We start from the raw sequence: 288,358 nt of genomic DNA on the forward strand, positions 1-288,358 counted from the left end.
ATTTTTTGTCCATGTAATGTGTGCCTGCCAAACAATAGCAAGGGGGTATATGTACAGTTGTATGCTGAATTTTGCTTAGGAATATGTTTATGCAAGCAGGAGGTTTGCTCTAACATAACTGCAGCTTACCCTGTGTAAATTGAGTGGGCTTAAAAGACGAGTGGGAGGAAAAGAACTGCAGCAGAGCTGGAGGCAAAAAGGGCAGGAACAGCTACCTTAAAGCATGACTGCTTAAAATTTCCTGACCCATGTGGGCACGACTCCTCTCCCTTAGCTGAAAACACACATTCAAGTCTGTGCATCTGCACAGATCTTCCATCACCCACATTCAGCCATCGCAATCTTCAGCAGGCCTATTGTCAGCCAGAATATAAACCAGGACACATCCTCAGCTGGCTGCAGACACCAAAGTTGCCACGGTCCTTTCATGGCTGCAGCCAGAGTCCATTGTGGATGGCAGGGCAGCAGGTAGCTGGGACTCTGTGGGTGAACATGTAAGAGATGCAGTCTTTCCAAAAAGGAAAAATCTCACTGCCTCCAGGTCCCTGCTTCCCCTGAGGTGAGTTTGCTTCTTTTCCATGCACAGTGAATGCTGAGGGAATGGCCTGCCCTCCCATCCCACCCATAGTTGGTGAATAACAGCAGACGCTGATCTTGGGAGTCTCTGTGAGAACACTGGGCAGAGTCAGGGCACTGGATGTCCTATGATGATGATCCTGACCATCACACTGTTACTGCAACCCCCAAAACATGTTTAGGCTGTGCCAACTTGCAGACAAAGCCTCACTCCAGCTCATGGATGGCTTTATCCAGAGAGGTGCTTCCAGGAGATGTGAAGAGGTAGAAGAGGAGGGTAGCTCTAGGGACATTAACCACACTGTACCACTTGTCTTGAAAATGGCCCCATTTTAGCTCCTAGGATTGACTGAGCCCCCTAATTGCTAGTGTCAGAGGGCCAGGATATGTGTAGAAATATCGGTAGAAGGATCACAAGGGAAGGCAAATGAGCCTCATCCCTGACTCGGCCAGCCAGGCTATGTCACCCAATGGCGTTAAATTGCTCAAAAAGAGAAGTAATGGCTTTTAAACGATGCTTCCGACAGTAATTCCTCTTTTGCCTTCTACAGGGAAATATTCGGGGCAGCTGGTGGTGTAGTTCCATCTACCAGGAAGCAACAAGTCAGGCTCACTGTCAGTCACAGATGGTGTAATTAATTCTTCTAGGTAGTGTAATTAGTCCATCCTATCAGCTACGTATTTTCTCAGTCAAAATTATGCTAAAGCTAATAATACATAAAACACAGAAAACAAAAAGAAACCCAAAAAAAGGGGGAAGCGATAAGGGGAGGAGAAGGGATTAGCACAAAATTTACCAGTGTATAATTTTTTCTTGTTGTACATTTCCTCTTCCCTTCAGCTTCAAACACAATTCAGAACAACTGGTGAATGTAGCAAGCAGAATGAATACAAATTGGCTTACTTTAAATAGCAGCATGTAGGACTTAGCCAAAGTCTGTTTTCAGATGCTGAGGCGAGATAAGGCATGGATCTTGCAACTAACTCTGGGCAGGCATTGTGTCAGGGCTGAGCTCCTGCACTGTGCTCTGCTCCAGAGCCTGGGGGGTGGAGAGGCAGCGTGTCCACTGCCCATGTGTGCTCCTCTTTGACTGGGGTCCCAGCAGGGCAGAGCTGATGGCAGGGTTGTGTGGAAACCTGGGTATAACTCTTCTGCAACGCAGTGTGGGGTGCGTTGGCTGTCTCTGCTTCTGAGCGTAGAAGCAGTGGTCACAGATTTGGAAATTGGTCCCCAAAGCAGAGAAGGGTGACTTACCTGGGACAGTACCCATAGGAGAGGTATCATGTCCATGCATGGGTAGGGGGACTGTATCTCAGAAGACTCTTGTGGACTTGGTTTCTTTCTAGCTCAGATGCTAGTGCAGAACAGTGCTCTCAGATCCCCAAAATGTAGCTGCTGGGATAATTTCCTTGGGTCTCAGATTTGAGGGTTGATCCTAGAGAGAGGAAAACCAAAAAGTGCTAGGTGAAACCTTCCTCCACCATGACGTGAATTGTTTGCCCAGAGATTAGGCAGGCATGGGAGGGAGGGGATAACTAGGCTGAGCTAAGGGGTCTGTGGGGCTCTGCAATGAGCTCTGCTCTTGTTGTGTCACCCTGACTCCTTCTGAGCTGTTTTAGCTTCCCAGCTTGCCCAAAGCACCCCATGGACTTGCAGTACCCAGAAAGGGAGAGGATGGGAGGGTGATTGTGAGGGGGGACAGGGATGGTGTAGTGCAGCTGGGGAGGAGTTCTTGGTGCGCAGGACATGTCTGGCTCTCTGTAGTGGGAAGGAGGGCAGTGAATGATTTTGCAAAGAAAACTGGTGCCGAGAACATGAAGCTATTTTGGGCAAATAAGAAGATTCAAAGCAGACTGCACGAGTCACTCTCAGTAATGAGAGACTTCTGAGCATGGTCAATCTCTGTAATCGCTTTTGTGTGAGCTCTCCAGAGCTGGGCAAGTTCACAAAGGTGCTGTGTAGCTCCAGCACAGAGACCGGCACATGCAGCCTTGGAGCATCCTGTGCTCCAGACACGGGGTGGCCCCATGAGCCCCATGCCCTGTGGTGCCTCAGCCTCGCTGCTGAGTGACCCCACAGCAAAAGGAGAGAGGGAGCTGGCTGAGTCCCTGTGAGTGCAGAGAGCCTGTTTCCCTGGAGATAGAGCTATCTCTTTCTAAGAGTGGATTTAGCCCAGATGGGAAAAAATTGCTGAGCGGGAACAAAGTCCTTTTTTTAGAGCTTGAGGAGGCACAGCCTTCCCTAGTGCTGACCCTCAAGTCTCTGAGAGCACCCTCTCCTCTGGGAAGAGGTGGTGCAGCAGCCTGGCTATTCTCCCTGATCCTAAGCCTGCCACCAGCAGGAAGGACTGCAGCATGGTGTGTACTGGGGGAGGGTACAGGGCTCTGGCCCTGGATGGGGTCCATCCCCTGGGCAGCTCTTGGCTTCATGCCTTCCAACCCTCCCAGTGGCTTCAGTTCAACCAGCTGAAAGTCAGCTAGGGTAGTGCTTACTTGCTATTCCTCAGTGGGCACAGTGAGAATTGTCTCATGGCTATCCCCTGGCAGAGCACTTTGTGCTGCCTGGTGAGAAGCAGAATCGGGGTAAGCTTAAGCACTGCAAATTACAAAGCCTTTGGTCACAGAGGAGCTGGTGCAGAGCTTTTGACATGCACATCAAAGCACAGGAGCCCTCAGACCTGCAGTGTTGCTCAAGAGGGAGCTGGATGTGTCCCTCACCCCATGAGAGGTGTCCATGCCAGGAAGGCTAAAGTGCAGAAGGGACTCTGCTACCCATGAACTTTGTCCTTTAGAAGCTGAAATAGCTTCAGGCACTGCATCTTTCTCTTAATCTCCCTGACAATTTAGTTTCTGTCTTTCTCATCTCATTTTGCTTCAACATCTCTTCTAACACCCCCCCCCCCCATCCATCCGTCTGTCTTGTTGCTAGGTGAAAAACTTGGAGCAGCAGCCATGGAAGCTGACTCATGGCCCTGACATGGGAAACTGAGTATTGCGAGCTGCTGCCGAGCCCCGCTGCTCTGGGGGGCTGCAGTTGCTGTGTGCACCTCACCTGGAACCCCCACCCATTGTCTCTGGCTGCTCCCTGGCCTGGGGATGCCTTAGCCGCAGCCTTGCTCTGAGCCTGAGCTGTGCAGTGAGCAGCACAGCTTTGATGAATCTTGTTGTGTTTCCTGGACTGACCTTGGACTTGATTTGTGGTTGTAAGGTGACTGCTGTGCTGGCTTTGCTCAGGTGCCGTGCCTGTGTTGGTGACGGTGTGGTCCTACAGTGCCCAGCTTTTCTCACTTTTCCTTGTGGAGCAGCCTGCCCCTTCTGCTCCCTGAGAATCTAAAGGGTCTTGTATCAGGAACCACCCCCAAATGTGGCACTTTCCTCTTCTCCATCACAAATGCTTTTCAAGGCATTCTTGAAAAGAGCACTGGTACTTTTTTGGCTTTCCTTGTGCCACTGCAAGAGTGTTCAAAGTGTGGCTATAATGAAATGGCTGCTTAGCTTCTTCCTGGAAACCAAAAACTCAGTATAGCTATGAGCCTTCTGCTAATTTTCTGTCAGTCTTGATGTTCTTGCTAATTCTGGGTTGCCATACTGTGCTAGTGACCTGGAAACCTTCTGCAGGCTGATGTTTCACCTTGGATCATGTTTCTCCTACAACAGGGTGGTGCAAGGCAGTGAATGCAAGGGACCAGAAAGAGATGGGACTTGAGCACTGTGATGCTCATGTTTCCTAGAGAAATATACAAGATGGAATGTGGGGGGATGGGGGGGGGGGCGGTCATAGCCAGTAAAAATGGTATTTAAAACTCTTCGGATTTTTCTTCAGAGCTGAAATTATGCAGCAATTTATAGTGTCCAGGATGATCTTTGGTCACATGGTTAAAGAAGACCTGATAATCTATTAGCTTAGCATGGCAATGTTTCTTTTTGGTACATAATGACAAGCTTAGGGTGCTGTGTGTTCAGGTTTCACAGATCCCTGGAATGCTGGTGTGACAACTTAACCACCAGCTCTGGAGCTGTCAGCCTGACTTACACAGGGGCAGGGGAGGGGCATATAGCTCTCCATTATAGCTTTCCACTCCTGCTTCTGATCTCATCTGAGTACTAAGAGTACTTCAAAGTCCTACTCTTAAATCTTCCTGGAGTGCAAGACCAAAGGCTTGATTTGGAGGCAGGTTAATTTGGCAGAATAATTACTGTTCTTGGTATCATGAGAGGAGACAATGATTTATCGGTGTAATTTTGGGGTTTTGTCATGACTACTCATTGCACAGGATAGGAGCTCATTACATGCTGCTGAAGCAGCCTGGACAGAACTTGGGGAGATTTGCATGAAGATCGAAGAATTGCCTGTTTTAGGGTTTTGCCCCATTCTGGGAAGAGCTGTGCTAATAAAACGAGTGTGTATTGGCTAACTCTGTGCAGTGACTGGGAGAGAGCATTGAGAGTAAGACCAAAGAGGAGACTGATGGAGGGAGGAAGGGCAGTCCACTGTCAGCATAGCTAGAGATCTCCACTTGGATGTGTTGCACTGTATGCTCTCTTCTTTCCCTTGTGCAGTTCTCCTATTGGGATCTGTGGTGTGTCCTCATACATGGACTATGGCTTTGAAAATGGACCAGACCTTAACTGTAGGTCAGCTCTGTAAATGAGAACAGGATTTGTTCCTTGCTCTGAAAAAGGACTTTAATTTGGCTCTTCTATGAGGTGCAGTATTAGGCTGTATTACATTTTACATAATAAAATGAATTCTGTTTCTTCTCTTACTTATGTGTACAGTATGCTGCTTGAAATGGTAGATATTTTTAATGTTTCAATAGCTTTTTATTAAAGGAAAATGGAAATGGAAACCACATTTCTTAAATGAATTTTATCTCTCTAGCAGTTCCAGCAATCCAGATATGTGTCAGTGCCAGTTTATTGCAGTCTATTTTCTCCTCAGTGAGCATCTGCTTAACAGTTCAATGCAGATACAGACAGATAGGAACATTCTAGCATGCACCTAACTCCACCCTGGGGCATGGTAGAAGTTACGTATGGTACTAATTCATCTTTTTACAGCAAAAATATTTTGGTCAAGCAAGGAATTTTGCCCACTGAACAGGTTAAAATTGTCTTGGAATAACAGAAAACGAGGATTGTGTGCTCTCCCTCCCACTGTTTTCTTAACTTATTTTTCCCTAGAAGCATTATTTAAGCAAGCTGTTGCATAAAATTTATATTAATCTTTGTATGCTTTACCCTGATCTACATATCATTAATTGGTCTTGTGTTGTAATGTAACCTAACTGCTATGACCTATTATGACAAGTTGCAGGACAGAAAGCCATGAAGCTCCCCCAACTCATGTTTTTGCCCTTCCTCTTTCTCTCCAATGACTAGAGGATTAAGTAATTTTTTAATCTTTATGCACTCTCAGGTCAAGAAATGGATCTTATTATCAGGTGGAAAATAAGTACAAGATTGAAAGCATAGTGCTCTTGTCTGTGTTTATGGAATTGTTGAAGAAATACTATTTTGGTTAAGGAGAGCATAGAAACAGATAAAATTATCCATGCTATCTAGACTGGAAAGAGTGCTGCAAGGGAGGAGGAGGAGGAGGATGGCTTCCTGCTCCAGTAAAGGCAGGGCGGTTTCCCACAGTGGAAGGCCTGTCCTTGCTGCTTAGCAGTGCCCAGTCAGTCTCAGAGTCGTGGAGCAAAATGAGGGCAAGGTTCTTTGAACAATAAAGCATGAAACAAGAGTCTTCTGTTCTTACCTTTATGCTTCTTAAAGAAATAAACTTCTTTTTGAAGTGCTCCTCTATCAACAGGCTTTGTTGGGGCAGTGGTCCTGGAAAGGAAGGATCTGATTGTAAGGGTCCTGCTGCAGGGTTGGGACATTGCAGAAGGGCCCTCCTCAGTCACTGGGCTCAGTCCCACCACTCTGAGGGGCCCTGCCTCATACAAGCACACAGGTGGGTACTTGCTGGTGGTGATGCTGTTTTTGGCATGCCTGTGCATGACTACACCACTTCTAGGGATGCTTGCAGAGCTGGAGCTTGATGGAGGAACAGGGATGTGCCCAGAGCAAATGGATCCCTTTGCTATCAGACAAACAAGGATTGTTTTCCAAGTAAATAGTTCAGACTTCCAACTGGGAAAATGCACAGTGAATTATATCTGCTTTAGACAGAAGGTTCAAAGTAATTTTCGGGATTCCTACTGCTGTGTCATGATCCTGTCCAGTGAAGGGAGCTGTCTCCCATGAGAGGCTTTGCAGGGACACAGGATTTTACCTGCCAGCAGAAGGTCTGGCTATGGGAGCTGCATGATGAGGCAGGGCAAAATCACATGGGTGGCTTTGGTGCAGTACTTGGCAGCACTAAGAACAGCCAGACCAAGGTTTTCTGCTGTGCCTTGGTTTTTCTTTTTTTCCTTCTTAAGCCTTATCTTACCTAATAATTTTTCCTCCTTGTACTTGTCATAGCAAGGGGAAGCAACAGGGACTTCATTCAGCTTTGTCTATTCCTTTCAGACAAGTGAGATACCTATGCCACTGCAGCCCTGACCCGTGGGGAGATAGAATAGTGCAGAAGGCAATCTCACCCCTGAGGAGTTGCAGTTGTGCTAATTACCCGTTAGGAGCAGGCCTGCCCCTAACAGGCCACAGCTGTGTCAAATAAGAAGAAGAGTGCTACAAAAGAGTGGGTTAGCTTGTTCAGGGGAGAGAGTGTGTTGGGGTTTGTTGGTTGTGCTGTGAAGAAGAAGGAGTCAGTGCCACGAGGAGGTGACCATGAGAAATCACCAAGAAAGTATGGAACTTTGCAATAAGATTGTGGGGGGGTGCTTTGAAGTCACTCTTCTCTGGCTTCTGATGGGGTATTGCCTTAGTGTTGCCCCCACTGCTGGCTGTGGCTTTAGGCACACAAGAGACCTGGAAAAGCTGCCATCCCCTTCTCTGCCAAAGGTGTGCTACAGCTCTCTGCAAGAGCAATTATGCTAGAAACCCCTCTGGATAGGAGAAGCACTGGTGGAGATGGAGTTGGGTCCCTGTAGATGAGGAGGGGCCCTTAGGGCATGTGTTTTGAGCATTGTGATCCCTCAGCGAATTGGAGGCTGGTTCTCCTTGGTGTGCTACAAAAAGCTTTGAGGAGAAAAAATAATTTCATCTGCAGAGGCTTTAGTTAGCACTCACCCCACAGTGACATGTAGTGGGAGACTGATGTAGGGAGAGGCTGCCATGGGAGGTGTGTGGAAACGCAGCCTCCAAGCATCTCCGGCTGCAACTCCCACTTTAGCGCCTCGTGTCCCTGTGACCTTGGTTTGGCACAGAGTGAATACAAAGCGAGGAGCAGCTTAGCGCTCAGAAGTGTAGCTAGCTAACTACAGCTGTCTTAGATCACCCTTCTGCAAGATCTACAGATTGCGAGGCAGGAATGGGGGTGGGGGGAGAGGATTTAGTCAGCCGATGAGCCTGGCTTCTATGTCTCTTTTAAGAAAGCGGATTTATTGGTATTAAACATGTCTCTCTTAATGTGGGTGATTTAAAATGGAAATTGCCTTTGAAAGGGGATTTCCTATTAACTAGCTGAGAAAGAAAAATAGGATAATACCATCATCCCTATACAGGGTCCATAGATGAGGTGCTGGAGCAGAATTATTTGGTTAACTGCTGCTTCTTCAGAAATTATAGCTTCTCTGTAAGAGTGAGACTTGCTCAGATTCCTCTGTGAGGAATGGTTGTATAGATGCTTCCATAAAGTTATTTTTATGGGAAAAGCAGCGATTTTACTGAGTCCTTTGGGCTTCAGGTGAGAACACAATGAATACTGATTCTGAGGGTAGGTTCAGGAGTGTATCCAGCTCTCCTGAAGTGTTATATTTGGGGCCAGATGGAGGCAGAGACACTAGAAGACTGGACTGAGTATTCACTTTCATTACCATGCAGTTAATGCCCATTAAAGCTTGGATTAGTTAATGATTTTAGTAAGAAAAATAAAGCCTTGTCTATACTCAAATTTGAGCTAGTTTAGTTCAGGTTGGCCCACTTATCAATTTAATTAAGTCTATGCAGCCTCTTTATGTGGGTGGATTGATTTACTTAATCTGAACCCTTTTCAGTTAGCTTTGGTTAAAATACATCTTGTTAAAATACATCAATACAAGGGTATGGCTGTACAGCCAATGGAATTGGAGGTGGATATATGTAACCTAGGTCTGGACAGACCAAATCCAGAATTCCTATCAGCAAACTAGTGCACATGGGCTGATTATTGGCACCATTAAATGCCACAATTGGGATTTTCTAATGTCAGTGTACTGTACCATGGAGTAGTGTAGATATGCCCTGTCAAACCTAACAATCAACTTGGAAACCAACATCCTTCTCTAAGTCTCTCAGGATGAAAGGCAATGTGCATTGGAAAGAAGTGGCCACTAAGTCTTCTCTCCCTAGATGGTCATCTTGGAGCCAACCATGGAGGTGATCCCAGCCCCTAAAGGTGATATAACTGGTAAAAGCAGTGTGCCCTTTAGCTATTGGGGCTGCCCTCATACAGCCACCCATCCCAGGCTCATGGTGCCAGCACGTGAGCCCCTGAGCTCAGCCTTCTCCTGGGGTGACTTCTGAGATTGCCCAAGGCAGCCTGGGGAGCCTCTTTCTCAGCTGTGCTGAGTGAAGACAGCAGTTGGCTCATCCTGCAATCTCCACCCCCTCTAAACTCAGCTGATTGCAGGCAGAAAGGCCAAGCCTTCAATTTCTCCTGAGTGCCATGAGTGTGCCTTCCAAGAGTTTACTGCCTCTCATTTGCTCACAGTATCTGCTTAAAAGCTTCAGGAGAGCGAAGCAGAGAAATGACCTTCTGCCTCCATCTCCCTTGTACCGGAAGTTATGTGATTGTGAGACAAGGGATTTGGTGTTTGGGATCCACTAGTGCTGGTCCCAGGAGGTGCTATGACTGGCACCTGAAGAAAAGCAGAAAGACAGAATAAAGAGCAGCAATTAGTCACTTCTGGATCTTGCTGCCTTGTGTTTCTCTCCTGCCATTGTGGTTTACAGTCCCTAAGGAATTTGTTCCAAGAGTGGCCAGCTGGGGTCTGCCTGCCCTGTGGCTCCAGTGGCTGACTGAACCACCATCCTCCTCAGGATGATCATGTCGTTGCATCTGCTGAAGACTTGCAAGGACAATGTGTGTTTCCAAAGGCAGATAAAAACATTTTGCATTATTTCAAAGATTGGGATGAGCCTGGGGGAAATACTCTGTGTGTTCCAGCAGTCCTGTGGAGAGGAAGGAGGGCTTAAGGCAGGTAGTGGGCACTTGAGTAATTTGTCTCGGTCTGTTGAGAGGGAGCTGGCCTTTAGTATGTTGCATAGAATGATAATTTAGGTTGGAAATGGCAGGAGTACCTGGGATATGGTGCTGTTGGTTGATGAGGGAAGAGAAGACAATGGATCTGAGTGGAATTGAGCTATGGCTGGATGAAAGAGACGGTAAGAGACAAAATGGTGTCAGGCCTGTAAGCTTTGGAGTGGGTTTGCAGCGAGTTGCTGCGATCTGCCATGGTTGGTTGCTCGGAGGATTCATGTTGCTTGGCAACCCTGTTGTCACCATTCAGATGCAATATCCAAGGAGGGGACACTTTAGTGAATACTCACTGGGAGGAGAAGGGGGAGCTGGGGGACAAGGGTATGTACAATAACCATGTGGAGATAGGGAGCTGGTGAGCATCTTGATGCTGTACAGGGATGTGGGCAGAGCAGGTGACGAGGAGGATGGGCACCCTGTCTTGGTACCGACCAGGGTTTTGAAGAGATCCATGGAATATGACTGTGTGGGGATTGTGGAGCAGGCCTCCTCATGCCCTTGTGAAGGCATGCTGGGCTGTCCAGCCAACATGGTCTTCCTCAGAATTTTGGGCTCAAAGACCCTGTGGAGCATACTTCCATGCTTCTGCAGGAATTGGATGTGGACAGGAAGGCAGTGGGACAGATTGCCCAGAGAGGCTGTGCAGTCTTCATCCCTGGATATTTTCAAGACTCATCTGGTTCAAGACCTAAGCAACCGGTTCTGGTCTCCCAAGTGACCCTGTTTTGAGCAGGAGATTGGACTAGAGCCTCCTGAGGCCCCTCCCAGCCTGAATTATCCTGCAATCCTATGACTGCCTGGTTGGTGAAGAGGGGCTGCTGTTACTTTGTGCTCTAAGATGCCCACAGACTTCAGGCCAAGCACCTGAAGTTCTACAGCACCTCTGCAGTTCCCAACCTTTGCAGCCACTAAGAGAAACTTGGAAACAAAAATGTCACAGATGCAATGACAGTCAGATAAGTAGTTAATACCAAAACCTGTTGTTCCTATTCACCCCCTTGAAGGAGATTATACTTTCATTGCAGCACACAGAGGCACCAAGGAGATCTCTGTTAGCTTTGGAAGAAAGAGATTTTTTAAAGGAGATCGCTCCTTCTGATGAAAACTCTGAAAGTGGTCTTTTGAGCAGTAACTCCAGGGGACATTTATCTTCTGTACATGTGTAAGATTCTTGCTATCTCATAGTTTGGGACCTATGATTACAACCTGTGACATTGAGACCTGTGAGATTGTGTGATTAGTTATTTCAGCTCTATACAGTAGAGCTACTGGTAGAGAAGAATAATGCAGATCCTGGTGACAGTTTGGGAGGAGGGTTCCAGGAAGTTAGCCAGTGTCAGTGATCTCATCATGCTGTTTCCATTAAGCAAAGAAACCATACAACTCGGTTTATTTTTTGTGAGCTGGTTTATTTACAGCTAAGGACTTGTTTCCTGGATTACTGTAGAAGCAGATGAGCATAACCAGTTTCCCTATGCATTTCCTTACCTGTCAGGAGAAACCTAACTCTGCTCCATGTCAGCACCATGTTCAAGTGCACCAGTGCCTCTTAGGTAAGCTGTCCTTTCAGATCACTGGGTTTTGAAGCAGTGCTATCCTGTGTGGTGCGGATCTGCTCAATACTGGCCTGCCTCCAGCATCGGGTGACCAGAATCATCCACTTGTGTCTGGTGCCCTCTACCAGGTATGGCCATTTCAAATGGGGATTCCTGCAGCCACTTGCATGGTCCTCCTCACTTCTTCCTTGAAGATTTACATGATTGGAATAATGACGGTTGAAGTCAGACTTCTCTGCAGCTGTTATGGTGCCCTAGTCTTTTTTTAGTATTCTCAGAAAGGAAAATTTCTCAGTTTGCATTTTTGGGGGATAAAGGCTGAGGGAGACAGTGGGAATTGCCTAAGGAACAGGGAACTCAGGTTGAACTCAACTGTTACCTTTGTTACCTGGATGCCTGCACTCAGCCCCAGTCGTCTTATTCTATTGCATGTTTCTTGTCAGGGATCCTATGATGTGGGAGCCTTTTCTTCTGGTGGGGACCTAGTCTGGTACCAAGGCCTTTTCCAGAATCCTGTCTATTCTCAACTCTGGGACCCAGTATATCTGGGCAGAGAAAAAAAGCCATTCTGCCCCCCTTGTTTTTTTGAGGCACTATTTAGATTTTGTTTTCCCCAGCTACAAGTGACTGTCCCTGATTCCTGCTTCTGTGCTGCAGACCAGCAGTTCTGGGAGACCTGGACCAACACTCCATGGGTTCATGATGTTCTCTGCATCTGCTAAGGCCAGCAGCAGCAGGTGCTTGTATACATGTGAAGATCTTTGGAGTTGCTGTGCCATGAAGTCACATACATCCAAGACTGCCAGCATAGCATGCAGCCTTTAAGGCCAAGGGTGCAGAGGAACAGCTGTCAGCTTCTGTTGATGGGCAGCAGCCTCAGTTCATCACTGAGGCTGTCACAGAAGGGGGAAGCACTGTCACGGTGTTCACTTTTCATCCCATCCTGATGGGCCCCATGTCACTGCACGCCTTGTAGTGTCCCACAGGGAGTACTAACACTTTTAGTTGAACAAATTCTTCAGTTGCTGGTCCCATGCCTCTACAAATTGCCAGCCTGATGTGACAGCTCACCAAATGAAGAAAAAGGAGTACTATGCCATTATAACATAGGCTGTAATGAATGGTTGAATGGGATGTTTGACCTTCTCTATGGGCATTAATGCAGGCAATGTTGGGTGTGTGTTGGATGCCTACATAGTCAGTAGTTCTCTTTGTCATCATGGTCAGGTGAGGCTTTTTTCTGCCTGTGGACAGTAACTTTTCTAGCACATAGCCACCAGCCTGCATTCCAAATGATGCAGTTTATCTAATTCTTGCATCTTTTTCTGGCTGCTTCTGGCCATCATGGACATTGCACTGTGCCTTCAGGTCCTGTTCACTTGTCATAACGTGCATGTTCATTCAGTCACCTGTAGCAGCATCCCAGGCTTTGCTGACATTTCTGTACCCTATTCCGGACACCACAAGACAGTGAGGCCAGCAAGGAGCCATTTCATCAACACTGGATTTACTGAAGTCAAACCTACCTTTGCTCAGCCCAACAACATCACCAGTATTGGGTGACTCCTGAGTTGAAAGGCGCTCACAGGGACCATTGAGTCCAACTCCTGGCCCTGCACAGGGCACCCCAAGAGTCACACCATGTGCCTGAGAGTATTGTCCAAACGCTTCTTGAACTCTGTCAGCCTTGGTGCTGTGGCCACTTCCCTGGGGAGCCTGTTCCAGTGCCCAATCACCCTCTGGAGGGGGGAGAAATCCTTTCCTAATATGACACTAAATGACCCTTGACATACAATTATAGTTCTGCCAAATAGTAAATCTCTTCATTACTCTCTCCCAGCATCTCTCTTCTCTCTACATCCCCTGAGCTACACAAGGAACAATATAACTGAGACATAGACTCTCTCTAATGTTTTTGAGGGTGAAAATCTCTGGGAAGAGTGGCATTAGTGATATCCCTCTTCCTTGTGCTTTTATTTCATTAGGTTGTGGACTGTCCCTTTGTTGTCTGTGACACTGAGACAGTGTTCTCTGCAGAGGCTGGGCTATAACAAAAAACCTGCTAGGCAAAATATAGGGGCCTAAGAAAGTTGAGTCATACAGGTGGCACCAGTCAGTTTATGACAAAAAATGTACAATTCCTTCAGCTTGAAAACACATGGCTGTCCTTGGCCTGGGATAAGAACATGACCAACAAGGGCACAACAGCCTGCAGGTTCCCTCGTTGTCAGCATGAGAGAGCCTGGTAGCACATCAAGCCCAGGATTCTGACTCTTGACTGACATATGGGCTGGAGCAGAGATGTCCAGCTGCATTTTTGCCAGGGGAACAAGCCATAACTCCACAGGAGTTTAATGTACTTGCGCTTAAAGGGCACAACAAATGACAAATGGCCTTGTTGTAAACCCACAGAATGCAGTCACAGATTTCCCTCTACTCAGGCAAACCTATCTACAAGGGCCAGAGGAAGCCAAGATTTTCACTGTGAGCTGCTTTAAGCTGTCCTTCCAATAAATGTTGCCTTGCTGTAATGCCCAGCCTCTGTCCTTGGGCTGGGAAAGTTGCCAGGGTGTGGCCAAAGCTCTAGGTGGACATTTTCTCAAGATGATGAGGGAAGAGGGACAGAACATCGTGTGCTTTTCTGAATGTGGTGCTTAATAAGGAGCGAGGAAAAGGCCTAGCTCATTCACAGCAAGGGTCCGTATTTTAAATTTTCCCACTGCCAGGGCATAGAAACATAATCAACACTTGCATCCTTGAAGTAACATGGCAGGTAGAGGACATACTTACAGACTTTCTGGAGGATGGAATCTGGTCAGCTGAAGATAACCTTGGCTCTGAGCTCATAAACACTGTGAAGGGGAAAGAGAACTTACATTTTAGTAAGGCCTGGTCTTGGGGTGAGGTTTACAGCTGAGGTATGGAAAAAAACAAAGAGAAAAACATCAGAGCATGAGACATTTTGTGGGTAGTGCATGCTATTAAAATGCTGAGGTTTGAGTTTGGGTCAGAACTAACATGAGAGTGAGAATGGGCTGCTGGGCTTCAAAGCTGTTGAGACAAATGCCTCCATTTCAATTTGATGGTAGATTAAAAGATGCAGCTGAAGTGTACTAGAGGTCTTTTGCTTATTGCTTCTTCCTAGATGTCTAAGTAAAGGAGAAAAGAAGGTGGCAGTTTTCTTTAGAATATAGAGTAATCTGACAGAAATCTTAATGTTTCTTCCAGCCAGAGGGCTGAATTATTGAGTCAGCTGGCTCACTTGGAAACAGCTCAAGAAAAAGAAATCTATCTCCATTTGCATAAAGTAATTTGCCAATGGTAGGTCTTATTTTATCAGGAAGGTGTGCTGGTGATGGAGCAGCAGGATAACCTCAGTTGCTGTAGGTAGATATTCTCTCCCAGGACTGTGAATATTCAAGCTTAACACATGCTTTTCCATCTTTTGAATTAATGAGACTACTAAATAAATGGGCAGAGGAGCAGGTGACCCTAATGCTGCTGGCTCTCAACTGACCATGGACAGATTTTCAGAACTACTTTTAAGCTCTTTAACATCTCTCTTCTGTTTGCCCCTGGGCAAAGAGCTATCCTGGGGGACCACAGCTGCATGCTAACAGAATTAATTTTTCACTTTAAAGTGTGTATAAAGAAAACATTTGTCTTAAATTAGATGGTCAATGCAAATGCACAATAAATGCTGTAGTGAGCACCTAACTCAAACCCAGTGAGAACGTTACCAGCTCACAGGCTCTTGGCTTCCTAGTGAAATCATTCATGCTTCTGTTTCAAGGAAGGCTTTCAGGCCCGTATTTCTGTGTTAGAAAAGTGATCTGCTTTTCTAACGTTATGCTGCTCCATTTTCAGAATCCTTGACAGTATAAATAATATTTTCCTTCCCTACCATTTCTTCCCCTGCACCCTCTTGGTGAGTTATTGGTAATACCATCTGCTTCACCTGAAGGAGAAATGAGATGAACAGAGAGAGACTTGGTGCTGTTATCAACCCCAAACTTTCCCTGAACAAAAGCAGGGGCTGTTAGGATGTTGTGAACTAGGGGATTTTCAGAACTGTGCTGACAGGGAGCCCGGCTGGTGACACTAACCAACCTGGTCATGCCACAGTGACATTAAAGTGAATCCCTTTGTTGGATATACCCTCTCCCTGGGTTCTTGTGTGTAATAAATGGCATCAAAAGTTCTGACAGAGCTTGGCAGGTGAAGGAGAGCATAGGAGGTGGGTGGGGTTTTGTCTTTGCTTCGTGTACATTGTTTCCCTGTGTAAAGGACTGGAAAAAAACTATGGAGAAATGATAGGAACCATGTGTTTGGGAGGAAAATAGTAGTGATGCTTTGACAGTATTTTTATGCCATAAGGTGTTTAAACAAAAAATGCATCCCTTAGGAGAAAACCAAATATTTGTGGACACTTCTGCTGTTAGAATTGGCCTCAGTGGTGACACATGTATTTTTAAGAGTGAAGGGTTTATTTTTTTACCTGCAGTAACTTAATGTTCCAAGTGAGTTTATAATAGCACTGATTAACTGGTACCACTTAGTTTGAGTGAAATATCAGCTCTGATGTCTCTCTGTACTCTTTTTTGCTCCAGACACTTTTATCAGGTTTGGAGCTATTTAACTTATCCTTTTCATAGGAAGTGGTACATGTTTTAGCAATGTCCCAGTGAACAACCATTAAGGATTTGAAGCTGCATATGTGAAGTTGAGGTATTCTGGGTAGTGTTAAGAAATCTGTGGAATAGCAAGTAAAAAGCTAGAAATGTCCCATTGTTTTGCCTAGAGGCCATTGAGATGGAGTAGGGCTTCCTAGCCACTTCACTAGCATGTAGGCCTTCTGGGTAAGAAAAATAAATCTGCTTATTTATGATAGCACCAATACTGCAGAACTTTGACCCAACTGTAACACAAGGAGCAAAGAAGTGGCATGTTATTAACTATTCTATTATCTACAACAAAGCAAGTTAAAAGGTGAAAGCCAGGGAACTTAAGTGACTGAAAACTTATTGCCCTGTATATCAGTAGTGGGCAGTTTCCCTTTTAACACTGGGGGCTGGGAAGTTTCTTGGCATGTGACTAGTTGAGCTTTTGCCTTTATGTGGATATTGTGTTAAAGATGAGACCATCTAGGTAAAGCGGATCCCTGAGGGTGCTTGCAGCAGCTCTCAGTAGCATGAGCAGTAAACTAGATAATTGGTGTGTTGGTTCTCATCCAATAATAATTTATTTCCTGGGAGCAACTTCAAAGCTTAATCCTGGAATTAAATCCCCTATTCCTCCTTGGGATTTTAATTTAGTTTTGAATGCTCTGATGGATCATCTGCTAGAACATTAAAGACAGCTTTCAGACATAAGGGTGATTTTTCTGGCTGCTGTATGCCCTGTATGGAGAATAGGTGAATGCAGGTACTTTGCTGAAGAAACTCTTCTTTAGCTTTTCATCACGATAAGCTGGCAAAAGCCACACTTTATCTTTTACTGAAAGCGGTTTTTCAGTTTCCTTTAAACCGTGAAGGCAATCTGCCTAATCCATTTTGCAGCTCTTCCAGTGAAGAGAGTCATCACTTGAATCTGGAGAGAACCAGTAAGATTTTCATCAACCAGAAAGTTGATTTTAGAAAAAAAAACCCAGATAATCTGTTTGTCTTGTTAGGATTGGAACAAGATGGAGATGACTGCCAGGAGGGTTGTGGTTTCCCATTCATTCAGGTGTGTCAGGAGACTGTATCTTGTTAAGACCAGTGAGATGGGACAAAATCTCCAGCCACTGGAATGATCTTTGCACCCCAGAGGTGGAGAAGAAAGGTATTCCTCAGAGTGATGCAAGGCAGTGAGTGCTTCAGCCTTTCTGCTTCTGAATGGCAGGGTAAAAGGGGTGCCATCTATGGCTGATGTTTGTACCATGCTTTGATGAAATACAGTACAGCATTTGATGTTAATTACTATTTATTATTAGATAGATGTGCTGCCTTTTGATGGATAGGTTCTTCAGTCTGGGTGTGCTATAGGAAGAAGAGCCATGTATCATCTTAGAGAAGTGACAGTGTCAGTTTGAAATCCTGTCTGTAGTTCTGCAGTTCCAAAATAACACATTTCCATTTGAAAGAACAAACTCCACAGTTTCTTAGTTTAATGTGCCTGTATTTCATACATAAATGACCATCCAGGACAACCAATTTCAGTGAGCCTGACATTCCATACTCAAAATAATAAAACAAGTCTATAAAGAGACAGAGAAAGCTATTTCTCCTTTAATCTGCTTCACATTGTTTTTGATTCTGCATGACAAAAAACCAGTCTGCTAGTTGTTAGGATTTCTGGGGCAGACTGACCATGGCAGAGACAGTAGGGGATGCTGCAACTATTGCAGTGTAAAATGATGAGAGCTCAGCTAAGTGTCCTGGTATGACAGCTGAGAGAACATGTGTAACACTTCAAAGCAACTGCAGCAGTGCTCACAATTCCCTTCTGCTGGGCTGCTGGCAGGATGAGTGTCCTCCGAGTGGCAAACGAAGTGATCAGTCTCCTTGTGCCCAGGTGTCCTTGTCTCCTGATGAGATCTCCCCACCAGTGGCTTCTGGCTCAATCTTGCTCTAGAATCTCTTGGTCCTGAACCATGTGCAAAAGAAATGAAAACAGGTTTCATACCAAAATTAAGCTAGGTCCTTTAGCCAGGTGCTTGTGCCACTCTCAGGTTTGTATGCTTGTTTCTCCACTTGCTTTCCCTTAATTAGCTGATAAAATTTCTTCTATGCTGTTCTTTATGCATCGTGACATGGCATCCTTGTTTGTGGACCTGCGTGGCCAATGTTATGGTGATCTTCCATAACTGACACAGGCCTGGTATCTGAACACCAGGAGAAGAGCACAGATGTATTCAGCCACTTTATAACCTGACTGGCTGGGTAGAGCAGGGCACAGAGCACCGTGTAAAAGCAGCTGGAGTCCTGGTTACCATGCTCTGCAGCCCATGTGCAAACACCCAAAGGAGTGCTACTATGGAAAACCTTTTTATGGTGTGAATTATCCAGAACAATTGATCCATTTCGTTGATTATAAGAAATTGTTTTCTATAGACATGGCTTTTCTTCTACTAATGCAAGTGTGTCTATGTTTGAACAGAGGACCTGTGAAGTGGAAGTCCTTTCCCTTAGCTGCAGACCCCATTTATCTAGGGCCCTGGAAATAGGCTCTGATTTTACAAAGTCAGCAGGTATCAAAGGGTCTTTGACTAAGGGTCGAAGCTCCTGTAGGGCCTTTGGTCCCTGTCAGTGCTGGCAGAGGCTGTTCTGTTGTGACAGAATGGCTCTGCTGGACTGCATCCTCCCCAACATCATCACTGCCACATCCAGCCCTGCTTGCTTTTGATATAAGAACTTTCATTCACATTCTTTTATCTCAGGCAGATTTAAGGTAGCCCTTAATTTATAGTAAACATGAACCTGTTTAAAATAAATCCCTCAATTTGTCTTACAAACAACATTTAAGTGTTTTTGAATTAAAGAGATGTTTGAAAAACTGTTTCCTATCAGAGATGCTATTTGTTTCATTTCATGCAGTTTATTCATCTTAGTTGATTGGAGAAAAAAAAAAAAGCCTACCCAAGCTAGTGAGAGTAAACCCTGCCACAGTACTGTGCTGCTGTAGATTTTGCAACGTTTTTTATTTGGAGCCAACCTCCACACACATTATTTACAATAACTATTACATCTTAATATAAAAATAATTTGGGGGTTAGATGCTGTGCAACATCTTGAGAAGATAATTCTGAAAGCAATTGGCATTTTATGTGCCTGATTTCAAACTTGTAATTGAGCCTGATTTCTTTGATCAAGGGGAATGTACCCATTTTGTCTGAAAAAAATTGTTGAACTGGACACTCAGGCCCCTAATCACTATAGAGAACTTAGCCCTTATGATTTATTTAGGAGGGAATGATAAATATAGATATATTTAGATATATTAGATATATAGATGTTAGATATATATAGATGTTTAGATATATTTAGATATATTAGATGTTTATGTAAGATGTGCATGGATATCTATCAAGTAGAAAGGCAACTAGTCTCATCCTGAAAGTAAACAAGGCTTTCATGTACCATGTAACTGTGGAGTTGTGTACTTTTATAAAGAAAAACAGTTGATGAATTCCTTCATCTTAAGATCACAGGGAAATATAACCTTAAATATCATTGACTTCCTTAAAATGATTGCAGCCCCTTGTCAGAAAATTGTTCCTAGAAATACTTAACCCTCCATTTTGTGTTTCTAAGTAATATGCTGGATGAAAACCACTCCCTCTCTTTTTGTCAAGTTCCTTGTCAGCTTATTTCATCCAGAAGAATGCAGGAGGACTTGTGGAGTCATAGTTTGTCCCTTCTTGCCATAATGAAAGGAAAAAACATCCCTTGGCCAAACCACATCTGCTATTCCTGTATCACTATTATCAGTGAAAGGAATGGCAAAGTCAAATGACTAATCTTTTCAGCTATTAGCAGCTTCTGTATGTAAGTATCACTCTACAGTTCTTTTCTCCAACTGTTCTGAGATAATTTCAGATTACTTTAGGCTTTGGCTAATATGTCTTCCATTTTTACTGAAATTAGAATGCAAAATATCATAGTCACTTTTTAAAGCATGCCCAAAAATGTTAGGAAAATCTTTCTTACAGGAGAACAGCCCTTACCAGCACCCTCAGGAAGATCCAGGCTGTCAGAATGAAAATATTGGTGTCTGCTTTTGTCAAAGAGCTCAAGCACAGATTGGTATTGCTTGTGGTCACTGCAGCTACATGAAAAAATATCACTGTACACACACTACACATGGAAACAGAAATTCATTCAAGCTCCAGATGGCATATTGATATAGATGCACACAGTGCTACAGCCACATTTCTGTCCATAACCTTCCCTACAGACCAGCAAACTCTATTTGCAGCATGTGGATCGATTCTGAGGTACAAACTGAGAAAGGACCTGGGGGTTAAGAGAGACTCCACAGTGGCTCTTTTAGGAGGCCTTCCTCCCTCAGAAACCTTGGCCATATGCATGTTTTGCCCTGCAAATACATACCTACAACAAAGATGGAACACAATTCTCTGACATATGGGATCCAGCTCTCCTTGCCTGTCTTTTGGGCAGCATCTTCTTCACTGCTCCTGGACATAGAGAGTGCTAGGTAGGTCCAAGCAACTGTGTGTTCCTTGGAGGGTGCTTTCAGTGGAGGGATGCAAAGGCTGGACAGTGCAGTCTGCATCGGCACTGAGGCAGAGCGTGTGATGCTCGGCCTGGGGTCTGATTTCCTGCAGGACCCTGGAGCTGGCAGGGAAGCAGGGGGAGGGCTTTCCTCGCTGCTCTTGTTTCTAGGGCGTCACCAAGGACCATCTGAGCTCTTCCAAATCTCCTACCAAGACTCAGACATTGGCAGAGTGGGTGTTTGCAACCCTAGAGTGAAGGACACTGCATTTGACACTTCCACCTGGAAGAGGTTTGCTTTGTTACCCACTCTGGCTTTTCCTGGTGGGAGCAAGACTTACTCTAGGGCCATTCTCTGGTTCTGAGAGGGGTAGAGCACACTCTTCTCAGGCCACCCATGGCACAGGAGGGGACAGGGATGGATCTGTGACCACAGAGTGGATTGCCCTCCTGCAGTGAGGCTGAGAGCACCATGGGCTGCAAGGGTGCAGGCATCTATGGGCAGGGCAGGATGAGGATGAAGGCACGAGTTCCTTTCTGTTCAGGCTGATTTCACGTTTCTTAGCTTCCAAGGGGCTCTGAGAATAGCAATTAAAGCACCGGGCTTAATTGTGGAGTATCCAATTTGGATATTAGCGTTATCTCTGCTCTCACTGCTTTCTTTTCCTCTGGATCCAATTCTGCTGCCTGCCTGCTGGCTGGGTGCCCGTTCCTTTCTTCTCATTATTACTATTTTATGGTTATTGTTAGTACATTTTTTTTAAAGCATTCCTGCTCTCGGTTGCTTCCAAACATGCGGGTCGCGGTCCGAGAGGGCGTCGGACGCAGGGAGCCCCGGGCGGTCCCCGCGGGGCGGCGGCTCGGCCCGGCCCGGCCCGGCTCGGCTCGGCCGGAGGCACAGGCACAGGTGCCGCCCGGAGCGGGCTCCCCCTTCCCCCCGCCGAGCCGAGACCTGCTCCCTCCCGCCGGCAGCGGCCAGGGCTTGGTCTCCCGTTGCCCGTGCTGTCCTTCCTCCTCGTCTTCTCCCCCCCTTTTCCCCCACTGCTCACTCGCACAGCTTCCCCTCCCCGCCCCTCGATATCTCCCCCTCCCCACCATTTTCCGCGGGTATATTTAATTATTATTAATTATTAAGCTGCTTTATTAATTCACCTTCCCATGCTTTCCCCACCTCCGGGAGGCATTCTCGGAGCTTTTATATTGCAGAGATTTTTTTTTAAAATGTATTTTTAGAGTGATGCTCTGAGCACTTCCACCTCCCCGCCCCTCATCTCCCACCCGGGCAGTACCAGAGAAGAGAATGAAGAAGTTGAGCATGTCTGAGGCGGATCAGCCTTGCAGGCAGAGAGGGGGGCAGTAGCTACTCAGAGCAGCCCGAATGCTTGAAGCAGGATTTGCTGGTATGTATGTGGGTCTGGATTTTATGACAGCTCTAAGTGTGAATCTTTTACCGAGCGACAAAGGAGGGGAAAAGAAATAAATATCTGCGGCTTCATTAAATAAATGCCTGCATAGCTGCAAGCCCTGTCCGGCTGTGCTGGAGGAGGTGGTGGTGGGGACACTCCCAGCCATCCACCCACCCCTAGGAAAAAAAAAAAAAAAGAAAAAGAAAAAATCCCGAGCCGAGCCCGGAGAGCGGAGGGTTATGTTGCCGGGGCCGAAGGAGGCGGGGGCCCGCGGCAGGTGGAGCAGCCCCGCCGTGCCCCCAGCCCCGCGGCGGTGCGGGTGCGTGTGCGCGGCGGGCAGCGGAGCCGGCAGCACTGCAGAGGGGTGGGCACGGCCCTCGCCAGCCCTCGGGGGCTGGGCCCGGGGGTGGGCGAAATGCTGTGCGTGCATGGGGAGGGGGCCGCGGGGGGGGAGCCGCTTTCTCTCCGCGATTCACATCGCGCCCGCTTTCTCGTCTCGTATGCATGCCTATCCCGGGAATGGTGTAGTCAGCCCGTATCTGAATTATTTATAGACTCGTGCCAGCTGTTTTTTTTTTTTTTTTTTTTTTTTTTTTTTTTTAAATTCAGCTTGTGTGCAGTATTGGGAAATGCGTTTTGCCTTCCTTTCTTCTCAATATATTAATGTCTTTGTTGGGGAGCGTTTTCTATCCCCTTCAGATCCCTCTAATACAGAATTGATGCTTATTTTTCCCTTCAGGAAGGGGACGCTTTGAGGATAATCATGCTTCACAGAAGAACGGCACCGACCTCCAGTTGCATTAAACACAACCTCCTCCACTAGGGCTCCAGGAAAAAAAAAAAAAAAGAGAGAGAATAATTATAAGAATAATCATTAAAAAGGCGAAAGGAATGCTTACTCTGGAACCTGCATTTGATGATCCTCACCACTCGCGCTGAATATCCTCTGAAGTGATTCTCTTCAGCTTTTGAATTTGCACCGCTTCAAGACGCAAGATTGCCACAAAGAAACCTCTATTTTTTTTACAGCCAAATAGGATTGTTTTTTAATTCATTCCCCCACATTTGCCCCCGACCCTAATTCTTCTTATGTGGATATGCAAGCAAGAAGAGGAGACTGGACATTCCCAACATGCTCTCTCCCTTGATCTGTCCGTCTAGAGGTTCTGCTTCTACAAACCAAGGTAGGGAAATTCTTGTTTCTGTGGTTTTGCTTGCAGCTCATTTTGGTTTGCCCAGGGTTTGCCCAGGGATGATCACTCACGGTAGAACAAAAGGTTTAGAGATGCTGCTTTTAGAAGCAGATAGAGGGGAAAAAAAACCCCCAACATTCACCAGACATGTTGATTCCCTCTTGGCTCATCAAATAGGACATGAAGAGAAGGCGAAAGGGTTTGACTTAGGTACCACGTTGTGAATTGGGGGAAAGTCCCTTGTGATTTTTTTTCGGGGAGGGGGAGGTGGGCAGGTGGGGTCGGGAGAGACACGGGAGGAGGCACACGGCTTTGGAAAGGGGTGAAAACGGAAATAATTTTCACCCATCCACCCGCAAATTGCCTCCTCCTTTTCACTGGTCCAGCGGCTCCTTGCCATGCTTTGATGCGAAAGCAGAGCCGGTCAGCAACAACAGGACGTAGAAACCCGCTTGTTGCCGGGGAGGGTGGTGCATTACCGAAAACCCACGCCGGCTCTCGATCGTGAGCGGCCTAACGCGGGGGCCGGGGCCGGGGCCCGGGGAGTGGCCGGGGCCGCCCCTGGCACCGCGGCAGGAGCCCGCCCAGCGCCGGGGCCAGTGCGCCTGCTTGCGTGGAGGTGGAGGGCTATTTTAAGTCCAAGCACGTCAAGCGACTTAGCCTGAACCTACGAGGCGCTGTATTCAGGCAACTTCACGTGTTTTAATTTATCCCCGTACCCCTGGTGCTATCAGCGGGCATCGTGGCCCCTCTTCGCCTCGCCCCATCCTTCCCCCTCGCCATCCCCCGCGCCTTGCAGCCCCTTCCCCAGCCCACTCGGGAGGGATGCAAAATGGCTATCGTGCCGCTCGGCTCTAGATACGCGAGAGATACCGGTGCATCCCGACCGTAACGTGACATGTGAGTCTTTCCGTAAGATGGTGGCAAGACAAAGGGAGCCGGGGGGTGCGGGAGCGCCGGGCACAAGGTGTTGAACGTCTCGGGGTTATTTTAAGCCTCAGCCCGTGCCCGCCGCGCCGCTTCGCCGGTCACGCGTGGGTGTGCGCGCCCCCACGCCGGGAGCGGCGGGGGCAGGGGGAGCTGCTGCACGGCCCCCTCGGGGCGGACCCCCGGCACCCTCACCCGCACCGCCGGCCCCTGCCAGGCACCCTCACCCGCATGGCCAGCCCCCCGCCCAGGCTGCCCCAGCCGCCTCTCCCTCCCAGACCGCAAGGCTGGCGCTGGGTGGGGGACCGCAAGGGGAGCGGGAGGCGCACCCCACGGCAGAGGGAGGAAGAGGGGGGTCATCCTCCAGCCCCGCTGCGGGGTGGGGCAAGCCTTGAGGCACTCGGAGCCCTTGGTGCATCCCGAGCATGCCGAGGCGGGGGCGCGCCTTTCCTACCACCTCCTTTGCCTGCATCCTTCCAGCAGCTCCTTGCTACATTTCTGGGGGATTTTGTCGGCCTATTGTTAAAAACCAAGAGCGGTTCCGCGTGAAGGGGTTGAGAGCCACCTTTCCTGACATATTCTGGCTGTGCTTCTATAAATATCTAAGGCTTCCCAGGGTATCCGCGCCTGGATCCTCCCTGCCTGAGCTCTCCCTGCCTCGCCGCAAGTGGGAGTAGAAAGTTTACCTGTGCGGAGAGGAGGGAGTGTGGGAGCCTTTCCCCCGTTTTCCGAAGGAATTTCTCAGGCCTCGCAGCTCCTGGATTTTCCCATGACCCCAGCACCGGACTGGTGGGGGATTGTAGCCCCCTTCATCGGCCATCGGTTACCCCCGAGAGCCCCTAGGAGCACAAACCCGGGGGGATGCACGGAAAGGGGAGGGTGGGCTCAGTCCCTGCCCCTCTGCCCCCTACTCTGGGTTTTGCAGGCACATCGGATTTCTCGGGTGCCAGGCGAGGGTGGCCGCCGTCGGCAGCGGGGCCAGGCTGCCCGCTCCCCTCGGAGCGGTGCCCAGCTCTCTGCCCGCCGGGCACCCGGCCCGAGCGGGGCCGCAGCCGTGACCAGGGCCAGGCTGTGCACAGCTGGGACTTGGGGAGGGGTCTTACACCTTTGGTGCTCAGCCGTGGGAGCCAGGAGCACCGGCCCACATCCTCACTCTTTTCTGCCTTTTGCCCAATCTCTCTGGCTGCTGCCTTTACCTGTGACTTTTCCTCATCTTCTCTGCAAGCTCCAGTATGGGCAAAAGGAGATGTCCGCTACCACTGCTTTCCCCACCATCGAGCACAGCTACCTCGGGCTTTGCAAGCAGTGCATGGAGGCAGCTGATCCCTCCTGAGCTGCCCCTTGGGCAGGCAGGAAGGGCCGGGTGCGCAGCCCTCCCAGCTCATGGGGCGCTAGTGCTGTCCCACACCCCAGGGCCGTGGGGAGCAGAGCAGGGACACCGCACCCTGCCGTGACCTGGTGTGCCCCAGCTGCAGCTCTGCAGAGCAGCAGTTTGTTCGTGGGTGCAGGGTGCTCTGCAGGAGGGGAGCTGTGGGTGTGGGCAATTTTCAGCTGCTCACCCACGCCGCCCCAAAGCAGCAGCTCTTGTCGCCTCCGTTTATCTTGCTGTTCTTTGGTCCCTCGCCACACCAGCTTGTCTCCCAGCCCTGGGTGGAGGTCTCAGAAGGTTGGGACACAACGGAACAGGTTGAGGGCAGAGTCGGGAAGCAGCCCAGGGATGGTGAGATTAGCTTCAAATTCCTCTTGGCTCAGTCATTGTTACACAGGTAACAATGCAGATCTCAGCAGAGAAAAGGAAGGAAGCATGGTGAAAGCCACAGCTCCTCTTCCCAGGGACCCTGGTCTCTGATCTGTTGGCACACCTGCTGCAGCAGCCAGTTCAGCCTGTGTCAGTGCTGGTGCCTGTTGTGATCCCTGTGCCAGTGAGACCATTGCTGAGCAGAGGAGGGTGTCAGCAGCGGCACCCAGCCGTCCTGTTCTGGGCAAGGGTCTCAGGACACCAAGATTGTTTGGCTGAGTTCTACATTGCATCTGTACATGCCAGAACATCATGCAAGAGATCACAGAGAGGTGGAAAATACAGAACAGGGGCAAAAATTCCAAGCTGCTATACCCATCTAATAACTGACGCTCTGACTTTTATTATCCTCATTTTGGATTTTCCAACTGTCCCCATATAAAAAGTCTATCAACCTATGAACAAGCACCTGATCCCCAAACCCTAACCCAGAGGGGGAAAAGGTGATAGAATTAATTTATATTTCATCTTGCTGGGGCTATTTCTTGTGCTTGGTTTGGAAGAGGGCAGGTGCTTCTGGCACTGCTCGCTTCCAGTGCCAGAGCTGTGGAGCTGTGCTTGGATTCCCACACTGGACTCACATTGCCTGGGTTGGCACCAGGAATCTGTCTCTCTGCAGCACCATGTGGGAGGTCTGGATTTGATTCCTGGTGCTGTTTTTCATTCCCCCAAGCTGGCAGAGGGTGGGAGCACTGTACAGATAGCACTGCTTGTATCTGCAATGGGCTCCATTCCACATTCCCATCCTTAGGATGCACAAAAGCTGCCTATGAGATAGTCCAGACTGAGGTCTGGTCCCTTTCTTGGCCTTTAGGGAGGCCACAACTCTTCCCTGCCTGTTCTGTACTTAGCAGTGTGGTTTGGTGGGCAGTGGCGAGACAGCTACCTTGCAGCTGGAGAACGCGCAGAGGGTTTTTTGAATTTTTACAGTTTTGTTTTTGTAAGCTGCAATTAATCACAAAAAAAAAAAAAAAGGATTAGTTAATAGGAAAGATGGACTAGATGATCTTTCTGAGCAAAATGGCTCAGGGTATTGTGATTGCCTAATCCACCATGGAATGCTCGTAGTATCCACTCTGCCTGACATCAGGCCTGCCTGACTCTTCTGCAGTTCTGTGATTAGCTCTCTTTGATATTTATTTATACTTGAGAGAAAAGCACAAAGTGGTTGGGAGAAGCAGGGCTGATCAGTTGTTTATTATCCTGATCTGTCCTCTGTCCACCCATCCACAAGAACTCTTTACACCAAAGTGAGTCAACTTATTAATTGTCACTTTGCTGCAGTCAGACAGACTCGCTGCTGCCTTGGGTACCTCCCTGCGTAAAATGAAATGGCAGTTTGAAGATCACAGCACTGAAATAAGTAGAAGGGGAATCAGAGGAAAATAAGATATTTGAAGCTAAGCATGGCCCACCTGCTACTACTGCCTTGTCCCTTCTTATGAGTTTTGTCTTTCTGCTTTTTGCTTACAAGGCAAAGCGCCTTGTAATGGGAAGTAAAAAACCCATTTCTCCAACCACAAAGGGGGCTCCACCATCCCTCTGACCTACCTTTCTAGCTTGTCTGTTTACCTAAAGACAGGAAAGAGAAGATTCCTGGCAGGTATGAACTGATGCTCCCTCTGGCACAATTAGTGCCATGGTGCTAAGTGCCTGGGAACTAGGAGATTGATCTGACCAGGTTAAATGTTAAAGCTGCCTTTCATTTTGGGGAAAAAAAAATCCAAGCAAACCCATTCTTTATTGTTCAGGAGCTCATTGCTTCCTTAAGCTGCAAGCCACAAGCTCCCAGCTAGAATTGTACATTGGAATGTGAACTGGTGTGTGTAAAAGTTGACCAAGTGCAGGGTGGTGATCTGTGCAAACCAAGCAGCGGATCTCCATGTGCCTGAGGTCACTGCAGAGAAGAAAATCCCCTCTCTATGCACTCAGAAACAAATGTATGGCACAAGGCAGTGTGCAAATTGTGCAAATTCAAATTCAATTCAAACCATGGCTAATTTGGACCTCTAGAGGCAAGGCTGTCTTTTATTCAGTGTTTTCTTGGAAACAGAAGAGAACACTGACTCTGGGCAGGAGAAGGGACAGACTTTTCTTTATAAATTTTTTACATATACATTGAATATGTTTCATGTGAGAAGAATAAAAACACTTCTTTTTCCATACCCAGGGTCACCAAAAAAAGTGAAGAGTGAAAGGGTATGTGTTCTGAGACTCACTGCCAGCTCATCTTCCCAATACAGCTGGTATTTTTAGACTGCAAAGTATGCTGGGTGGCTCTCTTCCCTTTCTAACACAAGCAATCAAAGACCATGTTTTATATCAATATATATAATCTATATATATCAATATAGATGAATTGATTAAATATCTCGGGGAAAAGAAATTTTGAATGAGAGAGGTTATTGGCACAAAGTGGAAGGGATACTAGCCTAATATCTCTGCACCATTTGCTCCATGTACCTCAAACCCCATCCACAGGGAAGGTTCAGAACTGAAAAGAGCCACAGAAAGTGGCTGAGGTAAAAGGTTAGATTGCTAGCTCTGAATACTGAAGATGTTTCTGTATTCCCAAAGCATGTGTACAGTATTACTAACATTGGTGTGCAAGGCTGTGCTGAAACATTTATAGGAAAGAAACACTCTAAAGGGAAAAATGTGAATTTGATCTTCATGTTTGGTGGATTATCTGTTCTAATTGCTCCTCCACTAAAACAGGTGCATGGCCACCAGGTTGTCTGGCCTGAATAATCCATGGGATATTATTCTGCCACTCCTGCACGCCCCTGGCATTTTGGGGTTGTAGGAGCTCACCTCCAGTTAACTCTCCATGGGGCAAACTCTTAAGTTGCCTCTCAAGGTAGCAGTCAGCCTAGTCTGCTTTGCCTGTGTATAGCTATTTAGTTATGGAACAGTTCTTGCTTACTGTGCTTCCAGTCTGGATTTTCAAACACGGATCAAGGAATTAAGCAGTGTAGCTACCACCCTCCTCCTCCAAACCCACTGTCCAGCCCATGTGTGAGCTCTGTACACAGAATACGGATTGTGTACAATCCCTGTTTGTTCAAAGCAGCAAAATGATCTGTCTAGAACCTATTTACAGATGTGGTTTAGCTCTGCTTAGGTAACGATGTTCTGTTTGAGGGCAGCACTTCCAAGAGAGGGAAGGACTGGGGGGAGTGTGCAGGAGTGAACTAAGACGATGATCACAGAGCAGAGAAAACAAGACCTGTAAAGAAAGAATGAGAGAGACCTAGGGAAGCTCAGTCTGGAGAAAAGACAACTGTGGGTGGATCCTTAGCTGTCTGCAAATACATAAAAGACTGTTACAGAAAGAAGACAGGGGCCAATTATTCTCATTAGTCACAGAGGACAGATCAGGAAATAAATGACTTTAAGATGAAGCAGAGAGAATACAGATTAAACATCAAATTAAATGTTTACTGCACTAATGTTTTAGTGACAGCAGAAGAGCTGATAAATTTGGCAGATTAGCTGTGACTGACAATATTTAAAGCTAGATGTAGGTGCTGAACTATCAGGATTTTGTATCTAATAAAGTCTGTCTCCAGTGAACCTCAGATCATGATATTTGCATGCCTAACCAAACAACTTTGTAAGAAAGATAATGAGGTTGATTTGTCCTGTGTGCAGGAGGGAGAGACTGTCCCATTGGAGGAACCTGATTGGGTTTGCCTCTGTGCAACAAATCTAATATGGGACCTGTAGGAATCAAAATAATGGTGTCAACTGGTGGCACAGCTTGCATATATCAGGAGCTCCCCAAAGATGCCTGCTTTACAAAACCTCTGGTAGGTTGTGACAGCTCATACTGTCCAGGGGACTGGCAAGAGCTGCAGTATAGAAATCGGGCAGAAGAGGCTTACAAACATGTCTTGTGTGAACGATGCTTTAGCATTTGCAAGCACAGTTCTTGAATCCTGGGATAAGTTGGGCTGTTTAGGTTGAGACCATGTCTCTTTCATTCAGAATCCTCACCTGTTTGTAGCCACTGCTTTCAAGGCTTTGCACTATCACAGCAGCTGAATAGCTGCTGTGTCAAAACCTGATACTGCAGGGGGAGGGGAGGTTGACCGTCACACACTGAGAGATGTGAAAATTCACACCTTGCTATTGCATGATGTCATTCTTTTGTCTTGCAAGATGAGATAGTTTAAAAACACCTTCTTTTTACTCCTCTTGCTGCTTCCAGAAGGTAAAGTGGGATACGGGCAGCCATGAGCATTGTGGTTTCTGAGGATTATCGCTCCACTAGCCAGCCTTCACAGTCACATCTCTTTGTGCTTGAGTTGGAGGAGCTTTCTGTGCCTGCTTGGGGTTTGGATGAACAGCTCTGACAGTGAAGTTCTGTGAGGGATCTTCCCACCTCGGGTCAGTAGAGCTTCCCCTGCCAGAGGCTGAGATGGCTGAAAGGGCTGTTTTGGACTTGTGAGTTTGGCCAGCATCGGGAACGTGCTGTGCGGCCTAAGGCCTGTACCAGTGTAAATCCTCCTGTGCATCAGCAGAAATGGTGACTGTGGAGCAGCCCTGCTGGTGGATTACACTATTTTAAAATAGAGCGACAAGCATGTAATCCTGACCTCTGGTGTTTTTTTGTGGGAATCGGGAATTTTCTATACAGGTGTCCAGGACACACTCTGACCCAAATGGAGGAAATGACACAATACACTCTCTTATTATACTTGGATTTCACTTTTTTGTTTAGCTTCTTCACCTAATCTCTTAGTTAAGGTTGCCACGCTCTTTTGGGATATAATGTATACAACTCTCTCACATGGATGTGGTTTCTTGCATGTATAACCTCTGAAGAATTTGGAGGAAAGGAAACAAATGTAAAACTACTAAATCCACTACTTCAAAACAGACTAGGAGGTGAGATGGCTACTTGAAGCCAGCTGAGGCAGATAAAATCTGGTGTCACCAACCTGATGATAATTTACTAGTGCAAATGCCATGTCCTACATCACAGATTTCCTAATGAACAGAAATTTGTTTTCAGGCATAAATATAGGCATAGTAGTCTCATGGATATCTTAAGATTGCAGTGGTCCCATGCTGTTACCTCTGGCTGTGGGCTGTGAGCAGGATACAGTGGGGCATGAGTGGGTCAGAGATTGAAGTCTGTCATAACAAGGGACTGTGGTTTCCCTGTGTCACATGAGACTTCTGCTACTCACAGCTGGAAACAAGGTACTGGAGATACACAGTGGCTCTTTGGAATGTGAAAGTTGAAGGTCCTAAATCAATACCATCTGGAAATGAGTTGCAGAAGAACTGCTAGGATCCTAAAGCCAAGGGCAATCCCAACTCTTCACAGCAGTGGTTTTGAAGCCTGTGCAGTGAGAAGAAGGGCTCCACTGCTGCATGGAAAGGTGTCAGGGTGCTGCCACCTGCCCCAGGAGGAGGATGGAGGAGGGGTTGCTGCTGTAAATTTGCTGCTGGCTCTTTGTGCCAGATAAAGCAGGATGTTGTTTAATTGTACACAGCTGGATTGCTGGGGAATTTCTGTCACAGGGCTTTGCTTAGAAATGCATTTGAAGTGCATTGTGGCAGAGGAAATGCACTAGAATGCACTAACTGGCAGCTACTTGCACGTAGGCATACGCTTGTATGGAAGGCACATGGGAAGGATCTGCGTGTCCCTGCACCCCTCTCTCTCTCCTCCTCTATAATTCTCTATTATTGCTGGCTGCTGTAGTCAGTGGCCTAAGTATCTCAGGGGAGATTCCCTCCTGTCAGACGTGTGTTTCGGCAGAGGCAAGCTGAAACATCAGAGGCTGACAATCCCCAAGGGAGAGTCTAATGAAAGCGACAGAATGACATAATCTGTTCTCATAGTCTCTCCCTTTCAGCTCTCCACGTTTTTGGTGCAACTTGAAATTACCCTCTAATTTATTACTGAAAAGGTGACTATCATATATAATTGAAATTATATAGATAATGTCCTGAAGTGTTGGAAGTCAAAGTATAAAAATCAGCGTGGATGTGGTCTGCAGTACTGTCTTTCTGGAAGGGAGCTTTTAAGACTCAGTCTGAAAGTAACAGTGGTAAATGCCATGAAAGTATAAATAGAATCTCAGGGAGGACATTGCAATAATTTCATTAAGTGATGGGGCACCAGTATCCTAAATAGGAGGAGACAAAAATTAAGTAGTTTAGAAAAAGAGGATAGCTGTGGGATGGCTGCCTTGAAAGATAACAGTGGCTCTTGCAGAAAGCACTTTGAATCCCTGGTTTGGAAGTTTGTGAACTTTCAAACCAGGGATTCAGAGAGAGAGCCAAGGATCACGCATTAACCATTTTTAATTTGCAACATTTCTGTGTAGAGTAAAGGGGCACCAAGGCTCTCTGAACTTTCGGACTCAGAGAACTTTGCAGGATCTGAATGCCTGTACCTTGGTGCTGTCTGAAGCAGCAGCTGGCTGTCACAGAGGGTATCATACATGAACAACCCTTTCTGCACAATGGCCTTTTTCTTACTGGAGGGCATAATAACTTTCAGAAACCAGGAGATGCATAGATGAGGGCTGTTTAATGACATGCCTTGCCTTGATAGTCTCCTATGTTTTTTTTTTTTTTTTGTTAGGGAAGATTGATTCCTGATTTCAGCTTTTGATATTAGAGAAGATGATTAATGTTTTTGACAGAAGAGGTTTGGAAACAGGTTAACTGCCCAACCGACAAAAAAAAGTAATTTCAGAGGTTTTGCTAGTTGTGCACTGAGCTTAATTAGAGTGTTTGATGTGTTTTCATGGAAAAGCAGAGAAAAGAATAGCTAGCAGCCTGGTGGGCAGAAAACTAACAGGGTTTTGTGTGATGCATCCTTATTCTGCATACTTCAAAGTGGGGACTTGTCCCTGAGGTTGTCCTAGCCAAGATGAGGGCTCAGACTACTGGGTCCTCTGCAGTAATGCTTTCTCAGTTGGAACTTTTCCAGTTGGACCTGTTCTACTTTATATAAATGCCTATTCATTGTGCTGGAGGGAATGCTCTAACGACTGGGCTGTGGAGGTAGTTTGTTTCTTTGGCCCAATACAAAGTAATTACTTATAAAAAGAGAATTTATTTCAACCTGAAAGAAATAGAGGCACAGGCTCTGTAGCCCAGAGGCAGTGGAGTCCTCTGAGACATGGGAGACATGGGAGCTAATTCTTCCTCCAAATTAGTCAGTGCAGGTTTGTTCTTGTTCTGCTTTGGATGCATTTGTTTTTTCCCGGTGACATGAAAACAAAATGTTTCATTTAGCATTGAGCTCCAGTGCTGATTCCAGGTGGGGAATAAAGTGACAGGAGGAGGTGAATTCCTGGGAAACAAAGACCTGATCCTCAGGCAAGTGCTCCTAAACTAAGGATGAGGGATGAGAATATGGACTCTGTGACAGAAAACCAGAGTTACTGCTCCAATGAAAATTTTTATCGTTTCCTATAATGTGCAGGTAACTCTTTACAATTGTCTCCAGATCTTTAAAATCACTTGGGATTTTCATTCCTGCAGTTCATATCCCTCAGTATATCCCCTCTCATCGTTTGTTATACATTTGCTTTTATAAGCTTGGTGAGATGTTTGACTTTCATATGGAAAGGGGAGTTTTTCCAGAAGTGAACACTGCCTGTGGGAGACTTGTTTTCAGAAGAGCTCCAGGGAGTCAGTGGAGAAAAAAGCCCTTCAAAAATGGTCTTTCTTTGAAGGGCAGCGTAGAGCAGGAAGCCCATGGATGTGCTGCAGCTTGCCCTCTGGAAAAGCTAATCCTCATTGGCTAAAGTCAAAGGTAGCCTACATAGATGAGCTTTCTGAAAGCTTTTAATTATCTCTTTTGTTCTGCATGTATGCATTTTAAGGACTTACTGGGTTAGGAGCTAGAAAAAACAAGAGGTGTATTAAATTATTACTCTTTCACCACCTAGTTTGGAAAACAGTCACGTTCCATGAGGAATCCAAAATCTCCTAATGCCTGTTTCTCTGTCTTGTGTCTTGTCCTCTGTAAGAAGACTGTGTACTTGATAGTCCATCTCTTTTTGAACTCAAAGGCCTGGAGATTCCTTAGTCTGTGCCCAATGTAAACGGTCCTTAAACATGATTTCAATTTGCAACTAACACAAATGTCCCCTTAGGTGAGCTGAGCCACAATTTATGGATCTCTCAGACCTTGCTTTCACACCAGACAGTGGCAAGCTGGTGCATGAGGTCTGTTGACATGGCCAGGTATAGGGATGGTCTGTGGCACCCCATAGAGATCTGCTTCTCTGGGTGTTACAGGCTAAGGAGAGATGGGCCAGGGCTTGCTGCTTGTAACACCACTGTGTCCCAGGACAGAGCTAGTTTAAGAATGACATTTTATTATATGTCTTCGTACATTGTTTCCTGCATGCATTAAGAAGCATTGCCCATCTTCATCGAGGCACATCTTTCCTAAGAAAATACTGCTTGCGTGATTAAGCATAAAAATCAAACAAACCAGAAAATTAGAGAGAAGGTTTGCCCTGACAGTCTGTGTGCTTTTAAGTGCACAGGGTAATACAGAAATCTGTGTGTCCTCTGAATTTGTGAAGTCTTCAGTGATAGTGCAGTTTGGCCACTGTGGCAGGACCAATTGCAATGTGTGCCTGTATAAGGGTGCAGCTGCAGCCCAGAGCCTGGCTCCACTGTCCCTTCTAAATGGGCAGTCTTGGCATTGGTTGTGGATTCAGCATCAAACTGGATTGACTTTGGATATCTGTTCTGTGGTACAAGACACAAGGGCTTCCAATATTTATTTGAATCAATTTAATTTTGAAGTATTTTTGTTTATAAACTTGTTCACTGTTGTCACTGGAGGAACATCACAAAAAGCTATTTAGGTACTGTCTAGGCTGTTCTTTCAGTCCCTGCAATGAATGCTGCATTATTGCTTCATGTTAATACAAAAGGTGCTGTTTTTTGTCCTTGTGTCTGATGATTTCCTTTTTTCTCAAATGTTAAATAACATGATTTTAAGGATCCAGCATATTCTTAAACACTTCTTTTCCGTGTAAGTTTTCAGGTGTTTTCTTGATCATGTAATGTACTGCTTTTCCTGCAGTATGAAACAGGAGTGGATATAGAATCTAGCTGACATTCAGTTTTGGGATCAGATTAAGTTGTATCAGGTTTGCTCCCCCAAATCCTCATGGCTTGTGCACGAGAGAGAAAAATCAATGCTCTCTTGTAGAACTGCTTAAAATGACTGTATTTGGCATAGTTGAAATTTCCATCTGAACAAAATTTGAGACTTTAAAGGCAAATTAATTGTGTTTTCTCATAAGTGGAACTACTTTGAAAGAGTGATATAAAATGGTTTTAAAGTTGCTGGACAAAAATTGATGGAAAAATCCTAGAACTTGATTTTACGGTCAGAGATCCAGAGGAAGAGAGAAAAAAAAACATTCAAAACTTAAATTCCCTTTAAAATTTCTGATTTCCTTAAAGGATGTCTAAATATTTAGTGGCAAAAATGTTTGGTCCAATGCTCCTCCTGCACAGGACAAACCTATGTGTGTTATTTAGTTGAAGCCTTGGGGTTTAAAGAGTTTGTATGCAAAAGACTCAGCTTGAGTCTTGGCTTTACTGAAATGCCACGTTTATTACACCAGCCAAAGAAATACAGAACTTGGATAAAATCATCTGGAGATTATATGTTGCATGGAAGATTAGAATAGCAATGTAAAGAGAAGGTAAGCTTCAGTCAGGAGGAGGATGTTAAGCTGTGCCCCTCATAACTGGCAATGAGACATGAAACATTCATGTAAACATGAAGAACATACTGGGGAACAGCTGTAGAACCTTGAGCAGAACTTGTGGTGTGCTGAATGGATGGATGGAGCTCCTCAGTGCAAAACTGAAGGGCTTGGAGAGGGTGTAATTGGGAATCATCTTGTTGTGTGCTAGACTGGGAAGGTAAAAGCCACACTAAGCTTTCTCTTGGCCATAGTCAGCTCCCAGTTGGGTGAAGCCAAGCTGACCACCTCCATCCTGGTTGATCAGCATTTGGCAGGAAGCAGCTGTCCTTGGTCTGTGCAGTCAGGTGGTTTGGATGGGGCTCCTCTGCTTTAGATACATGCCTAGGTCTGGTCTTTCTTTTCAACTAGAAGCACACTGGTTTCCTGCAGGAGGACCCTTGGGCTTCAAGTAAGTGCAAAGTGTGGGGAAGGTGTATGTGTGCATCTATGCCCTCTCATGTTTTCTGAACATACAAAGGACAGACACAGTTTGGTATTTTTTATGCAACCCACTTTGTTTTCTCTCTCTACTGAGATGGGTTCTGTTATAAAGATCTTTGTCATGTTGCTAACAACTGTCATGAATCCAGCCAATTCACACATGCTGAGGCTTTTCAAGTGACTTGAGTTGTGCTTAGCTTCCTTTGTCCCTTCTGAGTCTGGAAAGTTAATCAGAAAACCTCCTTTTGATGCTGATGAGGGGGAAGTGAGCTGACAGGGATTATGAGAATGTATTGTGGCCAGAAGACAGATTTATACTCTTTGTTTGGACTTTCACTGGCTGTAAATTGCATTCTGGTCCTGCTAAAACCTGGACTGTGAAGGACTGAGACAGCTGACATGTTTACCCACACTGGCAGTACATACTCATGGGAGAGGGTGGGAGGGAGTAGCCGTTGCTTTATTTTGGACTTCTCTTCTTTGAAGAGGGAAGCTGATGCTACAGCCCACTTGTGTGGTAGATGTACCCCCTTCATCTGGGTCCCAGAGCAGAAGGGCAGCAGGCACAGTCAGAGGTATAGTGTTAAGGACACCCCCACTTCATTTAGACACTGCTGAGCCATAGCTGCCTTGTGGCTCTCAGAAGCTGGGCTCAGCAGCCTCTCCTCCATGGAGCTGAGCAGCCATGGAAGCAGTGAATCTGTGCTGCCCAGGGCAGGCTCCCCATCCACCCCCACCTTTCTCTTGTTCTTCCATCATCTTTTCTCCTCCGACAGTCTGGACAAGGCCAACTGCATTTCATTCTATAAGGCACAGCTTTGGGCTGGGGCAGTCCTGCAGGTGGTCAGTGGGGCTGGGGAGGCAAAGCCAGTGTCTCAGAGCCTTTGAACTACTTTGGGAGCTCTTGGGGGCTCTAGTGTCTGGGGGCTGGAGGGGCAGGGGAAGAGTTTTGAAGGAGATTTCAGGAGGAGAAGTTTTGGAGGAGGGAAAGGCTTTTTTACCTTTTGAATCCTAAAAGATACTCTTTGCACCCAGGTCTTGCTTCTGTGACTACTTGCTGCTTGAGCAGCATCTGGTGTGCTTTGCACAGGTGTGATATCTCACAGAAAGGCTTTGAAGTAGCCTCCCACCTCCCCCCTCTTTGGAATGAAGGAGGAGAGAAGGCTTAGGCACCACTGTTTGGAGGAAGCTGATGTTCAGACTATTGGGAAGGTGCCGTGCCCACTCTGGGGATGTGCCCAGGGAAAGGCAGTGTACAGAAATGTACCTTGGAGTGATGCTTCAGCAGCACCTGCTCAGTGCCCCCAGTTGTTGTCACAGGGTCTGGGTCTCCAGGACCTACTGCTTTTTCTGAGAGCAGCAAGGCTGTCACTCAGCAGCCCAGCATTGGTCACCACCAAAGCAAACTGAAGCCCTTTTGGTAGTTTTTGGTGAGGGACAGATGATGGGGACATTTCTGTGAACAATCCATATTGTCTTGTGAATTTAGGGATATGTCTTGACTTTACTCTGATGACAAACCCCATGCCTTTGCTTTGTGAGAGTATTTCCACTGGAAATCAAAGAGATTTGAGATACATAGCAAGCTAAGCAGTCATACCTCAGAATAGGATTTGGGGATTAACAGAGTGGATAGTAAATTGAATAGTAGGAGTTAAAATCAGACTGTGCTTGGAAAGAAAGCAGAGATGAGAGGTACACCCCTGGAAAGCAGTAATGCTAGAAATGACACCGGGGTTATCCTGGTTAGCAAATGAGATGTGCACTCACAGTACAATGTGGCAGCAAAGAGGCTGATGTGATTTCTGGATTGCATAAACAGAACTGTTGTGTCTTGAAGCAAGGAAATGTTTCCTGCGTGTTTCTAGTCATGTTTCCTTCAGGAGCCTCATCTGAGTGTACCTAGTCTAATTTCTGGAGAACTTTGTGCCCCAAAGATGGCAGCAAATTAGAACAAATTCAGTGGAGCAACAAAAATGATTAAGATGCTGGAGGGATTGATCTAAGAGGGAAGATTAAAGTAACTAATTACATTTAGCTTGGCCAAATGACAATTAAAAGAGAGATGTGATGACTGCCTTAAAGTGTGTGCTTAAGAATGTAAACAGAGAGGAGAGAGAACTAGAGGGAGGGATTGTTTAGTGCTGTTGGAGTGCTTGTTGGTCAGGTGCCTGCTCTGCACTGCTACCAGAGCTGTGTAGGAGCAGAACCAGAGACTGAGAAGTAGCTGTAGCCAAACAATAGCAGCAAATGAACAAAAGAAAGCGCTGAATAGACAGCACAGTTCCTGCTGTGAAATGTGGCAGAGGCTAAAGTACTGTTTCCAGGGAAGTGACTCTTGAAGCTTTGCCACAAGTAGTGTCCAGAATTCTCCTGGGGAGGAGGAAAAGGGTTTGGTGTTCCCACAGAAGTCCTCCCTCTCTGGTTTGCAGGACCCTTAGATAATTTCTCCCGTCCTTTTGTCTGTGGATGTGTAGTGTTGCATCCATGTCAGGGTGCAGTGTTTCCAAAAAGATAGTTTGCAGGGTGGAGTGGGAGCAAGCACAGGGATGGGGTAGATGGTACCTGTAAGAAATGCTGAGAGAGCCAAACATGTTTAGTCTAGAGCCAAACATGTGGGTGGAAACCAAACAGCAATTCTGTAAAGGACTGCTATAAAGAGAGGACAGGGGCCAGTTATTCCCTTTAGTCGCTAAGGGAATAGTGAAGAAAGTGGGCCCTTGGCTGAAACTGGGAAAACCAGGACCTGTAGGAAGAAGAGGCCTGAGTGTTGGGTGACAAGGAGGCCAGGAGGGGTGAGGGAATTGTTATGAATGTAGATGGCCAGGGGTGACATGAGACACTTGCTTATCACACACCACAGGCATTGGGAAACTGATATTGATTCAGTAAATTTTCATGTGATTTTGGAGCCTCTAAAATCTTCTTGAGCTTCTGAACAAGATAGAGCTGTGGTGCCTTTTCTTGCAGGTTTTAAATTAATATTATCTCTATCAACATGTTTATTAATATTTCTGTTTATATTTTCTTTGATTATAGATTTGTTTGAATGCTGTCTTTTGCAATGGAAGGTCTGTGGAGGAAATGTACACTTCTTACAAAAAATGCAATGAGGGGTTAGTTCCAACAAAGCGTTGATTAGCTGGGGTTTTTTGCCCCTTTGGTTTGAATGTTTTGGTTTTGTTTTTTTTTTTTTTTTTGTTTTTTTTTTTTTTTGTTTTTTTTTTTTTTTTTTTTTTTGTTTTTTGTTTTTTTAGTAATAAAATAGCCTAATTAGTTTTAAAAAAGTGTGCAATTCTATATCTCCTCTTTTTGACAGGCATGGGAAATTTTGAAGCAAGAACTCTTATCACAGTGTTTTTCATCCAGTTGTGCTTAAAAAATTCTGCACGTTTTTCATATAAAGCCCATTTTCACATGCTTGGCTATTTCATACATGGATGTATTTTATACCTGGAAATGTTAACTTCCTGATCTGCTTTTAAGACTGAGTTCATTTCCAAGTGAAAGGAAGAGGTGATGATAAGAAACAGAGCCATTAGCTGGTGCAGTATCTCAGCTGGTGGCTCCAGCCTCTGTTGGTGAATAGCTGTGTGATTGTGATGTGAAGAGCATCCTAAACTGTATTCTTTTGTGGTATCTGTTTGCAGAGCCATTTGTAAAATAAGTGCTCCAGCATAGTTCGCTGTAGGACAGTGACTGTGTCCTGGTGTCACAACTAGTTCCTGGACAATTTTAAGAGGAATTTCAAAGAGTGACAGGAGCCTAGCATCAGAGAAATGGATTCTTGCTGCAGATTTGTAAGGGCACTTTTTAAGGCAAAGGCTGAAGCACTGTGTGCGAGTCTGGGGCTGTGCTGTCCTGGGCTACAGGGAAGACTGCATCTCAGTTTGTGGTAAAGACAGGAGGCATATTCTCAGGGTCCTCCTATCTCACTGTTCCACGAATTGGCTCTTATTTAGTTAATCAAGAGCTGTGGTCAGTAAAGTCATTTTGCTTCCTTGCCCCAGCAGTTTTTTCCTGCAGTAGTTCAGTGGTCTGGCAAGCCCACCTTCATTGGTGGTTGAAGATAGAAAGTCAGGCTGTCAGCTGGAGTGAAACATGGGCACAGTTCTCCTCCTGCCTTGCCAGCTGCCCACGGTACCTTCTCACAAGCCTAGCAAGCTGGGCTTGGACAAGTCTTAAGCAGTAGCAGGATGTGTCAGAGCCCATGAGCAAATCACTCAGCCTACTTGTGCTGCTGTGAGCTGGGATGATGAACACTGTACAGCTGTACTCAAAAGTCACACTTCCTTTTGTGCTTGTGAGGTGTCACTTTTCAGCTGATGATGCCACAGAATTATACTTACTCTTTACTTGGTCTTAGCTTTCAGAGCTCTAGCCTTGGCATTCTTCAGTGATTTGGCACTTACTGAAAGCAAGCAGGCAAGCAAAAGCACCATACAGAGCAGAAAAGCACTTCACAAAGCATATTCTGATGAAGTCAGCTCCTTGAACAGCTGCAACAGGGACAGCAAAGCAGCCAGAAATACAGAAGGGGGAATATGATGGGAGATTTATGAATCTATCAGAAGATCTGCAAGATCTGTGCCTAGAGAAGATCTCAGTGCTGTCTTATCTGTGGAGCCTTCATCCCAGACTTCCAATGCTCTGCAACCAGTGTTAGATTTGCAGATGTTTTATGTGAAATGGAGTTTTGGATACAGTAAAATCCCATGTCCTCTTAAACAAGTATGGAGCATATTGGTTTTTCCCTAGATTTCTGTCACGGCTTTCCGCTTCTTATGCATTTACTTCTATCTATTTATGCTTTTTTTGGAAGGTAGCTACTTGGCTCATGCAGTTTGTAAGTTGTCAGTGGCAGTCAGCACTGAGTCAACCACATGCCCTGGACCTGTAGAATTCTTAGGAAGGGCTGTACTCCTGTTGCTAGAGTATTGGATGGTGGTGAGGAACTTGGTCTGAAATTCACTATAGCAGAACAGAATATTTTTACCTTTGGTAGTTTTGGAAAATCTAAAATGTTACGTTATACCTAAATAAACAACCCTCTAAATGGCTTCATTCTGGAAATGAGTGGATTTGAACAATACAAAATGATTGAAAAGAAAGTCTGTTTCTTTTCCCAGACTATCTCTGAGTGGCCAAGTTTGACTCTAAATCAGAACGGAGTTGTACTTTTAAACTGCAAAAGCTTTGTCTAAACACAACCCTCCTCCTTTGCAAGGCTCCAAGAAGCCACTGTTTGGGAGCACAGACCCAGCTCAGCTGCTGGCTCAGGGACACCAGAGGTGACATGGACAGCAGCGCTTCTGAAAGCTTTATGGGTAGAGTCAGCAAAGTGGGACGGTGCACTGGGTGTGCAGTGTGCAAGCCCCTGCTAGCAGGTGGCTGCCCTGTGTCCCCTCACCAGGCTGCAGCAGCAGCTAATCAGGTTTCCTGCCCCAAAGGGCTGTGTGCCTGCCTGCACCCCAGCTGCCCTGCTGCATCCTTGGTGCTGGCATTAGGACACACGTGTGCAGGATGTCCTGACCTGCTGCCTGCTCCACAGACGGTGGGAGCTGATTGCTGGAGGCAGCCTTTGGTCTGCCTGCAGATTGGCTTCAGGGATTACATGCAGGGAAGTGTGAGCCAGTAGACCTGCAGCATTGATGTGCCACGCTCCTGCATGACTTTCTAGTGCTTGAGGGATGTGAACTGCATTGTGTGAGATCTTCGCAGCAGCACGTGTGTTCTAATTTCTGAAGAAGACAATTGGCATATCCACCTTTCCCTTTTCTCTAGGTTGCAGTGGGAGCCAAAGTCCATAAACAGCACCTTTCCTCTAGCCTGTTTCTAATGTTGCTAATATCCATTGACAACATTTTTCCCTGCCAAGTGCTGCAGATTGGAAGGATTGGTGACACCCATGGTGAATCACTACATGTTGAAGTATTTACTTTACCTGTTGCTCTGTAGAAGCTTGAGATCCAGACTCTGAGGTTTTAACAGCTCCCTGCCAATCAGATTAAATATTTAGCAGCAATAGGTTCTGGGCATCACATTTCTGACAGTGTATTTCATGCATCATTTGCTGTAAACATTGGGAGATTTTTAGCTACCGCTTGCAAAGTAACTCCCTCTCCACTTTCTCTCCCATTATGATCTCTTCTTTTCACTGTCCCTCTCACTTCTTACTTTTCTTCTTGTCCTCCCTTTCTCTGCTCTGCTGTTCCCTTTCCCTTAGCTTTTATCCACTTTCTCTGATCACTGTTGATGTGTGTGTGGGTGCATGCATTGCGCCTGGCATGGATGTCAGCCTGTGATGGAGTGGAGGGACTGCCTGCACCTAACTGTGCATGGCCCCCTCCTTGGAAAGCGTGCATTGCTAGAGGAAGGATGCAGGCTGATGGGCTTTTTGAGGAGCACCTGAAGACAAGAAAAGGCAAAGCATCTCTGTCATCCCTCTCTCTATGATGCAGCTCTATCTGATTTATTCTTAGCACATCTGCCGGTTGCTCTGTGACTGTCACTGTGGGGCATTCCTTTTCCTTTTAGTCCCCTTCTGGCTGACACTTTTGTAGGAAAAGGGTGCATGGGCTCAGTCATGCCACTGAAAGTGTGGTTACATCCATCCCCATGGGATCCCCTGGTCCCACCAGTTGTCTACTTGCAGCAGCTTCTGTTTCAGCCATGCTGATATCTGGCTGACACCCTGGTGCTGAGATGAGGCCCATCAAAACAAAAAATCCAGTAAAGGTTATATAAAAAAAAAGAAAGGGGTATCTCTAGGTGAGGTTTCAGCATCAGATGATATTTTCTGTAATAGCAGAAAGTTGTCTACTGTAACACAGCAAACAGCAGGGAAAAGACAAGGACCTTCCTTTGCTTCCTTCAGGTGCTGGACAATAGGTACAGGTTTCACAAGTACAAGATTTCACATGTACAAAGTAGAGTTGTCTGGTGGTCATCTGAGTTTTCAGGCATGATGTCTAAGGACCTTTAGAGGGGCTCTGTGAAATGAGCATTGGAACTGCCATAGTGGTTGTTCTGGGCTGTTGCTGGGTTAGGGAGGGTAAAGTCTTCTGGGCAGGTGAGCTCTGTAGGGAGGCTGGTGCCCTGCATGTTTGATGCTGCAGAACCTTCCCTAGACCTTGCCCTTCTTTCACACATTGCTTGTCTTGCTTTGATGCTGTTCACTGTAAGCTATGGTCAGATGGTTTGACTCTTCATTACCCTGCTCCCCCGACTCTTTGGTACGTGCATCTTTTCCACTGCTCTTGCTCTAAATGTGTTGTCTGCTGAACATGTCATTGCAGTCCCAGAGGGAGCCTGTGGTTTTTACTGCCTCCATGTTTGCCCTGTGTGACTGCTGCTCTGCATTCCTGTCATCTCACATCTGGTATTCAGTCCCAGCAGCTCCAGCTGCCCTGCACTACCAGTTTAGGAGATGATGGTTAGTGCCAGGGCCACGTTTTTCAAGTGTGTTTCTCTCCCCGCTGTGACAAGTCCGAAGCCTTTTGGTAAAACATCAACTTCTTCTTTTCCCATTTCTGCTGGTGTGGGACATATCCCCTCTTCTCACCAGTGGGCTTGAAGGGGTGAGTGAGACAGGACTGCTGTTGCCAAAGAGATGCTTGGGAAGATGCCTTGCTTTGAAAACTGGAATGTGTATGAGATACTTTTTCTTTGTGAGGGGACTGGGGACCCTCTAGGTAGAGGGAAGAAGTGAGGGAACCCACAGATCCCAATAACTAGAGAGAATGTCTCTTCTTCTCTGATCCAATGGGCAGTGAAACCTTTCTGGCTGAGAATCTGCTGGGCTGGGGTATGGCAAGCTAGGTGGATTGAAGCAGGTACTTGGACATCTGGGAAACTGCTTCAGCAGAGATAGGGAGTGGAAAACGCCTGCAAATTTCATAAAGCAGAATAGCTAGTGATGAACAAACTGGACTGCTTAATTTCTTGGTTTATTTCTCTCTCTTGCTTGCTCTTTTTTTTCCCCTCCCTCCCCTTCCTATTGCTCTGGGCTCCTGCAGTCCATTCCCTGCATCTGGTGGCTTATTTCCCTACAGATGTCATCTTGGCAGTAACTCAAACCTGAGTACCTCCCTTAGGGAGTTGATGCACTGCCTGAGTGCGTTTTCTTTCCCCAGTGTCTGGGTATCTGATATTTTGGGTATGAGGTGGTGATTTTTTTTTCCTTTTTTTTTTCCTCTTTAAATATATAATTTTAGGCAATTATATTTTATACATAAATAAAAATTATAGCAGTGGGGGGAAGCTGGAAGATATGGATGTGGAGAGGATGGTTCCTGCATGCCAGGCCAGCCTGGGTGGATGAATCACCTGGAAGGGCTGCACAGCTTGCCCACCAACTCACCTGAGCTCCAGGTCTGTTGAGTCCTCTGATTTCTTTAATTAGGAAAGAAGGAATGATAAATGGGTATTGTTTTTTGTCCTGCTGAAGTACCCCGGGACTCTGGATGAAGTGATGACAGGGCTGTGCTAGGAATGTGGTCAGGGAGGTGGAGAGTCCCTGAAGCTTTGCAGGCTCTGAAGATAAAGTATAAACAGGAGGAAGGGGGATCCCAGAGCACCAACAGTGTAGTCAGTTGATAATGCATAAGAGTCTTATTTGTTCCAGCTTTTCCCTTTCTCCCCTGAGACAAATACCGCTAGGAGCATGGCAAGAGGCTTCTCTCTGGATGTATGCTCTGGATGTAGATCATGAACCCCCTCCTGTATGCCCACTGAAACACTCCTCACAAAGGTGCTAACACCTGTGCAAAGCAGGTTTAAGATCCTGCCACATCAGATGAAAGGGGTTTTACACCCCTCTGGCACAGTGCTGGTGGAAATGAATAGTGCAAAGGCCTCTGAGAACTTTAATATACTTTGGCATCTTCATGAATATAACAATTGACACGGCTGCGTGCAGAAATGGCTCCTGGCTTGGAATCAAGGTGCTGCCACAATGTCATCCTGAACAGGACACCAAAGCAGGGCTGTGTCAGAGAGGTTTTGCAGGAAGCAAGGATGGTGTCTAAGGGCTGATATTTTTTTAATTTGAAACTGGGGACCCCATGGGGCTGAAGTTCACTTCACTGTGGCCTTGACCTGGCCTGGAGAAGAGTCAAAGCTATGTTGAGTAGAAGAAGCACGAAAACCCCAAAGTGAGCGTAGCCCCAGGAGCTTAGAGGGGGATGAGTGGTGTGCTGAAGGCACTTGGAGAGGCAGTTCATATAGACAACTGGGTTTGCTTTATCTACATCATTTTGAGGATGGGTAATATTTGCAGCATATAATCTTTGGCTATTCAGGATGTTAATACTGGTACTGCTGTATACAAAAAAGGGTGAGACTGAGGTGAAGACCATTTTAACTGACTGCTTTAACATAGTGGTTATTTGCCATTATAACCTCAGGGTTGTATAAAAATCCTTCAGAAGGCAGGACTGGCACCTCAGTGCTATTGCAGCAGCCCTGACAATGTAGCCACCAAACCCTCACCCACTGTCTGAGCGGTGCCTCTTCTTCCAGCCCAGAAACCACTCTTGGCAGGGAGAACAGCTGCTTTGGGCTGGGTGCTGGCCTCTTGTGAGCAGTAACATTTGGGTTTTTTGACTTAGAAGCCGATTTCCTTCAAGGGCCGTCCTAGATGTAGCAGGGATGCAACTTGAATGTTGTCTCCACCTTTTCTTTTTCTGTCCCAGGAAGGTTTTTTTTTTCCCCTTTTCAGGAATACATGGATTTAGTGTGTTTGGGAACTGGTGCCATTTCAGGTCTGACAGGAAAAGGGTAAAGAGCTGCTTCTCTCACCTATTTTCCACCTTTGAAGAAGTGCAGACCTGTCTCCTGGTTCAAGATGAGATGGAGTGCATATATGCCCTCTAAATTTATATAAAAATAAACAATGATAACAAACACTGTATGTTTACATATAAACAAATATATACATATATACAAATATATGTGTGTGCATGTATTTAACCTTAATATATGTGTGTGCATGTATTTAACCTTAATATATGTGCACATATATTTAACCTTATAATTAATTCTGCAGTGGGAATGCACAAGTCTTTCAACATTTCTCTATGGCAGTGCAATCCAAGAAACAGTTGGAATGGAAAGAAGAAACTGAGTCAGGATGGGCATCTCTTCTCTTGACTCCACGACTACTCCAGCCATCACCATTTGTCCCTGCTCAACAGACAAATCTCCCAAAGCAGGGCAGTTTCTCTGTAAATTTCTCTCTGTAAATTTGCCAATGACGACAGATGCCCTGTGGCTTCCAGAACCCCTCAAACCCCTTGGTGTTCCCCCAGGTGTCACTCAGGTGCTCAGGCACAGTGCAGTGCAGTTTGTGAAGTCTGACAGAATCACAAGCCTGCAGGGTGCAAGGAGCTTTTCCAGGCAGGGGGATGCCTTCAGAGACTGAAACTTTTTTAGGCCAAACTTAATGTTAAAATTCCCTTCCTTTCCCTGCAAATATTGGGATACTGCAATTTCAGAGGTACCTGTAAGAGTCACTAATTAACTGTGGTGAACTTGTCACACCTCTGTTTCTTCCCCTGGCATCCAGGGCTTCTAGTTGTGGGCTGCTGTAACTCATGGTCTGATCTAAGGGCAGGGGCCCTCAAAATTACATGTGAGGACTTCTCCATGAATCCCAGATTTCTGGCACCTCTGACACTGAAGCCCCAGACAGGATTCTTGGGGTCTGCAGGCTCCTGGATTTTGTTTGGGAATGAACTAGAGCTCCCAAGATTTTTTGTCCATAGTGTAAAGCCTGCTGACTCTGGTCTGCCCACCTTCCCTCAGATCAAATTAAATCCAGGTTCCCCATTTTGGAGACCCATGCCTAGGTGATCTCCTTTTTGAGTTCCTGCAAGTGAATTGAAATGGAGCTGGGCTTTACATTTCCACTGCCCAAGAGCTGCTGGAACCAGACCTCCTGGATGTGTGTCAGACGCCCAGGACAGATCTCTTGGTGAAACAGGAGTTTCCTAGCTCTGGCTGGAAGTTGCCTGGAGGATGGACCCTGGTGCTGAGAAGAGCTGCAGCTCCACCCCTGAGGGCTGGCTGCCCATTGCAGCTCTGCCTCCCTCACCAAAGCTCTGCATTGCTCTTGCTCCTCCTTGCCAGCAAGGCTTGGCACTAGGTGAAATGGATCATGAGTTTAGATATTTTTGTGAGCATAAGCTTAACAAATCTGCAGTTGCTAACATGTTTCATCAAAAACTACAGCTCAGCAGTGTTTTCAATTTGAGTCAATGTGGCAAAGTCGATATTGAGTATCAGGAATTAGCTTGGCAGTCGCCAAGTATTTGTGGTATTACAGGATTTCCTTTCTCTCTGCTCCTAGCTAAACTAGGATTTATTGTCCTCAAGATCTTGGACATACAGGTTTTAATGCACTCTCTTGGGATCCTGTGAGTAATGTTGGGTATGATCTCACAAGAAGACATTGCTGCCTTCGGGTAAGTGCAGTGGAAAGCAATAATAATAATCTCTGCTCCTGTAGCTTCTATTGCTTGAGAGTCAAAAGTACTTTAAATACCATAAATAATTAAACATTCCAACTCTATGAAGCAGAGAAGATGCATCTCCATCTTTCTGATGAGGAGAATAAGGCAAAGGATGAGAAAAAAAAACCCAATGGCATTTGCACTTTCAAAAAATGCTTATTGGTTTTAGATGGTGATATGAAGGATTAGAACAAGACTTCACTTGTGGTTTGTTCCCTCCATGCTTTTAAGATTTAAACCCAGACAATGAATGGTGAGCTAAGAGTTAAAAAGGATGGACCAAAAATATAACAGTGCTTAAAGTGAGAAATGGAGCCATGAAGAACAAAAAATGGATTGGAGAAAAATGATGGATGGAGAAGAGTGGTAGAGTAGGACATACATTGTAGATTGAAGGAAGTTGATGAGGAATACTGAAATACTGGATTTTTTATTTTTTTTTTTTACTAAGCCCTCTTATACTATTTTAAAACTATACTGATCTTAAAGCATTAATGAGGCAGGGCTACACTTTGTCCATAGTATTGTTTTTTATTTACTGGTATTCAGTATTGTGACAATTGTTGTGTTGTGGTCATGTTATCTCTTACTCTTGCTGCTAATGCCTCTTCTTCCTGCTGCAAACATAAGCTATAGTGACTTTTGTGTAAATCAGATGTGGTCCAAAGGAGCTGAACTGCACCATGATGAAGTCAGTGGTGGAGCTGGGCTGGGAGCTGACATGGGCTGGTACCTGCTTGCATGCATTCACTGGCATGAGGAGGAATCAACAGTGGAATGAGCTACTGGGAAATGTGCCTGCAGTAGCCAGCATCAATGAATTTGAGAGGCTGGAGAAAACAAAAGACAGAAAGAAAAAAAAAAAAGGCATGGAAATGGCATTCAGCTGAGTTAAATGTGGTCTGTTTGCCCTGGATTGGGTGTTCCCATCCCTGTCCCTGAAGCATCAGCAGCCAGTGATGAGGTGTGGTCCTGACATGGCTTTGCCTGTGTATCTTTCCTTCACTGCATTGCTGTAAATATGATGGAGTGCTGAGCAGAGGGAGAGGTCAGTGGCTGCTGGGCTGGGTCCCTCCAATGGGGAGATCTTTCTGGACACTGCTGATTGAAGGTCTCAGAAAGATGAATTGGCCCTGACCTGTCATACAGTTGCAGGCACAGCATGGTCTGGTGCACAGCACTAATGTACTGTGAAAGCATATTGTATCCAGCGGCTTGATGGCTGGTCCCTTACTGGTCATTGAACTCAGAAAGTTAGGGAAAGGGAAGAGAGTTGGGTTGGAAGAAGAAAGAGGGAGAGGAGAAGAAAAATGAGACTATCACAAATTTTTCTGATTTGCAGTTATCAATTCTCCAGTTATCCTGGCTTTAGTGTTTATTGTAAGGAACAAGCTTTTCTAAAGGGATGCTTTTTGGGATGCTTCTGGATAGGGAGTGTTCTGCTCCAAATACCTTCAGTTGCACCCTTTTAGGTGTCATACATATGTCTTGCTTTATTATTTCTCCTAAGTAGACATAGTTTTATTTTTCAATAAGTAATGATAATGGGAACAGAAAAGTCATTTACCAAGGATCAGAGTGAGGAGAAGGGAGGGATCAACAGACAGGCAATTACAAAGAAGGAGACTCAAACCAAAGTTTTCTGGGTTCTCCTCTATAATTTCTAATGGCCTGACCAGAACTTGCCTTTGACTCTTCTTGGCTTCAGTGGCCTCGTCATGCCTCTTTCCACATGCTAAAGCCATTATCTCGGTCCCTTTCACTTCCAGATTAATTCCCTGTCTTGTTTCATAGACAAGGCTGGCACTGTCACCGGGTCCCTTGGTGACTAAACCTCACTTTCCAAAATGCTACATAGCAGTGGAGAACAAGAGGCCATGAGGGATGTTGGTGGCTTGTGGAGTGTGGCCCCTCCATGTCTGCAGCACTGCAGCTTTGTCCTGGACCAGCTCACAGGATGCATCTCTCTCTCTCCACCCCACTACCTCCACTTAGCAGCTCTTTTGTCCTCATCACATCTTGGTGCTTCAGGCATCAAGTGACCTTTTCTGCCATTTCTGCTGTCTGTAACACCTTCATAGGAGTCTGAACAGGCCTGGTGAACCCTGGCACTCTGCTTTAGGGCTGTTTCAGTTTTGCTGTAGCAGTGACATCATGAGCAGAGGCAGTGCATATTTTTTCCTACCTTTTCCCTGCTGCATGGGTTCCAAAACTGAGATGTGTACCCATGAGGATCTTTTTTAAGGGGTGGGCAGCTTTATGTTTTAAAACTGTATCCCGTGTCATACATTATATGTGAGAAGATAGGCAGCAAACAGGATGACTATGTCCAAAGTGCAAGTGTAGTTTGAGGCTGTCTCCCTCTGACTCAGATGCCCTTTCTAGAATTCTCAGACTTGCAGAAGAAGGAATCACTCAATTTTGGCCTAAAAAAGAAAATATTTTCTTTCCTGCTTATGGTATGTTAAAAAAAAAAAGATTCTGAATTAGCTTTTACATGGTTTATGTCTGGCATTCAAATAATTTAACACTGTCTCTTGATGTGAGACTTTGAGTAATCAATGGGGATCTTGGCACTGGTGTGGAATTTGGCAGCTGCCTTTGAGAGCCAGTGCAGACTCTGTTTACTTGCTTTGTGTTTTCCCTTTAAGGAAATGATGCAGGGAATGAGCAGGTACTGAGTGAGGTGCATGAAAGAGCCTGGAAAAAATTAAACTTCCCATTAATTTCCACCATTGGAAATTAAAATTCTCCTTGTTTTTTAAATTTTGAAATTTTTTGTATCAATCTGTCAATGCACAAAATGCAGAGTTGATTAAAGTTGAATAGAAAACCTCAAATTAATACATCACATAATGAGAAATGCCAAGGATGTGCTTTTCCAAACCATCCAAGTGAAGTTAAATGTGCGTTTCTCATGGTTATTAATGGATTTGAGGTATTTAAGTCTCTAGCTTTTGGAAATTGCGGTCTTTTATATCCTCATGTTATTAACGTGCTGTCGATTCCTGCTTGGAAATGAAAACTGGAAGTGGAGAATTAAGAATGGAAGGAAGGGATTGTCCAATGGATTTTCAGAGTGCTTCAGTTCTATTTGAGAGGCAAACCTGGCGTTGCTCTGTGCAGCATTCTGCTGCCTGTTTAAACTGAGTCTTGCTCTTCAGGAGGCAAAGCTGCTGAATTTCAACCATGCTGAAATCCTGCGTCCCTTGATTTGGATGGTCTCGCTCGGAGCTGAGATTCGGTTCTGAGGTGGGGCAGACAACAGTTGCAAGTGGGAAATGGTGTATGCCTCGTAAGCTTTGAAATCCCTTGTTTCAAGTGGAGCATACACATGCATGGAGTGACAGCTGTGGCAACTGAACCCTCCAGGTGGTGAGGATATTTCAGTCTCTGGCAGGGAGGACCTGTCTCAACCCTCTAAACTTCTCTAAGCAGGATGCTGGGGGAAGGGTGAGATCCTGGCAGGCGAATAGTGGCTCTAGCCTGGCTCTGCAAGCCCGGCTTGCAGAGAGGGGTGGCTGTGCCAAGCCTCTCTGCTCTGGCATTTAGAAGCTGGCACTGGGCAATGCCAGACTGACCTGCTGTCTCTCTTAATGGCTTTTGTGTGTGTGACACTGAGTCCTGCAGCTCTGCACGTGTGTGCCAGCCTGGGTAAGCAGGTCAGACCCGCTCCCTGCCCAGCCATTTCCTTCATTCTCCCTCACTCATCCTGATGAGGATCCAAGGGGACTCGAATTATGAGGAGCAATAAACGCAGCTGAACTTTTCCTGCAGCAGAGGAAAGTCTCAAGGGGTGATCAGATAACCACATACAAGCATTTTCACGGTGGAAACGGTGAGTTGAGAGGGAGAAATGGTTTAGGCTGAATGAAGGCGATATTATTAAAGTTACAGGATAGCTGAGCAAAGGGAAAATTTAGGCTGAGTTTAGGGATATGTTTCAAAATATGAGCCATCTCCTATCAGTGGTAATCTTATTGTTCGAGTTGTTTCAGAGCAGGTAGTGTGCTAAAGCAGGTGCTGTAGACCGTAATCCTGAAGTGACTGGGGGAAGGGCAAGACTATTAAGCCGAGGATTTTAATTTTTGATTTCTATGAATCATTTGGTGTTGGTCTCAACAGAAGGTTGCTGGCTGTGGCTGTATAAGCTATCAGCTGTGATATGTAAAATATGTGGGTGGGAGGAAGTGGGAAGGACACTGGGAACTTACCCTTGGGCAAGCTTAAAATAATAAGACATAGTTCTTCATCTATTGGGAATGATATGGGTCTAATTGATGATCAAAGAATTTTTTGTACTGCCTTAAGTGCAGAGAGAGAATTGCTCTTCTCCTTTGCATGGGGTAGAGAAGGGGAAGTACTTTTTCACCTTATTCTTGCATATACCTGTTGGATAGACAGAGGCAAACAGAGTCAAACTACCCTCTGATGTATCTGACACTGCCCAAGCCAGGCAGGAGTTTGTAGCTCGTTTAATAAAGAAAGAACAACTCTGAAGAAAATAAATAGAGACTAGAAGTAAACATATGTGCTATTTTCCACTCAGTGTCTATGGAAAGAGAGCTAAGAGTGAGGTAATGAGGGAGCTCCAAAAGCTTTGAAGGCTTTGGCTGGGGTATGTGATGCATCCCCCAAAAGAACAAGGCTGACTTGGGAGAAATAAGGGAAAATTCGAAACATTTTGTATGTTAGATAAGAATGGATCTGTGGGATGTTACAGGCGTGGACAAAGGTACATATTGGAGAGGGAGTGATTGTGAAGAATAGAAAGAAGACCTGTCCAAAAGACTTTGGAGGAATGTTTCTGCCACTGTCGTAGAAGCATTTATAGCTCAGAATGAGAATATAAGTGATGTCCAAAGCTAGTTAAAATAAACTAAACCGTATCAGTTTTCATCTGAAACTACTGAAATGCCCTTGGAGGGCTGTTTACTCAGGGTCACTATAATAAACCTTTTTGGTCAAGGTGCTGGATTGTTGCATTCACCACTGTGTATGGCACTTCCATTGTCCCTAGTCTCTGCCAGCTTTCTGCTCTGAATGTATAGAGATTTTCCTGCAGCATCATTCATTCTGTCTATCAGCACCTGAAGTGTGCAGGTGCTTTCAAGACACATTTATCGTGCCCCAGATCCATCCTCCTCTTCTTTGTGTCTGTTGACAAAATTCCTGGAACAATAAGGCTGTGAGCCAGAAGAAGATTTATGGGCACTTATGTCACCTATGTGGTAAGCAGTTATGCAGGAAACAACAGCACAAGAGTTGTCAATGTACAAATAGCCAGGGCTGAAGGTGTGGTAGGATCATAGTTACAGCAGTGCTAGAAGAAGAGGAATGCCTCTTTAGAGGTACACAACATGCAGCATGTCTACATTGCAGAGTAGCCATGAGATTGAGAGGATGTCCTAAGCTGAAAGTGGGTCATCAAAAATCAGAGAGATGGACAAACTTAGGTTGTGATGTGATTTATAGCTTTTAGCCTTTTTTTTTTTTTTTTTTTTTTTTTTTTTTTTTTTTTTTTTAAATGGGTCTTCTTAGCTCCTTCAGTTTGCCCATAAGGCAGGTAGTAGACAAAACGATCAAAATGTCACCAGTCTTCTGTTCTTTAATCTGGACATATCCTTGTGGGAGAGCCCAGTAGCATCTAGTGCAATGCTGACTTCCCTACAGCTTCTTTTAGTGAACTTGTTCTCTGGTGGTGTGTTGGATGCTAGGCCCAATGCACCTTTGAGGTTTTTAAAGTATTTCAGAGGTGAGATGGATTTCTTCCTACCTCCAACCTGATCCTGAAACATAAGGATTTCTTTTGGGTTCATTGTCTGATACTGCTCAAACTGTCAGAGAAATGAAGGCAGTGTGAATTAAGTTGCTGTCAAAGGTGAGCAAATGCCAAAGGGTAATGCTGATGTATTCTACTGGGTCTGGCAGGACATCTCTCTTCAGGTAGTAATAGGACTGAAGGTGGTAATAGTGGTGAGGCTGGAATTGGGTGACTCATAAGAGAAGGGTTGGGAATTAGCATTGCAGCTGGTACAGACACAAAATTAGCTGTGGAATCCAGATTTTGTGGCTTGAAGTCTAAGCAGTGCCTAGAGCATCAGAGCTCTCAGTGAGCAGAACTCAAAAACCACCGGGATGGGAACTTCCTTGTGGCCGTCCAATGAAGCACAGGAGGGAGAGACTGGAGGTAGGCTTTTCATTCTCCCATATGGAGCCAGTATCCATGTGAAGTTCCCTTTGATGGTGGCTAGGGGCATTTTTCAGCCTCCTGTCACAAGCATTGTCTTCCTATTAATTAGGAAAGCTGCCTTCAAGACAGCTTTTTGTCTGGAACTGCAGTATTAGATGACTTCCTTTTCTCTTGCTGTCTTGAGCTTGGAGATTGGGTTTGGGGAGCCTGCAAGCACCCTTCCTAGAGGATATTGTGCAAGGCTACCCAGAAGGCAGGATTGCAGCAGGAGGAGGTACCAGTGTCAGCACACAACAGAACTACCCCCAAAAACCTGTGACCAGCCCTTGTTCTGCCTCAGTTTCTTTACCTGACCTGAATATGGCCTGGCTTTGCTATACACTTCTGGAGTAGTAGGCTGTTTACAGTTAGCCTGGTTGAATGCACAGTGACCTATTTGTGTACTTTCTGTATTTTGAAATATCATCCAGAACTATCTCTTAATGCTGAGCTGGATTTTGCCTGTGCAGCCTAATAATTTTCTATTAATACTTATCTTAGGTCTGATCCACATAAAAGTGCAGTGTCAAGTAAGGTTCTCATGATATTTTTAAGCAATCTAACCTTTGGTCCTGGCTAAATTCCAATTGGAATAATTACTGTCTGACTACCTACATTCCTCTTGCATTTTCAATGGGAGAAGTTAGCTTTCACTTCCCATTTTGAAAGTGATTGTGTAACATTGCTCTGCAGTAAGTACACGCTGCATTCCTCTACAGTGGTGGATATATTTTATTGGTAAGTAAAATAAGATTATAGAGGTATAATGATTTTACTGGCATGTTTATACCTAAATATAGATATGTCTGTAAAACCACTTTATCTAATGGCCCTACCATATATTATTTTCCAGGGAGTCAGAGACAATATAATAGTGTGCAGTAATGTGTAAAGGATTTTACGTACCAGTCTGGAGTTTGGGATTTACTAAATTGTTTCAGACTGCCATAATCACAGAAAATACTTCAAACACTGTGTTGCCCCACGCCACCTCTAAAGGAAAATCTGTTCATGTAAAATACTTGGTAATAGAATATACTTGCATGTTTTTATAATCATTCTTGACTGTAAAATTATTAAAATTTCTTGAAACAACAAAAGAGTAAATGCCCTGTTTTACAGCTATAGCCTTGTCAGGTGCTTATGAATTTCTTTGTGTGTGAATTTCTCCATTCCCCTTTCACTGGAAACAGGAACACACTTAGAAGGAGGTCTGTATGCTGTCTCCAGTGCTTTCTTAATTGAGTACCGTGAATGTTTGCACTTGAACACTGTGGAAGTCATGGACAAAGCTTGTTGCTCTGTATGCAGAAACACATTTTCACAGTAGTTCTGGAGTCCCCTTAATCTGATAATAAGTCTGTGGTGGTTGATGCCTGCCTTGTCTGTACCAGCACACATTGAAAAGGGGCCTGCAGTGAGCCAGACCAGAGGAGGAACATGAGGTGAGGTTGGTGTTGGGATGTCCTTTCTGTCCCTTTCTCTAACAGCCAGCACATGCATGTGAGCAGCTGTGTGGAGAGTGGCTACTGATGTGAACACAAGTCAGCTCCAAGGAGGGAAGGAATTGTAACACCATGATTTAGTCTTTGAGCAGCTAACCTCTATGCTGCCATGTGGGAGCTGAATGGTGAAAACCACACTCAGCCCTGGGCTGGGTGTGATTTATTGATGTTCTCCTGCCTTATCACATCCCCAGCTCCCATCCTATGAGGGAGCCCAGCCTGGACCTGGTACCTGCTATTCCCTTAGAAGAACACTGCTGTCTGTCGCACAGACTGCCCATGGAGCACCTGAAAGACATTGTGAGCCTGACAGAGTTGTTATGTGTGAGTGAGAGATGGAGAGGGAGATGTCTTGGCTGGTACAACACAGACTACCTAAGCATTGCTCTGCCTGATACAGAGAGGGCTTATGGCTGAGGACCCAAACTGGAGATGGCAGGTTGGCTACCAAGCCACAAACAACCTCCTCTTTGAATGAGCTTCTTCCTAGCCCTGGCTGCTCCCTGCACATCTGGCCAAAGCCTGAGCATCTGGCACTGAGCAGATAACCCCATCTTATATTGAATGCAAAAATCTGCCTGGGTGGGGCACAGACAGATTGGCACCTATGTGCTCTTCAGGATCTGGGCTCTCTTCTCCTGCTTGGAGGTAGATGCTAGAGATTTATTTGCTTTAATACAGGTGAAGAGTAGGGGATATGTTTCTTGGCTGCCATTTTTCCTACCTGGAGAAGCTCGTGCTGACAGCTGCCATGACTGCCTGTATAGGTCCTGCTTGAATGCTATCTGAGCCCTGGGTTGGAAGGCCCTATAAATTATTCCTGGTGGGAAAGGGGCTGGGAAAACCTACACTCTCCTCCCTGGGCATCACAACTAGCCATTGCCTAACCAACCATAATACACTGTATTAGGTGATGCAGGGGGACTGCAGGAAACATATTTTAAGAGAACAAATATAGCATTTAAGTGAGTGAGCAAGAGAGTGAGAGACAGAGAGTGTATAGAGTGCATTAAAGTTAATAAAGCATTGCAGAAATGGGGACTGCATTTCACTGTGAAGGAATCTAATTTAGTGACTCGTAATTGGAGGATAACAGTCATACTGGAATGAAGTTAACTGTTCATTTTGCCAAACTCTCAAAGTCTCTTGGTTCTCCTTGTGAGCATCTCTCAGAAAGTGAATCCTTTGGAGAGCTTAGAATCGATTGGTGCTTCACACCCGCAGTCCCTTTCAGCTTCTTAAGTGGATTTGGTTTCTCTGGTGCATATTTATGATCTGTTTTATTATCTGCTTATTTATCTGGTAATCTCAATGCAGGATATGTCCTCTCTGCTTAGCATGACAATGAGGGAGCAGGTGTTGAGCCTGTGTGTTCTCCTGGGCATGGCAAGATGGGGCCTCCTGGGCCTTTTCTCTGGGGGTGGCTAGTGTCACCGAGGGTTGTTTTTGGACTTCCTGCTTCCGCAAAGTTTTGCCAGCTTTTGTCCCTGCTGCTGTGGCTTTCTGTTAATTTGATAGAGGCATGTGTAGCAATGAACAGTATGGAAGGGTCCCATTCTTGGACACCCAAGACCAGAGGTGTAGCACAAAGAGGTGCAGGGCTGGGGTATTTATTTCAAGTGTGCCTGGCTGCTGAAGAACAGAGTTCTGGGCCCTGTTGTGTTGAGGGAAAATCTTCTTTAGTTTGAAATGCCTGAAATCTCCTTGGGACATCAATGTGGCCCTGGGTGGGCACACCAAGCAGTGCTACCTCCAACAGATGTGGTGGGCAGATGGGGGGGGCACTGTTCTGTTGTCTCTGATATTTACACTGCATGGGTGCAGTGTAAGAATTAGTTCATTAGTGTTTGTAGAGTGCCTTGAGGATGAAAAGTGCTGTGGAAATGTGAACTATTATTAAAGCGGGACTGAATAAAGAAAGACCGAGGAACAGTCCCGCAGGGAACTGTCCCACTCAGGCAGGGGCTAGAGAGATCACCTCATCAGGTTTTTTTTTCATTTCTGCTGTTGTGATTACAAAATAAAGTGGACATGCTCAGGGAGAAGATTAACATAGCATGCCTGGCTGTAGTAGCTAAGGGTGAACCATTGTAAGCTGTGTTGGCATTTTTACTTCTGTGCAAACACAGCTGTCATATGGACTTGGGGGATCCTGATCCAGTTTTGGCCATGACAGCTGGGAAATTCTGTATTCCTGTTTTTTTCTTTCTTATTTTTTTTAAAGAATCCTGTATTGGTGAAAAGCATATGGCTGACTGTATTACACACTGAAGCTGTGTGTGTGTCCTGATGGTGTATGCAATGGATACACACATACATATGCATCCAATGGCCTTGCCATTTGTCCTCACTTTATTCTGGAAGGACTGTGCTGAGAAAGGAAAAGGGAGTCCCTGTCTGCCTGGTCTCCTCAATATCCCTGCCTGTACCTCCAGCACAAGTCCAAACTGATTGCAAGCACCAGTCATTCCTTTGTGTTGAGGGTGAGCACTCTGACATGGGCTTGACATAAGCAATTAATTTCACAAAGACAGCTGATCAGCTGTCAAAGGACAATCCTCTATCACTTTTGACTTGGGTCTCAAAGTGACACAGGACCTGAGAGATGACATGATCCCATCTTCTGCTGACAGCTGTTCTCTTAAGTGATGCCAGACTCTGAAGTAGGGGCTGGTCTGACCCCCCAACTTTAACAGAGCCCTGAATGTAGCCAAAGGCCTTGGCATCAGACCAGAAGGATTCTTGGGAGGGGAGCTAGGGGCTGAGCAAGATCAATGGATCTACCTTGAAGGCTGAGTGCATGACTGACTTGTCAATTAATCACTTTGTTCTACTTTCCCCCTTTTTTCTTCCTCACTCAGGGAGTGTAAGAGCCGAAGATGAGGCCCAGGGTGGAGTGCTACTCTCCAAGGTTTTGGCTGGTGCTGGCAGTCCTCGCAACAACAGGGAGCGGGGCCCATGCCCAGAAAAGCCACCCGAGCATTGGCATTGCAGTCATCCTGGTGGGGACCTCAGACGAAGTGGCCATCAAAGATGCCCACGAGAAAGATGACTTCCACCACCTCTCAGTGGTGCCTCGGGTGGAGCTGGTGGCCATGAATGAGACAGATCCCAAGAGCATCATCACCCGCATCTGTGACCTCATGTCTGACCGCAAGATCCAAGGGGTGGTATTCGCCGATGACACAGACCAGGAAGCCATTGCCCAGATCCTGGACTTCATCTCTGCCCAGACCCTCACTCCCATCCTAGGCATCCATGGAGGCTCCTCTATGATCATGGCAGATAAGGTAAATTTAAATGAGCTTCCTTCTGTTGCAGACCTGTGCATCCAAACTTAAAACAAAGAGAAATATCTTATTCTGTGATCCTCAGGTGGTGTCTCGTGGGGCCGAAGGCTTGGGGGATTAGACAGCTTCAGATTCAAAGACAGATTAAAAGAGCTAACTGTGTGTAGCACTACTGAGAAGAGCCTATTAATCATGAGGAATTATCTGCAACAGAGAAAAACTGAGGAGGGAAAGAAGCAGGTAGAAGAGACCCACAAAAGAATCGGCCCTTTTCTTCTTCCTTAAGAAGGGTAAAGAGCCCCTGACAATTGTAATTTTTTAAAGGTCTTATTTTTGCTTGTGTTTTACTTTAGAAGAGCCGGGGATCATAGCCTGGGTTTTTTCCTGCATGTAGCTGGAGGACATTGTGGTATTTTCAGGGATGCTTAATACAGCTCTTACATCTTAATTGGAATATAATTGAATCTTTAATAAAGCTATCCTCTCCATAAAGTGTTCATTAGCTCCTGAAGTTAAATAGGTGTTAGCTGAAGTGACTAACCAGTCTGAACCAGTCCAGCTACATCTTTCTTTTTTTCGACTGCACTACTTCATTCCTTCATGTCACAGACATTTCATTGTTTTCCCAGGCCCTAGCCACTCTCTAAAGAATTACTACACCAACAAGCCATCCTACTACTGCTTTTGAACAGGGCAAGATGCAGAGAGGGAGTAGCATCTTTGGCCAGGTAATAACTCTTTGTAAAGCCTCCATGGGGTGCAGGTGGACCTGATACAAATCTTCCACCTTTCACAAACAGGACATGCAGCAATTCACACCTGAATGTGCATTTGGCCAGAGAGTGAGGCTAACAGTGGCCTTGGGGCTACTCTTGGCCAGTGGGAACATATGAAAAGATGGCTGTCCCTTTTCCTGCAGGCTTGAAGCCGGTCAAGGCCAAGGCTTTTATTGAGAAGACCTCACAACCATTCTTTATGCATCCCAACGAAGTAAATAGGGACACAAGCTGACAGTCTTTTTCTTTTACAATTGCTTTTAAGTGACTCTGAGACATTTAACTAGGCAGAATCTGGCCTAATGGAATGAAGGGTGAGAACTGACCTGGCTGCTATGGCAGCTTTTCCTCAGAAAGAGATCTAGTGAGATGAGAAATCCAGGCACATTCTCTTTTATTTACCTTGCAAGTAAGTAATCCAGTGTAGGCTATTGAAGGTGCTAAGATGTTATTTCCTCACTTTTTGACCAACTGTTCAGTTGCCAAATAACACATGGTTAGTATGCAGTGTTATTTTCTCGTATTGGCCTTTAAACTGAAATAGTCACTGAATAATCACAGGCCTTTTTTCTCTCACCCCTTGAATAGTTGCACATGTGCTGAAGTTCCACTGCCCCATTCCACCCACAGTGAAGCTTTTCTGCTTTGGAGGCCAGGCAGGCAGCAATGCTGCATGTTGATGCTCTCCTGCCTGCAGTGTTGCATGGTTATCTGTCTGTGCAAAGGAGGCTTGGAAGCAGTGCTCAAGTGCTGCATTTCACACTTGGGGTGACATCTTATATCTTTGAACAAGTGTAAGAGTTACTGACAGAAGACCTCCTAAGCACTGGGAAAAGTCCTTGTGACTTTGAACATGGCAGGCCAAATTCTGATTCCAGATTCCCGCAGTGTAAATCCAGCACGGCCCCATTGCCTTTGGCAGGATTAGATCAGATTTATGCTGCTGTAACTCAAAGAGAAATTTGGCCTATTGAACTTTTAAAAGATTTTTCTTTCTACCTGTCCCTAGTCTCTCCTTGGGAAGGCAGCATCTCCTGCCACTGCCCTGTGTACCCCACTGGCTCGCTTCTAAAGAGCATTCTGGCAGGCAGGCAGCCCACAGGGAGCTCAGAGGTGGCAGCCTTATGAATGGAGACTTCTGTTTTACCAATCTTTTTCTTTTTCTTTGGTAGTTTTGCAGACAGGAGGTTTTTGCAGGTAATGTACAAAGATTTGTGGTTTTAAGAAAGGCCAAGGTTTCTTTGAAAAATAATTTGAAAAGGCTGACCTTTACAACTTCTGATCCACAGGTGTGTAATCTTTAATGGATAATATTTATTTGACGAATTGAATTAAAATATGGTAGAGTGTAAATACACTGAAATTCTACTAAAAATACTGAAGTCAGCCTGTAAGTCCTTCAGCAATTTATTTTCCATAGAGGGCCTTGACAGAGGCTTTTCTTTTAGTGACTCTTAGTCATGCTCTTTGCAGATGAGTTGTGTGGCTGAGGTTTGCTCCTGCAAGCATGGAATGCTTCTTTCAGCATCCCCTCAACGCCCACAGCAGTCAGCTGTGATTGAACTTGCTCAGCATTTCACAGGTTCAGATCTGCACTTACAGCTTTGTTATGCTCCCCGTGTGTTTGTGATCAGTAGTGCCAATGCAAACCTTAGGAATGCTAGAAACCATGAATGTCTTGGTGTGACAGATGAGCCCCTCTTTGCTGGGGTTTAACGCAAAAACACTCCCCAGTCAAACCATCTTTCCTGGAACAGCATGTGAAATTCTGTTTCACCTTCAGTGAGGGTTTAGTTAAGTGTTCTGTTAGGAAATGTGGGTCATGTGTAAAAAGGGCTTTTTAATGTACCATGCAGCTGGTAAATTGAGGCACAAAAGGGCAGACAAGAAGAAAAAGAAAATTAGGATTTCAAGCCCAAATTTTCTCTTGTCCTGTATATAAAGACAGAAATATTGTATAATGTGCACTATGTACTGGCTTTATCTCAGTTAATATTAATCTAGAAGTTTGCTACCCACCAGCTGGAGGTCTAGGCATCAGTGGTAATGGAGACACCAGCTGAGGATAATTCACCCCACCCAATTCAGGGTGCAGTGAAATGCTCATGGGATAGTCCTGTGTCTCTTCACTGGTTACTGGAGAAGGCTGTGCCTCAATGTGTTCATGATATCTCAAGTTAAATGCCATGAATCCTGCCTTAGGTGTGACATAGCAGGTGGAGGTATGTTGATGAAAGTGTAACATCCTTTTTTCCTGATTTTTTCAAGCTCACATTCTTTAACTGTACTTGATTAGATTTTGTAGATAATATATAGTTTGTTTTCACTGTATTTTGCCTTTTTCCTCTGAAAAATACGTATACAAAAATCTACATGTTTTTGCTGTTTTTACTCCTTGGTGCTTGTGTCTCTAATTCCACCTGTTTACCTGTTACAGAGTGTTACATTTAATTTCTGACTAATCTGGCATAAGAAGAATGTGACCAGATGATCTGTGTGCACACTGTGATCTGGGTTCAGTTCCAGGAAAGCAGTGAAGCAGAGACACACGATGTGCCTCACTCGAGCTCTGGAGAGGCTCCTTTGCAGAGTGAGGGTTCTGTCACAGCCAGTTCGGTCCCTTGAGCTGGATAAGCATGCCAGCAGTGACTCCAAATGGAGTGAAGCGCAGCAGTCCTTTTGTTGGGGCTGGGTGGCCTGGGAGTGATGGCTAAGGGGTCCAACAGACCCCAGATCAGTTCCTCTCAGAGGAGCAAGGCTGTAGCTCTGGGACGGGGTAGAAGAGTGCTCACACTGTTTCAGCTCAGTAAGAAAACACCTTATTCTGGTGCTGATTCCTTGAAAAGGAGTAGGGCAATAGCATCATCTCACCAGAACTGGGGATTAGAAAGGCAGTAGCATTGACCACTGGTGATCTGTGTTTAATCCTAAATAGATGAGATGGAGAGGAGAGAAATGTGTACCACTGCCAGTGTTAGGTTTCTGTGGTCCAAAACCTTTGCTCTGGAAGCTTGCTGGTCCATCAGTTTGCCTGATGTTGCTGCGATGACCTGACTTTGAACAGCTTTGTGTTTCCTGATTTTAAGCATTAGTTTGTATTGTCTAGAGGACTGCAATGCACTTTTGACCAGAGAGCATATCTGCTGGCCTTCCAGCACTTTCCCCCCAATAGTTTTGAAAGCAGAAATTAAATTGTATGAGTATCCCCTGTGTTAGGAGACCGATGGTGAAAGTAAATCTTCAAGACTGCAAACCAAGCTTCAGTTCAGATAACCACACAAAGCAATACCTTGGGTTGCCTGAAACTGGAAATCTGAACTAGCTTTCCTTCATTTTCATTTCCATATTACCTAAAATCAGTTCTGCCCAGAGTTAGGAGGTAAAGGAACAATCACCAAAAAAAAAAAAAAAAAAAAACAAACAAAAAACCAAAACAAAACAAAAGTACATTTATAGGTATCTCAAGGGAAGGGTGAATTGTTATTCTGATTTACAAAACTTACTGCATTGGAAAAGATTTAGCTTCTTGACTAAAAAATGACCACACCATTTGGCTGACTGGTCCATTTTGTAGTGATAGACTATTTATTTGTTTTAAAATAACAGAAAAAGGCAACTTGGTTATAATGAATGCAGAAAAGGTAAGAACAGAAAATGATTTGGGTTCTCTTATAGCACAGCTGATGGCCATAATTTTTGCTGGAACTGTTCCTCATTACTTCTCAACAGTCACGTTATTTTGCCAGAGCTTCTTGTCCTGTGCAGCTTTATAGCAACACAATGGTGCACAGGCAGAAGAGGAAAAAGGTCTTGGGAGAAGAGGATGGTTGTGTTTTCCCAGGTGAAAATCAGTCTTCTCTGTCTCTGCATCCCTTGCTGTTCTCTCCAGGGCTTGCCCACACAGGGATACACACAGTGTGCTTCAGCATGCTGATGGAAATAAAATGGTAGGAAAGAGTGATCTATTACTCAGCTGTGCCAGTAATACCATTTGTATAAAAGCTGCATAAAACGAACCTGAAATTTAACATCTGTTCTGGGCCAGATTCTCCTTCCTTTTTTTCACACAGCATGGAGCTGGCTTTTCTCTCACTCCCTCCACTAGCCTGTTCTTTTTTCTGTTTATACCAAAGCCACGATGTTTTCTCTGCCTTTGTATCCCCACTTCATAAATCCCTGTCCCCTTTATTTTGGTTTCTGGTACAATTTCCAAGACACCACGTTGTATCTCTCCTTCAATGCCAAAGGTTGCTGTGATCACTCTGTGTTTGGGCCATGCTGCTGCAGCTGTTTCCTTCACTGCTTTGGTATTTTGGTGGAAAGCAGGTCCAGAGTTGGACAGTGGGGGTAAAGCACCAGGGAAGGATCATTGCTGTTGGCCAGAGTGCAGCAAAGTGATGCTGCAGGTACAGGGAAGCCAAAACTAGTTGGATAAGCTGAGCACCTAGATACACACTGAAACCAGGACAAAGTCAAAGACACTGGGACAGTGCTGCTAAAAGCAGAACATCTGTAATTAAAAGGAAAGCACTTTCACTCTTAGGTTTTCAAAGGTTAAGTAAGAGGGATGCATAGGGAATGAAAACCTCATTTTTTGGGTGTAAATCTGTTTCATTTCCATTAGGGATGACATCTGAAGTTTTTCAAGCCCTTGTGTGAAGGAAATTCAGTTAAAAAAAAAAGAAATTTAAAAAAGGAGTCAAAGTACCCTTTGAGTGGATTATAGGAATTGGAGTAAAATAAATTGCAAACAAAATGCTGCTTAGAAGTGGGGGAGAAGGCACATTTTGATCTGCAGACATTGAAAGATTTTTATCCTTTTTTCCTGCAAAACAAATTTATATGCAGTTCATGTAATTTCACAAAGTGTTTTCATTTCTCTGAAACTGCATTTGATGATAGTAATAGTTTAAATGTTTCTTAAACTTATCTAGTGATTAGCAAAGATGAGTTTGATTTTAAAAAATAAAAAGAAATCACAGCTTCCCTCCAAGCTCTTAATAATTTTATTAAGGACATGATTAATACATTTCTTTTGCTTTTAGTACTCTGTTGTTTCCTTTTGCTGCCAAAATAAAGCTCTCTGTAGCTCACAAATAACAAAGTAAATATAATGTGCCCTCAAATTACAAGACTGCTGCAAAGGTTGGGGAAGAGTAATAAAAGGTAAGTCACAGAGACACAGAAAATAAAAGCCAGTATTGTATGCCAGTGTTGTTTTTCCTTGTATACACATGTAGTAAAAAGCCAGGTGGGTCTGTAATTTATGTTTACATCTGTGGCTAATCAACCCATGCAAAATAACATTTTCTTTTATTCATGTAAAGAAAGGGAATGTGGGCAGCATATTTTTGAAAGTTTAACACCTGAGAATTTCCCTAGGACTATTTTTATTACTTTACAAATAAATTACAGCACTTAAAAATCCTCAGATATTAGGAAACCTGGAAGTGAACTTTTGTGAGGTCTAAGCTCTCCCCAGGGACATTACATCCTTAAATGTGAACTCTTATTTTCTAAACAAGAGCTCAAATGCTCTCATTAGTATTATTCCAATGAAAATATGAACTTTTCAAAGAAATGTATAATTTCTTTTATTAATTATCCTATTAAAATAGTGTGCTTTTTTGTGTGTTTTGGGGTTTTTGTGGTTTTTTGTGTTTGGTTATTTTTTTTTAATTTTTAAGGCTTTCCTCAAGTTCATCTCCAATTTTCTTGGGAGAAACCTAATTTCAAGGCTGTCACTTTTTTCTGGGGTATTGTTTTCAGGAGTCACAGGAAAAAAAAAAAAAGTGGAGTTGATTCCTTTCTTTTTTGTTTATCGCTTAAGAGCAACAAGAAAGCCTCTTAAAAAAAAAAAAAGAAAACAATTCTTATGGCAGTGTAACTTTCCATGAAATATCCCTATTTCTTTTTCCCTCCTAATAATTTATACTGGATGCACTTCATGTTTGCCCTGAGCTGTGGACACCTGATGCTTGAAGGTGTTACCGGAGTTTGGGTGGCACGGAATTGGGAAGGAGGAAACCGGGTACCCTGGGGAGATGGCGGCCACACCGAGGTGTGGGTGCTTTCCTTGAGCAGAAGTTGTCTCAGACAACAAATGTCAAGCAAAAGTGAAGTCTGATTCCTTCACAGCAGCCTTCTGCAGCTATTTATAAGCTGTTTTGTTTCGGGTCATAGGATTTTTGCTCCAGGAGTAGAGAGTGTTAGTTTTCTTCTGTTGTTATAGTGATGTTTTCTTTTGAGGGACAGAAGACCTTTCCTTCCCTGGCTCTGCACACAACTTCTGCAACCCACCTGGGGTAAAGAAAAGGTGAATTAACCTTGTCACTCCTATTGCTTAAATGCAATGTTGCCACTCTCTACCTGGAAATAGAGCTGTTGAACTCTCTGTGAGGAAAACATTGATTTCCACCCAGCTTAGACCTGGGTGTTGTTGGATTAAGGTTTTTGTTTAACACTAGGTGTTATTATAGTGAGTTGTTTGATGTTATATGGGCTACTTTTAATTTTTGAAGGACTGTTTTGTTAGTTTTTTGTTTTTTTTTTACAAATGAGTTAATATCTTTTTGGTAATTGTTGTGGGAACTTATTTAGGTTAGTAATTTTATTCTTAGGAGGTACTGGGGTAGTATAATTTATACCTTGATTTTCCCACTAACAATATTTAAGTGGATCACCAAATCTGTAAGCACTTACCTGAAGAAAATCTGGAAGCTTGATGAGCTCTGACTGATAGTTATTTATAATCTTTATCACAACCCCTCTCTTCAAAACAAAAAACCCAACAAAAAGGTCTTAAATCAATTTGTGCCATCCCCAGCCGGACAAGGAGATTAGTTTCTTCAATCTGGACAGGCAGTCCTTTATTACAACCCCAAGCAGTAACTTGTCTCACAAAATCTAAATTAATTACACTCAAATTTGTCCCTACCCTAAACTGGCCTCAAAATGAAATTGAAAACACCGAGTGTGAAATTGCCCGATGCTGCTGCTTTAGATCTGCATGTCATTCCCCAGTAACCGCAGGACAGAGAGAAACAATTCTTTCCAGGGAATCTCTTATTCTTTTTGCCTTTTATTTGCCTCATTAGCCAAGTTTGGAGGGGATGGATTATGAAGGAAGCTAAGGGAATTACTTATACAGGCTGGATGAAACAGGGTAAAGAAGAAGATACAATTGTAGTCTGTGACCCTGTTAACAGTCTGGAAGAGCTAATATATGAAGAAAGAGTGAAACAGCTTTATGTGTGTACTGTAGATTGGTTGAACAATGAGTCAGGGTGTGATTTATATACTCAATGAATAGAGGTATACTAAGATTAGAGAAAAAAAATGCCTAGTGTAGCTGCCAGAAGCAGACATAGGAATGACAGGATAAAGTTAGGGAAATACATTAAATGATGTATTATGATGCATCAAATGATAATATTAATTGATATATATGTGTATCAAGAAAAAAGTTCAGACACTGACTTTTCTTAGGAAGTGCTCCAGACTTCTTAGGGAAGAACATGGAAACCATGTTTCTTCAGCTGTTTTCAAATAGGATTGAACTAAGTGCTGGAGAAGATGCTATATAGATGAAGCAGAGGAGGAAAAGGATAAAGAAGATGAAAGACAGATAGAAAAACATCTTCTGAACCTAGGATCATGGGGAGAAAATTAAGGGGAAAAAAAGGTGTAAGTTCTGAGAGTAAGACAAAAAAATACTTTAAAGGCTCTGTCGAAGCAATTTTCCTCAGTGCTTGGCAGTAGCTTTTAGCTGTGTATCTGTGAGGTTCCTGGTAATAACAATAAATGTTGCTTTCAGAGGAAGGGGGAAGACAGGAATGAAGGACGTGGAGAGTCCAAGGGTGAGCAAGCAGGAAAGTAAAGGAGGCAGGTACATGCAGTGAGGAGATTTGATCTAAAAGGTGGCAACAGAATCCAGCAGTTCTAATAGACCCTAGTGCTCACTGCAGCTCTTCTATAAAACATGACTGTAAGACACTTGCTCAACTGCTGTCTACAGCAATTTGCCCTTTACAAGAAGACCATAACAATGTTTTTGTGAAGTTTGAGCTCTATAAAAGGCAAAGGTGACCTAATTAGCAGGAAACAATTACTGGATTTTTCTAACTGAAGTAAATACAATGCTTGAGATGAAAATCTGGACTCCAGGAGGAGAAGCTTTAACCCCCATTAGACGTGGTGGCTGAATAGCTGCATCATGCTGGAGAACTCATTTTATGCAGAGCTGATAGTACCATCTCTTGTAAGCTTGGTCAGCATTCCCAATTATAAAATTCTCTTGGGGGTTTCTTGTAATTTTGCCAGACTATGACTGTTTGAGCAAAGTTTCCTATGCCAGGTGTATGCCTCAAGCTGATTGATTTAATTTGATATTTATTTGGAAAATAAAACATCTCTCTCTGAAAATGTGGCACAGGATGATATGTGATTTATCTATATCACAAATGCTGTCACATTTTCCTCCAAAGGTTCTGCCTGACCACCACATGTTCTCAGAGCAAGGGCATGGGTCTGGAGCAGGGGTGTCTTTGAGGGAAGGACTTGTAACCAGAGATGTGCTTTTGGCTGCTCCAAGTTTGGCCTTGTTGCATGTGTAAGGAACTGCAGATGTGCCTGGAGTCTTTTTAGATGTTTGCCGCCTCTCTTGCAAAGAACTTGCCCTTGCAAACTGCGCTTCAAAACTGCACTTGGCCCTGGGGGCTGCACAGGCCGTGCTGGAGCTGGAGGTCTCCTGGTGGGATCCAGCCTGCAGGAATGTGCTGTGCAGCAGGGAATCTGGGCAGAAATGTGGTGGGGTGGGGGCATGCAGGGTATTCAGAGGAGCCACTAAGAGAGGGTAAGTAGAGTATGGAAGAGATCCCAATACAAGGAGATGGGCAAGGTGACTGGATAAAGGTAGGAAGAAGGAGATGGTGTATAGGAAAAGAGAAACCTGCCCGGGTTATGCTTCCTTGCTGGCTGCAGGAGCAACCACCAGGGAGCACAGGAGGTGGCATAACTGCTGAACAAATAGGATCAGGAGTGTGAAATGGGAGTGGAAAACCTGTCAGGTGGAAACAGTGTAGTTGAGAAGACCAGATCTGGGCCGGGGCAGGCACAGGACAGTGGGATTGGGCAGCGATGCTTTCCTTGAGTGTGCTGCTTCCCTCCAGCTGGGCAGAAATATTCCCTTCCCATTCTGCCCCGAGCCACAGAGGAAGTCAGAAATGACTCTGCAGGGTGACTGGGACACTGGAATCAGTGGTCCCTGCTGGGGCCAGCGGGTCTCCCAAGGCCTGCCTGGCTGTGCACTCCTTCAGCCAGCCCGCCCTGTTCCAGGGCCCCGGCCTCATGGGCAGGGGGAAGAACTCCTGTGAGGAGGGGTCAAGGCTCTCACAGCCTCCACCAGCTGCCAGGCTTGGGGCCAGCACAGTCACTGTCAGGCCTCTGTGCTGGAGGGGATCAGCTCCATGATGGAGCTGCCAGCTCCTCCATGTGTGAGCTCCTGCAGCAGCAGCGCTTTGTCCTTGCTCCCGCTTCGCTGGCTCGCTCTCTGCAGAGGCAGAGCTGTGTCCTTGCCCCTCCCCGGCTCCTGCAGTGGTACTGAGCCGGGCCCTGAAGAGCCCATGGCCCTGCCACGGGGCTGGGCTGAGCATACACCCAGTCATCAGCCCTGCTGGCTCTCAAATCCTGCTCTGTACCTGTCCTCATTCCCATCTTCTCCCTTCTCCTGCTTCCCTTCCTCTCGCTCTCTCTCCTGTCTGTCACTCTACCCATTTCTTAATTCTTGTTTGCACTGTGCTTTGAAAATGCAGAGTGCTGTATAAATGTAAAGTATTATTATTATTTCTTCTTTTTAATTAGCATCCCTCACTCTCTCTTTCTCTTGCTATTGTGGCTTCCAGAGAGAATGTGTGGGCTTACATTATTTATAGCTGTGTGAGAGTAATTACAGAAATGATTTAATTACTCAGTTAATACCGTTCTCCACATCGCCAGCTTGACAAGCTACCGATCCTCTCACCACAGCCGAACATGCAGCCTGGCGTCCATGTCATGGTTGAGCAGGCAAGGGGAGGAAAAGCTTGGGGAATGGTTTGTTACAGCGCTGCGCGTTGCTGGTCACTGCCCTGGGCTAAGGGATGAGGCTGCTGATCTCTCAGGGGCTCGGCCTGGGGCAGTGTGAGGTGTCACCTCAGCTGGGGCAAAACTGCCCCCAAGGAAGTGTGTGCAGTGACGGGTCATGGCTCCCAGCTGACGGGACACCTCCAACACAAACCTGCTCAAGCTGAAGAGTCAATATTTGGTATGCTGCATTAACCAGCTCTTCACATTTATCAAAGGTCAGAGATCTGGCACGGTTTTGCTTTCTTAACTTCTATTTACGCCTGCCAGATCAGAAGGTAGAGTTCACGCGCTTTGCGTGGGGTCAGAGTGCGAGATAAAAATCATCATTGCCAGAAATGTTCTTTCTTGCAGGTGGCCATGTGTGGATCTGACTCTCTTTAGGTAAATGAGCTTTCGCTCTGAAGGGGATGGCTTCTTCTTGCTGAGACTCCTGCCATTGGAAACGAGGTGTTTCCATCTTCCATCTCCGGTTCACAAAGACTTGTGAAGAGCAGAGAATGTCCTGTTTCTGGTGCAATATAGAAGGAGTTTGAGCAAGGAGAGTACATGCTTTCCTTCAGGGCATGCACTGAGCAGATGGTTACCAATACCTTTTAGTTATCTACCAAAGACTGTTGAAAAAAGCCCCACAAACCACCTTGTGAGCTCAGGAGAAATGTAATGAAAAAGATTCTTCTCTGACAGCACTGTAGATAAAAAGGAGGGGTCGGTGAATTCTTAACAGAGGAGACAGTTGCTTGGGAAGTGGAGAGAGAGGCTCTTGTTGGATAATGGGGTATTTGTCAGATAATGGTGTATGGGGAGAGCGTCTCTCAGAAGTGCTGCTTTCCATGTCTCCAAATTGCCTGGCTCCATTTGGGCTCCTTCATGGCCCGGGCTGTGGGCCAGGTTCAGACTGTTCCTCGACATGGCAGGGCTGGGTGGGCGGCGGGAGGGTTGGGAACAGGTGGCACCGAGGCTGCTGGAGTGTGGCGCCTTTTCCACGCGGCACTGGCTGCCAAGCTCCAAGGCGAGGACACCTGGTATCTGAATGGGCTCTGCCCACCTCCCAGGAAGCCATGGCAATCAAAGAAGTAGGCTGGAGTGTTTTAAGTGTGAACAGTGAATATAGGTCTTTCTTTTTTTTCAAGATCCAACATGAGACAGGTTAATGCAGCTCACATTTGAGAAAATGCTGGGCGTCTCCATCTTCTGAAAGTTGAGTCTTTCATGTTGTATCGCTGAATGGACACTCTGAGTCCCTCCCTCATTGCTTTTGCAAATGCACACTAGAGGCTTTTATTTATTTTTCCCCTTATTTGACACACTTGGAAGTGAATTTTATGACCTAACATTGAAACAGCTTGTTGAGAAGACAGCAAGTGGAATGGCAATGGAACAAGTAATTTTGTCAGCTCCCAAATGAATGAATCCTGTTTTCACTGGATTCACATCTCACAGTTAATTGACTCTTTAGCTGAATCATATTCTAAGGCAGTAATGTGAGCTTAGTCCATGGTAGACACTAGAGTGTCCATAGAGGTGAGAACTTGAGCTGAGTGAATATATTTCCTCCTTCATCCTATGGTGAAGACTAGAGGCATTAAAAGAGTCTCATTTCTTCACCCACTGCCTTGTATCAACTAGAAGATGACCAGTTAAAATAAGTCTGTGTGCCCATAGCAGCTTCAATTTTTCGGGACCTGTACGCACCTCCTCCCTAAAAATATACCATTCTCCCCAGATCTCCTGTTTTTTTTCTCCCAGTTTCCACTGTGCCTTTTATAGTCACTGGCTGGCACAGTTATGAGAGAGCTGTACTGTGGTGGCCCGAGGCTTCTGTGTACAGGGGCTGTCCACCACAGGCATGCTGCCAGCTCAGGATGAAGTCCATTTGATTGCCTAGCGAGCCTTTGACTGTGAGTGGGTGAATCATTCACACTGCTGTGGGGTCAGACCAAGGCTTTGGGACTGCATGCAGTTGCAGGCTGTATTTTATAGAGCACTCCAAGAATTTAATTCTCCTTGAGTCCTCTGCCCCTTTGTCAAATCAGGTGGAAATTGGCCAGCAGGTTCAAGAGTTACTTGGAGGCCTGACTCACTTGTGCACAAACACATGCCCCCCCCCAGGTTTGCCAGAGTCTTGTTTCCTAAGGAAAAAAAGCTAAAGACGCACACAAAAGGTGGGCACAGCACTGCGCCGGAGCATCCTGGGAGCCGAACTTTGATCATGAGTGTCCCGAGCACACACAGGGTGTCCCGTGGGCACACACACAGTGTCCCGAGCACACGTGGGGTGTCCCGAGCGCACACAGGGTCTCCCGTGGGCAGACAGGGTGTCCCAAGCTCACACCCAGTGTGTCCCGAGCACATGCAGCGTGTCCTGACCCCACACAGCGTGTCCCGAGCACACACAGGGTGTCCTGTCTGCACACAGCGTGTCCCGTGGGCACACACAGGGTGTTCCATGTCACACACGGCATGTCCCGTGCTGCACACAGTCTGTCCCGAGCACACATAGCATGTCCTATGTGCACACAGCGTGTCCGGGTGTGCACAGCGTGTCCCTTGTGCACACACAGCGTGTCCCGTGCCGCACACAGCCTGTCCCGATCACACCCAGTGCGTCCCGAGCACACACAGGGTGTCCCGTGCCGCACACAGCGTGTCCCGAGTACACACAGAGGGTGTCCCGAGCACACACAGGGTGTACCGTGCCGCACACAGCGTGTCCCGTGGGCACACACAGAGGGTGTCCCGAGCACACACAGGGTGTCCCGTGCCGCACACAGCGTGTCCCGAGTACACACAGAGGGTGTCCCGAGCACACACAGCGTGTCCCGTGCCGCACACAGCATGTCCTGTGCCGCACACAGCGTGTCCCGTGGGCACACACACAGGGTGTCCCGTGCCGCACACAGCGTGTCCCGTGGGCACACACAGAGGGTGTCCCGAGCACACACAGGGTGTCCCGTGCCGCACACAGCGTGTCCCGTGGGCACACCCAGCGTGTCCCGGTCACACCCATCGCGTCCCAGCGCCCCCAGCAGCCGTGCCCCGGCTCCGGGCGCTCCTCGGTGAGTCACGGTGACTCAGCCCCCGCGCTCGGCCGGGCGGGCGCCGCGGGCTCCCGGGCCGGGCACGGCTCGCAGTGGCACGGGGCGCACATGTGTGCGCTCTGAGTCACGCTGCCTGGCTGCGGCAGCCGGGGAGGCACGGTCACCGACACGCGCTGGCTCCGCGTCGCATGCTCCTGTCGGTGAGATTTTGAAGGGGAACATGGCGCGAGGCTTGGAGATTTTAATATTACTGTCCCACGACAGACCTCCCGAGAAAAAAAATTAGCCTGATGACAGCAGCAGTAATTGGATTATTCCGTTAGTGTCCTCTGTGGAAGAGAAAGACATGTGCCTTTAACTGCATTCTCAATGCAGACTTAAAACTTGCACTTAAAATGTGAATTGTGCCTTTTTTCCTTCATAACTGTCAAGCAGACATCTGTTTTCTGCCCCACTTTTTTTCCTTCCTTTTGACTGGCTGAGATTTCTGTCTAGCTTTATTCTTAGCCTTGTGGCAAGCCTAACCCACCCCTGTGGTGGTTTGAGTTCCTCACCTGGCACTGAAGATCAAGGCATACTCCAATCGCTAGGTGCCTTGGGTGCGCTGAGGAGGGGCCAGTCTGGTAGTGAAAACAAGGGAGGATGGATGCCTTGATCTAGATGAGGGAGTGAGCTGAACAGGCTGAAATCCTGGGAATGGGAGAGTTGGGGAGTTCTGAACAGTATAATGAGATAAAATGCAGGGCAGGGAAGTGGCCAGCAAACTTGGGTTGTACCTCTGAACAGTTAGTCCTCTATGGCTCCCTGGGCTAATCTCTGCAGCTGCAGTCTGGCCACTGAAATGGTGTGTAATGGGACTGACAGAGTTTTGGAGTATATGCATGTCTGCAGGGGACAGCACTGCTGAAGTGGAGGGAGATAAGGTGGAACTGGACAGAGGATGAACCAGTCAGCTGTTGGGGGATAGAATATAAGAAAATAAAGGTAGTATAGAAAGTAATCTTACCCCTAAGGAGTTGCAGCTGGGCCAATTATTAAAGATTAGGAACAGGCCTGACTTTAACAGGCCACAGCTGTAGCCAATGAGAAGAAGAGTGCTATAAAAGAGTGGGGTGGCTGGCTGTGAGAAGAAATAAAAGTCAGTGCTTAGAGGAGCTGTCCTTGAGAAACACCAAGGAGATATGAAACTCTTGCAATAAGGAGACAAGAGTATGGAACCTCTGTAATATAATAACAACAGTCAGCTATCTCTTTCTGTTAGTTTTGGTCATCTGAGAGACTCCCCAAACCTATGTGGCCAGCTTCTATTTTGTTGTATAACTGTAAGGTTAGTTTTGATGTGTTTTGGGTGCATCCAAATGTTTGACACAGCCATTACCTACCCAGAGATTTAATTTTTTTTGATAGTCAATTGGTTCTTTAATTTGGATTTAATAAGTCACTTTGTGCTCCATTAAATAGGCCTTCGTGCAAAATGTTTAATGCCAAAGTGTGCTCGCCTGCAGATGGTGGAACAGCTTCATTTAGGGAATGGCTGGAAAGCTCACCAGGCTGTGCTGGTGCCCATGGTCCATTTTCCCCCAATGAGCCATGCTGCCATTAACCTTTGCTGTCTCCACGTCCTGCTGTGAGACCGCAGGGCTCATCTTCACCAGGACTTGTCCCAGCCATTCTCTCTGTTTGATCCCTCTGCCCTTGTCTGAGCACCCTTGGAAGATTTTATGTGCACATGTGGATTTGAGGTTTCAGCTGCTTAGTTGTTATAAACTGAAGCGTGGCTGGCAGCTTTCTCACCAGAGGCTAGCAAAAAACACGCTGTGATACCGACCACTGGGAGGAGAAAGAGAGGTTGTAAGTGATGTTTGTCTCTTGCTGTGCTTAGGATCATGTTTTTGTCTAACAATGTCACTCACTGGTCACTATACTGGTCCTGCAGTCTGTTGCTCCATGTCTTGAGGTGTGCCTGTAATAAAAGTCAGTAGTACACAGTACAAACTGTGGGGAAGCATTTTGTGCTGCCAGAAGCCAGCCAGCAGCTCATGCCGTTCTGCTGCTACACAATACACAAATCTCTTGAATCATGCATTGAAGGCTTTTTTTTGTTTGATAGTAGTGGAGTGAGTTTAGTTTTTCAATTTTTCCCTCTCCTCGTCTAGTCTAGACTAAAATACTAGGGAGAGGATTATCTTGCTTGGTTTGTTTTGGTTTCTGTGGCCCGGAAGAAATGGTTTCGTATAGGAATGGGTAACAGCGTGTAGGAGATGTGGTGGTGTCTCTGTGTAACCATGCTTGTGCAGAAGCATGTCCTGTCCTCAACACTGAATCCATCTCTGCTCTCAAGGAATCCTTTTGGCCAAATGTTTTGCTGCATTTGATGAATAAATTGGATAGGGAAATGAGGTGACATGAGTAGGTTAGACATGAGTGACAAAGATCTTGCCTTGACAGTCAAATTATTGCTTTGCACTTAGGTATCTGTAGGGGGTGGTCCTCTGGGATCTCATCCACTGGGATTAGTACCTTCAGTTACAAGGAGGTAACCTCCAGAAGATAAAATGTTTTCCTTGCTACTCACCTGGTCTTGCTACTCTTCACACTGGTCCACCTCCATGTACCAGTGCCCTGTGAGGTGTAGTCCCTGCAGCCTTGGTGGGACCTCTCATAAAGACTGAGAAAATGTAACAGAGCTGTGCCAGGGGTAAGAAAAGAGTTGGCAAGATCTGCTGAACAGGGGTGTTTGACAAAGGGGAGCAGTGCAGAGGAAGGGAATCCCAAGTGTGAGGGTGTGGGATGAGGAAGTTTGATAAGATATTTAAAGCAATTCATAGACTAAAGCAGATAGAAAGGGCTCAGGGTGAGATCAGATAATTAATTGACAACTGCAGAGATTCATCTTTCGCTCTCAGCCAGCAGTATGTGCATTGTGTGACTTACAGTGAGCATATCGTTCCTGCTGCTTCTCTCACTTAGCCCATGGCCAGATGTGCTCAGCAATCCCAGATCTCTTACAAACATCCCATATCTGCTTTCTCAAGGCTGTGGACTGGAGGCTGGAGCTCCTGGTGGTCACTGCCACCCTGTATCATGTTGCTGCTTCTTTGGTGAGATGTGCTGCCACCCTGCAGTGTCCCTGTGTGATTTGCTGTGTTGCCAGTTTCTGCCTTGTCCTGGGAGGTCTTGCTTAGGGGACTTTAGGAAAGGAACAGGGGTTCCAGCTGCCTTTCCTCCCTCTGTTGCCCAGTAGGCAGGATCTGGCCCCACTGCTGATGAGCACCAGGCTGGGGAGGGAAGGCAGTGCAGGCAGTAAGGAGTGACTCATTCTCCCCAAACAAGCAAATGCACAAAAATGTGTCTGCACCTAAGGATGGGGGGAAAAAATACAACTTAAGACTCAAAAGGTTCACTTCTGTTTCCAGAGTACCCCCAGAGGAAAGCTCTTTGTTGCCAAATACTTTCCCTTCCACAGTCCCATTATTTTTTTCCCTTTAGTATTTTCTCTTAATGGTTGAATCGTTTAACACTACATATAAAGTCGTATTTGGCCGCTCTGGGGCGATTCTGGGTTGCCATGGCAATGAGCCCTGTCTCTCCAAATTAGGACATTTTTCCTGCTGCCTTTTCTGTGCGAGGCTTTCTCTCATCTCTTTCTCTCTTACTCTCCCTTGATGTCTAAAGTGCTGAGCGCTGCCTCTTTTTTTGCACGCTTCCTGAAAGGGATCAGACTTTACCCGTCTAAATTAATTCCTCTGAAGCCTGTGCCAGCTTGGCATGGACCAACTTTGTGCTCCACAATGAACCTGCTGCAGAATCAGGGCGAGGAGGGGTAGGAAGGTGTAAAGGTGGTGAGGTTAGCAGGGGACAGCAGCGTGTGGCCGTGGCGTGCTCGTTCCCTGCTTAGTACAGCATTGCCTCATCTCTGCCTGGCTGCTGCCAGGGCTGTCTGGAGCTGGGTGCTGAGGTGAGGGCTGCTTAGCTTAAAATATGTCTTAGAACTAGAAAAGCTAGTGTAATAAACCTGGGGTGAATGTAAATGTGCTACATCTACATGCACAGATCTCTTGGACAGCCTTGGCCTTGACCCCCAAGGTCCCATCCTCCATGGGGCAGGCACCTGCAGCTGGAGGACCATAGGAGTAATTTGTCTCACTGGGGAATTGTGATTACTGGATCTTGTTCCCTGGATACACTGAGCTGTACCTGGTACGTGACAGTGTGCTGAAGCAGGCAATTGGCTTTGTACCACTTCTGCACCTGTATATTCCCCTCGCTGGCTTTGGATTTGGCATGAGTCAGACCCACCTCAATTTATTCTGGCTGCTGACAGACTCCCAGGGCCCCTGTGGCAGCTGGGAGTAGTCTGACACATGGATGCCCCCAGCCAAACTGTCTTCCCTGGGCTATGCATCTGACCCAAGGGAGTAGGAAAGGAGTCAGCACAGGCAGCACTAGAAATTTGCAGAAATTGAGGCTTGCCCATATTGGGCAGGTCCAGGTGGCTGAGTATTGTCAGGAACTGGGAGCAGATCTGCTGTCCCACAGGAGCGTCACTCTGACAGTGTGAGGTGATACGTGGCAGAGCACTACAATCCAGCATTTTCTACCCATCAGGGCAGAAATGAAAAGGTGATGAGGTTTCCTTGCTTTTTCTTCCCCTGGCCAAATGGATTACTATCCCAAGACCAGTTTTTAACCCCGTGGATTATTTTAGGGGTTTTACGTATGGCAGAGGGTAGAAAAACAGGGGAGGACAAAATAATTGTATTTGGAGCGGAGACGAAGGTACAAATGTTGGTTGAGAAAGTGATTGGCCTTAGAGCATCTTCTGTCCTAGCCATGGTACAGCACTGCTGTTTTTCATAAAAGATGCTTTGAAGCTGGGGGCAGTTGGCTGTGAAGTGAAGAGCAAAGCAGAGTGATGTTCCATGGCTGAAGTCCTTGGGCTCAAACCCAGGTGCTCTGCATGTTTGGCCACCGTGGGACAGTGGTAATGTCCTGCCTTTTCTCCAGGATGCCAAAAGCCTTCTTTCTGTTTAATGGTGCAGCGTTTAAATAAAAAGAGGTGAGTGAACTTGGATATTGGTTTGACTGATAGTGGTAGGAGCTTTGCTACGTTGTCCTGATAGACTTAAAAGTTGTCCAGTAATGTTAATTGTTATTTTAGAAAGTTTTTTGTATTGATGTGTGAACTTGTTTATATCAAAAGGTAATTTAAGTCCAGGATTTTGCATCCAACAGCAATTGATAGAGGATCAATTAGAGATACTTCCTCAGAATATTCTCCAGACATCCCGTGAGTTGTGACTTGGAAGTCTCTAAGATAATCAGCGTGTCTCTGCATTTAGTAGTGCTTGATGGGTTTTTCTTCCATGCCCTTACCAACATACCAATTCTGGGCATTTGTGGACCTAGGCATGTTTTTAGCATCCAAGAGACAAAAGAGTTCCATCGCTTACTTAACTGCTCATAGGGTGAAGAACGTCTTTGTTGGTAACTTGCTCCTTGGTATTCCGATTTTGATGTCCCCTCATTCTTTGACAGGAAAGAAAAAGTAGCCTAACAGTTATACATTCTTCACCTTCTCTATCCAGGCCCTGACCTCTGAAGTCCTTACTATCACTTTTCTTTGGGACAAGAGTAATTTATTTAGTTGAATATCAGGAGTTGTGTCATCCGTCCTTATACCTTTTTTTTTGCCTCTTCTGCATCTCACTGTGGGAAGGCATTTCATACAGACTCTCTACTGGAAATGAGAAGATCTATAGGCCATGGGAATTACTTGCAGTGTCTAAGTGAGCTGGCCCTGACACAGGCACAACATGCCCTGTGCTGTCCTGAGGGACTTTTTTGGCTCTGCCCTGTGAGATGTGGGTAAGAGGTGCAGGTCTCCATCCCTGATTGAAGGGTAGTTATGAAGGTGATGGAGCTCCTCTGTACTTGGTAGTGCCAGATAGTGCCATGGAAGGCCATGGTCGGTCCTTGGACAACAGGAAAAAAATTTCAATAGTAAGGTAGCGCAGTGTTGGAGAAAGGGCCTCGAGTCAGCTACAGCTAAGCAGATCTACTGCTGGCGATGGCCTTGTTGTGAGGGGATCCTTCAAACCCTGTCCTGCCAACGTTTCAGTGGGATGCCATGAAGTGACATAGAGAAGCCTCAGTGATGACACATGAGTGTAAGATGCAGAACATTTCTAGGATTGCCTGTATGGTATGGAAGCTCTTTGTGACTCTTTTTTTCCCCCTCTGATTTCAGTTTTCTCAACTGCCATTGATCTATTAGGATTTTGTCCTTTCCTGCATTCCTCTAGGAAGCACACAGCAAGATTTTGGGCTGCAGTGCTGAGCAGGTGGGGTTTTAGCCCCCGGGAGCAGTTACTGTATCCCTGGGAAGCTGCAGCAGCTGCTGCAGGAGTGCCCTGGGGTTTCCATCATCCCGCCTGCCCAACTGCACAGGGATGCTCAGACAGGCCCCAGGAGCAGAGAACAAAGGGTGGGACAGGGCTTGGAGTGAGTTTGGCTTGCTGAGCAGAGCAGCAGCTGGGTCACAGGGATGGATGCAGCAGAGAGGTCTTGTAGAAACAACTGACGCCTGAATCATTGCATGCCTGGGAGATGGAAAAGCCCATTAAAACAATGACAAAAAAAGAACAAAGCTCCTAAGAGTTCCTGTAATTGCAGATGTGTCTGAGGCTTCCTCAGATGAAGTGCAGGTTTTGGATGTGCTGGGATGTGAGGCAGGATGCTTCCCAAACAACAATTCTAAACTTTCAGTACTCTTTTCTTCTGGTTGTTCTAAGATATCCTGAAACTTTTCTTTCTTGTACTGCTATTCTATTACTTCAGATGCTTGTCCTGTCTTACAAATCCTGTTGGATTTAAAGGTTGAATTTCTAGTCACCTTGCTTTGTCTACCCTGACCATACTGTTTATGGTACAGCACTTTCATTCTTGTGCTGCTCTTATAGATTATGGAATACTGGGATTGAGAATGTGTAGGAAAAAGTATCTGAAATTAATAAAATAGCAGCGGTGTGTCTGTGTGTTTGTACCTGGCAGAGGTTACTGTGAAAATAATCTGTTCTGAAATGGTATGGGATGTGCAGAATGGAGGAGACTTCAAAGGCTTTGTTCAACATTAATAATGCTACATTATACATGTAAATGCCATTATTAAAGGCTTCTGGGTATTTCAGTGAAAAATTAGAAGGGAAACTTTGGGGCAACTGGTGTAAATCAAACCAAATGAATGAGCTGATGGCAAGAATAAATAATTATTCCCTTGCCTCCTAAAGCACCCTTGCCTTAATTTCTACAGCATCCTTTCCTCTGTTCTGGAATGAACAAATAGCCCCAGAAGAAAATAAGAACAAAACGAGAGCAGTTGGTGCTCTGAGCATCATCTGGAAGGAGGGAACTGAAGTTCTCTTTCTCAGTGTCTGGGAGAAGTACAGGAGGACTAAGCAAAAAAGCACATGAAGAAAGTCTCAGGCCTTCCTAGAAGTGCAAAGAATTTAAATTAGTGCTTGTAAAATGCAACAATGAATAAGACAGGTAGGTAAAATTCTCACATGTAATACCAAAGTGCTTGAAATTTTTGCCAGAGGGGAACATTTTCACCCTCTTGCTTTCCTTGAGAAACAATTCCCTTTAAATTGGATTGAAAAATGCAAGATGACTCTTTATGTGTGGATTACTGCTACAGGATGACTGCCAAAACAGTCAACTACAGTGAACAAAGTAGGAAATATAATTATTGCTGCAATTTCAGATCACAGAGAAAGAATTGTTGCTGCCTCTAGGAAAAGCAGAAGTATAGCATTTAAAGGAAACAAATTTTTAATTTTTCCAGCCATGGAATCCCACAGGAGAGAGCTCATGGGGTTGAAGAGGGCTTTTAAAAAAAGATGAAGTTGAGTCTGCGGTCCAGTATGCACGGGCAAAATGTCCACACTTTTCTGTGTGACAGAAAACATACATGCATGGCACACTTGGGTTCTGTGTGCTGATAGAATGCCTGTGTCTGCAGCTTGTCAGCAGATCCTTATGGACTCCAGTGAGGCTCCTCACAAGCATGGCAGAAGCTGCTTTGCAGTCAGCCATGCGATCAGAGCAAGAATGGAAATTAGAGTCCACCTATGAGCTTCTCTTGCAAAACCTTGTGCTGATCATTCATCATTTTAACTGTGATTGGCATTTTAAGGGGCATATTCTACCTTTTCTTTACAGACAGGCACTTGAAATATCTGGAGATTATAGAATATCTGGATAGCATATTAATATATGCCCAACATACTGGTATATACAAAACGTTTCTAAATGTGTAGTAGAACTACCTGAAAGTTTTCCAGTGGAACAGTTTTCTGCTGGAAATTGTTGATTCTACGGTATGAAAAGTCCACTGTGAATATGTCAGGCCTGTCACAACTGTGGATGGAAATGAGGCAGGTTGGTTGGTCTGCAGAGAGTCTGTGCAGCTCTTCCAGATCCCTTGCCTGCCAGCTGAGTAGGTGACAAGCTAAAAATGCAATCTCCCAAACTGTAGTTTTTCAAGTATTTGTCTTCTGTAAGTTTTCTGAAATATTTGATTTTTCATACATGTTAGTGGGAGAACTTTCTGCTGTCTGACTCCAAAGAGAACAGCAATTCTGTGTTCTTGCCAGCTCAAGATACGCAGCACAATTATCAGCACCCTTCCAGCTACCAGTGCAAAGCACAGCACTGTGAGAGCTAATAAGGCAGAAATGAACTCATTCAGACCCAACAGACCCCTTCAGACAAAAGCCACTTCCAGCATGCCCCTCAAGCTGCTCTGGTGCCTTCCTTCTCAGCAAAAGCTCAAAGCGTGCAGGTTCTATTGCTATCAAATCTCTCTCTCAGTCCTTTTAGGCTGCAGCCTTATTGGCTGCACCCCCGCATCACCACCCACTGCACAGATGCTTCCCCATCCTGAAGACATATTTAGGTGCAGGGGATAGGGTGGGATGGGGCAAATGAGAAGAGCTGCCTCCCTACAAAAATCACAGAGGATGGAGGAGAGAGGCAAGAAATTTTTATGTATGACTCCTCTGGTGCTTCTTTCTCCTCTGCGAGTCCCTTCTGTGGTGTGGGACTCATCTGAGCTATCTCTGCCTCCGTTGCATCCCCTTGCTGAGGAACATGTCCCTTCTTCTGAGAGGCAATGGTGGCCTGTGGGGTTTGTAGGGGCAGAGAAGGGAGCTGTGGCAGTGGGGACTTGTAAGAGCAGGGTGACACAGTCTGTAACAGCAACACTGAGGAGAGGAAAGGCTGTGTTTACTAGGAACAGTGAAGGGACAGCGAGCCGAAGCTGTCAGAAATCTGGGGAAGGCAGATGGGCTGGGGAGGCAGGACAGGCTGAGAATCAAGAGGTTTCCATCCTGAGGACATGCACACGTTATGTGCAGAGGGGCGGTGCTCGGTGCTGACTTCTTGTGTAACATCCTCGGCTGTTGCATTGAGTGGGAGCCTGTGTGGGTCCAGGATGTCGTGTCTGCACACTTATGCGTGCACATATATCTCCAGGAGACTCTAGATTTAAAAAAAGGAGCTTTTTGACCTTTCTATAGCACACTGCTGTCCAGGGTCTAGTGTATCCAAACCACACCACTGAAAGAGTTAGAGCCTTTCCCTATATAAGTCTGTGCTCTTCTCTCCAAACCTTGGTGGGTAGGAGAGGTGCCTTGCTTGGACTCTGTCTGATGTTTGTCTAGGATGCTTATAATTTACCTTCTGCAATTGGACTAACCTGCAGTTTGTGAGCAGGGTGACCTTTGCAGATCTTCTTGGTCATCCTGCAAAGCAGTGCCACTCCAAAATACACTGCTGTGGATAATATCCAGGGATTATTGGGGTGCAGAAGTGAAAACTCTGTGAGGAGCATGGCTGAAAAAATAACTGAGCCAAACATGTCTGTTAGAGAGAGTCCATCCTGAAGCCGTGTGGGAGTGGCTAAATCTGCCTCCAGTTTGAAATGAGGATGGCTAGTCGCTCCCAATAGAGCCTCTTTTTGTTTCTGCATGACCAGAAGCCCTTGAAAAACAGTGATCACCAGACTGTTCCAAGAAAGGTTTGTCCATCACCAGAAATGTATTCTAAACCAGACTGTATGTGGTCAAATCCCACACATAAGGGTAATGTTGACTTGCAGTGTGTGCTTCGTTTTAGTAGGCTTTTGCCTACCTAGTAATTTCTGAGCTGCCTGAGAAGCCCTTGCACAGAGGACACATTCTTCATGATGCTTTGGGATGACCCAGCTGTAGCCAGCTGTTGTGTTATAGGGATGCTTCCCTCACTCCAGTGAAGCAACCTGTGAATGGATGCTGGATGAAGGTGGCTCCTTGACTCTGAATGAACATTGGAAAATACATAGCATCAGGAGTAAAATGAGCTAAGAAAAGTGTTGAGTAGAAGAACAGAGCAGACAAAAGCCTTGCCATAGCTGAGTCTCTTTGGAAGTGCAGGTGAGGCAAAGGAACACGTGCATGGTACCTGACCATAAACCTGCAAGCAAAATGAAAACCATGGGTAGCTGGAAGCATGGGCTTTTATCAGGGGGTCTTGTCCATAGAGCTTTCATTTGGAATGGGAGTGCATATATTCCATAATCCTGGAATTAGTGTAAATTCATCCTGTGGTTTTCAACCAGAGTAAAAAAAGAAGACAAAAAAACTCAAGAGGGCTTGTGAAACTGGAAAGGACGAAGTCCTCCATATCTGGAAACTTTGAGATGTTAAACCAGTCCCTCATGGAAGACTGGATGGTGCTAGGAGGCAACAAAACTCAGTGAGTGTGACCAGAGAGAGAACATGAGCACAAGATTTTCTGTGGTACCCCTTGGAGAAGTATTCTGAATTTCCTGATGGGAGAAATCACTGAGTCTAGTGAAAGCATGGGTTTGGTAAGGAACCTGATATGCTGCAAAAGAAGGAATCTGCAAAATGTATTTGGCCACCTTCCCTTTTCAAAGTCAGCGTCCACCAGAAATGACACAGAGCCGTGCTAATGTTGCAGCAAACAGCAATAACCAAGGCAGTGCCGACATTTGAGAAATGCTGCAAGAACTGCAGCGCTGTGCTTTCTTGGGAAAGGCAGTCCCAATATAGTAATGAAGATGCCCTCATCATCATTAAAACTGGGCATTTCTTTGTAGCTGCAAAGAACAGTTCTGCAATAGAAGATGATTTTGTTGTTGGCATCAAAGGAAGGGGATACTTGAAGTGAACTTGCACAGGAGCATGTTAGTCTGATGCCAGAAAAAATGACTTAGCCTTAAAAGTAAAAATAATGGAAGGAAGTGATAAAGCAGCGAAGTTTAGGATGTATGGGAATGGTTGGTCTTTTGAAGGGAAGTGGCTGAATTGAAAGTATGGCTAAAAGGCCAAGAAACTTAAGAAGGAATGGTCTGTAAGGATCAAAACCAGCTAACCCTTCTCTCCAAGGAACCATTTGAGGGTACTTTCCTGGAGTGAGGGAAGCTGCCTAACTGTAGGGTAGAGTGGTAGGAGTCAAGTCAGCCCATGATTCATAACCCTAGAAAATTCCATTTTGGTTGTAAGTGGAGAGTAAATAAAGATTTTATTCCTCTGGAAATCATCAGGTGATGAAGCGTGTAAAGCTGGACACATACAATCTTAAAGAGTAAATAAAGGTTTAAAAATAGATCAGTTCCTGCTACTGTGAGGGGAAGAATCCTGAGACAGTGGGCATGAACATTTAGGCAGTGGAAATTTTGGGCTGCATTTTAACTGCATAAAGCCATTACCAGATCTTGGTGAGGAACCAGTACCAATGAAGTGTAAATTACATACTGTGAAGATTTGTTAATGCAGGTAGATCACAGTGTTGCCAATACTGCCCCAGAGATAAGGAAAAAGTACCACAACTTTGTAAGAAATTTCAGCGCCTCGTTTAGTTCCAACAGCCCAGATCTTGAGAGCACTTCTGTGCAAGATGTCCAGTGAATACAAGATGAGAAACTGAAGATTATGTGAAGGTAATTTAGGGATTTAAAAGGAACTTGAGAGGGGCCAGAGAGGGTTTTATCCTGAACCCAGAAGAGCGGTGATATTGAAGAGGCTGTCAAAGCTTTTCACACGCATACCAAAAATGTAAAATGTAGGCCACGTCAAGTGAAAGAGTTAGTGGTACAAAGAAAACTGTCCCCTTGCTGCCTGGAAAAGGCAGCAAAACAACCAACACAAAAATAAAACAATTCACTATGTACTTGTCCTAAGCTATTATTCTCACTTCCTCGAGTTAACCTTATTAGAAGACACTTCAGCTAAGTAGGTGATCATGCATACGAAATTTGTTTTTCCAGACACTGTACACCTGACTTACTTAGTAACATCTGACTATAGGCCAGCTTAGTAGGCATGAATTTTAAGTAGTTTGCATGGATTTTGACATGTAACTGCTAGTTTTCTTCATCCATGATTTAACAGATGGGTTGAAAACCTCATTAAAATAATAAAGAACACAGTGAAAGGGATGTGGGTTATAGTTTGATCTGTATTAAGCTCTTTTAAATCACAGCATGGCATCTACAGGGTGAGATGCCTCCTGCAGGCTTTTTGTTCAACAGAAAACTGGAGTCAAAAACTGGGGTCAAAGTGACTTGGGATTTGTGGTTAGTTACATGAAGGGACAAGTAAGGCAAACGAAAAATCTCAAAGCATTTGCAGTCTGAGAAGCTTCCTTTCTTAATGAAATTATTTTATTCACACGTGCTGGAGAAGAGCTAGGGGTGGGCTTGGCAGTCCAGGAAAATACTCTGTTGTAGGGGACTGACAGGTCATGTGGACACGCATAATGGAAGACAGGCAATCTTCACATTCCACATGGGAATGCAGCAAATCAGTCATTTTGCTCAGCAAGGCTTCAGATGAGTTACAGCCACAGCAGGTGAGATGTGACCCTGGTCACGATGTGACTGATAGACTCAACCCTGCTCTGCACGTGGAGAAGAGCTGGTCCACGTGATAGCACAGGTTGCCTCAGAGAGTAACTCAATGTCCTCCTTTGACTAAGCAGTGGACAGGTCACAAATATGCAAAACTTGGTATTATGTTGATATTTGTTGATTCTTGTGATTCTGATACTTGCTTGGGAAAGGAAGAGGTGAGGGTCTGTGCCCTTGATGGTCTCTGACCTAAGCCAGTTAAAACTGATCCTTTTCCCATCTGGGGGCTTACTTTGCTCCATGCATGTCAGATGACAGCTGCCATTTTTTACAGTTCATAAAGCATCATTGATTGTGGGTGATACCCAACCCACTTGGAACAAAATTTTCTTGTCTATCCTGGTAACGCATTATCTTTTGCCATAGCTGTGGAAGAGACCCAGGGGTGTTTGTATAGCAGGGAGACTAGATTTCTCTCTTTCTCTGGATATGATCCCTTCCTCAGGACCCATGATGGAGGTTAGTAAGAAGAAGCTTTTGCATTTGCTGCCTGTCAGTTTGATCCTGTCTCTCCCTTGCTTCTCTGGTGGTGTCCTCTGAAATTTAGACTGTTTTCCTGTCCCATTCCTGGGATCAGGGATCTAAGCACTACAACTAACACTCCTCATGATTACTAAGCCTGTTAAGGACTGACTTATCAAGGTGCTAGGTGGACCTGTGGTCTTCCAGCCAGTGGAGATGGCTTCTAACACTCATGGGCTGTGAGATGCTCAAATAGCAGCAGCATGCGTGTTGTGGTGTGGGCTTCCTCAGGCACTCAGTGGATGCAGGGAGGAAACAACACGTGTCTTGCATACATCCATTGCTTGATTTATCCCTCCATTTTATGGAGCCCTTGCCATGAGTAGTTTTTAGTGTGAACCGTGGGATGGGAAGCAAAAAGAAACCCCAAACCAGAGGAGAAGATTAAGGGGAGCCTGTTCTGCATTCTAACAGTTAATTAAATCTTTCGCTTTTGGAAGCTGGTGTTCCTGGCAGACAAAGGAAGATAAAAGAGCCCATTGCATGAGATTACTGTTTTTTCACCTTAATACATTACCAGGTGAAATTTTACTGGTGCAATTCAACTTGAATTTTAAGTGTAGCTTTTTCTACTTTTATGCATGGAAGAGGGGGAAAGAAGCATGCTTTCAGTATTTATCTTCAAAAGATACTTTTACACATTATGATTCAGACAGAGGCCAAACAGGAGGTTCTGCTTTTCTTGTGTACTGCACCCTGTAATCCCCAGAGGCACACAAGGAGGTCTGGGGGCTTGTGGTGTGGAGGTGGGTGCTGGGGAGGAGCAGTGAGATGCTTCAGCCGCAGAGGGGCCTGAAGGCACAGATTCGCAGAGTGCTGTTTCCATGGCAGTGCTATGGAAACAGATTCTGCTGCTCACTGCTGCTCAGGGTGGAATTTCAATGCTTCACACAGCCCTGGTACCCAGGAAACAGCAAACCCACAAACAAAACCCCACCAAACCTGTAGATGCCTCACTAGAGCACGGTTTCTCATTCAGGCTGCACACCCTACCCGCTGCCCTGGGGGAGGAAAGGACGAGCAAGCACAAATCAGCTAAAATTAGAGCTTGTTACACCCAGCTTGTCCCCCCCACCTCCATCTGGGCCCCTCAGAATAGTTCTGGAGGTTCATATAAATTTGACCAGCTCTAGAATCTTTGATCTGCTGTTATATGTAGGCTGCTGAATGCAGTTTGAAAGCCTCAGGCAATGCTACAGTCTGGAGGCAGAATGGCTGGAAAGCAGCCCAGCAGAAAAGGACCTGGGGGTGTTGGTCAGCAGCAGGTTGAACATGAGCCAGCATGTGCTCAGGTGGCCAAGAAGGCCAATGGCATCCTGGCTTGTGTCAGGATTAGTGTGGCCAGCAGGACAAGGGGAGTGATTGTTCCCCTGTGCTCGGCACTGGTGAGGCTGCACCTTGAGTGCTGTGTCCAGTGCTGGGCCCTCAGTTTAGGAATGACTTTTGACAGAGAAGGGTGGCAGAGCTGGTAAAGGGGGAGAGGGAAAGACTGAGGGAGCTGGGGTTGTTTTCCTGGAGAAAAAGAGGTTCAGGGAAGACCTTGTCACTCTCTACAGTTGCCTGAAAGGAGGCTGCAGCCAGGTGGGGGTTGCCCTCTTCTTCCAAGCATCCAGTGACAGGATGAGAGGACAGCACAAGTTGTGCTGGGGAGATTTAGGTTGGACATTAGGAGGAATTTCTAAACAGAAAGGGCGATTGGGCATTGGAATGGGCTGCCAAGGGAGGTGGTGGAGTCACTGTCCCTGGAATTTGTTGTTTAAGGAAAAACTGGATGTGGCACTCAGTGCCGTGGGCTTATTGATGAGGTGATGTTTCATAGATTGACCCTGATCATCTCAGAGGGCTTTTCCAACCTAATTGATTCAGTGATTCTGAGTGTATCACAAAGAGTGGGGAAGCAGAGGGCTAAGGAAGACCCAAACCAAGAAAAGCTCTCTTTCTGCTCTTGGCTTATCTTCATGACCTTCTCTGAATCACTTTGGTTCCCTGTGCCTCAGTTTCCCCATCTATAGTACAGAGAAGATAATGATACCTTCCCATAGGCTGGGCAGGGTTGACTGGTCAGTGCAAGCAGGTCCTTGCAGGATTTGGGCTACTGTGAAAATTGTTTAGCTAATGTTTGGAAAGTAGTTTGAGGCCCTCTGGTGAGAGTGGTTAGAAAACAGCCAGATTTTGCCACCCTTCAGAACAACAGCCTGTAAAAAAATTACATAAAGCTTATGCAGGCCTCACCCTCTTGTTCCTTCTGATCTGTGTTTCTCCTGCAGGATGGAGCACTGATTGCAGGATGGAGGTTGCAATACAGCAATTTTAATAGTAATACTGGGATTGTTAGGTCCTCATTACCAGAAACGTCCCTTGCACAGAAATGGAAAGGAACGTAGCATAAAGGTTGAGCTTTGATTTTACAACCTTTCAGTGCTGGCTGACTTTGACCGGTGCAGCTTGAAACCCAGCAATCAGTTTAGCCTACTTAAAATTTGTCAGTAATTTGCCTGGAATGCTGCTGAGTATATCCCTATGCCAGTAACAATGTCCAAAAACCTTTTGGTTGGTGGAGGCAGAGTCAGAACAAGCCACGAGAGGCAGCCTTCTACCCTTTCTCATCCCTTTTCTGTACCAGCACTGCCAGTTTTTAGCCCTGGAGCTCCTGTATGTCTCCTCCTAGGAGCCTGTATTAAGGTGTGTTAATCTTAAATTCCCAGGGAGCTGCAAGAGCATCCCTTGTGGGTCCCCCCCACAGGTCTCTCGGAGCTCTCCCTTCTGCCCTCCCAGCCAGTAGGGCATGGTGCATCAGCTCAGCAAGGGCAGGCCGTGCCTACAGTGAGGTGCTGGCTTCTGAGCACGTGCCCTGTGGAGTGGAAAAGCACAAGGCTGCCTGTGACAGCACGGTCATGCAGAGTCACCGCCGTGTGTTCGGCGATGCTGCCTGGAGGTGGAGAGGAAGCAGAGAGGGAAGTGTGGGTGTTGAAGGTCCCGTGTGCACGTCCAGTGCTCCACTGGCTGCCCTGGGGAATGCTCCCCATCCTTCTGTGTTTCCTGAGCACCCTGAGGGAGCCAGACAGGGGGATACAGCACCTCACAACCTTTGAGGGCTCTCAGGATGATGGTAATAACAAGAGATAACTTGCTGCAAGAGCTGTCAGGCTTATAAATACCAAGCCTATGACAGTAATAACAGGATGGTCCTTAGTCATATGTTGGGGAGAGGATCTTGGAGAATCCTTGGGGGCCGTGGCTGTGTTGTCAGAGCAGCACCTCCTCACTTGCCAGGGATGCAGGCAAAGCTGTGGGCATCTCTTATCCAGAGAGCAGCCTTTCCTTTGGAATCAGCTGCCCCTCTCCCCCTGCAGAGGAATTGCCTTCTGCTTAATAAACGTCTGCTTGTAATATTCTGAAACAAGGAGGCTAATCAAAGGCCCCATTCTGTGGAACAGGGATGCTAAGTGACAAGATTAATTTCAGTAATCAAGCAGCTTAATTTGGACATTTTTTTCTCTTCTTCTGTGTTGCTGATGGAAATTGAGGCAAATCTCATTCTGGAGAGACACTCTTTCCCTGCCTGATACCAACAACCTCCAGTACTGAAAATGCTTGTGTAGGGATGGGAGGATGGGGAAGAAAGAAGAGTAGGAAAGGGTCACCTAGGACAGTGCCAGTGAATGTGTGTGGACTGCTATGAGTGATGTTGCTTGAGCATCTTTCCTCTGGAAAGCTCCCAAAGTGTTTTATAGACTGCATCGCAAAGGCTCCAGTCAGCAATGAAATGCAGTCATCTTGGCTGGATTGCAGCAAGTCTTTGAAAGGACATGGAAATTCAGCTGCTCAGGAGAAGGCAGGCAGGAGGCTGTGATACCACCAAAGGGAAATCATGAGACGTGAAACTGTGTGATGGTGTGGAACTTATCTGAAACACACCTGTGGCTCAAAGGTCTCACCCCTGCAATGAGGAATGAATTAGTCTTCATCCTTCAGTGATACGGAGCGCCAAGGGCCCCTTTCCTCGGTTCAGGGCTGGTACCACCAGCGCAGCCTCTTACAGTGCTCTGCATGGTGCTCACTCATCTGCCTGGCCACTGCTGCTGCCCTCCCACCTGCCCCATGTCCACCTGTGCAACCTCACCAGGCATGCTGTCACTGAGCTCTGGTATCACTGCAAGCTGAGAACCTGTGCCAGTGATCACCTGGGGCCCTTAGCTCATTTTGCCCATTCCCTGATCACATAAGATAGCAGAGTCAGCTGGTGAGAGGGTTGGGGAAGAAAACCCAGAAAATGTGATTTACGACAAGGCAAGAAGAGCTGAGTCCCTGCTCTGGTGTCATGAGGAAACACCCCTCCTTTAGCTGCAATTTTGGCAGGGGAACACATTTCCAGGGGCTGTAGCAGAACTCAGACTGGGTAAAGCCCTTTGGAGTAGGTAAAAGTGGGGTTTTTCTTGGGGGTAGTTTTATGCTGGCCTGAGGCTGAGGTGTGTGCGTCGGCAGGCAGGAGAAGTCTAATAATAGCAATTTACTCATTCAAACGCCTGTGATCTGAGGAAGCCTGGACGGGCACCCAGTGGCGTGTGACAGAGCCCTCCAGAGCCAGCGGAGTGGGTTTAAGGGAATGACGTCCTTGCCCGAGGCAGTGAGGGTTCGGGGCTGGCAGCTTTCCACGCCGGGCTCTCCAATCCCCCTGCCGCTGTCAGTGCTCTCCTCGGCCGCTGCCGCCTCTCTGGTGTGTCCCCCTCTCCCCTTCGCTCCCCGCGGGGGCATTTTAGCGTGGCTGCACCCCCTGCCATTGCTGGCAACCCATTTTTCAGGGACAATCTGTGATGTTTTCCTGACCCCCCTCCTTTCCCTCGTCTCCTTCCACTCTCTCCCTCCCTCCCTCCCGCTGACTTGTTATTATGTACTGCAGCTGCCCGGAGGATTTTAAATAGACCCATAATCGCACAGCAGCTCCTCTTGGAAGTTTAAATATAACCTCCTTGTTAATCTCGCGTGTGGCAGCAGCACAGCACCTGGGGAAGGGAGCAATGGACGAGCACTAACCCGTGCCTTTACATCAGGACTGGGAGGGCTTAGTGAAGTTACCAGGAAATTGCCTCGTTCATTTTAACCAGAATAGTTCTGAGGCTGGTGCGAGGTGCCAAACTGATGATTTTTGCAGCGCAGAATTATTTTCTTAGTTACCATCCCAGGCGCATCGTAAGAGAAGGCTGCCCAGCAGCTGCCCTCCCACTTGCCCTGGCTTGGGCCAGTTTCTCACCCCTGCTCCAGGGAAGTCCCCCAGGAGGCAGTGGGCAGCTCAGACTTCCTAAACCCTTTGCCTTCCTAAACCCTTTGCCCTCCTGCAGCAGCGTTTGCTGTTGTTCCCGCGGCAGCTCTGTGTGTGGTGCTGAACAAGGTGTTTCAGCGGGAGACCCTGCAGCTTGCTTCCCAAATTGTTTCCTGGTAACAGACTGATTTCAATATAATTTCTAGTTGATAAATTAACTAATTTACCCCTCAGACTGGAGCAGTGTTTGCTGAGCATCATAGTTCAGGGGCACTACAGAAGAGATCACAATTAATAATGGATTTTCCCAAAGGATGTGTTCTAAAAGAGCAAATCTAGTGCTCACTAGTCCATTAAATGTAGTGAGACACTTTCAAACAGGAGCTGTTGCCTGTTGCTTTGAGCTAACAGGATCCCTGCTCTTCCTGCATCTCAAATGCAGCCATCTTCTCATACAGAGGGACAAGGGATGTGTGTGAGGGATCATGTCCTGACTAGCTCTTCTGCTGGAAGGAGGATCTAGCTGCCTGCTCAGGGATGTGGGCTGTATTTCCTCCAGTCTACTGAGCTGGTGCACACCGGGATCTTTGACACACACTGACACCAGAAAAGTTGTTTCTTTATTTTCTTCCTCTGTAAAATATAGAGATAAACCAAACCAAATCTGAGCCAAATAAAATTAAACAAAAATCTGTCTTTTAATTGATGTTGAGCAGTACCTATAAAATAAAGTAGTATTATTGATGCTAAATTATAAATTATCCATTAATTCTAGTAATCCAGCCATAGTAATTGCTGAGCTGGGGGACTAATTACAACATGTAATTTATTCAGTGAATTTAGCTGCTTTTTCTGCTCATGGAATATCAATTGTGCAGATCATAATTTCCTCAAATTTATTTGAATTTACTTAGTGAACTTCTTGGAAAATATTTACTCTATGGATTGATACAGGCTGCTTTACTTAATTATGGTTGGTCAGAGAGATCTATTTGGTATTGTTTCTATTCCCTTGTTGAATGAGCACACAAGCACTTCTGTCTTGAATACTTGCATATGAACATGGTAGATGTACACTTCTGCAAGTTTTTGCAAATTTCCACACATGAATATGCAGATAAAACTCCTATATGGGAGCGCTGACAGCAAACAAACACAGACAAGCTAGGCTTAAGTAATTTTGCATTAAAAAAAGTGAATTAATATTTTTAAAGGGTCTAAATTACCAAGACAAAAGTTGTATTTTTCTGCAAAGTAACCTAGTCCTTGGTAAACACCGTCTTGAATGGCAATAATGGAATGTTGAATCATAACCTAATAATTTTCCTCTTTGCCTCTTTCTGCTGATCAGTGCAATGATTTCCCATAGTAAAAGGAAAGATTGGATATTTATTGTATGAAGACTGTTTCTTTTTTAGCTGTCTGTGTTCATATGACACTTACTGTAAATGTGCTTGTGTCCTTCAATGGGTAGTGTTTGTCTGAATGGGAGACCCAATTTTCTCACTTCCATTAATTACCTATTTCCAACCTGTTTCCCCAGCTCCCTCTTTCCATCTCAGAAAGATGTAGTGTGGCTAAACTGAAACTTTCTAAATGACAGAATTGCAAAAGTTTCCAAATGTTTGGCTCTGGTTTGTGGTGTAGAAGTGTGAGAGATCGTGTTCATAAGGACATTTGTGCACACGTGGGAGTAACTAGTGTAGCGTGATCAGCACAGAGTGTAACAGGGAACAAACAGGAAGAACTGGACATTCCTGAGGACCACAATGTAGAAGTAGGCTGAAATGCACCAGTGTGAAGTCAGGACCATGCAGATAGACATGTGACTGCAGTGCTGTTTTGGAGCCCTGCTTTGGGTAGGACCCACGCTAGATCTTAAGGACTTGAGCAGAAGAAATTTTTTGGAGAGTGCAACACTTACATATTTCTGTTGCTTCTGACTGGTCTGGATGACTTTGCGCAGTCTGCTAGTCTGTATGGAAAGATTCTTTGTTACTCCTGCTAATTGATCCTAGAAACAATAGGATTACCAGTTATAAGCAAATGAAAAAGAGAAAAAGTGGGAGTATTATTTACTGATGTGATAACTGAGTCTCCAATATGACACATCAGCATAAAAGGCAATTATATTCCTAGGTGCCAGGCAGGATATTCCCTGCCAAGGCAGGGACGTGTCAGTATCATTGTGAAAGTCTCTACTGTAATTTCCTCTGTGTATAATTCTGTGTATAATTCCAGTTATTCCAATTAGAGCAAAGTGGAGCCAGAAAAGTATCTGGTTGGTAGAGAGAGGGAAGAACGCATTTTACAGGAGGAAAGTAAGACAGTGTAGCTTACCTAACCTGGCAAAATGCAGTCTGAGAAAACAGAAAAGGCTGCCTTCCACTAAAACGAGTGAGGTGAAAATACCCTGGCAGCAATAGTGCTCTTCAAGGTAAAGGGCTGCTGGTGAAGGTATTGACTGGCTAGAAAAGGGCTTCAGCAGAAAGTTATCAGCACAGCAACTTTCAAATCACATGGGAAAGTGAGAAAAATTACTTCCTTCCAGTGAGAGCATTATTGGTTCCTGAAAAGAGTAATATGGAAAAACTCTCTGGGACATCCCTCCCAGACTGCTGTTCCTTAATGATATCAAACCCCATGCAGGCACTCTGTTCTTCGGATTTAAAAGGACCTTAATTCAGTTTAGTTCAATTTTCTTCTAAGGGTTGCTTTAATTTGGAAGAACTGTGTCCATTCAGGGCTAATGTGATTTAATGAATTCATGCTAAACTCACAACTTAAGTTAATTTGGATTAATTTTCCCAACCATTTCTCATTAGACAACCCTTTAGATGTTGTAGAAATGGCAAAGAAATCTTGAGCAGTCCTGCTTGTGATTCGGTTCTAAACTGGAAAGTAGGTTTTCTGACTGCAGAAGGCCTGAAGAAACATCTGGCCGTGTCCTGCCTCCCCCTGGAGAGGTGCTGAGGAGGGTGCAAGCTCCCAGGCCCAGTGTCCCGACTGCTCTCTGGTGTTTTCCCTTCCTGCTGTGGGGCCCAGCAGAGCAGCCTGGTGGTGATACCCTTGTTTGGAGGGAGTGTTAGTGCTGTCCCAGGAGAGGGGGTGCTCTGTGGGACCACCCGCTCTGACAGGTGGAGTTGGGTGTGCTTTGTGAGCAGCATTTGGCATAGATCAAGGGGAGTGTGGGCTGTTTGCCTGTGTGCTACCTGCACAAAAAAATGTCTTGCTTTAATTCCCTGAACTGCATTCCATCGCTTATGCTTGCTGGCTTCTAGGAAAGCAAACGCGTTTATTTCCCTGTAATGCTGTTCTAAGGGGTTTACAGCTCAGCTGCGATGGGAGGTGTTATTTCTGCCGCCGCTATTAGTTGGCACATCCTTATTTGCCTGTTTCTGGCTGGCACATCGTGGGTGGGAAATGTGTGAGCCCTAATCTGTCGGGCTTTGGAAGGCGCACGAAGGGTCACTGCCGGCAGCCCCGGCCGCGCACTGAGCGGTGTCGGGCACGGAGCGCGGCCGCTGCGGGAAGGGACCAGGGACCGCGCTGCCGTGGCCCTGCTCGTTGCCATGGAAACAAAGCTGGATCCTTAATCGGGATGCGCGTGGATGCGAACCCACCGTCTGCTGGCCTTTTGGCCTCACCTCCTGCTGCCCCAGTGCCAGCGTGGTTGTGACTGTCCTGTGCCAAGTGGGTGGGAGGGGAGCTGGTGTGGAGGGAGCCTGTGGGGCTGAGCGTGCGGGAGAAGGGTCCAGGAGAGAGGTTAAAGTTGTTCCCTGGGTCCTGGGAGTGGAAAACACCTCTGCTGAGGTGGAGGGTGCAAAGGGAACCTGAGGAGCAGGCAGCAAGGGTAAGTGTGCTGTGGCAGCTGTGGGGAGGAGCACTGTGAGATATTGGGGTGCCTAGACACTGCAGGAAGGTCAGTGCTGCATGGCATCATGTGTGGACCTTCAGAGAGCACCCAACAGGCTACCTTGAAGAAATGGTACAATTGTATCATAACATTTAGCTCAGGGACTGTACTGACACCACTCTGCAGCTTCAAGGACCCAAGGTAATACTTCTGCAAGCTGTTGCTGTGCCTTACAGCACACAACTGGGTCTTTCTAGGTTGTTCAGGTTAGCTCTGGCGTTTCTGAGGTAGGGATGTGGCATTACACAATATAGACATGCTTTTGAGAGGTCTGAAAATGTGAGGAGGCTGTTGCTGGGGAATTAAAGCAATTGCATAGTGCACTTAGAACAAGCTTATGCAAAAATGGGTGAGCAAAGAGATCTCACTTAATGTATTCCCTTGGCACCGTGAGGAGTGCAAAGAAAAATTTGCTAAATGAAAATCTTTTCAGTTGTAATATCTAGCTCAATCAATACCTAGAAGAGGGCATTTCAGGGAAACCCAGAAGCTGTAGCAAAAGCTCTTGACACCTCAAGAGGCAATAATCTGCCTTTTGAGTCCATAAAGACTGCAAGATAACTGATAAACTCTGAGGAGGTGGTTTGCTGGAAGCTGTAGGATGGAAGATGTTGCCCACTTGCAGTCCTGAAAAATCTCTACCAGGATTCACCATCAATGGTAATATGTCCATATCCCAGCAGGAAGGATTATGATCAGCCTGCTTAAAGTCCTCCTGACACTTCTGTCTGAAATGCTGCTCATGTTAAGTTTAGACTGTAAACTTGCACAGCATCACTGTACCCTGTTAAAACACTGCTGTCAGAGTTCCCAGGGAACGGAGAACTTTCTTTGTCCAAGTACAAGATACACAGCTGACCTTGTGCAAGGAAGCAAACTGCTCTGAGAAGGACTGAGTCCAAGACTGGGAGGGCTTGTATGATTAATTTCTGTTGAAACAGACATGCTGGTGCTTATGGAGTGAAATGAAAATCTCCTGGGGACCCAACAATTGATGCATAGCAATGAAACACACAAATTACCAATGGGCTGTGCAGACCCTCCCTAACCCTCAAAGATAGCTGAAGGGGAATGCATGACCCTTGATTTAGCATCCTCAGCACTTTATATAGGAATGGAATATGTGCATTGTAAAGCATAAAAATACGTAAAAATATTGCTTACTTTGTCTTCCTTGGATATCCTAGAGTTACAGTATAAAGAGAGATTTGGTAGGAAGGCCAGTGAGGAAAGGCCATGTTTGTGCTCTGATGAATAGAGAGGTTTGTCCGTAGCCTAGTGCAGAATGCACAGGGAGCCTGACCATATTTTCACTTCCATTTAGAGAGTATGATAGCACTGTGAAGATAGTGGGATTAGCCTGAGGAGCAAAAGCACAGAGATCTACTGTCAGCCCTTAGAAGCTGCTGGGTGACATAACAAGAGCAGTTGGACACCAAATGAGCTGTGGAACGCTGGGTTGATGTTTTCCATGCAGTGTGCTTCATTCACTGAGCTTGCCCAGTCTGCAAGGCTGCATGCCTTGGAGAGCACCAACACCAAGATAATAAATGTACATCGTTCTTCAGCTCTGCTCCTTCTGCTCTTAGCACACAGAAGAGGAGAATGTCCTCTGAGATAAAGGGTGCACAGCTACTGCTGCAGGCTCCACGCAGTGCAGACAAATGCCTAGTGTAGGAATGTACACATCCTGAAGGCACTGAGATAATGAAAAGGTTGAGCTCCTTGCAGTAGCCACCACTGTTGAAGGAAAATTTTTCATCACGGTGCTTCTCAGGAGGAGATATTCAGAAGTTTTATATAAAAAAGAGAATAAAACACTTCCTACTAGCAAAAAAAAAAAAAATCTTGAAGCTTGATGACCAGAGTGATGTCTTTGTATCAGCTTTCAGAATTGCTTAGCTGCACCCTGAAATAAACCTTCCTGTGGCTAAACCCTTCCCACAAATATTCTCTCTTATGACCTACCTAAAGAAAAGACAATGTGGTGTTGTTTGCAGGGGTCCCAGGATGAGGGAAGAGATGAGAATCTTGACTTCATGTTTCAGAAGGCTGATTTATTATTTTATTATCTATATTATATTAAAAGAAAATGATATATTAAACCTAAACTAAAGAAAGAGAAAGGATTTCATCAGAAGGGTAGAAAAAAATGATAATAAAATCTTGTGACTGACCAGAGTCTTAACACAGCTGGACCTGTGATTGGTCAGTAAGTAAAAATAACTCATACGGACCAATCAAAGATGAACCTGTTGCATTTCACAGCAGCAGATAATTATTGTTTTCCTTTTCCTTTGAGGCTTCTCAGAAGAAAAGTTCTGGCAAAAGGATTTTTCGGAAATTATGTCTGTGACAAGACAATTTTGACTTTTTTTCATTTTTGGCTTTTTTTTTTTTTTTTTGTTTTTTAACTAAAATCTTCTTGATGTATATTATTTACATGACTGCTTGCCTCCATGGAAGGTGAGTCCTGAAGGACTGTATTTTGTCAGAAGAAATAAGGTCTGTAAAACTATATCTTGAGTGTTTTCACCCATGATTTGAAGGCATCTGTTTTCCTCTGGGCTGTGGCCAGGGCTGTGTAGTGAAGCAGCCTGTGTAAACCCTGGCTTCTCCCTGAGAACACAAACCAGAGGCTTAATTAGCTCTGAATGCATGTGTGGTGATGCAGACACTGCTCTTCAGTAAGTCTGGGCTGCACCATCACCTGAATTCATAGGGATCATTGTCAGGTGCCAACTCAGGTGCTGCCAGCCTGCATTGGAGTGCAGCTGCCATACTGGGGATGAGATGCTTTGCCTGCTTTGAGACATCCTGCAAGTGACTGCCTGTGTACACACGGACATGTGTATGTCTGTATGGACACACACCTGTGTGCAGTGAGAAACCAGGAGTGCAGGAAGACAGAGAATGACTTGGAGTGATACAAAGTGGACGGAAAGACAAAACCCCACAGCCTATGGTTCTTCCCTTGCAGCCAGTGCAGTGCTGGACAGGACTTTCTGTTTTCTCCCCTCATAGGGACATTTGTTTATCTTCTGTCACAGGCCCAGGCCAGGCAGTGTTCAGACTGAATAGCTCATTTCTCCCCTGCTTGCTGTAGCCCCTGCTGATGCTTCCATCTCCTTCCCACTCCCCCATCGTGCCAGAGCGTGTGCTTAAGAAAGAGGACAGACAAGGAGATGCAGGAAAACAAGATGCACCAGCTTTGCCTTTGAGTCAGTCCAAGAGCTATTTCTGTACCTAACACATCTCACTCTGGCTTTTATTCTCTTAGATGCTTTTGTTACTCTTATTATTAGTGACCAGCAGAGGCAAATTCTCTTGCTGCTCTATCATTCCTTTTCTCTGCTGTGTCGATCCTCGACAGAAATCTCAGTGCCTCGTGTGCATGTGTGATCTTGAAAAAGATATGGCAGTTCAGTCTCAGCCTCGGGTTTTGTTTAAAAAAGTACAAAGCCTAATATAGATAGAAAAATTTGAATTCAAGTACAAAAAGTATCTTATTTATTATGCTGCTGCTTTCAAGTTATGTCAAGGGCATATGGAATATATAGATATATATTAATGTGCAGGTAAGTATAGAAAGAAACTGAATTCAATTATGTGTGCTTCGGCACAGAGTTGAACTGACTGGAAATGGGCTTCTTGACTGTCATCGTCCAAGCAAAAAAATATACAAAACTGAAACTTGTGTCACCTTATTGCAAAGTCAGACAGTCCAGTTCCCACTTTCAGATCCTCTTCATCGAATCCTGAGGAGTGTAAATGTTCATGTGCTTAGATCATGGTAGTGGATATAATGGTCCTTACAGCACCAATCACTGTTACAACTGTAAATTCTAAGTACTTCAGGAATGGTGGGGATGATTTCAGACTCTAGCTCTACAAATCTCCTGTGGTCTCCAGTCTTTTACCAAGAACAATTTCCAATTCCTCAGAGTTCAGAAATGGCTGTTCCATCGATAGGGACTTTGCCACAATTTGTGCCTCAGTCTCATAACAACAAGAGCCGTGAAAAACAGCCATTAATCATCAGGGCAAAGAAAGGAAATGGAAGAGCTATGATCCCAAACAAAAATAATTGAAAAAAATAATACAGCAGCTGTGGATTTGGCAGAAGATGCTGCATATGTTTGGATGGACATCTGTGCATGCAGGAGACTTCATGTATTTGTGAGTAGTTTTATCTGTAAAGCTGCAGAAAACCTCCTATTGAGTTTTCAAGACTTAATAGATGGAATCTCAAGAAGATTTGAGAAGGGAGCTTCTTTCCTGTCTAAAATCTGTGTAAATAACTCCATTGGTCTCAGAGCTTCCAGTGGGGATAAGGACAATCAATAATCATTTAAAACTTTGTGAATCAATTCAATAAGCAAGACAGACATGACACCAGCTTCCGTACAGGGGCACTCCTCACTGGTTGATTAGGAAGGAGAGCTGGGCAGAGAAGGTAGGTGCAGTTTTCATTCATCCAGGAACACAAGAGGTAACTAACTATGGCTAAAGCAAGCTCTAATGGGGATCGGGTCTTCAAGCGTGTTGGAATCCTTGTTGTTTCAGCCAGGGACTCTCACAACGCACTTCAGTGATACAGTAGCTTTCCAAAGGAGGGACTTAACCCAGAGGCCTGGTCCAATGGGTCAGGAATCCATCTTCTCCTCAGACTAGGAGAGTCCCCAGCTAGATCTAACACCAGAAAAAGGGTCACCAGGATGGCGCAGGCTGGGATTTGAACTAGTTAGCTCTCCTGATTTGGCAGCTCCATGGGACACGAGCTGGAGCTTCCACACAGTGCTTATGAACAGATGCCTTAGGGCCAGTGCATGTTTCTGTGCCTCCTGTTGCCTGGTGCAGACATACACATTCTGTGCTAATGAGGCAGCTGCTTGCCAGCAGCATGTCCAAACAAAAAATGGACCAGGGTACTTTCTTCATTTTATGGCCAGATTATTTTGTCCTGTTCTGAAAGTATAAGGCAGGGGGTAAAATCCCTCTTAAAATAAAACCACACAGAGCTGCCTTCTTGCCTGGTATAGAGAACAATGATTTGGCATTCCTCCTGTTCCAGCCCTTGCTGTAAAACACGGGTTGAAGTGAGCTGAGTCAGGTTTGGGGGAGCTCAAGGCAACAAGGAATTGTGCTCTGAGCAATCAGCACCCCCTTTCCAAAGAGGTGGAATCTGATCTGGAAGGCGCGGTGGAGGGAGTTGTGGATACTCCCTGTCCCGGAAAGCTGCGAGTGTGAAATGGTGAATGCTCACTCCCAGGCTCGGGAGGAGAAGAGTGGGCTCCCTTCTTCTCCTCAGTGCCGCTCCCCTTCCCGAGCATCTCTGCAGTCCCGGCAGGCTGTCGGGGGATGAGCTCCGCGCTGTGATGGGGGTAGTGACGCCCAGCCCCAGCCTTCGCAGCTCCTGTGCCGTGCCGTGCCGTGCCGGGCCGTGCCGGGCCATGCCGTGCCGTGCCGGGCCGTGCCGTGCCGTGCCGGGCCATGCCGTGCCGTGCCGTGCCGGGCCACAGCGCTGGCGGGAGCGGAGCGGTGCGGTGCCTCCCGGCGGGATGCCGGCGGTCGGGAGCTTGCGGCCACAGCGGCATTTCGTGTGCGCTGCTGCCAGGGAACCTGGCTGCTGAGCTGGGACCAGGGCGGTGGGGCAGGACCGGTGCCTACCCCCCTCTCTCTCTGTCTCCCTCCCCCTCTCTCTCTCCCTTTTTTTTCCTTTTTTTTTTTTTTTTTTTTTTTTTTTTTTAAATTATTTTTCCTTAGGGACATATTCAGAATATCAATTATGACTCTCTTAGAGAAGTGGCAGCCAGGTATGAGGTAATGGGAAATCTGGAATCTGTGTAATTTAGTCAAACCTCAGCTCTTGGTTTTGTCCCCGTGCTAGAGAGCTCTCCTGGTTTAAGTGAGTGGGTTTTTTTTCCTGCAAGTGACAGAATTGCCCATTTACTGCTGTCCAGGATGGATGAGGCTGAAGCCTTTTATTGCTCCCTGCCTTAAGGAAAGCAGAGGGCACATCTACACAGACTTTGTGTGCAGCTGCTTGCTCATGTGTACTCTAAGGCAAGCCAACTCTGATCCAAAGGGTATGAAAGTTATATCCATGTGTTTAAAATTATCTAAACTCTTTAATAATACCAGCCTGTGAGAAAAGATTAAATCCTGGCACAATACTACTTTAAACTGTCTGCCTTACTTCAGCTGTCCATCTTTGAGCATAGGCATGGCCAAATTCACTCTGCCCATAAAGGCATCATTAGGACTGCAGGTGCCATCTCTTAGGGCAGAGAAAACAAGTAACAGCTTAGCCTGCAGAAGGTTAATAATTAAATTAAATAAGCAAGGCAAAATTTGAGAGATAGGGGGTATCACTACTTTATGAGAGAAGAGGAATAGAGGCACTTAACAGACACACTCTGACCTGTCCTCAGCTGGACCATAGTGAGGAGAGATCTTAAGCTCCTGAGAGGCTCAGGGGGCATTGGATGCAATGCTGAACTTCCAGGACTTATGTAAATTGACTCTGTGAACCTTTGGAGCTTCAGCTCATATGAAGGTTTGCTCATAATAAGAGACCAAAGGTATACTTGATGAAATGGGAGAGCAGTTAATTTAGAAATGATAGAAAGAAATAGTATTTCATCCAGGATAGTTGATTTGAGAAATATATTCAATGACATCTTGCCAAATACTGTGACTGGACTTTTTTTAAAGTGCTGGATAGTTTTATGGCTGCTCTTGATTAATAAGGCTATACCAAATGACATCCCATTCAGCTTACAGTCAAAATTCAGTCCTTAGTCTAGAGGGTAAGACAGCCAGAAAAGAAGAGCCAGGCAAACACCATGATGTAATCAGATGGATGAGTAATGGGGCAGTCTGACTTTCATTTGTTTTGGGCTGGCAATGTCAAGATATTAAGCCATCCTGGTGGGCTTCTCTGAGTTGGGACAGGGAAACTGGCCCTGGGCTGCCCGAATTGCCCCCAGGGAATAATGTCACCTGGGTGGCGGGCTCTACTCAGTGCAGCCAGTGCTCTAATCCGTCCATGTGCTTTCATCTAACAAGGAAATACACACCTACAGAGGTGAAAATGGAAATGTAACAGTCCTGGTGGGAAACTGTTTATCCTGGCAGCTTGCTAACTGCTGTTTCTCCTCTGTGGAAAAATGCTGGTATCCATGCATGATGCTTTAAGAAGCTGGTATAACGTACCAGCATATATTAGCCTGCTTTTACCAGTCATTGTTTATAAAAGTCACAAATTTTTCACCCTCGCTTTAGCCGAACAACTGAATTTCTCTGAATTGTATATGTCAGACAATGACTCTGGTATGATTGACTCTTTAATCTTTTTTTATTAACTGCATGTGGTATAGAGTGGAACAACACCAAGATCAAGATTACAGAATCTAGGTTATCTTGTGTTTCCTCTGTTGCAAAGTCTTTTGAACAAATTTCTGCAGACCCTTAAGTAGAAAGTGGAAATCACTTAGCTGTTTTCAGCCCTTGAGTCATCTTTAATTGGAGACCTTTTTGTTGCAGCTCTCAGGAACTCCTTCGTTCTGGAGCACTTGGACTGTTGCCCCTGGGTTAGGGCTCTGCAGCAGACCTGTTCCCACTGCTACAGAGAGATTAATGTCCAATCCAGGACTGGGATCTGTATTTATGATGAAACTTTTATGTGTAGGTGATGTCATTATACATGTGAATTTAGTATATTTGTTATCATTTACCAGGGTAACAACTGAACTGTGCTAACAATTCTATATTCTTCATTGCAATTAGTAGCCATCAGGGATTGTGGCTTCCAGAGAACACCTGGAGAGTCAACAGCCATTCTCCTAATTAATTTATCACCGTGTATCCTGTCTTTCTATCAGTGGTGACATTGAACTGGGTCTCTTGCTATCTCTCATCCACCAGTTCCTGTAACCATCAACTCTGAGCTATGTATCCTTCTGTCGAGTAAGTCTAGTGTGTTCAGTAATTATTGCAAGAACAAGGGGGGGGAACTGATAAATGATATGGTTATATAAACCACATTTGTTCATCTAAGAAATTTGAACTTCCCACTGATAGCACGTTCCCGGGGCAGCTTGGAGGATTTTCACTAAGAATGATCCACTCCTCAGTGAATCAGAATGTGGGAAAAGGATTGCAGGAGGTCATGTGCTATGCATGTCAAAATCTTTAGTAACCCAGGGAACCTATTTCAGTAAAACAGGAAATCGTATCAAATAGTATAAATTAGGCAGAGTCATACGGAAATGACACAATTCAATGTGCTCCAACTTTACATTCAGTAGGTTTTGCTATGAATGTATTTGTGGAAGTGTGAGTGTGTATATGTATATGTGAGTATGTATATGTGTGTATATGAGAGTGAGAAGCAGAGATTCTGTTTTAGATCAGGGGGACATAATATTAGGTCTGTAGTGTCACCATGTTCTCATAGTCTCTACTGCGAGCATTCAAGAAAGGACTCACACAGCATGATACAACATGCAATATAAAATCCAGAGTTATATTGTATTGAGTTGTTGAAAACGAAATAAAAAAATTAAATTTGGAGAGAAAAAACCAAACAGACAGAGGATCCTGACTGTAGGCTAGCCTGAGGCAGTAATGGATTTGTGGTAAGATAAACAGAAGTAAATGAACACTTAAGCAACAAAGCTCCTGATTTCCTGTCAGATATGTTATAACAAACGGGACTCAGACATACAGGAAACTAAATTATAAGATGCTGAACTGTAGTGGCATTTTCCATCATGAGCAGTAAAACTCCCAGTGAATCAAGTATCCCACCAGGACTGTGACAAACAGGTACACAGCGGTGTCTCAGTTTTGAAGAAAAGAAATACATAGGTAGGCAAATGAAAGCCTGTGTTTTCCCAGAAGTTATTTGGTGCTTGCTCACTCCTTTTTGCCCCCTCCACATTGTGTGGTAGACAGGACTGAAATCTAAACAAAAGGCAGCCCTGTGTGGTTTGGCTGTTGGTCATAGAGTAATTTTGCAAATCAAGACTGTACTAAAGACACATGAACAGCTTTTCTTCTAAATCAGGAAATGAGAAGAGGGCTTTGGAAAGTGATAGTGTCCTGAGTCATTAGGATCTGATAGGATCCCCTCTGTGAGCTGGAGAGGAAGGGCAGACCCCAGTTGTTAAATTAGGGCTGCACAGGAAGCCTAATGAAGCAGCAAATGGGGGTAAATATACAGATGTTCCCAAAAGCCTAATAAAAAGGGGCTACTTAGCTTAGCAGTACAAATTGTATTTGTCCTGCACCTGTGTGGAGACAGCAGAGTAGGGCATTTTGCAATGACATGGTATATTTCTCAAAATCTAGACTTGCTCCTTACTCGAATTCTTTGTGCATAATTTGACACATCTTGCCTTTGTGGGGTCTGGCACTTTGAAGCTGAAGGAGCTTGCCACCCCTAGCAAAAATGTGTTCATGGACCAGCCACCAGTGTGTGGAGCACAGAACCAGATTCCATTCCGGTGGGCTGCACAGGGGGAATGTAGCATGCTGATCTCCTCACTCGCTGCCAGGTCAGCAGTCAATACCATGGCTCGGTGCAAGGCTGGCCAGTTCCTCAGCATGAGTGGACTCCTGCAACTTTTTGGGGATCTTGCATTCCCCTGCTTTGAGGATGATTCTGCAGTCTGGCCTGCACTGAGAAGCAGTTTTGCTCTGGATTGTAAGATCCTGTTTTTAAGGCAGTAATTGTACTTGCTTGAATGGGGAATCTAGAGTGTCTGTTAGGAAGAAACTTGTGAGAAAAGCTCCCCGAGGACCTCTCCTGCCACATCTGAGGTAAATGGCTCATAAAATGGCAGTGATTGGTTTCAAATGGTGCAGCTGGAGGAGGGCTCCTGGGAGAGTCACCTGCAGCCTTGCCAAGGGCTCACATCTTCACTGAGGTGTGGGTCCGACCTGGCCTACCTGCAAGTCTGAAGAACTTAGAAGTGTTGGTGATAGTACTCTAAGCCCTGTCCTACCTCTGCAAACTGTCTTCCATCCACCTAGGAGCTCACTAGCCACCAGTCTGCAAGAGGAGGCTTCATGGTGAGTGTGTTCGTACCTTCACTGTGTGCAATCCAGCCTTCTTATTGGAAGGGTTAAACGTGCAGGAGGAGGAGGCAATACTTGTCCCAGCATTGGTAAACTCAGAGCAGATTTTCTGTGGGAAGCCATCTGTCAACTGGGGAGTGTGCTGTGTCAATTGATCAGCTCCACCTCCAGCTCAGCTCTGCAAACTACAGATCCCTGACCTTGTAGGGTGACAGTGGGGGAGTACTGGGATCTCTGGAAGCTTTGAGATCCTGTAATGGAGCCTCTGCTCTTTCAGACTGCATGAGGGACACCCTGCAGCATCTTGCTGTCTCTTGCATCAGGTAGTGATGGAAAGCCTGAGCTTGCAGGTGAAAGGGCTGTAGGAGGAAGACAGGCTTTTTCCTGTAGCCAGGGGATTATATTTCACCTGGGTGATGTGTAATGCAAGGGACTTCTGATTAAAACTCGACCTATCCCTGTCTCAAACTTAAAACTGTCTCCCAATTGCAATGCTGAGCCATATTTTGGTTGTTTCAAGGTAAAATAGGAAGGTGGAAAATGTGAAATTTCTTCAGGAAAAAATAGGAGCTTATGATGTTCTATAAAAACCCATAATGTCTGGAAGGGTAAAATACTCCTTTTTGGTTCTAGTCATAATAAAACAATAATGATTCTATAGGGTATATGTGTGTAAAAATGGTAAAACTACCTTAGATCTGTCTCCTGATTAAAAACCTTCACTGTAGCAATACAGTGAGGTCAAATTCATACCCTGATAGCCCCACTGTTCTGTATCGGTTCAGCTCCTTCTTTTTCCTTGACTTTTCATCAGGCATGCCCAAAAACAAGGTAGGGAAGAAAATTGAGGCTTTTGGACATTTTTCTTAGTTTGATTTTTGTCCCCCTCAAAAGGTAGTGGCTGAGATTTCTGTCTAACTCTATCAGCAATTCTCCTGATTTATTATAAGAGGGACACTTTCTTCTCTACTGTTGTCTGTCCTTCCTTCTTCACCCCTCTCTGAGTTGGTGCTGAGTTGGTCAGGGAATGAAGAACATTTGGCCAGCCCAACTATCGGGGTGATTAAGTGCCAAGAGCCATCTTGGCAAAACAAAATCTGGACTGGCTTGCACCTCTTTAATGCTCTCATTTTGAATATAAGTTGCCTCTTCTTGCTGCTTCTGTAATAGAAATGCCAACAGTTGCTCAAGAGCAATTATTGCATGTGCAGCCAAGTGGCTTGTGCTTGATGTAAAGTGGGGTGCTTCCATTTCTCAGTGGAGGGGAATTGTTTCCCTGGGTTGTGATAAAGCTGTCTATTTGGTGTATTGATTTTTGATGTTCATACACTCTTGATAGTGAGGAGCTCTGAATTTTGTCCCTGAGTCTTTTGGGGCTGAATTCCCTCCAACAGTTAGGCGGTGCACTCGTGTGGAACGAACTGTCAGCAGGCATTTTAGCTTGACCCTGTTTAAATCACTGGGAGGGCATTACCTCCTGCACCTTGCTCTCCTGCCTACTAGCTCCTGAGAGTGTGTGTGTGTAGCCTTGAAATAGCAGCGGATTTACCACCTAGTGTCTCCTATTTATCACTGAGGAAGCAACCAGACAAGACTTCCAGATGCTGTGTGTCAAATGTTCCGGTAATTCGATAACCAGGCCCTTCAGATCTTGGACTCTCTGCTAGAAATGGTGAAAAATTGCAGTCAATTCAGAGACTCTTATGCATAAGTGTAGAAAGGTTCTTGTTGAACTGAATATAAAAGTAAATACTAGTCATCAGTGTAGCTGTCTTGTCTTTTCATGTGGCAGTGAGGGAGAGTCTTCACACTCTAGCATTGAGTTGAGAAAGCTACAAGTGCCTTTCAAAGGCACCGTGCAATGAAGAGTGTTGGAGATGCTTGTTCAGGATTTTTTTAAATTCTGGCACATGCTGTGACAATAGTTTGATTTTTTTTTCCCTCTGTCTTTTCTAATTTTCTGCATAAGCTTCAAAGACATAAAGTATCTTTTTATTTTTATTAGATGAGTAGGTTCTTTTCCTGAGCACAGTTCAGAGAGAAGGGGGCGAATTCCAGTGATAAAAAATATGAGATGTTTTCCATATATTGAGCGGCTCCAGTTGCTGGTCCTGTTTTTTGTTTTTTGTATTTTTTTAAACTTCTCTTCAGTTTGTTGCTGTTGTCTTTTCCTTTTTCTTTTTGCATACATTTATTTTTCCACTAAGCAAAGAGCAGCCCTAAGAGAACTTTCACATGTGGGTGGTGAGCTGTATGGAGGAAGCAAACAGAGTTTAATCACCAAACCTTGTAAGAGAGGCATTTTGTATAGGATGTGACCCATGGGGAGCTCAGGAAAGAGAAACAAGCAGCTTAAGGCTGGGTATGGGATCAGGACTTTATTTATTTATTTTATTTATTTTTCTGGAGTTGCTGAGCTATTGTATATTTTGTCAATATAGGAAATGGTTATAGATAATCAAAACCATGGCTAAAGGATGAATGGATGATTGATTAACTACATCCCTGCCGAGAAACAGCTTTACCTGCCAGGCTGTAGGAGACTCAATTTGGTAGAGAACTGTTCTAAATGTGACTGTCTTGAGGTAATGTCTTAAGGCACAATCAGTTTTCCAGGTCTCAAACTCCTGAGTGAATCTTTCTGTATCTCTGGTCCAGTTTTCCAGACTTATTAAAAGAAGGTTGGGCTGTTCTCATTCCTTAAAGCAGTGTTTGGGTTTGGAGAACTTTGTTATTATGATGGGAATCTCTACACAGAGAGATATAATTTAATTATGATGGTTTGTTGTTTTTTTTTTTTAATTTTTTCTTTTATGATCTAATCCTACTCTATAGAAGTCAGGAGGAATTTGCAATTGCTTTTAAAAGATAGAAGATATATCCCTAAGACAGAATTTTGGCAACTACTTTTTTCTATTCCTTTCCTTCATGAATTGGGCAAAAGCAGGGATTTGCATTTTTCTGGATGTCATAAATTGAAAGCCTGATATCTGATGAAATCCCAGGACAGAAGAGATTTACACTATGCCATTGGAAAGCTGAGATCTGTATAAAACTCCTTGGAGTCTTCAAGGTTGTAAAGCGGTACAAGTTCTAATTTTTGCAAAGATTAACTTAGTATGGTGGAAGGATATGAAAGCAATACCAAGAGATATACTGAGCTGATATTTCTCTAAAACATGGTGTCAACAAAGCTCATCATAGTTTAGAAGTCTCTGTTTTATTTTAATGTATTTTATGTTATTCTGAGACTGAGCCTTCACAGTTGTACTGAGAAGAACTGTACAGAACTCTGTGCTGCTGCTTGCTTTGAGAGGAACTAATAGTAGAGATTGTCAGAGCTATTTGTATCCAGTGATTTTGTCTACTCCATTTGTACTTTAGTCTGGATACTCAAACCACAGTGACTGTCCCAAACTCAGTATCAAAGTGACTGTCCCAAAAATCCATATCAAAACTGCTGTGATCCTGTTTATGCTGCATATAAGATTATGATAACCCTGTGATTAAAGCTCTTAATTTCATGAAATATTTTGTACATATTCTGTTTTTCTGTCCTCACTTGTGTACCACTTGTTCTCTGTCTGTTAGAATCAGACCTAACAGTTGAAACCTTTGAGTAATTTTGGCAACCTGCCTTTAAAAATAAAGTAAGGACAGCTGGTCATAAAAAGGATTTTACTTCCTTCTCACTTGCTTCACTTAAATTTTAAAAAGTTAAAAATCTTTAAGCTCTGGCCAAGATATGAAGTAAGATTCTGACTGTGTGCCTACCCCTTTATGCTCAATGGATTGGCTAGGAATGCTGTTTATTTCCTTTGACATATTCTTGTTTTCTTTTTTTCTCTCTTCCTCTGACTTCCTATTCTAGGATGAGTCATCCATGTTCTTCCAGTTTGGCCCATCAATAGAACAGCAAGCTTCTGTCATGCTCAACATCATGGAAGAATACGACTGGTACATCTTCTCCATTGTCACTACGTACTTCCCTGGTTACCAGGACTTTGTGAACAAGATCCGCAGTACCATTGAGCACAGCTTTGTGGGCTGGGAACTGGAGGAAGTCCTTCTGTTGGACATGTCCCTGGACGATGGGGACTCAAAGATCCAGAACCAGCTCAAGAAGCTCCAAAGCCCTGTTATCCTCCTCTACTGCACAAAGGAAGAGGCCACCTACATTTTTGAGGTGGCCAACTCAGTGGGTCTGACAGGCTATGGTTACACGTGGATCGTGCCCAGCCTGGTGGCAGGGGATACAGACACAGTGCCATCCGAGTTCCCCACCGGGCTCATCTCTGTCTCATATGATGAATGGGACTACGGTCTTCCTGCCAGAGTAAGGGATGGAATAGCCATAATCACCACGGCTGCTTCTGATATGCTGTCTGAACACAGCTTCATCCCTGAGCCCAAGAGCAGCTGTTACAACACCCAGGAGAAAAGGATTTACCAGTCCAACATGCTCAACAGGTAAGGGGAACAGCCAGGCCAGCCATACAGAAGGGTGGTCAAAGACGACCTCTGGCACCAGAATATTTCTGCTAGGCATGTGGTGCTCTGGGGCAGCAGGTGGTGTTGGCCAGAACTGGGCAAGGGCAGGTGAGCTGAGGGTGGGACCCGTGTTGCTGTGCATCAGGAGTGCCAGTGTTGTCACTCCCTTAGAAAGCCTTCATACAACACAGGGGTCAAGTCAGCGTGAGGAAAAGGAATAACAAAGGCATAGTGCAACAATTTGATAGTGCCCCTCAATGCACAAATCTTCGCTTTCGTAAGCAAACTTCTTCAGCACAGAACTTCGCCAGCGCTGAACTTCTTGGAGTCTCTTTGCACGACTGGGTCCGCCGCTCCCAGGTGGGTTCTTGCTGCAAGCAATGGGAATGTTTCTGTTGAAGTCTAGAAGGCACCAGCTTCTGTTCCAGGCACTAGCACTATGTGAACAGGTGTCCCTTATAGGTGGTGGTTGTGTAACCTACCAGGAATAGTTTCATGGCAACTGTTGTCTGAACACCAAGTGTCCTGCTGTTCATTAGCCTTGAATTGCAGGATAGAAGGAAATGCAAAGAGATGTGGAGAACTAGAGCTGCAAAAGGAGTTAGAGCCATCAGCTCTGCTCAGGTCCTGCTTTGTACTCAAAGCCTTTAAAGACCTTGGATGTCTTAAGAATCAGGTTTACCTCAGAGCAGGGCTTCTGCTGTCACCCTGCTCTTTGGCACTCCACTGGCTGTTTTCTGCTGTTTTGGGTACCATTCTTTCTTGTGCACCTTATGCAGAAAGCCTAGTACCTTGACTAGAGCAGCATGTTTTTCCAAATGGAAAAGGGTATTTAAAGGGTATTCAAACCTGTTTGAATAAACATCTTCTCTTTATCCAAATTCAAATTTTCCTAAGAAACGGAGCTAAGGCATCTCTTTAAGGTCATAGAAGAAGCTTGTGGTGGAACAACCTCTTGAGCAGCACTCTGATTACTAAATGTTACTTTTTGTCCCAGATGGAGTTTTAGCATGTAGCAAAGCAACCCAGATAATTAGACATGGAATCCAGATGCCCCTTGATCTGCTCAGCTGTCATTGTCCAGTGTTTTACATATAAAATCCTTGCACAGGTTAGATCCTTTGTGGTTAGGAAAGGAGAATCCAGGCAGTAGCCATCAGGCCACACAGAGTTTAGTGTCTTTGTTAATTTGTCGTGTTGAATCACTGAGTGTGCAAACATGATGGATTGGTCCACATGCTGTGACCCCTCGCTGTCAACCTTACTAGGCAGATAGAGGGACAAAGGGGCAAGGAAGCAGATTTTTGCTTTGCTTGAATGTTGGGGACTGTGAGAGAACTTTATTCTTTGGCCCAATATATTAACCATATTGCTATTTGTCCTTTGTCTTTATAGTCCATTGGCATATTGCCAGGTCTTATTGCTTACTTCATCCTCTCCATGCTGTTTTTTTCTCTATGCAGGCCTTGAAACTACTAAAGGTGCCTAAAGCTTTTATCTCTTTCCTTCCCAGCTAGGCTTAGGAGTAAGGGTTTTTTCTGCTGCTCATTTGAGTCATCACTGAAATTATTAAGCTGGGAAAATATATATAGTGTATACAAAGTAATGAGAAGTAACATCGAGGCAGGCTTTTGTTCTACCTTTCCAAATGAAGAGGGATTCTGGGGGAAGCTCTATTGTGTCTTTTTAGCAGTTATCTAGAAAACAAAACGTTCCCTGCTATGTGATGCAGCATTCTGCAGAGACCTTCTCTAATGAGTTCTGTTGACACTGTTAGCCTATGCATAACATCACACCCATGCAGCTATGCTGCTTCAAGGACCCAACAGAATCTCTGCATAGCACCTCTCTGCATTGTTTAGAAGTCACCAGTTCAGAGACTCTTGAGTGTAGATATGCCAGCACTGTTGTGCTGTGTAGATATGCCCGGAAGCCTCGGCACCCCACTTGAAAGCAGCTCCTGTCACTCGTGAAGATCATAGCTTTCTTTTCACCTTCATGGCCCAAATCATGTTGTTTCTGCTCCCTTGTCTGCTTTGGGTACAGCATTCACAGGAATGAGTGCCAATATGTGTAGATACACCCTGCTCAGTTTGGGTACCGACATCAGTCTCACTGAGAAGAACGGGCTCTGTTCTGCCACTGTGTAGATAGCTGCAGGCACCTGAGCTAGCTGAGGAATAATTATACTTTTGTAGTTACTTGTGAGCACAGTGCAAATATTCGCTTTGCCTCGCATGGTGCTGGCCTGTGAGGGGGTTCTGACCTTGCATCCTTTCGCCCCACACCCACCCATGTTTCCACACTCTCTGTATTTCCAAGTGAGATGGATAAAAAGTTTGACTTCAGTGAGTTGGATGCTTAGTTTTTTATTTAAGTCAAATTATTTTCAGGCACCTTTTGAAGTTTAAAAGCTAGTGATGTCTGAAATAAGCCATTGCTTTTACAAATCCAAGGGTTTGATAGAAATTGGATGGCTTCAAGCTCAGCCCCATGCCTGAAGTCTATGGAGAAGAAGAGGCAGAGGAGAAGCACAAGGAAGCAATCATGATGATGTGAGTTTGCCTCACTGAGCCAAAACCCACAGAGATTAATAGCTGTAATCTGTGTTCATACCTTCAAGTTCCATTGAATTTACTGGAATTTACTATGTACTAAGCTTTAAAACTCTCATTATATGCTTTGTCTGTGTGGGATATTACAGATTCTGCAGACCTGGCTACTTCATACTTTCCCTAACCCCTTCCACCTATTAGGATCCCACAGTACTTGTGCGCTGTGCACACCAGGTAGCAGCAATACCTGCATGTCTGGAACCTGGTTTGGCTCTTTTTGGACTGGACTGCAGGTTCTGGAAAGCTAATTTTAGCCTTGCTCTCGACCCAGCAATACTGTATTCAGCCATCTGTGACTTAAAGTCCCCCTTCCACCTGCCTACACAGAGTAGAGAAATGCATGTATGTGGGCTTGATGTCTGGGGAGACAAAGTATACGTGTATGTGACCTCGGATAAAGCATCACCCTGTAGCTACTCTTTCAGAAACTCTTGAAGCTAATCCAAGGAGGTCCAATTTACTTCAAATCCATAGCTGGGGAGGCAAAGCAATAAAGGAATTTTCCCATTTTATTCTTTGGAGAGTGGCACTTCAAACTAAAAAAAATGTGTAATTTAGTTCAGCTGGGGGCACGCTATACACTGACTGTGAATTAGTCATTTCCCAAGATCTTCCTTTGAACTCTGACCATTTCTTACTTTTTTCCCTTGTCTTTCTAAAAGAGCAGTTGTTCTGAATGCAGCTAAAATCAAATGGTCTTGATCAACATGGTGTCAGTGGTTGATCTGGGTATATAATAGAGTAAGGAGAAAATGAACTGAATGTTTTTTAGATTTTCCATATCTTTTCTCCTTTTTACCCTGACACTTGTTCATTTTTGCAAGAACTTGTGCAAACAATGTTTTATTTGAAGTATGGCTGTAAGCACAAAAAGAAACAAGACAGACTGTTATCTAAATGCCATTTCTTGACAATGTAGGTGTTTGGTCTGCATCTTCTTGTATCACTAATGGTCGCATAGCAACTGTTTCTGTTTTGAAACTGGTTCTCTTTTGTGTTAGACTGGAACTGCAGAAGTATGATCACGACCATTGAACATTTTGGATTTTGTCCAATAAGTGAACCTGCTGGTGAGATAATTCCACTAAAGAGTAGTGAAATGATACTTTGAGAGAGTTTTGTTCTACAAGGTTTGTTAGTTATATTTTTGAATGATTTTTGAGGAATTTTTCCTCTAGTGAGGGATTTATCTCAATTTATGCTGATAATAGGCTTAGAAGGTAATTTGGAGTCCAAATATCCAAATGCTGTTTCCCAGTTCAATTACAGTCTTTAATTCTTTGTTCTGTTTGTAATAATTACCTATTCATTTATTCCTTCATTGTCCCAGAAAAAAAATCTGATCTGAATATTTCAGTCTACCAAGTTTATAGTTATCCCAATATCTGGTCTTCTGGGCACCCAGCAACACCACTGTGTGCTCTGCTCTTTTCTACTGGATGAGAAGATCTCAAAGGTTGGGTAGGAGATGCTCAGATGAGGAGTTCATACCTCTTGGCCCTTCCTAGGAGAGTTGCTAGGCTTCCAGGCATCCTGCAAAGCTCATCTTTTTTCCCTTCACCATGGCTGCTGAGGAGTGAGTGGGCAGAGGTGGATGTGTTTATAGGCAGCCTTCTGCTTATTTCGTTATTTTAATTGATGGAACAGATTTCCTTGAGCTCTGGATTGGTGCTTCTCATTACATTTTAGAAATGGGAAGAAATAACTAAATGACAGGAGTATTCTTAGGAGTGGAATTCAGAGATGAGTCATGAGAAAAGAATATAATTTCTGGCTCATATTTGAGGAATGGAAGCTCAGCTGTTTTGTATGGATATTCACAGTCTTTGGGCTGTGGTTTTATTGTAGCCTTCAATGAGACCTGGATTCTTTCTGCTTGTTGTCATGGCTGCTTGTGAATGCTGGGCCATAACTACTAGTTTGTTGTTGTAGGGCTTCTAATGAGTTCTCCACTGATTGGCTTTAATAGTCTCTCATTTAACACCAGGCTGCACACAGCGGATTTCATTTTAATAAAAAGTGCAGTGGAGCATTTGCTTTGGAATTAAAATACAAATGTGGAATTATACCACCTTTGCAAAGAAATACTCTTAGAGGGAAACAGTTAGGTTCAATTCTGTACCTCAGATTCTTCAAATAGGAAAACAGCTGGCCAGCTTGCTCAGTGCATTGTTTGGACATGACACTTCCACTCTGGGGGAAGTAACATTCATCTGCAGTTTTACCTTGCCCCACAGATAAGAAATGCAGAAGAACCTTTGATGAGTGCTGGGCAACTGTTTTTTTCCTGGAACAACCAGGGCGAGCTCTGTTCTCACATGACTACATTTCCCTAATAGAAACTAGGAATTGCTGGGGCTTAGATACCTCAGCAGTGAGTCAGTGAGCAGAGAAAGTTCTTGAAATTGGGTTGTACAAACAAATTGCTGCTCTGGAAACTCAAGACTATATGGGCTGTACATATCCATTAAAAAGTGCAGTGCCCTTTCAGGGTATTGTGTCACCCTGATACCTATGGGCAGCACCATAGCCGCAGCACCCTGGACCAGGTCAGTGTCAAGGACAGTGCCCACACAACACCTTTCCTTGTTTTTCTGGTCTCTCTCAACCCACCCTCCTGCCCTGTCCTCTCTAATAATGGCAGCCATCACCTTCCACACCAGACACAGGGGACATGGTATGTCATGTGCAGGTATTGCCATGGAGCCACTCTGTGTTGTCTCCAAGTTGAGTGGGTCACACAACTTCACAGAGTGCAGCAGAGGAGTTGAGGGCAGGAATGGACAATGGACCATTTGCAATGTTTTTTCTCCATTCACAGGTTTGTCAAGTTACCCTTGCACTAAGAGACAGGAGCCCTGTCTCGCTCAGTGTGCAGGGCTACATCTACCTGCTTGGCAGCTGGCTGGGAAGCCCTGCTCCAGCCCTTGAATCCTGTGGCACCCCAGCTGTGGCAGGCACAGTGCTGGCACTTGCTTCTTAATGCTGGGGAGTGGTGAGAGAAGGTGTAAGTGACATGTTCCCAAGGATGCAGAAATTGCCCTTTTCAGAAACTGGGAGAGTGAGGGAGCATATGTAACTTTTGACCTTTTGGAGCCTTTAGGCCCATGTCTAGTTAGCAGCTCATTATGTTCCCACTGGTTGGTGTGTCCCGCTGCTGTCAGGCTGGTGCAGAGTGGCAGCACGTGGCATGAGCGCTGCTGACAGATTAGACATCCCTGCTGCTGAAATCTGCTTGTTCCTGTCACTGCTCCAGCAGAAGCTGGAGGCTGGGGCTGGCCTGTACCTCCTGCCTCTGTCAGGGTCTCTGTGCCTCTCTGCATCCCTGCATCCCTTGCTGTACACCATCTTGCTCTCTGTGTTTACTGCCATCACATTTTTCTGTCCCTATCTTGCATCTCCTGTTGCATTTCATTTGCCCTGTGTGCAGTGCTGGTGAAAGGTGCTGGGTTTGTTGGCTTGGGGCTGCTGGGTATTCATGTTGTCTGGTCAGGAGGTGAACAGTCGTGTTCACCTTTTTTCCCTGTCACTGGAGAGGAATGCTGAGGGCAGTTTGTACCATGCTCTTGGTCCAAACCTCCCCCTGCAGGTGGACTGGTGAGGGTGCTGGATGCACAGGAGCAGTCTGCATCTGGCTGCCCTCCTTGCTCTGCCCAGCTCTGCAGCAGTCCTGCTTGAGCAGTGGGAAGCACAGCTGTCCTACAGTGGAAGGACAAACATCAAACTAACTTGTATGCTGGTAGGATACTGGAGATCCCTGGCTTCTCAGTGGGAGTACGTGATGGCACAGCAAAAATGTTTGTTCCTCAGCAGGCACCACAGGACGCCTTAGTCCTGCATAGCTGAGCTTTGTCAGAGGGGGACAGTAGGGACTTGCTCAGTGTGGACAGCTGGGTATTTCAGCCTCTTTGCAATTAAAATAGGATCACAGAATCACAAAATATTCTGAGTTGGAAGGGACCCATAAGGATCTTTGAGTCCAACTCTTAAGTGAGAGGCCTGTAAACGGATTGAACCTGCAACCTTGCTGATGTTAGCACCTTGCTCTAACCAACTGAGCTAATAGAAGGGTTCAAGTAAAATGATGGGTTTTTGGCAAGGGTTGTCTTTTGATTAAAGGACATACCCTTTCATAAACGCCTCCAAAATCCACCAGCTGGGAATGAATTTTGGTATGCACCATCAGTTTCCAGATGGGAAAATGTCCGTGTTCTGCTTCCAGCCCTCTGAGACATCTTCTGCTCTGGAGCCAAGTCCAATTAGTGCTAGTACTGTGGCAACTTCACTTGCTGGTGACAATATGTTTTAATGTGTGCCTTCAGACTCTCTCCACTCCTCATGGAAAGTGAGTCAAAATCCTCCTCTGTGGTGGAACTTGGAAACCACAAACCCAGTCTGGGCCACAGTTTAGCGCCAGCTATGCCCTTGCTGATCCTGCTCTGATCACAAAATGCATTTAGGGCGCTGTGTGTTTGAAAGTGCCGCAGGGAATTTGAAAACCTGCTTTAGCAGAGCAGTGGAGGGAAAGTGAGAAATATCCTTTTTCCTTCAGGAACTGGCTTGATGAGGAAATGGGTATTTTCTGGCTTGCACACCTGCACACTGATGGCTGGCCATATGTAGTTTCATCACTGGTGCCTATCAGGAACATGTGCATTTTTTTCCTTTCTGTTAGAAACGTAGTTTCTCTTTTTTTTTCCCCTCCCTCCTCCCCTTAGACTTAATGTTCTTACTATCTTTCAAGTTTTTAAAAATAGGAACTGCTGCGTTGCTATGGCTCCCTGTGCAGCTCTGGAGCAGCTTTTCCTTCTCTTTGATGCAATTTGGGTTCCCAATTCGGTATGACAAGAGCTGCTTGCACCTAGTGCTCCCTCCTGGAAGGCTGGGGCGGGGATGGACAATGACAGCCTTTGTGTTCACTAAAAAAGGGAAAAAGATTAAGTCAGGTGACCTTTCTTGGGAAAGAGTGGAGATATTAACCCTGGTGTGTCTGGGATGGAATTTTTAATGTTCTGCAGATTTAACACTGTTGCCGTGGTGTAACTTTCAGCGGGCTGTTCCTTTCCCCTTTCTGTGTTACACGCTTGTGTGATGGCGCTGAGCCCTGTCCAGCAGCTGCCTGCTCCCCTGCAGAAGCTCCTGCTGTTCAGGGGCTTTTGCCATCTGTGCTTTGGCCAAGAGATCGTGCGTGGTTGAGTGCTTTTCTGAATTGAGGCTTAGAGCACTCCTGACTAGAGGCTGCTGATGAAATTCCTCTCAAAATCATTGGTTTAAGGGTTACTTGAGTATTGCGCCCACATTTTGGGAAAATGTGGATCTGCATATTGGTGGGGCAGCTGAATACTTATCTGAAAGCGATCCTACCAAAGTTTGCACAGGTAACAGGTTTTACATACCTGTTACCTGGGCAGAATCCAGACCTCCCTCTGCAGTGTACACATCTCTCCACTGGCCTATTTTCAAGTAGCAATAATTTTTAAAGTACGTTTTTGTTTTACTTAGCAAATTTTATTTTCATTCACAGTCCAAAGGTGAACATTTTTTGAAAAATCTGAGCAAAAAAAATCCCTGTTCATCCAATTTTGAGTTAAGAGAGTGTGAAATGGATGAATTTGTTCTGCTTTCAAATAATTAGCCAGCAGTGGGGTTTCTGTTAGTGTGGACAAATAACTCAGAGCTAGCTTCACTTCAAACTTCAGAAATTGGTTTGCAGTGTTAGATGAGGGATTCCTGCTTTGCTAAGGTTAGGAAATGTGATTTTGCATTGAATATAAACATTTGAGAGTGATGTATGTTACCTTAGTGTAATTTTTTTGTATTGTACGTTTGCTGTGCACTATATTTCTTGAAGTATTTCAACGGAAAAAAATCTAGGAATGTGGTCTTTAGAATGCTTGAATGTGAGTGAAATAATAACAAAGAAAATAGAAACAGCAGAGACCTGTCAGCTTGTTCAGTACACCCTGCTCTATCATTTCTGCAGCATGTTCTCTCCTGATTTAAGTAATAAAAATGTCCTTACTCAAGCCTGCAAGCACCTTAATATAAAATGAATATTATAATCTAACCATAGCTGCCCTTGAAATGATCAGACTGAGTGCTGCCAGCCATCTTCATACAAAGAAAGCTCTTTTCCACCCCTGTGGAGAGATTTCTGATCTTGCTACATCACACCAAACAGGTCTCTATGCTGTCTTGATTGAATAAAGATGGTAAGGTGATCGGGCCTCCCCTTTGTGGTAATGTACCGTGAGAAACGGTGGGAAAACAGCTTTGGTCAACTCAGTGTTGGTCTTTGTTAAGGATCTGGAGAGACAGAAGATAATCAGATGAAGAGTTCACCCTCTTGGTGGTGTGGTCATGGTGGAAGAGAGCTGCCACAATGGACTGAAAACTCGTGAATCTCTGTAACCTGGCAGTGGTTAAAAGTGCACAAATGCTGACTCGATGCTGACTTTTTTTCTTTGTTTTTGAAGCTGTATTAAAACGAGATGGAAATGAGTTTTTAGTGTCATGCCCAGTGTTCTTCCCTGTATTATTAGTGTCACAAATGAAATCATTTTTCAGCAAGATGGCTACCTCCAGTAGCAGTGTCAGCAACTTACATTTATTTATGACAGGCTCTAGCATCTTTTATCTGCACTTCCAAAGCACTTTACAAAGTAGAAGGGGATGGCTTAATTCACCAAAAAATTGCAGCCATCTCTGGGGTGAAATAGAGCAACTTTTTAACAGAATATAGTACGAAGTGGAGATGAATACTGCACCTCACTGGAGCTGCACGAGGAATTTCAGCTGGCAGAATGAATTTACTAGAGGTGGATTTTCGCCAAGACATTGGGGGTGTTTAATGAGCGCAAGATATTAGTGGCAGTGCCACACATGCCTCTCTTATGCCTGTGTGCAGCAGGCAGCCAGCAGCTCCAGAAGTGGTGTCACAAAGGAGGTTAGCAGCTTTTCCAGTGTGCAGACTTCAAGAGCAAATGATATCTAATTTCAGTAACCTCCTTCATCCCAAGGGAATGACATGTTTTTAGCTGATATATCTTGATTTTACATTGATTATGTGCTTATTTCCCCTGGAGACAGCCCTGGGCAGTGGGAGATATCCAGCAAGGCTGCTGTGGTTACAGACAAGTGATAACCAGAACTGGATGGAGAGCAAAAGGATTGACTGCAATGAAGCTCTGAGGGGTTTTACCCACATGGGTAATAGATGTCATATGTAACAGATGGTCCTCCCAAAAGGATACTTTTCATTGCTTTCTTCCCCCTTAAAATAATGTGTCACTGACAGATTAGGCCCTGTGAGTGACATGAGGTACCTCAAACAGATTGCTGCAAGCAATGCTTTCTACCTTCTTCACAAAGATGCTGATGTTGTCCTTCTGCATCTGAGTGGTGACGTATGGCATGGTGAGTGCCTACAAGTGCTGGTACTTAAGCCTTCACAAAATGCTCTTCAGCATCACCAAGGGACTGTGAAGACTTTGAGGTGCAAAATACAGATGCTTACAGCCTCTGAATAAATCTGAACCTCTAGCAACTACTCTTCAGTATGCCTAGTGTGTGTTCATGTCAGAAAGCTGTTCTGCAGGGCAGTGTAGGATATTGGGCTTTCCAGCATTTGACTTGCCCAGATTCAGGAAGTGCAGCAGAACCATTATTTCAGAGTTCTGCATGCTTTGCTGCCCTTGTCTCAGTTTCCTTTTCCTTTCCTTGCAGGCATGTAGCTGAGATACTGAGGGGCTTTGCTTGCAGATCTATTTTGGTTTTAATGTAGCTTTGAGATGGAGAAGGTCTTGCTTTTTGTAAATGTGAGACTACAGGTCAGATGAATCACAGAATGGCTTGAGTTGGAAGGGGACCTTGAAGATCGTCTATTTCCAAGCTCCCTGCCATGGGAGGGGACATCTTCAGCTAGACCAGATCGTTCAGAGTCACACCTTACCTGGTTTAGAGCACCCCCAAGGGGTGAGGCATCCACAGGGGTGAGCTTGTCTGGGCAACCTCTTCCAGTGCCTCATCACCTGCACAGTAAAGAATTTTTCCCTAATACATAATCTAAACCTACCCTGTTTTAGTTTGAACCCATCTCCCCTTGTCCTGTCAGTACATGCTCTTGTAAATAGTCTTGCCTCCTCTTCCCTGTAAGTTCCCATCAGGTACTGGAAGGCTACAATTCGGTCACCTCAAAGGCTTCTTTCAGAGAAGAATCTTCTTTTCCAGATTGAACAATCCCAATTCTCTCAGCCTTTCCTCATGAAAGAGGTACTCCAACAAGTGCCTTGGAGGTAGCACCAAGCCACAGTTCCTCTGGTGGCTGTGGAAAGATGAGAGTTCTGGAAAAGTCTCCAGTTTGACTGCCTAGAGTGAGAAGTTTACTCATTTTACTGATTTGTATTTTTTTCTCTCAGCAATTTTTCATGGAAGGCTCAAGTTTGAATTGATGAAGGCACAAGCTTAGCAATGCTGTGAAATTGATTTGGAATAGTTTATTATAGTTCTATGAAATTGCTTAACAAGGAAGTTTGGCAGAGTGAGGGAGCCAAATGAGAAAAGCATGGTGCTCCCAACAGTGGATGGCACTGGGAGTACTGTGTAAGCCAGTATGGAGGGTATGTAGGCATTCAGGGGTAGGATTAGCCACAGGGAGGAGGAGAGCTGCCCAAGTGAGAGGCATCTACCAACTTGCATTGCAGATCAGGCTGGTTTGCATTGCTGCTGGTTTCCCCCCTTTTTGTCACCCTCTTCTGGATCCTCACAAGGCCTGCAGAAGGGGCTCTGCCTCTTGGTGCGCAGCTGCAGCAGCTCAGAAACATTTATCAGAGCCATGAGTTGGAAGCAGGTCCCCAGAGAAGGGCACTGACAGAAAGGGAGTGTGGGGATGTGGTGCAGATGGAGGACCACTTGGGGAAATATAAAGCATCACTGAGCTTGGTTTTAGAGCACTCACTGTGAAGGACATGCAGCTGGTTCTCTAAGTGGGAGGGCTGTGGGTGACGCTGACTTTCATTCCTCTGTGTGGTTTGGAGCTTGCTTTGCCTTTTCAGATGCCACAGGTCAGAGCAGCAGCAGTACCCAAAACCAGGCAGTTGCATGGATGCTGTGACTTTGGCTGTGGCCATTCTGCTGAAGCTGAGCAGTGGGAACTCCTATGCCAGGAAATCCCTGGACCTCCCCTTGTCATCTGAGAAGTCAAGGGAAAGCAGCCATGTAAATTTGTCACATTTATGATAGAGGTTCAAGCTGAAAGTTTCTTTAAGTGTCAAAGAAAGCTGTCTGGTAGCACCTGGGGGTCTCATCTTGTGATGACCAAGTGACAAACAGCCCTTGGTCCGCTCCCCTCGCTGGTATAGAAGAAAGGAGGATTTGGGCTGGTCAAGGAGACAAACACTGTTCTGCCTGTGGCTATTTACTGAATTACTGCACCTCTAGGAGGCTGCTGGACAAGACCATGGGCCTCAGTCAATACTTAGGGTATTGAGGGTGTTCTCAGTATTGTTGTAGCCTGGTGAGGTGTCAGGGAGCTGGCTTGGTACCACCTGGAAGCTGTGGAACAAGTTTTTGTGTAGTGGCACATGCTGGTGGGACTGTGAAAGATGTGGACAAACTGAGAGAGGTCTGTTTTACAAGAATGACTCTTTGGTAACAACTCACACCTTCACTGATGTAGACCTATGAGAAAAAGCTTATTTTCCTAATCAAGTCCTTATGCCTTGGTTTTGCGATGTTTGTTATGTATTTCAGCACTAAAAATGCTATTTCTTTATGTTCCTTCTTCAGGCCAGGAATCCTGTTTCCCCTCCCTCCTTTTGTCTTGTCATTAGGCATGGGAATGGTGGGCTTGTTCTGGCCAGTGGGTGCAAGAGGAAATTTTGCATTATTTAGGATCTGTTCTTCTGCAGTGCTTCTAAAGAGGGATGTAAATGGTGGGTGATCAGAAAGAGAAACAGAGAGGATGGAACAGGTATTTAAATGTTTGAACTAACAATTTTTTTACTTCCTCCTCAATCCACTGATCCTAATGGGTTTCCCACTGTTTGTCTAAGAGAGGGCTGAGAGGGGTTGGGAGTGGGACATTTGTGAGCTTGCCAGATCAACCCTAGTCCTTGCTAACTGACATTTTATCCTTCTTTTTTAGCATAATTTTGGGGCAGGCTTACATTGTAGAAGGAGAGAACAGGAGGTTGTAGGGGAGGCAATAGCCCATAGGCAAGGCCTGTTGCACTGGTGTTTCCATGACTCCATGCTCATGGTGTTTTGCAAACAGCCAGGGATGAGCCAACTGCTCTTGTTATCAGTCATGCCCCCTTTGTGTGTCTGTGTCCTTCCATCATTCCCATCTTCCATCTTCTTATCCTTCCCTTAATAGGTGATTCTTTTCTATAGAAATATTAAATCTTATCTTAAAACAGAAGAACCACCCATTTTTCCTACTCCCTTTCTTTTCTCTCTTTCATCTTTTCTTCCCATGGAAGTGTTTGAAGTAGCACAAGTTCCCGAGAAAGGCATTTTTTTCTCCCTTTGTGCTTTGGCTCTGTGTCCCTTCCTCATAATGTCTTCCCTTTGTTATTTTGTTCTGCCTGCCTCCTCTCTCTGTTTTCTCCCCATCTCTCAACCCTTCTTCAAGGCTCTCTCTTCATTAATATGTTAATTTCTAGCCCAGGAATGCTTCTTGCAGCTCACTGTTCACCAGGGAGAGCCAGAGGAGAGAGCCAGGAGAGAGAGAGAAAAGGAAGAGAGAGAAAAAGAAAAAGGAGTGAGTCAGTAACTTACAACAGGGCAGGACAAGGGGTGTTAGCAAAGGAGAATGTTACACTGACAGGTGTCATGATGCCCGGAAGAAGAGGATCATCCACAGTGTGGGACTCGATTGGTCTTTGTCTATTTTTTTGACGTTTTCAACTTCTGAACCTTAATATTAGTAGGAAGAAAAACCCTTGAAAACTAAAGAAGCTCTGAACTCTTTTTTCCAAGTAGTTCTTTTTTGGCAATTACTAAGTTATCTTTCCCTCTGCACGGAATTTTTTTAAGCATCAGGCAGGCCTTACTCCCACCCTGATGTGGTCTCTTTGTTTCATTTGTCTGCAGATGTCTGATTTGTTGTCTGTATGGTCTTTGCATAAGGCTTGGGGCATATTTTGCAGGATGAACAAAACCATACCAGAAATTCTCAGAAGGTAGTTTTACTCCAAAAGAAGTTTTCAGTGAGAAGTAGGGAATGTTTAAGCTGCTGTTCAGGTGAAGAGGGATGAATAAAGATTAAAATACTTCAGAAGTTATATAGCAGTGAAAATGTTGGGGAACTTGGGGTTATGAGGAGCATGACAACTGCCATTAGAGACAGGTGTCATGAGTCAAAGTTTTCCTTTCTGCCGCCCACCAGTACAGTTACTGGGTGGAAGGTTGCAAAGAAAGAAGAGATGGAGGCAGGCACCTCTGCATCATGGACCAGATCTGGGAAGGATGCAGAATGCCAACACTATTGCAATTTTGTCCTGAAATGAGGAAACCTCGTTGCTGTTTTATATCTAATGAAGCGAGACCTCTGTCTGTGCTCGTAGTCCTAGGACCGTGATTGCCCAAGCAAATAATTAACACTGCAGCAATGAAAGCTGGTGCTGGGGAGCTGGCAGGGTGGGTGGCTGGAGGTGAGGAAGCACTTCTGAGGAAGGGCATGTGCTAAAGGAGAGAGACAGGCAAAGACAAGCTTTGATACAGTGCTGCAACACCGGTACGAGCTGGAAGCAAAACAACTGGGGAGGAAAGCTCAGGGGGACTGCTGCAATGTTCTGTGAAGTCCAAGGCCCCCGAGCCAAGAGCCTTTCATATATTACGTACACACAACTGTGTCAGAAGAATATTATTTAGGTTGCAAAGGCAAGCACTTCAAACAGAAGAAAGTGCCAGAATTAAGGCCACAATCTTAATTTGGCATTCTTGTGCCTATGCATTATAGAGCAGTGGTTTCAGTACTATCTTTCAAGGCAGGACCCCTGCCTGCTTCTGTATGCATGGTGGGTAATATTTCCTGACTGAGCAGTGATTCAGTATTTCATTTCCTTCGCCTTGCCTAATGTGTATCTTTAAGCTTTGCACTGTGTCTGCTTTCACAGGCTGGTGAGAATTGAGGATTCTTTGTCTCAAGGTGTTATCTGTGGCACGTTAGGCCAGTATCTTGGCACATCATGAAGTTCATGGATTTTCACCCTGCTCCTGTGAGATGAGAGGACACAAGCTACTTTATGTAAATCCATTGTATAGGCGGGGAACTAAGGTGCAGCAAGATTAAGGTCAAAAATGTCTATTAATTTTTCATGGCCCATCTGAGACACCTAGAATCTCATTATTCAAAGTACTGATCATTACAGAATGCTTTCAGTGTTCAAAGAAAATTTCTCTTTGTCTTCAACACAGCAATTCTTCAATTGCCCCCTGCCAAGTCTTACCTAGGACTGAGCACCATTTTTCATTGATTTTTTATTAATGTAGAAATGGAAATTTGGTGACATACAAGTTATATGGGCTGTTTGTTTATACCCCGTATAATTATTTGTTTTGCAGAAATCATCTTGAACCCAGGAGAAAAGCAAAACAATCTCCAAACCATTTCCCTTTTTTAATTTTAATCTGAATTATTTCTTTCAATATATTTGAGATGAAAAACTGCATTTTGAATTCCAATTTGTTTATAACTTCAATATGTATCTTCCTTTCATTTGAAAAAAAGATGTTTGAAAATGCTGTGACTCAAAAGAAGACAGGCTGAATATATATATTTTTTCTTTCAACAAAGTCAGAACTTTATACTTACTGATCTGCCAAAATTGGGCTCTCACTACAGTACTTATTTTTGTTTGGAATTGCCATCAGACCAAAAAAAGGGGCCAGAGGATTTTTCCAGCTTTTGTTAAGCATCCAGAAAATGGATGCATAGATTTGGGGACTGCTTGTAAAAAACCTGGTTTAAGAGAATTTACAGATCTCTTCTCCCTTGTGTCCAGTAATAGCATGCATGTGAATGGTTTGAAGCTGTTGCTTGTGAGGTTTACGCTAGGTGTTAGGAAGGTTTGAAGGTTTTCTTTGCTGAGAGGATGGTGAAACACTGGAACAGGCTTCTTGGTCAATGCTCCAAGCCTGCCAGTATTTAGGAGGCATTTGGGCTAGATGATTGTTGTAGGTCCCTTTCTGAAATAGAATAGAATAGAATACATAATATATTGTAATAATAAATAATGAAATAATATTTTGTTCTTTTTATGCCACCATGGCTTTGTGCAGAGGTTGGGACAAATCCAGCCTTGCAGTACAGCTTTCAGCTGGCTTAGCAATATGATTTTTCCTGTTTGTCCTAGCCATTCTCAACCTCTCACTTGATTACTGCTCACTTTCCAAACAGCTAAGTTTGATTCCCAAATTAATCTATCTGGTGCATTCAATGAGATCAGGCTCCTGCAAGAAATATTGTTGATTCAGGACTGATTCTTAGTCGTTATGCAAAATGGGATGCATTCCAATTGGTTGAATAACTATAATGCTGCAGTTTTCCCTCTTTTGCAGTGCTTTACTTTTTTAAATGAATAAGCCAGCACTTTGCCAAACTGCATGGTTTAGGGGTCACAAACTTGTTGCTTTTCTCTCCCACTGCTGACCTCTTTTGTCTTGTCTCCACCAGCTTGCCTTGTCTGTTCTGCCCTTCTGGCTTCTTGTCTCACTCTGGTTCTCGCCTAGTCAAGTCAGAATCTGTCTTACAGAAAAAGAATCTAAGCTCCAGAACCTGCATCTAGAAAAACCCAGCCTCCACTGCTGGACTTATTTTCTTCCATTCTTCCACTGTGCCACTTATTTTCTTCCATTTCCACTTATCTCACATTCTTGTCCAATGTCTTCTCCTCCCCTCAGCTCCAACAAGTCACGGTCTCTTTGTCCAAATTGTCCAGGTGTCACACCTCCCAGTTCTCTTCTTTTTTAGCCCCTTACTTCTTGCAGTGTCCCAAGTCAGTGTATCCTGATTACCTTCTTGGCTCTTTTCTGCTGATTTGGAATAAGCCAACCTTCTTTTCCAGCCATCTCTGTGTGCAGGGAGCAGGGAAATACAAACCCAATAGATGTATTCCTCCTTCTTCTGCTTCCCCAGTCCATTCATAAGCCTTACTTGAGCCTTAGATTGCAGAAGGCCCAGTCAGGATTTTAAAAAGGATGGGGGTTTTTTGAAAGCTCTAATAATTTTTCTTGAACAACTGTAAATTGCAGTTTTTCCAAAGGCTTATGACCTATCTAGGTTTTCACAAAAATCAGCATGAAATGAATGTTTGCTTTCCTCTCTCATCAAAATTCATGTCCCTTGAAAGCAGAGAAGTAGGGGAGCTTTTTATAAAGGTCACTATCTTTTTCCTAATGTTGGTAAAATAGCTTTTTCCTCTTGCCTGTTTTTGGAAAAGAACAGACCATTTTAACTTCAATCTTTGTCAAATATCAGACATGACATGAACATCTGATATGGAAAATGTCACTCTTAAAGATAAAATTTGGTATAGCTTGAGCAATCTATAAGGAAGACTTTACCTTGGGAAGAAGAGACAGCTTGAAGAGATGGTGATACCAGCTCCAGCAGTGGAAATTTCTCTGTGGGCTTCCTGGAACATTTTTAGGAGGTCAAGGTAGATCTGCTTACTAGCTGAATGTGTTCTTGTAGGGTCCTAAACCTGGGTCTCAGTCAGCAAGCAGAGAAACGAATTGGCTTTTTTTTTCAGTTTCAATTGAAAATTGCATTTCTTAAAAAAAGATAAAAAGTGTCTACCCCAGGCTTTCAGCACCTTTAATCTTTGTTTAAGAATGTATGTCACACAATGAAAGAAAATAGGTACCAGTCCCCAGCACGGAAGTAAAACCAACCATCCAAACAGTTAAAAAAAACAACTGCAAGAGTGGAAAAAAATCCAATCCTCCACAGGCTGTCCTTTTCTTACTTCTCCTTCTCTCCCTCCCTCCTTGCTGCAGCCATGGGTGTTCAGCTACAGTGCTGTATTTTGCAGTCCTGCCTTCACCAGAACACATTAACTCATGCAGCTCATGAATCATCCCCAAACATGGGAAGCCTTAGTGGGAAGAAAGCAGTGCCAGAGATGCTGCTTTTTCTCAATCTTTTGTAAAATGTTTCAAGAAGCCAAGTGGCACGTTGAGGTTACAGGCTCCAGATGAGAGCTCTGGCTGAGAGCTACACAGTGTGGCAGACTGGAAGAGGCAAGTTTGGGGTTAGAATGTTGGGAGAGATTTGGCAAAGATTTGGCCAAGCATCTTCTGACACTTGATGCATCCTCCCTTGGTCTCTTCTTGGAAAAAAACATAGTGAAAAATACTACTTCTTTGGACTCTATGAAAGGCATTCTGTGTTCTGGGAAGAGATTTCAGAGTAGGTGGTGCAGCCTTGAATGTCACTACTAGCCTTAGCTAAATATTCACAGAATCAAAGTATCATTTAGGTTGAAAAAGATCTGAGAGATCATTGAGGGAAGTCATTAACCCAGCACTGCCAAGTCCACCAGTAAACCACGTCCTTAGTGCCACATCTACACATCTTTTAAATACTTCCAGGGAGAATGGCTATACCATTTCTCTGGGCAGCCTGGTCCAGTGCTTGACAACCCTCTCAGTGAAGAAATTTTTTCTTATATCTAATCTAAACCTTCTGTGGTGCAACCTGAGGCCATTTTCTCTCATCCTATTATGTCCATTTAACAGCAGTGGTGTGGGACTTGTGAGATGAACAAGGTATCTCAGTCTGGTTCAGTGCTGATATCATCCCTCTCCTGAGGCTGTTTCCAGATAGCTCTTGTGAATTGTCCACAGCAGAAGGGGCGAGGTTTGAGTTGGCTGAATTATGAACTGCCTTCTCGTGGCAGGTAAGGGATGCTTCATGGCTGACATTCAGTAGACAGTGGAGGTGACTTGCCTGGCTGGTGTCCACTTTATACCTTTCTCAGGAATGAATAAAAATCTCCAGGGTTGTTATGATTCCTCCTCACATGAGCCTGAAATGCACTGAGTATAAATTGAAAAAAGGAGGAAACAGGAAAAAACACCAGCATCGCAAATGATGTGCAAGAGGGCTGCTGCCTGTGGCACTTCATGTATTCAATTTCAGTGTGCTGTATTTACTTCTGTTTCCCTTCTGAAAAGACAGCCTCCAGGCACTTCACTAAATGGATTGAAAGGTTTGTCTGGTTTTAATGATGCTTCTGAAAGAGCTTGTGTGTTATTCCTCCACTCAAATACTTCAGAGAGACTTTGCAAAGCCTCTTGGTAAATCAGAACATTATGAATACCTTGGCATTTAGGGGGCAGGCAATTATCTGTTCTGGGACTGCTTTAGAAGGAGTGACTGGGGTTAATAAACTAATGTTTTCTAGGAGAGGGTATCCTAATCTGGGAGAGTATGGGAACAATCAGTGGATTAATTAAGATGTGTGAAATGGCATGGTCTGAACATTTAGCTTTCTCATATTATTTATTCCTATGATTATAGGAATTGGAACACAGTTTCAGTCTCAGGTGGGATGCTGTGCCAGCGCTGCTCAGCAGTAGCCTAACCTCTGGTGTGTTACCAACTCCTTTCTAGGTACCAATGCAAAGCACAGCACAGTGAGGGCTGCTGGGGGAAAATGACTCCATCTCAGCCAGACCCAATGCAAAGCTCTTCCCTTAATTATCATGGTAGAAATCTGTGATATCGGTGTGTTGGAAAGTGCCACAGAAGACTTGAGCAGCAGAGGAAAACTAAATAAAGTCACAGGGATTTACCTGCATAGATGAGAAAAGGTCTGGCTCTATGGCTTTGGCAGCAGAGAGGGGAACTGGGTGTGAAAGGATGTAGTTTGGTTTGGGTGTGAAAGGATGTAGTTCTGGTTCCTTAGCATGATAGTCATGAACCAGCATCCACGGGAAAAAAAATGGAGCAGTTTTTTTTTCTGCTTGCATTCCCAAATAGCCTCGGCTACATATGAATGGTGAAGGAAGGGAGAGCTTGGGGGAGAGAAAATTGATTTGGTCCCAATGACTGGTACTATTTGTGCACACAAGTCACTTGTATTAGGGAAAAAGTCCTACTTGGTACTTCTGTGACTTCAAGGAACAACTGTTCTGGTGGTGGCAGCTGTGTTTCATTACCTGTACAATTACATCTATCCTTAGCCAAGATGGGGCAGGCACTATAGCCTGCAGCGATGACACTGTCAGATGCCACAGATTCAGGCTTCAAAGACTCATAGAATCATAGCACCACTAAGGTTGGAAAAAACCTCTGAAATCATTGAGTCCAATTATCCTAAACTGTCAGGTCCACCACTAAACCATGACCTTAAGTGCCACATTGCTGTCTACCTCCAGGGATGGTGCCACCACCACCTCTCTGGGCAGCCTGTTTGCTGGCTCAACTTGAAGCCATTTCCTCTTGTTCTGTCTCTGTTACCTGGGAGAAGAGACTGACACCCACCTGTCTATGACCTCCTTCCAGAGCAGTAAGATCCCCCCCGAGCCTCCTTTTCTCTAGGCTAGACACCTCCAACTCCCTGGGGAGGGTTTAGCCTGGTGGCACCATGGCAAAGGGGCTCTTCTGTCCAGGATCCTGGGACTGCTCCCTGGGCTTGGTGGAGGTATCTTTGCATAGATAGGTTTCCTTGCCTTGCAGACAGGTTTTTCACTTTCTGTGCAAATTGACCATCAGGCGCAGATAATTTTTTACACCCTTTTGGAAATGGGTTAGAGGGCTTTGGAAAGCTTGGGTGGTTTTGATCCCCCCTTACAGTCCATAGCTCCTTCTTGGCCTGATTCCTGCCCTTACTCTATATTGTATTATCTCCAGGAAGAACAACAAAGATGTTTGCCTTGGAAACGTGCTGCCCTTCTTCCTCATGGCCCCTCCTCTCTCTTTTCTTCTGTTCTTTCCCACACCGTGTTATTACCAACAATCCTTTATTGGCTCCAAAGCCAGGGGCTACAGGGGTGCTGTGCAGGTTCAGGGCCAGCTGCTGTCCCGGGGACCCACCTGGTGCAGGCAGTGGGGTGTGATGCAGGGGCACTGGAATGTCCTGTGCAGGGCCCCCAGCCACCTCCTGAAGAGGGAGGGCATTGCATGTGGTATCTGTAGGTGAGGGCTTGCATTGCAAACACTCAAACACCTGCCTGTCCATGCCTGCAAGCTGTCCTCCCAGCAAGTAACCCCTCTGACAGGCTCCATTTCCCCTAAATCCCTCTTCACATATTCTCCTATTTGGTAAAAACATTATTCCTCTGACTCCATACTGCTGTTCCTGGCAGATCCAGATCATTGGCTGGGAGTGTGGGTGTGTGTATGGTTGAAGGTCTGAGTGTTCTGCCCATGCAGAGTATTTTTTTATGATATAAAATTACTTCTGAAAAAGGGATTTAGAGAATTTTTTCTATATCAGTATATATGACATCTTCAAATTTAGGGCACCTTCCCAGGGAGACTTTGCTTGACATCCTTATCTGAAGTCAGGCATTTAGGATTTGAGGACCTAGTGCTTTAACTACTGGGCTTAACTAGGGGGTTTTTCTGGAGAGGGGAGGAAGGTATTGGTGACTGACTAGAGGAAGGCAGTGAAGAGAGCAGAGGCTATATGCATCCAAAAGACTGTGGATAATGATGTAGAATAATGGACATGAATTGTAAATGGCTCTGTCGCTGAAGAGCATCACCTTGAGCTCTGAAAAGTGTCTGAAAACACTTGCCATCTCACACCTTGTAGAATTTGAGCCTTGTGTGTGAACGCTGTCCTTTAGAACTGATGGGTCAGCAGCAGAGCCCAAATTCCTGGTGTGTCTCATAGTACCATGTGGGCATAGAAAAGCAGCCAGCAGTAGCGTCCGTTGCCCGATTTTCACTCAAGCGAAAGATAGTGATGCAGATAGCAGCAGCTACTCTATTTCTAAGAGGTATCATGTTAATACCCTCCTACCTCCTTCCCATCCCTTAGGCAACCAGCATGGGCAGCAAGTATAAATAAGTAAGGATATGCAAAGGGCGAAATTTCATTCCAGCTCAGGGCACGTTCTGTGATGCAGCACATAAGCACTTAGAGGGAAGGCTGGGATGGAAATCTGCAGTGCTCCTTCCCAGAGCTGGAGATAATGGTTAAAGGCAGACAGAGTCGGGGTGTGGATGGAGCTGAGTGGGACTGCACGAGTGGGAGAAAAACATGCCTGACTGACTCTGGCAATGGTGGGGGTGCCTATTCTGGCAGCAGGTGGGTGAGTGTGTGGGCTGCAGTGAAAGTGTGGTGAAGATGCATGATTGAATTATTAGTTTGTTATGCACGTGGCTGAGGCAGCTGGGGGGAGGAAGGTGGTCAGTGGAGCAGACTTTTCCTGTCCATCTGGTGATGGTGCGCAGAAAATACTGAGGCCAGTATTTTGATTGGACTGTGAATCTCCCAGTGAGCAACAGCTCAGCATTGAATCCACCTTTTCAGCTCTCTGGGACGTCCTTATTCCCTCTTGGGGTTTGCAGACAAGTTTTCAACTATTGTAAATTACTGCTGGGCAATAAATCCATTTACATCTGGATAAAAGAAAATATAAATTTTGTGCCATCTTTCTTGTCCGTCCATCTGTCTTACTTCGCCACCCTTTCTGCTTTGTCTTCGTTAGCTCTCCCTGGCTGTCACCTGAAGCTAAAATGAACTTTCTGGTTTCCCCCATTGGTTCTTCCTTTCAGATATGGTTAGCAGTGATCCTGGATTCTGGGCCATGTGTGACTGTGCAAAGGGGCTGCACTGTGCACTGGGGAGAGGGGTAGGCAGGGCTAGCCAATTCATGGTGAGAAGCACCAAGAAACCTGAGTATAAACCAGGCTGAAAGCAGTGGGAATAGCTCTGAGCACTCGTGCTGGACCAAAGGACTGGCAGTGACCAGACGCAGAGCTACACAGAGGGGACTCTGGGTGTTAGGGCCTTTCGTCACCTGGAGAGAATTCTCCTTTTGGCCCTTGCTGTGGGTGAGGCTGCTGTGCTGCACCATGGGAGCTAAAGGCTGTGCCGTTCTCAGTCTCTTAAATCACAGAGGTAGTAGTGGGAGAGCCTCTAGCACCAGGAGTGGGAAAACTGGAAGCTTAGACAGGGAGTAATGAAGAGAGATAGATATAGGCAAGATGTGGGTGTTCCCACCCTGCATGTGCTTCCTACAGGAATTGTGGCTCCTCTTCAGTTTGCAGGGAGTGGCTGTGTGCGTGCTCAGGGGCTGGAAATGGCTGACATCAAGAAAACTGTCCTCATCCCTGGAATTGGAGAGGTTGATGATTTCTGGGCTAGGACCACTTCTTTTCTCAGTTAAGCACTCCTCCCTGCAGAGCTCTTTCTCTTTAGTCTATGGTTTGGATATCTACTCCTCTTTCAATCTGTGGGAGGCTGATGGGGTGTGTGGTGTGTGTTTCTGCTGTGTGTGTGTGAAGAAATCACCCCACCTAAATTCGCTTCTGTGCACCAAAAGGCTCCAGGGCAGGAAAAGCGATTGATATTAACCTTGTGCATTCTTTAGCTGTTGGTTTTCTTTTACTGAATGAATATCACATGTCCTTCCTTCCTGCATCATCCCCCCACCACTCCCCCTGCTCTGGGCTTTACATCAGCCTCCTTAATAAGAAGTGCTCTGTTTTTAGTCCTAAGTGAGTGCTGAGCCCTTTGCTGTGAGGCTTACTGTTGCCTAAAGCTCTCATCTGAAATATCAGACTGGTTCTTCAGGCATGTTGCACACACTGAAGAGCCAGCCCTGTCTGAGCTGCTCTGCATTGTGCATGGGGGCTCACAGCCCTCTCCCACCCCACCTCCACTCCTTTTATTCCATATCAGCAGTGATGACTGGGAGATGGGAGTAAAAAGCAGACTCTCCTGCTTTGTGGTTTATAATAAATGTCTTCAGGTAGCCAGCTGCCATACTGGCAATGCTAGTAGAAGAACCCCACAAAAAATCAGGGGTAACAGGACCCTGTTGTTAAAGGAAATTGGCAAGGATACACCTCTGCTAAGCTTCACTCAGGACTGCTGAGAGCGCAGTGGGGAAACGTGTCCCTGTCAAGTGGCACTGACCACGTGAGCACACACCAAGAGGTGCATCCTTTCTCCCCCCATTGCATGGTGATGCCTTTGCAGGGTGCTCTCAAGGCAGCGTTTCTTCCACATGTATTTCCCAGTTCTTCAGCTGCCTCCACCTTTGTATTTGAGAGTTTGTTGATATTTCTTCCATCTCAGTACTAATTTCTTGAAACTTCCTTGCTTGACTCTACCATACCTTCTTCAATATTCCAAGAACAAATAGTATTTCCTGAGGTAAAATGTGTGAAAGGCAAAAGACTAAAAGGAGGAGACTTAAAAATACAGTGTCTAATTGAAATATGGAAATAGCTGGAATATTATGGCAAATAGCTTAAAAAGAAACCATAATGGTTTAGCTAACTTTCTGAATAGGACTAACCCCAGCTATTACACAGGGCTTGGTAGGAGCAATAAAAGCTCATGTATCAATTCTGCAGAGACAGGAAGTTCATTTGGACAGTGATAGGAGGGAATTGCAGATGCTCTCATATCTCTGTTCCAGGTTGAGCATCCTCAGTCATCATTGTCATTGCTAATGATGAAACCAATGCACAGGGCAGGGCTCTGAGGTGGAGAAAGTTTCATCTTTAAATGACCTGGCTGTGTGATTACCACTCACTCCGAGCCCTTCATCCCTCTGTTTTCTACCATGTGCAAGGAAAGCAACATCAGCTCCCTCTTCAATGTCATCAGCTTTCCTTCACTCTTAGAGCTGTGCATGTGAGCTGCTTCTGCCGTGGTGCCTCTGCCTGCACCCAGGGCTGCCTCTGGACTGAAGTGCTGGGAGAGAAAACTCAGTGGTGAGGGAGCCCAGCAGGGAGCTGGCACCCATTGAGGCTCTGTGGAAAGGATACTCCAAAACCGAGCAGGTTCCCTTCAGTATCTAAAACATGGCTGCCTAGCTCAACTGCCCATGCGCATTGGCTCTGAAGGGCTGAGCTAGAAAACTCAGAAAAACTAATCCTTGCTTATGAAATTGTTTATATTTTGTTATACTTCTATCACAGATCCAAAGGTTTGTCATTCCACAACACTCCACCTCTCCATCCGAGCATTCTACAGTCACATTTTTTGCCCTTCACTCTTTCCTCTTTTGCTTGAACCTTCTTGCCACTCTTTACCCATCATACCTAACTGCAGGATGTTTTAGTGGTTTTGTTCAGATTTTTTTTCATGATGCTATTTGTTAGAGTAACTGTTGACACCTATTGTTTATTTTTTGAAAATGGAGCTAAAAAGCTCTCTGTGTATGTGTCATTTGGCTGTGTAAGAGTGGGCTACCATGACATGAAACAACAGATAACAAGTAACTAATGATCATAGTTTGATGTTTGGTTGCTTCATTGAAAAATGGATGGGAAAAGATTACATAAGCTGTCCCTCTTCTGAGTGGAGGGCTGTGCCAGGTCACCTGCAGAGGTCCTTTCTAACCTGAATTTCTATGTGACTCTTAAATCCTGTTTGCTGTAGTGACATTTTCATCCTGAGGTGTGTTTGTATTTGCTTGTCTCACAGTGCGTGGCATGGTGGGACCGGGCAGTATCTGGAATATTGTTGTCTAGGCACTGAAATCCAATCAAGTGTTTCTTCTTTCATGGCCTAAACAAATCTTACTTTGCAGGAGAGCAAAAAATGGCAATTTGAAGAGCTCATCTGTAGAAGTGTTTTGCCAATCAAGGGCTACAATAACAAATAGGGTCAAAGCCTTTACAATTTCAGAGAGCTAAATGAGGGCTTGCAGCTGGAAGTGGAACTGCGAAGCTGAAACTGGACCTAGATATGAATTTTGCAGTACAGTTTGCTTTTTTTTTCTGTCAAAATGGCTCCCAAAATGGCAAATCTCTGTAGGCAGCACTAGGTCTTAGTCTTTCAACTACCCATTGTGGCACCTCAGCTTCTTCCTAGAAACTCATATTTCTCACATGGCTTTTCCCATGTCAAAATTAAATGAATTGAAGGGGGCATAATGGAAGCTTCAGTGTTCTTAATGATTTCATGTTCTCATTCCAAGGCACTGTGATTAGCCACAGGAGCCTTGATTCTGGCTTTCTGTAAAGACTCTGAGAAGGATTTTCAGATGTATCAAACAGTTTGAATTTTTTAGACATTAAGAAAGCAGGGTTAAGAAACTCTATTTTGAATGACTGGCTACTTGATGTACCATGGCAATTGACCCTCTGGAGGCTCTGCAAGCCTAAGCTTGCCTCTGATGTCCCTTCTCAGCTACCCCTGTCAGAACTGCTCCGGAAGGACTGAGTCTGGGATTGACAGATGACATTTGCAAGTTGAGAGGCCAAGGATGCTCAGAACATTATTCCAGGGCCCACTCCACTGAGCTGCGTCCCTGCACAACCTCATCTGTGTAAACTTCCTCTTTTTCAGTCGCTGACTACTGGTCTTGGCAGCAGTGTTTGTGCATGGGATTCAGGAGTCATGAGAGCCCTACCCCAGCTCTCAGCATTCTCCTTGACCCTTCCAGCAGACCCCAAAGAAACCTGTGGCTTTGCCACCCTCTCTCGAGCTGTTTTCTATCACCATTATCATATGTGGCTGTTTGGATGCCAGCTGAGGCAGCATGTTTTGGAGTGGGTCAGCCTCCCCTCTTTCACAGGAGCTATTGGAAGAGCTGACTGCAAACAGATTTTCAGTGCCCCAATGTGGACTGATGTCAAACAGTGCCCAATGAGAGCTGACAAGCTGACAGACCCAATCCATCAGTGGAGGATGAGGGAGGGGGGAGAGAGCATCTCTTGTGCACGCCTTCAAGAGACACAGAGCAATTTCACAGATGGGCCCGCAAAGCTCTCGTAAGTGATACCAGTCCATATTTAATAGCCTGTCCATTTCCCTGGAGGCAGGTGCAGGTGAAAGGGGTACAGGGATAAAAGATTCAGTACCAGGCACAAAGTAGCCGATAGGAGTCTGGCTTCCAGGGTCAGGCTCCTGTTTGGTACTGCCACTGAGTTATTTTATTGGTAAATAACTGGGAGTGAGCTGGCTGGGAGCTCCTGCTGAGCTCACAACTAGAAGGTCTCTGAAATCAGACTTTGGGCCACAAGAAATAAATCTGTCCCCTTTTGACCTGTGCATCCAATGTTGCAGAGTAATTGCAACAGTGAGTTCAAAAAGAAAATACTGTATATTGGTTCCTTTTATTGGTGCACAGTTAGTTGTTGTATGCATAGTGGGCTCTGGGCTGTGCACTGTCTTCAGCTTTGCCTGAGGCTAAGATATAGCTTTGCTGCCCTTTGGGTAGGCATCACAATGTTTTCTTGTCTAGTGGGAGCCCCCATGCCTTTCTCCTGCCCTTAGGGCACAGTACTTCGTCCAGGCTCCAAATCAGACCACATCTCACAAAACTGACCCAAGCTTGGACTCATCTGGGCCTGCTACCTTTCCCCAATAGCATCCCCTATGCTGACCTATAGAATGATTCCCAACACCTTACTTCCAGATTTCAAAGGGCCCCAGCCCAAAAAGAAATTCTCTTTGTGAGGTCACCTGCTTGAAATTGGTCCCAAAAGAACAGACTTGACAGGGACTTCTCAATACAGACCATAGAATCATAGAATGGTTTGTATTGAAAGGGATTGAAAAAAAATCTACTCGTCACCCATCTGCTATGAGCAGGGACACCTTCCATTAGACCAGGTTCTCAAAGCCCTATCCAGCCTGGCCTTGAACTATCCCTCCTTGTGCTGGGAACCCCAGAGCTGCATGCAGCACTGAAGGTGGGGTCTCACCAAAGCAGAGCAGAGGGGGAGAATCAATACCCTCACCCTTCTGGCCACACTGCCTTTGATGTAGCCCTGGATATGGCTGGCTTTCTGTGCGGGAAATGCACATTGCCAGGTCATGTTGAGCTTCTTGTCACATCTGAAAATCAGCACTGATTTGGATTTGATTTATTGGTTGTTTCACAATCAAAGTCCATGTGAAAACACTAATCCCATGCTGACTCTTTTCTGCATTGACTTGTTTACTGCTTAAGCCCATAACAGGTCATTTTTATAATTTCCTTTCTCTTCCTCCAAAATGTTGACTGGTTTTAGGTTCCAAGAACAGTTGATATAAGAGTTTGACCCTTTAGTGATTTTTCACTATTTTTCATCCTGATGCTGAGATTATGAAGGCATTACTGTGGCATATTTGCATCAGACACATAGGAGGTTATGAAGCTGAGAAAAGTCAGTCAGCTGTTCTTCCCTCATCAAGAAAGTTGAGAAAAATTCTGCCACTGTCCCATGCTTATTTTCTTTATCCCATATAATGTGATTAGATAATCTTAGATGTGATCTGGAGGCCTGGGCTTGGGCTCCAATCTCAGTAATAAGCAGAGCAATGCGGATGAATCACTTGGTGGTCCAGCAGAGCTGTGATTGGGCTCAGAGCGCAGGGGCAAGGATTTTTTTTCTTCTATTTGAGCATTGTCTGCTGGCTGGTTGCTTTATTTCATCAGTACAGATCATTTAGAGAGATAAATGATCAGAGCACGGAGAACTTAGGGATCCCCAGCTCTGAAATATATGTGGGAAGACCAAGCTGCTGTTGCAATAAAAGTTAAGCTGCTTCATTGGTGCTATACTGTCCAAACACATAACTTACAAACATACAAGCCAGGCCGTTTCTGTTTGGTCCGTGTCCTTTTCTGTGATGAGGTGGGAACTGGCATCTCCTTGCTTTATAACTGCCTGATTTGCAATCTCTCTTTCCCTCTTCCCCCACCCTCACAGCAGCCTGTCCTCATACTACTGATTCATTGTGCAATCAGATGGGTGATAACAGATGCTTCAGGAGAAGGGAATCTTCCTCCACAATTTGCTTAGCCAGTTGTGTGGTTGGAGTAGGAGTCAATTCCTTCCTGCCGTCTGCAGCCGTCTGCAGCCTGAAACGACTCATCCATCCCTTTCCATGCTAGGGGTGCAACTATAAATACTAGCAAGGGTTCCTAGAATTTGCCAGCCCTTTGAAAGTTCTTTCTCCAAACTCTGTCTTCGACCATTTCTTACAGCACCAAAAGGCGTCTGACGAAATACAGTGTGCAAAAGGGTGTGAATGGTTGCTCATTTCACTGAGTTGCCTGCCGTCCAAGTGTGGCAGATGCGGGTTAGAAGGCAGAATTAACTTATTTTCACCGTGTACTTCATTTCCATTAACAGAATCTCCTCTAATTTTTGCTTGGCCACAATATTGTGACATCTGTCATGTAGGTTAGGACATGTGCTATCCTGGGTGGGATAGACACAGTGGTAGGGGACCTGGCCTTGTGCAAATGTGAACCCAACAACAATAACTCTGCTTCTTTCCTTGGTAGCTAAGTTTGCAGGGAAGTAACATTTCCATCTTGATTTCAGTGATTAGGAGTGACATCCTCTTTCTACAGCCATCTGGGGTGTGAAAACAAATACATTTGCGTGGTCCAAATCGATCCAGAAAGGTGGAAAGAAAACCAAGGGCTATCAGAAAAATTATCCTGCTTTGCCTCGCTGCTTTCTGCCCGCTCTCGTTGTTTCGTTTGCTGACTTGTATTTCCTCCCACTCTTCAGCTGGGCCAAATTTGACTCTGTCTGGTGGAGGCAAGGGCAGGAGCAGTGTCAAGGCAGTTGGGAAAGGGGGAGAGGAGTGGGGCTGGGGTTCTTGGGGTTGAGATAGCCTCAGGGCTGGCAAGGTGACTCCCCCAGCACCTCCCAGGCCCCACTCCAAGTCCATTTCTAGGATCCTGACTGACTTTGGCAGTTGGCTGCCGATGGAAGAGGGTTTCCATGGCAATGTACCAGTGCTGCTTGCTCCCTCCTCAGCACTCTGCCTCCCATTCCCTCCCTCTCCTCACCCCCCTCCCCAGCCCTCCTGTTTCTCAAGCCTGTTGCCATGGAAAAGTCATAATCCACAAAGAATTTCAGATCCCCCCACACCCATTGGGGTTTGGGTTTTTGGTTTGGTTTTTTTTTTTTCATGTTAAAAGTTTGCTTTTCAGTTTAATGTGTGGGTAGGGAAAGCTGTATCTGCCTCTTTGAAACCTTGTGCCTTGGCAAGAGGGAGGTCTTTATCTTGGAATTGGAGGTCCTCCTGGAGGGAGGGTGGTATGAAGCTCTGCATGGGAGCTCCAGCTAATGGGCCCCCCATCAGGGTTATGGCCTTGGGAAGTGCTTACATGGCACTGGAGTTTATGACCAGTTTTTTTGAAGGGACCATGTCATTTGGCATCTGAATCAATGATGTATAAGCACCTAAGACATGTTGGAGAAAAAGGAGGAGTGAGAGATTTCTGAAAGGTGCCTCCTCTTGAGGCTGCTTTTTCTGAAGTGGTTTTGGTGATTGCTGCCAATAGAAGAGGGTGCAGACAACTCATGCGCTGCCACAATATGTGCATAGCAAGAGCTGTGGGAATGATGCAGCCGAAGGTACTGAATGAGACCAGAACTAGAGCCACATTATTCCATTCCACCTGGTACTCAGGCTAATTTCCAAGCTTTCAGGGTATGTCCACATCTCTCAGGACTTGTGGATGAGATTTCTGGGTTATATTTTAGTTTGTTAGCTTCAGTACCAGTTAAAGGTGAAAATATTTAAATTTCTGAGAGCTGGTTGAACTGGAGGGAGCTGTGGTATGGTAATAGATGTGGAGCTTGACCCTCTGATGCACTTTCCATGGAAATGTTCTGGTCTCACTCCTGGGACACTTGTTTCTATGTTCAGATTTCCCACTGTGGACACTGTGGCCTGGAATGCTGAGATGCTTGCTGGAAAACTGTTTTCACTGTATTTCTAGGACCAAGGAGTCCTGTAAGTCTCCTGAGCAAAGAAATATTCTTGTCAGATTTCCTACTCTGACTTTCAGGAGGGAGAAGGAATAAGGTTCAGATAATATATCCCAAATTTGGACCTTGTACTTATTTCAGACCTCCTGAGAGTCTTTTATTGGATGCAATGTTAGTATCATGCCTGAGGCTTCTTTAAAGTGACCTTTTCTCAGAGAAGAAGCAGAGAAGTAATTCAAGATCAAATGCAACTCTAGAATAAAATGGCACATTTATTTCACTGGAGATGAAGCAACATGGGCTGAAGTTGACTCTTTTCTTGCTTCAGGACGCAATAACACTGAGGACGCATGCTCTGTTTCATTTTTATATATATGACTAGGTTCAGGTGGTCTGCTGCAGTCTCCTTATCTACTCATCATGGTTACCTCTCCCCATTGTCTGTGTGTACCAGGTTTGTGAGTCACTAGCTGCTCACCTGACCTCAGATGCTGAAGTAGTCACGGAATCTGGCCTGGACATGTGGAGTGTGGAGTGTAACACTGAGTCCTTTCAGACTGTTAGAAAAACTATTGGTTTACAAAACCATAAAGTCATAGTGCTAGGTCATTTTAGAGCCTCTTCTTTTTTTGGATTAATCCCTGGAAGGTGATGGATTTCCCACTGCCACACAGAAAGCAAAAAGCCTGATCTCTCAGCGATGCTTGCAAAAAGCCTGATCTGTCAGCAGAACTCTACCTTATTCCTTGGCAATATGCCTTTACTCTGTTCTAGACAGACATAATTTCTTCAGTTCCATGTCCTAGGTTGTTTGTCTACTTCCATTTTCAACCTGTTCTCCAACACTGCTGAGGAGGAAGCCTGAGAAGTTGCAGCAGCGTGTTGGGCACCTATCAGGTGGACCCCATCTCTGTGTTTCACAGAGGCTTCTGAACACTTAGCAGCAATTATAAAAATTACTCAACCACTACCAATCTGATCTAGGAGTTGAATTATTGACCAGAATGCAGTATTTCCCTTCTTTTTGCACCTGTCAGATCTCAGGGAGGAATCCCAGAAGATTTTCCAGAACACTATATGAGAATGTAGAGAATATCAGCAAACCAGTCACCCTTCTTGTGCTTAGCAAGACCTTGTGTAGCCCCAGATCTCTCTCTCTCTTTTACCAAAAGGAAGAGAGAGAGAGGCATGTAAGTTGATTTAACAGAGCCTGGACTACAAACTACATCACAAAACACTCTCCAAAGTTAATAATACAAGGCACAAGTCGGATATGATATAAATGATGTAAATGTGTGAACTCTGAGTAGGACTTTGGCAGTGTTCCCAGCCGTGTTCAAAATGTACCCATGATATTTCTATCTCCCATATTGGGAACCCACTAGAGACAGGCATAAAAGACTTAGGTTGGGTTTATTATCCATATTTATCATTCATTTCAGAATAGCATCTTCCTCCCACACTGATCCATCCTCACGGCACTACATATGCACCCAGCTCAAAGCAGGATTCTTCACACCCTGGCTTTTGGGGCAAGAGTTGAGAATGGTGAGATAGGCTTGAAGTGTGTTGGGAAACCCAAAATAGATGGTGCAAGGGAATATGGACTCTGTAGCTATACAGGTGGAATTAACAGAAGCAGTTTGCAAGCTGTCAGGACATGGGACTTTGGGACAGAAAGGAAGCATGTCGGAGTGTAGGAAACCATGTGAAAAACTGGAAGGAACTTCTTGGTATTTATCTCTCTTTTCTATTTTCCCAGTGTTTGAAAAAGGGATGATGTCAGTGAAAGAAGAGCACAGAGGTGTTATTGCTGTGACTGGAGTGGGTATAAGCAAAGGCTGGGGGCTGAGGATTTGCAGGGTAATTTTGGACTTGGGACCTGGGGTCCAGGGAGCACCCAAGTGGGGACATGTTGACTTTTAGGGCCTTGTTGTCACAGTCAGAGCAGAGAAAGTACCAGCTGTGCAGTTGAGCTGGCTGCAGTGAAGGCAGCAGTGTAACAGCAGTGTCTGTGTTGGAAGTGCTGCTGGAAGTGGTGGATGCCAGCAGAGAGCCAAAGGGAAGCATGGCAGACATGGCAGATTGGGTGGAGAAGCAGCCACACAAGGAAAGGGCTGATGGTGAGGAGGCTACTAATTGCACCAAGCTTTGTTGGAGTGCTAACTACAAGTGAGGACAAGGATGACTAATTACAGACAGGATTGTGAAGAGGAAGAGGAGGCAGGCTCGAGGAGGAGTGGTGAGGTCTGTGATTATGGCACTTTGTAATGAAGAAGATGCTGATCAGTGCGTGACTACAAGGGTTTGAGCTCTGGTATTAGCCAAAGCTGTGTTCTTCACATGTGCCAGCTTGTGGCTTTCTTGCTTCTCCTTCTGTCTTACTTTCATTTTATTTGATTTGCTACTGCAGCATTTTCCTTCTTTGCATGTAGTGTGGATAGAAATGCGTTAAGGCTTTCATGTAGAATAAAAAAGGGAATGAAGAAATCTTAATTTGGACACTACCCCACTGGTGATGTATCCTGTGCCCCTTGTCACACAAATGCTAGCTGAGAGGCCTTCTTGAAAGAAAGAGGTTTACCTAATGATATAGGGAAAAAAAAATCACAGGAAAGCTTAAAGGAAACAGGGAAAATAAAAAAAAAAAATGAACGCTAATAGTTCTGAGACTTTCCTCAGCCCAAGGAAGGGTTAATGCTTTAAATGCAATGTAATTTCAGCGGCAGTAAAGAACACGTTTCCATGGAAACATCAACCCACAGAGGGAGAGAAAGAGGGAGAAAGGAGAGGGAACAGCAGCAGAGGGAGAATGGCTCCTTTGGTGAAGGAAGAGCAACCTCCAGACCCTCCCTTCCTAGTTACAGACAGGAGTGATTCTTTGTTTATTTTTTGAATCGATTTCTCCTTGGAAATGTTATAGGGAAGAAAGTGATAGGGTGCCAGCTTGGCCAAACTGCTACAGACCCAAGAAAATCCAGTCACACTTTTTGGAGCGAGCCTCCTTGCAGGCGTGACTCTGCTCCTGCCAACACTGTGAGTTCATTGCCCCTTACAAATGTGTGAATGCCTCCAACACTTGATAAACTTGAATAACCCCTAAATCACTAGTGGTTTCTCCTTGGATCAAAAAAGTTGAGCTAGTTTGCTTTTTCTGAGAATATAATAAAAGGATTTATTTCAGTCTCCAGCTGGTTTAGCCTTGCCTGGCTTCTGTCAGTGAGATGGACCTTTCTGGCAGATTTGAGTGGTTTTCCACAAGCAAAAATGTTCTGAAAGCTCTATAGGAAAGCTGACATGTTCACCTGTTTGCTGGTCTTGACTCGCAGGACAGAAACTGGAATGAGCTCTGGGTGAATAGCGAGATGCCCTGATGGCTGGCTGCACACCCGCATGCCAGCCACCTTCAGGAGACCAAAGAGGTCCTTGACTTGCACAGCTGCTCGGCCAGAGTTTTTAAGCCGTGGTCCACAGCCGTGTGAGATTCCAAGGGGATGTACAAAAATTATTAAGAAATGTAAGGCTGCTGTCAGCAGGATTAAATTCACTGCATAGGGACAATAGTTCAACTGGAATATTTTTTTACAGCCTTTCAAATTGACAGAGCTTGAAAGACATCATCCTGGGTGAAAAATCACTGAAGAGCCTCATTTGACTTCTGGTCTGTGACTGCTTCTCCTATCAATGATTGTATGACTATGCCTTACGACAGATAAACAGGACATCTCCTAACCTTTCAGTATTTGCTTTATTCTAGTGGTATGGCTTTCATCAGCGACCCATTGTTGGTGCCAAGACATAATTATGACCCATTGTCGGCTGTTCTGACAAATGTAATTTTCCATGCTTTTACTGCCCCATGTAAGCTGATTTTTAGTCCTTTCATATGAAAGAAATACCTTGAAAGCTATTTTTGCTTTGGAGAAAAGTGATATGTTATCTGTACCTAATGAATAAGGAAGGATGTAAAGGTGTAGAATACTTTAAAAAAGTAATTGGCAGGAATTTAATAACTCTGTAAAGCTTTCCAGCTTGATCCAATTTTGGACTGAACATTTAGTTTTTATTTTATGCAGTGACTGTAACAATTTTGACCTTAAAGCTAATTTTCTATTAGCTATTTTCTGTTACTTAAAGGTTTGGTGAGTCAGTTCAGAAGTATATTTGTTTTTATCAAAGCTTTTCTGGCTAAAAAAGCCTTTCTGAGAATAGGCTGATATCCTATGACATTTATAGATAGTTCCAGCTTTAACAGACTATGCTCTTAGTGTTCCCTTAGAACACTTTTCCTTATTTCTGTCTTATTTCCAGTGGGGCCAGAAGATGTAGAGGTATATTCCCTAGCTACTTAGGACTGTGTCGTTGACCCAGGGGAAAAAAAAGGACAAAAAAATAGATAAATTTAGAAGAAATCAGAATTTGTAAATCAAGTATTTGGGGTTTAAAAGGGAATATTTTGACATGGAAATCCTATATACTGTCTCTTGTGATTAGGAGCATGGGCATTTTGTATTCCTATTTCTCCTTCACAAAACTAAATATTCAGTGATATTCCTTCTCCTGTGAGGTGATGCTGTTCCTTGTAGGATTCTTTCCATGTGGCACATCACAGATGCATTTTAACTGGGACTCTTTTCCACAGAAGAAAGGGTGGAAGGTGTCACACAACAGACCAGACTGTGTGGGAGCATGATGATACCGGAAGCTTCATCTTCTGTCTAAAATTACTACAGTTTTCAGATCTTATGTTTCTTTTTCTTTCTAACAAAATGTTGACCTCTTAATGAGAAAATGTTGTGGCCACATTCTTATCCCATTTAAAAACTGGTTTTGCCAGATAATTTTTCATGGCCCTGGCATTTGTGAAAATAGGTTAGTCAGGATGTCTGTGAAAAAAAATTGGTTTGGGTTGAAATTTCAAGATATTGCCGTGACCAGCATAGCACACAGGGCAAAATCAAGATTTATCTTGCTCTTCTTCCCATGAGCAGGTTACCTCATCCTGTTGTATATTGTGTGTCACTTTATCCTATAAGTCACAAGCAGTCTGGCTTTGGGACTGTCAGCAGCACCCTGGCAGGGGGAGTGTGAAATGCCACGAGGCCTGAATGGCCCCTCTTTCCCCATTAGTGACTGCATAGGATGATAAACAAATGGGAGATCAGGTCCTGGATGACTGTATGTCGACAGAGGAAAAATGTATTGTGAAAACTCTGAAGCTCACACCAGCAGCCTTCCGCCCAGGTGTCACTGCTGTCCTGTCAGCCCCGGGTTGGAACCTGTGTTCCCTTTGGAGGGGTAATTCAGTGACTCCCCCACCCTGTCTGCTTCCTGATGGATACCTGTCTGTGAGGCAGAGCCCTGTGGGGCAATGATGAGTTTCCCTTACGTTCTCAGGAGGGAGGCTGGGGGCTGCACACGCTGTGGAAAGTGAGCTTTGCTTCTCATTCTCAGGAATGGTCCCGTCTCATTAGGATCAAGCAAAGCGTGTAGGAAAGCAGCCCTGCCATTGCTGTGGCTCCCTGCATCCTCCAAGGATAGATATATCCTCAGTCCCCAGGAGCTGTCATCTCAGAGTCTTTGTGAAATGACAAATTTGTGGTAGATAAATAGAAGAAATGGGAAACAAAGTGGAAGCACAATTTTTTTTTTTTTAGATTAAGAGAGGGATTGATGTAAGAGATTCATCCTTCCACTGTACAAAGGAGCTTTCACTTGGAAGTCTCGGCACACATACACATTGCTTTCAAAGCAACTTTGCTAAAAATGTTGGAGAAAGGATAGTTCAGTAGAAATTTGTCTTCCACCAGAAATGGTTATTTCAGAGGTCAGGATCAAACACCAAGAAAATTAATCTTCCTAGAGGTGAGGGGCCAGTCTCAGTGGATTGACCAGTATCACTCCATTGATGTCAGATGAATATCACTGATTTATTGCAGCCCAGTAGCTGCCCTCTTGTCTTCTAAAAAGGTGTGGACAGCAGAGACAAACCAAATTAATCTCTTACATCTCTGTTATCTTTTAGCCTGAGGCATATTTCCTAATCTAGATGATCTCTGAATCTTTTTGCTTGATGAAAACAATCTTGAGCTCTAGGTATTCTCTAAGGCTACTGGTCAGACTGATTCCCAGAAGTAATTTAGGTTGTAGTCTGGGCAGATCTTCTGGTGCAGGATGCCTGTACAATTTGGAATTTGGTAGCATTCTTTTCTACTCTTTCTTTCTTACAGTGCATCTCCCCATATGCAGTAGTACCACTGACAGTGAAAGAGAAAGAAATAAATGCAGAAGAGTGAAATATCATTCCCTTAAGATTTAATTTTCCTAGTCAATGGTTGCTTCTGGTTTTTTTTTTTTCTAATTTGTTTTGGTTTTGTTCTTCATAATAGCCTCTTGTTACATAAAATCAGCTGCACTCATGCCCTTTGCATGGAATCCTTTTGCTGTAAATTGTACCTGACACCTGACAGATGTTACACAGATAGAGCCAGATGTGCCCACCTTTCACAACTCTGTGAGCCACTGACAGCGCAGCCATGTGAGGGACAGTGCAGGGCAGTGAGCAATGAGAGAACCTCTGAAAGGCTCAGCCAGGATCAGGATTTTCAGAACAGATTCCATGGTGAAATTTGATCAAAGGCCCAGGCAAAGCCTGTTTTTGCCTTTTTTTGGGGTGAACAATTGGGTTTGATATCCTGTGGAGCCTGTCTTACCTCAGGAGAACTCATCCATGCACAGCTGGGTCTGGACAGCTCTGGTGTCTGAGTTGGCTGTGCTCTGAGGCACAGTCAGCCCCGGAAATTTTGAACAATGGTGTAGAGAAATAATATCTGTATTATTTTAAGCCTTCCATGGGCTTGGAGAATGGAGGTGTAAATCAGAAGCGAAAGGGATCAGTTGTGGTTTTCTCATTAAAAAAGTCTCCACTACTTCAGTCACTCTGATGAAGGCATTAACAGCGTAGTTAGTGCTGGTTAAGTCTGATCTGTCAATCACTTGCCCCTTGAAGGTGAGAATTCCCATTTGTAGATCAATATACCAGTCCTAGACTCCCTTTCCCCTGTCGTTTGAGTCCGCCTATCTTTTTGTCTGTCCATCCTTGTTCAGGGGCAGGCCTGAGGATTGGGCAGGACCCTGCTGCAGGGCTGGATTGATGTTCTCTGCCTTGGTTGTTTGCATCAGGCAAGGCTGGGTTGGTCTTGCTGGTGCTGAGAGAGGGAACGTGGTTTGGAGCAGTGGGCACTTCTACTAAAATGCAGTAACATGCTTTTGCTTTTTTGCTCCTTCCTGGTCGTGAAGTGGGTCTGTTCCCTGATACCTCAGACTAGTGAATTTTTAACACTGTCTCTAGGGGGGAAAAAAGGCTATTTCACCATGCAGATTCTGTGGAGTAAAGGCCTTTCATTGCTTTCATCTCACTGCTGTTATGATTGGCCTCAGTGTTTCCCCCATTACAGTGAGATTCCAGACAGGATGATGGTGGTGTGCATCCCTATCCCTTTATCCTGCATCACATTCCACCTGCCTTTTACCCTGCAAAGGTAAAAGGTATCCCACAGATTTTCCTTCCCCACCCTCCACCTACACCTTGTTTTTCCCTTGTGTGCTGGGCTGCAGAGATGACTCCCCAGTGCTGACTGTGGAGAGGCTGTTTTATTTATATGGTCTGTCTTATTCAGGGAAGCGATCGATGGAAGGATAATCACGCCATTTCAGACAGACTGCTTGTCTCACTGAAGCATAACCAGCACTGACAGGACGCAGGGGAGGGTGTGTGTTTGTGTGTGCTGCACACATGTGAGGCAGGGAATGTGACAGTGAACCGATGCAATGTCCAAATTTGCCCCTCCAGTCAGCAGGCTTAGGAGGAGCTGATTCCAGGCAAGGCACTGGAGGCAGGAGTGGCAAGTGCTGATTTCAACTGCGTCTCCTTCACACCTGTCTCTGGGGCAGAGAAAATTTGGTTAGCACCCTTTCTGTGTTCCCTCAAGCCCCCTGTGCCCACCATCTGCCCCCTCAGGCTTTCTCCATCACGGCTGAAACCATTTAAAATGCCATCATCTCTCTGCTGGTCCTAAATTGGCCATCCGATGTGGTTTTAATGCTCTATTAGCTATGCTTAAAACACTCTCCTTTAACTTGCAGGGCTGACAGATTTATGTCCAGGATGGGTGATGTTACCTCAGAGCCCAGCATGGGGCTTAGGTCCCCCTGAGTCTAATTTGCTTTGTGCCCAAGGGCATGTCCCTTTGCTCCTGCCTGCTTTCCATACCACAGGGCTCATGGGGTCAGCCTGTTTCCACAGGCTGTGGATGTTTTGCTCTCACCCGTCTGAGTTTGGGCATTGCATCCGCTGCATTGCCACTGGGCTGGCAAAGGGCTCAACCCTTCTCTGCTTGCATCAAGTAATTCCAGAAGCTGCCACATAAGCAAAATCCTTTGCTGAAAGGTGATTCTAGCAAATTAAATTAAATTGCATGTGTCAGCCCCCACCATGCCCCCTTTCTCTTTCTTAGAGTGCCAAACATGCAGGGATTAAAATTTTTACAGGCACGGTTTCCTCCTGGTTTATGTCCCCTGCATGCACAACCTGCTTGCCCTCATGTTGTGGCCCTGTTACATCTGGTGGCTCAGTTCAGACATGTCAGGGAGGCTCTCAGCCCCCTGCCTGCCTGCTTAGGGACTGGAGTGTGTGTAGTCTGCAGGGAGGAACCAGATGCCCCTGGCCAGAGCAGGCAGCAGTGGTGCTGATGTAGCAGAGCAGCAGTGCTGCCCGGGGAGGACTGCTGCTGCAGTAATGGTGGAGGGCAGAGTCACTTGAGTGTGGCTGCCTTGCAGCATGCTGCTGACTCGGCCTGCCTGGGAGTCCTTCAAGCCCTGATGCTTTGTCACACAGGCTCAGTGCAGGCAGGCAAGCCCTGCAGCTCCCTGCGAGCTGCTCTCACCCTGCATGCCTGCCTTAGCTGGCAGCATAGGTACAGGAGAGCAGGGAAAGCTGGGGGGGGATGCCACTTCTTCTGCACTTCTCCTGCAAACTTTTGTAAACATATTGCTAATGGGTTGGAGAGAAAACACTCTGAAGAGTTATATTGCCAAATTTGGAGACTAATTTCAGTCATTAAGGTGTGAAGCAAGGGATTTTAGTGCTGCTTTAAGTGTAAATCTCAAGGCAGCTCCAAGGATTGAAGTCGTTGATGATCCCGCCTTGATTATTATTAGAGGTTCTAATCTTTCCAGTGAAAATGAGCATAAATGACACCCTCTTGTCTCATATCTGTTGCTGATTTCTGTGAACTCTTCTTGTCAAGCTGTGCTAGGGAGATTCCTGTAGTGGAATCGTTCTTGGGTGTAAGAAGAAAGAGGGCTGAGAACGGTTTAATATTGGTGTTTGTTTAATTAGATGTTGGCATAGCTTACTAATTACTGACATATAAAGCTGCAACTCCCATCAGGCTAATGGCATCCTCATCTTCTTGCAGCCTTTCTCTGTCTTTACTCTGGTGGCCAGTGCAGAGAAGTCATGAAGTTGTAGTCTTGGTCCACTGGAAGATCCCTCCCACCACCACCAGAGCCTTAATTAGGTCGTGTAGGGTGCACATACCTGGCAATGATCCGTGCCTGGCATTCCTGAGTACCAGCACAATTCACACAGCTGAGGGAGAAAAAAAAGTCAGAAAAAGAGCATGTGTGGTCCTGACATGGAATGTTTCATGTTTTATGCATAAATCTTATCTTATGGCTAAGATTTTCCAGGTGGACGATGTTTTGGGGTTCAGTCAATGTTTGCGTTCCAAATGGCTTTGGTTTTTGGAAAATAACCCATAGTCTGCCTTTGAAAATTGTCCTGTTGCAGATGTTTCATGCTGGGCTCCCTTATGGCCATGTTTCCAATGCTGAACACGTCCCTTGAAGGTCATAACATGGAGCAAGTGTGGAATTTCCTTTAGAAATAAACATAATTGCTGATTGCACTTGGCAATGGGGAGTGAATAGATGAGTTTGGTTGATTAATGGAGTTAAAACAAAAAAAGTTTGAAAAAGGAAGAAACTAAAATTAAAAAAAAAAAAACTGCCTTTTTCATTTGTTTGAAGAAGTTTCCCTGATACAATGATTTCATTAGATTTGCAGGGAGGTCTCTTTGTGCAGATAGTAGGAAAGCATGAACCCACTGAAAGAAGAGGTTTTTTCCCCTCTTATTTATTTTCTTGAAATTGGTTCAAATTGAGTTCATAAGGGACAAATTGAAGCTGAATATTAGGAAATGTTTCCTGATGTCACAGTGTAATAGAATAGAAAACCTCTCATGTCTGTAATAGAAATGTTGCTTGTGTAATTTATAGAACTGTGCAAAGCAGGGTAGTGCAGAGTCCAGGGGCCAGCCCTGCAGGCAGCTTGGTCACCTCTGCCTCTCACGGTGATGTGATGCTACTGGTGCCAGAGCAGATTTACAAAGGTAAAATCTACTTCATGCAACAGGATTGTGAATTGAAGTGAAATATATGAACAGGGTAAACTGTCAGAGTGCCATGGTGATGTCATATAAACCACTGAACTGTGAAATGTGTATTTACCTCCTCTTCCCTACAGTGTATTTCTAGATGGTCTGACAGTTAGGAAAACAATAGACCTGATTCTTATTTACAGCAACACCCCTTTAACATGCTCTCAATGTGCAGCAAGGCCTTGAAATGAGTGTAGCTGTAATCTCAGTCCACTTAAAGGCCTTCCCTATTGCCAGAGCTGGGTAAGGAGGCTTTAGGATAAATGAGATTGAACCCTGGACTGTTTAACTGTCCATTTGTACAGCTGACATGAAATGCCCCAACAGGGAGTGCCTTCTGCAGGAGTGATGGGGCCTTTCCAGACAGAGAGAATTGCTGATGTTGGCTGCAGGGCTGATCACCCTTTAGCTTGATTTTACTGGGTGTAAGGCTGGACTCTGTCCCTAGGAAAAAAGACTTTCACTGGGCTCTTTCAACATCCTTATGCCTATTCCTAAACTCCTTTGCAGGATCACTCTGGGCCCCATGAGGTGTGCTGGCTCTGATAGGGATGGAGCTTCTTGCAGGTGTGCTGCTCCTTGCTCTGGTCTCCACTGCTTCCCGAGTCATTGCCTCAGTATTTGGGCTGGGGGGAGGCTGTCCCCACCGCTTCACCTGTCGCCCATCACTGTCCTCAAGTGGCATGCAAAATCCCCTTTGGAGAGTGAGTGAAGTGTAGGCTGTGCAGTGTGTTTGCACAGCTGATTGCTAAGGATCCCTCTGCCCTTTGAGGCAAGGGAAAACCAGGGACTGTGGGCATACATGTGTGTGTGACTTTTAGACATGTTTTTAGGAATTCATTGAGAGCCAACACAGTACATCAGTTCCCTATCCCAGTCACAAAATGGGGCCAATTGCCCTGCCTTACCTGATTGTCCCAATTTCTGGACTAATTGTCCTGTTTTTCTAACTCCCTTCCTCTAAGGTTTTCCATTGTTTTGCACTGGGCTTCTACCCTCCTGATGTGAGCTGAAGAGGGGAGGCAGGGTCTCGTTTTGGGTTTGGTTTCCAAGCACTAATGTTCTCCTTTCTCTCTTCTCTCTCCCACAGGTACCTGATCAACGTCACCTTTGAAGGCAGGAATTTGTCGTTCAGTGAGGACGGATACCAGATGCATCCCAAGCTGGTCATCATCCTTTTGACCAAGGAGAGGAAGTGGGAGAGGGTAGGATATGTTTGATTATTCTCCATCTGTGTCAGGGAAGAAGAAGGGGGAAGGCTCCAGGCAAATAATCCTCCCCACCTTTCTGTACTTCTTATCAAGGGCTGACAATCTGCTTCTTGTATCCTGGACCACTGGTATCTCCACTGCCCAGGCTGCTGTCTTCTCCATGCAGGATGCCATTACAGTCTTCCATTAGCATGCATAAAAAATTCATCAGCTTCCTTTCTGTAATCTCTGAACGTAGGTTTTCCAGCCTTTCAGAGAAGATACCTCCTCTGTGCCATGAGTTTCAATGGCTGAGACAGAAAATATTTCTCTGTATGGTTTGGTGGCAGTGAAGTTCTGTACATTAAGTGACTGTGATTGAGCTACAGCCACACTTAGTAATTTATGCCAGTATTAACTGTGCTCAATGTATCTGGCCAGTGTCCTTTGCAATGGGATGGTGCATTAAGTGGGATGGTGAACGTGAGATCATATTGAGTTGTTCAAAGATCCAGATTTGCATATTTGGGAATAATTTGCATGTAACCCAAAGAACCATTTTAGAAATGGTGTGAATTTCTGAGTTAGTGGGAAGTTTTGGTTCATTTCACCTCCCACGTAAATGTCAGTGGTCCAGGTTCTGAAAAAGTATTCCCAAAGGGTTTCTGTTGATGCAGAGGGGGTAGCTTAAGGGCTAAGAAAATGAGATATAAAAAAAGTTTTGGGTGTGAGAAAAGAGCAAAGGAAGGAGAATTCCTCAGAATGCTCGATACATATGAAGCAGGTCTGTATATAATCATGTGTATGGCTTAGAAAAAATGCCCCTTTGTCCCACTGTGCACAAAAAACTTTTTCTCCTTGCCTGCTTGTTCTCTGTATGGACTTGCAAGTGACTTGCTTGGTGAAAGTGAGGAAGAAATTAATGGGGAAATGAGAATGAAATGGGGAGCTGTCAAGAGAAGTGCTAAGTGAATGAGACAGAAGAGCAATCACATTGGCGCCTGGCAGTCACTAGGGTCTCCCAGTACTTGCAGGAATTTGCCAAGAAGGTGAAAGCCCTCAGCTTGTGCCTGGTTTCCAGGATGACCTGTCTACCTCCTGGTCTTGGCACTGTTCAGACCAGATGAGGGTGTGTGTTCTGGGACAGACAGAAGAGGTCTCAGTGGGCCAGGAGTGAGAGGAAACAAAGGGCATGGCATAGCATGTGTGGGCAGCTCTTGGCCATAGCTGAAGGCAGGCTGTCCAGATACTGCACAGGGTGTGCACATGCAAAGCTCAGGCTGTAGAGAGCTCACATCAGGCTCGGTCTGTCACTCAACTTCATTTAATCTTACCAGCAAAAGTCCAGGAGGATTTGTTCCTAGCTGGCACCACATTTGTTCTCATGGGGGAAAATTCCATCATCAGAGAAGGAAAATGAAGCAGCAGCAGCTTGAATCCTCCTAGGGGTTATTAGCAGGCCTGGCTGTGGGAATCTGTTGCTGGAATGCTTTGCAGTCTCTGGGGAGGCACAGCTAAATACAGTCCTGTTTATATCTTGCCTGTCACATGCTTCACATGTCACACCCTCAGTGAAGGCTTGGTGGCTTCTGTCAGTGGTAAGAAGGGTTGTTCACTCTCTGGGAGTGAATTTGTGGTCTCTCAGTTGAACCAGACAATTAGTAGAAGGGTTATCAAGAGTGTTGGGGTTAGATCTGTGACCTTCTTGAGCCCTGCTGTCTGTGAGGAATACTTGGCATCCATTAAACCAAAACAGTCCTTAACTTCATAGGAGCTGGGGCTGGACTGAAATGAGGCTATGATGAGCTGTGGTATTAGTGGTAAGAAAAGCACATAGTGCTTCCTGGGCACAAATGTTTTATCTTGAAATGGATGTCTTCCTCAGGGAGGATCAGATTATTATAATCAAACTCTGAACTGGTTGAATTTTATGCTGGCAGGCTCTTTCTGGAAGACACTGAAGTAATCTCCAGCATGTTCTGATCACAGATACAACCTTTCATGCCTGGAACCTCATGCTCTTTTTCTTAATTTTTTTTTCCATTCAGCAGAAATTCAAACGAAAAATAAAAATGTGAAGCAGAGATCTTTGCGACGATGATCATAGTTTTGTTCCATGTTTGCAAAGAGTCAAGCAACACAAATTGTTGGCCCTTAACAGCAGCTTCTAGGCAATGCCACAATACAAGAAATTATTAATATATTTTTAGCCCATAATTCCAATACCTTTATAGTGCTTTGGAACATTATCCAAATTCTCACTAATTTTATGTAAAGAGCAAGGTGCTTCATCCTGGGAACTTTTCGGCAAACAGGCAGTAGGAGACATGAGATAAGAGGCTGAGTGGGAAACACTGATTTGGTCCAGTTGCATTCACTGTAGCTCAGTCTTTAACTACACACTTATCTATAATCAGATGCTGTGCCTGGAAGGAACATCAAGAGGTCAACGAATCCCTCCCTGTGCCCCAAGAGAGGGTTTAACTAGACTGAAATTATTCCTGACAGATGCTTGTCTCACCTGTTCTGAGAGACCTTCAATGTTACAGATCCCATGAAATCCCAAGTCAGTCTCTTCTATGGCTTCTTCTTACCCTGCGAAGTTTTCCTAATGTCTAACCTAGATTTCCCTGGCTGTAATTTAGGCCCATGAATACTTCGTGTCTGCCTAATGGACATAGGGAATTGTTTATTCTCTACCACTTCTTATTGTCCCCATGTGGGTTTGAAGTCTTCTATCATGTTGTCTCCCAGTCACCTCTGGTGTAGGTTAAACAAGAAATTGTTCGGTCCCTCTTGGTAGGTCATGTTTCCTAGTCTTCTGATCATTTCTGTTAGTCTCCTCTGGATTTAGTAACACAGCTTGCAGCTCTGTACAGCTTGGCATATTTGATTCTTGAAAGATGGCAAATGGATTTTGAGGGTATGTCTCATGGAGTATATATAAAAAGATGTGTTTTAAAATAGGTGTGAAGTCTTCCATTTTCTGAGCAGCAAAGATCCAGACAGTGACTGAACTGTTTCAGGATTTCAGGGTCTGTGAAATCTTTTGCAATTTTGATTTTTTTTCCCAATAAATATCTTCACAACCTCACCAGTTATTTCAGAACAGGAATTAATTTTCCAGAGGAGCTGCAGCTGCCCCCAGACTCTGATGATGATGATGATGATAAATCTCCTCATGAGTGCTTCATAGAAACTGAAGCCTTGTAGGGCTGACAGTCATGAAAGAGCAAGGAGAAAACCCACTTTCTGCAAGGGGGCAGTAACTTGGGCTCTCCTGCTTGTCTTAACCATGAGTAATGGTTCATCATGATAAGCAAATGTGCTGAATTTCATTCACTTCTCTGTACTCTGCTCCTTGGGGGCAGAACACTGCATGCCTTTCCACACTACCTGTTCATCAGCAGGTTAGTGAAGCTCTTTGCTTCACTGGCCAGATAGCCTAGGTGTATTTTGGGTGCCTAGATGCCCCTGTTATATTTGTCATAGAGGGGCAGGTATGCAGATGGAGGTGGTGAAGGATGTCTACTCTCTTGCCCCATGGAGGACCATGCCTCAGTGCAGTGATGAGTGGGGGCCAGATGTCTTGCAAAGTGAGCCAGAGGATCAGTACTGCTCTAGGTTTTGTGTCAGTGGGTTCTGATATTTTGTGCGGGAAGAGATTTCACCCAGTATTTTTCTCCACTATTTGCCTTTTTTTTCTGCTCTCTTGTGATCCCACATATGATGAGGACTTAATTCTGGGTTCATGATCCCCCTGTAAGAGCTAGCAAGTGCTGCTATCTCCAGCTCTTGCTTACGTCCTCCTTCTCTACTGAGTCCTATCCCACTAGCTCCCTGCCAACAGTCCTGTCCCATTAGCTCCCAGATCTCCCCATCTGCTTCCTCACTTTCCCCCAGAAAACCTGGAGGTGACAGAAATGTTATGAACTTTGGGGCCCTCTTTCAGATTCCTTCTCTACTTTAATTACTAGTGAGTTTGGCATCACTTCTATTGCTAGTTTGTGCTCAGCCTCTTCTCTTGGGTGTGTCACTGGGGATTCAGAGCATCTTTCCATGAGGCACCTGACACCAGGTTCTTGTGCCACCCCACAGACCCTTTGATTCACAAGCTCCTTCCATCTCTTACCAAGCATGCCCCATTCACTCCTCTTCCTGTCTGGACAAGAAAAGCCCCAGGTGATGGTTTTGGTCAGGGTGCCACTACAAGCCATCTTAGAGGACAGATGGGAAACTTCTGTTGAAAGATGCATTTTCCTTGCTGCATGTACCAATCCTCTGCCCCTATCAACCTTCACCCCACTCAGCAGATAAAATGTTTGCCTGCTGCTGGTGCTATAATTATCAGCACTTGACTTTTGAACTCTTCAACTCCAGCAGGTTCTGTTCTGCTTCCTGTAGCCATTGGTGTGACCATGATTACAAATTCATGGGCAGGCTGCTCCTAGCCTGTACCCTTACACCATTGCACACATTAGTGCTCCCTGGGGATGGGGCCATTTGCTGTGACATCCTCTCAACTGCCTCGGTGACTGTAGACTTCCAGGACTTCCTAATGATGCAGCAGGGTGGAAAATAGTGCCACTACTCTCTGCCACATGGATTTTCCAGAGATGTGTTCAACCTCGATCACAGTCTGCATAAGATGAGTTTGTGAACTTCTGTGACCCTGTCTTCAGCTTGGGACAGAGCACCATTATGCCCATCCATGCCTGGGAAGAGTTCCCCTGGGATGTGGGACAGAGATACAGAAAGGAAAGAAGGATTTAGAAAAGAAAAATGAAAAATGAAGATTTCCCTTATCTAAAAATATGAGGAAAGAGAACAAGATACATTTTTGGACACCTAAATGATTGCTGAAAAAAGGACATACTAGTCACCTGCTTTTCATGCCCCAGTAGGGAGAAAGAAAAAGTTGTCTTGCTAAATTGTCAAACAGAAAGATTTCAGTTAGATTTGTAGGGAGCTGTCTAATTATTGGCATGGTGAGACATGGTGAGGCTCATTTGCTGGTAGAGGTTCATTTGCTGGAGTATATAGAGAAAAATATCCAACAGTGCAGGCTCTCAGTCTATTTTGTCCTGCCTCTGAGCTGGTGGATGCAGTAAGTGATCTCTTGTGGTTCTCTGCCAGCCTATATTTCTGTGATTAGATGAGCAAGACAAACCTGAAGAGTGTTTCACAAAAAGCAGCTTATTTCATAGGAGAGGCAACCTGCGTTATGGACAAGCTGATCAGCAGAAACTTCAAGCATGATCCAGTGAGGACATAATTTCTTCAAGCTTCCACCACGAACCTTTTGTACGAGCAGGCAGTCGGCATGTAAAGGCTATTGTGCATGTCTGTGAACAAAAGCTCTTGCGGAGGCACTTGTCACCTCCTGAAGTCTGCACCTTTGGGGAGCTGATGAACGCCACAGAGATGCTGAAGAGGCTGTAGCATTTGATGATGATACAGCCTTCAGGCCTGATCTCTTACTGTGCATTAAAAGAAACATTCACTGTCATCTCTCTGTGTGCTTCGATGTCCCAGTGGCAGAAATAACAGGGGAGATGACTGAAAATTCGATCAGTATTCTTGGCTTTTAGTAACAGTCCATGTGGTACTGACCACTCCATGAGGAATCAATATGAATCATGTTATCCTATCTATTACATTGCTTAGCAGAAGGAAGGACTTCGATTTTTTTTTTATTTCACTTTCTTAGAGAATAAAAGCCTCTTGAAAGAAGGCTCTTTAAAAATAGCGAAGGAACAAGAATGAAGGGTTTTGAGGTAAAAACTTCAGCTGTACAAATCTAAGTCTTCTCTGAAGGCCCTCCCCTGCCTTTGGAAAGATAACTAGATGTTTTGAGACAGTTTCTTCCTCATGTTGTCTGGTGCCCACCTAGGCGAGCCTTGCAAATGTATGCTTGTCTCCATGGGGTAGAAGTTACTGCCTTTGGTCAGGTTCTGCTGTGTATGTGGAGTTCTGGCTTCTCGCCTGTGTGTCCAGGGAGGAAATTATTTTTTATTCCACCAACTCCTTTTACAGTGAGACGAGATTGGATTGTTTTTGCCAGTCAGTCTTGTTTTGCTAATTTCACTGTGTACATGGGGATTTATGACTCATTGTCCCTGGGGATAAATGGCATAGAAGTTTGTTTAAACCTACTCAGAGTAAGAGACTGATTCTGTTTCCACAGAACCAGTTTTTAGAAGGATATGGCTTCTCTTAGGGCAGAGGGACTGTTCTGCATTCAAGCACATATGGTTGAAATTAGAATGGGAGTCTGTACGTGCATTTCTCCCTCTTATTTTTAAAATGTTCTTTCTGGACATGTCTCTAAGAGACCGTAATTTGCTGAATGCCTTACTTCTCATTAGACAGCAGACTTGCATCAAAGAATACATATTTTATGGATATCCCTCTCCCAAGTGAGTGTCCCTTAGATACCTGATCTAGGTCACATCTGATGGGTCTGTTTATGACCCGGATTCAATCAGACAACCAGATGGCTTTATTTGTGCACCTATGCTGCATCCACTGCCAGGATCTGGCCTGACTTCTCACAGTTGCCCAGGATCTAACTGTATGTATTTGTGGCTAATTATGGCCATGTTAATCTTTCACCAACTCCTAAGGAGAAGGACAGATTCCAGTGCCACACAAAGCCTTCCTTATCAGAGGATAATCAGAACAATCTTTCTGAAAAAGCCTTCTATGTAAATCTTGCAGACATGCTGGTCAAACTGTGTCTTTGCTGGATTACTGCATGCTGCAATAATAAGCTGGTCTAGCTCTGACCAAAGAGAACATATTGGGTGTCTCTTCCTAACCACTGTGTGTTATGTCATTATGAGCTGTCTGCTTTCTTTGCCTCTTGCTGAAGCAGTTCCTGACTTTGCTTGAATTTTGTAGTCTATTTGTATGATTCATGAGCCTGCAGAAAAATATTCTGGCTCTTCTCCACCAGACCCTACTCCCTTGCTACTGGAGGGAATTCTTACATTGAAACAATGACAGCTTCTTGGAAAGACCTTGTCCTCTTATGCAAATCAGATATTGGAATATCTGGAGATCTTTATTAAGCTCAGGCTGTAGTTAGAATGCCTCCTACCATTTCTCTGCTGGTGTAGCTGATGAGGGTGATAGCAGCCATCTGACCTTTACTGGGGTTGCCAACCTAGCTCCTTGGACAGAGGATCCTGGAGGATTGTGCTTGGTGTACTAATAACAACGTGTGATGACAACATCCAGCCACAAGAGAAGACTGCCCTCACCCCCATTGTATTCTGCATGAGAACTCTTGTCTGGAGCTCTCTCTCAGCTGAGTTGTTCATGCCACCAAGTGAGAAGTGCCGCTGTAACCCTTTGCCAGTGTATGTGCACCTCTTGCACATCATCACTGCTGTCCCCAGCACCCAGTTATGGACCCGGGACCCTGCTCCCCTGCAGGGAGCTGAGTGAACGCTAACAAACAAGGTGGCTCCTACCCCAAAGTGGTTACACTTTAATTACAAGACAAAGGTAGCAGATGGGTACAGATGGACCAACGGGGGAGTACAAGGGAACAATCAGACAACATTAGTCAGCATGGTAGGCAGCAGGCTCTACACACCAACTGCCTAACTCTTGTGAAGGCTTTGATAGGCAGCAGAGAATTATAACTGGCTTTGTGCAGGCTTATGGGAGCCTCGTTGAGAGTGCGAAGGGCAGACAGGGAAAAGCAGCAAAGGTGCTTGGAGACTGCAGCTGAGAAGCTGCAACAACTCAAAAATACCCAACGCTGTTGGAAATTTTCCAGTCTGTCTTAATATCTGATAATCCTAACTTTACAGAGAACAAAAAACCTCTAGTAAGGCCACATCTTGGAATGCAGCACAATCTCCCAGTACAGGGCTGATGTGCTAGTGCCAGAGCCACATTGCTTCTGGTTGAAATCCTCCTGCTTGCCAGCAGCTTGGAGATTTCTATGGCACATCAGATGCTGCTGTGTATCTGTGTCCCAGCATTTCATTGATTGTGGGAATGTTTCATCTCAGCATGTTGAAAGTAAATATCCATATCTTAATGCAGGAGATAGCTGATTTGCTATGGGAAGATGAGCTTTCAGGTATGAATACAGTAATTACATATTCCTATCACAGCACAGTATCAAGGATCCATCCTATCATCATTCCTGATGAGTCTATAACATCCTCAAAAAATCCCAAACCCCCCAAAAAAACCCAGACCAGGGATGATGATTCGATATTGTCCCTAATTTCAATTTGAATACAGGAGTGATTTTTCCCCAAATTCCATGTAAAAGTGAGCTGACTGAAGTGGCTAAGGTCACTTGGCTTGTTCAGCTTGGGGAAGAGGAGACTGAGCAGAGACCTCACTGCAGTCTCACAGAATTCACAGCTTCACAGAATCACAGAACATTCGGAGTTGGAAGGGACCCACAAGGATCATCAAGTGCAGCTGCTCCTCACAAGGGGAAGTGGCCAGGCAGACACTGATCTCTTTTCACTGTGGCCAGTGACAGGATGCAAGGAAATGGCATGAAGCTGTGCCAGGGGAGGTTTAAGCTATATATTAGGAAGAGGTTCTTCACCCAATGGGTGTTTGGGCACTGGAACAGGCTCCCCAGGGAAGTGATCAATGCTGCCACAGTTCAAGACGTGTTTGGACAATGCTCTCGGGTATATGGTGTGATTCTTGGGATCCCGGTCCTGTCCAGGGCCAGAAGCTGGACTTCAGTGATCCTTGTAGGTCCTTTCCAACTGAGGATATTCTAAGATTCTGTGATTCTGTGACTATTTATAAGTAATTACTTCATCTGTACTCCGCTTAGGAGTGACGTGAACAGGTCACGTATCCTTCAGTCCTGGATAGATGCACAGCATAGCCACTTTCACTTTCCCTTGCTTTGTGCCCAGTCATCTACTGGAAATCACTTCAGGGAGTCTGTAGCACTGAGGAGCCACACAGTGCCATTGGAAGAGGAAGTTTATTTCCTGTTGCTTTCCTCAGCTGCCTTTTCCTGTGCCATGAAAAGGCAGCTGAAGAAAGCATGGCAGTTTAGGCAGCTTTAAGATTTGAAATGCATGAAGAGGTGAGGGCACAGAAAGCTAGCAGCCAACCAAACTGAGTCTGGAGAAAGAACTAGCAGAGCTGCAGCTGAAGAAGACTCACAGTGAGTGAACGTGCCCCCAGTGCCTAAGGGTGTGTTTTCATCTGTTCAGTTGCATTTGCTTGAAACTGTCTCATGTCAACGACATCTTTGCTTGGCCTGTGAATCCTTTGCTTTTTCTATTTTTACATTATCTGAATGTTATTAACTGGAGGCTCTGTTTTCCTTCCATGGGGCTTGAGAGAAGGGAAGTGCTGCATATTCATAGGACCCTATGTTTTTCTTTCTTTTGCCTTTTTCTTTCTCTTCCTCCTCCTCCGCTTCTCTATTTGTTTTGGTAAGATTTTTGGCAGTTTGATTTTCCTGCAGTAAAAGTCTGGCCACATTTGCTTCTGAATCAATTTGAAATAAAGTTTTCCTAATATGAAATGGTTCCGACATTTTTCAGTAAGAAATAGCTTGTTTGTTGTGTCTTTGGCTTGGTTTGCTTCTGTCCTCTGGTGTTGGTTCAGTGTTCCCGTGCTGGTTCTCGCAAGCTCCTTGTTTTGTGTTTGAACCCTGGTTGTATGTGCTTGACTTGGCTTGATGCTGAACTGCGTCTTGACGGTGTTTTTTACTAGACCAGGACAGTCTGTTCCCTAGTGGTCTTCTCCGCACTGTTACGTGTAAACTTCTCTGCTGTTTTTCAAAGGTTTTTCAGCATTAAAGCTGTGGTTATCCCTGGAACTACTCTGTGCTTGAGTTACTCGTGCTGCTCATGAGCTCTGGCATGTGCTCAGCGTCATTGATTTGAACATACAACATGTTCAGCATCCTTTGTTTTCCCTGTGCCTGAACTGTGTTTTCCCCGAGTCTGTAATTTTTTTCAGACTGCCTTTGGTAATGTTAGAACCCGGCTCTGACTCTTGCCTTGCCTTGCAGTGGTGTCTGAGTTTCTGTCACCACCCTTTGGCCTTCCTTCCTTGTGAAAGGACCTGGCATTTACTGACCTGGGTTTAATTCTAAAATGCGCTGGGAGTTGTGCTGTCTTCTGCTGAGTCAGCAGTTTGACAGTCTTATTTAATTTCCTTCTGCTGGGCTAGCTGCATGCTGCAATGTCTCCCACCATGCCAAGCCTGAGAGGCTTTTTGACAGCCGTTTTCTTGTTCCCCTTTAAGCTTTCAGATTGGTCTGCATTTTGTGTGGCAGCTTCTGGTGCTTGTTCCCCTTAGGTTTATTTCCTCAGTTCCCATACACGATAATGACTTGCATTTCTATTGTTCCTTCCTTCGAGAAGGATCCCAAGCACTTTGCAAAATTAACATAGAGACAACATTTCACTATGAGTAACATTCAGCTGCTCGTGTGGTGGAATGGAGTTAGGCTGTTTAATGATGCAAAATAGCGCTGCGCAACCATGTAAGGTAAGGAACAGGAGTCTCAAACAGAAGAAGGCAAGGAATTTTAAGTTAGATTCTGGCCAACTTTCTCCACAAAGTCTGTCTGTGGGGAAAATGACATGGATCATTAAATAAGAGGAGTGATAAGGCCTGTGTCCTTCTCTTTCCAGATGATAATGTCCGAGTCTCAGAAATATGGCTGGAAGAACAAATGAGTGTGAAAAAACATAGTTCAGGATCAATGAAAATATTAATTTTGACCAGATATTGAGGATTTGTTTTGAAGTTTTAATGCTGTAAATGAAAATGGACATCTTGGTGCTTTCTTGTAGACTCACAAAAGCCTTTAGGTACCATTCACAAAGGTGATGTGGAGGAGAAAATGGCAGCACCTTCCCCCAGAGCCCAGAGCCTTGTCAGGCAAACAGTGAGGACAGATACAGGCAGTGTGAAAATTGTATTCAAATAATTTCAGCCTGACTCAGACCTCTCATGAGAGAGGTCTATCCTTTGGGACTGGGATTTTACAGTTTATTTTATTTTTTAAATTGATACTTTGTTGCTAGTGAGTACATGAAGTGTCTCTGCAGATCTGTGTTTCAATCCAAATTTTTATCACTTTTATTATTCATGTCTGGTAAAGAACATGATTTTTTTGTGTGTGTTGAATGACTGAGTTTGGGTAGTGGAAAATTCTAAAAAGCAAACAAGCCTGGGTTTAGATGGAAGAAGTACCTGGGTTTAGATCAAAGTAATATCTTTAATTTTTATTTTTTTTCAATTGTTTGTATCTTGCTTTGAAAAATCTTTTTTTGCACAGCTTCATCAGAGCATCATTTTAGTCAGTGGTGAAGCATGAAGTGTGGGCACTTATGTGACTGGAGAAACTGCAGAGTGAAATGTAAATGCTAACAGGTGTTGAACATCTTATTGTTCTCCCTTCAGATCCATCCTGGTTTATTTAATCATGTGTTTCTTTAGAGGAAATAGTCTTTGCTGGCAAATCAACTTGTATTGGGTGCAGCGCTGGACAGCAGAGACACGCTGCAAGTTTTCCAGTCTAAACAGTGTCGTGCAACAGTCTCACCATCCAAGCTGGGAGATCTGGAAGTAACAGAAAGTCCATTTTGCAGTCTGCTGCTGGAGATCAGCACACTGAGTTAACTGTTTGCTCTAAGCATCATCTGGGTCTTTTAAGAATTCAGATTGCTCAGGTCACTTCTTTCAGTGAGTGCTTTACTTTTGTTCTTTTTTAGAAGTGGGAACTATTTGCTTTTCTTCTTAGATGTGTGCTCATTTTCACCGAGGCCAGAGTTCTTTGTATTGCTGCATTAAATTATGTTTGCTTTGTAAAGACTGCTGGGATTATGGCAGCATCTCATTTCTGTAGCATTTTTCGCCTTTGACAGGGGCTACCTGTGGACAGCTGCTTCCCTAGAGCTTGTCCTGTGTGTATGGATCAGCCTGCATTTGTAGTTTCCACCAGCTTCATGCCCTGTTCCTTTTCTTACAGGTTACTGCTGGTCGAGGTCTCAGTTTTTGGAAAGGCTGAGGAACAGACCTATGGAGAACTCCCTGTGTCTGTTTGAATGTTTGTCCTCTCCATGCTCTGTCTCCTGTTTGGATCCAGAATAAGTTCTGTGTGTGTATAAATTTTCCTGCTCATTGCTCAGACACCTTGCTCCAGCCTGGGACTAATGGAGACACAGTCTTATAAATAAATAAGGATTAAAAGAGTACAGTCTAGTGAAATTGGCACTAGGAACTTCCTCCATTAAGAAGTCCCCTATCTCAAATAAACACTCTGAAGAATTCCCAGGGTTTATTGTGCAATGTTACTTGAACTTTAGTTAAAACCTATTTTCTCTGGCTCACCTGTGTCTCACTGGACCTTTGCCTGGTTCCAGATGGTAGATTTTCCCCAAATAAATATTTTTGCTAGATAGGGAGTATGATAATTTTCTGCAAGTGTTTGAAGGAAATATTCAATGAGGAAATGAAAGACTTCTTTATGACAGTCCAAGTGAATGCAATTAAAGAGCAATTGGAGGCAGAGGGTAGAGCAAAAGTGCATTTAAATGTAGTACCAGGGAGGAGTGGGTTCTTTAAGAAGATACAGAACAGTAGTCTGATGTACCTGCTGGGAGCCTGGTTGCTGTAACTGTTGACTATGGGACAGGACAGACCACATGGGAGAGAGATGGAGAGGAGCTGACAGCAGAGATATACACCAGATTTTTTATTTTCGTCGTTCCATGTCTGTTTGTGTTTCTCTAGAAGGAGAGCAGCACAAATCTCCCCCCTCCCAGGAGAAACCCTCCCTCTCCCAGATGTACTCTTCCCCCAGCAGCCCTGCCTGCCTTCCTATGGGCCGGAATGTAGAAGAAATTTCCTTTGCTTGACAGGGGCAGGCCCAGTTGGTGCCATGTCAGAGAGAGAGAGGGCTGAGAAGCCCCTGATAGCCTGAGGAGGCTGGCAGGTCTCTGCACTGCCTGCTTTGTGCCTGCACGGGTGGAATTTTCCAGGATCATCCCCCTCTGCCACCACCATCACTTTGCAAATTCCAAGAAATGCAACTCATGAAAATGCATTCTTAGCACACAGCTGACATGGTCAACATCTGCTTTCCAAAGAGAGTGCTGCGAGAGATTTCAAATTGCTGCACTGTGGAAAAAAATTACTTGGGGTAATTATAGATACCTAACAATACTATTTAATTTCTTCTGCCATATCTTTCCTACATAGTGTATCTGGTAATGCTTCAGAGAGCTGAATAATTCTGACAGAGGGCAGTGAAAGGGGTAGGTAAGGGAGGAAAAAAGTTCCCCGTGATTTCAGTTGGGATCTGAAATGAAGGAAATGTGAGCAAAAGATTAGACATTTTCAAGTCCTGCTCCAGAAAAGGGGCCTTTGCCTTTTTTTGTGCAGTGCCTGCAGGAGTAGGTAGAGGATGTGGATGATGAAGGCCGCTGAGGAAAGCAGGACCTCCAAGCACTGTCTTGCAGGTCAGGGGGAGCTTAGCACAAAGCCTTGCTGGTACCTGGGGTACTGCTTGACACCAGTGCTCCTGAGCAGGCTCAGAACTTGGGATCCCAGGAAAAAGGAAAGGGAAATTTATGAGGTTGGACCTGTGACCAGTCACAAGACTGACTCTTCCAGTCGGCAGATCAAAGTGCCTAAAGGTCAGCCCTGCTCAAAAGCACCTTTGCTTCCTCTGCCACAGAGAGAGCCTGAAATTCCAGCCTCAAACAGGCTCAGTTAGGATGAGTGTGGGTCCTGTGGGTCTCCTCTCTGCTTCACAAACGCTGTTGCTCTGTTGGCATTACATTCCCACGTCCTGGACAAGCTGTGTGTGCCCACAGACTCCTCTGCCAGCACAGGGCTGGCTGCTGGGATGGCCCATCCCCAGGAAGGGTTCACATTCCCTCAGGGCTGCTGTAGCAGAAAGGGCACTGCAGGGGACACTTCAAGAGGCTCATAGGTGGGCCTGTGGGAAGGTCAGAAGATGGTTCAGGAGAAGCCCTCAGAGAGAAAGTGGCACATGTGAAGAGCAGAAGTGGGGAGCAGTGGGCAAAACCAGAAATTGGATGGCAGTTCTGGCATCAGAATGGAGAGGGGCCTTGAGGACTGTTGAACCTTTCTGCAGAGCCAGCAGCAGGAGAATGATGGCAGAATTTGACGTGGCTTGCTACGCATCCAGGGTCAAAGTGGATAAAAAAGGATGCAAGGTGAAGATGAATCCCACGCTTTCTGCCCTTGTGCTGGGTGCTCTGTCCCACCTCAGCTGCTGTCCCTGAGACAAGTACAGATGTGAAAAGTTGAAGTGAAAGGCAGTGGAGGTTTTCTAAAGGGATGATAGAAAGTCAGGGAGAGATTTCAAGCTGAGGACTTCTCAATTAGTATTGCTTCTGCTGGTAAATTATCCCATGAAGGCAAACGGTTAAGTACGATTTCTTGTAGAGAAATGGACCAAAAGGGATATAATGAAGACGTTCATATTATGGAAGTGTGGCTGTTATCCTGGAAGACGCTCTGGTGTGTCTGTCCTGCTCACTGGGGCTTTGTCACAGGGATATGTAACCTGAAGAGCTGTTGATGCTGATTTGATACAATGCTTAAGTGTAGGCCCTGGAAAAGAGGCCTATGTGTGCAAACACATGTATTTGAGTTAGTCTGGCCTAAAGCAACTTGTATTGAATTAACTTGCAGAAAAACTTCTGAAAGTTTTTTTGGTTGAAAATTAGTATTTCAAATTTTTTAAGTGCTTATTTTCATTGGGATATCCTAACTTTTTTGAGAAGTCTGAAAGATTGAAAAGTGACACTCTTGAGTCTTTTATGGCTACAAATGGGACTTTTTTTTTGTTTGTTTTGTTTTTTATCTCAGATTTTTGACTACTATTTTGAAATTTTCAGCAGCAGAAGTCAGAGACCTCCTCTCATTTCTATTCAAATGGATATTTTTGTGTGCTTCAGGAAGCCAGAAACACGAACCAGATGATTCTTGTATTAAAAAAAGAACATACTTTTAGCCACTGTACCTCCTTCAGAGGAAATTATCATCTCTCTCTGCTCCAGAAAGTTCTGCAATGATAAATGCAAAGTTGTGCCGATGCTGATGGAATAACCAAACCTTGGTTTCTGAGGAAAAAGCTAGGGATGGAAATCAGTTCAAGGCTGAGATCCTTGAACTGAAAGTGTTCAAGGACATCTTTGAGAAACCTGGTCCAGTGAAAGGTGTCCCTGCCCATGGCAGGGGGTTTGGGACTGCAGGATCTTCAAGGTCTCTTCCAACTCAAGCCATTCTGTGATCCTGGCCAAATCTGAAGCTGTGAACCCTGTTGAGGGCTTCTGAAGGGTATGGTGAACACGGGCACAGCTGTGTGGCAGGAAGCATACAGAAGTTATTGGAAGGAGATGCAAGAATGAGTGATAAATATTTAGACAGCATCACAACTTTGCAAGATGGCTCCTAAAAATTAAAGCAAAAAAGAGGTGTTGTGTTCTTGAGAGGCCTCTCTCACAGACCACCCAGACACCATCCTCTACAGTGACATGCAAAGTATGTGTCTTTTCCTTGCTGCCTTCTGCTCTCTCCCACTTCTGTTGCTGCAAACCAGACTATTCTGAGCTATATTGATGCTGTGAAAATGGTACTGCAGTTCCTGACCCAGCCCCTCTTTCTGGGGCACAAGCACAATCTCTGTCTGCTGGCAGGCTGGGACAGCAGTTCTTGCCTGGTTCTTAATGTGAGATGCACATGGTGAGGAAGTCTTTTCACATTCTCCCAACATTGTCCCTTCAGACAGTGCTGGACAGGATTGTTGTGGAGAGCTCAGCAAAGTCAGAAAAGGAAGATAGCCAAGAAAAGAGGGAAGAGGTGGGAAGGTTTAAAATAAAGGACTCTCATGAGATCTGTGTTGAAAGAAAATTGACTGCATCCTTGATTACAAATGTGTATCTTGGGGAAGAGTAAGCCAAGGTTATTTCTGCTTGAAATTTTGCAGTTACTGGTCATCTGTTTCTGCAGCACTTTGCAGAGCAGTGAACTGAATACTGACTGCCACGTGGGCAGTCAACAATCTACCTGCAGCACAGCACTGACAGCAGTGGAAACTGGAGCTGACTTCAAGGATTTTCTGACATCACCATGGCCTCTGTAGAAAGAGAAGGAGACGGGTTACCAGCCTTCCGTGAGAAACTCTAAGAGATACTGCAAACGTCTACTCCCAAAGTAGATGACCTCTCTCTTTTTCTCCCTGCCTGTCAGAGAGTTTCCTTGCAGGTGAAGGTAGTTTCTGAGCTGCCTGTGCAGAAGTAGATCTCTGATTTTTTTCACCTGTTTCAGCTTAGGTTTGGGAACAGGGAAGCTGTGAAGGTTGTAATTACCATGATCCAGTTGCTGAGTCAGACACAAGGTTTTCATTAACACCTCCGTTCTGTTCACTTCAACTCCAGGGTAGTTTAAGGTAATTGCTTATCTCTACAAGGGTGGTTGGTCTGGGGAATAAGACCTCCATGTGAGTGTCAGCAGCATCTGGTTCTGGTAGTTTTCAAGGCTCAGACTTGACTGGAAGAGGCCACAAGAACTCAGAAAAGCACTAGACAGTGTTCCAATTTGCCCATGAAATGAGACTGTGTGGGTGATCTCCTGGTACCAGGGTGTCCCATCTATTTTGTGTTGGACATGCAGACAAGACATAGCACCACAGCTGTTTAAAAACACATTTTTTTGATTTTACTTGCTGTGCTTTGTTCCCTTCTCACTGCAGTCACTATTTCTCTGGCTACTGGGTTTTTAGGAGGCTGTGCCAAAGTCATAATGAGGTTAGAGATATTTCACTGAGTAGTGCTCATACACTGACCCTACAGTACATGTATTTTTCAGGAGTAGATCGAATTTGTTTTGTGTCTCTGGTGCAACTGAAGTTACTGAATCTGTTCTTCAGAGCCCTCTGTGTCTTTGCATGCTCAGTATTTTATAGGTTTATCTTTCAGCCTGGATTGAAATCAGGTTTGTGCATGTAGCTTACAGGTGGTGTGGTACTCACACAGGGTGTTAGACACTGATGCTTTCTTCCATGCCCTTGGTAAAGCACAGGCAAAATGTTGCTGACCTTTATGACAAGTTGCACTGCCTGCCTGCTTGCTGAGGCTGTTTCTGAGATGTTTTTCTTCTTTATGGGCTGTGGAGGTCTCTAATGTAATTTTTCTGACCTTGTGTTAATTGGAAGTATTTCCATTGATGTTTTTCAATTTTATTGCTATTGCACTTGGAGAGATTGAAATAATTCACAATACAGAATGGGAAGTAAATAAACCTAATGATCTTATAAGGTTTGGCAAATCTTACATCTGTGGTGCCTGGAGCATCCTTGTTGGCTAATAAACTACTTGTCCTTCTTTTTCTGGCTTCTCTTCTGGAGAAAGTGTCCCTTACCTCTTGCAGTTTGCCACATTCAGTGCAAACCCCTGAAGGGTTTTGCTGCAGTTCACTAAAACTGTCTGTGATGATATTTTTTTCTAAATCCCCCTGAAGAAGACACAATTTTATTTGCTTTGATTTCCATTCTCAGTCTTTTGAGAGTATAGTTTACAAAGGGGCGTATTTCTGGGATAAATTTGTTCAATATTTATTGTCCCAGAATGAGAATTTCCTCTGTACCGCCATTCCCAACAAATTAGTTTATTTGAGAATAGGAAAATTTTGACATCTTGTAATTCTCTGTCTCATGCTGACTACCAGTGATCTTCTGGCTTGTGGCTGTGGGCAGAAGTTATTTTCTTAGTACCTGTTTTACAGCAGCAGTTTTTAATGCAACACTCTAAGGTGGCAGTTGCCTCTGAAAGGGTGATGTTTGATTGTTCTTGTAGTTCTTGGGCCCTTCTTGTGGTAGCCCTGCAGCCTGTGATGGATGGCATGTGGTATGGACTAATTCATTCTTAAATCTGTGCACAAACTCCCCAAGAGAGCCAAGGGAGAAGGGGTGGAGCTGTCCTTGTGACAATTTTCCATCCCTCCCCTGAGCACAGGAGCCAGTTCTCCTGACTGCTGAGGAAGATGTGTTTTGAGAAGTGGCAGCTGAAATTAAACTGTGGCGAGAGAAAGAGGTGGTAGAGAGAGGTACTTCTTGAAAGGACATGTTAAATCCTAAACATCTCCTTCAGTCCAACGTCTCTGCCACTTAACTTCATGGTGAAGACAGATCAAGGGACTTTCATTGGCAATCAGAAAAAGTGGAGTTTCTTTCAGCAGCTGCTATGAAACCTCTGCTCTACGCTACAGGTTTTTCTGCTCATGGATAGAGGTGTAACATCTCCACAGCAGGTAGTGTTTTAATGTGGGCAATAAATGATGTGGGAAACTTCAGAGTGGCTCCAGACATAATGTCCCATTTTTTCAGTAGCAAGGCAGGACTGCTTCTGCTTTCTGATGAGCTGAGTGAGTTGCATCTTCAGGCTGTCCTTCCAGGCTCCTCCACAGATACTGAGAACTGTTAAAATGCCAGTGGACTAATTTAAGTGTTCAGTGATTTGGACTTCAAGTATAAGGCTTTGTCCCTTGGATATTTGAAGTGTGTGGCCCTCTGGAGCCCAAGAAAAGAAATAAAACTGTTCTAAGGACAAGCATTTTTCTGGCATAATTCTATATTCAAAGCTGTGTTCTTTCAGAGTTCTCCATAGGCCAGGACAGTCAGCAGAGGCAGAGTCACTTGTAGAATGGTTTAAACATAATTGAATGAGCTAGACTCCCCATCAATGTTATGTCTTCAGGGAAAATAGTTTTTAGTTTTGGGGTGATAATTTTTTTTCTGTCCTCTTTATTATCTTATTTTGGTTGCAGTCTGGGACTTCTGTTCAATGGCCAAAGATCTCAGGCAACCAAAATGCCAAGTGTGAGTTTGCAATGTTGTGTTCTGCTTTACACTTATCATCCAGGCTAGCTTCTGGCTTTTGTCTGCTTCTGCACCCAATACACCAAATTGGGTGTAAGCCTAGAAAGAAACCTCAACATGGCGTGAGCAGGCAGTGGTTGGTATTGAGCGTGAATCTTGATCCTTTTTGCAGTGTTTCCAGGAGATGATGCTTCTGTGAGGTGCTGTAGGGCAGAAAAAACTTTGCACGTTGCTCTTTGAGGAGCATAGTGAGTGGTGTTTGGTGTCTGCAGAAAGTTGCAGATCTGTGTATGGATGGTTGGGCTTAACAGGGTAGGTATGGAAGTGTAGTGTAGTGGTCCTGTGTGTGTTTATGAGTGTGAGTTAAGAGATATTGGTCCTTGCAGAGTGTGTGGAGCACTGCCTTATTATGTGTGTGTGCAGGGCCAAAAGCCACCGTTGCTTCTTTCACTCTTGATTGACCGCAAGAGTTTTTACCACTCCTGTAAATACAAGTTTATTTGTCTTTGCTTCTTTCTAATCATTGCCATTGCAACTTTTGGAGTGTTTTCTAAACCTAGGAGTACTGAGTCCTTCCTTCAGCATCAAGCCATGTTCCCTGCTGTTGTGCTATGACAGCAAATTCCATAATCTCACACTCTAGTTTGTGGAGAAGTATTTCCTAGGTCCCCAAAGCATGTACGTGTGATGCTAAATGAAAGATACTAATAGAAATAAATTTGGACAAATTTGTAGCCACTTTTTAAAGATTCCAGGTTCAAAACATAAGACTTTCTTTTCCAAATTGTAAGCAATTACATTCTAGTGTGGCCTTCTATAATTGCATCTAGTCTTCTACAATCTCCTAGCTGAGAAAGGTCTGCCTTTTGAGGATCAATGTAAATATTATTATTTTGTATGTGCTTGACCCAACATTTCTATAAAATTTCAAAACTCTAACAAAAATCTTGGAAAAAAAAAGCATTTAGAATTTGACTTTACTAAGTATTTTTCAAATTCTATTACTGTGAAGAAAAAAAAATCCTCTTTTTAATAAATAAACACTTTTTAGTGCTAGTATAATTCTGTGGTTAGTCAAATTTTAGCTTCATGCTTGTTATGTGGCTTGAGTGACGTTTCACATCCAAGGAAATCTAGTTCACAAATAGAAACATTCTGCGTGATTGTGAGTGAATGTTCGTTGAGATTGCAGCTGTTCCTTGAGATTTCTTCTCATTTTCTCTTTTTGAAAGCACAATCAGCTGTGAATCTCCTGAGAGAGCTGCACCTAGACATGCGATTTTCTGGAGAGTTGTGCTTCATACCCAAAACAATGGTGAAAATTAAATGCTGGCTATAGCAAATATTCCTGGTGAAGTGCAGTGCATCCATGGGCTTGTGCTGTTAGGAGAGAGTCTTCTATCACATCCCCATGTGAAAATGTGTTTGATAGGTGGGGTGAGAGTTTAAATGTTGGCGCCTCATTTGGGGTAAGGGCTGTCTGTGCTTTTCCCTAAAAGGCCATTGGCACAAAGGAGCTTTAGGTGTTTCATAGCTCACTGAGCTATGCCATAGTCTGTGGCAGCTCTTCCTAAAGCTGTGAAGTCATTGAGGTCTGGGGCAGTGCAGTGGTCAGGATGTGGTAACAGTGCTGCTGGGGCAAGGATGGGTCCTTGGCTTTACCTGACTCCAGCCCAAGGACTTCTCTGGAGCTGGCCTCAGAGGGTATGGGCTGCACCCTGAAAACAGGAATTGCTCTGGAAGGAAAAGGGTGATACTACATGGATGATACTATGGGGCATCACAGAGGCCTTTTCTGCAGCACACATGATTTCTTCTGGCAAGGGGAAGGCTCTTCCCTCTTCTCTCTCTGTTCTTCCTTCTCTCCCCCCACCTCCACCTTTCTCTTTCCTTCTCACTGGCTGGGTTGCTAAGAGCAGCCCAGTTGGGAATGAGGTAGAACTGCAGACTGGCCTCTTGTGCAGTTCTTCTAAATGCCTTTTCAAGCAAGCTCAATAATTGATGAGCACCTGAGTCCTTGTCTGCACTGAAGAGTGCACATGGTATTTAGTACATGAAAATGCTATTTTGCCCATCACAGCTCATTGCTGGAACAGCACTGTTTCCTCAGCACACCAGTTAATTGATCTCTCAGTAGTTAGAGAGAAACTTCTTTTCTCCAGTTGTCTCAACTGCTTCACTTCCAGCCACAGAACTTGTGGCTGCTGTTGTCTTCCACTTGTCACACCAGAGCACAGTTCAGTTGCCTTCTTCCTCCAGTGGGTTATTCCCTGATCACTCCTGTCCAGCCTGTCCTCTGCTGTAACTGGAACAAGTGTAACAGACCTCAGATCACCTCCTGGGTTTCCACAGCTTGGGTTTTCACACTGAAACATTTCACAACTTGTTGTCTGCCCAGGATTAGCTGCGTTTATTGAGGTGAAAGATGCACTGACACAGCTGTGGGTGCAGGAGAGAGCAGGAAGTCAGGGTTGAAATGTCCCAGAAGAGATGGAGAAGGAGGAGGAAGAGTGGATGCTCTGGTTTAATGCCAGCCAACAGCTATGCACCAAGCAGTCCCTTCCTGACCTCTGCCAGTAGGATGAGGAAGAGAATTAGAAAAAGGTAAGACTGATATATTGAGATAAAGGAATTGAATAATTAAAATAAAATAAAATATAATAATAGAAATAAGAAGGAATCTAAAAAAGAAAGGAATAAAACCCAAGAGAAACAAGTGATGCACAATACAATTTCTCAATGCCTGCTGACCAATGCCCTACCCATCCCTGAGTAGCAACTGATGACTGCCAAACAACTCCTCTCAGTTTATGTACCAAGCATGACATTCTAGGGTATGAAATATCCATTCAGCTTGCTCAGATCAGCTGTCCTGGCCATGCTCTCCCCAATCTTCTTCTGCACCTGCTTGCTGGCAGAGCATGGGAAACTGAAAATTAAGTCTATCCCAGCTGAAACCAGGACAGTGGGTGAGAACTGTCATATCAGGGAAGGTGCAAGCCATCAGCTTAACATCAGTCCCTGCTGAGCACACAGGGTGGGTAGGGTAAGCATAAGCAGGACAGAGCAGCTGGGGATGCTGCTGGCAGGACAGAGGCATATTGACAAAACTGAGCGTGGAGTGGCAGGAAGGACTGAAATAGTTGAGATGCTGCAGATGGGGTCATAGATACACTGACTAAACTGCTTAGTAACAACCTCCTTTCTCCTGTTGCAGCAACACATTACATACCCAACCTGCTCGGTTTTCAAAGCAAATCTACAGAAAGGGCATTCACTGAAGGCACTGCATTGAATCTGTACGTGTAAAGCTGACCCAGCTGGTATTTGCCAGATACTGGAGGAACATCAATGCCTGTCTTTAAAAAAGATCAGAAGGAGCAGAAGGGAAAGGAGCTCAGGAATTGTAGATTTATGGCATCACTGTTGCTTAACCCTGGTTCTAAGAAAGCATATGAAATGATTTATCAACCAAACTCTTCGTCAGCACCTGAACAATGAATGGAGACTTGTAGAAGTCCACCAGGATTTGTTAAGGACGAGTCATGTCAGACCAATCTCGTATCTTTCTGTAACAGGGTAAGAGACATTTTGGACAGAGGTGAAACTTAAGGTGTCATCCACTTGGACTCCAGTAAGGTTTTTTCATCTCTTTTATCACATTTTGATAGCAATCTAGAGGAACAAGGTCTTGAGGAGAGTAAATAACAAATGCATGCAAAAATGAATTAAAATGTCAAAAGGGAAGGGAGAATGGACTGGAGTTCTGTGAGGGTCTGTCCTGTGCTCATTTCAGTTCAATGTTTTCTTTAATAGAGTTGGTGGTTGATGTAGAATTTGCATATTAAATTTGAAGATGACAGAAAGCTGGGGGGACTGTAAATTTGATGGAGAGCAGGGTTAGAATTCATAATGCTCTTGACAAACCGGAGGTACACTGAAAAAGTGTGATGTAATTCAATAGAGACAAGTGCAAACTATTGTACCTTGGCAGGAACAATAGACTACATAAATACAGTGCAGAGAAAGATCAATTAGATCACAGTTCTGCAGAAAAGGATTGGGGAAAGGATAAAAGAGGATCACAAGCTGAACATGGTTGTGTATTGTTGAGAAAGAGGCAAATGCTGTACTTGGGCATATAAATAGGAGTTTAGCCTGCAAGGCATATGATGTAATCTCTGTGCTTTGCTGGGCAATGGTAAGGCTTAAAATCTCTCTGCAGTTCTGTGGATAGCACTTCACAAAAGGTCTGGACAAAGTAGAATGACACTGGGGGAAGCAGCGAGAGTAATTGGGAATGTAGAAAATTAGCCTTACAAACATGGATTTGATGAATTGGCATTGTTTAGTTGTAATTTGGAGAACTGAGGAGAAAGGGGGAGAGACTGCACAACAGGCAGTGGACTCTGAATCAGAGCTTCCCCATTCACAGCAAACCCTTTGACAGCACTGAGTGGCAGCATCAGTGACAGTGTCAGCACGTTTACCTGGTCCCCAGTAGAGGAAGCATTTCTGTGATGTGGTTTGTGTGGTTAGAGGTTCAGGTGGTTCCCCTGTGTTGGAACAGTTCCTTTGGGCCATGGTCAACATAGTGTCTGGAGGCTGTCACAGGAAAGAAGGGGAGCTAGGGAGCAGGGCTCATGAGGAATCTCTCACACTTGAAACAAGTGGGTGCCTCTTGGCCAAGGGTCTGCTTCGGCCCAAGAGCTGTTGCAGTCACTCACTGTCTGTGCTGTGTGCCAGATGATGTCTTGAAGGTGAGGTTGGAGGGTTGGCAGGTCATCTTCTGCACACCATCTGTAACCCTGGGAGGAAGATAAAGGCTACATATTGTCTCTTATATTTTTTCCTTCAAGCCAGACTTTGTTCTTTATTGCCTTACTTGCCCTTATCTTTGTTTTTCTCTTTCATCTCTATCTTCCTATCTATCACCAATATATACCACAGAGATTTAACTGCCTCAACTTCCTCTTCTGGACTTGTATTTGTCTTCTGCCTTGCTGTAATTCTCTAGGACCTTTATATATCAACTGTCTCATCTTTAATGTCATTATTATGGTGTCTTTTATTAGGCACCACAAAAACACCTTCTGGAGGTCAGTCTCTGAAAGTGTTGAAAGGAAATATTGCACACTACAAGTAGATAAATTAAACATACATATGGAGACAATGGGAGATCTTGGGTGCAATGAGAAAATGAAATATCTGTATTATACCATAATGAATGGTGTTTGTAACTTGGTGTCTGAATAGCTCCTGCAGATATCAAAGCTGAAGAGAGTTTGAAGGCTGAATGTCATGGTGTTTAAAATGATGTCTAGATTCCATTGGATGCCGGAGTGCCAAATTATATTTTCTCAAAGGAACTGGGAAACAAATTTAGTCTTCTATACCTGAAACTGTATCCCATTAATTTCTATTTTTTAAATTTCAAATGTATTCACCATATATTGCCTTGACATACTTTTCTTTTTTGGGGGGTAGTGGTTGTGCTGGTGATGCAATATTCATAGACAGTTATCATCTGCATTACTTTCATTACCTATTAAGAGTCTGAGGCCTTGTGAACTCTTTGATTAGCCCTATCTGGCAATACTTAGGAGCTATATAAAACAGCCTTGAATTGCAGAGGCAATATTTGGGCATGGAAGGACAGGTGTTCTTAGTCTTTTGAGAAGATCTAAAGTCTGTAGCTGAAGATAAAGGGGGCAGGCAAGAAAGCTCCTAGGAAGGCAGAAAACAGAAACGCAGCATTTTTATGGATGAATGAGCTTTTATGAAGTTGCTTTTAAAAGGCGAAATTATATGGCCATTTGCACTGCCTCTTGATTGCTCAGTGCACCAGCTATTCTTTATGCTGCGTGCCATTTTCTGCCTTGTATTTAACTTCACAAAATATTCTGGGATGCAGTTTTCATAAAGAGGCCTGTATTAACACATCTGTACTGTTTCATACTGTTAGATGGGAGTAGGATTTCCTCCAGGGGTGCTCATTAGCTTCCAGTATTTCTTCTCCTTATTTTATGCCATAGCCGAGCTCTAGCCTTATCTGAGTTAGTGGGGCTCTAGACTTGAGTATGACAGATGGCTATTCTATTGCAGCCTTTTTTGGCCCTTTTTGTCCTCCACTCACGCTATAGCCGCAACGTAAGCTTTGAAGGCTCATTATCTAAATCGTGGCATAGAAAAGTCCTTTGGGAGCCAAATTCACCTCTGGCATAAGAGTTGCAATTCCATTGACTTCAGAGTAGGTTCACTGTTTGACGTCAGGAGAAAATTTTTGCAATGTAGATATCAAAATGAACAGGTCTAAGACATAATGGACTGCTTTCTCTCCCCAAAATGACCCATTCGCAGGCTTGGTTTGGCTTCTTGTCAATGCTGCACTCCACCCTTGCATACTGAGAACCTCTTTTCTGTTTGTTTCTTTCCTGGGACTTTCTTTTCTGCTCTGTGTTGTATCGTCCCAAATGCCTTCAGATCAGCTTGTCTGCAGTCTCATGCTTCCTCTCCTCCCTCAATGGAGATGGTTGTGCTGAGTCCTTGCAGCAGGTGTTGCTTAGACAAAGCTGAAACTGCTGTGCCAGGACCATCATTGCCACCATGTCTTAGGAGGTTGTGGAAGATGCCAACCAAAGTCCATAAATGCTGTCTCAGCTCCTGCAGGCCAGGACTCTCGTATCTCCCTTACACGAGGGAGCAAATACAGGGAGGAGCCCTGGAAGCTGGTGTACAGTAATCTTACAAACCTGAGGTATTTTCAGTACACAGCTCCTGGTGGTATTTACAGCCTTGCAACCACTCAGGAGGGGATGAGTTGTGTCAGCAACCCCTGAGATGGGGGAGGACAGTAGAAGTGCAGGCTGGCAACGCCTGAACTGATTGACTCTTATTGGCAACGAACTATTTTTGGGAGCCAATGATGAGAACAGCGTGTACTGCTGCAAGTTTGACTCTGCCTTGCAAGGTTATTATCTGTGAGTTTAATCAGTCTGTCACATGCATGGAGTGAGTAGCTAGTGTTTCAAAGATTGTGTTTCATGCTGGGATAGGGGGAAGGAGAGCTGGGGGGTGGGGAGAGAAGCTTTTGAGGTATGAATGGAAAAAAATAGACACTCGCTTCTTGAGTTTCTGCTGTTTTTTCAAGTGCCATTAAATACATATAAATTACTTACATAAATTGAAGACAGACTTCTCAGATACCTATAAACTTGTTTTGGTGAGGCAAAGGCAAATCTGTGATAGCAGATCTCTTCTTTCCCTGAGCCTGGGAAGGTCTCTGAGCTCTCTGAGAATGAATTCTGTTCACAGAGGTTGCTTTGCCCTCTGTAGAGATGTAACTGTGCTTTCTTGGGATGAGATGTGGCAGCCGTTCATCAGTGCAAAGCCCTTCTAACCGGCCATTAGGAAATGTGTGAAAATGGAGGGGTAATTAGGGGAACAGGCACTGTAATGAATAGCACTCAGGCTGCAGTACGACTATCATTCTCTGTCATGCAGACCAGCCCTGGTGAGTTTGATTTATGAACTGTGCAGAACAAGCTTTATGGTTATTTTGATTATCTGTGTTACTCTATTCACTGAAAAAGCCTGCCAATAACCAGTGCCCTGCTGTGCTGCGAGCTGCACAGAGGGATGTAGATGGTGGCTGCTGCTACTAAATAGTTACCAGGTAAATATAAGCTGAGAAAACATGGTCACAGAGACAGAGGGCAGAGCCAGTGCACAGCAAATGCAGGCAGGTTAAGAACAGTAGTAAATAGCCAGGATTTTCTTGCTCAGCATACTTTGGAGAAAGGCTGTAAAGAGATGACATATTTTATCCACTGAAGGCAATGTATATTTTTGCATTTACCTGCTAGGGAAATATGAATTGTAAATGGGTGAGAATTTTGAGTTTTGTGGACTATAAGCTTAACATAGCAGCAGCCTGACCACTGCAAATTATCTGCAGAAAGTGAGTAAAAGGGCAAAAGTGAGCCTTATGGTAGGGTAAGACAAAAAGCAATGACAGAACTTCACTGGTGTTCATGGGACCTCCCTCAAGAAGAAGGTCAAAATTGAAGAAAATTGTGGGGTCTCTGAAAAGCTCCTGAAGAAAGTGGAACAGGTCAGCATTCACATTTTGTTACTGACTGAGGGGTTAGAGGCATAAAGTGTCTTGGAAAAGAGGCACTTGATACAACTGAGGAGGGAGGCAAAAGAGGAATGAAAAGATGGGGGAAAAATTATACCAGGAAAATGATCTCTGAAACAGCCTTTAGAATGCATGTGCTGGGTTGGGGGACTGGGAGGCATTTGCCACAGCCAAAGTGAAAACATGGTAGAGTAAGGAAGGGAGCGGAACCATTTGTGTCAGTGAGGGTCAACAGACCTGGGTCCTAATCCCAAACCTCAGATCTGCATCTTTGAAGACAAAATGGGGTCAAGAGCCTGACTGTGTTCCCCTCCAAAATACTGTCTGTCCAGAAGCAGGGTTTGCTTTTTTGTACCCAGGAATTTGAGCATGAGCTCTCCTTCACTGAGTCCTGCTGTGCTGCTTGCTGCATGTCACCCGACTTCTGTTTTTTGGAGATATCTTGTCCAGCTCTCATGAGACCTGGTTTTTCCTGATCTGTAAGATTACAGGCACCTCTGACAACAGTTTAACAATGGCACAGTTGCAGAAGTGCAATAACCTGCAGGAAGCAGACAAAAGTTCTTATGTGTAGGTAGATGCATGGATAGTGAATGGAGCCCATTAGCCTGTCAAAAATTCCTGTTTGTTCTCTGTATTAGTGTCTGTTCTGTTTGGAAAGTCTGCATATTTAGGCGAGAAAGTTCTGTAAAGTGAAAAATGAGAGACCCGGGAATATACACGTATTTACTGCAGTGCTGACAGGCAGAGGTAATCACAGACAGGGAGGAGGTGATGGGTGGAAAGGGCTTGATGCCACACAGAAAGCAAACTGCAAGAAACCTGACAATGCAGCAGCCACTTTGGGAAATCATCAGCTGTGATGGCTGTGAAAAATCCCGAGGGAATCCCAAGTGCGCAAATGCAGTTATGATTTGACATCTGGATGACTGGATTGACATCTTGGGAAGGATGTTTTCATTTTCCACTCTGCTTATAGAGAAATGGGAATGGATGGAAGGAATGGGCTGAATTCTCATGTTCAGTGGTGTGCACCACTCTGACAGGGCACCTCCATCTGCTGCTCTGGTAGGTACTGCTGGCTCTTCTCACTCTTCAGCTTGCTGAGGGATGGGGTGCTTCTCCCTGTAATGGAAGAAAGTTGCCTAGGAAAGGAGGTACATTTCTATATATAGTTATTGCACCGAGTTCAGGCAAAGAAACATACCCACTCCCATTAAGCACCTAGTTTGCAAATGTGCAAAGGCTTGGTTTTTTTATGTATTTATACAGATTGGGTAGTTTATTTTGTTTTTATTATCAATAATGAGATTTTAACCCCAAATGTCTTCCTTTCCTAAAGAACACTGATCTACAGCAGGGTAAAAAATATGATAAAAACCCATCCTGCTGAGGCAGAAAAAAAAGCTGCAGAAATTGCTGAAACAGAGGGAAGAAGTGACTTTGTCTGATTGCATTCACTTTGGGCCGAAAACTCTTGCTGATGGCTTACTCCTTACCACAACTCAAGTAGCAGCCAGAATCTTTGTACTGGAGGAGAAAATAGTACTAGAGAACCTGAAAGGGGGCCTTCCTTGACCTTTCCTGCTCTCTGGGGAAGTGAAAAATCTGGGACATACTCCTGAAGGAAAGTTCTCCAAATCTCTTTGAAATGTCACCCTCCAACAGCTGTGTGCCAGTGCACAAAAAATGCCCTCCTCTGATCATACAAGTGGTCCTTCAAGTCTGCTGGTGCCTGCTGTGGGCTCTATGATTTTTGCTAGAGTGTGCTCTGCAAGAAACTGTCTCTTGACTGATTTTCTGAGAGCTTTTTAGCTTTCCTGGATATGCTGGGAAGCATAAAAAAATGTAGTTTCCTAGAGTATGGCATATTTTATATGGCTATCACCCTTCAAACTGCTGTCTTACATGGCTGACATAAGTGGCCAAATACATGCCCTATTCCCTAAAATACCCATTTCCAGAACAGTGTTTCTCAAGGAATCTAGAAAATATCCAAATTATATTCTTTGATAACTCATGGAGACTTATGAAATCTGTAGTGCTAGGGCAGAGGCACAGGCACTGGCACTCAGATGTAATTCTGAGTGGATATAGGATCTGTAAGCTGGTGAGCCTGGAAGGAACTCTCAAAGGAACCTCCTGATACCCAGTTCAGAGGGTAGAGGAGCAGCCGGGTCTGGGTCTCATGCCTGGCCTCTCTCTGTGACAGACCCAACCAGTCCTCAGAGATGAACCTCCAACCTTCTCCTGGGTATTTGAGGCCTCCTTCTGGAGTATGGCAATAAACTAGTAGAACGGTGGAGCAGTTAAACTGAAACAGACTCAGCATTAGTAGTAGGATTCGTTATCTGAGTCTGTGATGGTTCAGTTAAAGGCTCTTTCCTCTATCAGCCTCCCAGTATGGCACATTCTTGGCTTTTGGATTTATGCAGCTGTACTAACACAGACCTGTACTATATCAGCTCTGGTCTCAGGGTGAAAACCAACCCACTGTGCTGGCTGGGTCAGAGAAGAGAAGGGTATAGTTGTGTTTCCAGTTCACACCCTCATCACTTGTCTGCTCCCAGCCCTCCAAGCCATGCCTCTGTTCTTTCTCTTTTGTGCCCTGAATGCTGAAACGAGTCCCTCACGTGCTTTTTGGCATCTTCTGTGGCTTAGTGGCTACTTAAATATTTATTTATGTAGTACTTGCCCCTAGGGATTGTCTCATGAATGCAGAGGAGGGATATTGTGAGAGAAGGAGGTAATGAGCAGTCCCTAGAGGGCTCAGTGTTGTCTATTGCTGAGAGGCAGAAACTGCACGAACGGGCTTGTCCTGGAAAAAGATTAATGTGTGAAAGAACAAGCACACAGCCGTGCACACAAACACACACTTACACGTGTATAAACACAAACAGAAAACTGGCAACTGAACACAAAGAGAAGGAAAACATTTGCATGAGTCAAGTGATTACAGTCAGTCAGGAATTTGCTCTCTTTTGACCCATAGGACACAAGCATTTTTACAGACCTGCCATGCAGAAAATGCTGCAAAAAAGATATATAAGGCAGCAGGGTGGCCAGAGACACCACATTCAAGAACAGGCTACCATAATTTGAAGGACAGGCTGTATATCATCGAAAATATGAGTTTCCTGAGCATTGCAAACACACTTAAATTTGCCCATTGATTTAAGTGTTAACAATATCTTTGTAGACAGCATGTAGGAAAATCTGGAATCTTTTTTGCTGTTATGATTGATATTGCTTGAACTTTAATCATATGCAAGAGGCAGCTCAGCTTGTTGAATTCATTAATTGCTAAGGCGTAACATATTCACTTAATTGGATTCTCTGCTAGATAGAGATGTATTTATATGTATTTGTATATGTGGTTAGTGTATATATTTAGCTCCACAAAAGATGATATTAATGGAATGTTCAGGTTGCCTGGTGAAATAATCAGCAGACTGGAAGGAATAAATGTTCAGTCATAACCACGATCTTTTCTATCGCAAAAAAGGGTAAGACCTGGCTTACTGGATGTTCTTGGCACAGCAGTGAAGCAGCCAGGCCTGTAAAGCTGGCACTGAGGAGAATTTGCACATGCACATTCTTGGGCTGGCTGTGGGGCCCTGTCCCACCACAGAACCTGTGTTGTCACCGAGGACTGCTGGTCTGTCTTTCTCCAAGACTGTTTCTCCTGCCCTGCTCTCAGAGGCTCCCTCTGTTTGCTTGTGGAAGACAGCACGGCACTGGTGAGCCAACAGCTCTCAGCCACACCTGGGAACCATCCTTGGAGGTGGGCTCTGAGGGTGCAGGACAGGAAAAGCAATGTTGCTATCTGAGGAGGCTGCAGCCTCCTTCCTTCCCTCCCTCCCATGCACATCTCACCTCTGTGTGTGGAGAACTAGTGTGTGGGGCCCTGGATGGCACAGTGGCTGCTTCAGAGCCATGAGGGAGAGCTGTGGCCAGGGGCCTCAGCTGATTGAGCTCTATGTTGAGTGTGGGAGATGAGATGCATCTGCTTCCTGGAGACTGGAGTGGGCAGGGCCGAGTGCCACTGCATCAGCCAGAGCATCGCTGTGCTCCCTTTTCCAGGAAAGTGATTTTCAGAGAGTGAGGAAAGACAGCTGCCTGGTCACTTGTGTCGCTTCAGCTTCCAGAGCAGGTGGAGAAAACCCAAGAATGTTCTCTTGAGCTTTAGTTAATCTCCTGCATCAAAACTAGTCCCTAGCAAGTCCCATGCAAAACCCTGCTGTTCCATTTGGAGCCGCTGGTGCATATGGCTGGCTGGCGGTGCTGCTGCTCTGTCATTAATCTGCACGATTCCCGCTGCCGACTGCTGTCATGCACGGCTGCCCCCCACAAACCACCACCCTGCTTTGGAACCACCACCCACCCTGCCTTGGCAGAGCTCCTGCCTCTGATGTGGGGCGGGAAGGGGGTGTGGGTGCGGCCCTGAGCTGCACAGCTCCTCTGGAGTGGTTGGGCTGAGGCATCTCCTCCCTGCACTGACCCTTGTCCTTGCTCTCAGCTGTCAGGTGTTTGTTCACGCCCCTTGCAACAAGGGACTGATTATTCAGAGCCTTTAACAGAGGGACAACTGAGCTTCAGGAGGCTTTGGTGGCTTGCTTAAGGTTGCAGAGTAAGCACAGGACAAGATAACAGGCAGCACTTGGGTCCCTTCACTCCTGGGCATCTGAGGAGAAAGCGTCTGCTCTCTGCACAGCTGCTGCACAGCTGCTTAGGGCAAGTTTGCCCTGTGAACACAGCTATGTGCTGCCTGTGCTGGCATATGCTTGCAATGCTAAATCCATACGGTGCGGAGCAGTGCCATGGGGGTGCATCAGCCAGCAGGGTGCAGGGCAGCTGTGCGAGCCTGGCAAGCTGCCCTGGCTCTCACCTTGCCCTTGCTGGGCTCAGGCTACATGGCATCTGGACTGTAACCATCCCCACTGCATCCACCCCTGTCATGGTGCTTCTGCTCTGAGGTTACACAGACCAGACCAGCTCAGTCCTGTCCTCACCTTCCATGTACAGCCCTCAGCCCTGTCTTGGTCTCCTAGGAGTGCATTGTGCAACACAAGAAACCTGTCTGCAGCATGATCTGCCTGATTATGCCTTCCTATTGCCTCACCTTCTGGGCACCATGACAATGAGGGACCTGCCAGCTTCACCCTCTTCCACCTCTCTCCAATGCACCTTTTTCCAATTTGGCTTCTGCTTTCTTTGCCTCATTCAACCCCTTGGCAAGGTCAGTGCTGCTTTTTTCATCATAAAACAGGATTGTGTAATCTCTACATTGGTTGGTTTTCTTGCTGTCCATTGCTGTTTCTTTGTTCCTCTCTTCTCTGCCAGTGCTTGGAGATTCATGGATAGCTCTTTCTCCATCTTCACAGAAAGTTCTTGGCCTGTTTATTGGTTTTGTAATAGCTCGTGCACATTCAAGCCGTAGAAGTAATTACATACAGAAAATAAAAGAACAGTGATTCAATTTTTAGCTTGTGAAGTCAAGCTAGGAAATGCCAGTCTTGTTTCCCAGGCCACCGTAATTCTACTTCAAGTTTCTTTGAAGTGTAAAGGTTGAGGGAGGGACTCCATGGAGAGAGCTGCATGTACTCATTAATTAAAATTTGAATCGAAATGTCCACACACAAGTGGGATGGAAGAAAGGCTGAAAAGGAAACTGTAAACCTGCCATTTTCTAATACTTCAGAGTAAATAAATTACCCTTCATGTAGTTGGTTTTATGGTTTGGTGGTGGGTTTTTAATATGTGCTATGTTTTAATTTGTTTCTTAAGAGGAAACCCCTCAAAATCTTTTCAGTAAAATAAATTGTTCATTCTCATGCATGCTGAGCTTTCAGCACCGAGTCTGACTGTTCAAGCTGGTGACTAACCTGCACTTGTTTCACAGACATTAATGAAAGCTCAAAGTGGTTTGCCTTTCTTCTGCATCCTGAGTAGTGGAGTGCAGGTGACCTTTTCACATTGAGGCACATTTAAACAGGTAGAAGAGAACCTGGATGATTTGTCCACATTTTGTGTGTAGCCTGATTGGACCTCTGCCTTTCTCTTGCTCTGCCAAAGCTGAGGTGTGGTACTTACCATGGCACTGGTGAGGAGTCTCCACTGATTGACTGAGGTGCTGGGTTTAGCTCTTAAACATTTATGCTCAGATGCTGTTCAGACTGGCTGCCAGGATTTCTGCAAGAAAGTGACAGAAAAGAAATTGTGATTATTCAACAGTTTATAATGCAGCTAAGACAGAATGAAATTTATTGGGCCAAAGTAAAACAACATGTCCTTAACCTCAGAATTTTTGCCCTGCTGACTTTGAAATGCCTGTTGCAAAACATGGAATTGTTGTTTTTTCTCAGAGAACTGACCTGAAGATTCTTGCAATGGAAAATGTCAGAGAACTTAATTACAGGCTAACTGCTTAACCCCTTAAAACAGTGGTAACTGTGCAGCACACACACATTAAATACACAAAATTATCCACCTGGTTCTAGACTGACGGAAATCATTCTGTGTGTGGACTTACATGCCATCATAAAAGATATCCTGCAACCTGCTGAGAGCCTTAGCTTCATCTTATGTCTCCAAGACTGCCTCTGTCATGCCTGTTCTCCTACTTTTAGGCCACATAAATGGCACAAGATCCTGTTTTGTGTTGACATCTTTATGCCCAAAATGACAACGTTGAAAAAGAGGTGTATCTGAGGCCCATCAGGTCTGAGAGAAGGGAAGAATTTTATTTCTTTAAGGCAACGCTCCCAAGAAAACAGTTCTTGGCTTAACTCTTCTTTGCTACCTAGGGCTGGCAAATACATAGCTTCTTCTCTCCTTTCCAAATCACTGCTTTCAAGGTTACCTCTCACTCCCTCCACACTCATGTCTGGTTGTGCTCCTTTTGCACAGAGATGCCTTGCAGCCCAGATGGCCTCAGCTGGGCCCTTGGCAATTCTGCTTGGACTCCAAGCTCAGATGGGCTTAAGATAACTGCTGCTGGGGGGTACCTCTGTGTGTGAGTATACCTGTGAATGGCATGGGAAAGGAGAAGAAAACTTTTGGCAGAATCACTCACAAGAGCACTTGCTGGCTATAACCAGCATGGCATATGCACATGTGTGCCATTGAACCAGCTGTCCTGCTTGGTGGGCTCCATCCTGGTTGGATCTTCTCTGTAAGGTGTAGGTAGAGCTGGCAGGTCTTGTCTAATGCTCCTCCCAAACTTGGCAGAATGCTGTGGTTTTCAAGCAAAGCCCAGCACTTGGCTGTAGCAATGAGTCAGGTGGGAGCCTGAAACTCATGGGTTCTCTTTCTGGAGTTCTTATCCATCAGAAAGTCTGAAGCTTGAGCTTCTGAGGCAGAAGTCTCCATCTGGGGAGTACAGCCCACACTAGCTCCTGGGGGGCCCCATCTGGCCTGGCAGTCTGTGCTGTATGAGAGGTTGGTTTGCAGGCAGAAGTACCATGGTAAGTCTCACTGCTGATGGAGATGTAGAGTGCTCACACTGCTGTGGCCTGGGCCAGCAGTTCATTTCAGGACAGAGGTGGACACTGCTGGGATGCAGACAAGCCAGTCCATATCTAAGTCAGTGGGAGCTGAGACGGGGGAAATCACCCTGCAAATTGCTCCCCTATCTCTGCAGGTTTCTCGACTGCTTGCACTGCTCTCACTCCTTTGACTGGTCTGGCGCAGGGGCACCAGACTGAAGACATGAGGGAGGCAGTGGTCAGGACACAGGTCTGTGCAGTGAGGACCGTGTCCATGGTGCACAGCAGTGACAGGAGGCAGGACCAGAGGTGGGTGGGTGAGATGGGGTGCTGATGAGCCAGGCAGGAGGGACCACCATCCATTTCTGTTACATGGGTGAGATGGAGACTGTCTGCTGTCTGCTGCTTTCCCCCAGCCCCACTCCCTGTCCCCTGTGTTTGCTGGGGAGCAACTGAGTGAGTAAAAGAAAGAAGGAGGAGAAACTGAATCAGGGCATGAGGGTATTTACATGCTTTCTGCACAGAGGCAGATAAGGGAGACTGTGGATAAGAAAAGGTGCAAAAATGCAGTGAGCAGCCCCTTTTACCACCCACGGAATACAGGGAAAGCAGCAAGGTTGTCCCTGGTTGCTCCTATCCCACAGCTTTGCTTCCCATCCTGTCTCTTTGCAAAGCCAAGAGAAGAGTCCTGGCAGAGAACCAGGATGCAGAGCAGACCTGTTGTTTCTCCTGGGTTTGGAGATCCGGTGACAGCTTGGAGCAGTATTTCAGCTGGCTGTCCCTTGGGTGGCCCTGGTGCATGCAATAGACTCCCTGCCTTGTGCCAGGGTGAGGGGGGCTGCAGATACGCACCCTGAAGATTTGGAGGTAGTGGGGCTGGCTGTGGCTATGCCAGTGTGACTCCAGACCCAGGATCCAGACAAAGGCTGTTCTGCCCATGAGGACAGCATTTGCAATCAGCCCAGTGCTGTCTGTGGTGGGGAGAAGAAAGAAACGGGGACTTGTGGCTTTGTAACTGGTTTCCCTGGAATCTGGCTCCCAACATGTGCAGTAATTCCTCTGGAGGAGGTTTGATCCTCCCCTTTCCAGCAGTGAGAGGAGAGCTGAGCACCCCGTGTTCTCCCTGCCAGAGGGGTGTGTGTACAGCCGTGCCAGTGCTGCTCTCGGCAGGCGTGCAGCTCTGCACAGGGGCAGTGTGGGGCTGCCAGGCACAGGGCAAAGGGCAGGGGCTCTGGTGCTCTCTGAGGGGTGGGGAGGCGTTTCACCCACTCTGACACCCCCCACTGAAAGGTAAAGGGTCTCTCTCTGATATTCTCAGAGATGCTTTTCAAGCCGTGCCTTCAGTCTTGCTTGCAGAGCATAGAAAAAAGTGAGGTTTAGGTAACTCACCCCCTCTCTTTTTATGTTTTCTCCTCTCCTAACCTTGCTGGGGCCAGCTTCAACATTTAGGTTTTCTCAGCAAAGGGGAACAACTTTGGCCTTCTTCTGCATCTGCATTTTTGAACATTCCTTCAGCTTCAGATCCCAAGAGATCACTGTAGAGAGCAGGTGTCACTGCACACGTGTCAGGGTTTTGTACACCACTGTACTGGACCCATTTAGCAGCCAAAGCTCTAAACTGTCTCCCAGACTGCAGAGTGAATTGGCAAGCATCCCTCCCTCTGTGTAACATGCTTTAGGGGGAGAAAAAACAATCTGAGTGAAATAAATGAAAGCTCAGCAAAATGAAACTCAAACCCAGAATTCAACAGGGAAAGCCAAGGGGAAAAATCATTAGATAGGGCATTACATGCATGGACACGTACTGGATGCAGACACACACCTGCACAATGCGGATGCAGGCCTAGAGACTGCAAAATGCTTACATAAAGCATTTAGATGCCTAAACATGCACATAAAAATACGTTTTCTTTAAAGCCTTTGTGACTCCTGAACCGCCTGGGACACAAAATGTGCAATCTTACCAGAACCCCTGCTACATTTTCCCCTGCCTCACAGTTCTGCAAAGGAGAGCAGTAGAGATGCTCAAGGTGAAACCTTCTTTCACCTTAGATGAACAATGATAGGGATAGTATAAGCTCCCCAACTTTAGATTTTATTTACCAGACCAGAATCAGAAAAGACTGATCTTGCTGGAATTTGGGACATTTATTAAGCTCCCCTGTCCTCACACAGTCATTTCAGAAGGGCATGATGGCTCTAAGTATACAACACTATTAAGTAAGAGTCTGAGTCAGGTGCTGTCACTGCCTGTTAGCTGAAGGTGGGTTATGTTGGATGGTAGTCAGTTTTCAGTATTTGTTAAGATAAAAATCTTGTTCTAATTCTTCTTCCCAAATCCTAACACCTGATTTGCCCCTGCCAGAAGCTCAGAGTTACATTCTCCAGCCTACTCAGATCATAGCCCCCGCTACCATTAACAGCTTCCTCTCTCCTCATGTCTCCTATTTATGCCTGTGCTGATTGCAGTCTGCATTTCCATAAATCATGGTTATGTATACATCAGGTAGCACTAAGGTCCTTGAATAACTATGTCCCCCTGGTGTCCCTGCTGCATCCAGGCCAGCCTTGCCTGCATGAACCACTTTCTGGGATACCAAATTAATGCTACCATCAAGAACACCATCATCTCCCAGAGGGGCTAGTTTTATACCTGTATTGAATTCTTGGTGCCTTCTGGTTTGGAGGAATGATTTAGCAAGGCAAACTCTTTGGCATTCTCACAGCTCTGACCTATGTGTGACACCGGTGGAGCCCCATAGTTCACTGACTTTGCAGAAGTCAGAAGTGCTCAAAGTATACCTCATTAACCTTCTCTGGCTAATCATGGCAGGGGACAAGACCTTAGCAACTGCAAAAGGCACATAAATGCACCAGGAAATAAATGTTTCAGCAAAAATGGCAAGAGTTGTGTAAATGCCAGACCTCAGTGAGATGGAAGACTGTGTTTCTGCAAAGAGCTTTTATTCCCAGAATGAGTTGTAAAGCAGGAGCAACTATCTCACCCTGTCTGTACTCTAAGCTCAGCCTCTCTCCTTCTGGCATATGCTAGGTGCTGTATAAATATAGAGGGGAAAAAATCACACCATCTCCTGTAGCCTACATTTTTAATTGAAAGGTTATTAGAAGCAATTCCTGCTTCTGCAGGTGCAGTCAAGAAAGCATCCTTCCCCAGGTGGTTGTGGAAGGTGAACTTGAGGTTCAGGAAGGAGTGTTGTTTTTGTGTTAATTAATTTTGCATGTGGAGCATTCACAACCATTTCTTGTCTGCCTTGGCTGATGTGGTTAATTAATCACCTTAAAGTGTCTGTAAACAGGGGATTCTTGCTCTTTGTGGCATCTCTTTTCCACCTGCTGTAGACCAGCCTGTGTGAGGATACAAACCTGTAGCATCTCAGGAATGATACTTTTGGTAGTGGGTGTGATGTCAGCACTGTAAATCTGAGAGTCATAGCTTAACCAGCTTGGGTGAAGGCTAAGAGGAATGTTTTATTCTCAGGGCACTAGAGAAGGTGTTGCTGCTGAATGAGGGAAATAGGAGCAAAGGAGTTGGAGGTATCATTTGCATCAGTCTTTGTCTTCATGTGGGTTAGCTGGGGGACAGAGATATGATGATTAAGACTGAGTTTTGACATTTGCAGATGGAAAAATTGAGGGGAAAAGGCTTTTCACAGTGGAATTCCTCCTCTTGCTTCTGCTTGTCTGTAGTCACTGGACTGGAAAGGCTCATCTGGTCCCATCCCTCTGCTCTAGGCAGCAAAATCATATAGCCCTGTACAAACCAGTTGTGCTGCTTCTTGACCCCATTTTAGTTGTTTTCACAGCTACTTTTGGACAGCTGTTTCAGAACTTCCCCCTCTGATGGTTAAAATCCATCTTATTTTCAAGGCAAATTTCCTTACAATCAGTTGTTCTTTTACTGGCATTGTTTTTCCTGCTTAAAAATCACTTTCTTTTCTCCCTTGTGTATCTGTCCCCCCTTTATTTATACAGAGCAGTCATATCCCCTCTTGGCTTTCATTTATCTAGGTTAGACAAGCTTTTTAATCTCCTTCTTTAAGACAGGCTCTCTGTTCCCCTAATTGCTCAATCCAAGGTTATTTCTGATAACTAGCTTTCCTGTAAGGTTCCTTGCTGCTTTGCCCAAACTGAGTGTAAAACATCATGACCTATTGCCTGTTGAGTAATTTTGGGGTAAAGAAAGATGCCAGCTATCAGATCCAGAAAAAGAAACATCAAGGTGCTGCTGTGAAAATTTGCATTTGTTCTCCATCTAATCTCTGTGAAGCTAAAGACTTCCGTAATAACTTAGTTCTTGATAAAATTTCTCTTTAGAAACAGTAATGGCATCTCCATCTAGACTGAAAGCCAAGCCTTTGGAGCTACAGTAGATCTCTGTAGTTCAGTCCTCATGGAATATCTTGTACCAGCCTTCTAAAACCTATTTCAATCCAAAATTATTCTACTTTATTTATGCATTATTTATTTCTTCACAGTCTACTGCAGCATTAAGGTTACAACAGCATCCCCATGGTCTACCTCTATTATATGTACCCTGAGTTATGCCTACTTCCATTGGCAGTGTCCCAGTTATAACTGCTATTTCTATGGTCCTTCTAGAGTAGTCCTTTTCAGGTCCTGCCCAGTTGTTCTGGTTTTCCCATGTCCTCATTCAGGATCTGGACCAATTCTACTGACAAGAATCTTGTTTCTCCTTGGATATGCCCTGCTTCCCAGAGGGGTTAGGTATGCTTCTCCATCAACTGTATTACCAATAACAGTCCTATTTTCTGCCCCTTGTCCAACATCCTACCTTTACTATTTCTATATTTGATCTTCAGTCTTTCATGTATTTTATTCAGGTGGAAAAGTTATGTAAGATTTTTCCAAATTTTAAAGACAGGAAGCTTGCACATTTATACACATTTATACATTTCACATTTATACCATTCATAGATACATGCTGTATGTGTTCCCTCATCAAGCTCTAGACACATGGACACGCGTATGTGTCTCCTCATTTCTACAGTATCTGTGAGCCTTGTGGCCTTCTCTGTGTTTATCTACCCAGTGCATCCCAGATGTAAAAACATGACATTATCTCAGTTTTACCCAATGTGGAGCCACGAGGATGCAGATTGGGTTACAGAGATGCTTTGTGGAATAGGGAATTTCTGCCTCCTAATTCATGCTCTCTGTTGTTGCTTTAGTGCTTCCTCACTGGAATGAATAAACTCCTTAGCTCCTGGGGAAAAAGAAATAAAAAAAACAATAATAAGGGAGGAAACATTGATCTTTTGGGAAAATGCAGAAAGCAGTTCAAGTCCTAAGTGAGTTTAGAATGGTCTTTTATTTTTTTTTATTCTGCAGATGAAACCAAATCCCTTTTGTTCCTTTTGCATTTCTTCTATAGCAGGGTGGGGAGGGAGGGCAGGGAAGAGAGAGAGCAGGAATTGAGATAAGATTGTAAATGAAAAGAGAGTGGTGCAAGGCATGGTGCAAACAGGAGCCTGAATAAAATAATAACTTTCAGGAGACTTCACCTAGCTAGTTTTACTCCAGCCTGTTGAAAAACGAGCACCCAAAGGTTCAGGCCCTCTCCTGAACCTCCACCCCAAATACCAGTGCAATGCTGCTGAGTATCTTGCCTAAGAAACATATCTGAACATTTATGGTTTAATTCAGAACTGTGTTCTTGTGCCTAGCCCTTGAAAATTGAATTTCTAGGAGATTTTAGTTTTCCATCTGTTGACAATAGTTGTAGGTCTTTCCAGATGCTCTTGTATTTTGAAGTCCTAGCTTGCCATATGAGGAGGAACTCAGGAATTTACTTCTGCCTTTGTTGGAGCAGATGATGTTGGAAATTCATGGGAGTAGCTTCTACTTGTCGATACTACCCATCTGGGTAAGGATTTTGTGAATGGTGACACTGGATGCTGGTCATTTGAACAGATGGCTGCTTTTGCCAGTGTAGCTTATAAGATACCCACTGAATGAGACTATCAGCTCCTCTCTGTTAAAAATATCTTACTGACCTGATAACACTGAAAAGAGCACATGTAGGAGAATAAGAAAATACACTCTCCTGGTATAAATTGCAGCGAGAAGATTTAGGTTAAACATCAGGAGAAAAACCTCACTTTTTAATGGGAAGGATAGCTAAGCACTGGAATAGATTGCTTGTGGAGACCACAGACTCTCTGTCAGTGTAGGACCAGGTTAGAGAAACATCTTCCACAAATGGCTGTTACAAGCCTTAGCTTCCCGTGGGAGGAGAGAAAAGCCTCTGTTAAGAATTAGTTTCAAGGAACTAATGCGATGCACCTTTCATTAAAGATGCGCATTAACATGCTGCAGAACTCTTTTATTCTGGCTGCATTATACCGCGGTTAAGGCAATTTGCCAGCTGGCTGGAACGCTTTCAGAAGGCCCCCACTTGTTTTCCCCTTGCATAGGCAATCTTACCTTTTGTCTGCATGGGATAACTTATATGCTTAGACAAACAAATAGCACATGTGATTACCTTTCTGTTCTACAATAATTCTCCCTTTCTTTCTTTGCAAATGTGTTGGACTTCTACTTCCAATCTTGTTATCCAAAATAAGATCTTATATTTAAGGTAAAAGTTAGCTACTCCCTTCCTTGAACACCTCCAAATTCACCCCCAAGCCAAAGTGACTTTACTTCTTGACAAGATCAGATGGAGTATGGGACAGTTAAGGTGAAATTCTGTTGCTTAGGAGCTGCGTCCTGGCATAAAGTAACATTATACAGGGATTGGAGAATATGATTAGAAAGGAGTTTTTATAGATTCCTATTATTTTACTTTTACTGATTCTGTGACCTTTCAGGGCTCCTAGTGGGAGTTTGGATGACTGGACTGATTGGAGAACACCCAACGGGTCTTGAAACTGCAGGGTGACCAATATGAAGGATGCCTGGGATAGTTTATTTTCCCTCTTTTTGCTGAGGCAAGCACTCATCAGAACCCAAGTAATAACAGTTCATAAGCTGTTAATACAAAGTACCCTGAGACTTCTGAAATGCCTTGCTCTGCTCTGCACAGCTTGCTAGGTTATATTTTTAAGCTTAGGCATCTTTACCTGGACAAATCTATGGCATTTAATTCTGCTAACTTTTGTCCCTGCAGTGAATTGGTCCTTTCCTCTTATGGCATATTATCTAGCCTACAAATTTGAGTATTCTTTATCTTGCATTGTCTCCATCCTCTGCACATGTGGTGTTTCTTATTGCCCACATGTTGCTTATGCCCATCCTTCTTTAACTATGTGCATATATATTTGACCTTTGCATGCATAAGCAGGTAAAGAAGTCTGCCCTCTTTTAATTCACTATGATTTTCTGACTTTTCTTATTCATATGTGAACATGTATGGAATTCTGTGGCATGTCTGATTGTTCAGGTTAGCAATAAAATGTAACATTTGCACATATTTTTGAGACAATCCATCATTGATTTGGAGATCAGAACATTTACTTACTTCCTGTTTTTCTTCCTCTTTGGACAATTTAGAATTATTTTATTGGGATAATAAGGAATGAATGTGTACTACTGTATTTGCAGGTGAGGTGATTTAGTGCACAGAAGGCTGTGGCAATGCTGTCATTATTATCCTAATTTCATAATGTTTCTGTGTAGTACAACACTGTGAGACGTGCCTGGCACACAGCCTTGTGAACTCCCCTTTCTATCCCAGAGAACTTCTGGGTAATTATGGGTTGGGTATGCCTATCTGATCTAATTTATCATTTAGGGGGTTTTATCATGCCTGTTACTGAGATATCTAAGTGCTGCTGAGATTCTGTGAGATGTCTCTTTCATCAGCCACTTATTTCTATGATAAGTTAATGTTACTGAGCTGAAAACTGGGCTGTTCTGTGCAGCATCTTAATCACTGGTCCCTGCTGAGCCCCGTGTGGCAGTTACTACTTTTGGGGATTTGAGCTCAGTTACTTGAGAGCTAAAGTAGCACTGCAGAAATCTCTGGCTCAGATGATGATGAATTGACCTGCTTGGTGAATGAGTGGGAAGCCCAGGGCTGAGCAGACCCTGGATAAGCATGTGAGTCTGTGCTCTTTATTCCCTTAGAAATTCACTTTCCACATCCAGGCTTAGATATTAGCATGAGTACAGAGCATCTCCATGGGTGGAGGGAACATAATGGGCAAGTTCTCCTTGGCATTCTTTGCCTTTGGGAAGGCAAGACCAACTGCCCACCTTTTTACAACCCTCCCACCTTGTGCTCACTGGGGTGCTGTGTTCACCCTGAACAAGGAGGGTGGATGTGGAAACTGCTGTCTCTGGGTGATTTCTTCTGCCTTTCTTCCCCTCCACAGCCCTCAGAGAGGATTTTTCTTTCATGGCCAGATGAAGTGTTTGTTTGTTTTGAAGGTGACAAGTGTTTTATGTGAATGCTGGATACTCTCAAATGCCAAACCCCAGCTGGGCTTTGAGTTTCACAGATTATCCACTGACACCTAATGAGCCTTTAATAAATGTTTCTCCCTCCCATTCTGTCATTTCAATAAATAAATGACTGAAATTTAGGGGGGTGTGGGAGGGGTGTTGGTTTGGAGTGGAGTGAAGCTTTTCTGTTTACCCACCAAGCAGGTACATCACTAAGAACAGTCATGCAAGCTTCCCACGCACCCACACTGCCTCTGCCATCAAGTCAGCATGTCTCAGTCCTGGCCTGGAGGACTTGCTTTGAGGATCATACAGGAAAGCTGCTTCTAAAGCCCAGTTAGCTTCTTCACCCTCTCAGCTTTGGTTGCCAGCCAAGGTGCTAATTACTGTCAACTGTGATGGTGGGAGGGGGAATTGAGAACAAAGGCGAGACTTTGATAGTTGAAAGTACAGTTGATGTTCAAGTTTTCTTTTTTCCCTGGATGTTTTTTTGGGGTTCTTTTTTGCAAGAAATGGTCTGTCTGGGCAGTGGGTGAGCTTGCATGTACTGTCTCTTTAAGGACTGCAGTGGCTTCTAAACAGCTTTCATTCTTAGCAGTAGGTATGAGATAATTGAGTCCCGCCCCCTTTTTTGACTACTGAAGATATGATCTCTATTCAGTTAGGAAATGGAAAATTAAGTGTTCTAAAATTGCAAGAGATTTATGGAAGTTATGAGAATTAGGGAAAAAATAGCAAGATTTAAAAATCATCATAGATACTCTTTGGTATTAATTTTCATGCATCAGAAACATAAAACAATTCGTTGTTTCCAGCTAAGGTATGTAACCAAGTCATTGTGTTCCAGTTGTTTGGCTGAAAAGGTTGAAGGTTATAAGTCTGTTTGACCACAGTCACAGCATTCCCATGGTTATCCACTCACTCTCCCAGGAGGTGAGACCATAACAGAGACGAGACAGCTCAGAGATATTTCTTGTTCTGCACTTCCCCCTTGTTTGAATCCACACGCTCAGAGCCTTCTCCCCAGAAATGTCTCCATCTTACATGAGTCATGAGTTTGGGTACTCCAGGATGGTCCTCTTACCTCTTACTGCAGTGGCTGTGGTTGATGCAAAGGGATGGCACAATTAGAAGTCTATCTTCTGTGGTTTATGTCTCCTCAGGTGGGGAAATGGAAGGAAAAAAAGTTGCAGATGAAGTATTACGTGTGGCCGCGCTTTGAGCTGTATCCCGACTCTGAGGAACGCGAGGACGATCACCTGAGTATCGTGACCTTGGAAGAGGCACCATTTGTCATTGTGGAGAACGTGGATCCCCTAAGTGGCACCTGCATGAGGAACACGGTCCCTTGCCAAAAACGCATCGTGACTGAGTATGCACCCCTGTATTCTTTTGCTCGTCTGGGGCTCTTTGTTCTCAGCAGAATGTAAAGTGTCTGTTGGGCCAATACCATCATAATCTATAACCCTTTTTTAGAAAATCACCTCCATTTGCCCAGCCTGTCCCATGTCCACTTATGATGGGCCCCTTTGGGCAAATCATTGCAGTGTGTCCCTTCACTCTCCAGTACAGATAGCACAGTGTAAATTGTCCACATTATATAGTGGGAGGGGGAATGCAAACTGACAACAGAGGGGAATTACAGTTGTTTCTCCCAGTCTTTTAATCCATTATTATTGTGATGGTTCAGGAACAAAACTGATGAGGAGCCGGATTACATGAAGAAATGTTGCAAGGGGTTCTGCATAGACATCCTCAAGAAAATCTCAAAGTCTGTCAAGTTCACCTATGACCTCTACTTGGTGACTAATGGCAAGCATGGAAAAAAGATCAATGGGACATGGAATGGAATGATTGGAGAGGTCAGCAGCAAGGGGAGGGCATGGTGGGCTTCAGCCCTGGGCTGGGTGATACGGGTCAGGTCTAGCCTCCCATTATTATTGGGTCCCCTTCTGAGTCAGGGACAGAGGTGACTCTAGAAATGACTGGCCTGCATTCCTTCTTGGCACTGAGTGAATTAATTTGCTCTGACGCTCCGACCATGACAACCTTTCTTGTCTGACCATTAATTATTATTCTCTATGGTCTCACAAATTTGGCCTACACAGTCTTAGAAAGAGGCTGATATCCATTCACCACGGTTGCTGCAACCTAGTTTATGCTTAGGTTGTATATAAGGTGAATAAAGAATGAAATAAGGCTTTGCAGTGTTTGAGGGAGGATAAAGCAAGGACAGAAAAATGAGATAAGACGTCTTCTCCGTGGATGATGTGTTTATCCTAAGACCTCTGTGGATTTATTTTTTGTACACAGACCAGCTTTGAGGAGACGATTAATGTCTATAGGTTTTCTGAAAGAAGAAGGTGTCCTGATGAAAGATTAGAAAGGAGAGATGTTACAAACAATAGAGGGAATGGGATTACGGGAGTAAAAGGATTGTGTTGAAAGGCAGGAAGATGAGAAGGGGCTTGTCTGTGGTGCTTGAGGGCTGCCTAGTGTCTGTGTGTGATCTCTTTCTTTTCTTCCTCCAGGTTGTCACCAAACGGGCCTATATGGCTGTGGGATCCCTCACCATTAATGAGGAACGTTCAGAAGTGGTGGACTTCTCTGTGCCCTTCATTGAGACGGGAATCAGTGTCATGGTGTCACGTAGCAATGGAACTGTCTCACCTTCTGCCTTCTTAGGTATTGTCTCAATCTAAAATTAAAACTTCATCCAGTGGTCATAAAAAAAATTAGGTGAAGGTTGCTTGTGATTCTTAGTCTGAAAGCTCTTTTTTGGGAGTACCTGTGGGACAGGTATATAAAAATATACTGTAATGTTTTAGAACTGAGTCACAGGCAAGCAAAATCCAGGCAAATGCAAGTGCAAATAGGCACTGCCTATGGGTTCCAAGCCAAGACATTTTTCAGCAATTGTATGCCTAATCCTAGAAAAATTGGGCTCACTCAGAGTTGTCACATACACTGCAGCACTTGATTTCCCAGTGATTCAACTAATAGTATGTTCAAGGAGTGTAGGCCAGAAGAAAAAACCTTATAGCTGGGATACTATAACACATGGTGATAGCAATTGGCAATAAATAGTTGCACATTGAGAGACATTGTTTGTAAAGATGTTGTTAACTAAGCCCTCCCTTGACGCCTAGTAGAAGTTAGAGAACTAATAGACCTTTACAAGAACGGTTGAGCCATCGGTTCTGTGCTGACACTGTGTCTTACAATAAAGGTATTTCTAATGTCCTTCAGCGATGGCGGGTGATCAGAGAATATGGAAATGATACTGCATTTCCCCAAGACATTCCTGCCTTCCTGATGTCTACTATTTGGCTTTATGAAGTGCTTTATGATGCTGCAAATACACTATATGAGTTATGTAATCACTGTCTGCTCTCTGCCAGAGTCCTGAGAACATTCACAGACAGAAATACTTTTATATGGGTAATGAAATTTTCACAGACCTTTTTAAATATGAGTTTCATGACTACTAACTCCTCAGGAGTTTTTCCCCTTAGCAAGTCCACCAATATTGCTGGGGTATGTAAAAGCAATGTTAAAATTATCTCTTAAGTTCTAAACTGCAATTGAACTGAAGTTGCAATATTGGCTATACTCTGGAGCAAAGTTCTTTGTTTCTTTGATCTGGTTCAGTCCTATCTTTTTCTATTCAGACTAGGAGAAGGAGAAAACCTGGCGGAGATCAAATACTTGCAGAATACGAACACTAACATTTCTAGAATGAGCCAGTGTTCCCATTGCTAGAGGGATGGAATACTAAAAACCTACTGTCATTATGGCTGAACCTTAGAAATTTGGAGATGCTCTTTGGCTGGATAACATCTTGAAAGTTGGATGCTTGTCTGAAACTCTGCCAGTTCTGCCTGATTTTTCCCACTCTCTCCAGATGGTGCTGGAGGACTTCCTGGGAACAATCTTTCATCAATGTGTTTTATTTTATCAATGCATGCCACAATGGCTGTGCGTGGTTCCAGATGGAGCCATGTGTCACAAATGTAACAGTACGAGGGAATGCAGTCAATACAGAGACAGAAACTTCAGTTTTTCCAGTTCAAAAATTTTTTAGAATTGGGTTGAAGACTTTGTTTTTACTTCTGATTTTCCCCAACCCAGTTTGCCCCACACTGGACTTCCCTGGAGAGCAAAGGAGGTGAGGTGTTATCAGGTCTTTTACCATGGTTTTCTCTTCCTTTCCAGAACCTTTCAGTGCTGACGTATGGGTGATGATGTTTGTGATGCTGCTTATCATCTCTGCGGTGGCTGTCTTCGTCTTTGAGTACTTCAGCCCTGTGGGCTACAATCGGTGCCTTGCTGATGGCAGAGGTAAGGGGGGCTGTTTCTTGCTATGATCCCCTCTGGTTTCCAGTCTCTGTTTGTTTGTTGGGGTGTTCCTTTGCCTTGAATGTGATAGGGATCTAGCCCACTCTGAGCTCTGCATTCAGACTGAAGAGGATGGGGATGGAGGCGGAAAAAAGGCTGTGAAGAGAGCAGATGTGTATAATGGATCATTTGCTTGGCGTGAGAGACGGAGCTGTGTCGCCTTTCATGTCTAAAGCACATACCAGCTCCAACTTGTTTTTCATTGAAGGAAAATGGGCCCTGGTAGCCAGTGCTGGCAGGGCCTACGATGCTGCACTCTGAGACAATCACAGGGCTCAGCACTGTCAATCCATCCTTCAGTGCTGCATCTCCCTGCAGAGCAAGTCACTCTGCTGGCCTCCTGGCACAATGCTCTGTCCTCCAGAATCCACATCTGTCACCTGGTCAGGTCCTTCCCTGCCTTTCTGGCTTTCTAAGTCCAGCTGAGAGAATGGGAAACTCATTTTCTTGGGAGTGGGTAAAAAAATTATTTTCAAGGGCAGCAGGAAATTTTGGACCAAGCAATTGATCCATTTTTTTGGTTCTGATCTTCAGAAGGCAGACAGATGAACTAAAGAAAGGCTGTGTGTCCTTCCTAAGATACAGCTTTTCCCCCTTATTGACATGAAAACAATTAGCAAGTTGAGTCTTCTGTCATCTGCATATCTTCACCCCCTGGTGAATCAGCCCTTGAAATCTTTCTGGATTTATTGGTTCATACAGAATAGTGGGAGAGAGACAGTTACTGGAAAATGCACTCATTTGCTCCCAAGTTTAGTGCTTTGAGTGAATTTATGCCATCAAATTAGAGAGGAGTGAAAATAAAAAGTGTTAATGAGAATGCAGGCAGAACCACATATATGGGGAAGTGGAGAACTTGTCTCTTAACATAGAGCTGTGGAGGGCCTTTATGGCACCTGATCATGATTGCATGGATTTGTGGGCACAAGTACTGAGAAACCTGAGTCTCTTAGGAGGTATTAATACAGATGTGGAACTGGAAGCAGGTTTTAGTACAGGCATGCAGTTATGCAGTTGTTAAGTTAGCCAAACTGCAGCTACAAGTATCAATATTTCTGAGTAATTATGAAGAGTATTGCATGATCAGACAGATATTATCCCTGAGAGATGAAATATGAAGATATAGAAATCTGCTGCAGAGACTGCAATGCTGAATTTGGTAATGAGAACCCTGACGAATGTTACTTTGGCTGCATTTGAACTATGACAGTACGCCTTAAACAGCTGCATTTTCTCTTTACGGATATCAAGAGTTTTGGATTGGAATATCCCATTACAATCTTGGTTTGTGTCTGACAAAATAATTGTGGAAGCACATAAGGTGATCAGTGGAGAGAGGAAGGCTTTTAGAAGGGAACTACTCAAGATTTCCTTCCACCATATAATTCTCACTGATGTTTTTCAGGCCTTTCACCTGTATCTCTTAGGACACATTAGGTAGAGAGTGATATAAAAATACCCAGCATGTAAAAAGACAAAGACTGCCAAACTGTGTTTCTCTTAGGAACTTCACCTCCCTGGAATTTAAAGGCACTTGTTTACCAAGTGATGACTGTGCTCTGAACTTGGTGTGCAGTTCCCTGGGTAGAAAATGAGCCCCTTGCATTCTTCAGTTGTGTTTAGGGTAACATGGTTAGTGTTTCCAGATGATCCATGCTATTTGCTGCTTGGAGGTTTGGAGGGGCATGTCAAAACTTTCTTTCCTTTTGCTATTTTGCTGGAGTCAACCACAGGCAGCAGCACTAGGGCCCAATCAGCCTGCCTGAGGAGATAAAGCGTGGGATGCTGATCAGGTTGGCACCATTGGAGAAAGGACAGATGCTTGAACTGTTCCATTCATCCTAAGAGGATCTTCTCAGCGTCCAAAGAGTGATCACATCAGCATTCTCCCTCTCAGCTCTTCTTGTGCTCAAGTTGAGGAAATTCTGGGTTAGATTCCCACTAATGGAACGAGCACGTGCTGGGGATACAGGATTGCTGGGAAACAGGTGCCATTTCACGTTTTCAGATCTAGCGCTTCTTTAGCACACATGGCTTCTGGGGAAAGACTCAGCTTCCACACTGAAAAGGGAGAAGAGGAAAATAGGAGCTTTTAAAACACTGGATCTGCTCCTGGACTATCTAGGGCAGACCTGCAGATTTTCTTAAGGTGGAAGAAGTATATGTCACTGTCACGTACCTTAGACACAAAATATGGGGAGAGGGAGCTGTGTTGTTCTCTGGCTCATGGATCTTCAACAGGCTGAGTAATGGAACATTCATGCAGAAGTACTTGTAGAGCCCTGTTATTTCAGATGGTGCTCTTCCTCATACCTTTACAAGTACAGTAAAGAGAGCCATGTTTTACACAGACATATACTGGGAGTTTGAGGACATTACTCTTGAACAGATGGAAATGAGGATGGAATGTTTCTGAGCAAATTCTGTTTCTGGGGACAACTCTTCAACCAAAATTAAATGTTTGGTCTTCTAGATACTTCAGTCAAATTAAAAAAATGCCGTTGTATAAGGTTTCAGTGGAAATCCCTGAGACAGAAAAAAATGAAAATCTGAGGACATTTTTAAAGAATAAATTTTCAGGTTGTATGTAGCTGAGATATGGTAGCATGAACTTCGGGGAGTGCAGCTGCAGATATTCACCTCACAAGTGGGAATAGATTCTGCTCTTAACTCTGAAATCAAGATGTGTATATGACTGGAAATGCAGACCACTTACTGTCAGATGCTCACTGTGGGATCATGTTTCTCAATCACTCTAGAACCAGGAGGTCCCTCTTTCACCATTGGCAAAGCTATCTGGCTGCTGTGGGGGCTGGTGTTCAACAACTCTGTGCCAGTACAGAATCCCAAGGGTACCACTAGCAAGATCATGGTGTCGGTGTGGGCCTTCTTCGCTGTCATCTTTCTGGCCAGCTACACTGCCAACCTGGCTGCCTTCATGATCCAAGAGGAATACGTGGACCAGGTGTCTGGCTTGAGTGACAAAAAGGTAATGTATCCCCCCAAACCCTCAAAGCAGCCTTTTCCACAGGATAGGCTGCTCTACCATCTCTTCCTTCCTTTCACAAGGAAAGTGGGCAGGTGTTTCCAGAGTCACATCATCAGAGCTTTAGACCCTAGTTTAAATAGCACAACTGTTCTTCATTGGTATTCAGTTGCACTTTTACATGCCTTAAGCACTTCAGGAATGAATTATAGACTGTACTGAACTGTGCTTGCTTGCATGATCCCAAACCACACCTTGACTGTCAGCAAGAAACACATTAATGGAGCTTTGGAGACGATGTGTATAATGGCTGTAACCTGTTTTTTCAGGATTAAATCATTTGTTTTGGGTAGGAATGCTGGCCATTAGGCTAGCAAATATGATCTATTAATTTATTCTGAAAACAAGTTCTGTCCATGGGGGTAAATCACTGTGCCTTTGATGATTTACTATTGCTTGCATTTGCAGTTATACTGTTATTTTTTCAAGGTGTTTGGAGGCTTACCACTAGAAATCATTTTGTGTTCAGACTGCATTTCAATGCCTTGTTTATCTGCGCAGCATTTTGTCCATGCAGAGCATTCGCTTCTGCTGGACTCTGAACATTTGAGGATTTGAGATTGCTGATACATGCAGGGTAGCACTGTCAGGCTCGTGAGGGTGCAATGCTTTGTGCACTCCTTTACTTTTCTTTTCTGGTGAGGCTACTCACAAGGAATTGAGTATTGTGAGGCTCAATGGCCCATGCTGAGCTTGTTACTCAGTCACTGGGGCTGCTTAAGGGGTCATGCCACTGCAGGGCAGCCAAATAGCAACGGGTTGCACACATTGCTACTGGGGATAGCAGCAAGAGGAGGACTGCAAGTGTCAGTTGTGGCTACTGGGTTGGTTGTAGTTACTGACTCTTGTGTCCGTCATGACAGTCTAGAAATAATTTGTGACCAAGCCTCCTGTGTATATGGTGTCCTGTTCAGCAGGCTCGAAATCCTGTGATGGATTAACCATAGGAGCTTTTCTTACTCATTTTGTTGTTTGGTTTTTGGTTGGTTTTTTTTCCTGGAATGAAACATGGCACAGAATAATACAATCCATGCAGAAGTGCTCCTGTTATTTGTTTTCATTTTGACCTCAATTTGTTTCACATTGTCTCCTCATTTGCCATGTGGTGAGTTGAGGATGGGGTGGAGGGGAGGATGCTTTTCTGTCAGGTGGAGATTGTTGCAGAGACTCCTTAGAAACTGTGAGCTCTAACCTTCAGATTGAAAGATACTGTTCAAAACCAGCCAGCCCTATCAGAGGTAACATTAGTTTGTCATCATTAGGTTTTCAACTATCTGAGCTAAATGGGATAGTTTGTACCTGTGATCTATTGTTTCAGCCTGTGCCTAGGCTCATGGAGAGAACATGCTTCCATTCTCACATTTTTCAAGATATTCTTCATACCTGCAGAGATATGTGCATGAAATATCATTTGAAAGCAGTGCCTGCTGGAACTTCACAGAGCCTTTGAATACAAATTTCTAGGCCTGTTTTAGTTGATTTTACTGTGGGGCCACCTGTGTGTGTTGGATTGAGGCCATTTTCTTCTACTTCTCTGCCAATGTACCTGTATTTACTTTTGCTACGCTAAAGCATATGTGCTTTTTTCCTTGGGGAAGAGAAAGGCTATATTACATAGAGGATTGTGGTATGCCTCAAACATAGCTGCTAGTGCAAGTGCAATATTTGGGTAAGATTACAACCTACCAGAACATCTGGAATCAAATGAAAATTGGCTGGTGAAACTGAAGGCCAACAGCTGCCTTTGGGCAATAAAGCAGGTGGGACTAACTCCATCCAAAATAAAGTGAGTGAATGAGCTTGATCTACTGGGCTTATGGATTTTGCTCTCTGAATATGCAAAGGGCCCTGTAGGATTTGTGAGCAGTCATCCAGACATTTGTCACAGTGCTTCAAGATCCCCTGGTCTGGGAGGAATTCACTCTTCTGAATCTCATCTTTACCCTTTTCTGAAGCCTGCATACTGCTTGCAACTCACTGACCCTCTCAGTGCACTACTTGGCTAGGAGGAAGGGCACAGCCACATCCAGGGCACATGGAGGTGCACTGTGTTCTACCTTACTTCTTTTGTCTGCTTAAAGCCAGTTCAGACTTTCAAAAGAGTCAGTCACTGTTCAAAGCCAGGTGGGAAAGGCTGTTTTCCAAGGGGAAATATTGACGCTTCCAATCTCTTTTATCCCAAATGTATGATCTGGTGTCCGCAGCAAAAGTCAGGCAGATTGGTCTCCTGGCCTTCTCCATCAGCTGGTAAGGACACCTGTGTCCAGCACAAGGACTCAGCAGATGATGTAATCCAAGCCAATCAGCAAAGTGACAGTAACAAAATTATATTGTTCCTACTTGCCTAAACCCAGATCTGCTTGCAAACGTCTCTGTAGTGCGACAGTACCTGGGGAAGGTGTCCCACTGACACTGCAGAGCAGCAAAAATGCCAGATGTACTCACAAAATCCATTCCTGTACCTGGCTGGTGTGCACTTGCCAAGGTCAGACTGGCTACACTCTGCAACAGCAATCCTGAGCGTCTCCTTGGACCTTCTTCCTTAGGTTTTGCCTGGGAAGAACCACTGCAAGAGATGCCTACAGCTGCTGGCATGCCACTTCCCCAGAAAAACTGACTGAAATGCTCTAGATGGCTCAGGATGGTGGATGTCTCTTGGATGATGTCTTGGCTGTGCCCCAACATTTACTTCCTAATGGCATGCAAATACAATGACTAAAGTCATGCCCCCACTGTGCTTCTGTGGATGCTTGAGCATGTCTGTCTGAGCTGGGCTGGAGTGGATGCCTCTGTCCCAGGGTACCAGGTTGAACTGACGGTGTCTGGAGGCCCCCTGTATGAATGTAGAGACCTCTGCCACTCTCTCTCTGTCCCAGGTGATGCTGACCTTGCTGAATGCCACCCTTTGAGCATAGCTGGCTCAAAACAGGTGCCAGAGTTGGGGCAGGAGCCCACCTTATGATGGGTGTTAGTTCCCTCATGTTAAGCTTGGCATCTGCTAAATCACACATCAAGCTTTAGCTCTTAACTCTGGGGCAGCCATGAGCAGTTTGAAGGGGGAGAAACCTGCTCCTGCCTGAGAGCAGCACTGGCCTCGTCAGCTCTGCAGGAAAAGTCCTGATGTTGACAGCATCTCCTTCCCAGCTCCCTGTGCCTGTGGCATGCTGAACCACTTTCCTCCAGCGCAGGAGCCGAAGCAGCACCTTCCTCCTCCACTGGTCCGCCCTGTGCAGCAGAGGGGCTGGAGGTGTTCCTGGCAGGGGCAGTGCCACAGTGGCTGTGCCAGCTGCCAGCAAGCCCAGCTGGAGCATCTCTGCACCTGCTGCTGGGCTGCATCCATCCAGGATCCATGTGGGGGCTGCTGCTGCTGCTGCCCTGAGCCCTGTGAAAGCCCCAGTGGTGAGAGGGCCTGCTGCAGAACATGCAGTCAGCTCCTGGGTCTGGGTCTCATCTGAGTGCAATCAGAAGATGTAACCCAATTTCCATTAGCGGGAGGGCCTCAGACACATTAGAGAAACAAGCGCCTGCAGTATTTTGGTCTAACGAAGGCAATAAATACAGGAAAGATTATATAAAATGAACTAATGTGTGAAGTAATCTAATAGCTATACGTAATTTCCATTCATATAAAGTAGTAATAGAATAAAAGCAAATGTGGACAGCCAGCAGGGCATTTAAATAAAGTGATTTAGAAGGCAGTAGGTTAATAATAATAAAAAAATAGTATCCTTTCCTATAAATTAGTTGGAAATGCCGAAGAAGTTAATAAAGTATCAAAATGGTAATTTGTAATTGACATGAAAAGAAGAGAAATGGATTTCTGCATGCCTGCAAATTAATATAAATTGCTGAAATTTCACACGCATTTGACTTATTTGCTTTTCAAGATGTTAATGCAATGTTGAGACAAATGCAGCATGGGTCAGTTATTTTTTCAATAGATATGAGTTTATTTCTTTTCTTGAAAGGTAGGTTTTGAAGTTAAAACTGGGCAGTATTTTTATGAAAAAAAAAACAAACTTGAGGAGAGTATAAGAAGGCAGAAGGAATTTCTGTATTTTCCAAAATAGCTCATTTTAGTACACTTTATACAAAATACTTTGATATTTCTGACATGTATTTTGACATGTCATTTTCTAAAGGCACTACTCATAAAACTGACCTACATTTAAGGGGGAAGAAAGTGGAAAAAAGATTTTTTTTTTTCTGTAACAAAGGAAGGGGACAGACAGAGATAATTGGAAGACGAAACAATATAGGTAGATCTGAGGTGAATGGAACATTTCAGGTTGATACAAAACAAAAGCCTCACAGAAAAACCTACAAAAAGACACTGAAAAACCTACAGAAAGAAAAGAATCTGCTCTTTTCTGGCAGTAATAGATGCTTGGCTGTGAAACTGAAAAATGAATTATTTCCCACATTGTACTTTGTGGCACATTAAATCGAAATTATACAAGGATCCCAGATATGCAAGGATCCCAGACTTTAGCGTGTGCTTAACTTTGTGCTCATGAGTGGTGACATTAAAGTCAATGGGCTATTATTCACATGATTGAAGTTAAATGCTTCCCTGAGCTTGCAGCTTTTGTACAACAAATACCTGTTCTGGAGAAGTCCGGGGAAAATGCAGAGCAGACACCTTCTGCTAGACGTTTTTTAAGAGGACTAAAGTGAGGGTCAGTCTTGAGCTCTACAAGGGGAAGATTGTCTAACTGGATAACTTGGAGGCAGTACAAATCTTCCACAGGATTAAATATTTAGTGTTAACTGACATTTGTGGTACTTCCTCACATTTCAGCAGGATACAAAGGAAGTTTTATGTGGCAGTGTCCAAAGGCAGAAAGTAGGTAATCTTTCAACAGCAGAATGATTTTTATTGTCAGGACACCTTTGTGGAGATATGAGTTTGGCAGACAGAAGATGGACCATGCCTCTTCCAATCCTGTCCTCTTGTGATAAATCATAACCTTTTCCAAAATGCGTAAATATGATGCACCTTACTTGACAAAAAATCCTCCCCAAAATAAAGAGGTTCTTGAATCTCCAGACGTTATGTCATGGGGTAGAGTTGAATTTCTTTCCACAGTGCTTCCCTAGGGGTACATCTCCTTGTAAATGAGTTGAACTGTGCCTTTTGCTTAAATATGACCTTTATCAATAACAGTGGTATCAACTACAGTGCTTAATAAAATAAACACTGGTTCATAGTGAAGTGTAACAAACTCAGAGCACTGATAGTCTGAAATATTATGGCTTAAAATCTGATTGTTTCTCTGCATGTCCTTGTAAATCATCAGGTGCTATAGTAAGAAGTATTTTAAAATATTATATAGTGTAGCTATATATTATGTGTAAACACACATAATGCATGTGTACTGTGTGTAATTACATTTATGCTAGAAGTTTTTTATTAATAAATAGCTATTAATGCTAGAAGTTTTTTATTAATAAATAGCTATTAAAGAGCTACAGCTGATCATATGTTAGTAATAGATTTTTCTATTTTGTGACACATTTATTGTATACATAAATATAATCTTTGATTTTTTTTGCAGTTGCAGATGGGTGTGTTTATCGTAGATTTTTAGACATTCTGCAGTCTTTGTATTTGGATAATTTTTATGCTTTCTGAGATCTTTGGAACAAACCTCTGTGCCTGTATGCTAAAATGTGATTCAGTAGATTTTTTAAGGCTATAAATATTTAAAGTCAGTGGCTCTTCAAACATGTTTTGTTTTCCCCCTGCTTCAATCCTAGTTTCTTTGTCATTCTCCCTCTTTTTCTTCACCTCAGCACTGTACAGTGCAGAGCAACAAGGAGGCTGCAGTGTGCTTTAGCCTTCACTTGGTCTCGCATGATTCTCTCTTTTTCTGTTCATCTGCAGGGACCTCCCTGGTATCAAAAATGACTGGGGGTTGAAGGGATTAAGGGCAGCCTGCACTCCCAAACCAAGAAGGATTTGGGAGTGCAGGTGGACAAGAGGCTGGGCACAACCCAGCAATGGCACTCACAGCACAGAAAGCCAGTTGTATCCTGGGCTGCATCCAAAGGAGCGTGGGCAGCAGGATGAAGGAGGGGATTCTGCCCCTTTGCTCTGCACTGGTGAGACCCCACCTGCAGTGCTGCATCCAGCTCTGGGGTGTTGTGTACTGAATAAAAAGAACCATGGACCTGCTGGAGTGAGTCCAGAGGAGGCCACCAAAATTATTGAAGGGATGGAGCATCTCTCCTTACAAGGAAAAGCTGAGAGAACCGGGATTGTCCAGCCTGGAAAAGGGAAGGCTTCAGGGTGACTTAATTGTGGCCTTCCAGTACCTGAAGGGAGCATACAAGAAAGATGGAGAGAGACTTTAACAAGAGCATGTAATGACAGGACGAGGGGTAAGGGCTTCAAACTGAAAGAGAATAGGTTTAAATTAAGAATTAGGGAAAAAATTATTTGCTGTGATGGTGATGATGCACAGGAAGCAGTGCCCAGAGAAGTTGGGGAAGCCTCATCCCTGGAACTGTTCAAACCAGGTTGGATGGGGGTCCAAGCAACTGGTCTAGTGAAAGGTGTCCCTGCCCATGGCATGAGAATTGGGATTAGATTGTCTTTAAAGTCCCTTCCACCCCATTCTATTATTTAATGACAGTAAAATCTTCTAATGGGACTATTTAGGATTTCTACAGCTAAAATGCAGTTCAGTTGGGAACTTAAGCAGGTAAGATGTGACGGGAGGGGATACTCAGAGTCAGACTGTCAGCCTAGTTCATCCTTGCTGGAAAGGAGGAAATGCAAACCCCTGGGTTTTGTTGCAGGTACAGATGAGAGTTGCAGGATGAGGGACTTTGGGGATGGGGCCGTGGCGTAGTCCTTAGCTTGCAGCTTTTGGATTCCCTCTCCACAGCACCCTGGCCTTTTCCAGGCCTTGGCCACCACTGACCCTTTCTTTTCATCTTCCTTTTCAGCAGCTCTTGGAGCTGTCCCCTTTGGAGGGAGTGGGTAAATTTGGTTGCTTCTGTGCTAATTGCTTGGCAGTCTGGAAAAAGCTGTCTTTGGAGAATTACGTAAGGGGGAGAGTGAGAGAGGGAAGCAAAGGATTGTCCTGCTTCTCACATCAGTATAAGTCAGGGGACAGGAAAACAATGAATATTTTTATTTATTATTTATATGGTGCCATAAATGTACTTGGCACTTTGCAGTCAAGTAAAAGACAATGGCCCTGCCACCAAAACTTGGCAGCCTGAGAGATGAGAGCTGACCTCCTTCAGCTGAATGATCAGGGCTGAATCACTGGTGGGGAAGGGATGAGAGTAATCTACAGGATTAACAAAAAAAAACCCCAAAAAATGCAACAGCTGTATCCCCACACTTTCATTCCTGATGCCTAGTGACTGTGACATTTGGAGTTATATGCACATACATATACTTGATAAATACTTGGCAGGTTGTATCTTTCCAAACATTTTTACTTCACTGCATGCTTTACTTTACTTTATTGCCCTGCTTCTCCCAGGCCTTTGGCTATTCAAGGTCAAGCTTCCCCATAATCTGGGTGGCCCATTAGACTTGTTTACTCCAGATGTAGCTCAGTGTCCCAGGACTCACATGGGAGTGATGTGGCTTTCATTTCTCTGTCTTTCACTTGCAGGTAGGAGGCAGTTTTCATCAGAAGGTTAAAGGAAGGCATTATCTCCCAGCTCTGGGAAGGTGCTGCCCTGTCTGAAGTGCCCTGCTTTTTGCTTTGCATCTCTGCCCTACAGATGTGCTTAAGAAATTGCACTAATGTAATTACTAAGCTTTTAAAATTGCTTGGATGAAAATTATGGCCCCTGTGAAGTCTTTTGGAGGTTTGCCAGGCTTGTGCAAGGTTTCACCCTGCTGCCCAGTGGATAGTACCCACATAATAGTGGGTTGGCTGCTCTTAGTATTCAGAAGACAGGAGGATCTGACCTTCCTTTGTTAGTGAAAATGGGTGAAAAATGGAATTGCTTCCCCACCAAACTACATCCTCTGAATTTCTCAGAGTGTTTCATAATTTGTTAACCAGCTGTCTCATGTGCAAACAAAGCAGATTTCAAATTCCTCTGTACTTAGCTGTCACCTCTCCTCTCAAGGTCTTTTTAATCAGTTAATTTTCTCCCTCTGAATGAACATCTACACTCCTAATGATATTAACATGAGTGTAGTAAGTGGCATCTTTCTACCTCATGAATTTCTCTTTTGTGTTTGTCTGGTATTATTCAGTAGATACCCTTTGTCCCATTGTGTGTACCTTCCAAGGAAGCTGACTTTGAAGAATTAGATACATGGCATGATTTGATGCTGGATAAACAGATCATCTCCATCCTCTACATGCATGCAACCAAGATTAAAGTGCACCATAGCTATGATTTCATAGCACCCTTCATTGCAACAGCTATGACTGTAGTGCTCTGATACCATACGTACAAACACCGCAGCTTTTGGCTCTGACTGGTGAAGCTCAGTGATTCCTGCAGATTTCTGGTCAAGCTTGAGGGACACCCGGCAGTGACTTGAAGCCTATGTAGTGCCACATGCATTCTGAGGAACATTTAAGGGTTTACTGTTACCTGTCAGGTGGAGAAACTGTGCAGAGCCAGTGTAATGTTCCTGCACTTGCCCCACGTGGAAGGATGAGGTGTGCTGGTGGTGGGTGGGCTCTGTCTGTTCGTGATGTGGGATCCTGCAGGGGCCCCTCAGGCCTGGGTCAGCATCAAGGCAGTGTGGTGGCAGCAGGCACGAGCAGGTGTGTCCATGGAGGACGTGGGATCCCCGACATGCTGTCTGTTTGGGGGGATGCTGCCCTGCCCAGGGTGCAGGAGTGGAACAGAGCAGGTCTGTACATGGCAATCCAGCTTGCAAAGAGGCTGCACAGTCCTACTGTGTGCACTGCTCTGGCAATAACTGCATGTGATGGAGGCTTCTTCCACCAATTGGATCTCTGCTTTCATCTCAGTTATTTTGCAAGGACAACTATTTTTAAAGTTGCTATATTTGAACTCTTTTCTTTTGCTTTCACCTGCCCCCCCCCCCCCACCTCTGCATTGTCACCAGGTTGCTCTGTTCCCTTTCCTGACCCGCACATGTCCATATTTCACCAACAGACATTCACAGATATTTTTCTTTCTTGTTTGTGGGTCTGACCCACACTATATCTTCCTTTAAAAGGGACTTTAATAGAATTCTTTGCCAAGTTCACTGCAGTCAGCTGCACTAACTGATAACTCCTTTCTTGGACTTATCTAGAGCAATTCATGGGTGAAAGTGCTATGCAAAGCAAGACAGAGAATTTGAAACATCACTGGGTACTGAATAATAAGATAAACCACAAAGTCAAAGTCTGAGGGAGGACAGGGTAATTTTATGCCCTCCCAAAATTGACATATTTGATTTGGTGCTGTTTGGTCCCCGTTTTTTTTAGCTTCCTTTTTTTTTGTTTGTTTATGCATCAAGACATGTTGTTTGACTAGCGAAGAAACGAAACTGGGGTTTCAGGAAGAGTTGATGTGGCAACTGGATTCAGAGCTTGAGGAGTCCCAGCCACTGCTGAAGAGGCAGAGAATATTATTGTGACGGAATGCAGGAGGGAACTAAAAAGAGCTAGGGTAAAAGGCGATCTGAAAACTCATAGTCACTTGGAAATCGCTGAGAGTTCCACCTTGGAAATAAAAAATGTCTGTAATGTCAAAATGTAATGTGCACAGAGGAGAGGGATGCTTTAGGAATGAATCTCAAGAAGTATCTGTACAAGAGAGTCATTAATAATAGAGAATAAGCAGCACAGTCACTTTAGTCTGCTCTCCTCACAGACTTGTACCAGTGCTAAGATTTAGGTTTGCAGTATGCTTTTCTGCCTATGCTGTTGGGCTGGCACAACTAGTCCACTCAGAGCTGGGATTCAATTTTGTCAATTTTACAGTGCCTACAACAACAAGCCACCAGCAGTTGCAAGTTCTGTGCTCGAAATCTGTAGAGCACCTCCTCTAGCAGGACGGGGGACTGGGGCCATGGGTTTGTGGATGTGCCTATGTGCACAATCCAACTGCAGAAAGAAGGGAATACAGTAAGAGCTCTGAAGATGGTGCTGGCAGTGTTGATTGACATTCCAGAAACAAACTGGTCGCTACCTGGATGCAGATCAGGACAGAGTTGCAGCTTTGAAGAACTTGCAAGCTGAAAATAAAGGATTGACAAAACATGATATAATACAGAGAGGCCCTGAGAAGAGGAATAATAAGCATGAATTCTGATTAGCATTGTTTGTGTTGCCTTACTGCAAGCTTTTTTAGTGTAATATTCTCTCAGCATCTTTGGATCTTGATCAGATTTTTCTTGATATAGTGGAACCATCAAGATATGGTTCTTGATATGGGGATCAGATCTGTTCTTGATTGGTGAACATATATGTTCCCCAACCAAAGGTAAGTAAAGGAAAGATCTGCAGGATACAGCCAAAGGACAACAGCAAGACTGGTTGCAGGTCCACAGCTTCCAAAGAAAGACTAAAGAAACTGGGCTTCTTTAGCTGCAGTCAAAGAACATGGAGAAGCAGCAACATAATGGTCTTCAAAAACATAAAATTCACCTTCAGAGAAGAAGAAACTATTTGGATTTCCCTGCCCACAGACAAGATAACAGAAAATATTGCAGTTGTATTTGCAGCTGGAAGACTTTAGTTCAGATACTTGGAACAACTTTCTAGTAGTAAAGCTCTGGTGGGCAATGTCCAGGGAATGGAAGAGTCTCCAGCCATCTTCCACAGTGAACTGGATTAAGAGCTGTCAGGAATGGTGATGCCCAGGAGAGACTCACTGGAGAGACAGAGGTGGAAGAGACATCTTCTCAGGGTCAAATACAGGTTTGGGATTCTGTGACATTGTTTATGGTGCAGCTTGAGGACAAAAATTATATATTTTGGGGATAAGAAAAAACCAAGCTTTTTCTCTTTGAGAGTTGTCCATTAGCTGTGACAGAATTAATTTCCTAGCTGAAAACAGAGGACAGACACAGAAGGCAGCTATGGCAAGACATGCTGCTGTGGACATGCGTAACCTATCAGGACTTAAGTACAGGCATAGAGCTACCTCTGAGTTAGACCTGGAAACCACTGACCCACTCTTCAATTTTTAAGGTTCTGAAGGAAGCTCCTGTGCAAACAGCCTGGTTGGATTTTCAGGCAATGAAGAAAGGGGCAAGCTGACTGCAGTGACATACAGCTGAACCAGAACAAGAGGAGACAATCAAGGATGTTTGGGCAATGCAAAGAAGTTGTACATTAGGGGGGTGGTGGGCACTTCGGGCTTGTTGCTACCCATAGTGGTTGGCTCCCTGTGCTTTTGGTGGGAGATGCCCTGAGTGCTGAATGGCCTAGTGGCTAGATTCATTTAGGCTGATATAGATGTCTAGAGCTATTTTAGGTGTGGGCAAATTTGACACAGGGACTATGAGAGACCTGTTCCCGGGGTGAAATTCCCTAGGCATCTCAGCTTGGCACTTACTTTTGGGTAAATGAAGTGAGCTCAAAAGTATCTAACATGGGTTTAAACTCTTTTGGACTTGCAGCTAGCAGAGGAGCTGAATTTGTGGCTCTCAGTTTGATGGGTCAGAGCTGTGGAGCTCTCTGCGGTAGAAAACTTTAACTGGTCATCAGGGCTTTACAGAGTGTAAGGAGCCCTCCCAGAGAGGCTGTGTAAGGGTAAAGCACTACACCCACACACCCACACACCCACGCACCCACCCTTGTGCCAAGTTCTGCCATCTCATTATGTTATTCAGCAGTGCATTGATTTGGGCTTTTTTTCAGCAGTGTAAAAGTAGATCGGCTGATAAAAAAGAGACTTTTTGTAGCAAGAGCTTGCTGAGTTTGGGAAACTGCTTTCAATGCTATTGGCAAACACTTTACAGTGTAAACAGGGCCTACATGAGGCAGATAAATAAGTGCAGATGTGCTTTTCTGTAGGATCCATTCGGTGATAGACAATATATTGAAAAAAAAATTCTCATCAAATTAATTGTCGCAAATTAGACATAACCCCTTCCCCTCATCTCTAAATCCCCTCCATTTGCTGCTGCATGAATGGGAAGAGCTCCTATCACCTGTTTCATTATGCAGATTGATATCTGAACATCTGAGAACAATGCTGCTTTCTGCACGGCACGGCTCCAAATTGCTAATGAAACAGCTCTGCCAGCCGAGCCACTTCAGCCCGCTTTCACTGCCGCTGTCAACAGCGCTCATGGAGAGATGGGGAGAGGAGAGGCAAAGGAGCTCTCTGCCCTGAATGTGCTAACAGCTTCCAGCCTGTGTGTTTATTGCTCTCCAGAGGAGGAAGATTTCTGCTCTCTGACTCGCAGAGGTTACTTTTGCAAAGCCAAGGTCTGCTTTGCACTTAGTGCTCCTTGATTTCAGTTTGTGGAGTGAGGGGTTGAAGAGGCAGGCAGCCACTGGGCTCTGAATATAGATATCTCATGGCCCAGAGCTACTGCAGCCCTTCAGGCATCCTCGGTGCCTGCTTTCCACCCCAACTCTAGCATCCACCTTCACAATTGATGTGAAGCAAGTGAGACTTCTTTCAGGGGTGAGAGGATGTGCACACCACCTTGGGTACATAAAAGGGAGTATCTCCCAGCAGAGGTTCCACGGTGAATGAGTGGGAGGATGCAAGAGGGATACATCTCTGTCTGGGGCTCTTTGGGTGCAGGACTGCAGCTGAGCTCTGCTGGTTCCTCACAGGTAGTCACCCCTTGAGGCAGGTAGAGCTGGGCAGCAGGACAGGTGTCCTGCTGCAGGCAGGTACAACGTGGGGCTCCTACAAGTGTGGACCCTGTACAGCTGGGTTTTCTCAGCAACTGATGTAGTTGCTTACCTTCCTTTCCCCTATTACCACTGTTTTGTTTTTGTTGTTGTTTTTTTTTTTTTTTTTGCCAGAACCTCACAGGACTTCTCTTTGCAGATGCCTGGAGTGAAGTTGTTGTGACTTAAAGCTCTGACAGGAGAAATTTTTGCATGAAATAATGGGACAGTTCTCTAATTAATCTACATTCTGACCCTTTCTGTCCACATCTGTGGTTAATTCCTTTGTCAGTGTTCCCTGCAGCATTGAGATTACCTCTGCACAGGCTTCCTCCATGTAATGGCCCCTGCATTGTGCATCAGCTCCTCCCTCGTGTCTCAGACTCCCTACAGACCCGTCTGCCAAAGAGCCCTGCTTCCCTGGGGATGATACTTGTGATCCAGGGTCATGGTCCCGGCCCCTGGGAGAAATCAAACAAGTGGCTTTCCTTACTGAGCTCTTTGACAATCTGTCAATTTACTTTCCTCCTTACAAATCATCTCCAGCTCCTCCACACATTCCTCTACTCTGTTGGCAGAAGAGGACACGCTCCTTCCCCATCTGTCCCATGAACTTTCTGGGAAGGTTCACACATATTCTTGTTCCCTCAGGATGAGCTGTGTGGGACAGAAGTTAGTTCAGAATGATGCAATAGTTTTTGACTCTGGAGAGCTCACTGGAGATCCCTTCATCCTTGGACTGAGCTGTGCCCACTTACTGCCAAGCAACACATGGGGATTTTTGAATTGCTATCTCCCATCAGAAAGCTCTATGCATGTACTGCTATTACTTCTCAAATAGGGAGAAGTAGCTGCTTATTTCTGGCTGCAGGGACTGTGGAGTCAGCTGGACATTGCTTACTTTCAGCTTTGTAAACATTAGGCTAGGTTAGCTGGGGATCTGTGTTCCTCTTGGGCATTCAGGCTAAAATTGTCTGGTGTGGGCCCCACATGGATCCTTTCATATCACTTCCTGTCTTGCTGCTCACCAAGCTATTGCTGAAGAAGTGTGTGTGCATGTTGGTGTGTGTAGAGTTATTTGCATTTGAAGATCTGGTCTGACTAAGGAGTCAGCAGGAGGTAAGGATTGGTGAATGAATGAGTAGTATGTGAATTTGAAGAAGTCATCAACCTGGCCTCTTTCTCTAGAAATATGCCTTTCCTGTAGCCAGAAACAGTAATTTCTTACAACAGAAGTGTTTTCATTTATTTATTGATTGCCCAGGAGATTCTGGAACCTTTCACTTGTGGCTGCTATTATGGGCCCTGGAACAGTGTGGGAACAAAAGATAGTTCAGAGCTGGGATTATTTCCCTTATCACAGGGAAAGGCCTGCCTTTGTAATCCTTCTTACTCCAGTTTGTAGGCACCATGATGGAAGCAGACAAAAGCAGAGATTGTATGACTGGGAATGGAGGGTGGAGGTACAAAATGGACTTGGCCAAAACTCAGTCTCACAAATGCTGGTCAGGCCAGCCTGATGCTTCTCCTGTTGGCTGCACTCTGTCAGGGGGCTCTGTGGGAATGGGAATGTCCTGTATGCCTTTAAGGTGGGGTTCTGCAACCTCTGGGAAAGCAAGTTGCCCATCCATGCTGCAATCTCCTGGTTTAGCATGTCAGGGGAGAGATTGTGTTTCTTTGTGTCTGGCATGGCAGTGCCCTCCTTGTGATGGGTCCCCTAGGCTGCTGCTTTAATCAGCTTAGTAAAAAAGAATAATTTTAGCATGCTGCGGTGATTTTCCTCCCATCAAAGTTGGCTTTCATTACAGTCTTTGATAGCTGCGAGTTTTCTTCCTCCCTAGAGGGTGTGACAGAGTTCTAAGAGACACCTTACAGTCTGTTTTATGCTGTGTGAAACTTGTGTTTTGTTGGTGATGCACTAGCCTGAGTTCAGAAAAACAGCCCCGATGTTTTTTTATTGGCTTAAAGCAGTAGGACACGTGTTCTCTCTTACACATTCACATGCACATGCAAGTTGGCCCCTCTTGCCATCCAGACTGGAGAGATGAGTTGGCTGGTGCACAGAAACAAGTGAACAAGTGTGTAATCTACCCACAGACCCAGCTTCTAGCTGTCCTCATGGCTGAGATGTGAGCGAGGTACACTGCTCTGGCCTCCTCAGCTGAGCTGACCAAGTTCCCAAATGGCTTTAAGTAGAGCTCAAGAACAAGGCTCATCTGCACGTGTTTTGAGCTGGAACTATCTGTGGATTGCAGCCCTGTAGAAGGTGGCAGTGCATGACTGCATGTATTCATGACCCAGGTGCACTCCTGCTCTTAAATGGTTTTGGTGTGACCATTAGCCTCTTTTCAGTGTGCTTCTCAGGATCATAGAAATACACAGTCACACTTGGGAGCCAAGAAATAACACTAGGCAAGCTACTGCTTGATATATCCAGAGAGGAGGAGGCTTCCTTCCATTTAACCTACCTTTGCATCTTTTTCGTTACTGCTTATTCAGATCCTAATTTATAGTTCTGTGCTCCTTCTCATCTGATGGTTCTAGGGGTTTTAAGCAGTCTTGATAATTGACAGTCTAAATTTTACTCCTCATAAAATCCCAGAGAGCATTGATTATGACTTGAGTTAAGCAAGTGGCATATAAAATCTCAGAGGCTTGCAGCCGTGGGGGAGTGATATGATGAATGTATTTCTTGTGAGCAGCAAAAGCTTTGGAGTGTTCTGCCAGCTCCGTTCTGGGCATCAAATATAACTAGTAACTTGCAGCCACTAACAGCATTTTATTTGGGACATTTGCCCAAAACTTTGAAAGCTAATAATTTGCTTGGTGAAGTGGGTGTGAGGTGTGCTGAGAGGCATCTCTGCTCATTAATTACTTTTCTATCTCTGTCAGGACCAGGAAGTGTAAAGGCATCCACAGAGCTGGAAAAGATACTTCTTAGGAACTAAATGACAGTTTGTGGATAAAAAGCACATCACATAGATTTTATTGGAAACTGTTTCTTGACTGTGTTCCAGCACCACTGTTACATTTTCCCTTTCCACTTTGCTTTTATCTAACCTCCTACTTAATCTCTGATCACTGACTATTTTATGCACTTAATCCAGAGTAGAGAAAAAGAACAACTTCCTCAGATTTACTTCTTGTGTCTTTGGCATTAATAGGAGATATTCATCTTTGAAAACAATAAAATATCTTTTCAATTATGTTTTCTGCATGATAGTAAAATAAAGTCAGATCAACCTTCTGATGTTCTCCCAACCCGAGGACTGCTTCCATCTGAAAGACTGTGAGAAATATTCCTTTTCCTGTCTCTTCAGTTCCAGAAACCAAATGACTTCTCGCCCCCTTTCCGCTTCGGGACGGTTCCCAACGGCAGCACGGAAAGGAACATCCGCAACAACTACCCTGAAATGCACAGCTACATGGTGAAGTTCAATCAGAGGGGTGTGGACGATGCTTTGTTCTCGCTGAAGACTGGGTGAGGCTTTCTTGCATGCTTACTCAACACAGAAATCTGCCTTTTTGCATGCTTGTCTGGAAAATTTATGTTTTCAGGGTTTGAAAAATGAACCTGGATTGTCATTCCATGGTTAAAAGTATAGCAAGACCACAGTAGCACAGGAGAGTGACTCTGTGGTTCTTTTTACCACGTTTTTCTATTGATACTTTTTAAAAGTTTACTGATTTGCTGTGTTTATAAGAATTTAAAAAATGAAAAGGAGGATCTACTGTATCCCTGTGTACATAATCCGTGTGTGTGTTGGTCCCCAAGACCTTGCTTCATCAAGATGTTTCATGCTGATGGGTTTTTATGCATACAGAAGAAAAGCTCGCAGGTCTCTGCGGACAAAGTTTTTTTTCAGAGCATTTATATTGTCATCTGGAAATTCCTTTGTTTTCCCTCCTTCTGTGTGTAAAAGATTATGTTAATCAGGAAGCTGTCAGACTAATCCCACCCCAGTGTATCGCCAGCTAATACAGTATAATGGAAGGTAGGTTTGAAGCAAATAGTTTGGAAGTAGCCCACTCTCTGGAATATTTTAGTATCAAGGGCTAAACAAAACATTATTTGAATAATATGGAAGTATAAAAATGTAAGCTTTTCCTTAGGTAATTTTGGAGACATGGGAAAAATCGTTAGCAAAAAGCATGCTTGAATAGCTCATCTCATTTTAATAACAGGGAATCTGCAAAGGACCTAACTCAAAATGACATTTTGCGAACCTTTGTCCTTTGTAATTAAAGACCTGCTCTCAGAACTGACCATTTTGGTTGTCAGAGCCCAGCCACAGTGAATAAAAAACATTTTTGCTTACACTCATGTTGTACTCTTAGGAGAAAGTTCGTTTCAAAGCACAAATTAAGATGTTTAGCCAATTTAATTACTAGATTGACTGAATATTCCTAAACCTGTTTGCCAGGTTCAGAGCCCATTGCAAATGGCTGTACCATAGTTGGATATCATCCTGGGAAAGTACATTTGCCAGGATAGTCATCATTCAGGAAATAAATATGCACTGTCCTGGAAATATATGGATGAGAGAGAGGTCATCTCTTGTGATAGATGTCATCCTGGCTTCATGTTCACCCTTGGACAGACTTCCTCACAGAGAAGCACTTGAACTGAGATAATCGCTGTACTGTAAATATATGTGCAGGAGGTGTATTGTAAACTTAGTATGTGAGAGATAATGTGCAACTGGAAGATCTTAGGTCATTTATTAGAAAATGTTTCATTTCAGATCTAGTGGGAGGATTTACTCATCGGCTGTCTTTGGGTTTGTGGAAGATGCAGCCTCCTGAGACTGCCCCCCACATCCAAATCAATTTGTGGCAGTGTGAAAAGGTTCTCACCAGGCCATTGTGCTCTCTACACAGTCCATAATGGGGATTTCTCTGTGTTGAAACACAATTTTTGTTGTGATTTTCAACTGAAAATTCTTTAACAAAGACCAATTCAACAGGGTTAACTATAAAGCTGCTCTCGTGGCCAGTTGACATTGGTAAAGATCTGGTAGTACTTTTCACAGTAACTGAGGGGTTAAACATAATGTCCTGACTGTATTTGATTTGAAAAAAAATTGTTTTTCTCAGCTAAGTCATGTCAGTACTTGAACTGGAGAAAATATTTTCCTTACTTCAATCCCTACTTTGCTATCTAATATTAATATATTTTATAAGGCATTTTAGATTCTTTTGAGATGAAAGGCAGTAGAGAAATATAAGCTATTCTTAAGGATATAGATCCCCTTGACTTCCTCTTCATTCATCTTTATCTTGCAGTATGTGTGTATTCCAAATTTCCTTTAAGATCAGAAATGATGATTAGCACATAGTCAGAAAGAAATAGACGATTCTCATTTATAACCCAGATTCACCTGTGAAACAGCTTTAGGCTTAGATTTTAATCTAAGTATGGTGAAAGTAAAGATGACACCTGAAGGATGGGATACCATCCAGAGGGACCTGGACAGGCTCAGGAAGTGGGCACATCAAGATTTAATGAGGTTTAACAAGACCCAGAGCAAGGCGCTGTACCTGGGTTGGGGCAACCCCTGGTATCAACACCAGCTAGGGCATGAAGGGATCAAGGGCAGCCTTGCCAAGAAGGATTTGGGAGTGCAGGTGGACAAGAGGCTGGGCACAACCCAGCAATGGCACTCACAGCACAGAAAGCCAGTTGTATCCTGGGCTGCATCCAAAGGAGCGTGGGCAGCAGGATGAAGGAGGGGATTCTGCCCCTTTGCTCTGCACTGGTGAGACCCCACCTGCAGTGCTGCATCCAGCTCTGGGGTGTTGTCTACTGAACAAAAAGAACCATGGACCTGCTGGAGCGAGTCCAGAGGAGGCCACCAAAATGATTAAAAGGATAAGAGCACATCTCCACAAGGAAAGGCTGAGAGAATTGGGATTGTTCAGAAGACTTTAGGGTGACCATCCTGAAGGGAACCTACAAGAGAGCTGGAGAGAAACTTTTAATTAGTACATGTAGTGATGGGACAAGGGGGAATGGTTTCAATCTGAAAGATTAGATATTAGGAAAAAAAATCTTTTGCATGATGGTGGTGAGGCACTTTACTGTGAGGTGATGAAGTTGTGGATGCCCCATCTCTAGGAGTGTTTGAGGCCAGGCTGGATAGCGCTCTGAGCAACCTCATCTAGTGGAAAGTGTTCCTGCCCATGTCACGGGGGTTGGTACTAAGGGGTCTTTAAGATCCTTTCCAACCCAAAGCTTTCTATGATTCTACATGGCATATTGCAGTCCATCTTAAAGAGGTTAATTTCTTCCTTAGCTTGCTAAAACCACCTTTGATTTTATGCAGGTATTATGTTTTCTGTACTATGCCCTCTTGTTTCTTGCCTCTGTACAGGAAATTGGATGCTTTCATTTATGATGCAGCAGTGCTAAACTACATGGCTGGCAGAGATGAAGGCTGCAAGCTGGTGACAATTGGGAGTGGGAAAGTGTTTGCCTCCACTGGCTATGGCATTGCCATCCAGAAGGACTCAGGCTGGAAGCGCCAGGTTGATCTTGCAATTCTACAGCTTTTTGGAGATGGTAAGTGACAGGAAAGAGAAGTGCTGGAATTTTCCTAAGAAATACCGAGTTTTGCATGTAAGAAATGGAATTTTCTAGCTCTGGTGCTTCAGATGTGAGTTGAGAACATGGAATTATTAATGGGGTTTTTTTAGAGGCAACACACCAAAAATGCGAGAATGTCACTCTTTCTTGTTATTGATGCAGGGTAGTGGTATCATCAAAAGCCTTTAGTGCCAAAAGCACTAAAGTTTTCATAGAACAAGATCAGATGTGTGTTTGAAAAATATCTTATGTGAAAAATATCTTGTAAAAACAAGAACTCTGGTGTGAATTTTTCACTAGCTTTGAGGTTTTGCCATGACCAAACCCACTAATCATACTGGATTGTCTGTGGTTATTCCATACTTTATAGCTCCAGACAGGATCAATTCATGCAGACTTTACTGAATTGATAAATATTTCTGGATGAAAGAGCTAAATCAGACTTTTCAAAACCTAAAAATAGCCCAAAACCAAATTTTTAAAAAACCAAGAAAAACTTGAGGCTCAGAACCATATTTTGGAATGAGTTTTTAATTAGAACATTATAGTTACATAGTTCACTTCTTAATTTACAGAGAAAATGCTGGTATTAACAAAAACTGTTCATAAGAAAATAAATTCCTTTTTCGCAAGTATTTTCCTGTCTTTCCATTTCACATTACATTTTCCTGTGTCCTTTTTTTTTTGAATAAATAAAATTCACTGGTTATTTTATTTATAAGTATTCTTTCTCTCCCCTGAAATCTGAAAATAACATACAGTACTATAAATATGGAAAGAACATAACTTGGACATACTTCAGAAAATTGGCCACCTGACAGATAGATTGTTCTGTTTCTTAGAAGGCCTAGTATGTATTATTTCAGAGAAGGACATAAGTTCTCCACAAACCATCAAAGATTCTGTTATGGCACTACTTAAATGTATGGATTTTTCCCCCTGACATCGGACCGGAGATGGAAAACGTGAAAAACAAACTTTTCTAAAAACATGAAACAATTTTTCATCCTGCCAAATTAGTTTGTTCTGAATGTCCCAATATTCGTGCATGAGTGTGAGTGTTTACCTCTCTCTCACCCCTCATGAAAGCTCCATAATGGTAGTAAGTGGTGTATGAAATTAGAGTACAGAACATTGCTCATAGCTGATACAAATTAGTAAAATTTTTGATTGGTCAAATCCCTTGTAAGTGTTGAATTTGGACAAAATTGAAGGGAAGAAAAACAAGTAAAAATACTCAAGTGTTTTTTGGAACATTGCACTTGGTTTTAATGAGCTATGGATATGATGGAAACAAAAATTGATTGAAAGCAATCAATATTTTGATTCCGAGTTGGAAACATACAATGTTTTCATCTAGAAGTGATTAATTTTTGTCTACCACTATCAGTCACTAATTTTTCCCTTCATTGACTTAATGAAAGTGGAAGTTTGTGAAGCCAGGTCTTCAGTCACATGGTGGACAACTGTTTCAGGATCTCAGTGTAAACATCAGTGCAAGCATCATAGCTGTGTCCTGTGGTACAGCTTGTTATGGCTAATATCAGCTTTGGAAAAATCCTGTCGACTTTCCTGTGACAAATGGCACTTGCCCACATCAGAAGGGCAGTCAGGATATTTTATGGATGTTGGAGATATGGAAAAAGAACATGAAGACTGGAAATTACGTTAGATCTTGCTTTCAGTATGCCCCAGTTTGAGCTCTTCAGCCATTGCAGGACTATCTAACCTGTTTCTTTCCTCTTGTCTGTCATTCTAGGGGAGATGGAGGAGCTGGAAGCTCTCTGGCTCACTGGCATTTGTCACAATGAGAAGAATGAGGTTATGAGCAGCCAGCTGGATATAGATAACATGGCAGGTGTCTTCTACATGTTGGGAGCAGCCATGGCCCTCAGTCTCATCACCTTCATCTGTGAGCATCTCTTCTACTGGCAATTCCGCCACTGCTTCATGGGTGTCTGCTCTGGCAAGCCTGGTGTGGTCTTCTCCATCAGCAGGGTGAGTGCCAGTAACTGTCAGGGACAAACAGAGGCTTTATTTACACAATCCTAGGTGCTGGAGATGGGAATATCCACCAAGACTGTCTAATACACAGGTGGCAGTCTTCACAGTGTCATCTTTGCACTGTTAACGTTGCAAAAACATGTTAGTTCTTTTCTGTGACATCGCTGGTCTCTGCTGGATTATGGTAAAGGAAATGGAAATTTCACATGGAGATGAAAACACAGGAAAAGACAAGTTAACTGTTACTGTTTGCTCCTCCAAAGTCAGTTGTGAGTTGTAATCAAGTAATGATGGATGGCATGATTAGATATTCAAGAGTTTTACATTGTCCTCTAAATTACGGCTTTTCAGCTGACCTTTTGTTAACTAGAAGTGTGCCTTCATTGACAGTCAGAAGTCCTTAACTGAAAGCCATGCCCTGAACTATGCAGAAATCTTTTTACAGAGGATGACCACATAAACTTAGCAATTGCTTTATGCAAATCTGCCTTAGGGTACAACATTTACATTTAAAACAGATTCTAGCCATTTCTGAGTCATCTTCTACTATTAGTGTTGCTAGCAGTATCCCATTTGGAGCTTTATTTTCCTTCTTTCAAGCCACTGGTCCATTCTCCTGATCTATTCTGAAGTGAGGTCAAACCTTGGCATTTTTTAGCTCAGCATCTGATGTAGCAGAAGTTACTTTGATTGTACAAGGAGTATATAATTGCTGCATAACATATTGAAGAAAAATGACAAAGCCTTTAGAATGCAAGGGCACAGCCTCTCTTCTATATTGTTAGTTTCTAATGTGGTTTAGTCTGGAGATGAGATGGGGCATTGTGTTTGGTGACCCTAAGCTAAGAATAGATTATTTCATTCTGTGGTTATCTGTTAGACCTGGGCCAGGTTGGTGAAAGGTCTGAAAAGTGTTCATCATCTGCTAGCTGCTGAGAAACCATGATAACATGATGTGATGGTGTCCATTTCACAATTGACATTAATCATCAGGCACCACTTGGAAGGTCAGGGAATAAAGGAGCCCCTTTCATTCTGTTTCTAGGAATAGCCCTTGCAAACAGTCATGGGTGAAATGAGCTTGTGGAGAATGTGTGGAAATTGGGCCTTTCTGTTATCTGATTTGAGGTTGAGTAGAGGACTTCTGCTTTCAGGGGTGTCAATTTAGAGCCTGTTATCACTGTTAAATTTAACAGAATGCAATTAAGAATTCTATTGTACCTCAGTCAACCACATGCAAAATATCTAAATACCTGTCCTAGAGTTCTGGTCTTTCTCTGTTTCCTTCTCTAATCTGTAGTGGTGATAAAGGTAACTAAGTTTATGACAAATTAAGCTGTTCCCTTTTAAGATAGCTCCTGTCTTGTTGATTCACTGATGCCCAGATGATTTTCAGGGGCCAAAACAGACTTTTGTCCTCTCATCCCCACAGAATCATTTGTCTTGATTCTTTTATTTCCATGGATATTATTGTCCCCATTTACAATTCTGTGTTATACCCACTAGATTTGACTAGCTCTCACAGATGCAAGCAGACATTCCTCCATCCTGATGATACAACTTGAAACAAAGCAGAGGAAGAGGAATGGAGGGAAAAGAAAAATGTGAGGGTAGAAAGAGGGTCAGAACCGCAGGGGTTGGTACAGCAGATCTGATTTCATTTGATTTGATTGTGCTTCATGATGGAAGGCTGATAGGCCCTACTATCCTACAGGAACAGAACCTTGATGCACAGAGTGCTTACCAGTTTAGGTCCCCCTCTGTGTATTCTTTGCAGGACTGCTCACCTCCTTTCTTTCTCTCATTTCAGGGTATCTACAGCTGCATCCACGGCGTGGCCATTGAAGAACGCCAGTCAGCAATGAACTCCCCCACAGCAACTATGAACAACACCCATTCCAACATCCTCCGCCTGCTTCGGACAGCCAAGAACATGGCCAACCTGTCAGGGGTCAACGGCTCACCACAGAGTGCCCTGGACTTTATCCGCCGCGAGTCATCCGTCTACGACATCTCTGAGCACCGCCGCAGCTTCACCCACTCAGACTGCAAATCCTACAACAACCCCCCCTGCGAGGAGAACCTCTTTAGTGACTACATTAGTGAGGTGGAAAGGACCTTTGGCAATCTCCAGCTGAAGGACAGCAATGTGTATCAGGACCACTACCACCACCACCACCGCCCCCATAGCATTGGCAGCACCAGCTCCATCGACGGGCTCTATGACTGTGACAACCCGCCCTTCAACGCCCAGTCGCGCTCCATCGGGAAGAAGCCCCTGGACCTGGGCTTACCCCCTGCCAAGCACAGCCAGCTGGGTGACCTTTATGGCAAGTTCTCCTTCAAGAGTGACCGCTATGGGGGTAGTGGGACCCACGATGACCTGATCCGCTCAGACGTCTCTGACATTTCCACTCACACGGTCACCTATGGCAACATTGAGGGCAATGCAGCCAAGAGGCGGAAGCAGCAGTACAAGGACAGCCTGAAGAAGCGCCCAGCCTCCGCCAAGTCCCGGAGGGAATTTGATGAGATAGAGCTGGCCTACCGCCGGCGCCCGCCCCGCTCACCTGACCACAAGCGCTACTTCAGGGACAAGGAAGGGCTACGGGACTTCTACCTTGACCAGTTTCGGACCAAGGAGAACTCACCACACTGGGAGCACGTGGACCTGACGGATATCTACAAAGAACGGGGAGATGACTTTAAGCGTGACACGGGAGGAGGAGGGGGTGGATCCTGCACTAACAGGGCCCATCACAAGCACGGCTCAGGCGAGTTTGGTGGAAGCAATGAGCACAAGCATAGTGTTGTGAGTGGGGTCCCAGCGCCATGGGAGAAGAACCTGACCAATCTAGACTGGGAAGACCGGAGCGGGGCTAATTTCTGCCGCAGTTGCCCTTCTAAACTGCACAACTACACGCCATCAACGGTGGGGCAGAACTCCACCCGCCAGGCCTGCATCCGCTGTGAGGCTTGCAAGAAAGCGGGCAACCTGTACGACATCAGTGAGGACAACTCCCTTCAAGAGCTGGACCAGCCGCCTGCCCCTGTGCCCGTGGCCACCAGTGCCACCTCCTCCTCCAAATATCCTCAGAGCCCTTCCAATTCTGCCTCTAAGGTGCAGAAGAAGAACCGCAACAAACTCCGCCGGCAGCACTCCTACGACACCTTTGTGGACCTGCAGAAGGATGACTCGGCCCTGGCCCCCCGCAGCGTCAGCCTCAAGGACAAGGGCCGCTTTTTGGAGGGGAGCCCCTACGCCCACATGTTTGAGATGCCAGCCAGTGAGACCACCTTTGCCAACAACAAGTCCTCAGTGCCCGCCACCAGCTACCACCACCACAACAACCCCGGCAGCAGTGGGGGCTACATGCTCAGCAAGTCGCTCTACCCCGACCGGGTCACCCAAAACCCTTTCATCCCCACTTTTGGGGATGACCAATGCTTGCTCCACGGCAGCAAATCTTATTTCTTCAGGCAGCCTGTGGTGGCAGGAGGGCCCAAAGCCAGGCCAGACTTCCGAGCCATTGTCACCACCAACAAGCCGGTGGTCTCAGCCCTTCATGGGGCTGTGCCAGCCCGTTTCCAGAAGGACATCTGTATAGGGAACCAGTCCAACCCCTGTGTGCCTAACAACAAAAACCCCAGGGCTTTCAATGGCTCCAGCAACGGGCATGTTTATGAGAAACTCTCCAGTATTGAGTCTGACGTTTGAGTGAGAGGGGAACAGCGCGGGGAGGGACTGGGGATGTATGTGGAGCATGGGAGGGTGGGGTGGGATCAATCCCATCAGCTACTCTCCTGAGTCGTCCTTAGTTTGTGGGATACTGGAGTTGTGAGTAGTGCAGCACTGGTGACAAGTGCCACCTCTTTGGTTTCCCCTCCTCCTCCTTTCCCAAGCCTCCCGTTTTATCTCTTTTTCCATGTTCTCGCTCCTCCCATTCTCCTCCATTCCTGGCCATTGCACTTTACAGTGATGTCGGAGTTGGATATCCTTGCTCATGGTTTCAGGAAGCAGAGAAAAAGGCAGGGAAGGGGTGGGCTGAGGAGAAGCAGCAGTGACTTCAGTGTTCACTTCTGCTGGCTCTCAGCAGGGAAAGGCATGTGCGCACACGTCTCTGTGTGTGTGTGTGACAGGAGGAGGCAGCAACAGCAGTGTAATGGACATGCAGGAAAATGTGCTTGCTCAGGCAACTGTTCCTAAAACTGCCTAGAAAAGAGTAGTGTTTGACGTGGAGAAAGTGAAGGGAGAATAACAACACTAACTTGATGATGCACTTACATGTTAGGTATATTGAGGTTCTTGTTACATTATTTTGTGAAGACTATGGGGGTTTAGGGCTGAAATATATATATATATATATTTGCGTATATGCTGAGAAATTTTACGCTAAAATTTTGAATTGTCTGCTGAGGGGTGTGGAGGGAGGGAGGGAAGATTTGTCTGCAGGTCAGGCTAGTGGTTTCACTATGGCTTATTACAGCCATTGAATCTATGGCAGACCAGTGGGAGATAGAGAAAAGAAGTGGAGAGTAGGAGTTTGAGCCTCTCTGACTCCAGGGTTGGTTTCCCAAACTTAGACAAAAGATGCTGGTTTGCACAGAAATAAGAAGGATTTGAGGAAAGAGGAACAGGATTGGTTCGTTAGCTGTGAGCTGCTCACTAGTTCTGACATTCTTCAAGGGTGGGAGCAGTATATAGTGTGGGTTTGTCTATCTGCAAGTATATACAATAACTTTATACTTGAAATGTCTATGAAGAAAGCAAAATAAACCCAGTATCCTTTGAGGTGTCTGGAGAACAAACACAGTAGAACAGAGCTTAAGAATAGGGAAAGGTGGGGAGTTTTTTCACTGTCACTTCAGGGGACACCAAACCCATTTTGGGATGTCCTTTCAGCAAGGACGAGAGAGAAAGAAGGAGCTTAATCCTTCTGCTCTCTCTACACTTGGCCAGCAGGTTGGAAGAAAAAGAATAGGGTGCCCTCTGCCAATAGTGGAAAGGAAAAAAGAAATGCCATAGAAGGGTGAGTCTGGTGGTGCTGGTGGACTGTTTCAATGCCTCCTTGCACATGTGAAAATGGGAGGAGGGTGTATGCACCCATGGGAAATACATGTGTATATTTACTATTGAATGTACAGAGGAAGTACACAGCTTGTCTTCCTGGGAAGGGATGTGCTTGAATAAATGCCAGAGAGCACAGAAACTTGTGCTGAAGACTGAAGATGTACAAAGCTGAGATGTGCGTGTACGTGTGTGTGTGCCTCTGTGTGAAAGAGAGAGATACTAGCACAGGTGTAAAGCTGGAATAGCCTAGGGTTTCCCATCCCTGCAGTTGTAGTGACAGCTTTCCTGGTGCACTTAGTATCAATAAGAGTGTTTTTTCTTTTCATTGTATCATTTTAGATGCAAGCTAAACTAAAGGAAAAGGAGCAATGGTAGGAATGAGAAGCTGAGCACACCTTTCATATGTCATCTATCTCCAGAGGTGGGGGTGTGGACTGACCTCTCCCATCCTGAGAGATATGGCAAAGTCTCTATGGCTTATCCTGGGTCTGTCCCAGTGTCTCAATTCACCATGGCTCACCAGGTGAAGGGTTGAGAGAGTCCTGTGCTGAGGGCGTGGGGACACTGCTGAGGATTGATTCTGAAGGGAGATGGCAGCCCTGTCTTTATAAGCCACATTTCTTGAGCTGCAAGCCACCTCTCTCACATTCCTCACCACACCATGGTTGATTTTATCTTGTCGTTCTCTTTTAAAGCCAACAGAAGGCCTTTTATTTATTTACCTATTTATTTTATTTATTTTTTAAGCTGAGGCAGGGGGGAGGGTGGGATTTTCCTGTAAAGTCAAAGTGTGTGAGGAGAGGGTGGGCAGGGTTGGTGAGGGGAATATTTTCTTATATTTCACAGAGGAAATTAAGGAGAAAAGAGGGGAAGAGTCTTTGTGATGCCACCCCCTAGTCTTTGGGGTAAGGGCACTTCTTACTCTTTCCCTCTTCTCTCATTACAAGAACAAAAAGGAAGAGTAAAAAAAGAAACCAAACAAATTAACAGAGCGATCTGCAATCCAGAACACACGGCAGCTTGTCAGAACACCTCTGATAGCGGCCACCAAGAAGGCGTTCCTTTCTTTTGTAAATATTTCTTTTTTATTGCGTTTTTGTATAAATTGGTGTTTCTCTTCTTGTGAATATTCAGGTCGTGGGGTGGGAGGGAGGGGAAGTTTGTTTCCGTTCTGTTTGTTTTCTATGACTTTTCAGGCTGCATTTTTGGAAGCGGTTTACGCAGGTCGAGGCCGTATGAATGAGGAAAAAAAAAAGAGAGAGAGAGAGAGAGAGAGAGAAACCCATGTGTGTTGTGTTCCCCTGAGGCCCCTTGTATTGCCCTGTCACCTTTATCTTCATGAATGGAAGACGCCGGAACGTCACTTCAAGCCTTGCCAGCAGGGTTTCATGTTTTGATGGGAGCACCCCCAATTCCTTTTTGCATATAAACTCTCTGTACCAGCATCTCTCTGTGGAATTTGGGCCTCAAGGCACTACACTGTCTTGATAGTGGTGGGGTGAACCATCAAGTTGGCCACTCAGGTTGGACCATCATTTTGACATTAAGAGACTTCTCCAATGCTACTTTGGTTTAGAAATCTTGGACCTGGGAAAGCTCGTGATAATTTCTGGTATTTCCTAAGGGCTTGGGGTTGGGAAGCTTGACAGCTGACGAGGGCAGCTAATCTCTTTGGTGGTTATCTCGGTACTTTTCTGTCCCTCCCCACCTGGAACGAGGAAACCTGGAGGGTGGCTCTGCAGGGAAATTAAGCTGAAAACAAACCAAAAAGAAGTTAATGGAACTTTTTTCAAATCTCTTCTTAAAGGTTCTGATTTTTGTGTTCCGGGTTGAAAGTTGGTTCATATTTTCTCCGAACTGGTCTGTCCCTTGTTCCACTGATCGGCAAATGATAGTTTGCCAAAATCATTATCTAGTATTCTTACTGTTGTAGCACTGTTAACACTTCGAGTGCTCTGCAAATATTAACTGTGCCACAAACCACTCAAATGAATGCTCTAGGGCAACCAGAAAAGAAGAACTGGAAATTCTGGACTGAACCACTGGTCTAACCACAGGAGTCTGGTATTTTGCCTTCTCCCATAATATATTAGGCCACGTGTCCATCAGGTTAATCCTTTCTCCTATAAGTGATCTTTTCTGGTTGCTTTGTTTATTTTAGTTCTGACAGGTCAACAAGTTTTTGGGACAGAGATGAAGGGGAAGGGGTGGGAGGGGGGAGGGTATAATTCATAATCAAGAAAATAAATCAATGATGTTATTAAACTCTGATTATATATTTAGAATTTTAGATTTGGTGTATTTTCATTGTAAGTATTCAAGTGAATCAAACAGGTAATATTAGCAGCAGGTGTTGTCTATACTAGGAAACCACCCATGTGCTGTTTATTACCTGTCCAGAAAAGAATGGGATTTCATACCAGAGCCTGACAAAACTCCACATCCCCTGCCTTACCATTTCTCTCTCTCTGCTGTAGAAACACCAGTATTTTCTGGGGCAGTGGCTGGGAACATTTCCTCTCTCTGAAGTTTTCTGCACACAAGAATACTGAGCAAAAACCATTGTGTCCTCTACAGTTGGTGACCTCTACTGATTATTTGCAGACAGCCTCCCAGGAAAGATTAGGCACCTTTGGCAGTGTTTCTGACATTTACCTCCTCACTTCTAGCCAGAGGCATGGCTCTCTGAGAGGTATTTTCATGAGCCATGTTCTTCTGAAGTGGTACTGGAGCGTATATACTCAGCTGAAGGAGGATGTCTATGAAGGAGATGGAGGAAATATGCAAAAAATATCAGAAATGTGCCATACACAGTAGAAAGCAGCTGGCAGGTAGAACTTGCAGCCATGGATCTCCACATCATAAACCTTGTTGGAGTATTCACACCGGCTTTTTACTGTAGTGCAGCACAATGCAGGCTGGTGTTCTCTGTCTCCCCATCATGCCTCCCAGTGCGGGCACTATCAGAGCTTGCAATGTCACATCCTAAGCAGGCAAGAAAAGCTGCAGTCAGAACTTGTTGTCAGTTGAGACAATGAAGCACACCGTCCCCACCTCAACAACAGCAACAACAAAAAATCCCATTCTCTCTGAAATCCAGCATGCATTGTCAGAACTCTCCAGGTGAGAACCCCAGTGGGTTCAAAATGCTCAGCAATATCAAAGTATGAACTTTGCCTGTAGGGAACTGGTACTTCAATTTCCAGCATACTGGGGGAGGAAGCTTCCTTTTTGACTTTGCAAAGGATTCGATGGAGGGGTTAAAAGTTGCCAGGATGGGCCTCTTCTTCAGCAATGTCTGCTGATGTTGGGCTCCTCACTCCGAGAAGATACTAGCATCCATCTTGAATAGTGCCCCTTTGTACATTCAGATCAGGGTGTTGCTCACAGCAAAATTGCCAGCAAAAGAGAGAAGGGGAGACAAAGAATGAATATGATGGTGGTGACGGGTTGGAGTGATCAGAGATACCTCAGGGATCTTCATAGGCAAGTCTTTGCTTTAGAGCTTTCTATCAAATATGGCATATCCTCCCACCTCCATTGCTTATCAACAGATGGAAGCAAGCCTGGGAACACAGCCAATGATCAGACTTAGGCCTTTCACACATCCTCCACTCCAGTCAAGCAACCTTTGATGAGCCCTTCTCTTGTAGAAGGGTGGGAGGTTGCATTTCCCCACACATTTTTGGCTGCCAAAAAGAAAGAGAAAATGGAAGCAGATAAATATCAGGAGTGTTGATGAAAGGACTTTGTGCTGACCCCCTGTGCCCTTGCTCTGTGGAATTACACTTCACCCTTTCTTCTCTATCCAAGCTGGCAAAGGGTAGGGGCCAGTTATGCTTCCTTTCTGTGGCACATGCCTGGTCGCCACAGGAGTCTCTGGGAGCTGTGTGTGAGAAAGGAACCAAATTGCTGGCAACAAATGGGGACAGACTCCAAGCCATGATCCCCATCTGTACCCACTCTTTCCCATAAGTGCTTCCCTGCTGGTGAACTCACCTGGCGTGTCCACCTGGAACACACCTACCGTGCTGCTGGATGCTGCAGGTAGTTACATTGAGATAGTAACTAGTGGGACCTAATTGTTGTCCCCACAAGGGCTTATTTTCAATTTGCAGCCAAATAGATTTCCAAGCCATAGACCCTCGCTGCATTTACCTACACTTCCCTGTGGCTTCCTCTCTCCTCCCCCATCAAAGGCAAACTGGGGTGCCGAGTGTCTCACTGGCAATATGAACACTATTGCTTCATCTTCTTCATGGGCCCTCTGGACCTCCCTGGGGCTGACTGCAGACAAACCTGGATGTCTGCCACTAGAACAGCAGCAACGAAAACCACTTTGCAATTGGCTTTCAACTTTTTTCTCTGTTTCTTGAGAATTCCCCAAATTCCTCTCCTAGCCATGCCATTTGAGTGAATTCTGGCACCCTTCTGCCATTGCTGACAACAAAACTGACAGCATAAACTTGCTTGTGTATAGAAAAAGGCATTGAAACCATATTGCAGAGAGCAGGACTCATGTCCACCGATGTCAAGGGTACAGTCTCCTGAGTGCTGAGGTAAAGAAGGATCTCAGTGAGGTGTTAGTAGTACAGATCTCTTAACCTGCTGGCTTCCTGACGTTAAAGGTTCACAGCAAGCACTGGTATACACTCCAACAGGTCAGAAAATTATTCCATGCTGTGGAACAGGGGTTCCTCTGGGCACGCACACACATACAAGACATACTGGGGAAGTGAGACATACACAAACAGACCTGAGACAGCAGGAAGCTGTGAGGTTTGTGTGCCTGTATGCACACACACACACACACACACACACACATACACACACACACACAACACAGAGTACATTGCATTACACTTAATGACTCTGTCCCACGACACATTTTTGCCAAGTAGGAACAGCGTGACCTTTCCTAATATTCTGCTGGTAGTTATTTAATTTATGCATTCACTTTGTGACTTTTACATCATCTGCTTTCTTGACTGCAGCATTACTGTGTAAATACATGTGTATATATGTACAGAAACTAGCTCAAGCAATTATATTCAGGTTGGGAAAAGGGTGGGTTTTATATCTGTACAGTATTTCCTTATTAAATAATGGCATGGGGGGGTTGGGAAAGTTAACTTCTAAATTGTGGTTTTATTGGTCTGTGGTGTTTGAAGTTGTTTCAGTGGTTGCTTTTGCTGGTTTGGAAAGTTTATCTGGATGTTATATGTGTGTGCCAAGAAAGGGTCCCCAGAGAGGGGAGGTTTGGGATTGGTAAGGGGTGGTGGGTAGCAGAGGGTGTTAATAATTTCCTGTAATAAAAGCCGTGTCGATTGCTAGGGACTGTTTGTGTGAGGCACAAGGCTGTTTCCTTCTCTGTGTGCTTTGCTCTTTGATTACTTCCTCTTCCCTGGTCCCCATTGTCTTCTCCCTGGGATGTCAGCAGGGTGCATTTGTTACTGTGGATTACAGGGACCTCCCTATGGGCCTTCCTCTCCTGGCCAACCCTTCCTTCTCCCTCTTTTTGTCGTCTTTCCAGTACCAGTGAAAGGGGAGGACCATGGTCTCAGACCCTCTGTGCCATTCTTGACCACTTTATTTCCTCTGCTCTTTGTTCTTTCTTTTAGCAGAACCTCATTTTCAGGTGTTTTGATCTCTCCAGCAGCTTACTGCTTCATCTCTCTGGCCTCTTATCTACTTTCCCATCTTATAACAATTCTTCAGTTTCATCTCAATGCCTCTTCCCTCAGAATTACCTATGTTGGCTGTTTTCCCACTCTCCTTCTCTTATTACTCCCTTGTTGCTCTGTTGTCTTCATCAGCCTGTGCAATGCTGTGTAGCAGATGAGTGAAGGGCAGGTGTCCACTTCTTCTCTCCTGGAAAATTCTAGCCATGACCAGGTTTTTAAAAGATGATATTTTGCAGCTATTTTTGACTTCTCTGTCATGTTCACTGAGGTAGTGTTCTACTCTTGCACACTCAAGAAATCATCAGTATGGCAAATTTGCCCATGCAAGGGAGCAGTGAAATTGTATTTTCTGAGAAAGCCCAGAGAAAGAACCTAATTTCTGTCCTTGATGGCTGACTGATAAATTTATAGCAGGGAGAGAGTTTTTATCCACTCCAGGTTGACCCATATCAGGATCAGTACAGTTTCTTTGCTTTTACTCTATGTGAATAAAGCAAGGCTGCTGGAGAGAAGTATGCTATCTTTTAAAAGCACACTTCCTTTATTGCCTAGAGGCTTCTAAAGACCTATGTGAAGTTCTGCTGTGTTGCAGACCTGGGAGTGAACCCCTGGTAGTCTTTAGTCCCTTTCTGTCTGACAAGTCACTATAAACAGGTACTTGGCATCATCTGCTAGGGTTGGTGGTCTGATGTCATAGCAGTAAGAAGAGTGGTAGGATGGTGAATAAGCATGGAGAGAGCCAATGTGAGACTGGTAGAGGCTTTAGGCAGATGCCAAGGCATGTCCTTCCTTCCCTTTTTGACAATTTGCGTTGTTCCTTAATGAACGTCCATCAACCCACCATCCTCAATGTCCTTGGCACTGGCTGCTTATCCCTGAAGACACCAAGGTCTGCTGGCCACAGTCTGAGAAAGGGCCAGTCAGTCTCTGTGTGTGTAGTGCAGCTGTATGGGAGTACATGGGCAGTGCAGGGAGCAATGCAAAGGATCAGCATGGCCAGAGGTTATTCAGAGCAGCAACCTTCTCTCAGCTGCAGCTAACTCTAGCTCAACCTGCCATTCCATTGTTTTTGCCCGTGTTTCTGATTTCTGGGTGAGAAAAAACACCACAGCCACCTGGGAATGGATCTCTGCTCCCAGGTGGGAGGAGGGCAGTCAGGCTTCTAATGTACCTTTGCTATGATGTTGGCAAAACTGTCCCAGCATGGTCCATGGAGGTCTGTGTGCTGGTGAATATGTGGCTACAAATACCCGTAAGGCTGGGAGGAGGTATATGTTTGCACATTTGAGTGACTCCTGGCAGAACTCTAAACATAAATGGAGTTGGAAATGCTGGCCCATTTAATGCTACTGCAATGACGCAGGTAGGTATCTCCTTGGGAGAACATCCCATAGATTAATTTATGGCAAAATAGTGAGTTACCTTTCTGAACATCACAAGGGCCTTTGCTGTGTTTCCTTTGCTTATTCAGTGTGCCAGAAGTACAGCATAAAGGCAACATTTGCAGGGTGTCCAGAGAGAATGCATCTATTGCATGAGACTTCTCTCTAGATCCTTGGGCACTTGGCTGGTAAGTCCCATGACAACCAGAAAAAGGTGATACCTGTCCCTAAACAGACAAAAATCAGTCAAGGGGATAAGATTCAAGTTTTGTACTTTCTCCCTCTGCTTCCCTTCCAGGCCTTGGAGCCAGATCCATCTTCTCAGGCAGCTAAACTCCTGTGAAATTCAAGGAGCTATCAAAAGAGCTACTTAGGGGTTTAGATGCCTGGAATGGCTTTTTTGGATTCTCTTCCTTGCGTGGACCACTTCCCACAGTGTATTTTGCCAGGATTCATCTCCCAGGAACCTACCATGCTTGAACATAGCTTAAGGGGGTTCCCTCTGCTTGGGATCCCCATGTGTATGTTGCATGCCTGTTGCTACTTGTCTGTATTTCTTGCACGTGTCTGTCGTGGGGGGCAGGGGTGGGTTCATGTTGGTATGTGTATTTATGCAGCCTGCACACATTTGTATGTGTGGTGCCACTGTGCTTAGGTGTTTGTACGCATGTGTTTGAGCTGAGACAAAAGTGATGGGAGCCGTGTGCTGCTAAAGCCAGGTGATTGGTAGGTACCTGCAGGCAAATTGGCAACCCTCTTGCTCCTTCCTGGTACACCCTGGCGTGGCTGCTTTCTTTGGATTCCAGGGGACCAGATCTGAATCAGTGATGAGGCTGGGATGCAGACCCCTGTAGAGGGTTTGACTACAGCATCAGAAACCCATTCCATGTGTTCATTCACTTCTGTGCTTCATCCACTGTGCTGCATTTCCAAACCATTGTGCCACACTCATTACCTACTTTGGCCTTAACTGGTAGGTGGAGCGGGAAGATAATCACACCCTGACCGGTAAGGTCTTTTAGGAGAGATCTGGTCAATCTGATCTGTGACTGTAACAAGAGATTCCCTTGCTATTCATTTTGCTGGCTCCTTGGGCAATGCAAGCACTGAAATTCCACTTGCGAGAAAACACTAGCCTGTCCTTTCTTGCTCCTGTGTCAGATAGACACACAAAAAAGCTGAGCTGAGGTGAACTGGTCTCCCATTCCATTACCTGGAAGAACATCACTTTTGCTGCTTGGAGCTGAGGAGGGAGCTTGCAAATCCTACACTCTGGAGGGTTTCCATTTCTCCAGAGGAGATGGTAAAAAGGCAGAGTAGAAGGAAGTAAACTTTCTGCAGCCATTCTCCATCCCATTCATTTCCAGGAGAGATCACGAGACTGCTAGCACCAGAGAGGAGGACCTTCTGGGAGGGCCCTGCAGCAACTGGCACAGCACTTTAACTGGCCAACTGCTGAACAGGACACTGCTGTCCTCTGTCAGCAGCCAGAAAAGACAATCAGGACCCAATGAAGAGATGCCATGATTAGTCAGAAAAGGAAGGAGCAACGTTTAGGGGCTAGGGCACTCATCATTTAGCCTATCTAAAGTCTGCTTAGCCAGCCCTTTAGTGCTGGTGTCACTGGGCCTCTTTGATGGTTTATTTTTCTTCATATATATGAAATGTAAGAGAATAATCTGTGGTCTCCAATGACTCATTCTGTCAGACCACTTCCATCCACTTCCTCTGCTTTCTTCCATGTCTAGCTGCTCTTTCCTCTCCATCAAATTGTATCCTGTGCTCTGCCAGGTTTGTCTTTTATGGAAGAGAAGATATATGTGTGTGAATGCTTGTACATGTGCGTGTGTGTATTTTAGATATTATTGCTATTATCAACATGCTGTACACCTAAAAACTCCTAGCAAGCTGGAGCCTTCAAGAGGTGCTGTAGGAAATGACCTTCCCACTGGACAGCAGTCAGTGTGGAGGTTAGCACAGAAAGCTGCTAGCTTTGGAGGCCTCTGCCTGTCTGGTTGCTTTTCCTATCTTTGGAGCAGGCTGTCTCTCACCTGCAGTCAGAAACACAGCAAACTGCTCTTTTTAGCTTTGCATTTTCAAAATTTCTAACATTGGGGGGGGGGGGGGGGGGGAAGGTTTATTGTTTAGCTGTTGATTTATTTTGTATGTTTGTTTGTTTGTTTGTTTGTTTACCCAGTCCTTTTAGTGGGTGCAGGGAGGTGTTTTCAGCAATACAACTTTCCGAGACCTCAGTTCTGTGCGGTTGTTGTTTGTATGGTTCAGCTGTATTTGGGGTCTTTCCTTTGTACACGTTTTTCCTGAATGGCAGGGCTATCTTGAAACGTCTCTTTGCCAGTGACCAAAGCACCATCTGTAATTGGAGGTGAGGCCTGGTATATAGTGGAGGCAGCAGCCTTTCGGGAAGTAGCTTTTCACTGACTTCCCTGTGGAGTCACAGAAGACAAAATATTTAATTGTTGCACAAGTGGGCTTTGGAGATTTTTGTTGTAGTTGTGGGGGTTTTTTTGGTGGTTTTTTTTGGTACTCCCTCTCTTTCCTTCCTTTTAAAATTTCTCTTTTTTTCCCCTAAAATATGTTAAAATGTTTCTCCAGTGAGCTTTGGCCATTGCACCAAAGGCTGTTGCAAGGCAGGGAGCCTGTCTGACCCTTGGGTCCTGCCCTCCTGAAGCCGTGCAAGATTTCCAGGTGAGGATGGAATTGGCAGTTTCCATGGCCATTCTTTGGACAAGACCTCTGCAGCAGAGGGGTCAGGCCCTAAGGGAATGGTCACCCACTGCTGATCATCCTCTAGTCTGCATGGGCTGTGGATCAGGCTGGAGGGCAGGCAGGGAAAGATGGCTCACTGACCCTTGCACAGTCCTTCCCACACTGGAGCAGGAGCCAGGCATGTAGGTCTGCAACAGGGACAAATGAATGACCCTGAATGGGCCAGAGGTCTTCAGCCTTGTCTCTCCTGACCTGTTTGCAAGTGGGTAGGAATGACTCTGAACTTGGACAACATCATTCAAGGCTGAGCAGAGTCTCACAAACCATGAAGTATGAATTAGAGGTGTTGCATGGGCAGCTGGCCAGCTCTCAATATCATGACACCTAAGGGAAAACCCAGCACCTTCATCCTTTGGCACTTGGAAGTGGCTGGGGACAGCAGTGGAGGACTGTTGTGTCTACTAGGGTTGGGGCAGGTAGCGTCTCTAGACCTGTCACAGGTCAACTTCAGCTGTATTTGCTTTCTAACTAATGTACATTTACTTTGGAGAGCACCTTTGGTAAGCTCAGTCTATCAACCAAAAGAAAAAGAAATACTCACCTCTAGTCTAAGTCTTCTACTGCCCAACACTGCTACCTCCTCTTCTCTTGAGCTGTTGGTACCTTGTGGTGAACCTGGCCACCCATCAGGCTGTTGAACACAGCAGATATATCCTGTCCGCTTCTGAGACCATCTCTGCCTAAATTTTGCCTCCTCTTCGCACCCTTTATGCATGCATATGTGTGTGCACATGCACACACACACACACATACGCCCACCTCCAGCCACTTCACTGGTGAAAATCAGAGCCACAGAGACATGAGTGCCAAATGACTTTTTATTTCTCAAGTAAATTATATAAAAAGTTTTGTTATTTTTCTTTTTTTTTTTTTTTACATATGCAAATGTAAAAGGGAACCGACAGTGAATTGGTGGTGGCGAGAGGAAATGGGATGTTTTGTAACCCTAGCTGCAGTTAAAAAAAAAAAGAAATAAAAATACATTAAAAATATTTAAAAAACACAAAAAGGAAAAAAAAAACTTGAACTATTTTGGAAATATTGTGAATAATTTTTTGATATAAAAACTAATTTTTATGTAGCATGAAAACCACCAAAATAAAATGATCAAGAATAAAAGCTGTGCAAAGGGTGTTTTTGTTTAGTTACTGAGGGAAAAGAAGGAAGAGAGAAGCAGTGGTGTATGAGAGAGAGATACTGCAGTCATGGCTTTTACAGTGAGATTCACAATACATAATGTTTTTCTTCTGTCTTGGTATTCAATCTTGGTAGCTGGAATCTTGTGATTATGTAAAAAAAGAAGGAAAAACCACAACTCATTCTATATGAAAAGATTTTTTTATCTGTGATTGCTGGGAAGAAAACCTTGAAAATAAGAACAGAATGAATCCCAAGGACTCAAAAAACCAAAAGGCAAATTGAAAATGGCCATGAATTGCTTTTGAGTGTGGCATTCATCATGATTTTTTCTTCTTGATTTAAGATTGTTGAGTAGTTGAGGTATCAATAGTGGGAGGCAGGTACGAAGGAGGTAAGACATTAACGAAGGATTGAAAAAATTCTTTTTCTTTTTTGTAATGTGAATTATGGGAGTTAAAGCAGGGGCTCTTCACATTTCCTTCTGCATAAAAGAATAAGGTAGTGTCCTTTTGCAGGACATATTGGTGCCATTCTTCACTCTTTAAAAAAATTTTACTCCTCCCCCCCCCCGGTTTACTAAAGGAAGCAGACTGCCTCTGCAAATTCCAGACAAAACAGTGTGTCGTCTCAGCGTTCCAGACCCTCTTAGAAATGATGGCTGTGCTTCTCTGCTCCCCTGAAGGTGGTGAGGTATCAGTGCTCTTTATCTCCTCTGAGGGCTCTGATTCCAGGTGCTGGAGCACTACATTGCCTTTGAGCAGGTGCTAGCACCCACCCCACCCTGCTGTGGATCAAGGTAGTTCCTCAGCACAGGCTGTGAGTCCTTCTTGCCCAGAAGAGAGGAGATGCTGGTTTCTGGAATGGTCAAGGAAAGTTGGTAGATTACTCTGTTCCTTCTGCCCTGAAGGTATTCCACATGCCTGAGTGAATCAGATCTGCAAATGAATTTCAGCTTCATTCCCTCATGCTCCCATCTCCCACACAATCACTAAAACATCGCCCCGCCAACTAGCAGGGACCTTCTCTGATGCTCCTGTCCTTTTTGTCTGGGTGTCTTCTACACTGTAGACTGGAAGATAACAGGGAAATAGTGTACCATAGAGCTTAAAATAAGCTATGAAATAAATTGTGTTCAGCACTGACTGAGAAGTCTGAAAAAAAGTGAAGTCTCAGTATCAACCTAGGCCACACCTCTAGCAGTGTGCTAGGAAAAAGAATCCTGGATAGAAATTTTGTCTTGTGCTCAAGTCAATATAGACTTGGGTGAAGTAGATAAGGAGGACCTGAAGGCAATGATGGTGTAGACCAGCTAGACTGGTGGGTTCTTGAGTTCTGAGCCAGGTATGAAAGAGGATCCATGGGAACATTACCTCTTGGTGGAAAAAAGAGGGGGACAGTCCTATTATCATAAAAAAGACCAAATCCTGAAACATCTTCTTGGCCTCTGTGGGTCCTAGTCAGCCTGCTTCTCCCTGTTGCCAATCCCTATGCCATGCACTATCTGTAATTGCTTTTTGACTCCTACAGGGAAGAAGAGACTTTGCTTTATGAAGGTTTTCTCATTATTAGTTACAAATCTAGGCTGTTCCTCCAGTGAGTATCTGGCTATTTACCATTCTTCCCACTTCTTCTGTCTGCTAATCCCATCCTTTTTGCCCTTGTGACCTCCCACACCTGCATGTTAAGAAAAAGGGCCCTTTATGGGAGACTCCTTTGTGTCCTTCAGTGATTTATGAGGGCAGAGAAGTCATTACACACAAGTTAGGGGTATTGCTTGTCTTACTTTGCTCAAGTACCTTGTAGATTCCACCTGCTTTCTTACAAAGAATACGGTATCTTCCACCTGTGACCATTTTGCACTAGCTCTGCATTTGTTACTGGTGGACCCATCCAGTGGACCAGAGTTAAAGCAGACATTTGGAGAATGCTCTGAAGATTCAGATTTCCAAGCATAATGTCTCAGATTCTGGAACCAGGGCTGTGGCAACATGGTTTGCTGGAAATTGAGCCAAGGGCCATTCTACTCCAGCCTGTGTGCTTGCTCACCTTCCCTTCACTGGAATGAAGCAGGAGGCTCATCTTCCCTTAGACCCACAGGGGCTAATGATGAAGTGAAACAGCTTTCATTCTTCTCACCTTGTCTCTGCACCAAACTGCTACCTGAAAGATATCAGGTCTTTCAGGTAGACATTCAAGCATGCCAGAGGGAGGACAGAACTCCTTCCAGTACATATGTACTGCAAAGGCAGGAATCTGGAAGTCTGGAGCACACAAGCCTTGAATAATCTTGAAATGTCTCTGTGAACGAGCGCTGCTGGGTTTGTTTGCCCTCACAGATTATTTGTGTCACCACCAGAAGCCAAGATTGTGTCAGCGAAAACCAGATATTCAATGTGTCTTTTTGACATTTGAGCAAGGGATTAGGATTGTAGTTACACAAAAGGCATCTCCAAGGGGGTATTTCCCATACCTGGGGAAGATTATCAGATGTTATTTACTCATTGAAGCAAGCAATTAGGCTTCTCTTAGGCCTTTCTTACGTAAGGACTTTTCCATGTAATGAAGGCACTTCCCCAGGTTCTGGTCCTTTCCTGCACAGAGATACTCCTTTTTCAGCTCTGGAGGCTGAACCTTGCTGTGCTAAGATACAGGTAAAAGCACACTATTTGGAATGAAGAGGAGCTAGTTGTAATGAACCAGCCACTTCTTCTAGCTTTGCAGCTCCACATTACTTAGGAACTAACTGTTCAGGTGTTCTTCCTCCTCAAGCCACTCCAGGGCTCTCTCTCTGTGCTGCGCCAGCGACTGAATTTGCTGTCCCTGCTGACCTTCCCCATTTTACATGCAGGGTGTGAGGGCTTCGTGGCTGCTTTCTTATCTGAGGCATTCAATTAAAACTGGAGCAGCATGATGCTTTGGACCTGTCTCTGTGGCCCTTTGATTAGCTGTCCTTGCTGAGGAGGCAGGACACCAAGGAGCCCTGCCAGCTGCAAGGTGAAGCTTTGGGCAGGCGCTTGTCCTTCGGCAGCGGACGCGCACTGGAATGCTGAGTGACTTACACCGTGTGCTCGCCACTCCTTCAAGGCTGGGGTGTAGACTCACATCAAAGCAGAAAAGAAGTAATTGGCTTATTCCTTTTCTATTTCCCCAGCTCCCAAGGGAAAATTTCCTGGAAAGGAGAAAGGGAAGGTTCATCCTTCACTTGGAAACTCTGGCAGTTGTCACTCCGCACAGAGCAGTAGTAGAATAAGGCAGAGCTTTGACTGGTGCTCAAACACAGCCTCTGGGCATGTTTCTACTTGGTTTTTTTTGAGGGAATAGACTAGTTCCTGCCATGGAGGGCAGGGTCAATTTCTCTACCCCCTTGGTCTCAAGGGATGAGCCCTGAGTCCAAAGTCTCAATCACTTAGCACTTGCTAGGCTCTGTTCAAGTTCCCCATGTATACATCCTGGACCTAGAGCACCCCAGGCAACCCCAGATGTGAGCCATTAGCGCTCCATGTTGGGAAAAAATAAACAGTTTGCATGTTTGCATTGCATAGGGAAGGATTTTTAAAAACATAAAAGAAATTTCTTATACCCCATCTTATCGAAAGCCAATAGTGCTTAGATGCTCAAATGCCTTTAGAAATTTCCATTACAGAAGCTAGAAATGTTTATTCTTTTTAAAAATCTCTTCATGAAGGGGCTGGAGTATTTAATACTGCGGTAAATTAATTGAGTTCTCCTGAGCCTAAAATATTGTGATATTAATCTCAACGACCAACTAATCCTGGAGGATGCCCTGGGTTGAGCTGAGGATATGAAGATCCCTGGAGAAGATGCAAAAGTTCCCTCCTCAGTAGCTCCTGTCACTGAGGGGGAAGTAGGTAGCATGTGGGGCAGGATTTCATCAGAAAGGTATGCTTGGGGATGCACATTGAACACAAGCAGTGACTGGTGGCTTCAGGGGTAATTTTGTGTTGATGAAAATGACTCCTCCTCTCCTAACAACACTATTGCTATGGAGTTGGACCGTGTCAGTAGCAGTCATTAATTTGGGAAGCAGCAAGTAAAGTGAAATGCTGTGCCAGCAGGGTGAAGCCCTGATAGAAAATTGATCAAAACATTTAGGTCCTTTTTCCAGACAAGATTTGTCCATTTGATGCTTCGCTCTGCCACAGTCCTTACTTCAAAGAGTTTGCAATTTTGATGCTAAACTAAAATACGTTAATATTAGCATTTACATTAACAAGTAAATTGACAGATGCCATAGTTTACATATATTATGCAAATATCCGGAAATCTTGCATGCATTTGCATCTAATTTTCTTGAGGTTAAATGAGACATACATATAGGGGAAATAATTGAGGCATCCAGGCGTGATAAGCCAGGTGACTTGGTATGACTTGTATGAACAGGGATAAAGACTAGGAGCAGAGGAAAAGGACATCTGACATTTTCATTTGGAAAAGTATTATGTTCATGATTGCTGTTTGGAGAAAGCATTGTAGCAACTTCCCAGGATGCAGTCAGCAATAGTGCAGAAGTTTGTGCTGGGAGCCTTGATTTGGGATGTGGACAGACCTCAACCTGAAAGGCAGAGCCAGTCAGGGCCTCAGCCTGTTGGGTTTTTTTTGGGTTTTTTTTTGTTTTCAATATTTGAAAGAGTTACACTCATCTCTTTGCAGCATGGTGCACATACCACACAACTGAGATTCCCCCATGCTCTAAGGTGACAAGGTTTTCCTACACAGGCAGGGGAGCAGTGAGAGGTGAATCTGGGATCCACTCAGGAGCAAGCCACAAGACCCCAGAGTCTCCACTTCAGTACCTGGAAGGATGTTTTCTTCTTCTTACATTTCTGGAAATCATGAAGGGATGACAGCATGCCCAGGGTAATCAACATCTGCTTCAGGTGAGTTTGGTGAGAAATCTTGATATTCTGGCAGTGCTCTTGTTTTCCAGCTTCATTTCACTTCTTCAGTTGGGCAAAGCCTTGAGGATGCTGTAACTTATCCCAGCCCTGGATAAAGAGAACCTGAACCATAAATTGTGATTGCTCTATGCATTTTCAATTAGCTCTACCTTTACAGGTAGCATGGGAAAGTGCATGTATGGACCTAATCCAGAGAGGTGCTGAGCTGTAAATGCTCTCTGAGGATGTGTGCAGTGCATGGGGCTCAGCCTCTGCTGCCAGCTTGACCCAATTTCTCTCAGCTGAAAATCTACTAAGATTCAAAATACAACTCATTTCCCTTCTTTGGAAACTTGCACATCAAGGTCTTACTGTACTCCTCACAAGTAGTCTTGAGCATCCCTTTGCTGCTTTTGTCAGGCTGCTACAAACTTTCAGCATTTACAGGGAGACTGTCAAAATATTGTATAGAAAATATTTCCCTTTTTTTGGTTCCACCAGTGTGCAGTAACACCTCAGACTGTCACATTGGAGAAGCTTCATCAAGAACCTCTTTGTATCATGCAAAGTGCTCATTTATCTTGGCAACTCTTCATGAATTTCATCCAAGACATCCTGGTCTGTTTGAATAGTGACTGAACTTTCTGGCCAACTATTTATTGGGCATTGCTTTCGAACCTTGAAGGATGGTTTGAAGTGCAAACAAACATGCAAATGGACAGAGGCTGACCCAGCTTCCTTTTGTTTTCAAAAGTCTAGGGTGATAAAAGCAGCTTTCCTAGGGTTACAGGTCAGCTTAGTTCAATTTGCAGCCTAATTAATTGCTCCAAAATTGTAGGTCTGTCTTGCCAGAACCCCTTTAAATTATGCATACTCCTACTTACACAGTCACTGCCACTTTTCAAATATTCAAGGGATCCTTACATTTTGGATGGTTTACTCTCTCCAGGGAGGAGGCAGTGTTTTAAAAAGAAATTGCTGACGGATGAAGTAGAGCTTACATGACTTGCAGCAAACAGCAATTTGAGTTCTCAAGAACATGTTTCTTGGACATGTAGATTTTACTCATTTGCATTTAAAGGACACGTGACACAGAACACTGCCTTCTCATCCAGTAACATTATCATCTAGTGACATTAACTTAACGGTTAATGTCAAGTTTTTATTAACATTTACAAGCACATTGGGAGATTAATTTGTTTACTTGCATTATGCAAAACTGATTTAAGATCGTGGTCTGCATTTACACACATTTACATAGTGTTTCCTGATTAATACATTATAACACACACAAATCATGTGGAAATTGCAGGCTCACATCTGCAACATAAACTTCATTCTCTGTCGTGTAAAATTTGACTTAGCTGGCAGACCTTTTCCAGCAGGTTGGAGTTGAAGTCAGAATATTGTAAAGAGGGAAGGAAGAATTGGCATCCGAGGTGGATTTTCTGTGAAGTCTTTCCATAGTGCCTGTTACTTGCCAAAGCCCTGCAGTCATGAAACAGAAGGAGAGGGTGCCAAGGTTAGCTGGCAGCAGGATGAGTCTCATGAAATGGAACCTGTGGAGCTGGAGTTAGGCTCCTGTGAACACACAGTGACTTTAGGCTGGGAGTGAAATGGGTGAGCAGCAAAAGGAGCCGGTGGGAGGGAAAGGGGCAGCAACCATTGCTGCCAGTCGTGGATCTGCGTGAAAGGGCTCAGCTGGGTGCAGCAGAGACCCCCGAGGCACTCCCTCTGCTCCTGGTGCACCTTTGGCTGGAGATGCCCAGGGCTGGCTGGGGTGGGAGGACCAAGAGAGGGTGTGGGGAGAAGGGCAGAGACAAACACCGAGCTCCTGCTGTGGGCTGAGACAGGATCCAGAAAGGCAGCACCTTGTGCTGAACGTGGGGGCAAGGGGACACTGGGGACACTTCCCCAGGGTGGCATCTTCCTAAGAGAACGCGCGGTCGAACTCAGGCTTGCCTCACCTCTCCGAGGCCCAAATCCTACAGTCTCCTCTCCGCCTGTCACAACCTCATTCTCCTCTCTCCTACACCCTCGCCCTCCCCCGGTTCTTCTTTCTGTAAATAACTCTTTCTGATTTTGGACAAGCAGGGATCAACAGATTCTGGAGGGGGGTGGGGAAGACACTTCGTTATGGTTTGGTTTTTTTTTCCCTTTCTCTCTTGAATTTTGGGTGTTTGAACTTGAAAAACTAATATCTATAAATATAAAAAATATATGTATTTAAGCAAATGGATTTCATGGACAGCTATGAAAGGAGTTAATTTTTTCCCCTTTGATTTCTCTTGTTTCTCATTGGGGTTTGTTTTTTGGGGAAGAGGTTTTTTGTGAACTGTTCAGATTTCCAGTTCAGCATTGTTTAAAGGATGTGGAGAAAAAAAAAAAAAAAAAGAAAAAAAAAGAAGAAAAATCAACAAAAACATGAAAACTATTGTGATGTACAAAACATGTAAATAGTCAAAGATACTTTCTCTTTTCTAACAACAAATTATTTCTGTCACTTTATATTCAAAAATAAAGAAATGTACCACAGAATATCAGGGTTAACAAAATTGGAACCCATAATCAGAATATTTTCTTTGTTGTCATCGTTCATTTTGTTCTTAACTTGGAGGATGCCTGGGAATTTTGCTGCATGAGTGAGTGATGTTTTAAAAGCCTGAAATGGCGATGCGTTGAAATTAGGATGACAATGTCACTTGAGAGAGGCTCTTGCCCTGGTGCCCACTATTAGCCATGGGTTGAGGCTACACTCGTGGGGTTGGATGATGAGAGTGAGTGGATGAAGGAGCCTGATCATATTCATGAAACACAAACAATACTGAGGCAGAGACAGGAATGGGAGATTGTCTCAGTGGGTTGAATCTCCCTTTATACTGCCTGAAAATGTTTCTGGGGGTTGCACGATGAAAACCACCATGAAGTTGCTGATATCACTGCTAATCAACCTGCAAGGCTTTGGAGATGTCTTGAACCCCTCCTGTCAGCCAGCAAATGACAAGGCTTTGGCACATGGTTTCTATAAAACAAAGCCCAGACTGTGACTGTAGATGAGTGGCAAAGACAGGGGTGGCGAAGATGGTATGGAAGTCTTCAATGGTGTCACCTTATCTGGGCATCAGTCATTAATCACAACCCCAAGACTACAGGAAAGTTGAGGGAAGGAGTTGATCTTTGCAGAGGTTACCCTGGTCCAAACAATGGAAAAGGCTCAAGAGGTTATTTATAAAGAAATGCTAAGAACTGACATGTTTTGGAAATACAGAGCTGCGCATCACCTTTTATGGTGAGAGGGCAGTCAGTTATTTTTAGGGGAGCTAAAAATAAAGAAAATGGACTGGCTGAGTTAGTCAGAGGATGCTAGACTACCTGTGGGGTGCAATTAAAAGTGTGGAACACAGCAGAAACACTCAGATGCACCAAGTCAGATTCAGAACAGGAAATGCAGCATTCAGCCAAGAAGCTTATAGCAGCTGACACAAATTAAATGTTAGTAAATGAAGATAATTCATAAGGCGAGCAAAACTGTGAACCAGGGAAAGAAAATCTCCAGCTAGTAAACATGAAGGTAAATAGGATTATATATACACAAGCCCATGCTTATTGAAAATCCGGTAAATAGATGTTAAGTACTAATGATGAGAGATAAGTCAATAATAGCACAGGAGAGACTGAAAGGCTCAACACTCCGTTTTGATATGAAGCTGGAGAGACAAATGGGTCATTACCCATGTCTGCAGTGCTGTTCATCACCAGAGGAAGTGGGACATTGCCTGGGACCCAACGAGGGGTGCAGCTCCAGGCCCCCACTGTCACACCCTGAAATACCTGCCCCGTTCCCTCCCCCAGTAAGTCACTGGGCTTGCTGCAGTGAAATGACTCAGCTGCTGCTTGTGTGGATAGCCTTGTGACAGTGGTTCTTCCCAGCCTCAAAATCCACCGGTGCACTTGGGACCTTAATGACACCAGAGGGCCAAAAAAAGGTGAATATTGGGGTTTTGGTTTTCAGTCTCAAACCATGTGCAAATATAAGGTACTCACCTTTATATTTCTGAGTTCCAACAATATCATTTTGATGGGTAATAATTACTTTTTTGGCAGAGGCATAGTGCAAAAATGAAATGTGATTTTTGGGCCAATTCTGCCAGCACCTGATATTTTTTGTAAAGAAAACAAAATTCTGTTTTCTGGGTCTGGAATGGAGCTGCATTAATTCCCACTCAAATGCATGATACTTCATCAAAATTGGTTAACTTCCAACTCCTAGCTGAAATACCGTATAGTTTATTCAAACTTTAGCTCTTTGCCTGGGTTCATGTGCCAGAAGCAGGCAGGCATTTCACTAGATTGAACCTGCTAGCCAGAACAAAGTCTTGACTGGAGGTGCAGGGGAAACTAATGGTTTGAAAGTTTCAGTGTTTTGAGCTTTTATCTTTTCAAAACAGAAAGATTTTGTACCTTTTCAATACCATTCTAAACATTTACTCCTTTTTTCATTATTGAAATTTTTAATTGACAGGTTCTGCTTTCAAGATAGAAATGTTTGCCAATTTAATTTCAGGTTTGAAAATATTCACCTTTTGGCCAAGCTGCACACTTGAAAACTCCTAATCGACTACAAATAATCCAAACAGAAAAATAAATGGACTGTGTGAGAGAAAAGTAAAGATAATCATCAAAAGGGATTGAAGAAGGATTCGAACAGTAGAAAAGTATTTCTCAGGGTTTTTTTACTTCTGTAAATACTGTAAATTTTACTGAAATAAAATCCAACCAGAACTTTTTAAATGGCTCAACTTACAGTGCTTTAGCTGAAGCAAATGATTTTTAAGAGGCCTGGAGATGCTATCAGTGACTGGGAGAGCAACTGAAAAATCAGCTTCCCTTTCTGAATCTCCCAGATGGACAACAATGTGCTGAAAGTGGGAAGAGATCAATTTACTTTCCTCTCTAGATTTTCTTCTTACTTTCACCTCAGCTACAATCTGGTGACCTGGGACTAGGTATGAAAAAGTGGGTAAAAATGTGTAGGGAAGTAATCACATTATCATTGCTCTTATGGTACTCAAGTTTGACAAGTATAGGTTGATTCTGATGCCACCAGCACTTACTGACACCTTTGGCTCTTTGAAGAGCCAAGGTTTACAGAAAAGCTTTTAAACACAGCACAGGAACACGATGATAGAAAAGAGCTATTCCCTGCTCCATCCAGGATCTGCTACCCTCACCCCTCAGGTGGGGATGCATCTCCCTAACAGGGACACTCTACCCAGTGTCTAGCAGGGGATATCTCCAAGCCTCTTTCCTCCAGGCAGAAGGCATTTCTCAAACATAGGCTATGCTGGCCTGAGGCCTGTGTAGGAGGCACAACGGCCCTTGGATGAGCATTTCTTTTATAATTGTTCAGATGATTGGCATTGGAGTGTGTGTGTGTGTGTCCATGTGTGTGTGTGTGTGTTTAGGGGCCCACCTAAGCTTTAGGGGTTCAAACCTCAGCTATATGCTTAGGTTTTCGCTGGCACCTAGACCCTGTCTAGTCAATGGACAATAGAAAACATTTACATCCTCTCCGAATAGGTATCTCTTTTGGCTCAGAGAAATCTCCCACCAAACTCATGGTCTGGAAAACATCTGCTGGGAGTTTGGACCCATGGACATCTTCAGCAGAAGACAACTAAGGACAGATCAACCAAAGCCCACTGCTTGTGTTTAATTGGAGATGGCAGACATGGCTGGGGGGTAAATGCCTCCCTTACAGGTGAGTTGCACTGAGTGACAGGCCCTGAGGACAGAGGTGCGATTGGAATTCCCTCCCGGCCAAGTTCTTTGCTGCAGGGTAGCTGAAAATGTCAGGCGCAGAGGAGGGGAGGGCTGAGCGATGTAAAATGGGCGTACAATGAACTGTAATGAACTCTATTGTCTGAGGCATCTCCTGGCAGCCTGCACTCAATGGCAGATCAATAAGCAGCAAAGAGTCAGAAAATAATGTATGTCTTTGGGGGAAAATGTAGCTGAAATCAAAGGTACTTATGATCGCAGTGGCTGACATTGTCTGCAGTACAGCGAGGGTCCCACATGTGTGTCCCAGAACTCAGCCACACTGCCATCCTTCAGGACATAATCCCTGGCACCCTCCCCAGCACGGACAGGGCAGCTGTAGTTGAGAAGGACCTTTGCTCCTGCACTTGCCCTGGGCACCAGCTCTCCCCTGCTGGGTGCACCATGTCTTGTGGCAGTCCCTCAGAATTGCTGGCAAATGGACTCAAAGGATCGGGAGCGGGCAGGCTTCCAACACCTCCTGTGCCGTGTGCACTGCCTTCCACCTTCCTGTTTGTGCCTTTGCAACATTAATCCCAAGCTATGCAGAAATATGGTTGCCCCAGGAGAGGTCCTGTGCCAGCAGCCACATCCTCCAGTGCAGGGTGAGGGGGATGAAATCTCTCCATCACGTGCCAGCAGTGAAATTACCAGAGCAAAGAGGGCCCCTTTCTGTACCAGACAAACAAGAAAAGTTTAGCAAGCAATTAAAATATATTAGTGTCGTCCCCAACCTCTACTATCCTGGGCTGCCCTCTTCCTTGAGTGGCCTGAGGGATGTGAACCCTTCAGTCTTCATTATTCTCAAATTAGGAAGGCTTATTAGAGGACCCTAAAGCAAAAGTCATCACTGCGGTGCCTTGCACAGGATAAAGCCTCATTGGGAGAGGCAAACAGGATCCTGCAGGAAGATCTATTGGTGTAAGAAGCACTCACTGCTTTCAGTCAGGAGTGAAAAAGAAGACTGAGGTTGTCAGTCAGCTGCAATGTTGTGCTTCCCCTCTTGTCCCTCCATTTTCTGCCGCATGAGCTGTAAATAAAGTGCTGTGCAAGTAGAGAGCTTACAGGTCCCTGTGAATGGCTCCCTGGTGTCAGCTGCACAGGGGTGTTTTCTCTGTCTAAGTCCTGGTGAGCCCTCTTCTCAGCTGGTGTAACATTAGCACAAATGGCTGCAAGAGCATGAAGGACAGTGGTGCCTTGTACTTGAACGCTGTGTTCAGTCAGAGATTGGATCCTGGCTGATTTAGCAGGGCCCTGGAAAATTGCATTCAAAAGCATGATGTCCCATGACAATAAGAGCAGGGTGACCCGGAGGGGGCTGTGCTGGCTTGTTCCTGCTCTCAGAGGAAAGTTGTGCTCAGCTTTGTGTCCTGTGACTCAATTTGCTACAAGCATGTTCAAACATGATAACGTTGTGTAGTATAGAAAAGGACAGTGTCCTGGCCCAGTTCCAGCTTGTATAATTAATTTCTTCTTATCTAAGAATTCTACCTGTAATTTTGAATGAGTGTGGATGGATTTTTTCATCTTTTCCCAAATACAGCTTCAAACCACCAACTTCTTTTTTTCCTCCTGTGACTTCTTAAATATTTTGTGTCTCCTTTACATATGTGTACGCATGCATATTTATATCCCTCTTTGTATCTTTTGTGTTGTTTTGCCAACAAAAGCTGTAATTCACTTCACTTAAATTATTGTGTGATTGTGCAATGTGCCATATGGGGCTACATGCAATAATATCCTGTCAAGAAAACAAAAAAGATTGAGCATCCATATATTGAAAACACCCTGAACTACCCAAATCCCCCAAAGACTAACTGCTTATTACTGCAGAGTGCTCCTTGCACCAGTTACCTGAATGCTGTTCTTTATTCAGCAATCAGGCACATACTCAGCACTGCACATGCATTTGGAAATGTCTGAGCTCAGGAGATGCAATCAGAAAAAGATTCTTCTGTGAGATGATACCTATTCTTCGCAGAAATATTTTTTAGTTAACAATGTGGAGAAAAATGACTGTCCCAAAATTACCAAAAATCCTTGGTTTAATGCCTGACTGAAGGGTTCTTGTATGTGTTTTCTTACTTGAGCCCTGCCATGAGGAACTGCCTACTTTAACCCATTCATAAGAGTGGAGGAACGCAGCAGCTTGGGCATGGCAGAGGGGCTCTGCCCCACTCTGCAGGGCAATGTGCTGTGTAGGTAACGTAGCCAACCCTGAAACTGCTCACATTAACATATTTGCAGTGTGAATGATAGTGTTAAACACTTCCTAGTGAGGAGATGCTTTGTTTGACTGCAAATGAGACATGCCCAGAAAGTGGCGTTTGCTTGAGCTGTCAGGGTGCTCTCCCAAAGCACTTAGATGTGTCCTTCTGTACATCCTTTTTTACACCTCTGATGCCAGGTTGTGTTCACCTCAGTGCCTGGGTAGCAGTGACTGTGGGAGGTGGTTGTGTGCTAGAGGTGAGTGAGATGGCTCAGTTTGAGCCAGCAGAATGGCCACTGACCCTTTTGGAGGCGTGGTAGTACTTAGACTCAATACTCAGCTTGTGGAGGGTGCCATCAATGGCACAGCAGATCCCACCACCGGGCAGATGTGTGAGGGAGGGTTATTCAGTAGGGCTGAAGAGTGCAGAAATAGTGTCCATGGCTGGCTTCCTTAGCCTGTGGACAGCGTTAAGAACTAGTTTGACAATGATGTCACTGCTGGTGCTGGGACCAAACAGCTTCAAGCATCTCTCCCAAGCCCTGTCTCCTTCTCTGTGTGCATCACATAGGGAAGGAGGCTGTAGCTTTTCTCTTCACCTGCCCAGTGTTCCTGCTGCTCTGCTCACACCCACAGAGATGTGTGTGGTGATGTTTGTGGCCATGTCCCCTCCCTCAGCTCAGCGCAAAGGCAATGTGAGTGTGCTGTGCTGGGTGACTGACTGTCTGAGCCAATTCCTCAGTCAGCAGTGCCTGTGTAACTAACGTGGCATTTTGACGGCTGTTCAGCCCTCACCAGCTAAGCTGTTTCAACACCCCGTCACCATGTGTTGCCAGGTGCTTGTAAAACAAGCAGAGGTGTGCCCAGACCAACAGAAGAATAAACACAGGAAGGAAGAAAGGAAGGGTGTAATTAATGAGGAGTGCAGAAATCATAGAGGTCCAGTGAAGGGCAATTCAAGTGATCCAAAGCAAGAGGGGCTGAGGAGCTGTCCGGGGATGAGCAAGGAGCTGATGCATGGTGGGGCTGGGGATCTGCAGACCAAAGTGTAGGTAATAAACTGGTGCATGATGAATGATCAGGAACAGGCCAACAGACACTCCAAACCAGCCTAGTACAAGAGAGGAAGTCATAAAGGCTACATGCTTTTCCTTTTTATAGATTAGAAGCACTCACAGTTCTCACCCTGCAATTAATCAGTCCCTGGGATTTGTTCTTTTTGCATACATCAAATATATGTAATGTAACAGATTTTGTGGCAAGCCAGGCAGGCATTTATTAACAGCAAGGCTCCTGGGCAATGTCCTTAGAGAGACTTGCAGCTGTTTTCCACATCAGTCCAGCTGGAGTTCTCATGGCTCAAAACACCCCTCAGAGAGGAACAGATTCATCAATTCCCACCTGTCCAGACCAAAACCACTGTCACAGTACAGCACAAGGAATGGTAAATGTACAGAATGGACATTAATGTAGGAGTGTTGTTCCCCAACAAGAACTTGGTTGAAATTTACCAAGAGCAAATCAAAAGCATAAATTATTCTATAGTAGGATGAGGGATTTTCCAATTACAGGTAGTGTAGAGCTCAGGTAGGGAAGAAAAAACTACTATCTTCCCTGCTGGTGTGTCTTAGGCCACAAGAAAGACGAGCTGCAGAAGAAGAAGGGTCCCCTCTCCGAGGGATCCCTCAGGGGCATTCAGGTGAGGGGGGTGAGTCTAAAGCAGCCCCCTAAAGCATGCTGGCTGTTGGTACCTGCACACAACACAAATGGCACCTGTGTTATTGCTTCTTCACCGTGAATCCTGGAATGTCTGTGTGTCACAGTCAGTGTCTGTGATGTGACTCTGTCACTGCTGACAGTAACAAGAGGATGCTGTGGGTACCCTTTGCTGCTGGACCACCCACACCATGGTTGGGTAAGCCATGATGGAGGAAAGGTAGCTGGAGCAGAGGTGTGTATCTGCTCCTTACCCCTCCATCTTACTCTAGGGTTTCTCTGGCCTCAGACTTCTCTTTCTGTGATAGTTGAACAAGTCCTTGAGAGGGGCTAGGCAGTGGGGCACAGATTATCCTATCCTGCTGACAGGTCAGGAAAGCAGAGCAGCTGCCAGGGCGCAGGTGCAAGGCTTGAGAAGGGGATCTCCACTCTGGGTCCCTATGTTGGCTCTCCTGCCTCTTCCCTGGCTGATGGGCTGTGCCTCCTCTGGCAGCCTTGCCATGCCAGCAGCTTTTCACCATGTCTGATGTGCAGGACTCATGCAGGAGGGATGAGCTCTCATCTGTGCTTGTGCAGCAGCTAGCAGCTGGAGACTTTGCTGTGTGCTGAGGTTGTCTCCAAAGGTGTGCCACAGCACAAACACAGTGTGAACTTCTTGAAATTAAACAATATGTTTTAGCCACCTACATCACATTTGTAAGTGCTTCTCTGGGGACTCAGTCCCTTGTGAGGCTTTTATCTTCCAGTGGAAGAAAAGCAGAACTCAAAAGGGTAGGCTAAATGTTTTTAGAAACAAACAGTCATACAAAGCCACATGGGCACTCTTGGAAATTAATCCCAAAACAAAAGCAAACTCATGAAGCGGGTTATCAGCTAGAGGCAGCTCTGCATGGGAATTCCTTGCCCTTGGGAGTAACATGGGATCTATCTTCCTGGCAGGGTATATATGTGACCAGCTGGTAAGTGTCAGAGCTGCTTTTCCTATTTGGATGGATTTAGACATTTTGCTTGCACTCCTCTACTGCTCTTACTTCAGCTGCTTTGCTTTGTTAAATGCTGAAAGGTCGTGAATGGAAATACTGTAAAGGAAGAATATTACAAAGGGAACTGACACGTGGCAGGAAGTCCCCTGGCAAGTCTTCTTGTGACAGGCACAGAAGGAGCATGAGCCAGTTCCACACTCTCCTGTGTCCTTGTGGCTGCAAGGGTGGGGAAGCAGGTTTGCGTGTCTGCTGCAAGGGTGGGGAAGCGGGTTTGTATGTCTGCTCAAGGAGAGCTGAAGCAGGGACAGTGCAAACACACTGATGACCAGTTGTATCTGCCATGTACACAGGTGATCCAGTCACTCAGCTATAAAAGTGAGGGGCTATGGATGTGCAGGAGGCAGAACTGATAGGAGGAGAAGTCTTAGCTTTTCTTAATCCTGTAGAAGAGGTGCAAAGGGGCCTTGAGATGAGCCTTTCAAGCTTGCTGCTTTCAAGCACAAGGAAATACCCGTGTGCCTGAAAAATCTCTCTGTTTTCCCACTGTAATATGGGATATAAGTGACTCCTCTGCGATACACATTCTGGCTCCCCTTTGTTAATGTGACATTCCGCTATTTTATTAAAACCCCTAAGAGCATATCAAGCCTGTAATCAAAAAATACTGCCAGAGATAATTTCAGTCCAGCCAACAAAAGTCAGACAGTGGGGAAAGGGCTTTATTCTGATCAGCAAACCATTCCTGGTTTACAAAACTTGTCCTTTCTGTGTACTTTGGCCATTGGCTTGTTTCCAGTAGGTGGAGAACCTCATTTCATGCCATGAAGGAGTGAGTTCTGCCGACACAGAGCAACATTACTGATGTTGTATGAGTCCTGGAGAAGGAGGTGCAATCTTCTGTTTCTCTCAGGGGGATCTCTAGGGACATCTCAGACATGCAACCTAGATGTGGGTGGCACAGGTGTTTTACCAGTCAGTTTTTTCCTTTCTTTCAAAATCCGTTTGCCTTGCCCTTGGACCTTTGATCATGCTGTGATTTCATCAGTGGCAGGCTGTGTTTTAAACTACACTCATGCACAGCCTTCTATTTCAAGCTCTGTTGATGTAGTTTGTCTTTATACAAACATGTCATGGTCACTTTTGCCACATGCTCTCATTTAGTGGTTATGACACATCAAATTCTTTCTCATTTCTCTAGCAAGTAACAGTTTGACTCTCTTTTTAGAGAGGTCTTCTGTGTCTTCTGGCACACAGGTTTATTTTGTAGCAACTTCAGTATTAATTAATCTTGGATCCAAAAGCTTTTTAGACAATGGCAGAATTCCTGTTCAAGAATCTCTGAAATGGTGAATCTCATAATGTGCTGCCAGATATTTTGTTCTGTGCTAAGACAGATCACTTGAATCCAATAGGGCTTGATGTATCCAGCACTCTTGTCATTTGTATGGATTTCTCGTTTCCCCTATTTGACTCTGCATTGATGGTGTGATTGGAATGACACATCCAAGAGGAGCACACAAATGAATCAGTGCTTATTAGGAATGCACCCAAAACTTGGTACAAAACCCCCGCAATTTTTTACTTCTATTAACCCTCATTCCTTGTTGTGCAAAGCTTGCTTCACAGAAATGAGAACAGCTTTTTCCCATTTCATTCAATCTGAACAATAGCTGCACATGGACAATTAGTAACCCCCAGGAACATCATGGATCCTTTTCCAATTTGTCTTTAGGATTCTTGTTGATGCCATAGATTGGCAACCTTTCCAACAGCTTCTTCTCTGTGATCTCACACCACCTAACACCTTGGACTGTCAATCTTCAAAGAGTTATCTTTGGCATCTTCTTTTACTTCTCCAAGGCTTTTCCTCTTGCCAGTTGTGTTCACAGAAGCACAGAATGTCTGGGGTAGGAAGGGGCCTGGGAGGTCATTTTGTCTGGCCTCACTCACCAGGCAGTGCCAAGGACCAGGTCGAGCATTGCTCTGGACCACACCCAGATGGCTTTTGAGTGCCTTCATGGGTGAAGATGCTGCAGCCTCTCTGGGATACCCGTGCCAATGCTCAGTTGCTGTCACAGTGAACTGTCTCCTGGTGTTCAGAGGAAACTGCCTGTGTTTTAGGTTGTGCCCATTGCCTCTGGTCAGTGTTTGTCACTGAGCAGAGCCAGGCTCCAGTGTCTTTGCGCTCCCCTTTCAGCCATTTGTGCACATTGACAGGCCCTGAGCCTTCTCTTCTCCAGAGGGAACAGCCACAGCATTCTCAGCCTTTCCTTAGATGAGTTCAGTTGCAGCAACTAAGCTGCAACAGAGCAGAAAGACCTTTCTGCTCTGTAAGTATTACTTTACCCATTATTTAAAGTCCTGAATTTTAGCAGATTTCTTTCTCATTACTAATGTCTTTCCAGGATTTTTAACTGCTTTTTTTCACAGCAGTTCTTTTTAAATAATCTTATTCATTTGTTTGTTTATGCTCCATTAAGCAGTCTTATCTTGGCATGCAGCAGAGAAAAATGCATAAAGTTCTGTTGATGAAGAAAAAAAAAGAAAGAAGGAATTTTAAGAAAACGCAGCCACAATCCTTTTGGTGAGTGCCAAAGGGAGCCCTGTTTCTGTGTGTAACATCCCAGGTCAACAGTAACATCGTCACGGGCAACTCATTCTGTAAACTACACCAGGTGAGGCTGCCTACTACAAACTCTACTTCTGTAATTTGTCTTGGTAAAGGCAAAGATGTTAGGCTTAGTTTCGCTTCATGGACCCCCTGGGAGGCCATTTCATAAAATTATTTTTATCAAAAGAAGTGCTTGCTGTGATGCAGATATGCTTGGCTTGATCTGTCATGTTTCCTTTGCTTCTTTGTTCCTTTCTTTCTGTCAATCACAAACCAGTTTGTGGTAAAGGCTGGTTTCAAAACAGCTATTTAAATCATCAGCAGGGTTTTGTCCTTCAGGGACATTTAGTTAACTCATTTTACATTTCTTTCTGCTGAGAACAACATTTCTCTCCAATGGTTTTCTAGCATGCACGGCGCAGAGCGATTGTGCCTGGACACTGCTCTGCTGTGCTGAGGGTGTCTCTGCTTCAGTGCAAGGCAGCCCAGCCACTGCTGTGTCCCTGCCCTATTTACCATGGCTTTTTTAATTAGGTGTGTATTTGTTCCTGCAGTGTTAGCTTGTGCTTCAGTGTGGGCAGTAAGTAACCTTAAGCAGTTGTCAGCTAGTGTGTTAAAACATTTATTTTTCCCAAGTGCTGTGCTGTTGTGGCCACTGCTACAGACACATCTCAGCTGAGAGTTGATGCTAAAAAGCAAGCCAGCTCAGGCCCAGCAGTCATCTGATTCTGCCCATCAGCAGCACAGTCCTTGCTGCCATTACAAGTACTCATGGTGATTCCAAGGTCAAGAGGTCCCCTTCTGCTATTTTTGGGCATTAATTATATTTCAGATGGCCCACTTTTTAAAATTTTAAAATACTTCAGATTTTTATAATACTATTTTATTTCCTTACTGCATTCTCTAATGGGATCATCAGTGTTGTAGTCAGCTAGCTAGTTTATGGCAGAAACAGGGCACTTTTCCTATGTGGCATTCTCATCCAGAGCAGAAAATCCTCCAACAACTTCTGCCTTACTGCTTGCACTCACTGCTGAATGGCAATCCTGCTGACATGCACACCCTGGCATTGATATCTAGCTTGCAGGGTTTTTCAGTGCCTGTGCATTCTTAGGCAAGATCTGTATTGCAGCCTCCAGTGCCTCTCAGCCTGCCAGCTCTCACCTCTGCCTGTGTAGCTGTACACCTCATCTCTGTGACACAAACTGAAACTTGAAATGGGACAACTTTGCTATCCTGACCAACGCTGCAAGGATCCAATGCAAGCCCTCCAGAACGGCTTTCATGAGCTGGAGGGTTGCAGCAGCCTGTAGTATGTGGTGTCCTCTGCACAGTGGCACGAAGACACAGTGATCCTTAACTTGCCAGAGTTTTACACTACCTGCTCCCCCTGTTCTCTTTTCCAGGAAGAGAAATTCAAGTGACCTGTTCTCCGTGTGGCACTGCAATAATGAGAGCTCCCCTGTGTCACAGTCTGCACATGTTGAAATGGTCCCTGTTGTGTGACGGGAATTGGGAATACAAATGTGTAAACTCCATTTGCAAGAATGGAGATCAGTTTCATCTTTTGGCAGCTTCACATATCCCTTGCTGAACACTGATTTATTTTATTTTATGCTGCAGTCCAAGGTCTGATATCACTGATATGCCTGCTGAGTATCTTGAGCAAGCTTCAGTCACCCGAAACAACATTGCAAATTTTCAAGGCACAGGATCATTATAAATCTCTATGTCTAACTTTTCTCAAGGAAATTAATGTTTGTGACAGGAGTGGAAGACAGTGACCTACCTCCCTCCTTTCCAAAAGCTGTCTGGCCATGGGGAATCACTCACCACTCTCTTCCTAGGTCAGTAGAAAGCTCTGCTGTGTGGCTTGTGGAGCACAGTGAATGAGTGGCTATGCTGCGAGCTGGACCTACCCCTGCACACACAGCCTCTACACCTCCTCTCTTCCCTGCCTATACCTCACAAGAATCTGCAATTCCCCACGTGCACACTTCAATTCTTTCTCTTTTTGCCTCACTGCCGTGTGCTCACAGGCTCTGACCTGGCTCGGCACCCAGCTGACACACTGCTATGGGTGCTGCCAGATCAGCACCCCCACGGAGCTCAAACCACCCAAAAGCACAGCTCTTTCCTGGCCAAAAGTGACCTTGCCAGCTTCAGAGCCCTCCAGTACCCAGGTGGACCCACATCCTCCACACAGATGAGTGTGTTTCCCCTTTCTGTGGGTGCTCAGGGCAGTCTGCGGGCTGTACCTTCAGCTGGCTGCAGGATCCAGAGACAGAGAGAACAGGATCTAATTATCTGCTTGCCAAAAAGGCTGCTATAGCTGCAACATGACACAGATCTCCTCTGCTGCTAGATCTCACAGCCACAAAGCATAGAGCAAGGGCAGCTCTTCTGTGTGCAGCTCTGCAGGCTGCAGTGGCAGTGAACAGTCTGGGGCATGGCTGCAGTGCTGTGCGACAGGGCTCAGCTCAACCAGCAGCAGTGGAGCAAGGGCCAGAGCCTCAGGGCACCAGGGCAGCTGATCCCTAGCAAGGGGAACAGTGTGAGAACAAATGCAGCCCCAAAAGGACCAAGTCCCTAGGTGCTCTGCTTCCTTGTATTATTGTATATGCTGGCACGTGACAGCACAGGTTCACTGCTGGTGGAGGTGATGTGGGGCTGCAGAGGCTCTTATTAAGGCTGGACTGATTGCAGGAACATGAAGTCCACTTAAACCACAGGTTCTCTTCTTACCATATTACCTCATCCCTGCAGGGAGGACTGGTCCTGCTGACTGAGCAGGTCAGTGCTACTTGCAGGAAGGAGTTTTTGCTGTTGTGGAGAAGAAAGCAAAAAAGGGACAAACCCCCATCCCATACACAACAGAAAAAAAAAGAGAGCTCATGTTGAGAAGGAGAAAAAATGCATGGTCTCTTGGCAGGAAGGGGAATGCTGTCAAGGTGAACAATGAAAACCCAGGGCAGGATGAACCATCTGTGTAGGGGCTGAAGAGTAGTGTATATTGTGGTCAGATATTTCTGGAGCCTTTACCCAAGTACCACGGTGCTGGGGCCTCCCTAGCCACCCTACTGTGGTGCCACCAGCCCTCTGCTGCCATCACAGGGCCTGTGCTTGTCGGTCTTCATCAACAGAGTTCTTTGAACCAAAGGCTCTAGCTTTTACAAGTATGATCTAGCGGCCTTTGCAGCCCTCCCTCACCCACACAATCTGGAGAGCTGGACTTTACTTCACCCTTTTAGTCTGCTGCTGCTGTAGAATAACCCAGAGCAGTAAGTATGAGGCAAAAGTTGAAGGGACTAAGCTGTGGAAGGCCCATGTAAGGCAGATCTGTAACTTTGACTCCAGCCTCCTGCCTAGCACCCAAGGTTTTCTGTGCAGTCTCCTCCCTGAGCCCCAATGTAATTTTCCCTGCTTTCTCTGGAGGTCTGATAAGGTGACAGCCCAAGGGCAAAGAGCTTCAGCACACATTCTTCTGGCACAGTTTCTTCAAAGCTGCCTCAAAGGCTTCCTCATTAAAAACAAAACGTGTTACATAGGGCTTCCATGTTGTGGGGGTTTTATGTTTTCCTTTCTTCATTTTTCAAAATCGCTTGCTCTGAAGGCTGATTTCTGGTTAGGAAGAAGCAGATGTGGAGAAGCCAAACTTGATAGACATTATACTGGAAGAAACCTGTTTCTAGAAGGAGATGCATCACTGTGTTTTCCAGCCTGGCCTTTCCTTGGCCTACAGATTTGAGGGAAACTGGGACAGCACAGGGCAGCAAGAGCCAAGATGTAAACCTCAGAGGATGGGAGGGGGTGTGTTGATTTCATTCAGTATGCTCTCCCACTATGCCAATAAGAGCATGTCATGGCATATTCCTTGCATATGGAAACAACAGGAAGGCCCTGGCATGAAAATGTGCAAAGTATTTTTACAGTCTGCCCTGAATACTATTAGGGATTGATTAAGTCTGTTGAAGCCACTAACACCCCCACTGCCAACGGCAGAACAGTTATCCTGAACAATTCTCACAGAAAGAAAAGCTTGAAAGTCAGGGAAGAGCGCTCATACCCAGGAAGAAAAGGTCTGCAGGAGAGATAAAAGCTTTACTGAAGAGTTCTGAACAGACTAGAGGAGGTAAACCAGTTGTGACTGTGGAGAAAAAGGTCTGACACGAGCAGAGAAAGGGCCATGTGTGTGCCCATGTGCCCTTTGAACGCCTCAGCGGTGAGCTTGTCCCATCAGCTCTGAGGAGCAGGAGCAGAGGTGACCGCCAGCGCCCAGGATCCCTCTGCCCTCCCACAGGCAGCAGCTGTGCCCTGCAGAGCTCAGCCCTCCCCACACAGTGCCTTGGAGCATGGCTGCAGTGGCTTGGAGGAGGTCTCTTGCCAGCGTGCCTTTAACTGCCTTTTCCTTGGGGGTCTTTGCTTGGGCTGGGCTGGCAGCTCACACCCATGGAGATTGTTCTGGAAGAGGATTTCGGCTCCTACCCAGAGTGGGGCTTACTTTTGAGTTTAGACATGCATGACAAAGCATGAATAAGTAGCATTCCCTTCCCCACAATGCTTAATGTCTAGGTGGCCTCAGGAGCAGACAGCTGAAGTCCTTGCAACACACTGGCAGCAGAATGAATAGAATGCTGAATGCTGCCTGTGGGGAAGCAGCTCAGACTCTGTTTTACCTCCTCAGAATTCCCTCTAATCCTTCTTTTATCTTCATGGGTTGCAAATGAGAGGTCTGAAAGCAAAGACACACAGCTGTACCAGAAGACAGGAAACTTAATTCCTTATGAAGAAAGAGGAGGGTCCATAACATGGATTTAATGCCATGAGATGATTTCCACCCTTGAGACTTTGCTTGCATTGTAGACTCTCTGAGAATGTGCAGGGATTTGGGGCTTCATGAAGAATTTCTTGACATTGTGCTTCTGCTAGAAAACTGATTCATGAGGCTCTTGTTGTTTGGCAGGAGTGTACCCAACTGGATAAATCCATGGATAGGACTCGGGCATGTTAAATATTTGTTTAGAAAAGGAATTGGCTGCTGCATTGCCCTTCACCTTGGCTTCCAGCCTCCTGCCTTTGAGTCCAGCAGCTGTATCCAGGCTAGCAATCTCGTTTTGTTGGTTTTTTTTGGTTTTTTCTCTTTTGGTATCCAAAGGGTAGTTATCCCTCAGCCATTTTCACAGAATCACAGAATGCTTTGGTTTGGAAGGGATCTTAACATTCTGAATGTTTAATTTGGCAGAGCCAGAGGTTTTCCAAACAGTGAACCAGGGGATTTCAGAGCCTTCAGAAGAGTTTGGAGCCTCTTAGATGAATTCCCGTACCTTACAGTGTGCTGACACATCAAATATATTGCAAAATGGGAAGGGCTCTCTCACACCACTCAGTGGTCCCTGTCTGCATGCTTTTTATTCATGGCTACACACAGAAGGGTAGTTTATAGTGATGGTATATATATACCTTGCAGCAGAGAGAAAAATCAAGGGAGAAAAAATGCCTTAACCTGGCTAAAGGCAGTGAGTACCTGGGCTCTGACCATGCTGACCTGGTTCAGCTTGGGTATGGAAACAAAGGGTCTCTGGGCTTGTCCAGCACTCCACAGTTGGGAAAAGATTATTGAAGTTATGGGAGATACAGGAAAAAAACTGGAAACACTTGATGGAAGTTTGGCTACAAAGTCTGTGTTAGGCTCTGCCAAAGCCAGTGAGCTGCCGAGTGGGAGGTGGGGTGGAAGCCTGCAGTGGACAGAGGACAGAATTGCTGCAAACAGCTGCCCAGAAAGCCCTTATTCTGCAGAGTTCAGAGCCTTTGACTGGCTGTGGGTGACTGCCTCTGCAGAGTGTATAAAGGAAGGCCAACGATGGCAGCACTGACAAAGCAGGGCACTGTCAGAGCTGTATGAAGTGATGGACACGAGCAGCTCCGTGGCAGCCCATGAACCAGCTCAGTCACTCCCAGCAGTTCTGGGGCGGTATCTATAATTGAAGAGCTCTGGGAGGCTTGCAGGCTTGTGGTTCTTCATCAATTAGGACTAAAAGGTTCCACTTATTAACAACTGGATTGTTTAAATAACAGCTCCCATCAAGTGCTTTGGCTGCTGAGCACTCAGAAGCTTGAGTGCTCAGTGAGTTGTGCAGTGCCTTGCAGATGCCTCTCTCCACAGCCCCTGTGCCAACCCCCTGAGCCCTGCTCCCCCCAGTGCCCTGCTGGGGGGCACTGATCCCTGCCCACTGCCCACCACCTCTTGCCCCATTTCCACAGGACCACCTTCCTGCCTGTGCACACACAGACCCACAGCACTTCCCCCATGGTAATGTGCTCACACTCCTGTGCATCAATTAGACTGCTTTCTGGAGGAAAAGTGGATTTAATGTTCAGTGTTGGCACTGGAGGGACAGTGTGTTGGATCTTGATGGAATAGATGATGTGCCACGTTTTGCTTTCTCCCCCCCTAGTGCTCCTGGGACACATTCATGCAGTGCTTGTACTGTTCTTGCTGAACATGTTTTTCCACTATTTCCTCGCATTTGGCAGTGTCACTGCCCTCCCAAAAACCAGAAAAATAAAACAAAACCATACTTTCAGAGTAAAACTTTTACCAGACCATGTCAAGGTCTGACCAGGGCCCACACAGATGGAGTCCTTGCCGTATGTTTTTGAGGCCAGAAAAATAGTTCATCACAACTTTGGGATGTCTACAACTAAGACAGAAACTGCATCCTTCTCCACTTTGCCTGGTCTGGGCTTTGTTGCAGGATTGTTGTGCTAAGCTCATGCAGATTTCTTCGCCAGCCAGCTGAGGAACAATTCCTCCAGCAGTCAGAATCACATCCTGGGCTTGTGAAGGCAATAACTGGAACTTGAAAGAGGCAGGGTGTCCATTGGCCACAGCACAGCCTAGGAGCCTTTCTCTTGGTTTGTGAATTCCCATGACAAGTCTCAGACCATGTAATCAGCTGTGTCAGGCACAGGAGATCCCAGGAGCGGGGTAGGTGTGAGATGAGGCTGGAACAGAGGAAAGAAGCTGTGTTATTGTCAGGTTTGCGCAAGAGGAAGGGAAGGTGTGGAAGATTCTGGGCTGCCAGACCCTTATGGCATATGCAATGCCCTCTGTGTCTGGCCATTGTCAGAGTCCTTCTGTCCCCTTGCTCTTCACTCCTGTAACAGGCTCCTCATTTCACCGTGTGCATCCAGGTTTTTGGTGTTTTGGAGCGTGTCTGTTCCTGTTAGTGTTGAGTGGACAACCTCTCAAAAAGGAACTTGCAATGGTTCTGAAATGGCCAGACCCAATGAGGGTCTGGTTTCTCTGCTTTTCTGGGTAGATGAGCCCTCAGTGCTGTGCTTTTGCAGCATGGTGCTGGTATGTCTCCAGTGCTGGAACACTTGGCTTCAGAGGAGCCATGAGCACCCCTGACACTCAGATCTGTTGTTCAATTCTTTGTCCAATCTTTCCATGCACAGGCTCTTCAGGGAGCACAGCAGTTCCACTTCTCTCTCTTGGGTACCCCACAATCTGTTCCAGCAAAACATTGCTATTGTGAGCTCAAATAGGCTCAACCCTCTGTCAGCTCTGCTCCTCCACTGCTCCCTCTGCTTCATCCTGAACCTCTCCTGTGCAGGAGGGATGTTTTGTTACGTCCTGCACTCTCAGGCCCTGGGGAACAGAAGTGGACTGAGGTTTATTGATAGAACTAGTGAAGGCCAGAATTGTTCAATGTGTGCCATTTGTGGACAACCCCCATGGATGCTGTTATACAAAGAAATCTAGCTTGTATTTCTCTTCCTGAGAGACAAGACTGAACACAACCCCTTGCCCTAGCTGTAAAATATTCCTTCAACCCCAGTGGACCTCTGGAGCTCTTCAGATTCTGACTGGATTCTCTTGCTTGTGGCCACTGTCCAGGCTCTTATGTCTGCAGAGAAGATGAAGAATAAAGTTATGCAAATAGGGGAATTATTGTTTTCCAGCTCTGTAGGCTCATTTTCACATGGTCAGCACATGTGATTATGCACATACAAAACTAATGGCCTTCTGCAGCTGGAGCTAGCTGTGTCCTGTTGGCAATGTCTGAGGAGATGCCAGGGGTGGAGCAGCCTGACCTCCCTCAGACAGCAATGCTGGAGCACCAGGGGGACAAGGCTGCCCTGTACCTCTCCCCAAGCAGGACTGCATTCTGAACATCAAGATATGAATATTCCTCCCTGGAAACCAGCAAAATTCATTCACTATGTAGAGGAGGGCAGGGGCTCCTGAGTTGTCACTGTTCACTTGTGTGTGGTGCCTGTTAAACAAAGACCTCTTTGGGTCCCTCCAGAACAGGATATTTTTTTTTTAAGAGAGTCGTTTTGTTTCTCTGTGAAGTACTTCTTGGGCACGGTTTGTGGCACAACTCCCCACCCTGCACTCAAACAGAGAAAAGGCAAGTGTTCGCTGTAATTGCCCTTCAGGCTGAGGCTCTTGAGCAGCTACAGAGGCAGCCATGACCTTCCTGGGCCCCGGCTAGCCGACCCAGAAAAACAGGGAAATGAGAAAATGGGGCTGGGCAGAGCAGAACATTAGCTCCTACTTGGCACGGAGGCTGCCTTAAGTGATGGGATAGATAAACATTTGTCTTGTATAGGAAATGATAACTGCTTGTTTCATGCCTCTTCCACTGAAGGTTGTGGTGGTTCTGAGACTCTGGGGCTTTGTCTACAGGGGGTGTGGGTGGTGATCCTCTGCTTTCCACAGCTCTCCTTTTGCTGGGACTGTGCTGGGCCTCAGGAGGAGGGCACTTGGGCTTTGGAGAAATGTCTTGATCTCTGGAGTGAAGGCCAAGGCAGCCCCATGGTATTCCCCTGTGGTGGCAGTGGTCCTGCCCCTGCAGCAAGCACAGCATCTTCCCAGATATATGGGCTTTGGCACAGGGTTTGTGTCACTGGTGTCCTTGCTGGTTTTATTGCCAGGTCAGTTGTGTATTTACGTGGATAACTGAAGCCTTTAAAAGCTCTCTAGCTGTGGGGAGCAAGTTTCTCTCTTATGAAAACTGCCTACCACAGTGCCAGGCTCCCCTTATATCTGTGGGAGAGGAAGGGCATGATTTATCTCATCCTTATGTACCTATCTCAAAAAGATCAAAGAATCACAATGTAAAAGTGATGTAAAAGCTGTCTCTCCTTTGATTGCAAGCAATTCTAGCTCCATTTTCTATGTTATGCTTTTATCTGTGCTTAGACACCAAAAATTACATGGCATTAATCACACCTGGGCATCTAGCTCCTTCCCCACATCAGAAGTGCATCTTCTGCCCCTCCTGTCACTCTCATTTTCAAATGAGAGCCTTTGCCTCCTAAGGAAACCTTTGTGGCCAAAATATCCCCTGCCTGGCTGCAAGTGGTACAGAGCATGGAAATGCTGACCACAAACGAGCATTTGTCAGGGAAAAAATTCACTTTGTCCTGCCCCTGTTGAGAGCTTTTATGGAAGCCTGGGCCAGTCTTGGGGTTGCGGGCTCTAGGGGCTTTTTGCTTGTCTCTGGGACCTCCTGGCACTCTGAATTGCAATTGCCTGTAGGGTTTCATTGTAAAATCTGAGGTCCTGTGTTAGGGTTTCTGCAGTGTGAGGGGTTACTCTGCTTCTGCGCATCTCAGGGGCTTTTGGTGCCAAATACAGCTCCTCTTAATTATGTCCTTGCTTGTCAAACAGAGACCCTGCTTCCTTTTGATCTCCTGAAGCCTTGTTCTCTGCATGAAAATACAGGGCATGAATTCAGGGAGATATTCAGAATGTTTTCTGCTGTTTCTTTCTTTGTCCCTGGAGTTGGGCTGGGGTTTTTTTGGTGTGTCTGGTCCTTTTCACTCACCTGGGGCTGGGTCAACCTATTGTCTTCTTCCTCCTCTGCACACCCTACCCTCCAAATCTTCCTACTTCTTTTCTCATCCTGTAGCTTTTTTTGTTTTTTGCCAAGGTCAATGTGTGTTCAAGCTGGAAGGAGTAGTCCAGTACTCCCTCTCTTAGGTCTGCAATGATGATTCCTCTTAGAAATTCTCTGGAAGTGTCCTGAACAGCTCTGCACCACTCTTCTGAAGCACTTGTCAGTGTCCTCCAGTACTTGATAATGCTGCCTAAATCTCTCATATAGCACATTATGCCTCCCAATAAACTGAGCATCAAAGGCTTTCCTCACCTTCTCATAACACCTTTTTTATTTCTTTCCTCCCTGGGAATGTCAGCAGCATTCCAGTCACCACCTTGGACCGAGAGCTTACTTGAAGCCATTTGTATCCCAGATGAGACCTGGTGTTTCCTGAAGTGCCCATGTGCCTTCCCAGCCAGGTGATCCAGCTTTCTGGAATTCTGTCAATAAACATCCCAAGGGCCAAACAGGTTACAAGAAGGGCAGGTATTGTCCCGGTTGTTAAAAGAACAAGTTATTATGCAAAAGCAGGAGCTTTTCTAAGATTGTTCTCAAGAGCAGTGTGCTTCTGTTATCCGCTGCCTGTGGAAAGGACTGGATGATCAGACATGGCCAGTGTGCCTAACCCTTCCCTTCTCTGCTTAAAATCTGCTGCTGAGAGCCACCAAGCCCATTCCACTTTCCAGTGAGTGGTGATGGGGAAGAGATCACTGTGAAAAACACACAGTTTTTCACTCCCCTTTGCCAGTGCTGCTGGCTGAGTTGATAAAATAACTTCTGTGATGGTTCATATGAAATCCATGGGAACTGTTCCTATGTGGCTGTGCAAGATTCCCTGTTTGTGGGAATGTAGTCCTGTCCAAACCTGTGCTTTAACAGGAGCTATGGATGTAAGTCTCCTGGTTAAAGGGTGAGCACTCTCTCCTAACCTTACATGCCACCAGGATCTGCTGTTCTCTTGCCTGTCTTTTCTTGACCTTTTTCCTTCTCTGGCTATATTTAATTGATTCTAGTGCTGGGTATTTATTATGTCTTTCCTCAGCCTTTTTTCTTCTTGCTGCTTTAACACAGTTTCTGGGATGTGTGTTGGATCATCTCTCCTCCCATTCCTTTGCTTTGTGTGCTGTGACCTCTGTGGGCTTTTTTGTTCTCATGTGGGATATTTTCTTTTTCCATTCAAAATGTAAAGGAACGCTTTTTCTCTTTATTCTTCCCTGCTCCCTTCACTGACTCAGGCCTTTGCAGTCAGGTTGCTGCTGCCTGGTGGGCACTGAAGAGCACAAACTCCTAAGGCCAAACATCTGTTTCCAGGATGATCTGCCAGGAAGAGGCATAGCTGTGTCCTCTTGCCTCTCTCGGAACCTGCCTTCCCACTATGCACTGTTTGGATTGCAAACATCAGTTCCTGTCCATGTCCCCTCTGGGAAGCAAATGCACATAAGGCAAATAGAAGTGTCTCTTTCTGATCAAGAATAATCATGTTTTCTCTGCCCTTTTCCCCTGCTGCTGCAGGAACAGTCTAAATAACAGTTCTGCCTAAACAAAAAGCCTGAGAACAGAGAAAGTATTTGTAACCTCTGAAGGCTTCCATGAACAATGCTTTCTGGGTGGAAGGTGCCAGATGTGCAGGGCAGCACTGACCCTTGTCCCCCACATTCAAACCCTGCTCTCCCCACTGCCAGACAGACTGGGACAGGAGCTCTGCTTATTAACCTTCCTTGAAAGAATTTCTGTCTCCAGACACCATCATCTGTATTTACCTGATGACAAAGTTCCCTGTACAGTTTCTTAATTACAGGCCTGTTCCAAGGGAATTAATTTGTTGGAAATGCATAGGGGGTAAGAGAAATCTTTGAAGAGCATGTAGGAAATTTAGGCCATATCTTTCCTATTTGGGGAGAGAGTATTAGTGCAGATTTGGAAAGCCAGGCAGAGGGCTTCTGCTTGCTCTCCTATAGGACACACTGGAGAAAACTAAGAGTGAGATTGGCGACTGGGTTTGTATCTCCTACCAAAGACCTCATCACCACATCTGAAATTACTCTAGATTTCTGTGGCCCACAGCAGCTCATGCTATCCAGCTTTCCTGATGAGGCAGGGAGCCATCAAGGGTGCAGTCCACTTGCCTGTGCAGTCCACAGCTTGTCCCTGTGGCCGGGAAGTGGACAGAGAGAAAGGCAAGAGGGCAACCAGGCCAGACTCACGATTGCAGAACCTTCTGCATCTGAGCTCCAGCATGCCGGGGCTGTTTCCACAAATGACACAAGAGGCTTAGCAGAGACTGAAGACTCTGCATGCTGGACCTCCATGCTAGTGCTCCATCCCTGACCCACAGGCCAACAGAGGTTAATGCTCATCCTGCACCCCCACCCCACTCCCACTGGTTTGGGAGCCCAAACAAACCATCTGTGTCTGTCTCTTCTCCTCAGTTTGTCCTGTCTGATGGATTTATCCTCTAGCAAATCCCAACTTTCCTAATGCACACTGAAATTTTTCATCAAGTTTCAGAGAGGCTTTATCGAGGATTTGTGCTATCTTCAAATATACTCTTCATTTGCTCTTCAATTTTCAGCTTCTTAATACGGCAGCGGGAAAAGCCTCCTCTCTTTTCTGCTTTATCACTTTACTGGCCAAAGAGCAGCAGGACAAGAGTTGGTTATTTCCTTCCCCTGATCCATTCTTTTCCTCCTACTTGTCTTACAGTGAATTTAAGCAGCCATCATGTGGAGAGAACTCAACACCCACTTAGTGGAGCCAGGGGAAAGTTGCTGTGAGTGCACTTAACCCAGACACCAGCTCTGTCCCAGGGCCTGCAAGGGCCCTGTGTCAGCCTCTGCAGCTTTGCCATCTCTGCTGGGCACGGCTCAGAGGCAAAGCAAGGAGACAAACTGCCTGAGCTAATGCCTGGCTGATGCAGAAAAAGGGGCTGGCATCTGGGGGTGCCTCTTTTTCCCTGCAGTCCACAGTGATCCCTATTGGCTCTGCCGTTGGATTGATGGACAGAGACTCTGTACTCTATGTCCCTTCTCCTCTGTCATGTTCATTTCTGCTTTAATGTCCTGGGACCCCTCTTGCTGCTCAGGCAATGGGTCACTTTGTTTCCAGGAGCCTTATGTTGCTTACAACAGAAGGAAATTTTTCATACACAGTTCTTCAAACAGTTCTGGGGCTCACAACTGGTTAGAGCAGCTTAGGTGAATGATGAAAGAAAGTGGAAAGAGGAAAAGTAATCCAGCATAATCTAAATGCTCCTTTTGAAATTAGATGACAAAGTCAGATCAGACATCATGTGATGCACACTTCACGCTCTGGATCATGAAAGACTCTTCTTCTTTTGGTCATGAAAGAAAGAAATAAATAAAATCCACAGGGATAATATATTTACTGTCTGCACAGGATAAGAAGTTCCCTCCCTTCTGCCCTGCATCACTGCAACACCCTGTCTCCCCTTGCTGACCAGTCCTGCTACTGATGTGAGATCTGACAAGATTAAAGTCCAGGTGGTTTGGCTGCAGGCAGAACAATTCTTCCTTTTATGGAAATTCTTCTGTTTCTCCCCTGACAATGGCCTTCAGATCCCTGCTTAGTAACAGAGGAGATTTTTCTTCTTCTTTGGAGCCCTCACAACAACAATCTCACCCACATAGAAACCACCTTGCCTTCTGCAAAGAGCCACTGCTCCCAGCTGTCTCACTGTGAGAGGGTTCCAGCTGTTAGAGAGCGGGAAATGGGGTGCACAAAGAAGAAATATCCCTTTACTCACTGGTGTAAGGACAGAGGTGCTAATCTGGGATCTGCTGAGTGAGGCAAGCAAAGGATTCTCCAAACCCCCAGATCATTTGGGTACAATATTTTGCTGCTTCTTATAGACCATGGCATAATTTGGTGATAGATGCAGCTAAGATTAAAGTTTACTTGCAGAATGTGCCAGTGGTATATACACCACCAACGATATCTATGCTCATAGGACCAGGGAGGATTCACTTTCCCATCTGGCAGCATCTTCACCCTATTTGTTCTTTCACATTATGGTGATGCTTTCCATCAATCTGCCAGCTTCTTCTTTTAGGCTGAGATGAGATTTTATGCTACAGATTCAGACTTTTTCACTTAAGCACCACCCCTCCACCTACACCCCAAAATAATACTCATTTAAAAAAAAGAAAAAACAGTGAGAGGATCTGCCCTGCCCACGTAGGACTGGAATAGCTGTCGTGATTTCAGTTAATTGAAATCAGAGATGAGCTGGGGGAAACCAGGACAAAGAAGCAGATGTGATTTGGCAGAACTTGAGCCCTGCTGGGACTTCCTGGCAGGTATCTGCCATTGGAATGGCAGCTATGGGTTGGCTGTGTGGCACAGGCACGAGAGGCATTTCTGGCATGGGAAGGGCATGAGAGCAGAGGCTACAGACAGCAGCTCTGGAGACTGGACTGCTATGCCCTGCAAGGCTCAGAACAGGAGACTGCTCGGTTCTCATTTGCTGCACCAGTGAAAATACAGGTTGCTGTGGGACCCTGCCAAGGGTACAGGATGCCAGCTGGCTTGCTGGGAGCACTGGTCCAGGATCAGTTTTGAGCTTCAGGGGATAGGAATGAGGTGAGGTTTCACACGTCAGGGTTTGGGAAGGGAGCATAGCTCTTTAATGCGATGCAGACAGATTTAGCTTCAGCACTGATTTGGAGAGAAGGCAGCAATGTACTAATTCATCAGCAACCGTGGGATATTCTTTCATGCTGCTTGTATTTGAGCTCTGGCAAGATCAGAGCTTGAGGGGTAAGGGTGCGCTGTGCTCAGGTAAAGATGTTCCCTGGGGCTCAGATGAGGAGTATCTATGCTGATGCATTCTGCTGGTTGACTTGTCCTCCAGGCCAAACTAGAAACTCTGGAGATCTGATTTTCTATTTATTTGGCAGCAGCATTTGCTTTGCAGGTTCCCTGCCCACATATCACTGCCATCATGGATGTCTTCTCCCAGCTGTGGAAAGACCCTCTGCTGGAATGAAAAAGCAGTTCAGTGACACGGTATCTCAGCTGAATGCTCTGTATCACATTACACTCCCAGGGCTAAAGGCAATACCTCTGAACATATTTATGGGATTCTGTATGATGTAACATTTTGCTAAGTGTCTGCTTAGATATCTCTGTACTCGACTGCATGAGAGCTACCCTTGGATTCATCTAGGATATTTTTCCTGTGCCTTTTTAAGTGGAACTAGGAAGTGCCTTTGCACACAGGTCACCAAACAGGCACTCATCATAGGATGGTGTTGTAGGATGGTTTGCAATGCCAAGCACTGTCAAGCCAAGCACTGTAATGTTGTTGCTCCCATCTGCAGGAGCTTTGAGGGAGCTCACTGATTTCATGGCGTGGCACTGAACATGGCACCATCCCACTCGTGGGTGCATCCCTCCTAGCTACAGCTTAGAGAAACACTTTGAGGCTTTTGCTCTGCAAGCCCACATCCAAATTCAGGGTCTCACTTTTGCTCTACCCTGTGGATTACTGACTTAAATTTCTTGCTTGTGAGCAACATGTGGCTTGAAACAATGCCAAGCAGCACCCCACAGTTACTGAGCCACCCATTGCTCAACTGCTGATGATTCAGTAGGCTGTCAAACAGATCTTTATCCTTTTCCAGTTCTCCATGTTGATCTCGCTGAAACACATGGGAGGTCTGGCTGCTTAATGTGGCTGACCAGGTGCCCCCACTTGCCAAGCTCCAGAGAAAAGAGGTGAATTGAGTTTGGATCTCAGTGTTTCGTGCCTCCAAACGTGCTCCTTGCATTCAAGGCTGAGAAGGGAGTAGTGTCTGGTTCTGGTCCATACCTGGACTGTGACATCTCTCAGTAGATGTCACAGATGCTTTGCAGTGGGCTCCTGCCCAAGGGTATGTTTTTAGCATCAGCAGGGTGCACATACACTTCTTTCTATGGTGGAGCTGTAAAATGAGTGGGTTTCACTTACAGGTTTTGCTTTTATCATACAGGATAGATACTGGGAAACCTCAGAGAGTAAAAAGCTTTTTTAATCCCATGGGCAAGCTGGGTCAAAAACGCTTATTCTTTTTCCAGTGTATGAAATCAAAAGGAATGAAGTTATAGAAACAGTAGGAAATCTAGGCGAGAAATGAGGAAGTGGAAAGAAAGAAAGAATTAAGTGATGAAGCTTAGGGAGCCAAAGGAAAAGGTCAATAAGCTTTAGAAAAGGAGGAAGTTGTGTTAGATCTGCTGTGATGCTTTCTGAAGCCCAAGTAGTCATGAAAAAGTTTATCAGCAGTTGCATTAAAAATAAATTTTTCTTATTCTACGATGGTCTGGGATTACTCCTGAATGTTTTCATCCTGCACACAGCAAGCTTTATGGAAACCATTTGTTGGATTTCTCATAAAGCCTAACTTCATCTCATCTAGTGTTAGACACTTCAGTATTATACTGAATTAAATATTGTAGGGCCATCTCATAACTAATGCAGAGATCAAGTAGGCAAATTAGCCTCTCTCCCTATTTCTATTGACTGCAAAGGAAGCCAGCGTGATCTGGTTTCTATCTCTGGCAGATGAATCTGTGCACTTGTGATTGCAAAAGGAGGGAGAGGGTTTGGGGGGGAACCAGAAGGGGCTGAAAAGAGAGGGGGGGATGGTAAAGTGTTTTTCTGAAGCGCTCAAATTGCTGTCAGGGGGCCAGGAAATCCTGGAAAGTGGCCCATGCACTTGTGTCTGCAACAGCAACAGACAGGAGGGTGTCAGATTCCACAGGCCATCAGCTACTGTGCAAAATTTTTCATGGTGCTTTATTCTGGCACTCAAAAGAAGCACTAGAAAATGGTTGAACCCATTCAGAAATGGTCCCACACTTCCTCTGTGGCAGGAAGGAACAAGAAGAATTGGGCTTCCACAGCTGGCTCCACATGCTTCTCTTCCTCTTTTCAGTGTCATCCTTATTGCACATGACATGCCCTTTGCTGTAGATTCATGGGGTGCAGGGAGAGGTCAGAAGCTCAAAGCTTCCTCACCTTCTCTCTGTATGCCTTTCTCCCTCTCTCCTTTCTCTCCATCTGCATTTTTCCCCCTTTCCTTCCCTTTTCCCTGTTGGCAGCAAAATAATGTCTTGTCTCTGAGTAATGTTCATGGTGTATAATTTACAGCCTATAAATAGATGACTGTTATTAACAAAAAAAAAAAAAAAAAAAAAAAAAAAAGCCTTCCACCACATTTTTATTCCCTAAGCATTAACCAAAACATTTCAGACACAGAGGAGCCAGTCACAGTGGTGTAAAGTGTGTGGTGCCCAGCTGAATGGCCAGGTCTCTTTCTCCTCTGATTTCTCATTCAGCTTGTTCCACTCCTACTCTTCATCCCCTCCTTCCCTCCAGCTTTTCCTTTTCCCTGCCCTTGCCCCCACCACCAAGTCCCACCACCAAGCACCACGTGGAGCCACCACCTGTCTCCACCAATGTTCTCTCTGCTCCTTGGCCCTGTGGGCTCAGCTGGAGCTCCTGACCTGGCCAAGCCACAGTGAAGTGTGCTGCTACCTGAACAGAGAGGCAGAACAGTGAGAGAGAGGGAGGGAGGAAAGCTCAGGCACAAGAATGAGTGAGCAGAAGAGCTGGCAGCCAGGAGCCACACTGTGAAGCACCAAAGCCTTGAGGCTGAGCCCAAATCCAGATCTCCTGCAGTCTCACTCTTCATGTGCATACCTTGCTCTGCCCACAGCAGGGCTTTCCCCTGTGCATGACCTCCTGTGCAACAGACCTGGCTTGGCTGTGTAAGGTGCCTGGGCAACAACAGCAAACCAGTGCCACTGCTCCAAGGTTTTCCCCAACTTACTGGCACCTCTGACCTTCCACAAACCTGTGGGAAGGGTTCCCTTCTTATCACATATCTCTTCCAGGAGCTTTGTTTTCTCTCTGTGTGTCTCTTTCAACGCTTGTCCTCTGCAGCCACCCACCTGTGTTCTTTCCCTAAAACCAGACACCCCTGCCAGGCCTTGTAGAGGCCCTGTAAAGGCCAGTTTGTGGTGCCAGGAAGGAGCAGACAGAGGCAGGAAAGCTGGAAAACAGGAGACATCTCCATGTCAGGGGCAGTAGCCACCCAAAGGGACCCCCAGGGATGTGCAGACACATGGTGAGGGCAGCTGGGAGAGGAATGGGGAATGTGATGGACTGCCTGGGGGTAGAGGGTAAAATGCATTTACAGGCTAACTCTGCAAGGTGGCTGCCAGTGTAGAGGGGTCAGTAAAAGTGGCAGAGAGATGCTCCCTTTGCAAGCTCTATAGAAGGGATGGAGTGACCAGGCTGTGGAGAAATAGGACCAAGGGTGCCTTGCATTTCCACTGTGCCTTGCATGCCCAGGAATCCCATGGGAAGAGATTCATACATACACTGTGCTCCACAGTGCCCTCGTTGGCTATCAGGGGCTCATCTCATGTGGGAACCCAGGGCACTGGGAATATTTCTCTGTCTGCTCTGGGGTGCCCTGACCCCCAGGGCAGCACTGACTATGACACTCATTCATGGAGAAAGTTTCCCAGACTTCAAGACAGACTAGAATCCACAAAAGTGGGAAACAGATTATAGAGAGTAGTGTAGGGGTATCACTGGTGAGAAATTTAGGTTTTGGGATTTTTAGTGTGTTGTGGACGGAAGCAAGATGGAGGGCGGGTGTCGTCCTGGGATTCTCCTTCATGCTTCTTCTTCCTTCTTCTTCATGGGTTTGGGTGGCATTTTGTGATTGGGCAGAAAAGTCCCCGTTGCAGCTCTTTGGGATCAGTTATTGGGCTAAAAGGGAAAATAATCTAGGTGTCAGTTCTTAATTGGATAGTTTAGTCTTAAAAGACCTTGTAACAAGAGATTGTTAGCCATTTTGTGCCTTCTAATGAAAAGCTGGCAAACTCACAGTAGCGAGCCTGTTTTACTGATAAGAAATAATAAACACCTGAGTTAGAACATGAATTACTGTCTCAAGTGCCTTCAGTCCAGCCCCAGAGAAACCAACAGCCGGTACTGCCACGGTCTCATATTTGAACCAAGAGCAATGCAGGCCCCACTGTCTCCGACCACACCCCAGGCTTTGAATGGCCAGTGAGAGCTTTGCACCCTCTGTAGTTTTCAGGGAGAGATTGTTTCACCTGGAAAGTGACTGAGTAAGAAAACAAACAGAAAAGTAAAGGGCTGTGTCCCCCCAGCTGAGTCACCCTGGGGCAGGGCTGTGACCCAGAGAGGGGCTCACCATCCTCTGCACCCACTCTTCTCTGCAGGGATGCAGCTGAGAGAGCCCCTGGGGCGCAGCCCAGCCCAGGGGCAGGGACATGGGTGCCCATCCTCTGTGTCAGGACAGGCAGTGCAGCAGTGACAGTCACAGGCAGGCAGCTGGAAAGGCCAAACCTAGGAAAGATGCATCAGTGCAGCACAAGACTGCATAGTCCTTGGAGATCTGGGTTATTGTGCTTCTGGTCTTAAATAATATCCTGGACCCTTGAAAGGTCTGCACAAAATGAACAGTGCAGCCTTTAAAGTTTTTTATCTATGCTTTGTTATACATTTGTGTATTTCTCTGAGTTACAGAATTTAGCATCCTGCAGTCTAGCCCTGAGCTGCCTTCCTGGGCTCTTGAATTTTGATGTGGAAAAAGAAATCTTGTGGAATAACTGCCAGAAATAACACACTGAGTCGCTGTTAACATGGATGGCAGGGATTTCTCTCCTCTCCATCTCTAAATAGATTGGCAGGAGAAGGGAAGAAGCCACAGCCCTGAGGCCAGGCATCTTTGCAAGAGACCCTGCTGCTGGGTACTAGCAATGGCGTGAGACCTGGGTGCAGACTCCAACCTCCTCCCAAAGCCCAGGCAGCTCTGACAGACGTTGTTTTCACCCTGTGAGCTGAGGCTGCACTGCTGAATGTGTCAAGAAATCTGAGGAGTCTCAGTGCAACTTGTTCCAAGGGGTTCAAAGGGGTAATTAAAAAATTATGCTAAGAGCAAATTAAAAATTGAAAACAAAATGTTCCAAGTACCAAACAGGTATGGTAGCAGCTCAGCAGGGATTGGTCTGGATTCCCATCTGGACATTAGTCTAGAGATACCCTTTTCCAGCTATCCTAAGATGGTTCTGGTCTTTTGACTTGCATAGATTTATTGTCTTTTGCATTTATTGTCAGCTGCCTCGGCTTTCAAATTTCAGCTCTGACTCCTGTATTGTGCTCAGTGAGGAAGAGTTTCAGTACATCTTGTGAGGAGGGAAGACATTCAGAAAGCAATAATGCCTGGAGTCAGAGAAGTGTCCCATGTGACAAGTTTAGATGTGCCTTTAACAATTTAGTGTTCCTGTGCTGGGCTCTGTGTGTGTGCTCTGCCTGCATTTCTGCCTTTTGGGTGCCTGTGAAAACTCATCTGGCAGTGTGATATATCATATGTTATTTTCACACAGAGGGGCTGCTTTATTTGACTAAGGGCAGATATTAACGTGCAGTAGAGACACCCCAGCATCTTCTGTTACTGCTGATGGCTGGGCTGTAATAACTAATTGTGTGGATGCTAACAGCTCGTGACAGATGGGAGATAAAACATCTCAGTTATCATCACCATGAAAGTGCATCTGCACAGCGTTTCCACTGGCCAGAGAAGCTTGATACAGCCAGGCTAGCTGGGCTGTTGCTCCAGTGCCACCACATGTGACTGATTTTCTACCAGGGTTAGCAGGGCAGGTAGCTTGCAAAGGAGCATTCATTCAAAAGCCTTGGATGGCTCTCCTGGCAGCTGGACTTCCACAGAGCAATCTGCTGCAGTCACCTGGACCCACTGTGCTGCATGCCTTAATTGCATTGAAAACTGCACTGATGGTTGCACTCACATGGCCTCCTCCACTGCCTGTCTAAGAGGCCTCACTGATATTTGCCTGTCCACCTGTCTTTCCACCTGTGTGTGAGCCCACCCAGCTACAGCCTCAGCATCCCACTGGAATGTAACATAGAGGTAGATAAAAACCCTTTGGAAAATACAATTAACTGGTTAAAACCAAGAGAATGTTACTGCCTGCAAGCAGCTGAAATAAATCAATGGAAGTCCCAATGTTCCACATGAGCTATTTTACCTCTGAAGGCTGTGGGCCATGCAGGAAGATCATTAACATTCCCAGGTGACAAATGCAGAATTGACGAATTCCAGCCTCAAGCCTTGGTTCCGCATCCCAAGAGGTGACATCCAGGTGGGAGGAAGGAGGAGCAAGCTCTTTTAATTCTGGGATATAAACCTCTCTATGTTAACTCAGGGCTTCTGATGGCTTCCAGTTGCAAGATTGGGCAGCACCTGAGCTGCACATTGGTCATCCACACAGCCACAATTCTGAAGGGAAGGACCATCCTGTGTGAATGGCCCTTAAGGATGCTTTCTGAAACAAATCATCCCCAGCTGTGGTGCAATTCTGCAGGGAGGACAGGTTCATCTCCTCCCTCTGCTCCAGGGCCAAGGGTCCCTGGGTGGTGCCACCCGCTCCTGTGGGCTGTGTGGAAGAGGTGGTGTGGCACAGAGATGTCTGGGGGCAAAGTACCTCTGACTGCTCACTGAGACACTGCTGACACCTTTTCAACAGCAGAGTTTAAAGGAGAGATGTTTTTGTGGGCCTGTGAACAGAGCAGGATCCCTATGGGAATTCCAAGGAGAAAACATGAGGAAGAACACTGGAAGAGGCAGAAAGGGATGAGAGGGTAAGTAAGAGAGGTAAGAGGGAAGAAAACATGATAGAAGCAGAAGGGAAAGGGAAACAAATAGGGGTGAGAATGAAACTAAGGCACACAGGTTTATTTACACTTTGGGATCCTTCTCTTTTCCCCTGTGATGGGCTTGATAAAACCTCTTTTTAAAGTTACCTCTCCCAGAAGTGAGGTGACAGAGGGTGAGATTATGGGGCAGTGAAAAATGACAGTGTGGGCTCTGGGCATCTTACCTGTCCTGCTCTCCTTCTTCTCCTGTCTGAGGGAAAGCTCATGGCCAGAGCTGGAGGGACTGTGTGCACATCCAGCATAACACTCAGCTAGGTTGACTCTCATACAGGCCATGACTTCTCTGCCCTTCTCTTCTTTGGCTCCATAGGCACACTTGCTGGGCATTTCTGAGTAGAGAGGATCTGAAACACGTGGCAGAAGGAGGCCGGTGCAAGAGATGCTGAATTTGGACCTATTTTTTTGACAAATCCTCCATCCCACCACTAAGCTGAGGGCTGCTGAAGTGGTGTTGAGGATGCAGGGCTCCTCTTCTCTCTGAACTGTGACAAGCTGGCATCCCATTTTGATTTGTCTTATCAATAGAGGATCTGGATGCCTCTCCAGAGCTCATCTGGACCCACTCAGTTCTCTTGCCTGATAAAATTTCTGTCTGAAATTAGACTGATGAGAGTGCTTGACTGACACCCCGGGAGACTCACGTTTCCCTCTCATCGCCCCTCCAGATAAAAGCTCCAGCTGCAGCACAGCAAAGATAATGTGCACCTCTCCTGGCTGACCATTTCTTGGAACAGGAAGGAAGCTCATTCTCTGTTCTAGTGAGTCCTTTGCCTTCTGGGCTAAAGTTGCCAGCCAAAAGGGGAGTTGGATTTGGTTTTTGGATGCCTATGATAAGTCATAGCACCAACAGGAACAGGAGATGACCATTTCTCTCTGAGCAGTACAGTGGCATTTTGTCACTAACTGTATAATCTGCAGGTGAAAGGCTGGCAAGCATCATCACCCCAGCCTGTGTCACCCTTTAACCCAGGGAAGAAATAGTTGAACTTCAGTTAGGCAGAGATCTATCTCTGTACTGTGCCCATTTCTTCCTGCAGCCAGCCTCACTGCTAGGTTTCCAGCAAAGATACAGAGCTCATAAATTACTGAGACATCAATAAATGACTCAATGATTTTAGAGTGACTAAAATGAAACGTATCTTATTTATGTTAATGAAGATGACTGACATCTTGAAGAATCACTCGCTGCTTTGCAGACTACATACATTCAGCAATCATTCAGCCACAACTAAATGCAGCTACCTCTGGGATGGATTGTGTCAGATGCTTAATAATGTCTGGAAACCCAGCGAAGACGTATAGCAGTAAGCAAAAGCAACACTTTGTATGGAAGCCAGTAGGGCAAACCTGAGGTAGACTGTGTGTAGCAACAAACTAGGATCTAATGAAATTCTAACCTTCTTTTTGAGCAGTGTCTGACACTGAAATCGCAGGACTTTGCTGTTAGGAGGTGGGGGAATGAACCCCCACCACTGGGGGTCTTGTGAGGCTATTGCATGCTTACTTTATCTGTGTAATGGTAGCAGATTTGTATTCAAATGAGGCTGAAAAAATGTTTGCTCCTGTAAAATGCTTGGTTTGTACAGGCACTCAGTAATTGCAAGTGCCATTTCAGAACTGGGCAGGCAGGAATGCAGGTGCCTCTGTGCTCTGCTTCTGCAAACCTGACTGAGCTGTCATGGGCAGGCACTTGGCTCCCCATGTCACTCAAAGCCAGTATGTCACATATCTTCCCTGTCTGCTGCTACTCACAACTGTGAAACAGAGACAGAAAATAAAATGTTTTACCAAGTAATTAAGAGAGACATTCATGGGTTTGCTTTCAAGTCACTTCTGTGAGTGCCACCTTAGTAAAGCTGTGGATTACTGTAAGGTAAAAAGAAGAATGTTCCTTGGTGCATGGGCATGAATCACATTGCAGGTGCTGTGGTGGGTGGGGGACAGCTGGGGGGGGCGATGAAGAGCCTCTTCAGTTTTGCATTCCTGCCATTTAAGAGCTCTTCATATGAGGTCAGTTACACCCCTAATTGCGAAGGAAAGAGCTTTAGAGGGTCGGGAGGGGTAGCACGGCCCAAGTAAAGGCAGACTGACCATTTTACCCAGCAGAGCATGGCTGAGGGATGCAGGTGTGGAAGGAACAGAATCAGAACACAAATCTAAGATCTTCATGTATAAATGGGAATTCATGTAGGGAGGCAAAAAGTGCCTCCTGCTGGAGACTGCAACCCATAGGTCCCTCTGGAACAGAGGCAACATTAGAGCCCTCAACAGACCACTGGCAGAATTTGCTCTCCCCAAATAGACTCATCTTTTCTATCTTTGCCCCACAGCATTAGAAAAATTCCCTCTAGAGTAAGGCAAAAAACTACCCCACCTTGTCCTCTCCAGAAATAAATGCATTAGAAACAGCTGTGGATGCTTTTTGTCCTTTTGCATCTGAGAGCAAGGAAATGGCTGCTGCCCCAACACCATGCTGAATTGAGGGAGAGCCCAGCAGTGCTCACTGAGGTGCCTTCCCAAGGAGAAAGAACCATTTTGCCTGAAACAAGTGTCTGACTGCAGCACACACTCTGGATGGATATACACAGAGACTTTAAAGCAAGCTCCCTCGTTTTTGTATGTTAATGCCTTTTGCTCAGCAGATGCTCTCTGGAGCATGCAGTGTATACTGAAGGGTGCAGACCATGATTCAAATTACAGGGGTGTAAGTGTGTGTGTAATACACCTGGCATGCTTGCATTTCCTGGCTCCACACCGTGTGTGAGGCCAGCCCCTGGCCCATGTCCCCCTCCCTGACACACACAGGGATCTCTGTGCAGTTACACACTCCCAGGCATGTCTGTGCTCCATTCACACCCTGCCTGCAGAGCAAGTTCAGAGGGGTCCATGATGCAGAGCTGGCAGAGCTGTAAGTCAGGGCAGCAAGAAGGAGAGAAAGGGAGGGGAGGAGAGCTGCAGTCTGCAGCCACGTCTTGATTTGCAGCTCAGGCTATGCACAGCCTTCACCTTCCACAGGTTTATCACCTCCAGTCTGCCCAAAAAGACTGTAGGGAGACAACTGGTCACTGCTAATAATTAAGACAGCCAAATGAAGGTAGAGACAAGAGGCAGGGGAGCTGGCAGAAAGAAATGGCCATCCAAGAACAGGATACCAGGGTCTTAGGCACACTGTCCTGCCTGATCATCCCTTCTCTTTTGCACCCATAAGGGCCAGCCTGCTGTCTGCTCTCTGACTAAAAGCTGAACAGCTTTAGCTCTGCAGGTATTGCTGTGGGAAAATAAGTGCTTGCCTAATTTTTGACTATCTTGGAATCCTTCCCTCCTTATGCTGAGGGACCAAGTATAAGACCACAGACATCTTGCAGCCTGAGAACTAGGGGCAGCATCTTGGCTGCATCATGGTTCCCTATCTTCAAGTGAGATAGCACAAAAATTTTAATGCACGGGAGTCTTGACACCCAAAAAGCCCCTTGAAGCTCAGACTGTGTTGGGTCACAGCCATCTGACACCAGCTTAAAAAAATGCAGTAAGTGAAGTAACTCAAATGAAGTGGACTGTAAAGACAACATAGCCTAATAATGGGTGAGAAGGAAGATAACAATTATGAGTCTAAAAACCTCAGTTAATAAGACCTTAGGTGGATCTACTGCCAACAGTTCAAGAATTAGATTAAGTTCTGCCTCACTCCTTCCCAGATGCCTTGATTTTTCCTCATGCCAGGTAGAGGACTGCCCCACAAACTGTTTTCCAAGGGCTGCAGTGTCTAGACAAGACCTGGCTTGGGGATAGTCAATTAAAAATATCAAAAAACAGTCTTCCTCTTTTGGCCAAAGGATCAAGGTTTGCTTTCAGTAACAGAGTTTTCATACTCATTTAATCCTGATTTACTGTTTAGGAAAGCAAGACTGGGCTGTGTCACCTGCATTTGCAAGGGAGTAACTGGACATGGTCTTCCTGCTCAGGAACTTCTGTCCTCCTTTCCCCAAGTCAGCAGCGTGCTGTTGGTTGGCTTTTGAGTGAGCCACAGGAGTCATCCTCCTCAGCCAGAGACTGTGAGAGTGTTTAGCTGCTCTATCTAAACTGCAGCATCTCCTTCATGTCAGAGCCAGTGCTCCTACTGCCCTGTACCTTATAGTGGCCAGGCTAGCATTGTGAGATTGCCCCTGCTGGGCGGTGAGGTCTGTGTTTTCTGCAACACCTGAGGGTGTACAGCCAAGGAGGGCCATTCTTTTACATCTCTTGTTCACACTTGGGATTTAGGTCTGCAAGCTTTTCCTGCTGTTCAGACATTAACTAACTGAAAAACCTGGAGAAGGCAGCAAGGTAGGTGGTGCAGGGAAGGAATTTGTGCTGGAGTCAGAGGATAATATATATTTTAAGACCGCAGGGAAGCTGTAGGACATATGACCTTTAGTAATCTCTTTGCTTTCAGGCTCCTTTCCTCCCCATTGAGAGCCTCTCTCAACTGTTCCCCAGGGGATTTCAAGCATTGCTATTATATATAATTGCACAAAAAAAGGAGAACGCTCTGGCCCATGAAAGGAATAAGAGGGATAAACTAATTAATTCCAGGCCACAGAAGTGGAAAAGAAAGCAAATACTTGGCAATTAATCAGGGGCAGCTGAGCCCTTCTCTCCTATCAGATATGGCGGAAAGTGCTAATTGCAGAAGATAAGCCACACAGTGGGATGCATGAAACTGCCTCTGAACTGGGGACAAAAATAACACATTCAGCTGCCAGTGCACAGAGGAGAAGGAGGGGGAGCAATGGGCACCCTCCATCACCATCACCACAAGTTGTAGCGTGGGAACAGCACATTGTAAAGGGTCTGGGCTGCTCTGAAGGGTTTGGGAAGAGCTGGGGAGCCAAGGTAGTAGGGATGTAGTTGGGAGATTGGACTGTGAACAGTCCACCTCTCTGTGCATCCCTCCTTTCACCTGTGAAATGGGATTTATGGTTCTGTCCCTGGGCTGGCTGTGGCCAGGGCGTGTGTGATGCTGAGAAGAGCTCATGAGAACCCTCACAAATGTCCCAGTATGTCTGGCTTCAGCAGGCCAGCAGAGAAGCTGTGGCTCTCGGGGCAGGGAGTGTGGCAGTGAGTTTGGTAGGGTTGCCTGAGGTATGCAGCAAGCACCAGGCAGGCATCAGGTTGGCTGCTTTGCTCGTGTTTGGCTTCACTGTGTTTGGCTTCTGGCTGAGAAACTTTCAAAGGAGATTTTCCAAGGTCTTTAATCACTTCAAAGTGAAGGTAGTGTAGATGACAGTGAGGTTTAGAGGTGCCAGTGCAGCACTAATTTCAAGCATTAGAGCTTGGGAAATTCTTATTATGCTCCTCTCTGTAGGAAGAGAAGCTTTCATATCTCCATGTTTCACATCCCTGGAAGTGGTAAGGGCCAAGCTGGATGGAACTTTGAGCAACCTGGTCTAGTGGAATGTGTCCCTGCCCATAGCAGGGGGCTGGAACTAGATGATCCTCAAGCCAACCCTTCCATCCTATGACTTTATGACCAGGGGAAACCCAGGATGTTTCAGTGACATGGAAGACCGAGAGAAGACTCCTGGCACCTGATTCCTTCTCACTCGTGCCTTTCCTCACTGTCATCTTGCCTGACCACTCTGTCCCTACTGGAGAATGTGGGCTGCCTTCTCAGATGCAGAAGTTGATAGAGCCATTAAAAAGGGATCAGTAGCTCTCTTGGGGAAGTGATGTGGTTTGTATGCAGTGATGTTCCAGGCCTTCTATCTCCATCTCTTCCTACCTGAATGCCAAATGCTCAGGAAGAGCCACAGCACTTCACTCAGAGGTCTGTTAGCAATCCTCACCTCTTTGATGTTCCTCACTTAGCACTCAGAATCCAATTACATACACAGACTAACAGGCATCCTCGCTTTGTTCCTCGGAGGATGCAAAGAAAAGCACAGCTCCCTAAATGTTATGGGTTGTTGTTGGTTTTCTTCTTCCAAGTGCTCAGATCCCCTGGGGGCAAATCTTTTACATCAGGCCCGGAGGGGACTGATTACCAAATTGTTATGCATGTTTTATTCCTGCCTGAGCCCATGAAAGCTGGACATGTGCAGCGATGCCTGGAATGGCAGAAGGCACTGTGGAAAACTGCATGTATAAACCCCCCTGATGGGAGTGTAAATCTGGAATAACTCCCTTTTAGCTTCACTAGCCACAGATTTACATCTGTGCTAACAGCAGCTTGGCCCTCCCCTATAATTCAAGGCATAAATTCCGTGTAAATCAGCTCCCTACTCGGGCAGCATGTTTTTGCCTCTTGCTTGGGGAGCCGGGAGGGTCGGCACTGCTCGGGGCAGCTTTCCTGCCCTGCTACTGTCTGTGCCCGTGCGCAGAATCAAACATGATCTGGCAGCTGCTGCAGCAGCCCTTGTATTTTGCTGTCCTATCCCTCCTAGGATTTCAAGACATTTGCATTCCTCCTGCTGAAGATGAACTGCAGGCTTCTTCTGCATCAAACCTTCATTTAGGGGAGCAGAATTCATCAATATTTCATGCTGAAAGGGGAGAGAAATATGTACATGTGCATATATACTCTTAGACAAGGAAAAGGTTAGTGCGGTGAAAAGAATCAGATAAAGCTGAGGAAGGAAGGAGGGAGGTTTAAAGGATCCATTCCTTCATTTTTGACCTCTCATTGGTTATGTGTAATCCTAGGGAAGGAAAAATCCATGTGGCATAGAAGAATCCCTTCTTAATAATTCTTTTGTTTGTAGACATCAGTACGGGCAGTATTTCATCACAGCCAGGCAGAGGCTGCTGATCTAGACAGGTGAAGGGAGAAGGAGGGACAGAAAAAACGACACGGAGAGAACAAGAAACAGTGTGAGTGAGTAAAACACGTGCACACATGGACTGGGGGGATTTTCAGCAGCAAGGCTCCTTCTGCTAAAGCCCTGCAGCCCTTACTCAGCATAATGTGGCTAGTCGAGTGAATACGATGCTTTTAAAAGTCTCTGGCAGCTCTTTTATTAAAAGCTTGACCGCGAGGCTGGGTTATAAATAATTTGATATTAAACACACATGTCAAAGAAAAGGGTGGTGAGGGAGGAAGATTGTTTTCAAGCCAAAGAATAATTATTCGGGTATATAATTTTAGCTCCAAGCTTCTTGGGGGATGAAGAGGCAGCACGGGGTGAGGGAATGGTGAAGAGTAATGGTTTCAATATCAGGCAAGACTGCGTTGGTGCTGGCTGCAGCACAAGGTGGGGCTGCCAGCTGGCTGAAGTGCTCCCATGTACTGCACAGGCAGAGGCTCTGCTGCCTGTATTTTACAAAATGGGCTCAGAAAGAAGTGCCAGGGCTTCCACTCACTGCCACAGAGCCTATGTGTGCTGCATATCTCTATCTACCCTGAATGCACCCACACATACATGGTTCATATGTGGGTCTAGCCTGCACACACACACCCCAATCTATATGCTGCAGATGCTGAAGGAGACTCTTCCTTGCAAAGGGCAGGCTACAAGGGTGAAAAGTATATCTTGGGAGGCAAATATTCCGTGTGGGACTGTGGGGAAGGAGACAGACAGCAGGGACAATAACCAGCCTTCAAAACCTGTTTGGAAGAGGGAGGAAACATTGTGGGATATGCAGTGAGCCCCCACACTGGCATGCTCCAAGAGAGCCCAGCTAACTCACTGACCAGCCTCTCTGCCCTCACATGGTGGGATTACTTGAGCATGGCGCACACAGGGCCTTTCCATCAGGTGGTTCAGGGTGACATCGGGCTCTGCCAGCGCTGCCTGGGGCGTCTTGCCAGGGACAGCACTCACCTGCAGGCTGCCCAGTGCCTCCCAGCTGTGTGCAGCAGCTGGCTGTCTTCTGCACAGCCCAAAGCCCTGGGTGCACGGTTACCTTAGAAACTGCTTTTCCTCCTCTTCCTGCTGCTGTGCATGAGTTAAGTGATGGGTCCTGCAGGGAGAATTCGGGCTTCTGCCTCCAACAGGAGAAAAGACCCAATGCTCTTCACACTGGTCTTATCCCTCTCTACAAAGGTGCTCCTGGCCCTGCTGCCAGAATGAAAAGTCTTCGTTTTCTGCCATAGGTTGGCCAAGGTAACTGTGGAGGAGGAAGAGGAGGATAGGCTTAGACCTTTTTTTGCTGGATATCATTGTGGATGCTCTTGTTTGTAAGGCAATTGTTTTTAACCTCGGGCACATATTTTTTAACTAAAATTGGATTAATTGAATAAATAAACACTAAGCTTTATGTTAAATAAAGCTTAGTGGCCTTCATACTCTACAGCATAGTAACACTCCTCCCTTGTCTTGGGGTTTTTGGACTGCTAGAATGGGATGGGGACTCGGATTTGCTCTTAGATGGACATTCATAAATGTGGAGCTGGTAAGGTAATCAGTGTTTATGACCTTGGAACTGACAATATTTTTAACCCTGGGGCAGTGATGACAGTGACAACAGATGTCTCCCTCTGAAACAGGCTGGTGGATCTCAGCCTGGTTTCCAGGTAGGAAG

At 45.1% G+C, this 288,358-nt stretch overlaps 1 protein-coding gene across 4 annotated transcripts; it reads left to right on the forward strand.

Moving 5' to 3' along the window:
- Positions 1–21,998: 21,998 nt before the first annotated feature.
- GRIN2B (glutamate ionotropic receptor NMDA type subunit 2B) lies at positions 21,999–230,092 on the forward strand. Of its 4 annotated transcripts, none has more exons than XM_058022775.1 (14): positions 21,999–22,093; positions 22,839–23,283; positions 58,325–58,753; positions 109,324–109,922; positions 152,019–152,133; positions 196,213–196,421; positions 196,740–196,911; positions 197,581–197,734; positions 199,265–199,390; positions 202,207–202,436; positions 218,617–218,777; positions 221,671–221,858; positions 223,642–223,880; positions 225,697–230,092. In XM_058022775.1, exons 3-14 carry the CDS (start codon positions 58,343–58,345, stop codon positions 227,602–227,604), a joined length of 4,512 nt encoding a protein of 1,503 aa, XP_057878758.1. In that variant the 5' UTR covers positions 21,999–22,093; positions 22,839–23,283; positions 58,325–58,342; the 3' UTR covers positions 227,605–230,092. The 4 variants fall into 4 exon arrangements, with proteins under 4 accessions (XP_057878758.1, XP_057878759.1, XP_057878760.1 ...); XM_058022776.1 differs by lacking the exon at positions 21,999–22,093 and adding an exon at positions 22,352–22,418; XM_058022777.1 differs by lacking the exon at positions 21,999–22,093 and adding an exon at positions 22,504–22,519.
- The last annotated feature ends 58,266 nt before the right edge of the window (positions 230,093–288,358 follow it).

This window comes from Melospiza georgiana, chromosome 4 (assembly GCF_028018845.1).
Source record: "Melospiza georgiana isolate bMelGeo1 chromosome 4, bMelGeo1.pri, whole genome shotgun sequence".
Classification (NCBI taxonomy): Eukaryota; Metazoa; Chordata; class Aves; order Passeriformes; family Passerellidae; genus Melospiza; species Melospiza georgiana.

Excerpts from the sequence above, each read along its gene's own strand:
- GRIN2B (XM_058022775.1), top strand. The coding sequence starts at position 58,343 with ATGAGGCCCAGGGTGGAGTGCTACTCTCCAAGGTTTTGGCTGGTGCTG. Across the intron at positions 109,923-152,018 it reads CAGTCCAACATGCTCAACAG|GTACCTGATCAACGTCACCT; the intron begins GTAAGGGGAACA and ends TCTCTCCCACAG. Across the intron at positions 197,735-199,264 it reads CTCACCTTCTGCCTTCTTAG|AACCTTTCAGTGCTGACGTA; the intron begins GTATTGTCTCAA and ends CTTCCTTTCCAG.